This window comes from Amblyomma maculatum, chromosome 10 (genome assembly GCF_055883805.1).
Source record: "Amblyomma maculatum isolate TAMU_Amacu chromosome 10, ASM5588380v1, whole genome shotgun sequence".
Lineage (NCBI taxonomy): Eukaryota > Metazoa > Arthropoda > Arachnida > Ixodida > Ixodidae > Amblyomma > Amblyomma maculatum.
In genome coordinates this window covers 64,304,692-64,570,946 of record NC_139353.1, presented here as the reverse complement: position 1 = coordinate 64,570,946, position 266,255 = coordinate 64,304,692, and the positions used below count along the sequence as shown (strand labels likewise).

Here is a 266,255-nt window from a genome sequence, read left to right as displayed (position 1 = left end):
ACCGCTGCCAATTTTTATGCTCTCGTGTTCACACAGAGCCCTGTTGATATGCTCTGAGCATCAAAAAAAAAATATGAGTAAAAGAGAAAATCGAGCACACAGTTATCCTGTCTTTAACAATTGCTTAAGGCTACCTAAGCTCCGCCTTTATAGGCGCAACAGGGCAGCATTAACGGCTCCTGTTTTCGTCTTCCCTTGCTGATTCACGTTTTGCATACAAGCATTTCCCTATTCGCCTTTAATTTAAGTAACACTTTAAGACCTGCATAAGGAATGCGGGAGACTAGCCGATACAGATATAAGTCCCCACTATAAACGGCAACTCCGGTGCTTTTTTTTTCATCATTTTGTGCTTTTGGTTAAATTACATTCCTCAGCATGACCTGACTCCAACACAAAAATTCTTTTTTGAAATTTCAACTGAAACTATTTTTAAAAAGAAAAAACAACAAATCAAAACCGAAACTGCTTTCATGGCCAGAAACGACGTCCCAGTTGACGAAATGGTGACGTCACACACAGCACAAGAAAAGAACTCATACGTGCGTTGGATGGCGAAAATAAAGTATGAAAATCATGGCGCATTGCATAAAAATGTTCGAGGTAATTCGATATAAGCCTCACAATTTTATAATCACGCGGAAAATGGAAAGTAATGCCGGTGTACTGTTTGTGACGTTAGAAACCTAGTGTTGCCCTCAGAAATAGTCTGAACTTAAGCCATGAAAACTGCATATTTTAAAATCGTGTTGTGCGTGAACGGATTATCACACGGAGCCCAAATTTTGTAGAATGCGTCAGGATGGAGAGGGAAGCCTACAGTAAAAATTTTACTAGAATATTTTCATGTCAAAAACCCACCGGAGTTGCCCTTTAAACAAGCCGTACGAAAGCACCAGCGTGGCACAGGCGGAGCGTGCCCAGCTCGTTATCTATTAGTCCCGCGGGGTTCAGTTGCCATCTCACCCCTTTCTTTCAGAAGAGGTGCCCGTCATACAACCCACCAAGAAATCCGCATCCGCCTGTACCACCTGTCAAAGGCATTCTCGCAATTTCTAGCTCACAATGACGACAAAGCGGATGCCTGATTTTCCGGGCAACCTGGCCCTTAATGCTATCACACTAAAATGCGCTGAATAATATATAATAAGCAAAAAGCATCCTGTAAGGCAGTCGCCCCTGCTATTCCTCCAAAGGTAGGTACGGACTATAGGTAAGCGGGAGAAGCGAAGAGGTCAAATATGTCCAAGGAGGGCTTCCAATAAATTGGCCTCAAAGCATAGGTGTCACCATCTGTGAGCAATTTCGCAAGTCAAGCTTTTACAGCGACATAATTTTCGGCGCGTGTTTCACCAGCTGCGCTATGCGGCCAGTAACTTCGAGACGCACTGGCAATCCGTCCTCTTATTTCTACACGCCACGAATCTGAATGCCCTCGCAGGAAGAATGTTAAATTCTATTTTCTAACCAATAAGTGCACCTTTTACAGCTGTAAATAGGGCAACGTAGCTAGAAAGGGACAGCGAATCAATTTTCACGTGGTAGACTAAGTGAGCTCGATTGTCCACGGTGGCGCTTTGAGGCTTTACTTGTAGCTGCCTCAGTGGATGCGACCCCGTTTTTAGGCCACAGCAGAAAACCAGCAAAACTATGCAGGTTCTGTCTCTGAGAGAAGGAATCGCATAGCTATGGAATGCCGTGTATAGGCTGAGCTCAAAGCAGCCTCGCCCCTGTGCTAAAGTCTGTGCCTGCATATTCTATATTCTCTGCACCCCATCCCCTGCTTCAAGAGGTTGAAGAGGCTCGTTGAGCATGAGAATGGTTGAGGAGCCGTGCGCTTCGCTTACCTTGCGCGAGAAATGGTCGAGGAGCCGTGCGATTCGCTTACCTTGAGCGACGATCGGCCCTTGTATCCAACTGCGTCTCGGAGCTTCGAACAGTCGAGTGCGTCCTCTTTGTCTTTATTGGAGCGCGAATATGGCGCATGTACGGTGTGTGGTAATTTCGCGATTATTATAATTGGAAATGTCTTTCTATAATTCATTACTCCAACATAGTTGTTCCCTTAGCGCAGTCGGCGCTTCATTATTATTTGAAAAAGATTTAGTATAAAGTGGGCGGCATAGAGAATATTTTCTGAATATTTAAACAGAAAAAGCAAGATAGCTAAGAATTTTTACGCGGATAATCCAAAATCAGCTGGATTTTATTCGCGAGAAATAAAAAGATTAGAATCGATAAATACCTAGTAATTTATCGTGTTCATTATTACCAATCATTGATTAACACCAATAACAGAGCATATCACTGTTATAGCCTATTGGTTATCGCGTCCACCTGGTATCGGGAAGTGCTGGGTGGAAGGTGCTGGACTCGGGAATTGGGCTAGTTGGGGAAGATTCATGCATCACAGTCAAACCCGGGCGCAACGTGATGGAAAAGAAAGGGCCACGCATATCAATTTTCTCACAACTGAAACTATAGCTACATTATTTAATCTTTATTGGCGGATAACTGAAAATTTGCAATTTTACTTGACATGCTGGGCTCATCGATGAGAGGTTCAAAATTTGTTCCGCTGGGTTTTGGAAGGCTATGCCGATGCCATCCTGCAAGAATTTTTTGTCCTCCATTATGACTGAGGAACGCATATATATCTGATACATATCGTTACGGTACGCAGTCATGGAGATGACGAAGTGCTGGACTAGTAAAGAAAGACGACGCTGAAGCTAAGCTGTGTTTGTCTGTACAAGTGTGAAAGGATTTGCGTTGCCTCAAATTTGTCAACCCCGCCGGGGTGGCGCAGTGGTTAGGGCGCTTGACTACTGTTCCCAAGGAAACTGGATCGAATCCCGGCTTCGACGGCCGCCTTTCTATGGAGGCTAAAAGCAAGGCACCCGTGCGCTGTGCGATGTCAGGGCCCGTAAAAGAACCCCAGGTGGTCGAAATTTCCGGAGTCCTCCACTACGGCGTCTCTCATAGCATGAGTTGCTTTGGGACGTTAAACCCCACAAACCAAACCAAACTAAATTTGTCAGTACTTACATAACTACATCACAGCTACGGACAGGTTCCCTTGCTAATTGTATTCCAAATTTACAAACTCTTTCAAGTTCAAGTTTATTTTCTTTTAGCAAGAAAAGAAATTTTTGCTTCCTATTTTTTCTTTCAATGAATTTTGTGATCTTAAATCTTATGTTTTAGTTTAGTTGACAATTACTTTAATGCACTAATTTAGTTTGTGTAGGATATTTGGCAGTCCACACTGAACCCTGGCCAATCCCCCTTCGTGGGTATGTGCCATATAACAAGGCAGAAGCGGAAGAGCTTGTCCCGGACGGCTAACTGTTGCGACTACACCGGAGTCTGCTCTTAACATCTTGGTGGAGTGTGCAGGGTACGACACCAATACCACAATCTGGATCTCCGCAGTGGCTGCCAGCTTGGTGCTAGCACTATGCTGTCCGACGCAACCCCTTCTACAGCGGCACAACCAGCACCCACTGTCGTCGTGGCCCAGCCTCGTGATCCGGGCACCTTTAGCGGTACCGAAATGACTTCGACATCTGGCTCGCTGGCTGAAGACTGGCTCGCTATCTACGAGCGAGTCAGTAAGCATAACCGATGGGACGCAACATTGATTCTTGCGAATTTCATTTTCTAGAAACTGATGAACCGCCCCTTGAAGATAGAAGAATGATGCTTACCTCCGCGTACGTATTAAAAATGAAGCCTCTCCCGAAACACTTCTGCTACACTGCTTAAATCAGGACCATCCAGAACACTATTCAGCAACAAACCTCATGCAATCAAACCACTAATCCTTCGCTTTGAAGAAATATGCAAAGAATTGAACATACTGGATACTCTCCCGAATTTTGTACAGACACCTAGCCCACTTCCGCCATGGTACAGCTTTCCAGATGCATGCAACTTCACGCTAACAAGCTTTCATAAAAAGCAAACCCCACGTGAACACCTATTACAGGAGTTTTTCGCAGTAGATGAAACATACAAGCAATATACAGCGTTTTATACTGATCGTTCGAAAACAAAAAAAAAATGTTGGATGTGCAGTAGTTCACGATAAATGGGAACCAGCTGTGCGACTACCTGAATGTTCATTCGGTGTTTCCTTGAAGCAGCCCATCGTTGTTCAATAGCTTCCCTGATTTCCTTATTCCACCAGCTCCGTGGCTTCCTTTTTCCATTCCAGCGGTTTGCTACTTTAACCTCCTGAATTTTCCTCCTTATGAGTAGTTCTACCCGTTCATAATCCCAGTCTTCCAGGGGGCTTTTCTCTATTGCTTCCTCTATGTCTGCTGCTATCTGCGCTATTTGATCGTCGTTTAATTTTCCGTTTACATTTTGTCTAATTTCCATTTCTTTTTTCATCATGGGCTCCATCTGCGGACTAATACGTTTATGATCACTTCCCAGACTACACTCCCCTTCTTCGTCTATTTCCATTTTTGTGACCTTGCTATAAATTTCCTGCGACATTAGACAATAGTCGATGGTCGTCTGCCTGTTGCGGAATTCCCACGTGATTTGGCCTTCACATTTTGTTTCTCTATTTACTATAACTAGATCGTATCGCTCACAGAAATCTAGCATTAGCTTGCCGTTACAATCCGTGTATCCATCCAGATCGTCGATGTGGCCGTTCATGTCCCCCAGTAGAATAATATTGGCCCCGTTTCCAAGCCGGCTTATATCGTCACTGAGACATTCAACAAGATCTCTGTTTTCTTGCCTGCATTGATGTCCTGTTGCTAAATAAACTACCCCTAGCCATGTCCTTATGCCGGCAATTGTTCCTGAAACCCAGATATGTTCTTTACAAGATAATTTAATTATTTGCCAATTTGTTCCCTGGTGGATCAACATACCTACCCCTCCACCCTTTTTTTCCGTTCTCGTTCTGTTGCACCCTTCCCAGACGTAGCCTTCTATAAACAGCGGATCTTCTTGATCCCTGAAATGAGTCTTGCAAAGAGCGTACACACCTATTTTGTCAACCTTCAATGCTGTTCTATCTCTAACCATTTCGCTCTTTTTCTACCTCCTTGCATGTTTATGTAGCTGATCCTAGTGTTAAATTTCTTTTTTGTACTTTTCTTTCTCGACCTACTCTTTGCCATTTTTGGGGCTCAGCCTCCATTATTACACTTTCTTCTGCTTCACTTCTAACTACCTCTGTGCACGGAGTCCTCGCGGACCCCCTAAAAAAGCTACAGCCCTGCCTGCCAGGCGCCAGCCGATCTCTGCTCCCACCCTTCTGTTAAAATGAATGCCATCTCGCTGAAAAGCCCTACCAAAACCTGCTTTATGTACCTCCCTGTTTACCTCAACGACTTCGAAACGCTTCTCCAGGCTTAACTTTCTTATGTCCTGATTAACTATCACCACGTCCTTTTCCATCTTTCTGTTCAATCCTAGCACCTCTGGTACTGTGCATACAACTATCTGCGTCTGCTGTGCTATCTCCCTGATCTCGTCAACTCCCTTAGCTAAACTTTCCACCACTCCTGCAGTGTCACCATTTAGGACATTGTTTAGCCCCGCGGCTACTATTACCATACTGCGCTCTGCGGAATTCTTCAACAGCCTATTTTTACTCTCTTTTAGCACTGCCCTCATTGTTCTCCCTGGGAAGGCTCCAACCAACACTCTCTTATCACCCCTTACACTTCCAAGATATCTCGCTTGCACCTGTTCATGTTAGAATCTCCGGCGATAAGCACCTGGGCCTTCTCTCTCTCTCTCCCAACTGTTGGCTCCTGATTTCGGTTATCTGTGTCCTTATCTCTGAGATGACGACAGCGCCCCAAGCGGCAAGCTAACCAGGCGGACCGCCGGGAGATCCCGGCATGGGCGACCACGCCAAGCAGAGCGAAAACGGGCGCCATGACCCGATGTATAAATAAACAGTTTTGCTTGTTATACCGGCTACGTACCACACATGTTAAATCGCAACAATGAACCCTATCCCTCTTCCACTTCCTTGTGATTAATCTACGTTCGTGTACACGCGCTTTTCTAGTGGCTTTAACAGTACTCCTTTTCATGACAATCGCACGTGCCTCCACTACGGCTCCTCTTTCTCTCTATCCACTTTAGCTCCCACCTTCCTCCCTTCCCTCACGGCGTGGTTCAGGTGCCCACCGAGCAAGCGTGACCGATACTGCACCTTTCCTTTCCCGTGAACCAATTATTATTATTATTATTATTATTATTATTATTATTATTATTATTATTATTATTATTATTATTATTATTATTATTATTATTATTATTATTATTATTATTATTATTATTATTATTATTATTATTATTATTATTATTATTATTATTATTATTACTAAAGCCGAAATTGTTAAGGGTGTACGGCGCTTCGTTATTTCGTACAGAGCAGTGCGTAATACGCTGATCTGCGTGCAGGTGTCCCAGTCTTGAAGGCGCAAGGTACTCTCAGAGGAAAGCATTTACTCATGCTTATTGGTTAGAAAATACAGAAAATGTTGCAATGTTTTTATTTGTGTAGCAGGTTTGAGGCGTCATGTCCGTATATGTGGACGCGAACCAAATATAAATATTTTTGCATAATCTTTTATATTTGAATTCTGCCTGGCCAACTCATCATGCCTGGTGCAAAAAAAATTATTTTAGAAAGATTAATTTGCACCTGAATTTTATAAATTACAGGAAAACATTTGACGTATTCGAAACCTGAACAGTCATATACGAATTGCGGAACCACAAAGGGCGTCAGGCAGCGAGACAAGATCCTTCCTGTGATATTTCACTTTTTATTTAACCGAGGCATTCGGGGACCTCAAGTGGGGATAGTTGGAATGAAAGGTAATGAAGTATGGCCCAGTTTTCTGCCATTCTCGGATACTAAGTATAACTATTAGCGTTCAATGATAATCTTAGTCGGAGCTAGTTGGCGCATTAGTCTTTTACAAATTGCCCGCCGGGGTGGCGCAGTGGTTACGACGCTCGACTACTGTTCCCAAGGACGCGGGATCGAATCCCGGCCTCGGCGGCAGCTTTTCGGTGGAGGCGAAAAGCAAGGCGTCCGTGTGCTGTGCGATGTCAGTGCACGTTAAAGAACCCCAGGTGGTCGAAATTTCCGGAGTCCTCCACTACGGCGTCTATCATAGCATGAGTTGCTTTGGGACGTTAAACCCCACAAACCAACCAATCTTTTACAAATTAACGCAGCGCAAAGAAACTGTGCACGACAAGAAGACACCACACAAAACGGGATGGGTGCACTACAGTGGACCACATGGGTATTCACCTGCTTCACAGTCAGAGGGAATACTTCCGGAGGAGGAGGAGGAGGAAACAACTTTATTCAACGCACTATTAGGCGTCGAGAATGTCCTGGGCCAGAGTCACCAAGGCCAACTGGTCCTTCAGCTGGTCAGAGGTTAACCAAGCCCGCCAGGTTGGGGCAGGAGGGTGTGGAAAGTAAAAAAAAACTGATTTATTTATAGGAAGGGAAAGGCGCGGTAACTGTCTCACTTGTTTTTTTTTTTTGTGGACACCGCAACCGCGCCTTAAAAAAGGGAGGAAGATGGGAGTGAAAGTGGAAAGAGAGAAGGAGGAGCCGTAGTCCTCTCTTCCCTGCAAAGTGAAGTGATTAAATAATAATAATAATTGGTTCACTGGAGGGGAAAGGCGCTGTAACTGTCTCACTCGTTTTCTGTGAACACCTGAACCGCGCCGTGAGGGAAGGGAGGAAGGTGGGAGTTGAAGTGGAAAGAGAGAAAGAGGAGCCGTAGTGGAGGGCCACGGAGTAATTTCGACCACCTGGGGATCTTTAACGTGCGCTGACATCGCACAGCACACGGACGCCACTTCGTTTCGCCTCCATCGAAACGCAGCCGCCGAGGTCGGGTTCGAACAAAATGAAGTGACTTATTGCAACAGGGCAGGGAAGAGAGGAAGGTGGGAGTGAAAGTGAAAAGAGAGAAAGGGGAGCCGTAGTGGAGGGCTGTGGGGTAATTTCGACCACCCGGGGATCTTTAACGTGCGCTGACATCGCACAGCACATGGACGCGCCTTCATTTTGCCTCCATCGAAACGCAGCCGCCGCGGTCGGATTCGAACCCGGGTACTCCGGCACAGTAGTCGGGCGTCTTACCACTCCACCACCCCGGCGGGGCTGACTGCGTAACTGATTTATTTATAGGAAGGGAAAGGCGCGGTAACTGTCTCGCTTGTTTTCTGTGGACACCTCAACCGCACCGTAAGGGAAGGGAGGAAGGTGGGAGTGAAAGTGGAAATAGAGAGACTGCGTAGAAAACCATCGCCTCTATGCAGAAAGAGGAGGAGGGGGTCCCCCCCTCTTCTTGCGTGGTGGCGAGGTTGCTCTCCGGTTGCCGAAACACCGGCTCGCTATCAGTGGATCAGGGTGCGTGCATCCCGTTCTCACTCACTTCACTCGCTAGCGGCGTCAGCGGCATGTCAGTCGCTGCTATCTGTTCGTCGCGCAATGTTCCTATGGGCCCACGCGCTGCTTCCCTCAACCTTCCGATAACTCAATTGCTCTCTTCAATTCTCCGACCACAAAGATTCTTTCATGACAGCCAAGAACTTAGTGGGGTGTTTCTTGATGGAATACGTACGAAAAAAAATTTAAAAAGTTGTCTGTTTTGTACATACGTGTCTTGGTCGAAATCTTTGCCTCAATTTATCGAACAGGTGAAACAGCTGATGAGCTACGCTCAAATTTCGCATTAGGAAGTAATATAATCGCGGGCAATATTTTTCAAGAGGCCAACACCAACACCCGCCACTAAGGTTTTCGCTCCATATTCGGTTCAACAGCGCTGAACCGCTCAAATTTTTTGTCGATTTTGGATAAGTCTAAGGTGACGTAAGGAACAAAGAGAAAAATCGGTTTTCCTGGCAAAATATAATAATAATAATAGTAATAATAATAATGCTAATAATTGGTGCACAAGAAGGAAAGGCGCAGTATCTGTCAGAATTGCTATGTGGACACCTGAAGCGCCGTAAGGGAAGGGAGGAAAATGGGAGTGAAATAGAAAGAGAGAAAGGATAGCCGTAGTGGAGGGCGACTGAGTAATTTCGATTCGACCATCTGGGGATCCTTAACGTGCACTGACATCGCACAGCACCCAGTTTCAAAAAATCAGAGCAAAGGTCTTTTCAAACCCACCCAGAACAAGTATGCACGTTCTTGAACATGACATTCTAGCTCCGTGACACACGCGTGAGGCTATTCGTATCACTTGTCTAGAGGCTGGGAGACGCTGTTTAGAATTAATACACCGTAATTAAATTATGAAACGATATAAAAAATTCGCCGATGATTACGTTACTTTTCACTATAGTGCCTAGAATATATAGGCACTATAGTTTTCACACATATTCCTTCTCGAAACACTCAACCATCAGTTCTTCACTGTCATGAAGGAAGTTGTGTGGTCGGAGAAATGAAAAGAGCAATTAAGATATCGGGAGGTTGCGAGAGGCAGCGCGTGGATCCATAGGGACGCTGCGCGCTGAAGAGAGCAGTGACTGACTGATGCCCCTGACGCCGCTAGCAAGTCAAGACAAAATGGCTCTGCGTTTTGGCTTGGGGTTGTTGTGGCTGTAAGCAGAAGGAAAAGAAAATGCACGGGCCTGCTACTCGCTCTGTAGCTGAGCCACCACTGCTGCCTCATGCGGACAAGCTTGGGGTGCACGCATTGTGATCAGCTAAAAGCGAGCTGGCGCTTGATTGATTGATTGTTTGATTGATTGATTGATTGATTGATTGATTGATTGATTGATTGATTGATTGATTGATTGATTGATTGGAAGGGAAAGGCGCGGTAACTGCCTCACTTGTTTTCTGTAGACACCACAACCGCGCCGTAAGGGAAGGGAGGAAGGTGCGAGTGAAAGGGGAAAGGGGGAAAGAGGAGTTATAGTGGAGGGCTACGGAGTAATTTCGACCACCTGGGGATCTTTAACGTGCGCTGACATCGCACAGCACAGGGACGCCTCTTCATTTCGCCTCCATCGAAACGCAGCCGCCGAAGTCGGGTTCGAAACCGGGTACTCCGGCACAGTAGTCGGGCAACTTACCACTGCACCACCCCGGCGGGGCGCGACGGATATTCATTTCGCCTCGTTGCGAAGCCGGTGGGCACAATTGTCCTTAAAAAGCAACGGCTATTAAATGACATTTGTGCCCACCGGCTTCGCAACGAGGCGAAATCTGGCACAATGTTGCTTTCGCAACAAAAGGGAGAAAGCGGTGCCGCAGTGGAGGGCCTCGGAGCATCGTGCAATAAATTGCACTTAAGTGATCCAAGGTGCCCCTTAGAAATTTGAGGTTGGTTGGTTGGTTCACAGGAAGGGAAAGGCGCAGTATCTGTCACATTTGCTCTGTGGACACCTGAACCGCGCCGTAAGGGAAGGGATGAGGGTGGGAGTGAAAGTGGAAAGAGGGAAAGGGGAGCCGTAGTGGAGGGCTCGAAAGCATTTCTAGGCTCATGCAACGAAATATTGTGCTCGAGATTTATCAAATTTCGCGAGTTTGATGTGTTCTGGTCTAGCGTTCCTGCCATCCCACACTAGCACGCGCGCAAATCAACGACACTCAAAAAGGGCGATGGTGTAGCGTCCAAACACCCTTACGGGAGCAAGTGACTGATATTGCGCCTTTCCTTTCCTACAAACCAGATATAACTATATACAGCACTGCAACGCACGCCGATAAGACAAACGATAAGAAAGAAATTATCGGCGAAGGAACGATAGGCTTTCGCCATTCTCCTCTTAAAGCCTGCCACCGAATTTTTATCTTTGTAGGCAGTCATTGCATCACCACCGCCTGGCCCTCATGGGGCTGGGATAGGTAGGTCACTGCCACTTGCCGCTTGGGGGTGCTCAGCCCTGATGGAGCTGGTGCAGGTAGGTCACCGCTGCTTGCGGCGGGGGCTGGCCTGGCACCGAGTTTTTATCTGTTGTAGGCCGTCATTGCTCCCGCCACCGCTGGTGGTGGACGACGGCTGTTGCTGCGGCGCGCGTCTTTCTTTCCCTCTTGCTTTTCTTTCTTCTCTATATTCTCTTCTATCTGCACGAGTCAGCGGAGGTGGCTCAGCTACAGAGCCAGTAGCAGGCCCGCGCATTTTCTTTTCCTTCTTCCTACAGCCACGACAACAACAACCGCCACTTGCGGCGGGGGCCAGCCTGCCACCAAATTTTTATCTGTTGTAGGCTGTCATTGCACCTCCTGGCCCTGATGATGGGACCCTCTAATTTTATTGCGGAAGCAATACTACGCCAGGTGTAACGCTCGTCGCTGCATCCCGTGTCCGTGTCCCGTGGTCCCCGAGCCGGCGTTCTTCCTAACAGAAGAAGAGAAAGAAGAAGAAGAACGCTCGGTCACCCGAAGCAAATGCTTTCGCTCCATATTCGGTTCAGCAGCGTTGAACATTTCTATTTTTTTTCTTCCTCCCCTGGAGAGCTACTTGTGATTTTAGTCTGTTATTATTAATTGGTCCACACGAGGTAGCGGAGGTGGCTCAGCTACAGAGCCAGTAGCAGGCCCGTGTATTTTCTTTTCCTTCTTCCTACACCCACGACAACAGGAAGGGAAAGGCGCAGTATCTGTCGCGTTTCTTTCTGTCGACCCCTGAGCCGCGCCGTAAGGGAAGACAGGAAGGCGGGAGTGAAAGTGAAAGAGAAACCGTAGCGGAGGAATATGGAGTAACTTCGACCACCTGGGGATCTTCAATGTGCGCTGACAAGTGGTCAGGAGGGTGGCTGTTCCTGGCCTTACGGGACTGGGGACTGGGACGGCAGGCCAATGCCGCTTGCGGCGGGGGCTAGCCGGCCACCAATTTATATCTGTTGTAGGCCGTCATTGCACCCGCCACTGCTTAGGTGGTGGACGACGGTGTTGCGGCGCGCGTCTTTCTCTCTCTCTTCTTTTATTGCGAAAGCAATGCTCTCCCCTGATCGCCCTGCCGGGGTGGTGCAGTGGTAAGACGCCCGACTACTGTGCCGGAGTGCCCGGGTTCGAACCCGACCTCGGCGGCTGCGTTTCGATGGAGGCGAAACAAAGAGGCGTCGTGTGCTGTGCGATGTCAGCGCACGTTAAAGATCCCCAGGTGGTCGAAATTACTCCGTAGCCCTCCACTACGACTCCTCTTTCTCTCTTTCCACTTTCACTCCCATCTTCCTTCCTTCCCTTACGGCGCGGTTGCGGTGTCGACAGAAATGAAGTGAGACAGTTAACGCGCCTTTCCCTTCCTATAAATACATCAGTTTTGTTTCCCCTGATAGGGTTGGTACAGGTGGGTCACCGCCGCTTGCGGTGGGGGCTAGCCTGGCGCCGAATTTTAACGCGGTAGCGTTAAGGAGCTCGTGTCGCAGAAAAGCCGCTGTCGTCGGCGGCGTTCGCCATGAACGATAAATCCCGGCATGCACTTCATAAATAAAAAGCAACTTCCAAGATGGGCTGGGTGGGAATCGAACCAGGGTCTCCGGAGTGTGAGACGGAGACGCTACCACTCTGCCACGAATTCGATGCTTGAAAGCGGTACAAAAGCGCTTCTAGTGAATGCGGTGTTGCCTTAGAAACGTGCCGTAGAACGTTATACTGCGGTGTATATCGGTAATTATGAGCATGTTACTTACAGATGTCGCAGTTACACGAGTAGCGAAGTACGTTTCCGCTACATTTCTTCATGCGCTCTGCGCACATGCAGAGCCATCTTGCGGCAAACACAGAAGAACCCCTCCTCGCAATGTGCGGTGCTGCCCCGACACGTGGCGCGCCACTCGCCCCTGACGTTTCGCCGTGCACCCTCACGGGTTGCAGAATCACGCGTCTTTCCTTTCTTTAGATCACTATCTTCGCTCACCCGCTTCTCCCCTTCGGGCCGCGCGGGTACCGGTGCGAGGATGCCCCAATACCCTTGCGTTTAATAAGTTTTCTCGCTCTCTCCCCTTCCAACATCCAGCGTGCGTCACTCGAACAGTGGTGTTTAGGCCAAGACCGACTGAAATACAGACCTGCACAGATAGCACTGCTCCAGCGCGCACCTTCTAGTTCATAGCCTTCGCCGCTAGGGAACGAACACTACGGTTAACCTGGCGCTACTGTAAACCTGTTAATAAGAAGGGTCTATTAGGTCTGTCATTTTTCTTCGTCGTTATAGTTTATTTATCTGTCCACGCTGTAATGCACAAGCACCTGTTCTGCGCATGTGCAGTGAGTAACTGCAGTGCCGTCGCACAAAGCGGAATCGCGGTATGTCTTCTAGCGAGATAAAAACATCGTAAAAATAAACACTGGCCGCTAAAATACAAAAAGGCAAAATTTTAGAAGTATAACCTGGGCAAAGATCTTTTTTTTTTTAATTTGGGTACAGTTTGTTTATATTAATTTGTGATTTTATGATGATGAAAATGACAGACGAACAGGTCAACCGAGCGCCCTCAACGACGAGAAAGGTAACGAAAGTTGGCGCACGAGGTCCCATAGGACCCTGTTTTTTGTGCAGGTCTGTATTTCAGTCGGTCTTGGTTTAGGCGACGCGGCTCCTCTTTCCGCTCACAACGCGATTGCTAGGTGCAGCGTCTGATGCCGGACGCCTCTGACGTGATCGCTGCGCCGTAGCGCTACTGCTGGGAAAGCGTCCCCTGCGATGTGTGCTGAGCTGCTTCCGAGGAATCATGCTTCTGCTTGGTGCTCCCAAGCGAGATAGAGGATGATCCCATCAACGCGTCAGCCCCATGATCGCGTCCGCCTTCATGGCGCGTCGCTGCCCGGCTTTCTCCCTCCGACACCGAGTTCTTTGGTTCGTTTCGCTTGCTCAGGCGCACGTTTCGTTGCCGCGCCGAACGCTGCGTTGCTCGGCGCTCACCGCGTGATTCGTGAGTGCAAAGTCCGACGCGGGTCGCCTCATCAGTGATTGCTGCGCCGTAGCGCATTGTCTTACACTCCTTGGCAGGTCGACGGGTGTTGTATTGCAGGGCCTTGCGCGCTCGCTCTTGAGATGCGTGTGATGGAAGTGGCGCCGTCTACCAGTGTCGGTAGCGCTGGGCGGTGCGAACGAGGTGCAATAACGCTATCGCGTTCCACTCTTGAAGGCGAAGCTTAAGCGTCCTCCAAATTTTTTATCTGTTCTAGGCCGTCATTGCACACGCCACCGCTGGTGCTGGACGACGGCTGTTGTTGCGGCGCACGTCTTTCTTTCCCTCTTCCTTTTCTTTCTTGTTTATATTCTCTTCTATCTGCACGAGCACGGCCGCTCAATGGAGGCGCACTTGGTGCGGCCCGTCGCGTCACGCCTCAATGGCTGGGGAAGCGCGTATTGGGAGAAGTTACAGTTTCCGCCGTCATTCTCCGCGGGGGCGCCACCACTCCAGGACAAGGCTCCGCCGGCACGGACGAGCAGACGACGCGGAAGAAGCGCTCTGGCTGGGTTGGCGTGTGTTATCGTTTTGACTACTCAGCATAACCGCGTGGTTCTGATAGTTCTGCATGCGTGTCATCGGTGCCTGTGTCAACAGCGTCCTAAGCGTATGCAGCACATGCCAGGCAACTGCTGTGCGCCGCTGTGCACCACGAAAGCAAGAAAATATCGGTTACCATGGGTTCCCGTGAGATTCACAACGTCGAGCAGCATGGCTGAAAAACATATCTTGGGAAGGTTAAGACGGAAAAGGAAGCCAGTGGGAGCCGAGTGACAAGTCACTGGTATACTCACTGCACTTCACAGATGACGATTACAGGAAGAACAAAAAACTGAAGATCCTGCTTCCTTCAGCTGTCCCCTCCGTGTTCCCGAACTGACCACATTACAAGTTAAGTTACTCACGTGGGCTCATGTTGAGCCAAACAACCTTGAAAAAATTAATGTGCGCAGGTCAATAGCTTTATTTTCCCCACTTGTTATAGCTACCCTTCATTTCCTCCTGGACAACCCCCCGTGTCATCCTGAAGCATGTGTGTTTCAAGATAGCTGTGCTACGATCACTTTTATGACGATGATATCAAAATGGTATGCCTTGCCCAACATTGCATAAGAGAAGCCATAGAGACACCAAGAGGAGCCGCTCTATTTGTCAGATGACGAGTGACACTCTTGGTTAGAGTTGGACTTCGCCATATCGAAGACATTCAGGTCCAAGGAGGGACGTCGAAGCAAAGGCTAACCAAGCAAACGTACGAAGCAACAATCACGACAACCAGATCCACAGTGGCGCAAATTAAGTACCTTCTTGATCACATCAAGTATCTTACAACGTCTTCTATGTGCCTTACAAGTGCATTGCGTTTAACTGAATCTTATTTTCAGCTTCCGATACGCCCTAAAGCAGGCCCTCAACAGCGGGCCTGTAGTATCGCTTTTTAGCAGCTTAAGGCAATTCAAAGGCGGGAACGACAGAGTTGACGCAAGGGCTGCAGTTTTCACCTCGGAGAAAATACTGAAGGTACAACTAGCGAAAAAAAAATGTATCGACTGAAATTATACACATTTTGCCATGCTTTGTGCAGGTTGGCATCTTGCAAGCATCAGTCTGCAAATGCACCTATCAACAATAGACAGCTATAAAACTTGGCATTCGTGATTATGAAAGTCGTACCTTGCCAACTGCCATATCACATCTGCTGCGAGAGAGTTTTCGAGTCAGCTTGGATTCATTCATGTGTGGTGTGAACCAGCAGCTGACAGTTAGCACCGATTGAATTCTTGGCTGGTTGGTTACCTTGCACGTCCATTTTAAGAGAAAGTATGAATAGTTTTACAGAACCTCATGAAACATTTTTATTTATTCTGTTTTCAGTGCCTGCCCGTCTTTTCATTATTTATATATTACCAAAGTTTAAATAACTTCTAGTGCTTACTTTAGAGTGTCAATAATTTTATTTTATTAGTCCCCATCCATTTATTAACTTTCTGCCTTGTGATTCCTGCAAAACCCTGGACTTATCAAATTTCTTGATGATGGACGCCGAAGGTATCTGAAAATCACCATGCACCTTTGTTAGCAAGGTGATGAAGTTCCTGCAGGTCATAAGAAGCAGCAAGCTATGCAACATGTTAATTTCATCCCTTCTTCCCTATTTTGTGCAATTTACGGAATTGATTTGCGAGAGAGAAGACCGCAGTCACACTAAGGACCTAAATAAACTAATGCGACCACTGCTGACCAACTGGACAGGCAACATCAATCAGACAGTGGAAAAAATCACGCTTGCACATAAACCTTTTTCGAGAAAAGTTCTTCGCTTGTAAAATAAGCTTACGTGTCTTCTGTGCATCACGCGGCTTCATAATCAAACGAGAAAAAAATTGCCAGAGCCTGTGGGCGTGTCGTTGAACTGGCTGTGTTGTGTTGTTTCTTTTGCAACAGTTTGTGTTAGCTAGTATGTTTTGGTGGTGGTACCCACTTGAATATTATTTCCAGTGAAAACGGAGAAACAGGCCTGAATTGTAAGTTTCCAGAAACGTGCACACTGAATAAATGGCCCTAAACCATGTCCCGATTTCAAGATTGCAATGTCTAATACATTATTACAGTGGTTGAAACGCAACTAAATGCACACGACTGCCCCGTTCTCGTTGTAAACGGAAGACCACGAATGACTTGGAAAAGCCTGGTGATGATAACTTGCCGCTATCACCTTATCAATAGCAAACGTGCACATAGCATCACATACTGAGTGAAACGCCGCTCATAATCCTAAATTGAGCAAGCGCCGACCACGCGAACGCCGAAACGAAAGCACAGCCACGGCCGCTGCGCGCAGCTCTCCGCCCGGACTCGTCCCGGAGTGTTGGCGCCGCAGCGGTGGCGATGAGAACTAGGCGCAATACGGCTCTTCTGGGCGACGCGACGGGCCGCACCGGCCGTGCCACGAGGCAGCGGAGGTGGCTCAGCTACAGAGCCAGTAGCAGGCCCGTGCATTTTCTTTTCCTTCTTCCTGGAGCCCGCCAGGGGGCGCCGAGGAGTGAAGACGCTGCCACGTCGAGCTCTGCTGTTAATGGCCTTTTTCGGCGGCTTTTGGGTGCACCCAGCAACATCTCACTTCGGACCGATTTTCGGAAGTCCCGAGGATCAAGTGGAACCAACTCTCTAAAAGGTGGGACCACCAATTTGGTCTTTACGATACTTTGAAGTTCGGAGCAACAACGCCGCCAAGTTAAGCCTAGCGTCCGAGCCTAGCGTCCGGCCTAGCCGCCCTCGAGGGAAGACCCTCGGAGCGTGGACGGCATGGACTGGCAGAGCGAGGAAAATCAGAGCTACCAGCCGAACTCTGACACTAGTAAGGACGGAAATATGGAGGCGGTTGAGGCCTTAGAAGAAAATTCATGGTTCCGCCGACAAGGAGGCAGATATGTGAAGGAATGCGACGCAGCGTCCCAAGCGAAGAAGGAGGCACCCGTGAAGGGGAGCGAAGGGACCGAGGCCGCCAAATCGCGGCAAAAAGCGATAGGAAGGTCACTCGCCGAGAGATCCGTAGGCACGGTCAGATCGAAAATACCGAAGGAGATGTTCCGCGTAGTGCTGCGACCGCACGGCGGCGCCGATCAGCTGACAAGGAAAGCGGGACCGAAGCTGCGCCAGGTCCTGGTTACGGCTGCAGGCCTCAACCTGAACGGGGAAGACAGATTCATCGCCAACCCGAAGAATCAGTCCCTACTAATTATGACCCCGGAGCTCGGCAGGGCAAAGCGGTACGAGCAAATTACGACCATAAAAATCGGGCCAGTTGAGATAGACGCAACTGCTCACGCGGCCATGCCGGAGGGCGGCAAGGGCGTCATATACGACGTTCCGCTGGACGTCACGGAGGAGGAAATTCGGCAGGGACTCAGAGATAACCCTGGCTACATTGGAGCGAGGAGGCTCGGGAAAAAGTCTAAAACCGTGCTCATCATTTTCGAAGACCAAGAAGTCCCGCGAGAGGTGTGGTTCAACGGATTGCTATACCGGTGCAACCTGCACAAAAAGAAATTCGATGTGTGCTACGCATGCGGCAACCTAGGACATCGGTCGGACGTCTGCCCGGACCCCACCAGCCCTCGATGCCGAGGGTGCAGAATGCTTAATCCACCGGAGGGGCACGAACAAAACTGCGAGCCGCAATGCCTACTGTGCGGCGGCTGCCACCCCCTGGGGCACAACCGCTGCAGAAGCATGTACCGGACCCCGCACATTCTCAAAGTCCGACAAGCAGAGAAAGAAGCCACCCAGGCTCAAAACAAGCAGCAAGAGCCAACGAAAACCCGGGGCAGATCGAGAGGAAGAGGAGACGCCGCGGGCACAACGGGCCGTGCGAGAGACTCCAGCGCATCCGTCACCAGAGATGAGCCCAGATCCAAGAGCAAGAACAGGGGGCCGCCACAACCACCGCCACCCAAGGAAGACAAGAACCACTGGCCGAAGCCCGGGGAGACGCCGGCCGGACAAGCAAAGACGAATGAAGAAGTTAACGCAGGCGGTAAGTCGGTCAGCTTCGCTAGCGGGGTCTCCAAAGAAAAAAACTTGGAACTTTCGGAATTACAACAGACTCAAGCCGAGCATAGCAAAGAAATCAGAATCATTAAAGAAGACATCAAAGAGATTAAAGAAACCCTCAAATCTCTAGTCGAGGTAATTAAAGAGTTAAAAGAGGCAAAAGCTACACCTGCACCGGCACCTCCGATGCTCAGGCCGCCCGTCATACGGGGACCCGGTGGGGCGAGCGAGAGCAATTGTGGCAGGGACAGTGACGACTCAGATGAAATGAATATCGATCAGGCTAGACCTGCGAAACGTAAATCGGACGACACTAGTGTAATTGGACAAGCCAGAAAGCACGTGGCTTTTAGAAAATTAGTCAAGGATGAAATCATAGACTTCGAATTGAACCTGAATAAGAAACTTGAGGCGAGATTTGGAGTGCTAGAAAAGATGCTTCAAGCCCTTTGCAACGCATCGGGTATACAATATCAAAATCATAATGGATCCCAAAACGTCTAAAATTTGGCAATGGAATTGCCGGTCGTTGTCAATGAAGCGATGGCTCTTGCAACAGTACGTAGCTAGCCAGAACACACAGCCTTTGGCAATGGCTCTGCAGGAAACGCGAGGTGTATGGAAGCTTTCGGGGTACAAAAGCTACGATAGCGGGAAGGGAAGTAAAACACAGGTCGTGACGTACGTCAAAAACAACGTCGCCGTCGTCCAGCACGAAGTAGGTAACAGGGAGACCGAAACGGTCTTTGTGGAAATCCTGACCGGTAAAAAGAACAGAGGCAGCATATTTCTACTCAATGTGTACAGCTCCCCGAAGTGCACGAAGGCGAGGTTTGGCCCGATATTTAAGAGAGCGATTAGCCTGGCAGGTAAGAACCCACTAATAATAGCCGGCGATTTTAATGCCAGACATCGTCGAGAATGGGGTTACACGACCAGCAGCCCGAAGGGTCAAACGCTGTTGGAAGATATCACTGAGTCAAACCTCTACATCGCTAACGACATTAGATGCCCGACGAGGGTGGGCAACAGTGTGTCAGCGGACACAAACCCGGACTTGACTCTCTGCCATAGAACTGGCATAGTCAAGTGGACGAACAAGCATCAGGATCTAGGTAGCGACCACTACGTGCTAGAGGTAGAACTAAGTAGGAAAGTGAGCGTTAAGCGCGCTGTGTGTCGGACGGAAACCCAAGTGGATTGGGATAAATTCAGACAGATCAGAGAACGGGAAGAAATTGGAGATATAGAGTGCATTCAAAATTGGGCCGCCCAATTAATTACCCATGTCAACGAGGCCACCGAAGAAATTAAAGGCGAAGCTCTGCCTGAGGCGATGGATAGCAGGTTATTCGGCATGTTCAAAAAGAAAGAAGAGCTAACGAAGAAGCTCAAAAGGCAAAAGTGGAACCGCAATCTCAGGAGAGAGATAGCCAGACACAACGTCGAAATAGAAAAATACGCCCGGAAACTCGAGTCGCAACGTTGGGATAACAAATGCGACGAGATGGAGGGCACCATGAATGGGGCCAAGACGTGGCAACTGCTCAGGTTCCTGATAGACCCGACTAAGTCCAAAACGGTCGCCAATATAGAACAGGTCAAGGCGAGGTATAACTTTAAGGGTACGGACAAACAGCTCATTGACAAGCTCAAGTCCATGTACGTAGCTCCCCCCGCCACAGCGCATTACAGAGATTACAACGGACCGGCGAACAGCGAGCTTGACGCGTCCATAACAGTGGCAGAAGTCAGAGCGGAGCTGCACGGCCTAAAAAGACGCTCGGCCCCCGGGCCGGACCTCGTTAATAACAAGATGCTCGCAAATCTGGACGACGAATCGATCAATGCCCTAACCAAATATTTAAATCAGGTGTGGGAGAGTGGTCAAGTACCCCAAGAGTGGAAGAGGGCTAAGATCACCCTAATCCACAAGCAGGGAAAACCATCGGGCTTGGAGAATCTCCGCCCAATATCGCTAACATCCTGCGTAGGCAAACTACTTGAGAAAGTTATTCAGAGGAGGCTAACCAAATACACCGAAGAGAATGATGCGTGGCCGGCTGAATTGGTCGGATTCAGGCCCGGCCTTTGTACGCAAGATACCATGCTCAGACTACATAACGATGTTGTCAGAGACTTCAGGAAAAAAAATACGAAAGCTATTCTAGGCTTAGACCTTAAAAAAGCTTTTGACAACGTCAGTCACGACGCCATTCTCGACGGGCTCGCTGAGCTTAGAGTAGGAGAAAGAACCTGCAACTATATTAGATCATTCCTGCGAGACAGGACGGCGATCATCAGCTTTCAGGGCTTATGTTCGGAGGAGTTCCCGCTGGGTAACAGAGGCACTCCGCAGGGGGCTGTGCTCTCACCTTTCCTTTTTAACATCGTAATGAGGAAGCTCCCCAGTAAGCTTGGCCATCTCGATGACTTAAAACTAAGCATCTACGCGGACGATGTGACCGTCTGGATGTGCGAAGGGAACGACTCGTACATCACATCCAGGCTCCAAGAGGCAGCAAATATAATCAGCTATCACGCAGAGGACGTAGGTTTATGCTGTTCGCCAGAAAAATCGGAGCTTCTGGTAATGACCAGCAGTAGTGGGAAGATAACTCCAGATATCAAAATTAAAGTCAACGGAAACGAAGTCCGGAAAGTAGATGAAATTAGAATATTAGGTATGATTATCAACCGCAGGGGTAGTAACAAAAGCCTGATGAAGAAATTAAAAGATCAGGCGGAGCTCGTAGTCAGAGTATTTAAGAAGACGTCCAACAGAAGGAGTGGTCTCACGGAGGCTAGTAGACTCAGACTCGTACAAGCTTTTGTCACGAGCAGAATGTGCTACGCGACTCCATTCCTAAATATCAACAAGACCGAAGAACACAAATTAAACACCATAATTAGGAGATGCACGAAGTGCGCTCTAGGACTCCCCATAACTACTTCTAACGACATTCTAGAAAAAATGGGGTTGCATAATGAGTGGAAAGAGCTGGCTGCGGCGGTCAGGCTGTCCCAGAGAGAGCGACTCGCAGGAACGGCGGCGGGTAGGCAAATCCTCGATTGGGTAAACCTACTAGCGCCCGGGGAAGGCGAAAGTGTCAGAGAAAGCATAGATCGAGAAATCAGAAAGCATCTATACGTCTCGCCCATGCCGAAGAACATGCACCCTGTACACGACGAGGGGAGGAGAAAAAGCAGAGCTAAGCACCTCGCTAACAAATTGGACAAACTCCCGCCGGGATCGGTCGCCTACACCGATGCAGCGATCGGGAAAGAAGGCGACGTAACCTCGGTCGCCCTATTGGACACTGGGATCGCCATAGGAATAGAAAGAAATCGAGATCTACCGCCGGTAGAGGCGGAGGAGATTGCAATAGCCATTGCCATTGCACGACCAGGCGTGAAACACGTCATCAGCGATAGCAAAGCGGCGGTTAGAAATTTTAGCAAGGGTAGAGTCAGCAATCGTGCTGCAAAACTTCTGAACGAGTCGTCTCTCGCCGAAAGCGTGACCATAATCTGGACCCCAGCACACGCCGGTCTCGCCGGCAACGAGGCTGCCCACATGCTCGCCCGCTCCTCGCTACCTCGGGGTGCTGCGGACGCCTCCACAACATCTAAAACCAAAGAATGTATAGGTACCTTTAGGGATGTAACGGACAACTTGAAGAAAGACCGGAGGATATATCCGCCACCGGTTAGATCCCTGAGTAAAAAGGAATCGTATGACTGGAGAAGACTCCAAGCTCGAAATTTCTTTTCGCCCCTGTGGAGGAGTTGGACGGGTGCCAGAGGGCGGAAGAGGGACGGTGCAGAAACCGAAATTTGTAAATTTTGCGGCCACGTGGCAACATTAGATCATATAATATGGAGATGCGTTCGTGCCCCAGGGCGCAACGCGATTAAAACTAGCGATGAATGGGAGACCACGCTAAGAAGCTCCGACGAAAAAACACAGCGATTCGCCGTCCGCCTGGCGGCCGAGGCTGAAGACCGCTTCTCCTAGACGAGGCCGGGTGTCCTCTGGCCGCGGTGTGACAGACTGCCTCCCCGGACGCCTGCGTGCGGACTCTTAGGTGGCTGCTGCACCATATTCGGCGGAAATAAATGTTCTTCCTCCTCCTTTCCTTCTTCCTACAGCCACAACAACTACTTTCACTTTTCAGCCCTTCGCGTAGCGAGGCGGTAGCTACCATTGACCTTTAGCGTGGCCTTTGGCGCGCCGCCAAGCACAGCTGCACAAAAACAGGGGCCCCAACCAGCATTCCAACTCGCGCCGTCGGCTCGCGAGGCGGTAGCTAACAGCCGCGGCCTAACTCCCGCTCCCTCCGTGAGAGAGCGTTAGAGCCGGAGTGACGTCATCTCATCTGCCGCAAAAACAGGGGCCCCAACTCGTGCCGTCGGCGCGCGAGGCGGTAACTACTGACCGCGGCCTAACTCCCGCTCCTTCAACGAGGGGCCCTACAACCAGAGTGACGTCATCCCATCCTCGGCAAAAACAGAGGCCCCAACTCGCGCCGTCGGCTCGCGAGGCGGTAGCTACCAACCGCGGAGCTGCAGTTGTGCCAGATGCTCCTAAAGCTAAGAGGAATTATAGGACTACAGCCGCAGCTACCACCGGGGTTGCAACGTTGGGTACTATAGGAGGCACTGGCCTAGCGGCAGGTGGAATCAACGCATTCTCAGGGATGCTTTCATTTCTGCTGGCGTAAGGAATGCCGTTGCAGCCGGTGCCGGAGCGGCAGCTGTACATTCTGCCTTAACCTCACCCACAACCAAGTATGTCGTTGCAGCCACGGCACTCCTTGCCTCGCTACTAGTTATACATTAAATAACCAGGCAGGAAACCCGCAAAAAACAATAGTTGAACCATATGCGTGGCCAGAGTGAATCACTGCATACCATAAGCATAACCACAAGCACCACAACTAGCTACACCACCAGCTGAACCTAGGCGTAGCCATAGCTATTGCTTTCGCAATTACCAGGCTTAACCAAGCTAAGCCACTGCCAATTTTTTCTTTTCTCTACTTTCTCTCTTCTGTCTGCCCGAGGCAGCGGGAGGTGGCTCAGCTAGCCCCGCCGGGGTGGTGCAGTGGTAAGACGCCCGACTACTGTGCCGGAGTACACGGGTTCGAACCCGACCTCGGCGGCTGCGTTTCGATGGAGGCGAAACGAAGAGGCGTCCGTGTGCTGTGCGATGTCAGCGCACGTTAAAGATCCCCATTTGGTCGAAAATACACCGTAGCCCTCCACTACGGCTCCTCTTTCTTTCTCTTTCCACCTTCACTCCCACCTTCCTCCCTTCCCTTACGGCGCGGTGGCGGTGTCCGCAGAAAACAAGTGAGACAGTTACCGCGCCTTTCCCTTCCTATAAATAAATCAGTTTTTTAAATCAAGCAGCGAGGTGGCTCAGCTACAGAGCCAGTAGCAGACCAGTGCATTTTCTTTTCCTTCTTCCTACAGCCGCAACAACACTTCATTTCGCCTCAATCAAAACACAGCCGCCGTGGTCGGGCTCAAACCCGGGAACTCCGGCACAGTAGTCGGGCGTCTTACCACGGCACCACCCCGGCAGGGCAACGACCTTTTTAAAGAAATGCTTTTTATGAATTATAGAACGCCGTTGAAATTTGATGCGTTCGACAGAACGCTGGTTGTGTTGGACCAAGGCGGTGGTGAAAAACTTCATGCAATGTTGGGAGCCCTAAGTTATTACATACTGATGACGGGTCCGCTCTTGGCTACGTGTTTTTGCCGGAAGCTGGTGCTTCCCAGCGACTCCCAAAGTCCAGTCCGTCAGCCGCTTTTGAACGGCCGGGTCATAGCTGGACACCGCAGCCTCCCATCGCTTGAGGTCGAAAAGTTGCAAGTGGCTAGAGGGTGGAATTCCGAGCATTTTATTATCATCAGCCTGGCAATACCCACTGCAGCGCGAAGGCCTCTCCCATATTTCTCCAAATAACCCGGACCCCTGCGAACTTCTTAACCTCATCCGCCCACCTAACTTTCTGCCCCCCCTGTACGCTTTCCTTCCCTTAGAATCTAGTTTGTTACCCTAAGCGACCATCGGTTATCCTCTCATCGCACTACATGTTCTGTCCATGCCCATTTCTTCTTCTTGATTTCCACTAGAATGTAGGTAACTTGAGTTATTTCTCGGACCCACACTACACGCTTTCTATCTCTTAATACCCCTACCATTTTTCGTTCCATAGCCCTCTGAGTTGTCCTCAACTTGAGTAGAACCCTCTTGGTTAGCCTCCACATTTCAGCCCCATAGGTGAGTACAGGTAAGATGATATTGTTGTATACTTTCCTCTTGAGCGATACCGGTAAGCTGCTAGTCATAATCTGCGAGTGCTTGCCAAATGTGCTCCATCCCAATCTTATTCTTGTTATTTCCTTTTTATGTCCGGTTATTTCATGGTATGGTTATTTTCTTTTCATAGTTATTTCCTTTTCATTATAATGTGTTCAAAATCAGCTTTAGATGCCCCACACGGGGTGCACTGCAACGAGAACAGTCTTGAATGGATCAAAGCTAAGAAAGCAGGGGATGGGAATGTACGGGACTGAAGCTGGCGCCACGTCACCTGTTCTAGCTTAGAGATTTATGAGGAGGAGCGTAGAATATTCGTTGATCACGGTAATGGAGAAATACTTCGTGATAGGATACCCTGCGCTCGCGAGCATCTCCCCAGGCGGTGGCAGTTCCTACTCGGCTGACCGAGCAAAAGGGTGAGCTGCTTCGTTGCCTGGGTGACCCGTATGACCGGGCACCCATATTAATTGAATAGCGTGTTCGGGTTGGGGGAGGGAGGCGAGGACCCACAAGGCTTGGCCAGAGATCCGACTGCGGACGAAGCTACGTACAGCGGATTTAGATTCGCTAAAGGTGGCGGTGGCTCGGGTAGTAGGTATGACGAGGGCAACCGCCGCCTCCTCCGCCTCTAGGGAAGGGGAGGCGAACGTTGTACCGGCCGCGACCACTTGCAAAGAGTTGGAGACGGCGATGTGGGCGAACGCAGGGCGGGGGGAGTATGAGGCAGCGTCTACGTAAACGGTCTCTGGCTGGAAGTCATAGTTTTTGTGAAGAGCTTCTGTGCTGGCCTTACGGCGAACAACATGGTGCTCTGGGTGCATATTCTTAGGGGGCGGTAGCAAGGAAGGTGGTGATGGGTGGCTGATGTTGGCCCTGATGGCGCTGGGACGGTAGGTTAACGCCGCTTGCGGCGGGGGCTAGCCAGCCACCGAATTTGTAACTGCTGTAGGCAGTCATTAATAATATTAGTTGGTTCACAGGAAGGGAAAGGCGCAGTATCTGCCACACTTGTCTCTGTGGGCACCTGAACCGCGCCGTAGGGGAAGGCAGGAAGGTGGGAGTGAAAGTGGAAAGAGAGAAAGAGGAGCCGAAGTGGAGGGCTCCGGAGTAATTTCTACCACCTGGGGATCTTTAACGTGCGCTGACATCGCACAGCACACGGACGCCTCTTAGTTTCGCCTCCATCGAAACGCAGCCGCCGAGATCTCGGGGCAGTAGTCGGGCGTCTTACCACTGCATCACCCCGGCGGGGCAATAGGCCGTCATTGCACCCGCCACCGCTTCGGTGGTGGACGACGGCTGTTGTTCTCTATTTACTTTTCTGTCCGCGCGAGGCATCAGAGGTAGCTCAGCTACAGAGTCAGTAGCAGGCCCATGCATTTTCTTTTCCTTTTTACAGCCACAACAACAACAACATACTCTTAGGTAAGGGATGCACCTTGAGAACGCAGTGTATCGCAGGGAGGAGTGTATGTTGTGTAGAGCATTATTATTAGCAGTGACCGGGACCGGGAGGTGTGAGATGGATGCGATCAAAGATATTGCGGCCGGTGAGGGTAGATGACAGTCGCTCCAACCGACATGAGCGGTGGGCCGCGCGATGTACCGTATACAGTAGTAACGCTCAGGCTTTCGCATTTCTCCACTGAAGAGTCTGCAGTGCTCTCGGATTTTTTTTCCTCAATACAGAGCGCAGGGGGTAATCCCGGACAACGTAGCTGTGATCCTGTGGCCGCTGGCCAGTGCGCGCGTCCGCGAGAGAACACACGTGAGCCTGTGAGAGTATATCGAACAGGCGGGCTTGATGACCCTCTTATTTCACCTCGCCAGATAGTGCGCGTTGTGACTGAACGCTCCGCGTGTGCTATTTCGCACAATAACGGCTGATCGCCCACGACAGCCGTCAGTGTTTTGTACAGTGCGCCAGTGCGTGCGTTGTGAACAGTTGCCTGGACGCTGAGCTATTGCGGAGGCCCGCCCGATGTGCCGAGTGCTCAGTGACCTGACATTTTCGGGTGGGCCTCAAGCAAACTACTGTATACTGTACCATAGTGTATATATATTTTTTTTATTTTTACCTATCCTTTTCTTTCTCCCTATCGCTCACCTCTTTGATTTCTTCTACCTTTTCCTCGCTATCCCTTTATTTCCGCCGCCCCAGTTCAGGTGCTTCAGATATCAGATAGCAGATACCGGGGCTGGCAAAACATCTTTTTTTTTTTCCTTTTGTATATAATAAATAACCACCACCACCTCCTCTGCAAAGCTACTCGAAATTTTCGTCTGTTAGCACATAAACTCTTGATTGATGGTTACCCTCCATAATGTCATTTTTTTTCTCGTTATGAATAACAGCCTAAGGTGACGTAAGGAACGAAAGCGGAAGCGCTTTATTTTCAAGCCGCAGTTTCAAGGCATAGCAGCAAAGCACTTTTCAGACATACCCTGTACATGTATGCCCGTTCTTGAGCACGAGATGTAAGCGCCGTGGTGGCTGTTTCAGTGATAAAGTGAGCCTTTAGAATGATAGAATAGTCGGCGATACTGTCATGTACCGCCTTTGCCGAAAGTAACCAGGCTGTATATTTGGTTTCTCGCTTGTATTATAAAGCCGACATGGATTCCCAGAGGATTACAACTTGTTAAGAAGTGAGGTCAGGAGCCCTCCTTTACTTCGCACTGATTTACAACTTCAGAAATGGTGCGAAGCTTCTGCTACCCGACTGAGAAGCGAAACAAGTAGCCTGGTTACTTTTGACAAAGACGGTACATTACCATTCAAAATTGTATATATATCATCACGAACTGCCAAATTTTATTCAGTATGTAAATACTGATTTGTGATGTATTTTATGTGCACTTTCTTTCGTTGTTAATTATGTGTATTTCCTGTTTTGGTCATTTGTCGCAGCTCTTATGATGTCTACTGTGAATGTCTAATGTCTAATAATTTTTTTAAACATCTACTTGGCAAGAGGGAGAGAAAGACGCGCGCCGCAACAACAGCCATCGTCCCCCACCGAAGCAGTGGCGGGTTCAATGACGGCCTACAACAGATAAAATTCGGTGGCTGGCTAGCCTCCGCCGCAAACGGCGTTAACCTACCGTCCAAGCCCCGCAGGGCCAGGAATACATTGCCATTCAAAATTGTATATATCATCGTCACGAACAGCCAAACTTTATTCTCTATGTAAATACTGAGCTGTGATGTATTTGTTCGGTAGGATGTATTTTATGTGCACTTTCCTTGTTCTTAATCATGTACATCCGTTCTGATGATTTGTCGCCGCTCATGTGAATGTCTAATAAAACTTTTTCTAAATACACAATTTTTTCCGGAATGTAAATTATTTTTGATGTATTTCCTCGTCATAGGGCCTGTTATGTGCAGTGTGCCCTGTTCTTAACCACGCATGTTATCACTTTTGGGGATTTGTCATCAAACATGTAAATGTGTAATGTACAATAAAACGTTTTTCTGAACACATTCATACCGATGTGTTCTATAACACTTGTTCATAGGAATGGTGCACTTATAGTGCGCCTTTCCTACGCCGCGCAATAGCGGATGCAGTATCTTTAACCATTGAGAATGGAGAAAGTTATGTGACATAGTTACGATTATATTCATCAGCTTTAATCCTTGTGTCAATAAAATATACCCACCTACGCATGGTTCTCGTCAATAACAAAAATGCATATTGACTTCAACCACATATCCTACGTGCTGTCATATAAAAGGCAGTGATGGACACCTCGTGGAAAATACTTATTTCTTCATTACACCTTATAGTTATGAGGAAAAGGTACATATCTGCCTTCAACGTGCTATATTCAGATAAAATATCATAAAGCTTCTGAAAACTCCCGCCTTAAACCTCGAAGCCACTGCGAAAAACGATGACACAGCATTGTTGAGATCTCGAATACGTAAGTGTAATATATATTTCTGGGTTCTGTAGAAATGCTCTATTAAGAGGCTGCAAGTTGAAAAAATAGCCCTCCACTGCGGCTCCCCTTTCTCTCCTTCCACTTTCACTCCCACCTTCCTCCCTTCGCTTGCGGTGCGGTTCAGGTGTCCACAGAGCAAGTGTGACAGATACTGCGCCTTTCTCTTCCTGTGAACCAACCAACCAACCTTTCTTGACACGAAGTGAAGGCGAAACGAAGTGGCCTCCGTATGCCGCGCGATGTCAGCGCAGGTTAATGATCCCCAGGTGGTCGAAATTACTCCGTAGCCCTCCACTACGGCTCCTCTTTCTTTCTTTCCACTTTCATTCCTACCTTCCTCCCTTTCCTTACGGCGCGATTCAGGGGTCCACAGAGCAAGTGTGGCCAATACTGCGCCTTTCCTTTCCTGTGAACCAATTAGAAAGTTTGGATTTTCAGTAGGGAATGCACGCAAGTTGCTCAGTTGTTCATGTTTCGCAAAAGGGCTTGTCAGTCTAGTCTAGTGTTTATAAAGTTTGGTGTTCATTTTTATTTTTCCCACTTTATTTTTATTTGGTTTAGGACTTCCAGCTTCCAAAGGGACAGATAGGCACCCTACAAGGATGTGCTACAAAGTAGCAGGGTGATCATGTGCACAAGTTTTGCTATTTGTGCTTAAATATATATTGGACAATGCAGCAGCCGGCCTTCATTTTTTATTACAACAAATAATCAGACTCCTGCATTAATTAGCTTTCTGCTATCACCTTGCATTCTTTTTCATGTGTCCAGGCATCTTGGCAACATCTTCCTGGATAGATATGCAGCAGTAACCAGCAGTTCGGGCAGAAACTTTCACATGGGAGACTAGTTCGCCTGTACCAAGGCTTCATTTCTGTTACATGAGGTAAATTCATGTGCATTAATTATGTCTGTTATTACCTTTCATTCTTTTTACGTGTAAGCAGGCATCTTGGCGACAGATACTTCCTGTTTAAACTGGGAGTAGAGAACGGCAGCCGTCTTGTTTTTGATAAGATGATGTAAACACATTTTATTTTATTTCCTTACATTCTTCTGCATCTGGGCAGGCATCGGGCTGAACACCAGGATTTCATCTCCCATTGGGAAATGGTGACTTTTACCATCACTCTGCTGCAATGATGAAAGCTGCCTGCTAATCCTAATGAGCATTTATAATGATCCAGTGATGAATACTCAAAGCAATAATTATTAATAGCCTTTTTATCACTTTTATGTTTTCTGTGTGTATAACCTGTCTCAGTGCCCTAGAAGCTCTTTCAAAAGGCTTTTAAAACCATGCAATATACATGTTTTTGTTGAAAGTAATTTTTTGTGCCCTCAGCAACAGCTGATGTTTTCATCGCTGATGTTTTATGACTAGTTTCTTTTTGTTTTCCTTTTTAGAATGGTGCTTGTTGAGTTAAAACTTGCTCACATAGTAGTCTTTATACTGAAGTGAAAAAATATTTTAAGTATCTTTTCAGAAATTATAGTACTGTGTATTGAATGCTTATGAAAGGGATTGAGAGTTTAAATTTTATTCTGACTGAATTTGATTACAATGCTTTGGAAAGAGTAGAAGAGGAGTTGACCTTTTACTCAAATCAAGCATTGAATATTATGCACTGAAAGGAATGTGTAGAAAAGAGGATTACGGCAGAGATAAAACAGAAGTGGATTTCATGTTCTCCTAGAAGAAGACAAAGATCGACGGAGCGAGCGTACATGAATCATGTCAGTGTATTCATGCTGACGCTTTTTATCACACCTCTTTCGATTGCAGCACATTCCTATGCAACTATTTTCTGACTGTCGTACATATTATAGCAACACAGGTTGTTCCACTCTTCTGTGCCTGCTGGGCACATGCCTGCTAGGCCTATTCAGTGCTATATGACTTATCTGTCACTCCATGTCTTGACGCCGAGGCTTGACGAGACGTTTTCCAGGCGTCTTGGACGCACGCTTAGCCTCTCGCCTTTCATTTGCACACTGTCGGGCGTCCTCAAGTCAAGCAATGATTTCCGGGTCATCCGACGCAGCTTCTCGCAGTCTCCGAACATTCCGCACGATAGCAGTCTGCTTCTTCATGCATGGCGCATCTGGCTAGCATGCGCATAAGCTCAGACTTATATTTTGTGCTCTACTGTTAGTCACGTGATCATACGAAGAACGGCGCAGCTAGTTTTCATGGTTACGGCGCAGGAGCAGATTTTGTCTATGACAGGCATGACGACACTCGCTTTTACTAGCCTCGTGTAGCTTTCGCTATAAAATTATTTCAGCGTATCACACAATATGAGCTGGATACGGACCATGCTGCGAAGAATAACCAGCAGCATAAACATGGCTGGAACGATTTCAACTAATTAACGGTTCTTCTTAAGACATCAAATTAGCATAATGCAATAGCACGCCACGATTGATTTGATTGAAAACATCTTTATTTATTCAGTATTCTCAGAACATGTGGGTGGGCCGCCTAGTCCGGTAGTCCATTAGCTGCTGCTGCTGCGCTGGCCCTCCCCACCAGCCAGTGCTGACGGTCAGGATCATCGCTGAGCAGAATAGCCTCCCACTGCTCCTCCGAGGGGTTGGGAATGGGGTCAACTAAGGGATTAAATTGGCATGCCCACACCATATGGTAGAGGTTAGCTACCTCTCCACAGTGTGGGCACTGCGGAGAGTATAGTGTAGGGTACCACAGGTGTAATTTAGCTGGTGTTGGGTATGTGTTGGTTTGTAGTCTCCTAAGGATGTTCTCTTCTAACTTATTGAGGGATTTGTGTGGTGTTGGGCACGCCACGAAATCCGATATAACACGTATTGCTAATGGCACGCTGCCTGATAAAAAATATTTTACCTCACAGTGTGAAACGTGTGGGACAAAGCCCAAACTGCGAGAATTTGTACAAGCATAAACATGTTTAAACAGATATATGGACTAATTAACGGTTGTTATGGCCTGAACTTACATAGCGTAATCGCGCTTCACATGACATATCCTATATAACAGGTGTGCTTCTATGGCTTGATCTGAAGCTTTGCTGTGAAGGCTGAGCTGAAGGTAAAACGCACACAGTGTGCCAGTGTTTCGAGCTTTGTATTCATATAACTAACCCTCTATTAGGGCGCACAGTCAAGCCGCACCATGGAGTGTTCGATGGGACAGCGCTACTGTATCCGATTTTCCAGGGTAACGTATGATGGACACACAAGCCAGCCTATTACTAAGGTCTCCCTAATTTTAATGCCTGAGCATTAGTCTAACTGAATGGTGACCTCGGATTCTTCATGGACCACCACCAGAACTTGGACGCTCAGTATTTGACTTCGTCAGAATTTGAAAAAAACATTGGTATATAACCTAATATGCATAGTACGGCCATACCAGTGGTGTCTTCTATGTTTAAGAGGGCCACCCCAACATTTGCCTCCTAAACTCCGAATTACATAATCCGAATTTGACTAATATTGGAGCATAATGTAACCAGAGCATGGTCAACTTACTGGTCTTATCGAAATGTAGACAGGCCACCATAAATATTTCACGCCTTAACCCTTGAATTTTACTTCCCCCGAAGTTTACCAAAATTGCTCTCCAACATAATTTGAGTTCACCACCTCGGTGATGGCTTCGAAATGCAGGTGGGCCCACTCTGAATTTGGCACGCTTACGTATTCTCCACGTGTAGGAGACTGCACCAAATGCATTTTTTTTCTTACGACGCAGCTGAGGTGTATTATATCCCTATTCAATGATTGTGCGCGCAAAAACACCAACATTTGAGCATTCCTCACTGAACACACGGCTTTGATATACTTCTGTCATCTCCCTTCCAAAATGCTGCAGATTGTGGGCACCCGAAAGGGCCAATCCTCTCTTCCTAATCTCCTTCGTAAGAAAACTGTCAAGTATTTCCATCTCAAGTACGCCCGCTCACTATGCAGACGACGTCATACTTTGGACCACCCACAGCAGGGATGGCAGCCTAAAAGACACTTTACAGGGAGGAGCAACTGTGACACAAATTTAGGCATGGGGAATCAAACTGTCCTGTCCCCCAAAACGTCCTACTCCCAACTAGTATCCCTCTTCTCCTCCTCCTGCATTTTCTGTATGGCAGGGACCCTTATCCACTGCCCTCCTAATACTCTCCTCTGCCGTAGGACACTCCCTCGCGGAGCCTAGAACTTCAAGAATTGGAATGACTGGGAGGCCTTACTGTGCTCGGAGGACAAGATCGTGCAGACCATCGCCACCGGTCATGCTGCCAGTCTTGTGAACCTTTAGGCACACACTTAAGGGCTTGGGGGTCGTACTTAGTAATCTGGTGCCTGCATGCCTTGAATTCCTTTGTCCAATACTGTTTTCTTTCGGGAAGACGCGGGAGCGCAATAAAAAAAAGCATCTGCATGTCAGGCTATGGTAACAACAAATTCTATAGAGACACCTCCTGAAAATGACACCTCTACGTCGCGTGCGCGGAGCTAGAAATATTAACAGTTCCGGGGTTGCTTCCGTAATAAGCTCGTTCAGCGTTTCGTTACAACTTTACATTGCTTTATTTACTTTTTCCTTTACTCTATCACTTTTTCTCTGACACTATTATTTTTAATATTTTCTTTTGCATATATGCATTTTCTCTTAAAAATTTTTTATTTCAATTTTTCATTTATTTTTATTTCCTACTTTTTCGTCTTCTGTTTTCACCGCCCCTGATGACCTTCCCCTTAGCGCATGTCCCTACAGTGGGCACGGACAACTATGGAATAGTTCTCAAAGCCTCGATGTTGAGTAGTGAATTCCACGGTGGGCTGCGGAGCGGGAGTTTTGGCGTGTACAAGGTTTATCTATTTTTCTTATTTTCACAGCACACGAGGAAATGACGTGGTGAGTACTAGTGTACACGTCTCTTATAAAGCAAGGACTGTTTTTTGCCTGAGAAGGAACTTGAAATTTTAAGGCGAAAGCTTTTAATAACTCATCGCTGTCCGTGCGTCGCAAAACCTGTCACACTATGGCTCTCAATCATCATGATGACGTCATCAATGTCACCAGAAAATTAAAAATTCTGTCTCCACCGGGAGTCAAACCTTCACCCCTCGGATCCCCAGCCAAGCGCTGCAATCAACTGCGTTATGCCCGGAATTGTTAGAAGTACACAGTAATTCTCGTCTACCATGAGGATGATAGTAGCGATGTCAATGACGCTGCAATTGATGATAATGACAATGATGGCGGTGACATTGATAATGACAGTGCATTTAGTTTATATTATTGAGAGCAAACATTATGCACCGTGTGCAGCAGCAACGGTCATACTTCATTTCTGCAATGTAGATTCCACAGTGCTGCAAGAATTTTTAGGTAATACTATAGACCGTTTACAGCGAGTAGTTCTACTCTTCCCTAACAGGTGGCGCCACTAGGACGGCCGTCATTGCTGGCCTTCGGAACGCATCGGCGCGCAGTGCTAACTGCTGCTGTGTATCTTGTGTAAGAATACCAGCTGACTTTTAAACAGCGCTGCTTTGATGCAGGTGACATCTGTATTGTCGAAGTATTCTGTGAGGAAGTAGAGCTAATGACCCTGTTGTTTACTGGCGGAAGAACAGAAGACGCTTTCTACATAAGGTGCACATCATGGCCTAGGCAACCGTTTTTCTGGGAGATGTATCGCGAGTTCATGTTCCTTTCTGGGACAATAAAGCGCCTGTGAATTCCAGAGAATGGCTATACCTCACGCCCCAGCTCATTTTAGCACCGGCAGTAGCCATGGGACTGCGAGAACGACCGTGACCTTCTCAGGAATTGGATATGGAGTCTTTGCACTGCTGCCGAGTTTTTTTCGCAAGGCGTTAAGAGGTACCTTCACGTTGCTATTAATGTCTATGCAGTTATACGAATTGATTGCGCAGAGACGGAAAGTTAGTGTGGGCATGTAAGTGAATCTGTTTGCTTTAATTAGGTACTATTCCCTAGGATATGCGGGATCCAAAAACCCAGGCGCCCGTGTTTTGTGCGATATCAGTGCACATTAAAGAATCCCAAGGGGATGGGAATTTCCGCAGTCCTCCACTCATAGCCTGAGTCGCTTTGGGACGTAACACCGCACAAACAAAACCAAATTTTAATTAGACGTACAAGTACTGCTGAAATACATCCAATAACTGCTGCTTTTATGAAACTAATGCATGGGCCAATGATGAAATTTACCATGATAAGATTTTTTTATATCCCCGCTTGCTTCGGCTGCGTACCGTGCGTTCTGAATTCCAGTGCAGTTTTCAGTCACCTTCGCCCGAGCGCAGATGAACGCCGCGCTGAGCGCCTGATGCAGCCTTCAAGCAGCGTAATAGTCTTTTGTAGCCAGGTCGTTTACAGGAGATAAAATTATATCTTATCAATTTTCGGGGATTACACGCGCGTCCATATTGAGCAGTAAGTATTGTGCACAATGTTAAATGAACATTCATAATGCGTCTCAGCCAGCATAGTCTGAGCATGCGATCGCCCTTTGCGCAAGAAAATTAAAAAAAAAATACGTTTGAGGGAATAATGAGTTTGTAATCTATTCAGTTTTACAGAAAGTCACGTTTTCGACAAAGAGCACTAGAGAGGGAATTGATAAAAAAAAAGCAAAACAAAAAACGAGTCGACGGCTGATGGGTTTGTCGAAACGTTCTAGCCAATGCAGACATTTAGGAGGACGCAATAAATGAACTACGTGGTTAAATTAAACATTTTTTAGCACCTTCACATACTATAGACATTCACATGAAGTTTATTGCCTGTCTACAAGCTCGTTGTCCCCAGCGAAAGCTTGTACGCCGCGCCGTGCAGCCGAGTACCAGCGTGACGGAAGCCGTCAAACCAGAAGGCCAGAAGGCCGGCGATGGCGGAAGGGTCACGTGATCAAATATGGCAGCGCCCATGCGCTCGCGCTGTAAAGGGTCTATAAGGCACTTTTGCCTCTACCCGTGGAACTATTAGAGCATGTTGCCACTAATTATGTTTTCCTCGATAATCACTGAGAGTAGGCTTTCTGCTGCTTCTTTCTACCCCATATCAACGAAGCTCAAAGGAATGGAGGAAATGACGGCGCGTGGCGTTTTCGAGGGTAGTAAATATAGCCCCCTTTGAATCTGACCACACTAAAGAAACTTTTACATCTTGATGAGCCGCTTCAAGATTCTATGGTGCGAGGAAGCCCACCCAATGCACTGAAAAAAAGAGTCAAAATTTCTAAAGTAGAACAACTTTGCTTAGATTTTTCAAATTGATGTTTCCGCACACGTTTTAATGAAGGTAACCGATATTGTTGTCAGTTATATCAAGCATGAACGCTTGCATGATTAGACACCTCAGGCATGATGATGAGGTCCTGGGGTCACATTGCGCATTCCGCGAACGCGCGCTTCTCATTCGCCACTCTCGATGGCGGGTAGAGTGCGGCCTTCAGTTTCTGGCAAGAACGCCACCAGGCCTCCGCCGATCGTTATAAGCGCCATCGATAGCGTAAGTGGCGCGTTGATCGCTCGGGCGACCGTCAGCAGCTCGCGGTCGAAGTGTAGCAGGAGAAAGGCCAGCATCCAGCGGAAGGTCCAGGTGACCGAGGCCCCCACATGGTGCAGCAAGCCGGGCCCCGAACACAGCTCAGCTGTGAGCAGCGGTGGCAGGTGGCACAGGCCGACAGAGTAGCTGAACACCACAAGGATCACCGAGTACACAGCCTGCCAGCTGGTGTCACCGGGGGCCGACCCCTGTCTGTGGGCATGAGCAGCACAGAATAAGCTGTATGGGACTCACTATAGACATAGCAAGGATACATTGTCTCAACAATGTGCTCTATTTGTTGCATTTACAGCAGCGAGCGTATTGTGACGACTATGTATTGTGTGCTTTCTTTCCGTCGAAATACGGAAGGAAAACCCTAATGAACAGCCTCTCTCTCTCTCTCTCTCTCTCTCTCTCTCTGTCCTTTACAACGTGTTGTCAATATAAAGCCCCAGCTAGCCACGGTATAACGACTACGTGGCCGTGAATGGTCGCCACTTGAGGCACTAAGTATGTCTAACAAAGACGCTTTCGCGGTTTGGCGGGTACAACCCTGATTTAAGTTCCGATGCCCTGGAGGACGAGTTTGTCATTTCTCACGCAAGCCCTGCTTCACTTTGCTCAACCAATGAACTGTCGAATGAGCAGGCCATATGCGACACGTGGTGCGGTGCCCAGTGAACATTTCGCCCGTTCTCCTGTGCATTTTATTCAGACGTTACTGAACTGGAAAGACCCAAGACTGGCTGCATCATGTCTATGCGCAGAGCAGCATCAATGTCCTCGACGCCGTTGGACAGGCTGACGAACCCTGTGCAGAAGTGTGTTTTCGGTTCCTCCGCTGTGTTTGGGTTGTCAAGGGAACGTTGATAAAAATTATGAGGGACTTTAGCGACAAAAGTAGAGAAAGGCAAAAACCTTAGTGCCGCATTCTGCTACGCAACTGGCACTAATTAGTGAGTAATCCATTGATTAGTCAGTAATTAAGAACTAGGTGGGTAATGATTATTTATTCAATAATTAGTCATAGACGTATCTACTTAGTCGTCAATTAGTAATTAATTATTGAATTTCATAGTCATCATTAGTAATTGATCACTGATTGACATATGGCCATACAAGGCACGCATTCGCGCATACTGTGGTGATGATCTATGATTGGTCGAGACCTCTATGACGTCATCCCGCCTTGGCCAATCAGAGCCGCCGCAGAAGCGGGACACATTTTGTCCACGACAGAATGAGTCATTAAAGGCTTTCGGCTTAAAACCGGTTTGGCGTGAGTTCACCTGCCGCTCCTACGGTCCTCTTTCGCGCCTAGTCCGTTCTCAACAGGTGCCGAGAAGAGATTGAGCCACTACTCCACACCGACAAGAGAACTGAGAAACGAGCTGATAACACTGCTTGGCTGCTTTACCCGTGCACTAGCTTCACGCTATCTTTTCTCTCAAGTGTGGAAATGATGATCGTTAGCTCACTTCCCCATAAGGATGTTTAATTTATTTACTTTTTTTGCTTTCATGGGATGTCTTCAAAGTTTGTCTCCTCATTACGCATCGTTTTTAATGCATCTCAGAATGCTCTAATTCACCAATGCTGGCTGTTTCGTCATCATCTTAGATCGCATGTAATTCTTGCTTCATACAAAGATATGTGGATAAATATAGCGTGGCATATTGAGCCATTTAGCTTCGCACGCATCCAGCGAACCAATACATGACGTCGTACTAAGACTTTTACAAGTGTAAACCCTCAAGGAAGGTAACTGGTGAGACCTCATTTGGCTTGTATTAAGAACCGGAACAGCGAAAGAAACAGAAGAAATTCTGCGATACAGGCCCTGTTCTTTTTAGTTTTATTGCGAAAGCAATACTACGACAGCCAAAGCTAGACCTTGGGTGGCCGCAGCTTCGCTGTGAAGAAGTGTAGGTATACTGTCTCCTCATAAAAAATCAGCCTACCGTGGCATTTGAATGCCCGTTACCCCTATGTCACGGGCAAGAGCTGCCAACTCGGGTCGTTCCTTTCATGTAGGGAGGGTGATATCAGATTCAGCCTGCCAGAACCGTTTGCTTTCTCGTTACCCCTACGACATGCAGGTACGTCCATACGGCTTGGTTGAAGCGTGACTTTATATGTGGACTGGTAGCTTACGCTCTCGCATCATATACCCTTAAAGGATGAGCTTAAGTGTTCCCAACAGTGTAGCACCTTACACAGAAAGGGCGTAAGAGGGGAATAATGTAGCAGGCAAAAACAAAAGCTTCCGCCGTTGCTTTCTCCATTAAACTAGGGTTGCCCAGAGCTAAACCACAACTAATTTTGTTTATTTTATACTGCATGTTTCAGCACTTTCTACAGTTTTTGCAGCACTCTTTCTAGTCGACCGCTATGCACCAATCATGCATTTATCATGCGCAGTTCGTACACGAGGTCTCCTGAGATGCATCTATCACCTCATAATGTTCAGTAAGCACCGTGAACGAGCAGCAGCTTGTAATTAACGCACACGTTATCCGGAAAGAACATGGGAAAATAAATGCGATGAGCGTCTGTTTTAAATACGGCACACTTCGATGACCATCAAAATTCGAGGTATTTGTATAAAGCATCAGATGCATAAAAAGTGTAATGAATAGGCTTTATGTTTACATGCTTATGAGCGCGCTATCCCCTTACCTCCCCCCCCCCCACCACGCCACAAACTACTTGCTGATATGTCTTGGAGACTAATTACCGCAGCCAGTGCATCTCAGTGAACAGGTATCGAATTTTCTATTCAGTTTCTGACCGAATTTATCCTCGGCGTCCACCCAATTCGTTCAGCCGGTCAGACGCACCTGAGGACGAGATGTTCAAAGGGCGGGAAGATGCAGAAACAGGAGGCCACGAGCATCGTGGACACACACAGCAGCAGACGACGTCCCACGATGCGCGTCACGAAGGCGAACGTGACCACGAAGCCCGCGTGCACAGTCGTGATGGCGGCGGCCGCAAGGGGCGCCGCCACCGGAGCCACTAGTCCTTCCATGACCTGAGTGCCCCGGTAGAGGAAGAGCGGGGCGCAGGTGGAACCCTGCAACAGGTGCAGTACCAGGCAGGCGGACAGGCGCCTGCACACAATAGAACGCGATTTGAAAATATTAGAGAGATTTAGCTTACCGTGATCCGCGATCCGCCACCGTGACTCTACCGCGCTTGGGCGAAGCGCCCAGGCTGATTGGTCTCAACGCGGTAGGTCTATGTGCCTACATCCAGTATGTGGCGCCATCTATCGGCGTCAAGGGATCTGGGCATGCGCAGTGGAACGCGCGGTGGCGGATCACGGTAGCGGATCGCGGATCACGGTAAGCTAAAACTCTCTATTTACTTTGCCGTGAGAAAAAGGAGAGGTGCATTGACTGTTACTCGCCCCTAAAGAGCCTTCAGTGATGACATGGAGGAGGGAGGGAAAGAAGCAATATGGGAGTGCCGCAGTGAAGCGCCATCGATGGTTTAACCACTTCATTCTTATTGTGCACCGGCATCCAAATGCACACGGGCACCTTTTGAGCGTCGCCGCCATTTTAATGAGGTACAGGTTCGATCCCCACCCTCCCCATCAACCTGGCCGAATAGCGCCGTAAGACATCACGACGGGTACAACGTGATGGATGCGATCGGTCGGAGATATTCTATTGTAGTTTCGAAATTTGTAATCACGACCAGGCATCAGAATGCAGCGCGTCTGCCTAAAACCTCACTTAATCAGGAAACGCCTTAATGCCAGATGCCTCGAGTGAAGGCTTTTATCGCTTTCTTTCTGAAGCCTCCATTTTCGATCCGAAAGATGACCTGTAAATGAGGTTGTAAAAGAAGGTCCGGATGTTCCACATGTACACGCATCGCGACGCAATTGTGTGGCTTCGTTCGCATACGCTCCGGCGAGCGTCAACCACGTATACTCCGCAATTTTTTAGACTTTGCGAAAGCATTTGGCACCGTGCCTCACGCACGTTTGCTACTGAAGCTAGAGAACAATTCACATCCGAACGACCTTCTATGGGTCAAGGAATTTCTCAAGAATCGCTTCCATTTTACTTCAGTTAACCAACCTTTTACCTCATTGGCTGTAGCATCAGACGTCTCAAAACGTTCGGGCCTCGGTCCACAGCAATTTCAAATCTACAATAATGATTTACCAGCGCATCTAACATGCAACCGTCACATTTTTACCAACGAACGCGTCACCTTTCGCGCAATTATTAACATATGTCTCATCAAGCAGCTTTTGAAAACGAAATTAATTAGTTTTATCACTGGTAGGAAAAATGGCAACATAGCTAAATGCGATCAAATGAGATTTCTGTCATTTCGCGTCATTTCGTGGCGGCCAAGAGCACATCGCATCCTACACTCAACTCTGTTGCCGAACTTTTGTGATCTTAAAAATATATTGTCGCAACGACAAGCAACGATCTTTCCCGAGGCACTCATAACACCAACGCCATATCATCAGCAAACCGACTTCTTGCATTTCTGAAACGTTCCTGACGTCATGCACCACAACATGCGAAATTACCCGCTATAAATCGCTTATAAGGTGCAGGCTAGAGTATGCATCTCATATACGGCATCCACACCAGCTTATCTAGCTAACGACCTTGAGTTTTGTAGAATCGCACAGTAAGATTCATTCATTCTGGCTACTCTTTCAATACCAGCGTAACATTAAAACTTAGTCCGAACTTCTGAACCTAGGCACTCGCTGTCGAATAGCAAGTCTTTGAAGATTTCACACTTCGCCCAATTATCCCTCATACGTAACCCCACCTTCAAGTATATCCCACCACAGTGAGCATTCATTTCATATTGATCGAATGCTCATAAAAACTGCTACATTTCCTGGGTAATGCCCCTCGGCTAGCTATCTCCTCAAAACGGCGTTCACCACATAATTGCAATCACTTGACCATCAACGTTTGCGCCGGCTGCAGCCTTACGCTAAAAACATCCCGTGATAAGGAATCCATCTCTTGTGTAACAACCCGAAAAGGGTTGAAAGGGTTCATTACACCAATTTCGTAATGTAAACTGGTTATTGCATCTTATTCTTGATGTTCCATACACCTAAATCTTAAAGTGGAATGCCCGAAAGTCACCCATTTGTCTCTCGCATGAGCTGTGCTCCAGATATACCCGTTCCCAAAAAATATGCATCCATATGGCGATCAAAAGCGCAGGAAGGTCTTGGGCCTGGCGCTTCATGGAGTCTATGGAGGGAATCCAAATGTGGCATACACTGATACATCGCTATATGCATCAGCCGCACTGGCAATGATAGTGGCTCTTCGCAATGATGGCCACCCTATCATATAGCAGGAGCCATTTTTAGACCATCTCTAACGGCGGCTGAGGAGGCAGCTATCGCTCTAGTCATCTCTGACTCTCAAAGAGCCGTCTTAAATTTTAGCTCTCCATGCATTTCTCGGCAAACCAGCACCATACTCAGGCGCTGGGCCCCAACCAGAAACGTAACGCTCTGCTGTGTGCCTGCCCATGAGGGACTACGCATTTCCTGGGAGGCACATGACTACGCCCTAAATTTTACCTTCTAGGCGAGAAAGCACCACGCCGCCTCCATCGATGGAGAGTGCCTGATAAACTTCAGAGACGTTCTTCAACATTAACGCTTGCAATAGACAGATATACATGCCTCCTCACCTATCGCTATTCATCACGCACTCAACTTTCTGGCGGAGGCGTCAAGCTAGTACACGCCATGCCCGATAGTCATGCTTGGACATCTCCCTGACCTTAACGCCGCCTCCTGCCTACTATTCGGCAAAGCAGCCGATTCTCTTTATATATTACTCACCTGTTTCTCTAACCGACATCTTCCCCTGAGGTGGCAGCCATTTATTGAGAACCGCTCATGTCGAGCTCATCATCACGCGATCCGCGACTAACCATCGCCAGTGGCACTGAAGCTTGCGAAGGAGAACTCGTTGCGCGGGCCCCTCTATATACGCCATGAGCGGCGCTCTGCCCCCCCCCCCCCCCCTACAAATTTAATGGCCAAGAAATTTTACACCACCACCATACACTACTTTTTTACGTGTGGCGCGGAGAGCCAGCGGTGCTCGCTTCTCCTACCTCGTACACCTACGGCCCTTCTTCACTCACATGGCAAACTTCATTTATACCGGTGTATATCTCCACATATATTCAACATTGCCGGCCCCACAGTTTTCCAGTCCTCTGTCTACAGTTTCCCTCCATCACCACCGTGCCCATTTCACTCGCCTCTTCGGACCTCCTCTTTCAAAATGCCGAACTGCCCTCGACACATTCGTGGCGTCCAGGCGCGGCTGTGGTGTCGTTAGGTTCGCAGGCAGCCATGGAAGAGTCGCGCGCCAGAGCCAGGACTTCGACTACATTTACTCGATGTGAAACCGTAAAGCCATGAAGCTGACGTGATCCATGCAGAGGTTAAACCACAGCAAACCACGTCTGACTAGACCTAATTGGCTGTCTGGCACATCATAGCCGAAGTTGCTTTTGCGCCATAAGACCTCATATAACACCTAATTAAGCCTCCTATCTGGAGTTCACAAGTGCGAGATACCGGGCTAGTTGGTAATGCGTTCTCAAATTCTTGCATTTCTCCTGTGTGTCCGTGTGTCGTAACTTGCACTGTTTTTGATAATGCACTCCCATCTGGACCCTAGGTGATCTATATGAGTCTAACATGTGTTAGCAACACAGAATAACCAAGCATAAGAAAGCATTCGTTTGCATAATCAGGCTTAGCCAATGTAAGCCACATCCATTTTTAAATTTGTAGTTTTCAAGATTACTAAAAACCAATTAGTTTCAATTGAACGCTCTAATCTATTGGCGAAGGTCGACTTCATTTCATCCTCAGCGCAACTAAAATATTTGAAGTTCCTGCAAAGGTTGAGGGATACTGACTTGGCTTGCACGGCGTATTGCATGGTCGTCATGGCGGCCTCCCCAGGGCTCTTGTTGCTCTGCTTGAACTGCGGCGGCAGGGCGTACCCGTATAAACGCGCGGCGGCCGTGTCCGCATCGTGGCGACGGCCGCGCAGCAGCAGCCACCGAGGGCTCTCGACAAGCACTCCTTGCGCACCCAGCAGCCCCAGAGGAGCCAAGGACCACACAGACGCTTGTAGTCGCCACGAGAAGCCGGTCAGCGCGTAGCTCGCGACGATTCCCGTGCTGGTAGCCACCTGGGCCAGCGATGCGCGAACAAATTTAGGGAGCGTCCATTGATTTTGACTGAATGTGCGAGAGTGTGTGCTGTCTGGCTGTCTTCGTTTCCATTTAGGTATCTCCTCAACATGACGCCGGACACATGAGACCTCTGTGACCGCAGCCTGCTATCTTCATCCTAACAAGGTAAGCGTATAAACGATCAGTTCTGCAAAGTGCTAAATATTTTAGCCGTTTTATTCATCAAGCCAACCATCAATTTTGACCAAGTTATCTTTGCAAAGACGCGGCCGGCGAGCACACTGACAAATCGTTTGAGCGTGTTACTTTGTTCATAATGAAGTACTTGCCATTTTGGAGCTTTCTATGTTTCTTAATAAAGCCAGTGCCTAACAACAGTTGTAAACATTTTTAGTCACTCAGATGTAACAAAATAGACCTTGTGTTTGGCAGAGCACAGCAATAGCTGCTTATGCGCCATAAACCATCATATAACATAGAGATTAACTATCATTATCATAAGCATTCAAAGTAAGAAATCATTGTCACAGAGTGGTCACAGAAAACACCGACCTCGGTGAGCCCCGTGTAGAAGGCTCTCTTCTCCGGTGGCGCTACCTCTGCCACATACAGGCTAATGCCGATGGTCGTGAGTCCTAGCCACGCGCCGCACAACACTCTGGCCACAAAGAAGGCCACAATGTGGGTGGAGAACGCCAGCAGAAGCCACGAAGCCGTCAGGCCCACGGCGCACAGCAGCATCGTCGTCCTGCTGCCCAGGAACCAGAGCGGAAGACCTGCGGCGGGAAACGGTCGCTTAATCCCACAGTTCACACAGGTCTCAGCCAAGAGAGGCAGGAAGCTGGACATGAGGAAATATTTGGTCGGCTACCTTAAAAATGGGCAACAGAATAAGCGGCCTAAAGAGGGAGTGAACATTTGTAGTTTCTGTTATGGGCAGTAGCCACATGCAGTGGCTAGGCCCGTTAGATTGGCAGTGTAGCTGAGTGCTCGCGCGACGTTCGTTGCGGCTGGCGCGTGTCTCGTGCTCATGCCAGTGTTTCATTGAATCCTTGCTGGGACCATTAAATGTGCGAATGGCTAATATTGTTCCGGTGGAACCAATCCCATCATTTATGAATATAATCGCAGATGATATTTATCCAGTTAATGCCAAATTACTACATTTCTCCTTGATAAACGGCAAGCTACAGCACTACTTGAGGACCTTTAGTTCCCATGTTATAACTGTGACTGATGCCTCGGTATGTGAAGAGAGGGTGGGTGTGGACATTTTCTCTCAGTCCCTTGGCTGCGTTTTCCAGATTTCACCCAAATATATTTATCAAGGGAGTAATTACTCAGTGACATCCACCGAAAAGCAGTCATACGGCAACAAAGGAAAGCTATACAGCTTTCTTAGAAACTTCGTAGTTAAAGAAAATGACCAGGATGAAATTTTCTTCAGCTACGAAGTTTCTGAGAAAGCTGTATAGCTTTTCTTTGTGGCCGCATGGCTGCGTTTGGGTGGATGTCACTGAGTAATTACTCCCTTAATAGACATCTACTCCACCTTGGGGGATTCCCCTAAATATTTGGCCAATATATTTATCAGAGTTATTGGCTGTAGTTCTTGCCCTGCGTATGTTCCTAAATTCTTATTCAACGGCTTTATTGCTTACGGTCTCATTATATATGTGCATTTCTCTATATGCGTCTATTAAGTGGCAGTTAATCCGCACATTTAAATTTCTCATCCCTCCTCATGTTCAATCGATTAGGATAGTTTGGGTTCCTGGTCACAGGGGCCTTCATTTCAATGAGTTTGCTGATGCTTAAGCGAAAGCAGCCCCAAGTGGTCCGATCTTTGACCTCCTTCCAACCTGTGCGGTCGTCACGGCAGCATGTTATCGTAATTATATTTTAGGGCGAGAATTTCGCACTAATGCCCTTAATTCCCTGGATCATTTTAATCACCTTCTATTCCCTTCGAGAAGTAAAACATGGTGGTCTCACAAACTTCTTTCCTTCATGCGACTTCGATGACGTATTCCTCAACTAAACTTTTACCTTTAAAGGCCTGGTATAGCAACCTTTCCCTTGTGTCAATATTGTGATGAGCCAGAAACAATTGAACAGTTTTGCACTTCTGTCACCTATATGCATTGCTAAGGAGGTGGCTTTTGGAAATGTCAATACAGAAACTTAGCTTGCACCTGTCGTCAGCAGTTGTTCTGTCTCTTGGTGCTTCTATGCTGGGACGTGCCGATGGGAAAGTATGCTCTGCCTTAAAAAATGTTCGACTAGAATCAAAGCGTTTCCATCATAAATGGTCCTTTATTGCTATTGCTGATATACTTTTGGTTGTTCCTAATTATGTATTTATTTATTATTACATTGTTATTATTTTTTATCCCAATAATTAAAATTTCAGCAAGCCCATACACCACCCTCAACCATCACTGTCAATTAACAGCGATTTTATCAAAATTCTAACTCAGGTCTATAGAATGAAATTTCAGATACTATAATCACCGCCTGATCGTGGCCAATCACCACCACCATCTCCCTTGTTGGTATGCGCATTTTTTATGAGAACATTATAAACCTGTTATGTTGACAGCTCAACATGGCGTCATAAGTGGCGCGATTCCCACAGTAAGCGCAGCCGATGCTGCTTCCTCACCCATCATCGGTAGTACAGTTCGCATCGTCTACAGCCTAGACTACGCGGTCGTAACATGGTATCTTTCGTCATACAACCGCCTGAGGCCTTCTGCTTTAAGACGCCTGTCGACTGGCCTAAATGGAGGAAGCGTTTCTATACAAGGTGACAAGCCTGCGACAAGCCAGGGTCGCCAAAGTAAACACGCTGCTTGATGAGCGACTAGGCTGAAGGTGTCTTCGGCACCTTCCAACTCGCCGGTGAGAACGCCCAGAACTTACCACTCGTTATGAAGCAGTTCGACAACTATTTCATACCGCGGTGCAACGTCCTCTATGAACGGGCACTCTTCAACACGAGGGTCCAACACGACAAGTCAGTGAAAGACTTCGTGACTGCACTTCACACTTTTTGCAACCAATGTGAATACGGCACCCTCCGAGAGGAGCTGGTTCGAGACAGATTGTCGTCAGCATTCAAGATCAGAAATTGTCAGCGAGACTACAACTTGATGCTGATCTTACTCTCCAGAAGGCACTTGAGTCCATCAGACAAGTCGAAAGCGTACGCCAGAGACAATTGGAGCTTCACCTTCAAACGCTGACCGTCAAAAACGTTGCTTCAGAGAGACAGCACGTCAGGCATCCCCCAAGCACTACTCAGGACAACGACGGCCGAGAGCACTGAATCAAGTCCACATCCGCGTACAGCTGACGAAGTTCCGACTTTGTGTCTTTGGTGTGGTAAAGGCCGACACCAGCGTTCGCTATACCCAACGCGGTAGCAGGTATGCAAGGGCTGCCAAAAGAAGGGCCACTACGCGTCTGTCCGCATGTCATGTCTGGTGGACATCATTGAAGCATCGGGACCCGAAGTGAAAGTGCATTTCTCGGAACCGTCTCGTTCTTCAAAACGTCGACATGGGACACAACGATCCTTGTGCAAGTCCAACCGTCAAATTCTAGATCGACACAGGCGCCGACGAATGTGTCCTCCCAAAACCGACTACGACTTTCAGCACGCTCCGACATCAGCCTTCGTTGTCGTGTGCTCCTCAGCAGCTCTGCGGTCCTGATGGAAGACATCTCGCAGATAAAGGCGTAGCGCGTATTCAACTCGCCTACCGTGGGCAGGAAACGCTCCAAGGCGTCTACGTGCTGGAAAATGTCCACGCTCCCTTACTAGGCAAGACCGCCATCATCGCAAAGGTAAGCCCAAGAGACGAATTTATTTCGTTGTTGCGAGATTACCTTATCGGCAAGCTATTTACAATCTACACAGGCCACAAGCCATTGGTACTCATATTTACCTGAAAATATCTTGATCTTACACCCCGGCTAAAAAGACTTCAAATGTGATGGAGGAGGTATCAGTACGAAAAGGTATATGCCACTGGGAAAGAACTCCTCGTGGCCGACACGCTTTCCAGAGAGCCTCTGCAAGAGACTGACGACTTAGAGCTAGAGATCGACGTTGAAGCTTTTGTCCGCTGCGTGAGGACAAACCTCCCCATTAAGCACCACTGTCCTGAGTGGCTTAAAGAAGCCCAGAAAATGGATCGCGCTTCCTTATATCTTCGAGAACTCTGCATGAAAACCTGGCCTTCCCGAAGAGTTTTTCCGATGTAGGACTTTTCTACAAGCATCGTCAACAGCTTACCGTAGAGGACGATCTGCTACTCTACACAGAGCGAGTGGCTGTCCCACTGAGTCACTCACATGCAATAGTGGCTGTTCCATTCACATGCAAGAAAGAAATTTTGCGCCTTTTGCACGAAGGTCACTCTGGTATTACAAAGATGCATGCCCGCGCTAAGGACTCTGTTTGGTGGCCTGCAGTGGCCAAAGACATCAAAGCCACCATAAAACATTTTCAAAAATGTGCGGAGACGTCCAGAAACCGGAAAATTCCCCTTCAAATCAGAGAGTTCCGCTAAGGTCATGGCAGAGATTTGCAATGGACCTGTTCTTCAACAGCCACTAGTGGTTAATCGTCGCAGATTATTATTCTAGATACCCTGGAGCTCACGCGTCTAGAGAAACTGCCATCGCTTACAGGCATCAACCACTGCAAATAAATTTCCACCCGACATGGTATTCCAGAGGTATTGGTATCCTACAATGGTCTTCAGTTCTCGCCTTCTGATTTCACCAAATTTTCTCAGGAATACTGGTATAACCACCTAACATCAAGCCCACACTACCCTCAAAACAATGGAGTCGCCGAGGCTGCAGTGAAGATCATCAAACTCATGTGAAAATGACCCAAAACCCGTACTTGACAGTCTTATCCCACAGATCAATCCCGCTGAAAAATGGCTACAGCCCCTTCGAACTATTAATGGGGATGCGATTGACGACAAAGCTTCCTCTACCTCCCGGTAGTCTTGCTCTCCGTTTGCCAGACGCCTCTGAACTTCGCAATTTCAAAACCCAATACCGCGAACAGCAGAGCAGAAATTACAACAGACGACATGGCGTACGGCAACTTCCAAATTTCTGGAAGGTGAAGTCTGGGTTACAGACTTAATTTACAGCACAAAGGGAGCGTGATTACGCCTGCTAAAGAGCCCAGGTCATATGTGAGCGACACCAGAAACCGCACTGTACGACGAAATCAAATCCATCTTATCCCTTTTCTCTGGCCTGTGGAAGAGGAGAGAGACAACCAAGGTGTCGTGTACGAGACATCTCTGTATGGCGACACATACACAGACACGTCTCCGGGAGATTCCCAAACAACCTGCGCTGACAGCTCCCACCAGCACACCAGGAGTGATGTTGAGTCCTTCCTCCTAAGAGACTGCTTTTCTGTCAGGGGAGACGTAGGCAGTAGCCACATGCATGTGGCTAGGCCAGTTATCATGACTGCGCTTTTGCGTGCCCGCGTGACGCTCACTGCGGCTGGCACTAGCACGTGTCTCGTGCTTCTGCCATTATTCGCCTGGAATAAACCTTCCTGTTGGTATCTCAACAGGGTGCACTGAATTGAACGTTCTTTAGCGAACGGTGCCCACAAAGGCAGCACAACCAATTGGCCCATTAGTAGCACTCTGCTGGTGACGTCCGGCCCACCATGGGAGCAGCGCACTGCCAGCATGTACCAATATTGTGCTAATTAAGGTCTTTGTAGCCTGGGCATATTCACTCTGCACGTTGCATTTCAAGCCTGTGATAGAAATGCAGCTAGCACTGTAGACAGAGACAGAGACTAAGTGGACCACACAAACCAATGCGCCTAACCATCTACTGGTTGAAGCCTGTGTCTCGAGTAAATTTGAGAAACGTCTTGACGGCGTTGTGATTCAAGAAACAAGCATGAATGTCTTACTGTACCAAGTGAAAAATGGAAACGGTAGCTACGTCGGAAGTTATGTACACTATGGAGTCCTGTAAAGCACCTGCGCGCGAAATTGGCGTATTTCGCCATAACTCGAATGAACCCAGATGTATTTGGTGTCAAGACATAGTTACGAAAGCGACACACATATGTCGCCCATAAGGTTCGCCGCGGTGGCTGCTTAGAGAATAGGGAACTCCACTGTTGATCCTGAGGATGCCGGTGCAGTCCTGGCCGCCAGACACTCGCTTACTGGAGTATATGAGCGCTCGTTGGAACACCGGTTATTCGAATATTTCAAGACCCCCACTATGGCGTCCTCGTAGCCAGAGTTGCTTCTGGACGTTAAACAGTGTGCGAGAAACCTAAATTATTCTTCATAACTAGCTGGAACACCTTTAATATGGTAATCCAAATGCGACGGTATGGGTTGTTAACGGCAGAAAATGATATCGCATCGCCTGTGGCTGACGCTGTAATGTATGGCTACAGATGAAATGAACGCCTCGATTTATTTATCATGCATTGACACTGCACATTACATGAGCGCTTTGTTTTTCTTCCAATGAAACGCGGTCACCAACGGCCGGATCGAACCTGCAATATATCGGTACTGCAGTGGAGAACCTGAATCATGAGGCCACCACGGGCGAATTGGAACACTTTCGTTCAGATCTTAAATGATATCGTACTCGATAAGAGCGCTCCCCCGGTGGCCCCTAGAAGGAGCGCGTCGGTGAGCCAATAGTCTCCCGCCGACGGGTTGTACCAGGACTCTCGCTCGATGGCTGCTGTGGCTGCCGAAGTAAAGCCCAGTGTGGTGCCGGCGGCGCAGGAGCCCAGGCAGGCTGCCAGCATGCCCTGCACGTGGGTCCCCCACACCGTAGTGGTGTCGGTGTCGGTGATTGGTGTGCCACCTTTGGCCACGGGCTGCAGGTTACGCAGTTCCTCCATGGCAGCATTTCCCGCCGACTGCGCATTGTCGCTGAGCTCGGAAGCCACAGCGTGCAGCGCCCCGTCGAGGAACGGCGGCTGTGGCACTGCCAGCCGTGCCCTGGAAGAGTAAGGTCACTCATATAGCTTTGACTGGATGAATAGAGTGGAGAGGAAGTGGCGCAATTCCTTTGTAGGGCCACTAGAGGCACAGCGCTTTAACAAAATAGAGCCCAAAGGTTTGGTTCTGGGCACTGCTGAGTGCATCGCCATGCATTTCCGGCACTGCAAATTTCTGGAAAGATAGAAAGACTATAGTCATCATCAGAAAGTACTGACGGCTACTACAGCAGATCTATTACGAAGCTAATAAGGACCCAATCAATTTGGTATTCTTACTTTTGACAAAAGCTTTATATCTATAAGAATGCGCGCAACTCACTCCTTTAATACCTAAGGCTGCGCACGCCGTGCGTAACTGATGAGTGGAGGGCTTGGAGTTCTTTAGCTAGCACAGGCACAAAACAGAATACCAGAATGCTGCATTTCATCATCCTGCCTTTTTTATGCCTACGAGGGCAACTATAATCAGGAACGCATGGATCCCGTATCAGAGAAGCTAGTATACGCCCGCCACGCAAGCACGTTCTTGCAGCTTCTGTTAAACGGGCTTCATGTCTATGTTGTCTGTCTTTCACAAATTATGTCATCTTAGGACTGTATACGAATAAGTGTATTTGAAAGCATAAAGTCGCTAATTAGGGAAGTAGTGATTAACGAGTAACAGAGTGCACGTGCGCTAACGAATCCACAAGGGGAGCTGAGGTGTCCCGTATTAACGCGATAGCGTTAAAGGCCCCCGTTAACTAAACATCCGGCGTCGGCGGCCGGCATTGCGAGCGAAAAATCACGAGCATTTCACTGGAAGGCGGAAGCTGGAAGCTGACATAGCCGAGGACTATTATCTCGACATATGGTTGCCTGACATTACGTTTGGCAGACGCTGCTAACTCGGGCATCACCTTTCATATGGGAGAGTGACTTCAGAATCATCCTGCCAAGACCGTTGCATTCACGTTACCCTAGGCCATACAGGGACGTTCACACGGCTTGGTTACAGCGGGGCTTTATATGCGTGCCAGTAGCCTACCATGTGGCGTCATACCCTTAAAGTTGAAGTTGAAAGTTTATTCTCAAATCAAAAATACAGAAGTGTCCCCCACATTTTTTTTTTTCTTGTTTTCGCATATATTGAGTATACTTTTTAGTGAAATATAAAAATTCAGCTTTACTAGGTTAAAATACCGAAGCACTGACTCTGTTGTAAATGTATCTCTATCTGGTAAAATGCCTAAATGCGTAAATAGCCGACTGCCGAAAATATATTGTTTGGTGAATTCAAAGATGCCGGTCAAGAATTGGGAGTTGTCTTGGACAAGTCTTGTCATCAATAGAAAGCAATGCCTCTCGATGGCACTATATAATGACTGCAACATCTTTAGGACACATGTAATTATATGGCTCACTTCGATATCAAAGGCGGGAATATAAAAAATTTGCCACGACAGCTTAGTATATAGTTATACATTCTGTCACTAGACTCGAGGGTGGGTCTAAGGGTGGGACAGAGGCTAAATGCACATGCTACTGAAATTATCCGAGATCGTTACTAACGCTACGTTAATTCTCTGTCTCTAGGGTTTTGCGTATAACAGCGAACAATCAGTTTCCTTTCAAACGCGTTCCCGCAGTTTGTCGTGACGCCATATTTCATACCTGCATTTCCGCCTCAGAAAAAAACGTATTGGGCGCCTAAAGTTCAGGTGATGGCTATTCCTTGAAACGGCTTTCTCTGCAGCTTGATTGATAGGTTGGCGTACGTACGCATCGGATTTCTTGCGCTGGGCCAGGATTTTGCTGCGAAGGAACGGGAAGGCACACGTCTGGATTCCAACGTCGTCTTCTTGCATGAAATCTCGAGCGGCTGGGAACGTGAATTTTAGGTTTATTCTCTTCTTTTGTCAGTCAGCGCCAGAGCCATGCAATCCGCGAATCTGTTATCATGGCTTGGTCATGGTTACATCCCCTCGTACGCCATTTTATGAGGCCAACGACAACTTCTGGCACCGTTCAAGAAGCGGAAGCCTTTAGCAAGGACGCTCCCGGCATTCAATCAATATATTTGTTATATCATGTCCTCAATCTATTCTGTTTTAGCCTCGGTTTCATCCTGTTTCGGTTTCTGTTTTATAGATTGTGCCTGTACTTATTTCTTGGGGCTTGGATTGCGTCGTCATTAGTGATGTAGACCGACCTGCATGTATACATATACGAAGGAGGATATCTCACGAGATGTTTGCAGCATTGCGAAAAGCAGAGGCACCCCGGTCCAATCAGGATCACGCGCACTACAAGAGGCAAATGTGCTCCTAAGCGCCTCTCGTCTCCCAAATTGGCGGGGCTGACAGTAGGAGCACAATTCTCTAGTGCTCAGTGGCGAAAATCTTGTGAGACGGAGTATAGTGACGTGAATGCCACTTCGGCCTGTATGACATTTTTTTTTTTTTCAAATGATCAGTGCCCTGTGCGCCCTGTGCGCCCTGTGCGCCCCGTGGTGCACGGTGCTACAGGTGACTCCCAGCGGACCGGTAGACCGGGGATAGGGTCGGTGCCGCCCGCCGCCAACACCACCGCTCAATATGCATAAAATATGGTGAGGCAACCATAAAAGAGAAAAAATAATATGCCCCTGCCCGTGCAGTCAAACAATGAGTGTGTGCGTGTGTGTGAAGTGAAGTGAGCTGATTTCTTCCACTGTGCTATTGTTTGAGTAAGTGCCAATTTCTTTTTGCGAGCGAGGAGAGAGAATGTGTATGTTACGCTTGTACACTTGCGAAAAAAAAATCAATGCTGTGTCCCTTGTACACGTGTTAAAGCTGTTATAAAATGTGTTTCTAAATTCAATTTTTTTTTTTTTTGTCTTTGCAGTGTAAATATCATTGCACTTCTGCCCCTTTTTTCACAATGAAAGTAGTATATGTCATATCGTGTCTTCTATCTATTCTGTTCTAGTTTCGAATTCTATTATATATGAATTGTAGCTTTACCTGCGTCTTCGTATTTGGACTGTGTCTTCATCAATGTACCGACCTTTATATCCTGCGCTTTGTCAACAAAGAGGGCTTTTCAACATAGACTCCTGACGTGTAACTCCAGTCTCCGCTTCTTAATGGTCAACTCAAAGTCAAAGTCAAAGTTTATTTCCCATCTAAAACTACAGATGGAGGAATCGTAAAAAAAAGCTGCCCTTGGGCAGCTTGACGAGTCTACAATCCTAATTATTGGCAGGGAGGCAACACAAGTTTATACAATTTTAAAAACAAGCTCATCAAGAAACACCAGAAGATACACGAAACAGCAATATGTATACATAATGAAACTTAAGCCATGTTATTCAAAAACAAATTATGTAGTTCACGGCGTGGAAAAGAAAACAAATCGAGGTTAATGTGGATATACCTATTTAGAAGAGATGGAAGAGTGTACTGAAGGCATTCCCTACCAAGATTTAATCGAGGTGTTGGCACTGTCCATTCTTCGCCGCGTCTTGTTGGATAGACTGATTCTTTTTTCCTTAGTTCTGCTAAATTCTTAAGGTTTGTTACATTATTCCTGATTTCTGTTTTAAAAGTAACACTGAGGCGATATTTATAAAGATTATGTGCTTTAATAACTCTGGAATGACAAAAGAGAGCTGCACTCGGCCGACGCAACAATACTGAGCACGCTGTCATGGATGATTGCCCAAGTATAGATTTGTGGGTAATATCCCGGGAGCAAAGATTTGTATTCAGCAAAAGAAGAGTGTTTTACAACAAAAATCTCCAATGCTTTTGCACTAAGGACCCCATTTGAGTATTTTGCTAAAGGGTGTTCCTATATCTGGTCCTCATGTGCGTGCCTCTCGAAGGTGGTAGCTTCATATTATGGCTCAGTATGCGAAACTGCTCGGTGGCCTGGCAACACCGAGGTCGCAGCTTCAAGCACTTCAAGTTCCCACTTTGGTTATGCCTTGGTTCAGTCGATCAGTTGCGTGCTTTCAGCTGTGCGTGCTTTTCTTGAAAGTCGGTGACCGTACTCATTTGAAGATCGGAAAACGCCGCGCTGGTTGTATTTCTCTCCCCGGGAGAAACGGTGCGTACGTTACCGCAAACCAGTGAGAAATATGTAACGACCGCGGTTGCTTGAGGCATGACGAATACGTCTGTCCGGACCCGACTGCAGTCAAGTGCCAAGGGTGCCTACATAAAGAACAGAGCTGGGAACGAGACGAAATACGAAGAAACACAGACACAGGCGCTGACTAACAACTGAAATTTCATTTCGGAGTAAACACGTTTAAAGGTACATGAATCCGGGCCATACGTGCGAAACCAAGTGCCAGCTGTGCGGGTAAGGCCACCCGTTCGGCAACAAGAAACCCCAAGGGATATGCCGTATACTCAACGAACTTTAAAAGAGGCAATGTAAAATCTTACGAGACAAAAAGAAGATCCGAGCATGTTCCTCTTAAATTTGCACAGTACTTTTCAACAGAGAAAGGTGAGATTCAGGGCCCTCTCTCGCATAGCAGTCAAGGCAGCCGGGACTAACCCCTTGATAATAGTTGGTTACTTTAAATGCGGAGCACTTGGAATAGGGTTACGCATTCAGTTCAAGGCCGTCGAATGGGCCGGCGTTGCCAAAAGTCTCTACGGCCTGCAGCACGCTAGCTGACTTCCCCTATTCCTCCCTTTATTGAGAATAAAGTTTTATCAGCCTCAGCTAAATAGGATTCTAAAGGCAGGCAGCTATTGGAGGACGCGCACGAGCTGGGACTAATCCTGCGCACGGAACCCTAGTAGTCAATCCAGGGTGGGTACCAGCGTGTGCACAGACACCTCTTCTGACCTGACTTTTTGATCTGAACTGGAAAAAATTCGGAGAAAAATTTCTGCAGCGATCATTTCATTCTAGCATGCATCCTTAAAATAGTGCGTCCCTCAGTGCGTCCTGCGCGTGCACTGCGGGTTACAGAATGGGGGTTATTTAGGAAGAAGCGAGATAAAGCTGCTACAGGAAGGATAAAACAAACAGAAAAATGGATGGAGGCCCACAAGCGTCATGTTGGAGAGGCAAGAAAAATGGTCGAAGGGGACGATGTCCCGCAGATAGCTGATAGCAAATCGCTTCACATGTGGGAGGCAGACATATGCATGGAGCGCAGACTAAAGAACCAAAAAGGGAACCGTAATTTCAAAAGGTTGATCGCTAGACGTAACCATTAACTAAACTGAAAATTATGCGATAAAATTATATGAACAAAACTGGTGCCGCAGATGCGACGAGATGGAAGGGGGCATGGACTCCTCCAAAATGTATAGGGTCGGATGAGACACCTATCTGATATCCGACCAATTCTAAAAACCAATCAAGAATTCGATTATTAAAAGCCTTTGAAGGCACAGATGTCGAATTTATGGACACGCTACTCACAATATATACTTATGATATTCATAGTACACCCTCCCAGGTATGACGGAGCTCCCAATGGGGAGATCAACGCACCCATCACACAACACGGGTGGAGGTCAGCACAGAAATATTAGGACTAGACACGAACTTGTCCCCGAGGCCTGATGGGATAACTAACAACTTTTAGGAAACCATGGACGATGATTCCTTCAGAGCTCTAACGGAGTACATGCAAATCTGTCTTCAGATTCGTTTTGTTAGTGTAAATAAAACATGCCAAAGATTTTGATCTTCGTTACAGCCTACCATAGAGGTTATCTACTGAGGAATCCGGTCCCAATATACGAGCGCGCATGCATACCCGCACATATCCCATTTACTGCGCAACGCGCAAAAAGGCACTAGTAATCGGCGACAGACTGCGATGAAACTACCCTTCAGTCCCGGCTAAAATTTCTTCGAGTGAAATTTTTTATTTTTATTATTTAATCATAAACTTGGAAAAAATTCTTCACCGTTCCTGATACTATCGAACACAAGCCCGACACTCCCATCATCTTTCTCTGACCACGTACCTAAGACTAGCTTATTTCAACACTCTTTCTTTCCGCAAACCATCAGTGATTGGAACAGCTCGCCAGCCTCCTGCCTGCAGTCTCTTGATCTGATAAATGACCATGTTTAGCATTATTTCATGCTATACTATTATCATTTTCATTTCCTGCTGCTCGTGCTTTGTTTTGTTCGCATTTGAGTATTACTGATCGCTGTAATAATTTGTTTTTATTCCCCTCCTGCTTGGGCCTCACGGCCTGCAGTATGTAATAAATTAAAAACATAAGTGCGTACCGGTGGCGTATATCGGATCCCAACAAACGGATGCGGCACGAGGGGAAAACCGAAAATGGAGAGGGAGAAGAGGCCGTCGGCTGGCTGTTACTAGCTGCGGCCGGCATCCCCATTCCTCGCTAGTGAGGGTATAGCTACCCGCAATGGGCTCGGCCAGTGTCTCCTTGGTTGCTGAGTGCCTAGGCAGCGTCACGCTGCGATACGCATGCTGCGAATCGCCTCCGAGATGCGATCTATTGCCATCTATGAGGCAACGCAAACCTTGTATTTCGGCAAGATCCCCACTAAGGTACGACTGTATTACTTAAGCCGTCCGCTGAAGAAAAGACTTGCATTTGAAAAAAAAGTAAACCGTCCGCAGCTGTGCTTCAAACCCAAAAGCTGGTGCATGCTGGGCGCCTCTACTGCGTGCAGACACGTTCCGCCGTGCATGCAGTGAGAATGATTTGTGCATTTCGCAAGGCGACAATGAAATGAAATTGCGGAGATTGAAAGCACGTGCTGCTTTCCGGATGACGTGTTTTGTTCTACTGTACTAGAAAGTGTAAAAGTAATGTGCGGTAATGTGAGTTGTTGGAACTCTAAATGAAGCAGCTGTGATTGACATTTGGTTATGTGCAAAGCACGAAGTTCGTTACTCGTCCGCTTTCATGAGTGGCATGCACGCCCCTTTTTTATTTGATCTTGGAAACCAACTCCAAAGTTTGGGGATCGCCCGTACTACCATCAAAGGAAGTGAGCAGTGGCTTTTAACAGCTCTAGCGGCTGTTCTAAGACTAATGCAATGTGAAACATTGTTTTGGGATGCTACTTTTTCGATAAATGACAGCCATATATGTGGCACTTTTCAAAACAATCTTGTTTGCTTTATGCCCAGGTGGAGACTGTACTCGCCATCTGCTACCTCTGACAGCACTCACGAGTTTTGTTTCGTTAGTTTGGTCAGTAAACAGAATTTGGTTGCGGTCTAGTGCGCAATCTTAAGTGCGCTCTCATTGACTCCGCCCACCTGCGCCTGGCGCCAGCTTCCCTTCTCCCCAATACGCTGCACCATGTGCTTGAGGTGGTGTTTTCCACGGCCGGTCAAGCGGCATGCGCACGCGCTTCGCTCTGCCCTCTATAGTCTTTGCCCTCTCCACATAGCTGCGCCTGCGTTACCGCGTCTTGCCCCATGAATGGAGGCGAAACGAAGAGGCGTCCGTGTGCTGTGCGATGTTAGCGTACGTTAAAGATCCCCAGGTGGTCGAAATTACTCCGTAGGCCTCCACTACGGCTCCTCTTTCTGTCTTTCCACTTTCACTCCCACCTTCCTCCCTTCCCTTACGGCGCGGTTGCGGTGTCCACAGAAAACAAGTGAGACAGTTACCGCGCCTTTCCCTTCCTATAAATAAATCAGTTTTGTTTTTTTTTTTGCCTCATGAAAGTTTCGACCAAAAATTCTTCACTGTTAAAATTCGCTCTGCTGCCTTTATGCAAACAGTGTGTGAATGTATTCGCTACAAACTATAAATACTGCTTTGCCAACTTCTCGTGAGCTATGTTGCTAATTTGGACCATATGTTTGTTTGCCGTGCATATCATCATCATCAGCCGGGCTATACCCACTGCAGGGCTAAGGCCTTTCCCATTTTCCTCCAATTAACCCGGTATTGTGCTAGCTGCATCCACTTGGCCCGTGCTAATTTCTTAATCTCATCCACCCATCTAATTTTCTACCGCCGCCTGCTACGCTTACCTTCCCTTGGAATCCGATTGGTTACTACCCTCGGTTATCCCCTTTTCGAGCTACATGTCCTGCCCATGCCCATTTCTTCTTAATTTCGGCTAGAATGATAACTTGAGTTATTTCTCTGACCCACTCTGCACGTTTCTTATCTTAACGTTACACCTACCATTTTCCGATCCACGGCGCTCTGCTTTGTCCTTAACTTAAGTAGAATCCTTTTCAGTAACCTCCATCTTTAGGCCCCTGTATATATGTCAGTACCAGTAGGATGCAAATATTATACACTTTCCTCTTGAGTGATACTGGTAAGCTGCTAGTCCTAATGTTTGAGTACCTTTTAAATGCGCTCCATCCCAATCTCATTATCCTAGTTGTTTCCCTTTTGTGGTCCCAATCTGCGGTCATAATACTTGTCCTAAGTAGACATATTCGCCTACCACTTCGAACGCTTCGCTACCTTTTTTAAACTGCTGTTCCTTTCCCGGGTTGTTCAGCATTACCAATTAGTCTTATGCAAATATTATTCTTTAGGCCTACCTTTCTACTTTTCCTGTCTAGATCATATTTATCATCAGTTGCTTGATCCCCTGAGTTACTTAACAAAGCGATGTCATCAGCTAATCGCAGATTACTCAGATATTCTCCATCGATAACATTTGCTGATATCTGGCTGAAAGTACATGGTCAACCTCGCGCGGGTAGCCAACCACTGCCCGGCCCTACTTTGGGTCCATATATTTGGCTCACGAGCATTGCGTGTCGACTAATTCCCTACCAGTGGCCGATAGTTGACTGAAAGTTTTTGGTCAGCTATTAATCAGGGCATAATCGGATGCTAGTCAAGGCCACATTTGGGCCTGCATTTGCTGGCCAAGAATGTCGGCTGCCAAGCTTGATCTACCCAGTCGTTTATCGACGGTCGGCCGATTTCACTAAAATTGGTGTCAATGCAAAAGTTGTAGGTCACCTCGAAAAACGGCTGGGAATATTGTTTCCATCACGCTACGATTTACGTAGCTTTATTGATTGACCTCAAAGAAAAATATCACACGACCAGCTGCTATTTAAATCATTCGGAGCGTTACAAGGCTTCATCGGAGCGATTGTCGGGAAAAACGGATTTTGTTATCTGGGACGCGTCTCGGGATGTTAAAGTCTTGAAGCGGCGCTGCGGTCACAAGGAAGCTTTTTACTGCGCGCAAGATGTTGTTTCGCCTAGTAAAAATTAGTAAAAATCACTTAACTCTAGCTTGACAGAAAAAACGTAGCCGTTTTTGAGATCTACAACTTTTCATTTAAAATGCTTTTCCTTAAGACTATAACTAAAATGTAGTTAATTATTCTGCACTAATTAACTTTAGCGAATGAAAAAAAATACTGTAGGCTACGCCAAGCGATTCTGAAAAGATAGCTTTTTTTGTTTGGCTACGATTCAACCTGTTTTCTATATTCTGGGTTACGTTTAGGTGGGACACTCACTATCTATTTGATTATTAATCAAATATTTTAAACAAAAGAAGATCAACCTCGTTGAAGTCCCTGTTTGGGAACTTTATTACCTTATTACCAGTGGCGTAGCCAGAAATTTTGTTCGGGGGGGAGGGGGGGGGGGGGGGGGGGGGGGCTCACGTTGCAGCGCGTCCTTCTCCATATAGAATTTGTCGATGGATCAGATATGATTAATTCCAGCCAATAGCCATTGTGTATTAGGTGCTGCAAACGAATTCTTGAATGCCACGCAGTACGCACTGCCAAGACAAATGTAAAATATTAACTTTATTATAAAAGAACATATATGTATGTGACAAACATTGTGGCAGAAATAACTGACGTCAATGCTTCCCTGATTCTGTCTGTTGAATAAGTACAGAAAATATTAAACGAAATCTAGAACTATATCAGTTCGAAACCAGCAAAGCAGTGCATACCGCTGATTTGAAAACGTAAAAGCCAAGAAATGAACACTTTAAAATGAGGTCATTTCCCTGGCGTTACTTCTCAGAAGTTCACCCGCCTGCTTCGAGAAGTCGGCGAGCAGGGTCAGTGCTGATCGGCGACGCGCCTCCGAACCTTTAAACAAAAGATCAGGTTCCCGTGGTCGTCGCCGCGGGTGTCAATAGGATTAAGGTCTGAAAGAGCAGCTCCTCTCCTTCTCCATCGCGAAAGGAGGGGGGGGGGGGGGGGGGGGGGGGGGGGGGGGCTTGGGCGCCGCAATAGGAGACAAAGGCCGTCGGCGCCGCTTCGGTGCCTTTGGTCATGGTCGCTCACCGGCGCCCGCAAGGTCAGTTTCTGTTTTAAGGGGGATTAAGGTCTGAAAGGGCAGCTCGTCTCCATCTCCATTCCGAAAAAGGGGGTGGCGGGGAGGAGGCTTGGGCGCCTCAACAGGAGACAAACGGTCACTCCGCCGCCATCGGCGCCGCTTCGATGCCTTTTGGTCGCGGTCGCTCACCGGCGTCCGCAGGATGCGTAGGGCGGCGTAGAGCGATGTAGGAAAAAAAAAACGAGGTGCAATAAAAAAACCAAAACGCTCATGGGCCAATGTTCATCTCCTTCTCTCCGGCGCGTAGGAAGAAGCGTGAAAACGAAAGAAAAAAAAAACAACCACAAACAAAAAGCGCAACCACGGAGAGAGTATAGTGTACGGGGTGAAGGGCGAAGGAGTACCACTAAGAGCTGCTACAGCACGGTGAGGATTCACAGAAGGCACGAGAAAAAAGAAAGCCCCAAAAGAGAGACACAGGGATTTTGAGGAAGCGGGGAGTCGAAGGCGAGGGAAATACCGCCTTTGAAACACTGAGCGGGAATGGAAACCTGTCTTGTTTCGTCGTCCACCCCCACCTCCGCGGCCGGCGCGAGTTGACGCGACGAGCCCGCTCGCTATCTAAACGCCCTTGAAACTTAGTGCTCGGAAATGGTTCCTGGCTTTACGTGACTCCGTCTGCATGGACGTTGCTACGAAATGTAGCCCCCAAGTTCGTAATGTTCGTGCCGAAATGTATTTTCGAACGAACCGGAAAAAGATATTGTAGACAAAACCCAGAATGCTTTCGAGCTCCGGTGGTTGTTTTGGTCGGCGGTGCATGACAGCACGAAAACATTTCGGGGGGGGGGGGGGGGGGGGGGGGGTGAAGCTTCATGAGCCCCCCCCCCCCCCCCCCATCCCCCCTGGCTACGCGCCTGCTTATTACGTCCAAACATTGGAGGCAAACAATTTCACTGATGGTGAAGCTAAGGAAACTTAGTTCATAAGTGCCATCTCAGTTTCCCTACAAAGACTGGAACTAATATTAACTGTCGTAGCGCTAAATAATTTAAGAAAGAAAAAAAAATGCGGGTAAATATTTAGTGAAATATTTCCTCTTCCTTATCTCGATAATAAGACAATAAGACGCACAAGTGGTCAACCCGTTAACCGTTGTAGCTTTGGTGTATGGCCGCTAGAGGGCCAGTTTTTATTTTGTCAGTCATCCAGGAGTTTTTCCCCCCCTTCGTGCTACAGTCGCAGTGCATATATCCAGCGGTCTTTCATTGGCATTTCGCATGTGCATTTCTCGCGTGTTTTTCGGTGCTTGTATTTCTAGTTCAGCTACCATTTGTTCAGCCGTGCTATGGGCTATTTTATATATTATTAATTTATTAGATAGCTTGAACCTTCTCCCTATCTTTGTCTGAAGACTTGCTACAGCGTCTGTCAATCCGGCGTAAGCATGCGGACAAAGACTTCTATATTACAAAGTGTCATCCCTTTGCTAGCGCTTTTATATTGCTATCGTAACTGTCTTGTATACGAGCTTGTGTCGCGCCTAGTAGAGCTTACTAACAGCGCTTTTACCCAATGTTGCACGTTTCGTAAACGTTTTTGCTGTTGTAATTAGCGTATTTCTCATTCAGCTCCGTCTTTATTTGTGGGTCGTTTGCCACTATCGTCTCTGCTTCGTTTGTCAAGAGGTGCGCCACATATATTTTAGCGCGATTCGCTTGCACAGGAAGGGAAAATTGAATGGCAGGTTGCTTTTCATGCACTGCCGGTGGTGATAGCAAGTATTCTAGTACTCTGTTTTTTCTCGGTGGTAAGTACAGCACGCGAAACGCATGTCTAGAACGCTTACACAATGGCTGTTACTTTGCTGGCCACTGCAGCTTTGGCCGTCACCTTAGCCGCTACTTTAGCAGTTTAGAACACGCAGTCGGGCATTGTGGTTTAAATCTTGTATGTACAAAGGGCTCCAGAAGCAAACGGAGCGCAGTTCTGACACACAGTTCTGTACTTGCAAATATTTCATGACCATGTCTGAGCGTTACAGTGTAGTGTTCATTGCTCCGTTTATTAAACTGTGCAACTTGCGCGACTTCATCCTCATGGGGCTGTTCCCAACACACCGTACCATGCCATAATTAACCTAACATCATTTGTGTGTGTTTCTGTGTGTTTCATTCCTGTGTGCGCTAAAATAGAACTTTTGCTTCATCTTTCTCACAGAAAAAGTATATTTAGGATAATTTTTGAACTGCAGCTCAGAATATAAACGGACAGGGCAGGCTTTTTCAAGGCATCTATTTTTTGATCAGTGGTGTTGCCATTGCCTCGTCTCAGTGCTAGCTAGGTAGGACTAATGAAGGCCTTCTTTTTGATTCTCTTCTTCTACTCCAGCCAGTCAGATAGCCTTCTTGCCTTTTCTGTGGCTGTGGAGGTGTGTATCGTCAATGTGTTTTGACTGAAGCAGCTGCGAGAGGTGTGCTTGATGGGGCACTCTTGCATTTTAGCATCCCATGTCATTTTTTTGGTTCTCCGTTCAGTGAAAAGCTCATAGTTTTGCACTGCATGTTCAGGGAGGAGAAGTGACAACTGCAGCCATGGAGAAGACGGCAGCCCAGATCTCTCTTGACGACATCATGAGTGTGTTCAGTGCTGCAAAGCCAATCAAGAAGTTGGTGTCGAATAAGAAGCTTGTTGTCCCACCAGTGCCATCTTCCGAGGATGTCAAGGCTCTCGAGCTGCCCAAGAGACAGTTGTGAGTGGCAAAGGGTCTTTAATACAGCACCTGCTAGTTGTGTTTCAACATTAGAGTTGCATGTAAGGGGAATAATGTAGGAATGAAAGCTAAGCCAGGCTGATAACATTTTTAGGAGGCTACTGGCATTGTTTTTTCTTCATGACAAGGCAACCGCAACGTGGAGAAAATTGCAAGCATGACCTTCTTTTTTTACACTTATGTGCAGTGCGTATGGTGCTGCATAATTCTTACGTGACAAGGTATCCGTCAAGCTCTGTCCGAATGAGAGGAAACAAAACTATTTAGCCAACTGATCAGTCACCATCACTTAGTTGCAGGATTTACAAAAAAAGAAAAATGATGCCACGATGCTGTTTACTGCTTTTTTCAGCGGTTTCACTGTTTAAAAACAGTGTCAATGACCGCAAGAGGCTTGTGCTTGGTTTGTTCACGCAAAATTATTTAGCTTCTGTACACAATGGCTTCATACAAACTGGCTGGCCAGCATGTGAAGCTTACTCTTCTATCTCGCCAGCACTTTACAGCCCACTTTTTACTCCTAATTTAATGGTGCCATGAAAACAGTGTTTCACAAGGAAGTGAGGAATCGCTCACTTGACCAGGCGCATTTACCGGGAATCTTGAGGGGAGTTTGGTATGCTATTGATTTATGTAATTATTTGACTTGCCTAGGTCCTAGAATGGCATATTGGCTATCTGGCGATGTTCACCTCTCTTTCTGGTGTGGCTTCATAGTCTGCATTAGCAGTACTTGTTAAACACACAGCCGTCCTATAGTCATTGCCAAGTGCATGGCACTAGGCAGACATGACATGCTTCCACCTACTGTGGATGCTTCATTGAGCAGGCATCGTTTTTCTCCGAAGCTGTTTTTCCTTGATTCTATCTACCTGCACTATAATTCAGTTGGTGAATAGTCTGCAGGCTTTGATCTGAAAACTTGATCAGTTGGTTCACAAGGATATCTGGGGATATCTAGGGATATTCTCGGTGGATAACACTTTGTATTCGTTGTGCTGTTCTATGCGTGCATTGTGTTTGAATGTTGGTTGCACATTCTAGGACATGCTCATACATATTTCATTCAACAGGTCATTAAGATGCCAGTGGAAACTAGAATGCATAAATGTTTTATGAAACATAGCAGCAGGCAGATGTTAGAGGGTTTTTGATGCAGCAGTATCAAAAAGAACGAGGACGCAGAGAGAAACGCGAGGACATGCTGCATCAAAAATCCGAAGCATGAATCAACTAGCTCAGTTATCCACCTTTTTATTATTAGAGGGGTTAGCAAATACAACTGTGTAATTTATCCGCTGTAGGAGTTTGGTGGCTTTGGCAGGTGGCCACTGATCTTTGTCAGGGTCACGGGTTCCAACTTGAAAAGCGGTGGCCATGCTTCAGTGGAGCTGAAATACAGAAATGCTTGTAACTGTGCGATATTAGCGCTTGGTAAGGACACCCATATGGTTGAAGTTAAGAGCCCTTCACCGCGGTGCCCATCATAGGCTATAGTTGTTTTGGGGTGTTAGGCTCTACATCTTCTCTTGGATTGCATTGTTTTCCCTCCTTTTCTCATTAAACTCTGTAAATTGCATTGAATACATATGTCGCTTTGAGACAGGGTGATTGTACTTAGTTGATAGTAAGTGGGCTCTCATTAATTCTGGCTCATTTAATCTAAATGTCCAGCTTACTCAGTCTTTGATGTGAATGTACTCTCATTCCTGGATTATCAGGTGTGCGCTGTGTAAATTGTTATGCTACTGTCTTCACTTTTTTTTTTCTAAAGTACATAGCAGTTGGGATTCGGAAGGATCTAAAACGATGTTTCATGTAGAAAAACTTTGACTTGGGAAACAAAGGAAGTAATTGTGAAATGTTTTAAATTATATCACAGCCCTTCACTGCAGCATCTCTCATAGACCACGCATCGCGTTTGAACGCCAAATCCCACAGTTTACAATTCCTTCATCTTTTGCTCTCTTTTGAAGTCTTCAGAACGCTAGATGCTATGGCTTTTGTCCCAGTGATGGTGGCCACATAATGAAGGAGGTAAAATGGAAGAGCAGCTGTGTGTTGTATGATATTGGCGCTCGTTAAAGGGGTCGAAATTAATTCCCTTGTGGCCTTCGTTCAGTTTTGGGACATTAAAATGATACCAAGGACGAACAAAAGTTGGCATCTATTAATGGGCCATCGTGTGCTAATCTTAAAGGAATCATTCTCGTTGAAACGAAGCCTTTGTGAGCTGGAAGAAAAGTGTCAAATTAAATGCAGAGGTCACAGTGCAAGGTCAAAATGCATCCTAGAGGCCACATCACATGGCCATTCACTTTAAAACTACTCTTTTCAGATAAAGACATGGTTAGTTTCAATTGGCTTGTGGGGAAGGGGGGACATTTGTAAATACAGCATGCCGGCCGGTAATTGTGTGTTACGTTTCTGGAAAAATGTCAGCATGTCCCGAAAGTGCCAGGGAATCAATTTCGAGCAATAACCATGATTGAATACAGCCCTCCTTGATGCCACTTTAAACTCTCCAGCTGCATCTATAGATGAGTAGTGAAGCAACATACTGTCTTTGGCAAAAGTAACCGTGCAGTGTTGTCATCTGCCGGAAGAAGCTTGAGGCCGAGCAGCGCTGTTGTGCTCTCCATTTGTGACCCTTTTAGGTTACGAGTGTAAGCTGCCTGGTCTAAGCAATGCACTCTCACTCGGCTTCACAGGAGTGAAATTGCACGCCACATTTACTACCCGCTTACTTATCATGCGGGAAAGGATAGCAAGAACGGAGGCTTAGGTGCATGCAAGTTTACTCGCAGGCCAAGATGGGAGAGTCGCCAGCGCCGAAGAGCGCAGTGCTGATAACCGATGCAGCTGCCTGGTTACGTTTGGCATATACGGTGCCTTTGAACTTGCTTCTAATTGTGGTGATGATGATGCTGATGATGATGATGCCTTTCAGCTCATCTGGAACTGACTATGTCCATGAATATCTGGAAAAAGAGCTGGCGGAGTCCAGAATGGTGAGTGGTGTACAGCATTGTGTCTCCACATAGCGTATCATTGCTAGCTTAGAAAACGGAGGGTTCTGGGGCTGTGATATTCATTCCGCGAGTGTTACCAAACTAAAACGGAAGCCCGGTAGTGTATTTTTGAACGAGCATCCTCGGAGTTCAGGACGGGGCTTTTTTCTTTTATCGCAATAATTTTGGCCTTACTTCGGAAAGACAGTTTCGAGAAGCACTTGACTTGTCAGTTGGGCAGGCTAAATCTTGTGTGCCTAAATGCGAATAACATAAGTTTAGCATTGTGTTCTTGTTCGTTTTTGTGCATTTGTCGCACAATTGTAGCTTTGTACACTTCAGTACCTGTGAGTCTGCTAGGTTAAATGTTCGGGATGCATCACAAGACTGTACAGTCTTCAGCCTCATCTTCAGTGCAGGCTGCAAGGTCAAAGGACTTTTCTCTAGCCCTTTCGCAGACACTTGAATTCTACCCTGAAGAAGGACAGTCCACCGGAAGTAGCAGTTGTTCTTCATATACATGTGAAGAATGAACGAATGTGCCACAGCTGAAAAGTAATAGTAGTGCAATTGGTTTCTGTCCAGTCAGGTTACAGACAGATTCGATGCCAGTCAGTTTGGATTATTACTTTATTATTATTGCATCATGCGTCGACTGTCGATAAAGCTCAGTCGCTATCATACCTGCAGGGCTGTTGTTTAACGAAATATGCTTTTGCACCAGGATCTCAGCATGCAAAAACAGCACAAGAAATGCTAGTGAAGGCTTTGGCCATCCCGTGGCACGTTTTGTCAGTACCCAAAGTTTGCTAACTCTCCTCCACCTTGCTAAACATGTACGCAGGTTACCATTGTAATTCTTAAAGAAAAGACCCTGCTAGGCATTAACGGTTCTCGAGCCCATTTCTTCGGATGTTTTCTGTCAAGTGTCTGGGTGTACTTGGCGCTTTGGTGCTTTCCTTGACCCCCCTGTTGAAAACTCTTTTTATTTCTAAATTGGAAAAAACAAAAAAAGCGACATGCTACGTTCACCCCATATCACTGTGATCGGACCTCCTTTCTCATCACGATTGGTCATTGGTAAATGAGTCATAGTATCTACAGAGTCAACATTTGCACTATTAATGAACACGTGAAAAAAGCGAGGTTTTGAGCAGTCTTTTCTTTGTACAAGCTGCTCTGCCGTCAATTTGTCTTTGCCGCAGTGAGACAGCATGCAAATGCAGCTCATTTGCTGATAATGGCGTCATCACTGACGTCGTGCAAAATAGCCCTCTGGGCAGTGTGTGTGAGTTTTGGTCCAGAGCGCTTGGCTTATGTAAAATAAATTTTTTGTATTGAAAGAAAGTGAGCTTGTATACTGTGATGAGGAAGCCCCCAGCAATACTAGAATTATTGGCCATTGACTGAGTGGGGCGATCCATAATTTATGGTTTAGACTTACCAGCGGTGCAGTTTTGCCAGTCTTAAATTTCAGCCAATGCAGGCCCAGCTCTGCTTGGCAAGTAAGCCTCAATACAGGAGGTATGCAGGCAAATATAAAGCTCCGCTTTAACCTAACCGTACTACCATGCCTGCGGGGCATGCCTTCCCTGTTAGCAGAGTTTGTTCTTCCACCGCACACTGGCTCCGAGCTAACAGCATGGTCAGAATTTACAATGCTACCACAATACCTTCCCTTTATGACAGCCCTTCACAACAGCTTCTGTTCTTTATATCCTTTTCATTCACTGTGCTGAACATGCTCGGAGTGAGGCGTTGTGAATACTTTGGTTTGTTGATTGAAGCTGTAGCCCTCCTTTTTTTTTTTCTGTTCGCGCCAGTTGCAAATGCAGATTAAACAATAGTCAATCCTGTATAAAACTTTGTGCTCATAGTTCTATTAGCCCCAAATTCGTTTTCTCCTTTTTAACTCTGGCTCTTCTCTTGTTTAGGCAAATGCGGATGCCAAGGCCTCCTCCTCCTCAGAGTCAGCATCGTCTTCCGAAGGTGGTGCCTCGTCTAATGTGGACAATGACGATCTGAGCACCATTGTGGGCTCCTTGGCTGGCCAGGGGGCCATTGCGGAGCTTTCGGTGGAGAGCACCCAACTGGTGTACGCCACCTACTGCCAGGTGGCGCACGTGCCCAACTATGACCTGCCCGTCACGTCCTGCCGCGAGCGGGTTAGTGTGATGCTTTATGAGCTTATTTGCTTCTACGTAGGGGTGTAGAAGCTTTGGAAAGGCGAGTCAGAGGTCTTTTTTGCCCAATTTATCCACTACAAATAAACGTGCATGCCACTAAAGGCACAAAAAGCGGCGGGATTTTACTGAAGGCAAAAGTTTTAGGCCCGTCCAAACAGTGGCTTTCTGATTTAAGGCGACTTCTTCATAACAAATATTTCGGATACTTCCTTCTCTGCAGCCCTCTGCTACGGCATCTGGCATAGCCTGAGCCACTCTGAGACGTTAATGAACCAAACCAGAAATAGCCATTTGAAATAGGAGTAGTGGACTCACGTGCAGAGCTTAAATATCTGTAGGGTGTGTAGTTATTATAGTTAGCACTGGCTTGTCCTGTGAAATGAAGTTAAGAGGAAAGCCGGTTTCTGATGGCCGAAAAATGCCAGAAAAAAAAAAAAGATTTGAAAATGTGGTATTCAAAATGTACATATATTTTTCTATCATTTCACGATTTTTCTTGCACCAGGAGTCAATATTTAATCTTAAAAATTACCTGCGCGAGCCGGATTCATGCAGAATTTGATGCCAGAATGGTATTTTTTTCAGCTATGTGCAGCAATCGTTTCGCAGCTCCGATCGGACCCATCACGGTCTCATTCGAAACAGTAGTCATTGGTCTTGATTTTCCCGCTGCCTCCAACCCTGTTTGGCAATTGGTTTCAGAGAAAAAAGGCACACACACACACAAAAAAAAACGAAATGCGCAATTTTATTGGTTGCCGCGTGCACGTGACCTCAGGGAGTCAGCCGATTAGCCCAGCTGGACGGAGCCGTCTGCTAGTCCGCGGCTGCGATGTGCACAGGGCGCCATTTGCCGAGCCATAGCCGACGGCGAATGAGTACGTTATGATGTCTAGATCTGCCGGAAAGTTCTATACGTGGCACGGATACGTTAAAAGGAGGAAGAAGTCACTAGCGGATAACTTCAGGAAGGCTTTTGTGTTGGAATGCACCGATGACAACGGAAATGTCAGTTTTAACGACCAAGCCAGCGACGTTGTGGAGAACAAAGACCCAGTGGTTCTGCCAGCTCTAACATTCAGTGCCACGACAAGGCTTCGAATCATGGTTTCTGTCCAACAGGAGCAGACTCGCGGTGCCGCCAGAACGTAGCCACAGCAAGTGGTGACCCTGTGCCACAGCATCGCTACAACCTGTCGCCTGGTGTGCAAAGTCCTGCTTCCTATGTATGAAAGGCTGTCAGACAGGAAGCTTATTGAGCGTTGCCAAAGGGGCAAAACACACAACTGTAATGAGAGTTTGCATGCTCTCGTATGGCCCTTGGCTCCAAAGCATTGCCATGCTTCACTTTTCACTGTTCAGGCTGCTGTGGCTGAGGCAGCAATGCGCTTTAATCCAGGCAATTTGAGGACATCTGAAAATATTTTGAAGATACTTTCCTTGAATCCTAGCACAAAGGGTGCCAAACAATTAGCAGACAAGGACAAGCTGCGAAAAGCACTGAAGAAGCGCTACTGCAGTGCTCAACAACAACATGATTGCATTCCTGGTACGCACAAGATGTGGGTGCTCAACAAAATGTGCGAAAGCACTGGCTGAGAGCTGCAGGCGACAAAACAGATCAAAAAATGAGCAGAAGCATTACAAGTGCTGTAGGCGCTCCCTACGTGTCCACTGCAATAATGGATTGGATTGGCTTGTTGCAGCAAGAGTGGATTGCGCAATTTGAAGCGAACATCAATACGTTGCAATTGCCGGTAAAACCCGAGGTTTTTGCCAGTCGTACACATTGTTAATAATCTTTTCAGTGGTAATAGTGGCAAAATATTGCAATTTAATATATTATATACCTTGTTCTACTCTCGGGTGGGTACGAATGCATTTTAACGATCGGAGTGTTTACCGCTGAAAAAACAGGAGCTGCTAGTGTCGCCAGCGATTTTTCTGCCCCATTGCTTCCACGGGAGCGTCACCACGCTGGCGCTATGGTACCATTTCGGAGGTGATTTAGCAAGCAGAAACCACGCAAAACAAGTGTTCCTTAAATGTTATTCGCTTGAGATGGATGCTTTAAGATTTCTAAAAACCAAACGTTCGTATCGAATTGAATGTGAAATAGTGAAACCTTGTTATAACGAACAGTTAAAAAATTGGAAAATAGTTCTCTCTATCCATAATTCGTAATATAAAATTTCGTAGAAAATACATGCAAGAGCAGCAAAATTCAATCAGAGAAGGCAAAGCAACTAGGAGGGTGCCTACTTGGGTCACGTCCATTTATTTACACGCAAAGAACTGCATTATCGCGGCCTGCTTTTTTGTGTTGATCACGTTCCGTATCACGCCCTGTTCCACAGTTCGCAAACACTCAACAAGGCCAAACCCACTGCTCTCAATAGCATTGCAGTGGCTGCGCAGTAAATCCAATGCAGCAAGCGCTTCTTGTGAAGTCTGAATTGTGAAGTTGTGAGTTGTGTTCTCATCGTCTGCAGGGTCAGCCTGAGCTTCGTCTGCGGGATGTTCAGAACCTTCCACAGCGATTTCGGCGTCCGTCAGTACAGCCGTGGCTGCCGCGATGTCGTCGTCGCCTACAATGTTCTCTACAGTCATTGTTGCAAGGCATGTCACCAACAAAACGCTAAAAATAGTTCCAGGCCTCATCGAGCTCACGGAGCTCTGCTTCTGCTTCGTCGGGATCATCCCCATCGTCACTTGATGCACGGGCCTCTGCTGGAACAAAACCTACATGCCGAAAGCAGTTCGCAATCGTTTCGCTTTTCGCGCTGTCTCATGCCGCTTTAATGCCCCCAGCAAGTCGATCTTCAAGTCTTGCTTCATACGAAGCTTCACAGGAAGAGGGTCAATCAGTCTCCTCTTGTAAACTGCCTTGAAGGCCCTGATTTTATCTCGAGTTGGCTCCAAAGTCAGTGCTGCTCTTTTTTTCACGTTCACCATCATCACAGCACTACACACACCCACGCACCACACTCGACACTACGAACGACGTGGCCTCCACCGAATGCTACGACGGCCACAGCGTGACGCCGCTGCTAACACTAAAACACGAAAAGACGCAAAAGCCAAAAAGGCAAAAAGCATCATTCGGTCGTGCCACTGCCGCCGCTGCTGAAGCGGAGCTGTCAGCGATTGCGAGAAGCGAACGATTTCTCATAGCCTCTGAGATCACTTCTGCGCGCACAAACACACATGCGGGGGTGATCTCGGAGGCCATCGATTTCTTTGGCTGTCAGCTCAATGTTGTCGTGGCATCTGTGGCGCTGTCAGTGCCTTCGAGGTAGTCCTGAACGTTTGCTGCGCCGCACAACAAACTTGTAGTGCAACGAAGCCTGCCTCCTGCTATTAAAGTGAGGTAGTGTTTGGTGTCGCGAAGTTCGTAACATCCGTTTTATGCCGAACTGCGTTCACTATGGGAAGTTAAAAATACATGTGTTTGAAAAAAATATTTCGGAAGAGTTCGATATATTCAATAATTCATTATATACATGTTCATTATATAGAGGTTTGACTGTACAGTCGACGACCGATTTTTCGGACACCCAATTTTTCGGACATGCTTGATTATTCGGACTTTTTCCCGGCCCCAGGACATACCTTATAAAGTCAATGTATTATGCTGCTCAAAATTTCGGACACAATAAGGAGGGCTATGCAATTTTTCGGACATTCCAAGCGTCAGCCGGGCCAACTGCCACACATTCTGGGCGGTGTCACCGCCATCTTGTTTGTTTACTTTTTCCTTCAATAGCCTCCAAACCGATGCCGGCCTTGCGTGCCGCTCCTCAGCTAAACTGACGCTGGATCGAGGCTATATTATTTGCCTAGCAGCTTCCGTTTCCGGGACAATGTCGCTACCGTTGCTGCTCGCCACTGGAGTGTATTTTTTTTTCTTTTAGCGTGATCGCTTTGTGTTCGCCGTGCGTTTCACATGCATTGCTGAGCAGAGCGAGTAGGCCTAGCCGGGGCCGTGCTGATGCGAGAACTATGTTGTGTCGCTACTGTGGCTTGCATTTAATTGAATCGGCTTCAGTTCTTCAAAAAGCTGTTTCCGGATTTTATAAGAAGATTTTTATTTATTTTTTTTTTTTTTTTTCGTGCAAAGCGGTAGTGAGAAGGCACTCAATGGAGTCGGTGTTGTGATCCAGTGGTTGGGGGTTGTGGTGTGCCTCGACAGTGAGAAATCCTACTTTGTCAATTTGTTTGTAGCACTTAGTATGCTCGCCGATGCGTGGAAATCTGTAGCACTCACAGTGCTGTGCAATTGCTTCCGTGCTGAATGACGAATTTGTGCTGAATGACGAGTCGGCTGCCTTGGACGAGGAGAGCGTGATCGAGCAGCTGGCAGTGAGCAGCTCATTCACGACCTTCGCACTCCTGGTGTTCAAATTCCATCGGCCGTCTCGTTTTCAGAGTTCATAGACGTGGACCGTGAGTTGGAACTGTCCGCTGGGCTCACAGATGCAGAAATTATTCGCCAAGTGCTTGTGGAGTCTGAGAGCGACGACGACAATGACTCACCTGTAGCAGCGCAGCCGACCCAAGCTGAGCTTATGCAAGCAAAATTCAGGCAGACCTGTTAGCACGGAAGCAGAGCGTGGTGCATAAAGGCATTTATGACTTTTTCCGGCCTCAAAGTCAATAATAGGCAATAAATTGAGCTTTTTTGGTGCACATTTGCTTTTTCGGACATTTTCGTGGTCCATTGAGAATCCGAACAATCGGTCGTCTACTGTACTTGACTGTTCAACCAAATGTATTGGGTTTATAAAATATTTGCACTGGCCTTGAAATTTTGGTGAATTTGTCTCTAATGTCCCTTTTATTTTTGCTACACCTGGAGGTCTATTACATATTTTTATTGCTTACTTTAACAAAAAAGTTTAGTTTTTTTCTTTAATTTTTGCATTTTTATGCCGGAAGTGCACATTTGAATGGGTTCCTAAATTTTACACGCCTAATGTAACATAAGTGATTCTCCGTCAGATGCCGGCGCAACGGAGGCGAGAGCACCCTCCGAGGAAAAAAAATTGTGCATCTGTCTCGTGCACTGAACAGCGTCTGGTGCCAGCAGATAACGCAGAAACATACTGGTTAATTTTTCAGTCCGCTCGGTAAAGAAAGATGTTTTTAGTGTGAATTTGTTTTTTCTGACTGCCTGGTTTTCCAGATGCTTTTCGTACCCCTTGAGGGTGCGAAATATTGGTCGGTGACTATAAATGCAACTGACTGAGATTGCCCTGAAATCGGCTGTCTTTGCTGTGATGGTTTGGCAATGAACTGGATATTTCGATGGGTGCAGATACTGCGGATGGTGGACACGTATCCTGCAGTGGTGATTCATGGAGCTACAGGCTGCGGAAAGACAACTCAGGTGCCCCAGTTTGTACTGGAGCACTGCGCCACCAGGGGAGTGCACTGCAACATAGTGGTGACTCAGCCGCGCCGGATTGCAGCCATCAGTGTTGCACACCGCGTCTGCCAGGAGCGCGGCTGGTCGCTGGGCACCATCGTCGGCTATCAGGTACCATGTCCTTCCCCCTCTCTCTCTCTTATCTCACCCGTATTTGCAAAAACTTGTCCCAGCAGAGCTGGTTGGCGTGTGTACCTTCAACATCAAGCAGTAAATAAAGGACATTGGTATAGTTATGTCATCCAGGTTTTATTTATTTATTTATTTATTTTCGATACCCTCAAGCGCCGAGGCATTACAGAGGGGACACAAAAAAGACAAGGACAAAATAAGGCATACACACATGAGCATACACACACGAGCATGCACACACGAGCGCTCGTGTGTGTATGCCTTATTTTGTCCTTGTCTTCTTTGCACTGTTTCCTAAAATGCAAACACACCAACTCGCCCAATTCACCATTCTTGTGCATTACAGAGGGGAGTGGGCAAGCAAGCAACGGAAAAAAATTTCTTTTTGTTACAGGGGGTACAACAACATAGTTAAAATGTAGCAGCATACAGTATTTCAAGCAGTCAAGGAAATACAGAAAAAAAAAATACAAAAACATCTGTAACATATGCAACGCAAGAAACTGAACAATCATAGCAGGAAAAAAATAATAAAAAACGATGAAAATAACAAAGCACAAAGAACTAACTACAGTCAAACCTCGTTATAACGAAGTCTCATTTTGCGCGGAAATTCGTTCGTTATATCCGATATTCGTTGTAAAAGTACACACAAATTCCTACAAAAGAAAATTCTGTTCATAAACCCAAGTAAAGGCTAGCCTAAAATGGAAAGCACAAAGCTGAAGAAAAAGCATTTTTTTTTTTCTTTGAAGCGTGGTATGTATAAGCACGCGAAACCTTACCTTTCATTTTGCACTGCCAAGCAAAAATGAGCACACAAATCGGGATTTAGGCCACGCAGAACTGATTTATTTAATAAACGACGTAATCTTCATTTGGCGGCACTTCACACTATTCGATAGAATAAATTTCTCAACGAAATCGACACTGTGCAGCGCTTTCCTAATGTCAGCTGATTTGGCCACAGGTAGGTTCTCAAGGTACCTTCTCAATTTCCTCGCCATATCGGCGGCCTCGGTGCTGCTGAGAGCTCGCTCTTCGCCTTCTTCTTCACTCTCATCCCTGCTCGTAGCATCATCTGTAGGAAGCAGCTGATCGACAATTTCTTGGTCGGTCAATTCGGGCGCCACAGCCAAGTTGTCATCGGCAGCAATAAAGGAGGGTTGAAATCTGGGTCAGTTAGTACATAGTCTTAGAGAACAAAAACCAGCCAAGGGACGAGGACGAAGGAAGACAATGTACACACGGAAGCTTCCGTGTGTACATCGTCTTCCTTCGTCCTCGTCCCTTGGCTGGTTTTTGTTCTCGCAGCAATAAAGTCCTCGAATGTAACATTCGGAACAGCCAGTTGATGCCATGTCGTCTCGTCGAAATTGTCCGCTTCACCTTCAGAATCGTGGGCGTCGTTGGGCTCAGTCTCGCTGGTGGATGGGGCTAGGCCAGCATCAACAAAGCACTTTCTTATTGTCGACTGTGCCACTTCGACCGTGCGTTTCGGCGCCGCCATGCTGCAAGACGACGGCACGACCTCGAGGAAAGTGAGCACACGCGCGGATCGGCAAAAAGTAGGGGCAGGGGCACGCGGGCGGTGGTTCGATCACGTACAGGTCACATGCCAGGCAGCCGTTGATGCTAGATTCACTCGCGGTCCCTAGATGGCGTGGCGTGCGAAAGCGCGGGTGATTCAAACACATTTTATGTGGAGGCGACGCGGGCGGTGGTTCGATCACGTGCCGGTCACATGCTAGGCAGCCGTTGATGCTAGATTCATTCGCGGTCCCTAGATGGCGTGGCGTGCGAAAGCGCGGGTGATTCAAACACATTTTAGGTGGAGGCGATTGATAAAACCGAAATTTAGCTTTTTGAAGAATATTTTTTTTTGCTTCTTTGTGGATTTTGAGTCCTGTGAATGCAAAATATGCTTCGTTATAACCGATTTAGGGTCAAATTTTTAGTTTTTCATTTCGTTATACAGATAGAACTCCCATAGAAATAAAGCACAGCCAACCAAACTTTGCTTTTACTTCGTTATATCCGATAATTCGCTGTATCCGTGTTCGTTATAACAAGGTTTGACTGTATTCGCATCAGATAAAAGCGTCATCAAAGACTGACGATAGGCAGCATAATCCCATGTATAAGCCACGGCAGCGGGAGTGTGGTTCCACTCCTTCGATGTGCGAGGAATGAAAGAATGCAAAAAAGTGTCAGTACGGCAAAAAATAGATCCAGTCTTATGTTGATGGTCGACACGAGAAGAGTGATAGAGGGATGTAGTCGAGTGGAGAGGGAGGTGTTGTGCACGGTGTCGTGGGAGTGTGCTATGCCGATTGGCCTCGGTGCCAATCACTTATTGGTCTGATCACAGTGACTGTACTTGTCATTGCCGTTCCCTCTCTTCCCTTCTTTCTTTCTTGCTGCATTTGCCTTTAATGGATGGATGTATAAGTGTGTGTGATTGTGCGCGGCAGTCAAATTGACTCGTGCACTTTGGGTGGTTACTACGCTCAGCCACTCTGGACTTTCTAAGGAAAAGACACCCCGTTTCCCAGTATTGCTGAACGCCCTCCCAGCACCAGCATTTTATACCACCTCAGCTGTCATTGATGTTAGCCCGCTCTGTCGCAAGATAGTGCAGGAAGGGCACTATCGTTTCTATTCCTTCATTGCCTTTTCTGGACATCTTGTCATTGAAGGTGACATTCCTGTGAGGGTGAACATCCAGTCAATTGATGTAATTTAGGATTATTGGAAAACTGTGAAGGCAAGGAACTACAGAAAAATTCACAATTAACGATAATGGAGACTAGAATATATAAGGCTTTTTGTGTACCAAGAGCATAGCTTTAGCAACGGGGATCATGCTAGAGTTGGGCACAGTGGTACTGGAGAGCAACAACTAGGGTGCCCAAGTAGAAAAGATGTTCAAGTGCATCACACGTAGTGTGCCTGCTGCTTTGCAACCTGCCAACCCTTTGTAACCTTTGCAACCCACTCTTTGTAACCTGCAGGTGGGCCTGGACAACAAGACATCGGTTGACACGCGGTTGGCCTATGTGACTACGGGGGTGCTCCTGGAGAGGTTAATTTCCAAGAAAGACATGAACGACTATACGCACATTATCATAGACGAGGTGAGCATGCGGTGACGGGAGGTGGGGCAGTTGCCGGTCTCGAATTTTGTACTAGAGCAGCTGCTGTGGCCTGCTCTGGTCTAACGTTGAACGGATAGACTTTCCTTCTTAGTTATTCCTTCTTTTAATTACGTTTTTTTCTTTCCTTTTGAGTTTTAATTTACGTTGAACGAATAGACTTTCCTTCTTAGTTATTCCTTCTTTTAATTACATTTTTCTCTTTCCTTTTGAGTTTTAATTTACTATACAGTTAGATTTTGTGATAATAAGGTGGTATTGTGAGCGAAAATTTGTTCGCGCCCCACCATGGTAGCGCAGTGGACAGAGTGCTCGACTGCTATCCCCTAAAGGGGTATTCACACGGGGAAGAAACCCACCTCTCTGGACCGCGATGTTGTGAAAATGAGCCGCCTTTGGGCACCTGAACCAGTTTTCCGGGGACCCCTCGGGGGTGGGGGGCTTTTTGTCGGGTGGCACCAAACCTTCCCCGAAAGGAGGGGTGTTCGCGGTCTTTTCCTCACTCTCCTGGCAACTCCGTGGGTTGCAGCGCATTGTTTTACCTGGTTGTGCCTAGTTCTGGTGTAGCGGGGTGCTCCTTTGCTGTGACAGACCTTATTGTGGCGTACCATGCAACATTCTTTTCCATTTTCACTGGCTGAAGGGTACCCACTATGTCGATCAGTATTTCGGTCGCGATGCGGAGTGCAGTAAAGCAATCTCGAGTATGTTTGTGTAGAGGAACATAGTGCAGTGGACGGTCGTATGCTACCCTCTCTGTTTGTAGGACGCATAATTAGTATGAGTGCTTGTAGTAAATTAAAATAAAACAGCTGGCATCCAATGTCGCCTCAAAGCTGTCTTCCAACAACAATAAAAAATCTTATCTACAGTGTTTTCCTTTAACCATTTATCACGTACAGCCTTTGCGTCTGCAATGCGATAACCAAACATAATACAGTAAAAGCTTGTTAATTCGAACTTCACGGGACTGGGGAAAAAGTTCGAATTATCGAATGGGCCTCAAAAAAACTGACAAGAACCATTTGCATTACAGTAAATACACCGTATTTAGTCGCGTAGCGAACTCACTCGCATGATGAATCCACCCAGCCCCGATTTGTGCCTACGAATCTGAAAAAAAAAAAATAAAGGCGTCAGTCGTTACCGCGCCCCTCCATTGCACGCCTCACAGCCCACAGCACATTTCTTGGCAGTGAGCCAAGATGCTGCACCGCGTGTTATCTTTTGACTTTAGCTCCAGCAGGGGGGAAGGGGGGGGGGGGGAGTGGCCGTGTGCCAGCGCTTGTCTGGTGATAGATGGCTATCGCAAAAAAAAAAAAAAAAAGTTTAACCCATAGTGCTTTATTTTATCCGATAATTTGATACATCCATGTTCATTGTAATGAGGTGTGATTCTGGGTAAGCTTTAGTTTGGGTCCAGCTTCCTGGCTAGCATCACAATTTACGCATTATTTTTCAGGTTCATGAGAGGGACCAGGAGACGGATTTCTTGCTCCTCGTGGTCCGCAAGTTTTTGCGAACCAACTCCCGAGGTGTCAAGGTAAGTGTATGTGACTATGTTTGGGTTCCACGTTTGTGCGTTGTCTTTTCGTGGAACCCATCTCGCATAGCTGTCAAGATTTGGCAGGTGTATTCTGAGGGTAGACAAGACTAGACCTCGGTGCACTGCAATGTACAAAGGCTAACACTGTCTCGGTGTACGGGACATGCAAAGTTTTTGCATTCGTGTCTGGGAGCAGTGTCATCCGCAGCTTTGAGCGTTATGAAATTGTTTTTTCTCTAAACGATAATGTGACCACTTTTTCATCCTTAAAGACATGTTGTGGTGCATTGCAGGTAATCCTAATGTCAGCGACGTTTGACGTGGACTGCTTCGCCCAGTACTTTGCCACACTACTGAAAACCATGACGGAGCCAGCCCCCATCGTGGAAATACCGGGCAAGATGATGGAAGTAAAGGAGTACTACATCAATAGCCTGGCCACACTGGGGGAGGTGAGTCTGCTTCCAGACAGTCGCTACACTTGTGATAAATTGCCGTCCAAAAGAAACTGCTTTGTGGCAAGACTGTTGGCGTGTGGCGTCTGTATTACAGCGGCCCGTGAAAAATTATTCACGAAAACTAGAACCACATGCACGAGCATTAGGTACCGTATTTACTCGAATCTAACGCGCACCTTTTTTCCGATATATCGTGTCCAAAAATTGGGTGCACGCTAGAATCGAGTACGACCCTAAATCTCCGATATCATATCGCCATCGGCATTTCAAAATGGCCGCCTGGTATGCACTTCGAGCCTACTAGCTGGTCTAGCTGTCTATGCCTAGCTGCAGTAGCGTCCTTCGTGTGCTCTGGTACATGTGCTTTGGTTAGCCTACCCGTTTTCTGCGATTGACCGACCGGTATGGACGTGCCGAAGATTCGTCGAGTTCATCATGATGCCGCATTTAAACGGAAAGTCATCATGTGTGCAGAGACGGACGGAAATCGGGCCGCATCACGCGCATTCGGAGTTCCGGAAACATGCGTGCGGGACTGGCGCAAGCAGAAGGAAAAGATTTTCGGCAGCAAGGCTACACGAAAAGGTTTCAGTGGACCGAAGCAGGGCCGGTTCACCGAAATAGAAGAGCGGCTCGCAGAATATGTTCTAGAGCAGCGAGCGGCGCAGCGGCCAGTGACGACGGACCTGCTCAAAGTCCGGGCGATGCAGCTAGCCCTACAAACAAGGCTAACGCGGAGCGACTTTAAAGCGAGCAGGTGCTGGCTGTCTAATTTTATGAAGAGAAAAGGCTTTTCTCTTCGAAGGCGGACAGGGATATGCCAGAAGTTACCTGAAGAGTACGAAGAAAAGCTGCACAGTTTTCAGCGGTTCGTTCTAAGTTTGCGCCGCAAGTACGGCTACCACCTCGGCCAGATTGGAAATGCCGATCAGACACCGCTGTACTTTGACATGCCTGCCACCACAACCGTTGAAAAGAAGGGGGCGAAGCAAGTGCGCGTGTTGTCTTCCGGCCACGAAAAAACACGCGTCACCGCAATGCTTTGTTGCACCGCGGATGGACACAAGCTGCCCCCGTATCTCATATTCAGGCGCAAGACGCTCCCGAAAGGAATCGTGTTTCCGAGTGGCGTGATTGTGCGCGCCAATGAAAAAGGTTGGATGACAACGGACTTGGTCGCCGACTGGATCGATAACGTCTGGCGCAAGAGACCCGGCGGCAGTTTGGGCCTGCGTGCGATGCTTGTGCTCGACGCTTTCAAGTGCCATCTCGACCAACGTATCAAGGACAAGCTCGCTGCGTGCAACACCGACCTTGTCGTGATACCAGGTGGCATGACATCGCAGCTCCAGCCGCTCGATGTTTGCTTGAACAAGCCAGTGAAAGATAGGATTTGGGCGCTGTACACCGAATGGCTTGTGAGTGGCTGCCATGAATTCACTCCCAGCAACAGAATGAAGCGTGCCTCGCTGCAAGAGTTCACTGGATGGGCGAAAGATGCGTGGTGCACGATACCGTCTGCCATGGTCATCAAGGCCTTTAAAAAATGTGGCATATCGAATGCCATGGACGGCACCGAGGATGAGATGCTTTGGTCCGTCAGCAGTGACAAGGAGTTGTCTGACAGCGACGACGAGTGAACCTTGTGCCGGCATAGTGACAATCTTGGCAAGATAAGCCGTTTCCTTTTGTGTGTGTGTTTTTTAGTGCACCGAGATTAAATCTTTGCTTTTCCAAACGAGACAAAGTTGTATTGCTGTATGAAAGCGTTAGGTGCGCGGTACTCTTTTTCGCGGAGAACGGGTGCGCGTTACAATCGGAGCTTTTTTTTTTTTTCGGGGGTGGGGGTCACGAAAAACGGGTGCGCGTTACAATCGAGGGCGCGTTAGATTCGAGTAAATACGGTATCTCATCAACCACCACTGCAATGTAAAAGTTTTCAAGTTAGCTTTATTAGCACTGAAGTTATGGGCGATCGAAAGTGATCCTCCTTCTCTCTCTTACCAACTCGGCCCACACCGGCACGCAAGAGAAAATTTAGTGAACAAGTCGCGATGGCGCCTCATCCCACCGGCGTAAACTTGGGGGCGTCCAGTGAGCAGGGGCGCGCCCAGCAAGCCCGTGTAACATTGCATGGGCGGTTCATGCGTGGAGCGCTTGAGGATGTCTCACCCCGGTTGGTCACGAGTGGTTGCCAGGAGCACTTTTTAAAAAACTTTTGCAAATTATTCACTCCACGCACAGATTTCAAATTTGTCAACTCGAATACTCTCAAAGAACTCCTCTTTGGATTTCTTGCATTAGCATATTACCGCAAGTAGCATTTCAGGGGCCTTTTAAGGAGCTATGGGGGGGTTTGATTCGGTTTGTGGGGTTTAACGTCCCAAAGCGACTTGGGCTATGAGAGACGACGTAGTGGAGGGCTCTGGAAATTTCGACCACCTGGGGTTCTAACGTGCACTGACATCGCACAGCACACGGGAGATTTGCTTTTTGCCTCCATCTAAAAGCGGCCGCCAAGGCCGAGATTCGATCCCGCATCCTTGGGAACAGTAGTCCAGCGTCGTAACCACTGCGCCACCTCTGCAGGGCAGACATGAGGAAGCTGGCTCTCTGTGATAGATAATATTGCGTTATGACTACAATTCTTGGCAAGTTTTTGTGCCTATGCAGCCAATGCTATAGAGCCAAAACGCATCAGCTCACTGCATAGTTAAATATAGTCCCTTGATAAATTATGCGGATCGTGCTCTGTAATAGTTTATCATTGTAATAGTGTATGCTGTTATTGCATTAAGATTGTACTACAACGTAGGCCAGTACAACGTTAGTGCGGGGCATTTTAAAATCGGTACACGACACCGTGCAAACGGGATAGCGGCGCCATCTGCCGGGCATCTCTCGAAGCGTGAGTCAGCCACTGCTGCCGTGTCTACCCGTCGGGTCCTGGGCGCTTTCGCAATGTGTGTGTTTCGGCAGTGTACGCAGCGTATGATATTCATTAACCGCAAATATGTGTTCGCGTATACCGTAAGTGGTGTAAAAAATGGCACTTTTGCGTCGTTGGAAGATCGGAATTCATTATTTCAAGTAAAGGTGGAACTGAAACCGAAACCATACCTGAGGCCAGATATGCCAGAACTGCATGCTGTAGTAACACCGTGATGAAACCTCCGCCCCCGTTGCATTGGCTCCATAGCCAGGAAGATTTGTCCACGAGGGTAGGGGTGTGAATATATCAAAATTTTCGAATACGAATGTGGGGGGAAAATATGCCTTTGAATATCGGATTAGTGAAGGGAAAAAAATGAATAAAAAACGACAAACATTGTCTCGTTTACTTCAGAATTTGCATCGTATTTGCAAATAAAATTAGGCTACAACTCCGCAGAAGTGTGTGCCCTACTGAAAAATCCAGTATAACAAATATCATACAGGATTTCGTGTGTGAAACCAGGTGGATCTGTCATGTTGCTGCCGAATGCACTACGCTCTCGTTAACCAGAAGAAATATCCCTTAAAAAACTGTACTGAAAACAGTTTGCATTGCGGTAACTTTATCTGATGAAAGCCTATATGACTGTTGTCTGCATTTGAGATAGAAACTGAAGTGAGAACAACGGCTTTTTTTTATACTTCGACTGCTTCACTTTCTGTCTACATTCTCCGCCAACCTTCTTCAAACAGTGCGAGACCCTGTGAACATAGGGGACCACTTCAATCTTCCGCCCCTATCCACCTCCAGAGTTTTAGATTCGGGGTGTTAAGGCCTTCAAAAGGGACTCAGCCACTACCCGTCCCTTTTTGTTTTGTCCCGTCCCTTTTTACGCAGTTCGGTTTTTCAATATTCGGAAAGTTCTGAATATCAGTTTTTCACTCCTGAATCGAGTAACATCTTTTATTCATATTCAAAGTTCCTGATATTCGCACACCCCTAACTATGGCATAAGCCACTCTTGCCAAAAACAGTGCTTTCAAGGTAGTAAAGATAAAAAAGAAAAACGAACTGCAGGTATCTGCTGATTACTTTTATTACAAAATTGTGGCGGTGCCAGGAGAGTGTTCCGGGGCGTGCTGATGCCCAAGGCCAGGCTTTCTTTGAAGAGGCAGTCGTAGAGTCCCTCCTGGCCTTGATGTCATTGAGCTTAAATTGAGAGACTGCACATACTTAGATTCAGTTTTATCAGCAATACATTAGAACCCTGCTATAGTAAACTCTGATATAGTAAAGTGAAACTGGAGTCCAAGTTCATCTTCCATAGACGACTGTGCATTTTCTCCCCTTCATAGTAAAAACATTTTTGATAAAAATTGGTTATAGTAAGGTGCGTTTGGCCACGCCGACACCTTCCCATGAAATGAAATCGCCGTGCGCACTACCTACAAAAGCGAAGCAATTTTTTTTTAAAGAAAAAACAACACCGAGTGTTCTTTTAAATGGCTTTACCACTAGGCTTAGTTGCAGTCAAGAGAAGCCAGCTTTACGTAAGCCTTGGAGCCGTGAGGGAAAGCACGCAATGCATAGGAAAGAAAGAAAAGCTGTTTACAAGCATGGAAAGAAGGCGGCGTGATTCGTTCAGAAATAAAGGAGAGTAAAAGTGCAGCGAGAAATAGGGAAGGGAAGAAACGACCGAACATTCATAGCACTGTGCAGCGCGAACCAGCAGTGGCAAGAACTGGAGATACGGCATGTGTGATTTTGCAGCACTTGATTGCCGTGCACATTTCTCATCTATTGCCTTCTTACTGATGGAAACAGCAAAAGATGACGCCATGTTCGTGCAACGCTTTGGTTTTCAAATGAAATCAAACTTAGTTGTATTCATAGCCACGTTGCCTTCATGCTTAAAAAGTACTTCCACAAGATGTAAACAAAAAACTTTTTAACTGAAAAAATGGGGCGAAGAGACGGAAAGAGATGGAAGGTATTTGAGTGTTTTCTTTTTTTATAAGCAACAAGACGTGTTTAGTAATAGCCATTTAATTACCGAAATGCAACTTAGGGCCATGTTATCGCCAACCACTGATATAGTAAAGAACTTGGTATAGTAAAGATTTTTGCCGGTCCCAGTGGCTTTATTATAAAAGGGTTCTATTGTAATCGTATTGACTGCTGTGTGGCAAGCATCAGCTAAGCAGGGATGGGAGTGCTGCTTCATTTGCTCCATTCTGCTCCATCCTGCTCCAAAATGAAATATTGCTCCAAACTTTAATATTTTGCCATCAAATTTAGCAGAACCTGGTTTTACCGCTCAGTGGACCTAGGAAACTTTTGTCTGCAATAAACTACATGAGTTGTTCTAATGATTCTGCTGTGAAAACCAGCACAGACTTCACCATCGAGCCTCCTTGTTGGGAACAAATATGCCAAACCTACATAAGACAAAAGCACCCTTGAAGCATCATAGGGCGATGCCATGAAGGTGTAAATCACTGTAAATATTCTCAGGAGTGTTGGAAAGCCATACAGGGCATACCTTTAACGTGTTGAACTGAAAGTAGCCTCAGCATCGCTAAAGCAAAAACATGAGGAGCCATTGGCAGAAGCTTGCGAAGTAAATAATCTGAAGAGGAGAGAAGGCTACCCATGAGTGCTGTCAATCCTGCTTGCAGGCAGCACTGACCAGTGCTCAGGAATTTATCGACACAAGCATAGAATCGGAAAGGATGTGTACAAGATAGCATAAATGTGCTGCTCATTGATGTGAATCCCAAACTAGTGGTGGTGCTTGAGTGCATCAAAGTACTTTGGTAAACTCCACGTTTGAATCTGTCAAGTGGCCAGAAGCTTTTAATCAGACCTGATTTTCAGATGTTAAGCGTAGAAAAAGCATTCCATTTGCTAGTGTTGTTCCAAATTGTTGCTCAGGTCAGCTGTCAGAGATGCATGCACAGTCAAGCCAAGCGTTGAACTTTTAAAGATTAAAAAGGAATCGGAGTGGATTTTTTGTATGTCAGGAATAGAAAACTGCAATTATTAAAAGCGTTCGATCCTAAAAACATGCTCCAAAACATAATTAGCATGCTCCAAAACTCTTGCTTTACTGCTCCAAAACGGCATTATTACTGCTCCCTGAGCTGCTCAAAAATGCTAGAGCGTGCTTCCACCCCTGGCTATGCAGACTAGGCAAGAACAGTGTGAGGAAATTAAATTGTCAGAAAGGCGTCTGTTTGTGCATTGAGACATGTTGCATGATTGAAAATGCCTCTGCCAGATGGTAGTTGGCAGGTGGCGTGACTGGGCGCTAATATGTCTGCAGGTTGTAGGACATTGGGAGATCACAGGACATGGCCAAGTTGGCACGAGCTGCCAACACGGGCAGCCCGTTTGAGATGGGTGGGTCAGGTGGGAATTGAACTCTGTGATCTTGGTTTCAGCGTCATGCACGCTACCCCTACAGGCCATGCAGGCACGGTTTTATGGCTTGGTTAAAGCAGTCTTTTTATATCTACAGTGTTCTGCCAGTTTATCTGAGCCATTTTGAAAAATTTTCCCGCCTCACCTGGAGGCTTGTTCGCGGGGAAATCGGGCACAAAGCTTGCGCTTTGTTGACCCTTTTGTTGCCTGACAGCGATGTTTACCTGGTTTGGCAGTGCGTGATGAGAAACCAGAACCTAATGTGGAGAGATTGAGGGAGCGAAAGAACGCGACAGTTTCTGGCGAAGGGGAGTAGTGGCGCCATCTGGCTAGCTGCGCGCATTTCAGTGCTCGCTTCGACGGTTTTCTGTTTGACGCTTTCCTTCAGCGATGCCAGATGGCGCCACCAGTGACCATCGCCAGAAGGTTGTGCATTTGCATCTTTTGCTCCCCCCAGTCTCTCCACAACTGTTCTGGTCAGTCACGCGTGGCCAAACCAGGTAAGCGTCATTCAAACTTACTATGCAGCATTGCTGCGTAGTAACTGTGTAGCAGTTTCACCACAAACGGGCTTCTGGCTTTGGTGAGGGGTTGTTTTTTTTTAAGCAGTTTAGATAAAGCTGCAGAGCTCAATATGTCTGGTGGTCTCTCATGTAAAATGGCAGCTTATCGGGGGGACACGGGTCTTTTCGACCAAACATTCGCGACGAAAATCACTTTTTATTAAATGTGATTTTCCAAACTCGCGCGTTTAATAAAGTTTTTTCCTCCTCCTCCTCGAAATCAGTAGCTCTTCATCTACCTATCTGCTAAGTTTTTCATCTTTAGGATCAGTATTTTAGTCACAGTGCCAATTTATATAATTGATCTTGCCCGAATTTGGGCCGAAAACGGCCACCGAAATGACCATTTTTCGCGAGACGCAGCTCTCATTCCATGCGTTGCACCGGAGCCATCTTGGTCTTATTTGAAAGAGAACCGCCTTTCGTCTCCAAAATGCCGCTTCTGCTGTTTCCATTCGCCCAATGGTCGCATAAAAAATAGCAAAAACGAAAACGTGGTATTCGCAATTCCATTGGCTTTCGGCGTGCACGTGCCGGCAAGGCATCACCGCATTGGTGGAGCTAGCTGGCAGCGTCTGCACGGCGCACCCGAGCCGCTGTGTTGACAGCGGAGACGTGACGCTAGTCACGCTTGGCTCCGAACCACAATGTGCTTTCACTGCAAGATTTTGGGAAGAAGAGAAAAAGAAATTGTTGACTAATCATCCGAAGTGATGCTCTGCCTCGGCTGTGTGCGTTCAGGCCGACGAAAATCGAGCACCGAACGATCGAGCGTGCAAGCCTGAAGTAGGCCTAGCGTGTTCCCCAGCACGGGAGACTGCTACTGCCAGCGGTCGCACCCGCCGCGACGCGACACAGTGATATCGCAGGCCGCAGATAAGCAAAAAGATAAGCTCAAAACATAAAAAGCTTGACCTCTCGCCAACTCCAGCAACGAAGTGGTAGTCGGATTGTTTTCGTGACTATGACGGCAGCGCGGCGAACAGTCCGCTCGGCGAGGTGGAGTCCACAATCGTCGGACTGGCGAAGTGTTAAGCATTTGGCGGCGGTATTTGCGTTGAAAAATGTGATCGTGAATAAGAAATCGTTGTCAAACTTACTCTCTAGTGCGTAAATTCCGGGGACACGTCATCGGTGTAGAGCTCGCTGCGGGTTTACGTCGATCGGATTGTGTTCATAGCCGTTAGTGAATGTGCTTGCTTCCCGTGCAATGCAGAGCACTGGGAAACAGCAAACAGTTTCAAATGACTTTCTTTTTTCCGCAATGAATGTTTCTCACCGTGGTCTTGATGCGAGAGCTTGGTAAAACGACATGCGTGAAAAACAAAAAAAAGATGCTGCCTGCATGTGACTCGCGCAGCCGAAAAAGTGACAACTGAATGTGCTGCAACTTCAAATCAAAATGGAGGAGGTGACACTTGAACGTTGGAAAGTAAAAACTACATATCTGAGGGTTTCTAGTCATTTTAAATTGTAAATGTGTGTATTGCACCAGGAAATGTCAGTTAAATAATCCTCCGTTTCTTTTGCTGTTTTCTCAGAACATGCATTGTTGACCACTTGCAGTTTTGTGGCCTCTATATCTCAGCACGCAAAGCACGTAGAGCTGAAATTCTTTTTGCAATGGGAAGCTGAATGTATGCTGTGTGAAATGTTGGAAGCAGATTTTTTGTTTTTGAATGTTAAAATTAATTTTGGTGAGTTTATTCCCACTTGGTGCACACGCTTTCTATACTGAAATTAATAATGCTGCAAAATGAGTGCTAATTAACATGTCGGAAAACTGCTCACAACATTTTATTCTTTACTCTTTTAGCTACCTAACCATGCTCTAATTTTAAGTTTTTAACAACCCATTATTTCAGAACTTAGGCCTTAAACAAAGGAAGATGATTAGAGATTATCTTGCAAACTAACTGGGCTACAAGAAAAAGGATTGCATATTTGAAATCAGAGTGAAAAATTCTGTAAGGCTGTAAATTTTTATTACAATTTGCCAAAAAATAACAAAAATAGCTCTAAAGACCCATGTCCCCCCTTAAGATAATATAGTATTACTGATTATGTGTGATATAGCAACAATACAAGTGAAAGCATTACCGATTAAGGGAATAGGGGATGCATTCATGGAAATGAGGATCGTATGGGAAGCTGTAGGCGGGAGACTTTATCGCTGTCATATTGTACCCTTGTGGCGAAGTTTAAGTGTCTCCCGAACTTTTTCCTGCAGTTGCCAGAGTTCGACCCCGATTGTCCAAGCATAGCACCGGAGTCATATTCTATTGCCCACCGGCTGCTCAAGATCTTCGACAAGATTGAAGTGTGCGAGCAAAAGTGAGTTGACATCTGCGACAGGCTCCCATGTCATGGGCATGCCATAAATGTCTTTCTAGATTACTGTGTATCTGATCCAGACTTTGCACTCAACCACCTTCGATTTCTTTTTTAAAAACCTTGGCCTACTGTGTTACTATGACAAACATTACCGTAAAAACCCGCGTATAGTACGAGGTTTTTTTCAAAATTTTAGGATGTAAAATTTCCGCCTCGTACTATATTCGGGTCCCAAAATTTTCAGCCCAAAGTTCGTAGTTCTTGTTTCGTTACAGCCCGGAAATATCATCATCAAGGTTCGCAACGAAGGATGCGCCGTCTAGTGGTGGCGTCAGCTACCTTTCTTTCTCTGTTTACAGTGTTCTAGAACACTTGATGCGTCGCCATTGTCGCCGTTTTGGACATCGACTAGGCTACTAGGTGAAGCGCGCATGTCAGTGACAATGTCGGGTCCACGGAAGCAATATTCAGCTGCTTTCAAAAGAAAAGTGATAGTAGCAGCTGAGACCATCGGAAATTCTGCGGCAGGGCGACAGTTCGGCGTCACCGAGGGCAGCATTCGTGGATGGAGAAAACAGAAAGAGGCCCTCTTTGCGTGCTCTGGCCTAAGACGAAGTTTCCGGGGGCCAAAAAACGGAGCATATCCGGAGATTGAGCAAGGCCTGACCTCCTTCGTACAGGAACAGCGTGGACGACATCTGCCTGTGAACATCGAGTTGCTCCAAGCAAAGGCAAGAGAGATCGCAGCGGAAAAAAACATCCCACGGAGCGATTTCAAAGCCAGTAGGCACTGGGTGTCTCGGTATATGCACCGCGCTGGGTTTTCGTTGCGTCGAAGGACGTCAATATCCCAGAAGCTACCCGCAAGCTATGAGGAGCAGCTTGTGGCGTTTCAGCGGCACGTTATATCGCTGCGAAAAAATGTGAACTTTCCGCTGGGCCAGATCGGCAACGCCGATCAGACTCCGGTGTACCTAGACATGCCCTCTGCACTCACAGTGCATGAAAAAGGCAGCAGGCAAGTTTGTGTTCGTACGAGCGGAAACGAAAAAACACGGGTGACCGTAATGTTGGCGTGCACTGCGGATGGCCGCAAGCTACCACCCTACGTAGTGTTCAAGCGGAAAACTTTGCCAAAAGGTGAGCAGATTCCCAAGAATGTTGTCATCCGATGCCAGGACAAAGGTTGGATGGACGAGACTTTAGTCCTGGATTGGATAAAGTCCGTATGGTGTCGGCGGCCTGGAGCACTGCTCGGTTTACCGTCAATCCTTGTGTTGGACGCCTTCCGCTGCCACCTAGCAGACTCTGTCAAGAGACTGCTACGCGAATCTCGCACCGAGCTCGTCGTCATCCCAGGAGGGATGACATCGCAATTGCAACCGCTCGACGTATGCATAAACAAGCCTTTTAAAGACGCCGTGAAACGCTGCTACGCTGAGTGGATGAGGTCGGGAGACCCCGAAGTGACTCCATCGGGGCGACTGAAGAGGGCTTCTCCAGCAGTCCTCTGCAAGTGGATCGCGGACGCATGGGCTACCATCCCTGAGGAGCTCATCGTTCGGGCATTTAAAAAGTGTGCAATTTCTAATGCACTGGACGGCACAGAGGACGAGTTCTTGTGGGAAGAGCTGTCCGACAAACTGTCAGACGTTTCACTGTCTTCTGACACTGAAACGGACGACGAGTGAAAACGAGATGCTGTGAAAATAAAGGCCTTCTTCCCTCGTATTATTTGCGGGTGAAAACTTTTTTTTCCCATTTTCGCTACCTCATATTGCACCTCGTACTATACGCGGGTTCGTACTATACGCGGGTTTTTACGGTATGTCAGGTAATCTATAGCGAAAAAGAAGTTTTTCAGATTGTGCCCGTCACCTTAAGTTTTCAAGCAATAGTCAAACCGTCACAGAAAAAAAAATATTGTGCAGTAAATCCTCAGTGATACGAAGCTCACAGGATCTCGAAGAAATTTGTGTCATGAAAACTAACAAAAATCTAGACCTGTGGGAGATGTATTCATGCAGATCTGTTTACAGCAGTGATAACAACAACATGCTGATTGTAGCCAGGAAGGATAAATTTAAGCTTTTTGCTTTTATTAATAATGCTCCGCGCATTCATGTTAAAAAGTCTGAATTCCTTTTTTATCTGTTCACTGTGCCAGTTATTGTTTCGTGTACTTTGCGATAGCATTTTCATCCTTGTGCTTGTGGTGCCATCCCATGAAAACATTTGGCCGCCACCAGAAACTTATCATTCACTAAATTAACTTTCATTATCTTGTCTGTTTCTGTTCTGACATTCTCCCATAAAAGTTTTCGTTTCCTGAGGGTTTCTTTTGAATAGTCGTTTTGAATGGATACATTCTTTCCTTTGACCTTTTATGCGTTTTTAAGGACTTATTTTTTGTTGTAGTCTTACAAAAATATTACTACAGGCTTCTTGTCGCTGCTTTTTCCTAAACCAAGTTGAACGTCTACTGTAATCTTCCATATAAAGCAGTTTTGATTGTAAGGCTTGAATGGCGCGTTCCATGTGATCAATTCGCTCAGTTTGTTTTTCGAAATCTGCAAAGCATGTACTCAAGTCAGATATTGTTTTTTCAAAATTCTCTTGCTGTGTTCTGAGGGCTACAATTTCAGCAGAGTATGTGCAGTGACTGACTGCATTACTAGCTCTGAGGCATCTTCACTGGAAGTATCAGGTCCGGGGTATGATTCAACTACTAGTTCTGAGGCATCTTCACTGGAAGTATCAGGTCCAGGGTATGATTCAACATCGCCATATAAGAACAACGTGCAGACACAAAACGTGTCTTTGACAATGCGAACACAGTGCTGTGGGCACGGCAGGACCAATAGACCATGGCAGTCACTTCTAAATGTAGTGGAATAACCACCAACCTGTGCAAAGCAGGAGAACGAAGCATAAGGCAACATGCCTAGGCACGGTCCGCCGTGACCGCTGAAGCCGAATCCTGACTGTCGGTCTTTTAAGCGGAGGCCCGGTAAGGTCACGTGGAACGGAAGCAGTGCTTGTAGAAGGTAGTGATTTCACCAGATAATGAAATTCCTGGTGTCTGGCATCACATGATCTTGAAGGCATGTGTTGACTGATGCGGCACCTTGTTGAAGGGACAGTTCAGACAAACCAAGCAGGAAAATCTGTGCAAAGCTGAAAAACGAAGCATAAGGCAAATGCCTAGGCGCGGTCCGCCATGCCCACTGAAGCTGAACTGAGAGCACAAAAAGTGGGGAGTTCAGTTCAGGTAGCAAATACAGTTAAGCCTCTATGTAACGAACCTCCATTTTAGCGAGTTGCTCGATATTACGAAGCTTTTCAATTCCCCAACCGCAGCCTCCATTGAAGTGCGTGTATTTGAAAACTCCATGTAACGGACATGCCGCAGCAGTTGACCTCATTATAACGAACTCACCGTGCCAACTATCTCTTGGCTAAATCTGAATAACTGGAAGTTCGAAAGAACCTCGCAAGTTTCAGGACGATAAAACATCAGACTTGTGTGAGAGGAACCTCTAGGATAGCAACGAGCCACGGCAGTTGATACAATTAATTTGCCATGTTTCAGGATCGATGGCGCATCTAATGGCAAATGCAACAGTCCCCGCTGCTTTTGCTTTTGGAATGTTGCACTACAAACGTTACACTAAAAGCAGCGAAAATTATCAAAAAATACACGGACCCGCGAGCAGTATGCATCCACATGGTTGCTCCCGAGCTGTCACGCGTCAGTAGCAAGTGTAGTGTGTGCGTGTTCCACGAGGTGGCACCACTGCTTCCCCGGCTATGTATTTCAGTGCAATAAAGCATGATGGTCTTCGGCCTGCTGAGTGGCAGTGTGTCTGGTGGGCGTTCGTGCTTATAGAAGCACATCCCGCTACATGGTGTCAGAAGTGGGATCACGAAGCCACTGATTCAGCGCTCTTCGGCTCTTCACCATAACGCCGCCGCCGCTTCACTCGGGGCAATGCTTCGCCTACTGCCGCCGTTCGACTTTGACAGCCCAGGGACCAGGCCGACATGGCTGCTGCAGTTCTAGGACGTTTGTTGTGCACCACTGGCACCACTGCTTCCCCGACTATATATTTCGGTGCAATAAAGCATGATGGTCTTTGGCCTGCTGAGCGGCGGTGTGTCTGGTGGGCGTTCATGCTTACAGAAGCACATCCCGCTACAGCAAGAACAGCGGAGCACAGTGGCGACGCGAGGCGGTCAGTTTCCCGTAGCAACGAACGGTGACATAGTGGGGCAGTCCTAGTAAAATTATTCAGTATAATAAGTTGCACAGTACCATTTGTTTTGGTGGCATTTTTTTTCTGAAATTTAATTGTAATTTTTGTTTTATGCTAGGAAACAATTTTTAAGAGTTGAGTCCTTGCGCTCAAAGACACATTGCCCCATGCTTGCTCTTGACTGTAGTATACTTGCCGTTGGTTGCAAATATGCACAGAACATTCCACTGCTCGAATACAATGGTGCAATAAGCCTGGTTGCTGCCAGCTTTGGCAGCACTAAAATCTCCTAAAGGGCACAGGTACATAAAATAAAAATGAAATGCCAGCATGGCAGGAGGATTGGAACAGACAGGATGGTAACTGGAGTGTGAATCAAGACTGCTGCTGGAAGGGTTCATCCTTTGTACTTTGCGAATGGTGAATGATGAATAGCGTGAATGGGAAGGCTGAATGGGAAGCTGAACGGAAAATCTGAACGGGAAATCTGAAAGGGAAGCCTGAACGGGAAGGCGGACAGGAAGTGCAGACTGGAAGTATGGACAAGAGGGTGTGGGCTAAAGTGGCAGTAAAAGCACCGTGATTTCGGATCAAAATTGTGATGCAACCATTCTTTATGCAGCATTCAAGGTGGTGTCATGCCATGTTGCTTCCCATTTTGTATGCATCTGTTAGTCAAGTTAGAGGCTAGATTGTAGAAGGGTTTCGAACCGAGGACATGTATACCTCTAATCTTATGCCACTGGTTGTAAGCATAGCATAGGTTTTCATTGAGAAGTGAGACAGATTTTGCATCTTACTTTTCCCCAAAAACCAAACCAGGTGAGGTGTTTAACACCAAACTATGTGCCAGTCTATGAATGTTTTAAACTACCAAGCAAAAAACCATGCCAAACAGTGCTTTCGCATGCCTTAATCAGTTTTTGCAGAGTAAAACCCCAGGCTAATTTTCCCCTCCCCCAAATTTTAGCATATTTAAATTCCATCAGGTATTTCTGTCATTCTTAGCAATTTTCAGCTGAAGTTTGCAATTTGAGCTTCATTATTGTTCATCGCTATTACCATTGGGCTCCCACTGAGAGGGCGGTACTGCATAGCATAATTGTGATGGCATTGGCTGGCCGTTTCAATTGCAACAGTATTTCACACCTCGCCCACACGTGCCATACAAAGCAGGACAGTTGCACCTCACATCGATTAACGAGCTTGTTTTTGGTACTGTCAAGGTATTCCTTGATGTAGGACCCTCAAAGATAGTACAGTCGAACCTCGTTATAACGAACACGGATAAAGCGAATTATCGGATATAACGAAGTAAAAGCAAAGTTTGGTTGGCTGTGCTTTATTTCTATGGGAGTTCTATCTGTATAACGAAATGAAAAACTGAAAATTTGACAACAAATCGGTTATAACGAAGCATATTTCGTATTCACACGACTCAAAATCCGCAAAGAAGCAAAAAAATAAATTTTCAAAACGCTAAATTTCGGTTTTATCAATCGCCTCCACCTAAAATGTGTTTGAATCACCCGCACTTTCGCACGCCACGCCATCTAGGGACCGCGAATGAATCTAGCATCAACGGCTGCCTGGGATGTGACCGGCACGTGACCGAACCACCGCCCGCGTCGCCTCCACCTAAAATGTGTTTGAATCACCCGCGCTTTCGCACGCCACGCCATCTAGGGACCGCGAGTGAATCTAGCATCAACGGCTGCCTGGCATGTGACCTGCACGTGATCGAACCACCGCCCGCGTGCCCCTGCCCCTACTTTTTGCTGACCCGTGCATGTGCTCACTTTCCTCAAGGTCGTGCCGTCGTCTTGCAGCATGGCGGCGCCGAAACGCAAAGCAGTTTCTCTTGAAACAAAGATAAAAATATTCAGGGCGGTCGACAGCGGGCGCAAGAAGAAAGAGATTGCCGCAGACTTCGGCGTTGCGCCTGCTCGCCCCAGGTGCCTGCGCAACGCCCGGAATGTCCAAGCGGACTATCGCTCGAACAAAAAGGCGTGGATGATGTCGTCACTCTTTGAAGCATGGCTGAAGGCCTTCGACAGAGACATGGCAGAGCAGCGCAGGAAAGTGCTCCTTATATTGGACAACTGCTCTGCCCATAAGGTGTCTGTACCACTTGAAGCGGTCCGCCTAGTTTATTTCCCGCCAAACTCGACCTCAGTGCTGACTCGACCATTAGACAGGGGCATCATTCGCTCACTAAAATGCTGCTACCGAAAGTGATTGGTTACGCAGCTCGTATTTGACATGGACAGGGGCATATAACGGCCATAAACCTCAAAACTACGCTGGACATGCTGTACGGTGCATGGAACGAAGTGGCACAGTCGATAATAAGAAATTGCTTTGTTGATGCTGCCCCTACTTTTTGCCGACCCGCGCGTGTGCTCACTTTCCTCGAGGTCGTGCCGTCGTCTTGCAGCATGGCGGCGCCGAAACGCACGGTCGAAGTGGCACAGTCGACAATAAGAAATTGCTTTGTTGATGCTGGCCTAGCCCCATCCACCAGCGAGACTGAGCCCAACGACGCCCACGATTCTGAAGGTGAAGCGGACAATTTCGACGAGACGACATGGCGTCAACTGGCGGTTCCGAATGTTACGTTCGAGGACTTTATTGCTGCCGATGACAACTTGGCTGTGGCGCCCGAATTGACCGACCAAGAAATTGTCGATCAGCTGCTTCCTACAGATGATGCTATGAGCAGCGATGAGAGTGAAGAAGAAGGCGAAGAGCGAGCTCTCAGCAGTGCCGAGGCCACCGATATGGCGAGGAAATTGAGAGGGTACCTTGAGAACCTACCTGTGGCCAAATCAGCTAACATTGGGAAAGCTCTGCACAGTGTCGATTTCGTTGAGAAATTTATTCTATCGAATAGTGTGAAGTGCCGCCAAATGAAGATTACGTCGTTTTTAAAATAAATCAGTCCTGCGTGGCCTAAATCCCGATTTGTGTGCTCATTTTTGCTTGGCAGTGCAAAATGAAAAGTAAGGTTTCGCGTGCTTATACAGTCGAACCTCGATATATCGAACACGGATATATCGAATTATTCATTATATCGAACACTTTCTATATCACTCGGAAAATCGCATGCATTTTTAATTTTTTATTTCGAACGGTGTCGGTTGCCAAATGGATAAATCGAACTCCGCCACCCCAAACCATGTGCACTCTGTTGACAGGAGGCGAGCTTTCCCTCAACGCCCTCGAAGATGGCGGCGCGATGGGCGTTCCCGACTGCTGCGCACGATCGCTGCATACATCGGTCGCGCCGAGGGCGCCATTTGAACGTAGCGGCGTATGCACGCGCCGGCTTGGCCGGGCTAGGGTGGCTAGCCTGATTTAGTTTGTCAACGACTAACCGCGTCTCGGCGCCGCCACTTGTGCTGCGCCAGTCGTTGTTATCGTGTGTGGCCTAGGCCTGTCACGGCGTGGTCGGTGTTGTGATGGCTGCAAACGCGAAGAAGCGGACGACCCTGACATTTGCTGCGAAATTGGAAGTGATCCGCCGCGTTGAAAATGGTGAAAAAAAGTCAAGCGTCGCCGAAGCTTTCAGCATACCGAGGAGCACTTTGAGCACTCTGCTGAAAAACAAGAGTGACATAAAGGCCAAGGCGGAACAAAACCAGCACTCAGGCGCGCGGCGGGTGCGCAAAGCTGCCTTTGAAGACGTTGAGAAGGCGCTGCACAAATGGTTCATCGACGCAAGGGCCCGGAATAATCCTGTATCGGGACCGATGATACGACAGAAGGCCAAGAACTTTGCTTTCATTCTCGGTGCCGAGAACTTCAATGCCAGCAGCGGTTGGCTGCAACGTTTTAAGGCCCGCTTTAACATTGTCGGGAAGACAGTCTCGGGGGAAAGTGAGGACGCCAATGAAGGCGAGATCAAGAAGTGGCTTGAAGAAGAGTGGCCTAAGGTTCTCGTCAAGTATGAGCCCAATCAGATATTCAATGCTGACGAGACGGGCCTGTTCTGGCAAATGCTTCCGCGACAAACGCTCGACACGTGCGGAAACAAGTGCCACGGCGGCAAGCAAGGCAAGGCTCGTATTACAGTTCTGTTGGCTGCGAATATGGACGGCAGCACGAAGCTGTGGCCACTTGTCATAGGCAAGTTCCAAACCCCGAGATGCATGCGCAACTGCCCCAGTGTTCCGGTGACATACGCATGGAACAAGAAATCGTGGATGACTCGGGAGATATTCCAAAAATGGTTGAAGGCATGGGACTCGGAGCTGGCGCGTCAAGGCCGGACGGTTTGCCTCATCATTGACAATTGCACAGCACACCACACTGGTGTCCAGCTGAGCAACATTGAAATTTAAGTTTTTGCCGCCGAACACGACATCGAAGCTGCAACCATTGGACCAGGGCATTATTCGCGCTTTCAAATCCATTTATAAACGTCGGCTGATCGACATTTTGCTTCTCAAGCTGCGGATGGGCCAAGACCTAAAGATAGACCTTTTGGGTGCCATTCAAATGCTGAAAGCCTCGTGGGACAGCGTCAAGCAGTCGACAGTAGTTCACTGCTTTCGGCATGCGGGTTTTGTAAGCCGCATTGAAGAAGCTTCCGAGCAAGCAACTGAAGAATCAGCGTTGGACGACGGCACAGAGGAAGAATGCCAGCTCGAAGAAACCTGGAGCCAGTTGGAGCGCTTTGTCGGTGCTGAGCCACACAGCATGTGCATTGATGACTTCGTTGGCGGTGATGACAGCACCGGAACAGTGGCGGAGTTGACAGATGTAGAGATTGCGGCGGAAGTTACTGCTGAGCGGCCAAACGAAGACGCTGCCGAGGTTGATCCCGTAAGCGCTGCCCCGCTCCCGACTGCAACTGAGGCTGTAGCTGCTTTGGACCTTGTACGCCGCTACTGCGGCGCAATAGAAGGCGCTGGACTATCGCTTGTGGACCGTTTAGACTACGTTGAGGACGCCGTGGTTAAGCACGCAGTTGCCAATTTGAAGCAAGCTACGCTGCTACAGTACTTTACGCCAAAGGAATAAATACTTTGTTTGAAACTTCAAGTGAGTATTTATTGCGCCACTGTGCCACGATTGGTTCATTGATTGATTTGTACTAGTTTTTGACGCGTTTTCTACGTAATTTTGTATATCGAATTCCGGCTATATCGAACTATTTTGCAATCACCGCACTGTTCGATATATCGAGGTTCGACTGTACCACGCTTTAAAGAAAAACAAAATGCTTTTTCTTCAGCTCTGTACTTTCCATTTTAGAGTAGCCTTTACTTGGGTTTATGAACAGAATTCTTTTTTTGTAGGAATTTGTGTGCACTTTTACAACGAATATCGGATATAACGAACGAATTTTCGCGCAAAATGAGACTTCGTTATAACGAGGTTTGACTGTACATCCAACATCAACGATGGACACTAAAGTATGCAGAGCAATGAGAACAAATGTTTTCATTAAACTTTTCTCACTAACATAAATGTGTAAAGAATATCTTTTTGTTACATAGTTGCTATTGCCAAATTTATATTAAATGTTGGTCTGTACAACAGGTTTTTTTATTGTACTTCGACACCATAGTAGGTACAGTTAAACTTCATTGTAACGAGCATATATTTTTGGCTTCAATATGACTAAGCAAATTTTACTGTACTTTCAGCGTAGCAAAATGTCGTCGCTGGCTTGAGGAATACCCGACAAAAATTATACCACGAGCTTAAGGAAAGGGAGGCGGGAAAGGCGGCCATCATTTTCCTGGATTTCGGATCTTACATGGTCGCAGTGGTGGCCGAACGCCCTTACTTAATCGATGCGGACTTGGCTCAAAATGGAAACGATGGTGAAACCAAACCTATACGAGCGTGTCATACCGATTCCTGGCATCACCTCTACAAGTCTATACGAGCATGTCATAAAGATTCCTGGCGTCACCTCTGCTTTCGCCAAGAAGGCTCGCTCTGTGAATGATCTGCAGAATGCATGCCGGGTGACAAATTTTGATGTTATGGAATTTCAATTTGACGAAGTAAACTGACTTCATTACATCGAGTTTTAGCTGTGCTGTTTATTGTGCATTGTAAAAAAATTTGTCTTCCAAGTGCTTGATTCTGCACTTCCTTTGCCTCAGACGTATCTTTTCTGCTCTTGCAGTGTGGATCAAACCAAGGAGAGGTTTGCTCCAAACCGGGGCGCAGTCCTAGTGTTCCTTCCAGGTGAGTTGGCGTGGCTGATGGCTTCTGTTCCATGATTCAAGTGAAGCATACCTGTTCATCTCAGTTAAATATCATGCAGGATGTAACTAACATGCTCCTGTTAGACATATGCATGTGAAAGAACATAAGTTCAATTGAGCATTTAATTGAGGCATGCGGATATCTGGGTTTCAAAACCAAATATGAACTAGTCGGATATGTAAATGTCAATTTTATATGCCTGTTATTCAGGTTCAGTTGTATGTAGGCACTGAGGGCAGTTATGCATGCCAGCACGGTGGCCAGTTCACTGTGTTGCTAATACAGTATCATAGGCGCCCAAGTATGGTAGGATGTTTGTACACGTATAAAAAAACTTCGGATGGTCAAGATTGTCTGGAGCCTTTGGCTATAGAGTTCCGCATAGCCAGAGTTGCTTCGGGGCATTCCAACCAACCAAAGTTTGCCATTACACTAGGGTGACTTGTTAGTATATGCAGTCAGTTCAAGCTGGAATATCTTTACTTGCACACTGTCACTCGTTGGTATTGGGCCCAAGACTAGCTGCCACCATCATTGTTAAAGAGGGTTGTTCTTTATTTGCTTTACCCGCCCATGGTAATGCAGTGGTTAGGGCGCTCGACTGTTGTGCCCAAGGACAGCGTATCAAATTCAGGCCGCGGTGGCCACTTTTCGATTGGAAACGAAAAGCAAGGCGCCCATGTGTTGTGCGATGTCAGTGCACGTTGAAGAACACCAGGTGGTCAAAATTACTTCGTAGTCCTCCACTATGGCATCTCTCACAGCCTGAGTCACTTTGGGATGTTACACCCCCATAAAACAACCAACCATTTGCTGTGAGTAGATGTGCTGTTAGGCAGTGAAATGTAACCAACATACCGTATACACGCGTGTAATGGCCGCACTTTTTTTCCCCGAGATTGGGGTGAAAATCAGGGGGTGCGGCGATTACATGAGAAAAAAGACTGTGAAAAAAATTTTTTGCGGTGGTACCTGCCTTTATTATTGTCAAAAAACTCCTCGTCCTCCTCCGCTAAACTCGTCGGGATTTCAGGCTCGTCTAGTGTCCAAAACATCACTCCTCGTCGTCGTCCTCCTCTGCGCTTGTTGATAACAAACTTGTGGAACTGCAGAAGCTTTTCACCATACTCCTCAGGTAGACATTTACACATCATCATGCGACGGCGAATGGACAGGTTTTTTCGCTTCATGAAGCGCGAAATCCACCCATTGCTGGCTTTAAACATGGTAGCCGCAATCCCCTTGCGGCGTGCAATGTCTAGCGCTTTCATCTGCAACATCTGTCGAAACAGCAAAGCCGTTGCGCCGCGTCTCCGTCACGCACTTGAGAAGGGAGTCTTCAACTTCCGGAAACATGCTCTGCTTCCCTCGGAAAGCGCGCCTCTGAACATTTGTTTTCCTAAGGTCATCTTCTTAGGAGCACCATCACCGTACACATTTTTCGTCAACGCCGAACTTTCGTCCAGCCGCTCTTTTTCCTTCTTTTTTCGCGTAGTGAATCACTTTCAGCTTAAAGTGAGCAGTATAACTAACGTATTTTCCCATCGAGGAATAAGAAAATCTTCAGCTCACGAGCGCAGAACAAATCAGGGCAGCGATGCGTTCCAGTTGCGAGATCGCACGTGATATGCTTCGGGCGATCGAGGCAATGGCTGTAAAACGGAGGAGCGAACAGACTTGGATTGGATTGGATTTGCCGGCCTCACCCTTTGTAACGGGCGGGCATCGCTGCGGCTAGGAGTGCCCCCTTTGTAACGGAGGTGGTGGCCGCTGCCCCCATGCTCGACTTTTTTTTTTCCTCAAATATTTTGTTCTTAATTCTTATTGGCAATTCTACTTCTAACCTTACGCTTCATTTTGGCTTTCACTTGATTTTTGGGCCCCACCTGGCGGCAGTAACCACAAAACGTTCCGTATTTCTTGCACCGCACAGTAGACGGCACTGCCCAACTTCCTGAAACTCATGGTGCGGCTTTTACTCTGGAAATTTTTTAAAGTTTTTTTTTCCAATTTTCTTTCTGAAGTTCAGGGTGCGGCCATTACATGCGTGCGGCCATTACACGCGTGTATACGGTAACCTAGTTTCCGGTTTCTCACTCCCAAACTATTGAGGGGTCTCTCAGACTGTTTCAATGCACTTGGTAAAAAAAAAAAAAGCATTTGAGGAGACCATATGCCCAGGAAGGCATCTGGTCTTTTTTGTTTGTTTTGGTGACTATAGGATGTAATTTTCTAGCCATATAAGTTTGTTCCTTGCTCTGCAGGATATGCGGAGATCTCTGCGTTCAGGGACGCACTACGAGAAGACTGCATCCCACTTAGGTATGATGAACGCATTACTGCTCTATGTCTCTCTCTTCAAAGTGTCTGCTTGCATCTGTTTGCATTGTGATGTTTGGCATCTCAGTTTTGATAATAGCCCTGGTCAGTCAACACTGCTTGTCTAGTGTGTTGCCATAAAGATGCGAAATTGAGATTTCTTATGAATCGTTTAGCCGGGGATCCGTGGGTACAAAAAAGTGATGCGACGTCGCCGCCCTGCAGATGGCGTACGTGACGCACCATAGGGACGTGCCATCATTCGGCGCCTTTCCACTCCACCTCAGTGAACGTTCCCGTAAAGTGTCGCTTCATTCTGCTCGTAATCAACCCTTTGAGTGTTTATTGCCGTAAGGGCGCTGCGGCCGAATCTTGTCCCATGGGGTTTTTGCCACATGCATACTGCGCCGGGCGCGCATTTGAAATTTCGCCCCCTTTTGAAAAGACTCGTCTTACGGGGGGGGGGGGGGGGGGGGTCTTGCCGTCTTCTAGAATGTACACGAAGTACTAAAAATTGTCTATGCTACCATCTTGCGGAGGAAAAGAAAGCTGATCATGACTGTAGCGTTGTGCTCTTGTTTACGGCATCACACCCTCGCAGTTTCATTTTCTCCGCGCAGTCGCAACAGAAGTTCGCTCAAAATTTTGTTCACGTGGAGCTCAGGCTTTAGAGGGGCAGTAAAAATGACTTCATCTAATTGTTGTTCTCAGCTAAAAGCAGTTTGTTGGCTTTTAGGGGCTCTGCTGACATTCACTGGGCAACGAAAGACATATTTACTGCTGAGGAAATTGATGTTAAAAGAACAATTTGTCTTTTTTCTGCTGCTTGATTCTAACTCGTGAGGTTGATGACACCAGCTACTGGAGGATGGCGGGGTGGCCTATCCTTAGGAGGTCCTTCGCAAAAAAAAAAAAAAGAAAAGAAAAGAAAAGAAAAAGAAAAAAAAGACTTCACCTAGATAGGCGGAAAAAGCAACTTATTGAGGTGACAGTTGTGTACTAGTTCTGGTCTTTTCTAACTGTGAATCCTGTTTTCAGTGAAAGTACTTAGCATTTCTGTTATTAGGATGTGGTAACGATAGAAGCAAATATTTGAAGTCGCTCATAGCATGATAAAGTGAACATACTGAAAAGGAGGCTTGCACAGCCGGACAAGTGCTGGCACTTTGTCAAGTTCGCTTTCCCCCCTTCCTCCTGCTGGGGCTAAAATCAAAAGGTAAACACTATTGCTGCGCAGCATTCTCCCTGCTGGGGCTAAAGTCAAAAGCTAAACACTATTGCTGTGCAGCATTCTTGGCGCACTGCCGAAGAAATATTTTGTAGACCGGGATGACGCGCTAATGACTGACATCTTTTTTTTTTTTTTTCGGAGACAGAGGTCAGGGCTGGGTGGGTTCATTATGCGAGTGAGTTCGTTACGCGACTAAATATGGTACATTTACCGTAATACAAATGGTTCTTGTCAGTTTTTTCGAGGCCATTCGATCATTCGAACTTTTTTCCCGGTCCCGCGAAGTTCGAATTAACAAGCTTTTACTGTAGTAGTGAAGCTGAAGTCCCAGTTCATCTTCCATTGACGACTGTACATTTTCCCTCCTTTATAGCAAAAGACAGTTTTGATAAAAATTGTTTATAGTAAAGTGTGTCTGGCCACGGCGATGCAAAATCGCAAAGCAATTTTTGTTTTAAATGGCTTTACCACTAGGCTTAGTAGCATTCAGGAGAAGCCAACCTTACGTAGGCCTTGGAGCCGTGAGGGAAAGTATGTAGTGCATAGGGAAAAAAAAAAGAAAAATAAAGCTGTCCACAAGCATGGAAAGAAGGCGGCGCGATCCGTACAGAAAGTAAAGGAAAGTAAACTTAAAGTATGCAGTGCATAGGAAAAAAAAGAAAAGTAAAGCTGTCCACAAGCATGGAAAGAAGGCGGCGCGATCCGTTCAGAAAGTAAAGGAAAGTAAACGTGCAACGCGAAATAGGGAAGGGAAGGAACGACCGAACATTCATTGCACTGTGCGGCACGAGGCAGCAGTGGCAAGAACTGGAGGCACGGCATGTGCGATTTTGCAGCACTTGGCTGCCGCACGCATTTCTCATCTATTGCCTTCATACTGATGAAAACAACAGACTTCTTACTGATGAAAACAGCAGACTTCTTATCGATGAAAACAGCATAAAATGACGCCATGTCCATGCAACGCTTTGGTTTTCACATGAAATCAAACACAGTTGTATTCATAGCGAGTCCTTTCACAAGATGTAAACAAAAATCTTACAACTGAAAAAATGGGGCGAAAAGATGAAAAGAGAGAGGTGGAATTTATTAAGCAACAAGACATGTTCAGTAAGTAGCCATTCAGTTACCCAACAGCAACTTCAGGACCATGTTATCAACAACTGATATATCAAAGACCCTAGTGTTGTAAAGATTTTTGCTGGTCCCAGTAACTGTGCTATAAAGAGGTTCTACTGTATTAAAATCCACATGAGCGGAAATACCTGGATTCGTATGGTGCCGCAAATCTCTCGGGCTGTTCGATGTTGGTGATGTCGCAAGGTCACGTGACATGGCAAGGGCTGATTGGTTGGAGGGTTGTGTGACATCACTAGAGACCACGTGACACGGCCGAGTGTGCAGGTGAACTGGCAGCTCTCACAGGTGCTGGTCACATGTCACAGTCGAGAGTGGTGGCAGTAGGTTACTGAAACGTTAGAAACATTGAAAAGAGACGGCTAGCTCGTCTGGCTGCAACGACTGGTACCTGTCTGTGACAGGAACCTGTTGCTTCTAATATGGTCGCACACCATTCTTAAATAAACTTACTTAATTGCCACCATGTTTTTTTTTTTTTTTTCCCCTCTCAGGTGGACTGTCCTGCCTCTTCACTCCACAGTGACCCAACAAGAGCAGCAGTCAGTTTTCTTGCCTACAGCCAAAGGTCACCGAAAGGTATTGAGGGGATAAAGACATACTAGGGACTATGTTCGCTCTCGCGACCAATCAGCGACTTTTATGACTGATGCTGAATGCAAGAGTGTGTGATGTCAAGTCTAATGTCGTCAGATTTAAAGATCAGCCCGTCCGCAGTCTCGCATGCTGTTTTTGCCTTTGTGTAGCTGTATTGCCTGTATTGGTCTGTTTTGGCTTTTATTGGCTGTATTGGTCTGAAGGCAATGTTTCTTTTAGGTGGTAGAGGCCTGTGCTGCCAGAGCGCTGCGACAAATAGTTAAGATGGCACAACCGATCCACTATTTGAATCAAACGGCTGCTTTATGCAGGAAAAGCTTGGCAATTCGAACCTTGATACTAATTCGAATTTTTAGATAAGTCCATAAATAGAAAAGACGTTGATTCGAATGCAAGTTGGTTCTGCCACGGGTGATTTTAAATATGTGCCATCGTGCAAGGGCAGTCGTGCGCCCAGTGCATGGCCAAAGCAGGGTGCCTCGCAATCAGGAAAACTGGGAATTCACTCTGAATGCAGGATTGCACAGTGTCAAGTCTAATGTCGTCACGTTAAAAGACCAGCCCGCCTGCTGTCTCGCATGCCATTTTTGCCTTGCCCACCTTTCATCTAAAGAAGTGTAGCTTTATTGGTCTGTATTGGTCTGAAGGCAGTGTTTCCTTTAGGTGGTAGTGGCCTGTGCCGCCACAGCGCTTATATCAGGTATAATTAGCTGCAATTATATTTAAAGGAAACTAAACTATCAATAAAAACACTGGCATTGCATGGTTCGTACACTACGGCGTTACGCGTCCTCTCTTCAGCGATCGCCGTCCTCTTGCATTGTGCTGTAAAGTATATTATCCCATCAAGGGGGCAAAAGGCGCTGCGGGGCCATCGGTGCTTCTAATTTCGAAGCGTGTTGAAAGTGTACACTTCCCCAGTGCTCTGGCCAGTGGAGGAGCACACGCTTCCTATGGATCACACACGGGCTTTTCGCCAGCCACCGCCTCCCCCTGTTTTTCTTGTTTGTACAAGTAGACAGCTCCATTAAGGCGGCAGAAAACGTTGAGAGAATTTGCGACGCTTCCAATTTCCAGTGAGAGCAATGCAAGTCACAAATGAACTCTTCCTCCCTGTGCACCGCCTTAATGGAAGCGTGCATTTCTGCTGGCAGAGTGCGCGCATGCGATGCAAGCGGCCTTCGGGAGAGGGCGATGTAGTTTTGCAGCTTATCATGAACTTGTCACTTTTCTGGAGAAAAACAGCATCGAAATCACGAACTTTGCCTCTTTTCGTCTACATATCGATAGAACAGAGTAATAGCATAGCGCTATCTGCTACTGCGGTTAGCATCTGCGTGCCGCCCATGCGCACGTGCTAGCATCATCCAATACAGCGGGCGCAGCCACCAGTGCTGACACGGCAGGCATGTGCGCCGTCAAGAAGCATTCGACTCGTGCTCAAGGCAGTCATCGCATGCACAGTGGTGTTCCGCAGAAGCAGATCGTGCCAAAGTGCTAAGCTGTAACCATTATAACCCACCCGTTAGAATATCTCGGCCAGTCATGCGTTTGTAATGTCCGTGCCCGTTCACGACGTACTGTGACATAGCTGCAGGTCATACTCATGTCTCGAACGAATGCATAACACAAAAAATGCTAGTGGAATGAGGGCCTCTGTGAAGAGGCCCAATATGTTGTGTTCTTTTCGGCTTGCCTCGTCATCGGGTCACATTCAACATCCACAAGTTGCCCCCACCTAGCCGGTTTTTTGACGACGGCACAAATGCGAGCTTTTGAAGCTTGAAAGCTTCCAGCCATTGTCACTTCTATACAGGGAAGCTAAAACACGCTTGAACACGCAGAAATCTCATTTCAATCTCAGATTGTGGGCACGTCTGCCACTAAATTTGTGCAGATACTTTTGCTTGTATTGTGTTCTTTTCCAGCATAGCACCCCAGTTCGCAGCTAGTTAGTGCCTTTCAGCACAACTTGCTTTCTTTCGCACATGCCCAAATAGTTGAGTGGCTTTGCCTTTCAGACATTGAGCCCAAGGCTGCAGACCCCGGCCATGAGGGAGCACAAGTGCAAAATTGTTTCTGTGACATGCAGTAACGGTTAGCACTTAGCTGAGAGCTTCAGCTGATTGAAATTTGTCTGTAGCTCACTGCTATGTGTACCGCATAGCCGACTTTTTTTTTTTTTATCGTCTTTTGCAGATCATCCTGTCAACCAACATAGCGGAGAGCTCCATCACTGTGCCAGACATCAAATATGGTGAGTGCACAAGTTGCAACTGGTGGCAGGCTCGCGGCAGTCATGGTGAATTCCAATCGCAGAACTGGAGCACTTCCAGGGCAACATCTCCTACTCTTTTCGGAGCAACTGTATTCCAAATGCAGATTCAAAAGAGGGATCGCGTCTTTCAAACGCAGATGGGGAGCAATCGCCAAGCCAAGTTCGCTCTGTAGAGCATTCAAAACTGCTCCGCTGAAATTGGTGGAGCTGGCGGGATGTTTGCGTGACGTATTCCTTCAACGGCACTCTACATTTCCGGCAGCTTGTCGTCGCCGCGCCGGCTCTGCCCTCTGCGCTTTGTTAGAGACCATCAGCACTTGTGGCCGCTATGCATGCAAATTCCACTCGGGAACTGGCCCTTTCTGACAGCGAGTCGGAGATGGCCTCAGCTCGGAAAGCGACTGTAAAACTACGTGTGAGAACTCTTTTGTGCTTCTAGTTCGTAAGATCGAAGCCGTTCAATTACTGCTCTGCTTTTGGAGGCAGAAACTGTGCACCGCAAATTTATTTTATTCGAAAAAATGCCAGAGAACTCTTACCATGTGCACCCACGTTCGGCTGTGTGAGCGTGAATGAATTAATCGCGTAGACTGCTGATGTCAGCACTGTCTCAAGAAGCAACGGTAAGGTAATGCTTCTTGTAAGCCCTGAGGGTACAAATAAATAAATAAACATGATTCGTTACATGTTTGAAAAAAGACAGACGTACATGAAGCACGCGCTAGCCAAGTGCAAGGAATGACGGTTTTTTCTTCCATCAGTTCGCAAGCGCCACCTAGTTGCTTCAGCCGGAGCATGAAGGTTCCAAACGCAAGCCAGAACGCCTACTCTCCTCCGGATTTAGGTGCTCTGTCGCGGAGCGGTCGGACTACTCTGGTTCTGCAATTGGAATTCACCATCAGTGCCATCAGTTTCGTAAAACAGTTAGCCAGGTCGCGCTTCTTGCCTCACTCGAAGTCACTGAAAAGGGGCATAGAAGTGTCATTGAGTGAATGAATTGCTGGGAAGTGCTGTATAGCAGATCTCAGATTAATATCCAAAGGCCTTCCGAGTACCCTCCGGATTGAATAGGCTAGCCAGTAAAGAGTGGGCGGGAAAGGTTTCAAAAAAGAGTTTCTTTTTTTTTTTTTTAGTGCATAGCACTTACGGCCACAGCCACAGATTTCGCTGGTGGTGATCCGACGGTGACGATGCCAGGAGTCTAGATTATGTTGCGCCGCGTCATGCTTCTTAGTCAATGTGAAAACGGAATGGCCTCACAGCTGCAGCCAGTGAGAGAGTGGCGCATATCACAGTTGTGGCAATCACCGGAACAAGCTGTACAAGCTTATGTTATTCCGGGCTGAGTAGCCCCGTGCCGCTCCCACACTCAAATTCGGACTCGCTTCCCTACCTGTAGTCACTCTTCGGCCTTCACGGACAGCAGACGTGTATGCGTTTGGCTTCCTTGACCTCGGCTCCTAGCCGCTCGGTGGTAAGAACCGCTGTAGATAGTGTGAAGGAAGGTCAGGACGCGACTGCGCCACGCTTGTGATTGCCGTTGCTATGGATCAAGCAGGGCCGTCTAGTACCGTGCCGTAAGCAGTGCTACGCACCTACTTCGCTTTAATTAACTGTGCATATCGGCTGTAATGTTCTTTTTTTGTGTGTGTGTGTTCTGCTGCATACTGACATGACACATATGTTATGTGACACATTGGTCCTGTGGCTTGTTGGTCTCGGTACTGCTCGCAAGTTTGCCCTCATCCTCTTGTCTCAGTCTAGGACCTGGGTTCACTCACAGTCATAGCAATTGCATTTTGACGTAGTTGAAACACAAAAGGCGCCCATGTCAGTGTTTGTAAAAGAAAAGAAACCATAGGTAGGTTGAAATTAATCCAGAGCCCTCCACTAATGGAATTCCTGGTAGCCCATAAATGTAAATAATTTCCGAACGTCAAGCTTCGCGCACATTTCACTCTACATCATTCACGGGATTTAATATACTGCGCTACGCTTGTGGTTTCCATCGCTATGGATCAAGCAGGGCCGTCTAGTAACGTGCCGTAAGCAGTGCTACACACCTACTTCGTCTTTAATTATATGCATATCAGCCGTAATGTTTTTTTGTGTGTGTGTGTTCTGCTGCATATTAACATGACTGTTTATGTACCTCCGCATCGCTGAGCATCCTGCACTTCTGTTATTACTGATATTCTAATTTTTTTCAGTGATTGACTTCTGCCTGACCAAGTGCCTGGTGTGTGACCCTGAGACGAATTACTCGTGCCTCAAGTTGGAGTGGGCCTCAAAGGCCAACTGCAAGCAGAGGCAAGGTGTGTACCTCTTTGCAAACTGTTACAATGAATACAGTCAGACCCAGATATATCAAACTCGAAAGGGATTGCGAAATAATTCAATATACAGAAATTGGCTTGAGATGCCGCTCACGATTGTAAAAAATGATACTGTATTTCTCGCGTAATCAGCCCACTCGTATAATGAAACCACGCTTCACTTTTGCCCCTGAGATTTTGAAAATAAAAAAAAAATTTAAAAAAAGGAGAGTTAGCCGGTGATGGGTCTCTTCGTTTTAGCTGCTGCATCCACAGCTCATTTATTGGCAGCGTGCCGAGATGCTGCACAGCGATAACATCACGCTGTGTTTATCCTTTGATTTTACTTTTGATGTTAGCTCCTGCTGTGGCACGGAGCGAACTTGGCAGAGTGCCTATGATGGCTTGATTGCACAAGCCTGGTTCGATTTATCACGCCGTGCTTAGGACGGGCGTAGTCCATTGCCAAAAATCATTGGAAAGCGTGATAGCTGCAATTCCCTTTGAAACGCACAAATCTAAAAGTCGGTGTCTTGATTGCAGCTGACCGCGCGCTTTCGCCAATTCATATACATAGTATGCAAGGATGGACGACTCTCGCACAAAAAAATGCCACAATGTCCGCAGCCGCCATAGCTTACGCTACGCTGCATGTTCAACGCAACGGTAAGGATTGACTCTCGCAAAAAAAAAGTAAACAAAGTCCGTCGCTTTTTGTCTGCAGGCACCATAGCTCATGCTGTTCCAGGAAAGAGAGAGGGAGAGAGAAAGCTTTGTAGAAGAATGGACCCACCCTTGCGCTTTTCCCTATCTCGTTTTTTTTCCCTCTCCCAAACACCATGGCTGCATTGGCTGTGTTTGCTTCGTACCGGCCGTAGCCAGACCAGTTCCCCTCATTCCTTCAAGCACATGGCTTGCAAACATCATATGCTGACGTGTGGCGAACGATCACCGCAGATGCGCGTGCCTTTTGAGAAAGGGCGCGGCGCTGCCTTAGACCAGCCGTCGCCCAGCTGTTCCCTCTAATTCCTTCCGCGCGTGGCTTGAAAACTGATCATGCGGCAGAAGGCCGAGGGTTGGGGAAGGCGCATCTTCCAGTGCATAGTACGGAGTTCGATATATCGAGTGACCGCCGAAATTGAGTTCAATATATGACGCAGCTTTCCTATACTTTTGCATGGGATTTTTAATGGGATATTTCATGAGTTCCATATAACCAAAATTTGAATTATCCGGGTTCGACTGTATCACATATAACAAACTGATTTGTCATCCCAGTGCTACTTCATTATAACGAGGTTCTACTGTGCTGCTGGGACTGTCAAATTGATGTGATTTTCAGAAAACCTGGAGTGCATAGATCTATAAATACTTTACCTAAAAATAAAATAGCGGTTTAAAAACATTTTGAACAACATTGACGGGAAATGGACGTCGTTTTCTTTTTTGAAAGTAATGTGCGCTTTATAATTGATTTATGGCTACTGTGGGTGCTTTGCAGCTTGATTGATTTCTGGTGGCTCTGCCCTGCCTTAGTGGCTCAGAGGTTAGAGGCATAACTAGTGAGCCGAGGACCTTCGATTAATCATGGCAGCGCCGGCCGTGTTTCAGTAGAGGCGAGAGGCAAGGCACCCGTGTTCTATGTTATGTCGGTGCACCTTAGAGAGCCTGTGGTGATCAAAATTATCTGGATCCCTTCACTGTGAGTCGTCCCTCAGAGACAGAGTCACTCTGGGTTGTTCAGCCCTGTAAACTAAACCAAACATAACCATTCTTGGTATCTCAACAGCATGGCTGTTCTCCTTAGCACTGTGCTGTTGATTTTCGGTCCAGATAGCAAGTACATAAGTCCCTTTCAATGCTGCAGTCAACCTTGGAGAATATCGGGAATATCTTACAGGACTGCACTTGATCTCAACCACTGCTATAGGCATGTTGATTAGAGAACTTGCAACGAAGGGAAACAAAGGAGTGCACTCGGTTCCGGATATATCGAATTCAAGGGAATTGCAAAATAGTTCGACGTACCAATAACGCGATGTACAGTCGCTGATCGATTTTTCGGACCCTCAAAGAGCCGAGATAGCGTCCGGAAAATCAGGCAGTCCGAAAAAACGAATTCACGCAAAATAAGTCACTTTATTTAGTGAGCAGCTTGAAAAAGGGGTCAATATGCCTCTATGGGATGCTACGTTGCCATACAAGTAAGTCGGCTTGCACGTCGGCAAGGGTGACGTTCTCGCTGTACACAGCCGAAAGCACCATCAGTGTTCGGGTTAGTTCACTGCTAGTTGGCAGCACAGCCTCTGGCTCCTCACTGTCGGAGCCCGAGTCATCACTTGCAAGCACCTGGCGAACAATTTCGTCGACAGTGAGTTCAGCGCAGGGCTCGATCTCGCTGTAAGCGTTAGCAAACTGCTCCAGCTTCACTTCCATGGGAACGGCTCCTGTAGTGCGCCAGTGCTCGATGAGGTCAGCAGATGAAGACTGCTGATGGGATTCACTGCGCTTTCATCAGATGACAATGGCACTTCATCTCTGATCGCGAAACCAGCGTGGCGGAAGCAATTCCGCAGTCTCTTCTTGGTCACCGCTTTCCATGCATCGGAAAGCATGCTGAGTGCAGACAACAAGTCGACGCTTTAGGTTTTGCCGCTGTCCATGCATTACATCACGCAATAAGCACGCGTGACCAATAGAGGTGCTTGAGTGTCCGGATAACGCCCGGCGTTAGTGTCTGGTAGTTAATGCGGCGATGTAAACAGCACAACACACAACATGTGAATGACAACCGTGGCGACTGACGACTGTGCACGACAGCAGCACGGCAGAACTGGCACTGGCGGGACGGTGCAGCAAGCTGTGCCTGCTATCGAGGCTATACCGGGTATGCGAGGTTCCAATGGCATGATCAGCTGATGATATGACACCTGGGTTCAAGGTTGCAGAAAACCAAAATGGCAGCGGCCAGAAAAGCAAAATGGCGCCGGCGTTATTTGCGTTTTCGGTAGCTCTTGAGTCGCGAATCGAAAGAAAACTCTGGAAAATCGAACGAGAAGGAAGAAGGATCCAAAATATCGGTCGGCGACTGTATAAAACACACCAACATATGAGCTCCTCTGTAACTCAGAAGCATAATAGTGTACCCTTTTTGTGTCATTAGGAGAAGCGCTCCTTGTACGGGCACAGCGCGCAATTCGATATACAGGATGGGCGTTCAATAAGCGCGAACATTAGTCTTATACTCTCACATGAGATTTTCAAGAGGATATTCTGAGAGTTTAATATAAGCAATAATTCGATATATCTGGGACCAGCTGTAGGTACATTGAAAAAATGGTATTAATGTTGCCACCTGTTGAAGTATCCATCATCCATTCACCTAAACAGTCGTAGCGTTGCTTCCAGAATCGGGAGCTTTAGAGCCGCAGGCAATTGTTTTGATGGCTTTGGAAGCCAATAGGCTGGTGGCCATTGTTTTTGGCTTTGGAAATGAGATCCAGTGAGAGCTTATTCTTGGTACTCCTTGTCCTCCTGCCCCCTCGCAGGTCGTGCCGGCCGTGTGTCCGAGGGTCGTCTCTATCGCATGATACCCGAGAACTTCTACATGGACGTTCTGCCTCAGTACGGCATTCCAGAAATGCAGGTTCGGGCCCACACTTCCCGCCGGCGTATTTTCCTTGTTCTATGTTTTTTTTTCCTTTAATCTGCTTTTCGGAGCTCTTTGTGGGCCTTATGTCTAAACAGCTCATTGCATTGAATCTGTTTTACTTGTAAACACCTATGGGGAGGTTGAAGAGTGTGGCAGTTTTTCTTGAATTTTCATGTCCGGCACATTAATACCTACCGTGTGGTGTTGGTGGCCGACTGCAGCGGTGCCCTCTGGAGCTAACGGTGCTCAAGGTGAAGAAGCTGGACATGGGTGAGCCTAAGGCCTTGCTCGCGCTCTGCCTGGATCCCCCTGACCTGGGTGACATTGAGCGTGCCATCCTGGTCCTCAAAGAGGTGAGGCACTGGTCCATGTTGTCTGGGTCACACGAGGCTCGGAAGAAAATGCAGCTGTAATGGCCGTTATTTCAATTCACTAGAAGACATGTCTTCTTGAAACAACAGTAACTGAAGGGACCGTGATGGTATATTGCAGTTTTATTGTGAAAGCAATACTATGACAGCCAAAGCGAGACCTCGGGTGGCTGCAGCTACGCCGTGAACAGGCATAGCTACGGTCTCTTCATAAAAAAAATCAGCCTGCCATGACATTTGAATTCACGTTACCCCTTGCCACGGGCAGGAGCTGCCAACTCGCGTCCCTCCTTTCTTATGGGAGGGCGATATTAGAATCAGCCTGCCAGAACCGTTCTCGTTACTTCTGCGACACGCAGGCACGTCTGTACGGCTTGGTGGAAATGTGACTTCATATGTGGGCTGGTGGCTTACACTCTCGCGTCATACCCTTAAAGGATGAGCTCAAAATGTCCCCAATAATGTAGCACCTTACACTGACGGGGCGTGATAGTGCAATAATGTAGCACCTTACACTGATAGGGCGTGATAGGGGAATAATGTAGCAGGCAAAGGAAGCCTCTGCCGTTGCTTTTGCAATTCAGCTAGGGTCAATCAGAGCTAAACCACAACAAATGTTTTTTCTGCATCTCAAGTGATCAGAAATTTCACAGCTACAGTTTGGCTCTTGAATCTGAAACGAAACAACATGAAAAAGAATACAATAGATTTTCACGGATGCTAACCCAGTTACTACTAATTTGGAAACCCCAATTAGTAAAATTCGCCATTCATCCGAACTTGCTTGCAGGAGTAGCATGTGGAAGGTACGTCGCTGATATTATAGTTGTTCCGTCTTCACTGCTAGTAGTGAAATGAGGCCGCACAGCCATAAATAAATCCCGTCTGCCGTAAACTCATCCATGTGCATGTTTTCCCATGCTTCTGCGCATGAAGTTTGTTCGTATCGATGGTGCGGAATTTAGCCTGATATGAATTTTTTCCAGCCCCCATAAGATCCGTATCACCGCATCTCGCAAAATGATTCATAAATGCTAATGTGCGCGTGCATCATTTCGGAGAAGAAATTGAGCAGCCAAAAAGTTTGATTTGACCCCGGTACTTAGCTTTGACATACGTGCCGCTCTTCTCTTCCTAGGTGAGCGCCCTCACGACAATGATCGACGGTGTCTTCTGTCCGTACGATGGCGACCTGACCTTCGTAGGCAGGGTGATGGCACAACTGCCTCTGGACGTCTGCGTCAGCAAGATGATCCTGCTGGGGTTCGTGTTCGGTGTGCTCGAGGACTGCATCATTATAGGCAAGCCAGTTCTCTCCATTGTCATTTACTGCCTCTTTCTGCACTGTAACAGTTCTCGCTTTACTTAAATCTTTAAAGGAGCTCTGGTGGAATGCATAATGTTTATTCCTTGTGGATGTTGGAGAATGTGGATGTTGGAGGCACTGTTGTCTGCGGCTTCTGACGTGCCCTTTGCAAGTTCATCAGCTGACGGATGGGATCAACGTCTGAACTAATTAGAGCCAGACTGCATGTTCTGGTTTGGGTGGAACTTGAAGCACCTCATTTGCAGGCTCTTAAATAGGCCTCAAACGCGTTGCTTTGCTGCTATGTCTAATTGTCTATTCCAGAAGTGTACATGATGAGCAGCTTTGGTCGGGGATCTCTCCGAAGAGATTTCACCGTAGCATCGCAACTTTCCAGGGAGCAGGCTGTTCACTGGTTGTTTCGACATTGACTAGTAAAGTGCTGTGCTGGTTATCTTCTCTCTGGGGGCTCAGTGTTATAGGCCATTTGGCTCGAGAGCCACGGCCCAGCCGCAGTGGCACAGTGGTTAGGACGCTCGACTACTGTGCCCGAGGATGCGGGATCGAATCCCGGCCGCAGCGGCCACTTCTCGATGGAGGTGAAAAGCAAGGCGCTTGTGTGCTGTGTGAAGTCAGTGCACGTTAAGGAATCCCAGGTGGTCGAAAAATCTGGTGCCCTCCACTACGGCGTCTCTCATAGCCTGAGTCGCTTCGGGACGTTAAACTCCATTAAGACCATACACTCATGAGCTGGGGATCTTATTCCAGCCATGGAGACCATACTTCAATAGGGGCAAAACTCAAGGCACCTACAGGGTGTCTAGCAACCGGGAAAGCCGATAATGGAGACATCTTAATATCATTACAAAGAAATCTGGGTGGCTTTCAACAGCTATTATTCATGTTGTGAATGTCTGCCTATCTTCCAGAACTGCGTCTCTGATCTGTGCCAGCCTCTCTATTAACGAAAAACTGGGATTTCCAATTGCCGTGGCATCGCAGGACAGTTCTGCGTGGAATGCATGGAAAAATTGCATCTCCAGCCTCACCCTTTCACAGATGTAGGAGCCCCAATAGCCATGGGGCTCTTTTGTGAAGCTGTCCTAGCACTCTTGTAATGCAAATACAGTCGAACCCGGATATATTGAACCCGGGTATATCGAATTTTGGTTATATCGAACTCACGGAATATCCCCTTGAAAATCCCATGTAAAAGTATAGGAAAGCCGTGTCATATATTGAAATCAATTTCACCGGTCGTTCGATGTATCGAACTCCGCCTCACGTACTGGAAAGTGTGCCTTCCCCAAAGACGATCGTATCACCCTCGGCCGTTTGCCGCGTGACGTTTTCAAGCCACGTGCGGAAGGAATGAGAGGGGACAGTGCCGCGCCCATTCGTCGTTTATCCTTGCATGTATGAATCAACGAAAGCACGTGGTCAGCTGCGATCATGACACCGGCTTTTAACATTTTTCGCTTCAAACAGCATTTGCAGTACTTTATTATGCTTTCCAATGATTTTGTGGCAGTAGACTACGCCCGCCCCAAGCGCGGCGTGATGAATGTAACCAGGCTTGTGCAATTAAGCCATCACGGGCAGTCTGCCAAGTTCGCTCCCCGCCGCAGCAGGAGCTATCAAAAGATAAACACGCCGCGACGTTATCACTGCGCAGCATCTTGGCACGCTGCCAAGAAATGAGCTGTGGATGAGACGACCGAAACAGAGTGCCACATGCAAGTGATAACGCTGGCGATTTCGGTCGCGCCGACACAGAAACCTTGTTTTGAGCTGCCGCGGTGGCTCGTACCGCAGAGGAACTGCTTTTGCTCTGTCGCTGCTGCTCGTCGCCGAGATCGCTTAATCGCTTGCATGTGAGCGAGCTGGCCTTAACGCTTTCTTTTTTTCAAAATTCTCGGGTGTAAAAGTGGAGGGGGGGTTCATTATGCGAGTTGAGTTGATTACGCGACAAATACAGTATCGTTTTTTCGCATCGTATGTGCCGTCCCAAGCGGATTTCTGTATATCGAATTATCGATATATCGAACTATTTCGTGACCCCCTTCGAGTTCGATATATCCGGGTTCGACTGTAATTCGCATTAAAATCCTGAATGCAGCCACCAGAAAAACTTGACAAGTCTACCCTACGGCCGCTGAGAAGACTGCGCCGAGTGTTTTCTTAGGCGCACTTCTATAATGGTTCACCGGCACTTACACTTTTTTAATTTCTTTTCTCTTCTGCATGTCTTTTTTTGTGCAGCGGCGTGTCTTTCAATCCAGTCCATGTTTTCAAGGCCCTTCCAGAAACTGATTGAGGCCTACAAGTAAGATACCCTCCCTTTCACTCTTTTTTGTTTTGCTTCTCTCCGCTCCGTTATTTCTTGGCGTTCGCCCGTATAGTTATGATCTGTCATTTTAAGGGGAAACCTGGGTCTTTGCAGCCGAAAATCGGTCAGAAAATCGGATTTTCAATCTTCTCGTTTTCGCGATTCTGAGATCTTTCCTCAGCTATCTTCGAAGTTTCGTTGAAAAATATCGCCTAATTTGCGTTTACAGGGTTCCAAAGACGAGAATCTGCGTGTGTGGCCCTTTAAACTGAGGTCAAAGCGTGCCGAATTTCGATCTCCCGCAGTTCGAGAAATGCGTGATCTGCGGGCATAATCTTGTTGTCGTTCGAAAGATCGCGATTCAGGCCATTCCTATATCTCGGTTGGTGACCATGAGTGAGTCCACCGAAGCGGGAAAACAAAGGAACAAAATTGCGTTAAACACGCCCTGCTATTGGACTCCCACCACAGGTGAGCGAAATGGCGAGCTTTGGTTGGCTGTCGGCGTCTACTGCTCACGGTCCGGCGCCATTTTGAAAAGGTCTCTCCTTTAGGCCTAGTCGGCCTAGCGCCGTTCCTTCATCGTAACTACAACGCGAAATGCGCAATATTGAGATTCACGCTTCGTTGTTAGCCTAAAGAAAAGTAGCTAGAGGAGATAAACGCGCCGGGGACGCTGCATCGCCGCATCTGGTTATCTGCAATCAATGACGAAGCGCCGACGCTCCGCGTTGAGTCCGCGATGGCCTCAACGCGGATCACTAGTTGTGGGCCGACTGCGTTTACTGCATGAACGTGAGAATGGCGATCGCGCGCCAGAACTTTGCACCAACTTTTACAGAGGTCACGATGCAAACGCACTCGTCTTGGTGGCGGCCTCCAAACCATGCGTTCCGTTCGCCAGAAATTTCATTCTTTGAGGGTGAATTATATCGATGGTAAATGATGCATTGACATCAGAAGCTAGTCAGAACCCACTTTAATGAGTTACTGCTAGCTTTGGTGCTTCAAAAATTTATCAACACGTTTTTTCCTCAATTTCTCAAAATCAAAATATTGAGGACAGTACATGTTTGGAGGTGCGATATCTCTGGTTCAACTTATGATATTGCTATCATTCCTTTTGCACCAGAAAGGTAAACTGATGTACAGTGCAAAAATATAAATGAATTTGTGATATTTAATGAGGGAAGTTATTAAAAATTGCATGTGTTCCGGAGTGTCAAGGTGGCTTTTTGGTCTCTGAACTTTAACAAGTTGTAACTTTGGTTGAAATGGAACTAGGACATTCAATCATGATTTTTGCATTCTCTGTGTGTTCTAAATTGATTTGATATGTCAGTTTTTATCATAACTCCTGTAGTTTTACTGACAGCTCACCTCCAAACAAGGAACATAAAGGGCTCAATATCTTCAGAACTAAATGGTTTACATAAAATTAATGTGCATATTTGAAATCAGCACAAAAATCTGCATAGATGGTGCAACTTGCATCAAAATCTACCAGTAAATAAACAATTCTCTTTTAAGACCAGGGTCCCCCCCTTAAGGGGAAACACCCCTCTTAGAACATTGTTTCTTATCTATGGACCGATTTGGATTAAACTTGCATCACATATGTATTTTGACATGCTGATTTTAAATATATAATTGTTTCTGTAGAGTGCATAGTGTTGAGAATTTTACCTAATTAATGTTCCTCATTTGGAGGTGAGCTAATTACTAAACACACAGGGGCATGATGAAAATCAGCCTGCATAAATTATCTAGAAATATAACAGAGTGCAGCTGACTAAGAATGGAGGTGCTAGATTAATTTGAACTTGTGTTACAGTACATCAAACTTTTCTGTGGAAAAGCTCGATTTGACACCCATTATAAATAATTAGTTTTGTAAATGTTGCCTCATCATAACTGCGTATAGTATTTGAGTTTTACTGCACTCTTCAGGGGAGTATCTTTGCAGCAATGAAAAAAATGAAAGCAATAGCACAAATAGTTCAAGAGATATCGCTCCTCCAAAATTGCAGCACCCTCAAAAATGCTGTTTCGAGAGAACGAGGAAAAACATGTCAGAACATGTAGATTTAAATTATGGCAAGGTTTGACATATCAATATGATCAGAAATGGTTGGAAAGTAAATTAAAGTAAAAATTAATGTGTTATACCAATTTGAGCCGATGTTACACCATAAAACGAAAAACTCAAAGGAAAGGTCTATTTTGGTGCCAAGACAATCTTTTCAGTATATTTCCCCGTATGGTTATTATTACATTTACCTCGGTGTCAAAAGATACATGCGGTTAGGTGTAAAGAAAATAACTAGCAAGGGCAGGGCCAGAAATATTGATCTGGTGACTGTCCAGAAATCAATTTTGAGAAATCGGCGAGAAATGTTTTGGGCATATGTCTGAATTATCAAGGCTAACAGTAACTCGACAAAATGAGTTATGACTGATTTCTGGTATGAATGCACCGTTTCCCATCGAGATAATTGTCCCTGCAACTCAAAAGCAAATTTATTTCGAGAAAGTTTGCGATTCCGCATGCTGCGCGTGACGCCGTTTCGCGATCGCCGCTGCCGCCGCGCCACTAACTTTTCTAAGTGCTCGAGCTGTCGCAGCCATGAAAACTGCTTAGGTATCACTTTTTCAACTGCATTGTCATGATTACGATGCTCGCAAGCGGCAGGATTCGCCTCGAGGAAATTCACCGAGCACCACCGGCTACACCCTTATCGGCCCATCGCGGAGCCTCGGCATTTCGTCGCTGATAGCTGATAACAGGATGCGGCGATGCCGCGTCACTGGTGCGCCTCTTATCTCTACCTTTCATCGATTTCTGGGCCAGAATGACTCTCGAACCTAAATTTTTCCCATTTTACGCCGTGGTCGTGACGATGGGACGTTGCTAAGCCAGCTAGGCCTGCGCGACCTTTTCAAAATGGCGCCAGGCCGCAAACAGTCGATGAGGGCAGCCAACCAAAAGTGGTTATTTGTGTCGCATGTTTTTGGAGCCCAATAGCAGCATTTGTGCCTTTGTTTTCCGCTTCGGATGTTTGCTCACGAGCGCCGATTGTGACATGGGAATAGCCTGAATCACGATCTTTCAAACGAGATCAAAATGATGCCCGTGGCGCGCGTTTTTATCGATCTGCGGCCGATCAAACCTCGGCGTGATTTGACCTCAATTAAAGGGCCAAATGTTCAGATTCGCATTTTTGGAACGCTGCAACGTGCGAATTAGGCGGTATTTTTCAACCAAAATTTGCAGATAGTTGCGGAAACATCTCAGGACCGCAAATATTAAGAAATAAAAAATCCGATTCTTAGACCGATTTTCGGCCGCAAAGAGCCGTGTCCCCCCTTACGTCATGCTTGCAAGCGTGTTTAATGCCGCACTGTCTTTTTTCTTTGCTTGTTGATCGCATGACACTTCCCCATCAACTCTTGTGGCTCTCTGCAGGCGTAGGCCGCCTGACGTGGCTATTTCTCACGCCTTGCTTTCTTTGCAGGTCCCGCATGGCCTGGTCTGAGGGATCATTCAGCGACTGTCTAGCCATGCTCAATGCTTACAAGGTGCGCACACATCATTGCACGGTCGTAGTTGCTGCGGTTACGTTCAGCCTGGACGTGGAAAGAAAATAAGTGATAAAAACTGTGCAGATAACATAAAATTGTTCCTAAAATTGTTCCTAAAATGGGAGGGGGGGGGGGGGGGGGGGGGGGGGGGGGGCTCTAGAATAAGTAGCTGACAGATTTGCTGTGTACAGTCACTGACCGGTTTTTCAGATGCCAGATTTTCCAGACCTGCCTGATTATCCGGACCCCGCCGAGTCAATAGATAACACCGACCAAAAGTTCGGACGTTTGACGCTTTTCTCGTTCGTATTTCTGGACACTTCCCCTCACCCGCAGGTCAAAGGCTACGAAAAATTGCCACGCCATCGCTGTCATTTTGTTTTTGTGCAACCTCGAACCCGCGTTCCATGCATCCCTTAGCCCTATACTCGATAGCAGGCCCGATTAGCTATGGTGAATCAAATGACCCGTTACACCTCGAAATCGGGAATCCCGGCCTCGGCGGCAGCTTTTCGGTGGAGGCGAAAAGAAAGGCGTCCGTGTGCTGTGCGATGTCAGCGCACGTTAAAGAACCCCAGGTGGTCGAAATTTCCGGAGTCCTCCACTACGGCGTCTCTCATAGCCTGAGTTGCTTTGGGACGTTAAACCCCACAAACCAAACCAAACCAAACCAAACCTCGAAATCGGGCAGCCCACACCGTACGCCCCTGCTCCATGGTTCCATCGAGAAGCAATTACTTATATATATACACACACAGTCAAAACCAGATAATTCAAATTTTGGTTATAATACTCACGGAATATCCCCTTGAAAATCCCATGTAAAAGTATAAGAAAGCTGCGTCATATACCGAACTGAATTTCACCGGTTGTTCGATATATCGAACTTCGCTCCATGCATTGGACGGTGCGCCTTCCCTAAAGACGATCGAGTCACCCTCGGCCGTTTGCCGCGTAACGTTTTCAAGCTACGTACGGAAGGAATGAGGGGACACAGTTCGGCGATGGCTGGTCTAGGGCAGCGCCGCGCCCTTCCCCAAAGGCACCCGCATCTGTGGAGATCGCTGCTGTGCGCCAGCACGTGACATTTGCAAGCCACGTGCGTGAAGGGACGAGAGGGAACCAATGCAGCCATGGTGTTGAGAGGGGAATAACGCGATAGAGCGAAGCACAAGGGTGTGCCCACTCTTCTGCTGAGCTTTACCTCTCCTCTTCCTCTCTCTTTCCCGGTCTCGTTCGCAGCAGCACGCACTACGCATGCGCGGACAAGCCGTGGCAGGCGCTTTCTTCAGTGTGTGTGTGTATTGGGAACGCTCAGCGCGCAGCGGTTGGCATGCCGTCGTGCTGTACTGACATGCCTGTACTGACATGACTGTACTGCTGTGCTGGCATGCCGTCGTGCTGAGTCGTCGTGCTGTACTTGCATAAGCTACGGCGGCTGCCAGCGCAAAAGCGGCAGGGGTATTTTTTTTTTTTTTTTTTTTTTGCAGAACGTGCGCCGTAGCGTATGCTATAAAGGCTGCGGAGGTTTAAAAGCTGCAATCTTTTTTTTTTTTGTTTTTGTTGTTGTTGTTGTTCTTGCGAGAGTCACCCTTACTTGTCATGCTGAACGTGCGGCGCAGCGTAAGCCATGGCAGCTGCGGACGTTAAGAAGCGGCAAGTTTTTTTTTTTTTACGACTTTTAGCATTGTTTTCTTCAAACGGCATTTGCAGCTATCACGCTTCCGATGATTTTGTGGCAGTGGACTACGCCCGCCCCAAGCGCAACATGATAAATCGAACCAGGCTTGTGCAATCTAGCCATGACGCGCACTCTGTCAAGTTCGCTCCCTGCCACCACAGGATCTATCAAAAGCATAGCTAAAGATAAACACTCTATGACATTATCGCTGCATAGCATCTTGGCGCGCTGCCAATAAATGAGCTGTTTATGAGACAGTCGAACGAAGGGACGCGCCTCCGGACGCTTTTTTGTTTGTTTGTTTGTTTTTGAAATTCTCGGGGGCAAAAGTTGGGGGCGTGGGTTCATTATGCGACTGGGTTGATTACGTGACAAATACAGTATCATTTTTCGCGATTGAAAGTGGCATCTCAAGCCGGTTTCTGTATATCGAATTATCAATACTTCGAACTATTTCAAGATCCCCTTCGAGTTCGATATATCCGGGTTCGACGGTATATATATATACAGTCGAACCCGGATAATTCGAATTTTGATTATATCGAACTCATAGAATAGACTTTATGCAAAATTGCTGTCATCTATCGGCCGCCGCACGCATTTCTGCCATGTTCAAGTGTAGCTGCATTGAGGAGCGGCAAGCGGCATAGTAGGGGGCTGCGCAGCCGGCTGCGTTAATGCTCGTTGTTGCCGATAATATTGACAGACTGTTGTGCCCCTTGTGTACGCAAAATTAAAATAAGGGTGTAGAAAAAAAGAAGCCGCAAGTTCTTCTAAAGGCTTGTGTTAATCTGCTCTCGCGTGGTTGTCGCGCTAGGCGCACTTTCAATCAACGGGGCGCCTGAATTTTAAAATATGTTATTTAGCGTGCATTAGAAGATTGAAAATCTGTACTCTGTGCTAAGGCAGACGCCTTATGGTGTGTTAAATTTGCCTGTAGACGGACTGTGCATGCCTTTTCGCGTAAAAAATGTGCAAGAGTGTTCCCGGTTTTTTTGTTACGCTAATTCATCTCAGCTTTTAATGTTTCATGCATGCAAGCTGTCAACAGATTTTGCCCGTATGTATATGTCCAGGTATCCAGATAGAACATGTTTCGGCACTTCAAAGACGTCAGACTGTTCTCTTAAATTCCAGTGCGATAGTCACGTCTGTTCCTGTCCAACCTGCACACGTAATTCTGTGACCCATGCCTTTTTGTTGGCTTCGTACAACACTGGCAGTGACGCCCTTTTAAAGCACCTCGGGTTCTTCAACTTCCCGATTACAAGCAAGGGAAGCTTCTCGCTGCCAGACATGTTGCTGCCGATGAGTACGGTCAGCCGCTCTTTACTGTTCTTGCCACCGTTGCATGGGTCACCAGCAAAAGCAAGCGTTCTTTCCGGCAACATCTTATAAAATTGTGACATGGCGCATTGTATCAACTGCGGTCGCTAGCTGCGATAGTAAACGTTTCTCACATGTCAGGTCGTGCTTTATCATCGTGAAACTTGCGAGATTTTGCTCAGTTTTCAGTAATTCAGAACTAGTTAAGAGGTAATTGGTGCCATGAGTGCATTATACCAACGTCAACCGTCGCAATATGTTTGTTGCATGCTATTTTATGCACGCAGTTCAATAGGGGTGATGATGGGGAATTAAAAACTTCCTAATTTTGAGGAATTTGCTACATGGAGGTTTGTTACTAGAGGTTTAACTGTTTTTGACCGTCACATTCCCTCTTTTCCCTGTCACATCGTCTCTGTCGCAGGTGTGGCAAAACATGCGGGAGCAGGGGGCCTTCTCTCGTCGTTACGGCGTCAACGAGCGGGCGTGGGCCTCGCACAACTTCCTCCAACTTAAGCGGCTGCTCGAGGTGGAGCACCTGGTCGAAGAGATCCACCACCGACTCAGCAGGTTCAACATCCATGTCCTGGAGCGACCTAACCTTCCACCGGTCGACCCCGACCAGCACCTGGTCATTCTCAGGGTGAGAGGGCAGAGTGACGATCGGCTCGCTCAATTTAAAATCAATAGCTCTTTATCTACCTATCTGCTAAGTTTTTCATCTCTAGGGTCAGTATTAGTCACAGTGCCAATTTATATTCAATCGAACCCGGACATATCGAACCCGGATATATCAAATTTTGGCTATATCGAACTCACTGAATGTCCCCTTGAAAATTCTATGTAAAAGTATAGAAAAGCTGCATCGTATATCGAACTCAATTTCACCGATCGTTTGATATATCGAACTCCGCACCACGCATTGGACGGTGCGCCTTCCCCAAAGACGATTGCATCACCTCGGCCGTTTGCTGCGTGACGTTTTCAAGCCACGCGCGGAAGGAATAAGAGGGCACAGTTCGGCGATGGCTGGTCTAGGGCAGCGCTGCGGTTATCGCTGCCACGCTAGCACGTGACGTTTGCAAGTCGTGTGTGAAGGAACGAGAGGGAACAAATGCAGCCGTGGTGTTCAGGAGAGGGGAAAAATGCGACGGAGCGAAGCGCAAGGGTGTGCCCACTCTTCTGCTGAGCTTTATCTCTCCCCTTCCTTCCTCTTTTTCCCGGTCTTCGTTTGTAGCAACACACACTACTCATGCGCGGACAAGCCAGCTCAGCCCGTGGCAGACGCTTCTCCAATGTGTGTTGTGAACGCTCTGGGCGCAGCGATTGACGTACCATTCTTGTCTTGTGTCATCGTACTGAACGCGTGTAAGCTACGGCGGCCACGGACGCTAAGAAGCGGCAGATCTCTTTTTTTTTTCTTGCGAGAGTCGTTTTTTTATTGCCGTCGTGTTGAACGTATGCTATGGCGGCTACGGAAGTTAAGAAGCAGCAATATTTTTTTTTTTTGCGAGAGTTCTTGTCGGGTTGAACGTGTGGCGCAGCGTAAACTATGGCGGCTACGGACGTCAAGAATCGGCAGATGATTTTTTTTTTTGCGAGAGTCGTTCATTCTTGCATCTATGAATCAACAAAAGCTCGAGGTCGGCTGTGATTATGACACTGGGTTTTAGCATTGTTCGCTTCGAACGGCATTTGCAACTATCTCACTTGCCAATGATTTTGTAGCAGTGGAATGAATGCCCGTCCCACCCCAAGCACGACGCGATAAATCGAACCAGGCTTGTGCAATCAAGCCATCACGCGGGCACTCTCCCAAGTTCGCTCCCTGCCACTGCAGGATAGTATAGTCAACAGTATAGTCAAAAGATAAACATGTCGTGCCGTTATCGCTGCGCAGCATCTTGGCGCGCTGCCGCTAAATGAGCTGTGGATGCGACGGTCGAAATGGAGGGGCATGCCACCGAAATTTGTTTTTTTTTTTTTGTTGTTGTTTTTTTTTTCTAATTTTCTGGGGCGAAAATGGGGAGTGGGTTCATAATGCGAGTGGATTGACTACGGGACAAATGCTGTATCATTTTACACGATCGCAAGTGCCATCTCAAGCCAATTTCGGTATATCGAATTATCGATACATCGAACTATTTCGCGATTTCCTTCGAATATGATATATCCGGGTTCGACTGTAATCGATGTCGCCCAAATATGAGCTGAAAACGGCCCCGAAACGACCGTTTTCCATGAGATGTAGCTCCCATTTCATGCATGGCACCGTAGCCATTTTTGTCTCATCCGAAGGAGCCGCCTTTTGTCTTCAAATTGCTGCCTATGCTGTTTCCATTCGCCCATTAACCGCATAAAAAATAGCAAGAAGTAGAACATGGCATTCGCGATCCCATTAACTTTCGGGGTGCACATGACGGCAGGGCGTCACCGCATTGGTGGAGCTGGTTGGTGGTGTCTGCTAGGCGCGCCCAAGCTGCAGGGAGATGTCGGACATGTGACGTCAGCCACGCTTGGTTCCGAACCGCGAGGTGCATTCATGGCAAGAATTTAGGAAAAGGAGAAGAAAAATGTTGATTAATCATCTCAAGTGACGCCCTGCCCGGCTGTGTGCGCAGGGCGACGAAAATTGTGCACCAAACAGTCGAGCGTACAAGTCTGTAGTGGGCCTAGCATGTTCCCCAGCATGGGAGACTCCTACTGCTAGCGGTTGCAGGCCGCAGATGGACAGAAAGAGAAGACAAGCTCAAAACGAAAAAAGCTTCAACTCGCGGCAGCTCCAGCAACCAAGCGGTAGTCTGATTGTTTTCGTGTTGACGGCAGCTTGGCGGACAGTCTGCTTGGCGAGGTGGAGTTCACGATCGTCAGATGTAAACAGTTTGCAGAGACTGGCGAAGTTCACGTTGAAAAAAGTGAGCGTGGATAAGAAATCGCCGTCAGTCTTATTCTCCAGTGCATAAACTGTGGGGACATGTCGTCTTCATAGAGCTTGCTGCGCGTTTGCGCCGATCAGATCGCGCTCATACCGTAAAAACCCGCGTATAATACGAACCCGAATATAATACGAGGTGAAATTCTGGAGACGCGAAATGGCAAAAAAAAGTTTTTACCGCATATAATACGAGAGAGAAAAAACAAGACATTTATTGAAATCGGACCTCACACTTCAATCACTTTCATCTTCAGCAGCGCTTTCCTCGGAAATTTCTTTGTCGGACAAATCATCCCACAGGTACTCATCTTCTGTGCCATCGAGGGCGTTTGAGATGCCGCACTTCTTAAACGAACGGCGCACAAGCTCCTCTGGGATGCTTGCCCACGCGTCCACAATCCATTTGCACAGCGTGGCTGGCGATGCTCGCTTCAGCCGCCCGGCCGGCGTCACTGCAGGCTCACCTGACCGCATCCATTCCGCGTAGCATCGCTTGACTGCGTCCTTGAAGGGTTTGTTGACACAAACGTCGAGAGGCTGAAGTTGTGAGGTCATCCCACCCGGAATCACAACAAGTTCTGTGCGGCAGTCGCTTAGCAGCCTTTTCACCGAGTCGGCCAAATGGCAACGAAACGCGTCCAGCACGAGGATGGATGGAAAGGACAACAGTGCACCGGGCCGTTTGCACCACACTGACTTCACCCAGTCGAGGACAAGATCCTCGTTCATCCAACCTTTTTCATGGCATCTCACGATGACATTCTTCGGCAGCTCCTCACCTTTCGGCATTGTCTTGCGCTTGAAGATGACATAGGGCGGGAGCTTGCGGCCGTCTGCCGTGCACGATAGCATGACTGTAACCCGCGTCTTCTCGTTTCCAGTAGACCGGATACAAACTTGTTTAGAGCCTTTCTCATGGACGGTGAGGGGCGATGGCATGTCCAGGTAAACCGGCGTCTGGTCAGCATTGCCTATTTGCCCCAGCTGAAAGTTTTTGGTCTTTCGCAAAGAAATCACGTGGCGCTGAAAAGCCACCAGCAGCTCTTCGAAGGATTCGGGCAGCTTTTGTGAAATCGAGGTTCGCCGGCGTAGCGAGAATCCAGCACGGCACATATAGCGATGTATCCAGTGCTTGCTTGCTTTGAAGGCGGAGCTCGGAATTCCCTTTTCCCTTGCAAGCTCCCTAGCTTTTGCTTGCATAAGCTCTACGCTCACAGCTAGATGCGATGCTCGCTGTTCTCGTACGAACTCCGTCAGAGCGAGTTCAATTTCCGGGAATGCGCCATTCTTTGGCCCGCGAAAGCTTCTTCGCATTCCCTTGCACGCGAAAAGGGCTTCTTTCTGTCGTCGCCATCCGCGAATGCTTCCCTCGGTGACGCCAAACTGCCTCCCGGCCGCACTGTTGCCGATGTTTTCAGCAACTAAAATCACCTTTCTCTTAAAAGCAGCCGAGTACTGTTTCCGAGACCCTGGCATCCTGCTCGTTCACTTAAAGAAAAAAGCGTGCACTTTTTCGCGAACCGTGGTTTGCACGAGAGCACATGCGCTGATGCTGTGCGCACTCGACGACTCAACAACAAAGAGACGACACCTCGACGTCGTGGCCACTGCGGGGTGCGGCCACGTTAGGGCAACGAAGCCAAGCCGTAGCCGCACATCGATAACAAAGCCAAGCCGTAGCCACGCGGCAACAATGAAACCAAAACTTCTCGCAAAACTTTGACATTTTGGTTGGGATCCGCAAATAATACGAGGCGGAAATTTGGAACGCTGAAAGTTGGAAAAAAAACTCGTATTATACGCGGGTTTTTACGGTAATCCTTAGTGAATGCGCTTGCTTTCTGTGCAATGCAGAGCACTGGCAAGCAGCAAACCACTCCAAATGACATTTTTTTCCGCTATGAACATTTCTCAATGCGTTCTTGATGCGAAAACGTGGCAAAATGACATATGTGAAAAAAAAAAAAAAAAGTTGCTGCCTGCATGTGACTTGCGCAGTCGAAAAAGTGACAACTAAACATGCTGCAACTGCAAATCAAAATGAAAGAGACGACACTTGGATGTTGGAAAACAAAGAGACTACCTCCTTGAGGGTTTCTATTAATTTTAAATTGTAAATGTGTGCATTGCACCAGTAAATGTCCGTTAAATAATCCCCCGTTTCTTTTTTGCACTTTTCTCAAAACATGCATTCGACCACTTGCAGTTTTGCGGTCTCAGTATCTCGGCACCCAAAGCACGTAGAGCTTAATTTTTTTTTTTGCAATCGGAAGCTGAAAGTATGCTGTGTGAAATGTTGGAAACAGATTTTTTTATTTTTGAAAATTAAAATTAAATATTTTGATGAGTTTACTGCCACTCGGTACACACAGCTTTGTATACTGATATAGACCTTTGCAACGAGGACCTCCTGGGCGTCACCATATTGCTCGCTGGGCTGTTGTGTGCTCCTGAAGTCAAGACGGTGGAGGCGGCAATGGAACCAGTTTGCAACAGTCCAGAGGAGTCGTTTTGACAACCTCCTCGCTCGATGCAAAGGTCTATAAGGCTGCAAAATGAGTGCTAATTAACATATCGAGAAACTTTTCCCAACATTTTATTCTTTATTCTTCTGGCTATCTAACCATGCCTTAATTTTAAGTTTTTAACAACCCAAGATTTCAGAATATAGGCCTTAAGGGGGGACACGGGTCTTTGGGACCAAAAAATGACCAAAAAACCGATTTTCTGAAAATGGCATTTTTGGAATCTGTGGCTATTAATCTACAAGTTCACCAATTTTCTTCTTCCAGAAGTCAGTATTTTCAGCATAATAACGAATTGAAATCATCGCGCGGGCTGAATTTGCGCAGCAGCAGACGATAAAACGGCACATTTTTCGTTGCGCGCAACTGCCGTTCCGCCGGACCGATCTCGGCCATGTTAGGCTCGTTTGAAAGAGCGCTTTCTGGGTTTCAATTTCCCGCCGCTAGCGCTTGTCTGCCCTCAATGGCCACTGAGAAAAATAACCACAAAGAAAAACGAAAACGCGGCATCTGATTCGCTGCTGAGCGCACGTGACTGCAACTGAGCCATCCGATTGGCTGATTCTATCGCACGTCGTCTGCTTGCGGCGGGCCAGCAGCCGTTGAAAGCGTCCGAGACGCCATTTTGTTCTGAGTCGAGACCGAGGCGAGACGATGCCCCTCAGTAAATTCCGCTCGCGCCACAAATTCGGCAAAAAGAAGAAGAGTGCGCGCGGCGACAACTTTCGGAACCGTCCTGCGGCACCCGAAAGCTCCGAGGATGTGCAGGAGCCAGCGGCAAGTCAAGAAGTCCCCGCGGCCGAAATAGGCCTAGCGAGCTCGGCGGCGCCTACGCCCAGCGGACGCGTCCGCCACGACACGACGATGCTGCAGCCTTCGGACTTGATTGAAAAGAAAAGAAAAGCCGAAGGAATGCTGCAGGAGCTGGGTTCAACCGCAGCGACGAAGAGGAAAGCGGATTTCATCGCCACTTCTGATGCCCGTCTTCTTGACGCGACCGGCGGTTGCCGTGCGGACGATACGACGTTCACTGTTGTGAGTTTGGAGTCGCTGAACGAACTGTTGTCTGCTGTGAAATGTAAAGTGTGTGGCGGGGATGTCCATATTTCAAAAGGAAATCGTGAATATGGTCTAGCCGTTAAACTCTCTCTCGCGTGCGTGATTTGCGGGGACATTTCATCGGCATGGAGTTCGCCGCGCGTGCAAGGCAGCCAGAAGATAAATCCGTTTGCCGTGAATATCCTTGCTGCACGCGCGATGCAAAGTACCGGACATAGGCAAACGGCGCTGAATGATGTGTTTGCGGCGATGAACATATCTCATCGTGGCCTGCACACGAAAACGTGGCAGGACTACGTAAAGAGTAAGCTGACGCCCGCAGCAGCACGCGCAGCCGAAGGAGTGTTGAAAGACAGCGCCCGTTCTGTTCGGCAACTCTATAACGAGTTGAACCTTGACAACCCCGGGAACATTTCTGTCTCTTTCGATGGTTCATGGATGACCCGGGGTCATTCATCCCACATCGGTGTCGGCGCCGTAGTAGAACTTTTTACTGGACTGGTACTTGACTATGTAGTTTTCAGTAACTTTTGTGCTGGGTGTGAGCGTGGGCCCAAAGAAGGTGACCCGTCCTATGAGGCGTGGAAAGAAAGCCACTTGTGCCAAAAGAACACGGACAAAAAGTCCGGTGAAATGGAAGTTCAGGCCGGACTTGTTTTGTTCGAAAGGCCACTGGAGAAACATGGCCTTAGGTACACGACCATGCTCTCAGACGGCGATAGCCGCACATTTCTTGCATTGCAAGAATCAGCTGTGTACGGCTACATCGAAATCAGCAAAGAAGATTGCACAAACCATGTGCAGAAGCGGATGGGAACGGCCCTACGCAATGCAATTGCCAAGCATAAAGGTGATGCAAAAGAGAGCTTGAGTGGCAAAGGAAAGCTGACAGGCGACCTTGTCACCAAGTTGACATCGTATTACAGCTGGGCCCTGAAGTCCCATGCTGGAGATGTTGGGGCAATGCATAAGGCAGTGATGGCTACCTATCATCACGTAACCTCCAATGATACCGTGTCAAATCACACCCTCTGCCCGACAGGCGCAAACTCGTGGTGCCGCCAGAATGCTGCTGCAGCCAAGGGAGAGCCTGCTCCCAAGCACAGATAAAGTTTGCCACCACATGTGTGCAAAGCACTTTTGCCTATTTATGAGCGTTTGGCAGACCCAAAGCTGCTAGAGCGGTGCCAGCAGGGAAAAACCCAGAACAGTAATGAAAGCTTGCACTCCCTAATATGGTCACTCGCACCAAAGGAGCGCCATGCGTCACTGTTCTCCGTTCAAGCAGCTGTTGCGGAGGCTGTTGTCCGCTTCAATGCAGGAAACCTACAAGCATGCTCAAAAATACTGAGTGAGCTAAATATGAACCCTGGCGTCCAGAATATCAGGAGGATGGCTGAGAAGGACAGGCGCCGAACAGCCGAATCAGTACGCAAGCGTGCCTCTGCGGAAAACATGCATCGGGCACTGAAAAAGCGGCATTCTAGTCAGCCCAAGCAGTCAGATTACATGCCTGGTGCATATTAGCTGTCTGCAAGTGTAAATATGTATATATCTTTTCGAAATTTTGAATAAATTGTGCCTAGTTTGTTTTTTCCCATTTTCTCAAAACTCAAATTTTGGACACTTGGCTGGTTTAGTTCGTCGATATCTCTGCATCTAGGACAGATAGAGATGTAATTCCTTTTTCTACATAAAGCTGAAGGTGCAGTGAATGCAATGATCGAAGCAGAATTCTTTATTCAAGCTTCAAAAATTTTTTATTTTGCCAAGTTAATTGAAGCATGATAGGCACGTCTTGAAGGACAACTTTCAAAGTGCAGCAAAATTGCTAATAAGGGTAAAATGGAAAAACTGCTTTGATCATTGCACTCTTTGGTCATTGTACTGTACCGCCATGCATTAAAAATGATGTTTTATAGAGGCGTTTTTTTTGTGCGGAAGTACTAATTAAATTAATAATTAATATTATTATCTCGGGAATTAACTGACATAGAGAAAAACAAGTTACATTTTTGAAATCAGCATAAAAATCTGAACAAGAGGGTATGATTTTATCAGGATTGGCTTTAAAATAATGAAAATAGCTCTAAGACCAGTGTCCCCCCTTAAACGATGGAAGTTGATTATTAATTACAGTGGAGCCCCGTTCACACATTTTTGACAAGACCGGGAAAAAGAAACGTAACAGCCGGGAAAACGCAACAGTGAGGAAAGTTATGAAAAATTAATGAGAACAGTACAGGCATTGACTTGAAACTTTTTATTCAGCTTAAAAATGAAAAAAAAAAGTCTTAAAAAATTGAAAATGGTGGATTGCATTTTTTTTTTTTGCTCGCTGAAAAGCACCACCCGTTTCTCAATCGCCTGGAAGGCCGCATTGGTGTCACTGTCGCTTTGAGGTGCGACGTACCTGTGGAGGAGGTCCAGAGTTCTGACGGCTTCTTCAAAGTTCGGTTCTGTCAACTTCTCAGAATTGTACAGCTCGTGCTCCTCGTCATCGCAGTCAGTGCCTTCACTCGTGACCGAATTCGCAACGATCTCGGCAATGCTGTGGCACTCTTGACGTCACGACGGCAGCATCCACGGTGACATAGTCGTCATATGGGACTCCAGTGGCACTCGGCTAATTCATTGCCTCACAAGATACTTCCAACCCTTCAGCCTCTGTGTCAGTTTCCATAGGACAATAGCGCACTTTGCGCTATGGCCCTGTCCCTTCCTCGTCCTTTGTGATTTTGAGCGCTTCGCTATGTTGACGATGAACCAACAAGCCCAAACATTTTCCCTTCTGAAGTGCTTTCATATCACTAGTAAATGCAGTACTCTCGTTAATTCAGCCTTCAAAAGACCAGAAAAAAAAATATTCTGAACTAACCGTGACCTAATTGGGCTGAAAAAACTACCGAAGACTGTTGCCATCGCAGTAATTGTATCAGGTGAATGCCTGCATGATGGTTGTCTGCATTTGAAATGAAGCCGAAATGAGAACGCCATTTTTCTTTCCAGTTTCATCAGGTATTTTATTTTGCATACACTGTCGTCAAAGCACTTTTCCCAAAAGGAAAGGCTCGCGTTGTTAAAATGGCCCGGTCTTGTTTTTAAGATATTTGAAAAGTTACGGTATATTCGGTAATTTTCGGATGTTCAGAAAATTACAAATCGAACATAAATATAATAACAAACATATTCGATTCATATTCAAAATGTCGAATATTTGCGTGTCAACAGTTCTAATTCTTACTTCCCTTTCTACGAAGCACTCACTTTGTGTCCCATAGTCGAGTTGCAAAGTGAGACAGATGACATTGTTGTCATCAGCACCTGTTCCAAGAGGGCCATTGAAGCCCCACCGGGATGAAGCAGTGGTTTGGGTGCCCAACTGCTGTGCCCAAGGATGCGGGATCGAATCCCGGCCAAGGCTGCCGCTATTCGGTGTAGGCAAAAAACAGGGCGTCTGTGTGCTGTGCGATGTTAGTGCATATTAACGAACCACAGGTGGTCGAAATTTCCGGAGCTCTCCACTACGGCATCTCTTATAGCCTCAGTCACTTGAACATTGAACCAGAGCTCTCTAACGTTACCGGTTGCGAAACTTCCACCATGTATAAAAAAAAAACGACTGTTTCAATTGGTCAAAATTTAGGTGTCTATGAATATTGGCGGTTCCTCCGGTCATTAAGGAAACTGTCTAAATTGTACACTTTCAGATTTTTCATGAATGCACAATCGCCATGAAAATAAAATGAACATGTTGCAGGAGCGAAAATTCTTAGAAATAAAAGCCGTAAAGGTGATTAAGATGAAAAAGAAGACAGAAAAAAAGGTGATTTCCAGAAGGCAATGATGGCAATAGCAGAAAGCTTCCACTGACTGTTTCCAGATGGCGTTGCAATTCGTAGGCAGCGGAAAAGTGCCTGCTAAAACCAGCCACTTTTTGAAATGGAGTTTCCCAACTGGTATGATCCGAAAGCTCTGCGTTGAAAATCATAAATCAGACCAATCTATTACAATTTTTCTCATATTCCAGGGGTCACTATGGATCACTTGACCCCCACATACCGTCCTCTCATGCACTGCCTTCGCAGATGGTGATTGGCGGGGCATTCTACCCCAACTACTTCGTCCAAGAGGACATGGACGAGGCCAGTGTCTGCAGGGGCCTGACGACCGACCCGCTGAGCACGGTCATGCTCTCGGGCGTCCCCAACAATGAAGGCGTCCTATACGACCATGCGCTGCGCCAGCTGCTGGCGCCCTGCGGCTGCCGCATGAAGATAGTCTTTGAGGACTCGCATGCCACTGTCGAATTTCAGCAGAAGGAGCGGCAGGACGGGGTGCTGCCCGCGGTCTACACGGCGGTCAAGATGCGCCAGTTACGCGTCCCGCTCGAGCTTACCCTCTTCCCACCCGAGGACGCCCAGAAGAAGCTGGAGAGGCTGCAGCAGCTGCGCTTTGGGGAGGGCGCGAGCACCAGCAACGACAAGAAGCTCAAGTCAAACCGGTGGGTGTCACCATTTGGTAGCCACTGCAGAGTAGTAGTGTCGTCACCTGCAAGTTCTCTTAACAGTTTTTGGTAGTGCTTTGGCACTGGCGTTGCCATAATTGCAGGACGCTCCGACGAATGCACTTTGACAAGATGGCGACCGTTTGTGCGCCGCTGATGCTGGCAGCAGACGACGCAGGCGCGTCGGCCAATGAGATAGCATGCTTCAGTCACGTGCACCAACTAGCAAATAGCATCGCGTATTTGGACCGCTTCTTGGCAGCATTTTCTCCCTCATCCTATAAGAGCAAAGGAACAGCAACAGCGCGAAAATTAAAACGAAAAGCAGCTCTTCCAAGTGAGACCAAGATGGCACTGATCGCTGCAGTAGGATGATAGCATGTCGCAGAAAAAGCTCTGTTCTTGCGCGAAAATTTCCCCAGAATGGGCTCGAATCTAAGTTTTGTACTCATTTTAGAGTGCAATTATTGACTCAGGAGGTTAGAAAATCCGCAGCCTTGTAGAAAAACAACTGCAGATTTCGAAAAATTTGTTTCTGAAAAATCATTTTATTGGCAATCTTTTTCGCCTCAAAGAGCTTCCTCTCCTTTAATGAAAACTTGGTTACCTGCAGAAGGGATGTACAGTAATCCCTCCATTTTAGCAGTAATCCCTCGTTTTAACGAAATAGCTTTATTCGAAATATCTTCCGGTTCCACCCCAAACGCATTTATTTTAAGCCACATTACTCAAAGTTCACGAAGAGCTTGACCGGCTTACAGTGAAGTGGCGAGTGTAGGCATCGCCGAGTGGCAGCGACGCTTTTGCACATACAGCGGCAACCGCATGAGGCAACAATTCCCGGAGATGTGTCACGCGATGACGACGCCAACGCCTGTCATTGCCGCTGGCGCACACCGCACGGAGCGATAGGACTCGGCTACAGAGAGGTGCGTTTTCAGCATTGCTAAGTTACCGTCGCCTCATCGTTCGGTCAGGGGGAGTACAGCTGCGCTATATCCCGTTTCTAACAGCAGCATGATGTACGATACAACACTGATGAAATTGTAATGCATCGCGTTAAAAAAGGAAAACAAGAAGAAAGGTCACAGCACAGCACTGCGGTACTACACTTCGATGCAGACGTGCATTGCAAGCAGTGACTTTCTCTTGCTCCTTTCGAAAATTAACAATATCAAACCACAGTAGCTTCTTTTTTTCCTTTACCACCCTACCAATCTTTTGCTGAATTGTCTCGATGCACTTATATGCACGGATCAGACGAGGTGAGCGTCTGTGGGTCCGTCGCTCAAACCAGACTACGAAAACACCCCCCCCCCCCCCCCCCCCCCCCAAAAAAAAAAAGAAAAAAAAAAATGTCCAGAATGGAAGTTGAGTACCCCTGCCTTTTGCGATTAGCTGCCTTACGAGCTACTTTCGGGCGATACGCGAAGTTCTCTAAAAGCCCAGAACTTGAGCGACAGCAACGAGCGGCAATGCCTTGGCGGCCCTCAGCCCACCGTGCGACGTCGTCACGTGGCTTGTCACCCGGTCGAAACCGTATCGCGGGTGATCCCCATGATAGAATCTACACCAAAATGATCATTTTCTGATGCTTTGCGTTGCCAGAAAACCGCGGCCTCTTGGATGCATAAGTGGCCAAAAGACCACGGGCAGACTTTTGCCGTAGCATATCATGGGGTGCGTTCAATGAGCAAATTTTTACCGCGCTAAAGAGCACTTCTGGCACTATCACAAAAGAAAGCATCCATCCTTAGCCTTGTTACTCTTTTGTTGGCTGAAATCGATGGATAGCATTCCGAAAACACGAAGAATTCTAGCGTCGTTGGCGGCGAGACAATGGCATTTGCGCTGCTACCCAGCGTCCCGCACACCTCCCTCTCCCCCCTCTCCCCCTTACAACTCTGCTCCCCCCACCTCCGGAAGCGACTTCGCCTTCCCTCCCTGAGATAGGCATCTGCGCATGCGCCTCTATTCTCCTGCCTTTCTTTCCTCTTCACCTGCCCCCTCCCTGCATCCACTTCTCTCTCCCCTCCTCATTCGCTCTCCACTGTCTGCGAGCCGTTTCAACACTAGCCCTCGCTTTTGCACTGCCGGTTTTGAGTGATGTCGCTGCTCCTCCCTCCTTCTGCCCTCCCAAAGCCTTCCCGCGCTTCATGCTTTTTGGAACTCCGGTCGCCTTTCTTTCGTCTGCACACGTGAAGCCCGCCATTGCAACCATCATCATCACCAGCATGCTCTGACGAGGACAGCGAGATGGCCTGAAGACATGACCACATTTTGAAGCTTCTGCCTTCTGTTTCGCCCGCCGCTTTCACTTCGGCACCGACGGCGCATACATTTGGATTCGTGCTGCAGGCCATGTGATTGCGTGTTATTCGTAGTGCTTCGTTAGCCTTGCCTCGCGTTTGCTTTTGTGCTCTAATATTGCATTTTGACTTGCTTGCATTTCTGGTGTAATTAAACCCCGTCTGCTCTAGGTTTTTTTCTAGTGGTCGCTTATATCGAATTACCGCTTATAATGAATTTGCTGTCCCTCTGATTTCGTTATAATGGGGGTTTACTGTAGTTTTGTTTGCATTTGAAATCGGGCTGTGCTTCGAAACTGTCTGGGGAATCATTTTGGGCTTTCCTTTGCAGCTTGGTTGTTGTGCCACCGCCGAGCCACATCAAGACAGTTCCACTGCCACCTACCAGCCAGATGACAATCAACATCTACTGCACTCACGTGAGCACTTCTCGCTTCGCGTTTTATACCGTAAAATCTCGTTGAATCAGCCCCCCAATAATTCGGGAATTCAGATAATTCGAACTGGGAGCGTTGTTCAGGCCAAAGCCCGTGTAAGTCTGTCGCATCGTATGCTCATTAGTTTGGACATGGGGGGGGCTTCACTCCAGTTGGATTTGGACGGGTGGTCATGTTGTGGTACCGCCTGCGATTACCGAAATAGACCTCCCCAATGCTTATTTGCATAGAACGGTGTTGCCCGCACTCTTTGTTAACACTGCGTCAAGTACGACGACAACGATCGTAGTTTTCCTATTTCCTGAATATATTATCAGGAATTTTAGCGCCAGCGGCAATGCCCGCTATCTTATGATTCCTGTGAGTGGCAGCTCGCATCATTCGCCCGATATGGGAGAAGGCTGACGTCTATCCGAAGAAAGCGGAATGCGGCTTCCAGTAACTGGGCATGCCAACCACAGACTTGCTGCTTGTCGAAGAGTATGGTAGATTTACAAACTGTTTTCGAACTGTGGTTAGCAAAGTAATTCCAATCTGACACAAAGGGACACTAAAGAATTTGAGAGTCATCACTGAGTTGGCCATAGCTAATAACTGATATGCCAGTTAGTAGTTATCGATTGACTCCCTATCGATATTAATGGTAAGTGGACACCTTGAGAGGAAATATTTTGTAGACAGGCACATTCCTCACCATGAACATATTAACGTCGAAGCATTAACATTTGCGGTGACGCCTCGAGTACTTCGAGCAGGTTGACAACGAGATATAAATGAGTCCCGGCGCCAACAAAAGTTCAAAACAAGTGGGCCACCTGCAGCGGAAATGCATCTACCGCTTTCTCATCGAAGCGCCTAAACTGTTGCGTCACCCCCGCGAACTATGCTGTATCAAGGCATCGGTTGGCGCATCTAATATGCCCGCTTGCTTTGAAGAATGCGACCATGCAGTCATGATTGTTATCGCGGCAGTTACGCCAGGACAGTGACGAGGCATGCGGAGCAAAGGGAGAGTTGCGCCGGCAGGGAGCGTGCAGATGCGCGTGACGACTTCCTGCTTTCGGCTGGCTCGTCCAGGCGGCGCTGACCCTGAGTATTTTCATGGACTGGGTCCTCTGTTTACTTCTGTCCGCACCTGTATATTACTTACGGTACACCATGGTGGCTCAGTGGCTTTAATGTTTCTTTGCACAGTCCACATTGGCTGTGCTGTATCTCAGCTGCGGCTGCTGCATTTTAGCGGAAGCAAAATGTTAGCATTCCTGTGTTGCTCTGCGGAGTTAGCCCGGGCAGTTGAAATCAGTGCAGAGGATCCTTTTCATTGTTTGCTTGCCTCTCCAGGAGATTTAACCCTACTCACTAACACCGCCTGCTATCTTTGGCGCTTATTTCCTTCGACAGGTGGTGGACTGCGGCCACTTCTATGCCCACTACTCGGACCAGGTTTACCAGACCGAGGAGCAGCACATGAACGAGATAATCAACCACAACAGAGGCCAGAACCTGAAGGTGAGTAGATGAAGCGCAATTGGTTTTAAAGGCGGATTTCAAGGAGGGACACAGCTCTTTGAAGTTGAAAATTGGTGTAAAAAATCGGATTTTTTATTTCTTCATTTTCGCGGTCCTGAGACGTTTTCGCAACTGTCTACAAATTTTGGTAGAAAATTACCACTCATTTCACACGTTACAGCGTTCCAAAGTTGCAAATCTGAACGCTTGGCCCTTTAAATTGAGGTCAACGCACGCCGAGTTTTAATCGGCCGCAGATCAAAAAATATGCGCTCCACCGGCATAATTTTGGTCTTGTTCAAAAGATCGTGATTCAGGCTATTCCCATGTCACGATTAGCTTCTGTAAGCGAACACCCAAAACAGAAAACAAAGGGACAAAATTGCGCGAAACACACGCTGCTATCGGACTCCGAAAGCATGTGACCAAAATAGCCATTTTTGGTTGGCTGCCGGCGCCAACTGCTTGCGGCCTGGCGCCGTTTTAAAAAGTCGCGTAGTTGGGCCTAGCTGGTTTAACGACATCCCGTCATTACAACCACGGCACTAAACGCGGAAAATTTAGGTTCGAGCTTCACACTGGCACAAAAAACAACGGAAGGTAGAGATAAGAGGTGTTATCCGCAATCAGCTCCCAGATGGGCTTGATAAGGGCGTAGCCGGTGGTGCTTGGCATGACAGAGCAAGTGATTTCCTCAAGGCGATTCCTGCTGCGTACGAGCATCGTAATCATGACGATGCAGATTAAGATGTGATACCTGAGCTGTTTTCATCAGATCGAGCACTCTGAAAAGTTAGTGGCAGGGCGGCTATGGCGATTGCGGAACATCGTCACGCGCAGCATGTGGAATCGCAATTCGCAAACCTCATCGAAATAAATTTTATTCTCATTTGCAGGGGCATTTATCTCGATGGGAAAGGGTGCATTCACACCAAAAACCAGTCATAACTCATTTTATCGAGTTGCTGTTAGCCTTAGTAATTCAAAAATATGCCAAAAACATTTTCCGTCGATTTCTCAAGATAGAATTTTGGACACAGTCACCATTTTAAAAGAGCGATATCTCAGCTTCAATAGCAGCTATCGCTGTAATTGTTTTTTTGCCATAAAGATAAAATCATAAGTTCTGCACTAACACTGCTTTTTAACCATTTTGCCAAAATTATCAAAATAAATCATTTGCCCCAGTCACCAAAATCGGCTTTTTCTTTGGCAAGTTTGACAAGCTACAACTTTCTTTCAAATCACCCAGAATGCTCGTTTATGTTTTACTGCAGTCCTTCATGATTCTAGATTATTTAAGGGGGGATGAGGGTCTTAAAAACTTTTTTTTTATTTCTTAACCTATCTTGCTGAAAATTTCCACGGTGATATATCTTTGAATGGTGATTCCAAATATGTATTTAGATTTGAAATACCTCATCTAGACATGAAAATATGGCAAGATAATGTACTGCACATAGTGTCTTTTCTTACGGGCCATTACTGCAATTTCTTAATTAAAAAAACTGGTTTTAAAAATATGCTGTCATTTCCAAGAGCCTACTGCACATCCTAAAGCTAAGGAAATTTTTAAGAAGTCATTATATAGGTAATGAATGAATAACAAAGTTGGGAGAAAAAAGACAATGTGGGAGTAATTAGTTTACATCTGATCTAATTGCTAGTCTATCAGACTTTATCGAAAACGGAAAGCTTTAGGATGTAGCTGAGATTTTACTGAAAAAAATGATACCAAGTTCAATAAAATCCGTGCATGCAAACATTATGAAAAGTTCCGTAAGGCAAGGCTTTTTACCAAATAAACAAAGCTGAGAAAACTGCATTCAAAGTTTTACTCACTGTGCCACTTTTGTTTTCCAATCACATGGAAAGATTTAATGCTTTAGCATGCAGCCCAGTTATTGGTGAACAAAATGACACCAAATTTACATAAATCTGTTCATGTAATGGCTGTGAAAATCTATGTATGGCATTGGCACTTTACAAAAAAATGATGCTCAGAAAGTCACTTGCTACAGTCTCTGAATCTTAAATCATTCACATAAGTCCTGGGCAGTAGTCGAGTTTTGTCAGGCCTGTGCCTCTTGGCCATCTTCTTCTTCACCTTTTCACTATCGGTGTGACCCTTATCAGACCTGCACAGCCTCTGTTTATCTTTTTCAAGGCTCCTACGAATGAGGCACCTGCCAGGGCTATAACCAAGCTGCTCTGCAACAGCTCTGCTGGTTGCTGCCATCCCTTGATTGAAGCGAGAAACTGCTTCTGCAACAGCCCTTTGAACAGCCAGCAAAGAGTCATGCGTGTTTTTAGAGCATTGGCTCCAGATAACAGAGTTCAGGCACTCGATAGCATTCTGTGTCATGCCATTTTTGCAGCGCTTCAAAAGGGCCTCGTCGCCCAGCCTGGCAAAAACTGGCTCAAGCGCAGTGCGAACATGGCCTGGCAGAGGGTTTTTGTGTGGTGGAGGCTCCACCTGGTTTGCCAAAGCACGATTGAAGGCACACCATGAATCAACTCCTTGAGGACAGCAACTGTGATCTGGGGCTTCATCTGTTGAGGTCAGGTGCAACAGCGTAGCTTGCACTGCCTTTTTCATGCCTGCGACGTCGCGGCTATGGCTCCGCAAGGCATACCCATAGTAATTGGTGATCTTTTTTATCTTTTCTTGGGTAAGGTTGCCCTTTCCACCAAGAGATTGCCCTTGTGCCTTCTTTTTCCCAACCAAGTTGCGAAGAGCCGTCCCCATCCGCTTGTGGACATGATTGAGGCAGTCCTTCTTTTCGATGGATATATATCCATACACGCCTTCCTGGGTCAATGCATGAAATGTGCGGCTATCACCATCCGAAAGTATGGTTGTGTACCGCAACCCATTTTTTTCCAAGGACCTATTGAATAAAATCATAGCTGCTTCGGTCTCCATTCGTCCGGCATTGCAGTCAATGTTCTTCATACACTTGTGGTTCACAGCCCAGTCACCGTAACCATCATCACTGGGATCAGGTGCCCCTTGGCACCCGCGCCCAAGCCATTTGTTTTCGATTTGAGCAGAAGTGTAAGTCATTCGGAGATACAGCGATTACAGGGTAGCCTATTTATTACTGTACCTGGGCGAGGTCAGCCATTCGCGTCACCTGCAGTACGTGCGAGTTGTCTGTCTTGCGCATCAAGATTTTACCTTCTATGACCCAGGCATACTTCCAACCCTTTTCTTTTTTTGCCTTCAAAGCGTGGCCCAGTAGCACTTTTTTTGCCGGGCACAAATGCTCGTTAACATAGACTGGTGAACTCTTTTCTTCTGAGCTGTTGAAACCCAGGTGAAATGTGTTTAGTCTTTGTTTTTTGGCAGCTTTCAGCATTTTGTCTCTAGCGGCACGGGAATGAAATTTGACCACCACATTTGACTCTTTTTTGTTCATCGATGGCACTCGGTGAACGACATCAATGTCACTCTCACTGATTTCAATTTGCAAATGGCGTGATATATCTGTCAAAGTAGCGACAAGGTTTTCACCCTGGACTACAGGAAGCCCCTTGATTTCCAGATTACTTCTCCTGCTGTACTGCTGCAAGTCAATCACCTCTTTCTTCACGTCTTCTAGTTCTTTTGAGAGGCGATCGTTGTCTTTTTTTATTTCTACGCTTTCAGCTTTCACATATTTCAGTTCCTTTTTCATTTCAGCTATTTCTGCCTTAAGCTCTTCAAAAATTGTGTTAATGAACTCCATGGATTTCCGCACTGGCTCAAGCTCATCTTCAATTACCTTTTTGAGGGCCTCTTTCAGCTCTAGCTGATTTGTCTCAAAGTGTGCTGACATGTCAGCAAGTGCTTTCACGACTTCCTTTATAGTCGAAGGTGCCTTGTCTCCCATAATATCATGTACAGACGGACGGAGCAGTCCAAGAGCCGCTATATAGCAACAAGCACCTTAAGTAAAAGAAGGCTCACACACGTACCTGCACAGAATGAAGCAGGCAGTTAGTTACAGCTCAACGTTACGGCATCCTGGACTGCTCCGGAATGGTGCTGGGGATGGGCTAGACAGCGGATTTTATAGCCTTCCTGTGACGTCGATGGCCCTTCAAGCTGCGCAAGCGCAGCTGACTGCCGGATGATAAAGTGTCGCCGACGGCCCTCCAACAGTCCAACAGCAAAGCGCAGGCACAAACAGGTATCTGGCGGACGCAGCACGTGGACGCTCGGTGTAGGCAATAAGCAGGATTTCAGGCGATGGCTTGAGGATTTTTTTCCCGATGACAGGCTGCACAGAATGAAGCAGGCAGTTAGTTGCAGCTCAACGTTACGGCATCCTGGACTGCTCCGGAATGGTGCTGAGGATGGGCTAGACAGCGGATTTTATAGCCTTCCTGTGACGTCGATGGCCCTTCAAGCTGCGCAAGCGCAGCTGACTGCCGGATGATAAAGTGTCGCCGACGGCCCTCCAACAGTCCAACAGCAAAGCGCAGGCACAAACAGGTATCTGGCGGACGCAGCACGTGGACGCTCGGTGTAGGCAATAAGCAGGATTTCAGGCGATGGCTTGAGGATTTTTTTCCCGATGACAGGCTGCACAGAATGAAGCAGGCAGTTAGTTGCAGCTCAACGTTACGGCATCCTGGACTGCTCCGGCTTGGGCGCGGTCAGGTATCTGTGTTACACTGCAACATCCGGAGTGCTAGGAAAAACCTCGATCATTTGGTTGCTTATCTGTCACATTACTCGTATCGTTTTGATGTTATTGCGCTGACAGAAACATGGCTCAAGCAAGGTGAAACTGTTGAAATTCCTGGTTACAATTTCCTCTCGCGACCGCGGGATAGTGTATCACGTGGTGGTGGCCTCGCACTTTTTGTTCGAAAAGGGATCGACTACTGCTGTAAATGCAATGCTAGTTATGAAGCAGGTGTAGTTGAAACACTGTTCATTGAAATGAAGTGTGGCATCATTATAGGTGTTGTTTACCGCCCACCTAGCGCTTGTCTAAACAAATTCTATTCCGTAATGGAAACTACGCTATTATCACTTGCGACGGGTAAATCGTCTTTGATTGTATGTGGTGATTTCAACATTGATTTGTTGAAAGATGATTGCCGTGATTACCTCTTGCTGATACAGTCCTTTAACTTGACAAATGTTATAGATGTGCCAACTCGAGTCACTAACCAATCCGCCTCTCTGATTGACCATGTGCTTTGCAACAAGGACATAAATGTGTTTGCTGGTGTGTGCGACATTGCCATCTCAGACCACAATCCCATCTTTATTCTTTATCCCTGTGACCCTTTGCTTTATCCTCCCAAGCAGTTTAAAAAACGTACCACCCGAATCGATTACGCTCAAGTGCGATCGCTGCTTCAGTGCACAGATTTCGAAGGCGTGCATGATGATGACATAGATATTGAATATCAATACCTGATAAGGAAAATCACAGACGTCATTGACCGATCCACTTACACATACACTAGGCGTAACTACGACCATGGTATATGCCCTTGGATGACAAAAGCTATACTTGAAGTCTTGAAAAAGAAAGATTCATACTATCATAAGTGGAAAAACAATCGAACTAATAGGTATTACCGGGAACAGTTTCGATGCTACAGAAACAAATCGGTCGCCATGATGAGGAACTCAAAGAAACAATACTACACTAATCTAATTATGAGACAGGAAGGAAATTCCAAAAAGATATGGGGAATTGTGAGCGATGTTGTTGGATTAAAGAAAAAAGAACATATCCTTCCAGACTTAATCTCAGAGGAGATGGCTGATACCTTCAATAATAATTTCGTCGATCGAGGAAAAAAACTGGTTAATGGCTTTCCTTCAACAACGCCTCACCTAGGAAGACCTATTGCAACAAATAATACCTTTGCTTTCCGGGAGATAACTGAAGAAGAAATGAGGTCAGTAGTTAAAAATCTGCGAGAAAACAAAGCTTGTGGTTATGACGGAATACCATCGAAGGTGCTAAAAGACAATATCGACATTCTTTGCACCCCCTTATGCAACATAATTAACCATGCGATGGTTAGCTCTCAGTATCCAATAAGCTTGAAGATTGCGAAAGTTGTGCCAGTCTACAAGACAGGAGATCCCAATGACCCCAGTAGTTACAGACCCATATCTGTGCTTAGTATAATCAATACTGTTTTTGAAAAATTAATATCCTTACAATTGAACAAGTTTCTGCTTGATAATAATGTAATCTGTGCTGAGCAGCATGGCTTTATCTCAGCCAAATCAACAACCACTGCTGTCACATCACTTTCTCACCATATTAACACTGCTCTTCACAAAAACCAAATTGCAATAGTAATATTCCTCGACATAAAAAAGGCATTTGAGTGCGTCTGTCACTCAGAGTTATTGGAAAAATTAAAATCGTGTGGTATTACTAATGCCTCTCTCCAGTTTTTTGATAGCTACCTTTCCGCTAGAAAACAAAAAGTAGTGCTGAGTGACAGACACTCCACACTACTACCTGTGACTTGCGGGGTCCCGCAAGGATCTGTATTGGGTCCTGTTTTGTTTTCCATTTTCGTGAACGACCTACCGCAGGCCGTTCAATTTTCAAAAGTCTTTATGTATGCAGATGACACTGCTCTTTTGTTCACATCTAAGTCACTCTTGGGCCTAGAAAATACGATAACGTCCGAACTGTTTAATGTTTCAGAATGGTTTCGTGCTAATAAACTAACAATAAATGTAGATAAAACTAAATATGTAGTATTCCACTCGAAGAGAAGAAACATTGACCCTAGTACGATTCACATATCTCTAAACAACGATTGTATTCAGCAAGTTTGTTCTTTCAAATACCTTGGTATCATCTTTGACCAACACTTGCACTGGCAAGAGCAGATAGATAAGCTATCTAAAAAGCTAGCTTTCAGTTGCTACGCGCTTACCAAGGCGAAAAGGTATTTCCCGTACACCATACTACGTTCCCTGTATTTTTCGTTATTTCACTGCCACACCAGCTACTGCTGTGAGTCTTGGGGACAAACGTACAAAACTTATCTACTTCCCTTACAGGGACTGCAGAAGAGAGCATTGCGTATACCGTAAAAACCCGCGTATAATACGAACCCGAATATAATACGAGGTGAAATTCTGGAGACGCGAAATGGAAAAAAAAAAGTTTTTACCGCATATAATACGAGAGAGAAAAAACTAGACATTTATTGAAATCGGACCTCACACTTCAATCACTTTCATCTTCAGCAGCGCTTTCCTCGGAAATTTCTTTGTCGGACAAATCATCCCACAGGTACTCATCTTCTGTGCCATCGAGGGCGTTTGAGATGCCGCACTTCTTAAACGAACGGCGCACAAGCTCCTCTGGGATGCTTGCCCACGCGTCCACAATCCATTTGCACAGCGTGGCTGGCGATGCTCGCTTCAGCCGCCCGGCCGGCGTCACTGCAGGCTCACCTGACCGCATCCATTCCGCGTAGCATCGCTTGACTGCGTCCTTGAAGGGTTTGTTGACACAAACGTCGAGAGGCTGAAGTTGTGAGGTCATCCCACCCGGAATCACAACAAGTTCTGTGCGGCAGTCGCTTAGCAGCCTTTTCACCGAGTCGGCCAAATGGCAACGAAACGCGTCCAGCACGAGGATGGATGGAAAGGACAACAGTGCACCGGGCCGTTTGCACCACACTGACTTCACCCAGTCGAGGACAAGATCCTCGTTCATCCAACCTTTTTCGTGGCATCTCACGATGACATTCTTCGGCAGCTCCTCACCTTTCGGCATTGTCTTGCGCTTGAAGATGACATAGGGCGGGAGCTTGCGGCCGTCTGCCGTGCACGATAGCATGACTGTAACCCGCGTCTTCTCGTTTCCAGTAGACCGGATACAAACTTGTTTAGAGCCTTTCTCATGGACGGTGAGGGGCGATGGCATGTCCAGGTAAACCGGCGTCTGGTCAGCATTGCCTATTTGCCCCAGCTGAAAGTTTTTGGTCTTTCGCAAAGAAATCACGTGGCGCTGAAAAGCCACCAGCAGCTCTTCGAAGGATTCGGGCAGCTTTTGTGAAATCGAGGTTCGCCGGCGTAGCGAGAATCCAGCACGGCACATATAGCGATGTATCCAGTGCTTGCTTGCTTTGAAGGCGGAGCTCGGAATTCCCTTTTCCCTTGCAAGCTCCCTAGCTTTTGCTTGCATAAGCTCTACGCTCACAGCTAGATGCGATGCTCGCTGTTCTCGTACGAACTCCGTCAGAGCGAGTTCAATTTCCGGGAATGCGCCATTCTTTGGCCCGCGAAAGCTTCTTCGCATTCCCTTGCACGCGAAAAGGGCTTCTTTCTGTCGTCGCCATCCGCGAATGCTTCCCTCGGTGACGCCAAACTGCCTCCCGGCCGCACTGTTGCCGATGTTTTCAGCAACTAAAATCACCTTTCTCTTAAAAGCAGCCGAGTACTGTTTCCGAGACCCTGGCATCCTGCTCGTTCACTTAAAGAAAAAAGCGTGCACTTTTTCGCGAACCGTGGTTTGCACGAGAGCACATGCGCTGATGCTGTGCGCACTCGACGACTCAACAACAAAGAGACCAGGGTTGCCAGGTCCAAAAAACAAAAAGTCGCCACAAAAATGGGAAAAGTAGCCAGAAAGTAGCCAACCAGAGGAAGAGCAATAAAAAGTAGCCAAAAAGGAGCCATGAGGCCATGCATGGGGCAGTAAATAGAGCGCTCACTGCAAAAAGACAACCAAAAACATTCGTTTAATAGTCATTTTATTCCAACGCTCGTGAAGAAACAAATGCCACTTGCGTCTTATAGAAACTAAATCACGTAAAAAAGATTTATTTCTGAAAAAAAAGAAACTGGCTGCGTAAAGGCCCGTTCACACTTGCGACTAGCAGCGGTCGCGCGACCGTTTTGGTCGAAAAGCGACAGTCGCAAATGGTCGCATCGGTCGAAAAGCGACTGCCGGGGGCCGATCGGGCACTGCTCGAATTTCCAGTCGCGCGACTACTAGTCGCAAACCATTTCTCCAATCAGCGAGGTCCCGGAGTACTAGATCGAGCACCTTCCCAATGCAATTAAAGAAAACGGCATCCGGAATTCAAAGGCAGGGAGAAGGATATGGCCTGGGAGGAGATTGGAAAGATATTCGGACTATCCGGTAAGTACTATGAACTTTTGAGAAATGGGTTTTTCACGCAGGCGCAACATTTTATATTGACACCGTCTATTCGTCGTCGGCGTTCTCGCCTGAAAAAGCTAAAGTGTCTGGCAAGCGGCTGCTACCGACGTTCGCTGCCATCGCCCTGCAGCTTTCCTACTCCCAACTTGCTTTTCGAGACGGCGACAGTCGCAAGTGAGAACATGGCTCCTCTCCTCTGGTCGCGCGACTGGTAGTCGCGCGACTTCTTCTAGTCGCAAGTGTGAATAGACCTTAAGACTGCGATATTATATAAACAGACATAAAACTAAACTGACCAGATAAACACACATGTTATCAGAAACTTCTCTGTGATGATTAGAAACAATATAAAATGCATAAAATTATGTCCACGAAAATGTAAGTATAAAATGTTAGTGGAGTTGGATGTCTAAAATAATGGCTACAAAAGGAGAACACGACGAAAGGAAACTGCAACCACTCAAGTGCGATGTTCAGGCCTGCCGTAAATAGTTGAGTTGACCTTCTCAATCATCGTTTGGGTTTATCAAGGATATGGCCAATGTGCAGGGGGTGTTCACACGATCACACACACTTCTTTTTGATCATGACTACTAGGCGTTGGACGGGAACTTTCGGTTTCTCAAGTATAATATTACATTATCGAGAGGCGTTTACCTTGCCTAAAGATATAGAAATCATTCTTTCACAGGTATACCGAGTATATTCGTAAGCTTCCTTGACACTAGTGCCTAATAATGTTCGGCGAATTGCGGTCAATGAATGGTTCGCATTGAAAGTGCGCAACTGTTTTTTTTTTGTGAACAAAGTATAAGTGCAAAAGCCACTTTCACACTGATGAGACAAACCTATGGACGGAAGATGCACTCATGACTAATTTATTGTCAGCGGGTGCACGCTAAATAAGACGTACTGCAAGCAAATATGCAGGGGCAAAGAAAAACATTTCGAAGCAGTTCGTGGAAAGCCTAGTTAGTGTGTTAGCTCTGTTGTGATTTTTATCTAAGTTTGGCTAGCTAGCATAAAGCTTTTACATTTGCCCTCAGTTTGCCATCTATAATGCAAAGTTTGGCTTTAAGTGCAGTTAAATAATTAGCACTAATTAATTTGGCTCGATAACTACCACAACTCATTTGCACTCAACCTAAGCTTTCGAAAGGTATATGACGATGCATATAGCTCACTAACGCTAACTAATATGGATTGGTAACTAATTCAGAGCATTTGGAGACATCCTAAGCTTTTCAACGGTATATGATTTGATCGTCTAGCTCAAAGTTTGGTTTTATACAAAATTAAATAATTAACGCAGATTAATGAGGATCACTAGCACAGTGCCATTACACTTGGCCTAAGCTTTCCAGCGGTATATGACTCGATGCTGCAGCGCAAATTTGGGTTTCAAGTGCAATTTACTAAATATCATTTAATTTCGCCCGTAGTTGTTCAAAATAAGGGTATAATTAACCAATGATCCAAACTCAAGGTTTATCACGTGACATATACTATGCTTAGCCAAGATTGCTTGAAAGTAGCGAAATAAACTAAGCGGCCGCTTTGACTTTCTCTGATCTTAAAGTTCGAAGCACCAGCCTGGGTCGTTTTCTCGTTTTGCGAAGTTTTACCGCGGTGACGGAGTTCACGCTCAAAAAAAAGATAAAAAAAAACCAAACACAGCCAGACAGAGGCAGTACTAGACCCTGAGCGCAGACCTGGCCTAAAAACGCGCGCTTCACTGACTGCTGCGGCCGAATGGCGGGCGCCAGGGAGAGAAAGCGTGTCGTGCGCAGAGCTCGTAGCCGCCGCGCCCCTTAGCCGCGCGAGGAGAATTGAAAAGGAAAGCGCGGCGCGGAGGAGAGTGTTGCTACTTTCAAATTATCAAGGGGTTTTAGCGGATGGATGTTAAGAGCGTCCCCTTTGAAACACAGTGGGGACAGTCGTCACCATGCAGAGTTAGTTGTATTGCAGCGCTACCGTTGATAGATTTGCTATCTCTCTATCTATAAAAACGAGCATCCTGAACAGCGCGCAAACGGGCTCGTTGGAATAGGCGAAAATTTTTCAAAGTAGCCAGAAAGTAGCCAAGTAGCCAACCTAAAATTTTTGTCGCCAGGCGGCTCAGAAAGTAGCCAATTTGGCGTAAAGTAGCCAAATCTGGCAACCCTGAAAGAGACGACACCTCGACGTCGTGGCCACTGCGGGGTGCGGCCACGTTAGGGCAACGAAGCCAAGCCGTAGCCGCACATCGATAACAAAGCCAAGCCGTAGCCACGCGGCAACAACGAAACCAAAACTTCTCGCAAAACTTTGACATTTTGGTTGGGATCCGCAAATAATACGAGGCGGAAATTTGGAACGCTGAAAGTTGGAAAAAAAACTCGTATTATACGCGGGTTTTTACGGTAATATACCGCGTATCTTTCGACTGCAGCAACAATAATTTATTTCTAGAAAATCGAGTACTTTCTTTAGAATCAATGCTTAAATACAAAATCTGTGTATTGGTAAATAACATCATTAATACTAGTATTCCTCTGCCACTTGATATTTTCTTGTTGCCATCTCGCAATACAAGACACGCATTAAATGGCAATTTCAACCTCCCTGCCTGCCACAATGTGTACGGAGAACGTTTAGTACAATTTTCTGGAGCAAAACATTGGAACACGTTGCCTATTAATGTAAAACTTGCAGGTAACTTTAAAATGAGTTGTAAAATGTTCTTTATTAACAGCCAAGGAGAGTTATGATCCCCTCCCCCCCCCCCCATTTTTTTTTTTTGTGTGTGTGCGCTTGCGTTTTGTATTAATTGCCTATGAATTGCTTGCTGAAAAGTATTTTTCTCCGTGCCTGTTGATTCTTTTTGCTTGTCTGTTTGAGTCGTTTTTTTTTGTATGTTTGTGTGTGTGTGTGTTTGTATGCGCTCATTACGGCTGCCTGACCAAGTTTATTCTGCACTGGACCGTCTACTAGCCCCCCGGCTATCGGTCCAAATATTCTTTATGTATTTCGTTTCCTACAAATAAAGATCACTTTGATTGATTGATTGACAGTACCTCGAAAGCACAACATGGTCCAGTACAAGGCCAGTGTACAGTTCTATAATGCAGCCAACTGCAATATTTGAATTGTGGCCAAGCGTTTTCCATGTGCCATCAAATATCACGTCTACATTTCCTGTTGGGTTCAGGAAGTCTTTGTATAAGTCCTTCACCACTTTGACACTTGCTGCTTCTGTAGCAGTAGCAACTGCCTGGCAAGCTTTCACCATGGTGTTCATGTGCCCCCTGAAAGTTTTGTGGTGAAGTCCTCGGTGGGAGAGGTTCATTGTTGCACAAAAATCCGCTAGGGCAGTCACTCCCTTCCCTATACTTTGTATGCCTTTCATCGCCCACAGATTTACTTCAAAGGGTGTGATGCTAGATTTCCCGGGCACTCGTGGTGACGAAAAGTGCCGCTCGGCGAAATCGCAATTCGAACATGTGAGCACTAACTTCACAGCTAAGCCATACTCTCTTCCGCTGCATTTCGCGAGTTGAACACTGGCCATCCCACACTTGCTGCAGCTTGTGGATGCAAACAGCTTCTTCAGTATGCTCATATCAACAATTATATACTCAGTGCCGCGATCGTCGTCTACACTTACTGTGCTGACGTTCATCAGCTCGAACTTGCGGGAAGTCGCGGACTTCTTCGCCAATGACGTCTTGGCGTTATCTGCACATTTTTCGCGTCCCGCGCACTCCGCCTCCGTAAAAAACACTGTGTCCAAACGTTGAACACGCGAGCTCGGTTTAGCCGCATCCGTCGGCGCTGAAGCGACGTGCGGAAACGCCGAAGTCGTCGTTAGGCTTAGCTCAGCCGGCTGGGCCGCTTCCGACAACACAGAATTTGAAGCGACTCGCAGAGCATCAAAAGTCGATATTTTCGACGGGCTAAGTCCAGGCGCATCCACTGGAACCGCAGACACTTGTGGTAACACCGAAGTTGACGCCGATCGGCACGGTCCAGCCGCGGCGTCCACCATCGAAGCTGACATCGACGATGTCGGTCCAGCCGCATCCATCGGCAAAACTGTGGTCGACGAGTTCAATCCAGCTGCATCCGCCGACGGCCCTGCAGCTTGCGGCAACACCGAAGCTGTAGTTCTCGATGTGGCACTCTTCTTATTCCACGCGCGTCTCCTTTTGCCGACTGCTTTTCGCGTGCTTGCTTTCAAGTGCGCGTCCCGTGCCATCGAGACACACGGAACAGACACCAGGCAGGCAAATACACACGAAAACAATAACTTCGAAGCTAAGAGGAGCGAGTTAATAGTCAAAATATTTACAGGAACGATGAGAAAAAATGCAGAACGAGAAATGCTAGGAAACAAAGAGGAGCGCAAAAAATCACGTGCCAGCGGGCAAAAGCAGACGACGAAGAGTCGGCAACGCGGTCGCGGGAGGTGAGGCATGCGTCAGGGCCAATCAGAGGGCTGCGCCTCGGAGAGCGCGCGCTTTACCCAATCAGCGGCTGTCTCGCGACGATTCACCCCTTGCGGACGGATGCCGAAAGCTCCGCTGTGCGAACACCTACAGCCTGTTGAGAGACGCCAGGAGAGAGAGCGGGAAACGAGCTTTCAAACGAGACCAAGATGGTGCCTATCGGTTGGCGCCGCGCGGAGCTACGGCGGCTTGAAAATGGTGCAAATTTTCGCGTTTGGCGTTCAATTTCGGCTCACCGACGTTTCTAAATTGCCGTTTTTTTAATACTTTGAGTAGGAATTGAGCTATAATATTTTGTAGAGGCATAGTCGGGACATTGAAGACTTCAAAACAGCAATTTTTAAAAATTGCCATTTTTGACCATTTTTCGCGATTTTAAGACCCGCGTCCCCCCTTAAGGATCAAACTCTTGTCAAGATCCGATGATTACTAACAATGCTTCCTCCAAACAAAAGATCAGTTTTCCTTAATATATTTGAAACTACTTTATATTAGGTAAAAATAGTTTGCAGTTTTGGAATGGAGCATGAGAAAATGCACAAGAGGTGCAAATCTGGTGCAAATCCTCCGATAAATTTAAAAAATGGTCCTGAGAGGAGTATCTCCACTTGCTTTAGGGCTAGTTGGTTCATACTGAACAGTGGAACGGCGCGAGGGCATGAACACAGAAAAAGAAGGATAGAAAGAGCGCCTTTCTATCCCTCTTCTTTTCTTGTGTTCGTGTCCTTGTGTCGTTCCATTGGTTAGGATTTTAAGTTGTCCCCCTACCCCTTCCTCAGCATTTTTGGTGCGGTTTTGAGTGCCAAGGAAACAAGAACGTAAAAAAAAAAAAGCTTTCATCCTGTATTGTCACCTTTTTGTACCTGTAGGCAGGAGTAAAAATTTAAATGGAGCAAAGGGACTGTGCTGCATAGCTATTTCAGTCCATTAGGGAGATTCATGCTGCCGGTAACCGGTACAACCTGATGGGCGAATTGGTCTTGGACTTTTACTAGACACTGCAGCAGCAAAACACAGGTGCAAGCAGAAAGGCCCAATCCGGCACTAACCTGCACACAGTGACAAGTTTTCGTGGTGGTTTCGTAAGCAAGCTCGTACAAATTTGAAACTCTATTTCCTCTAAAAGAGAGCTCTGATCGTATTATGATCCTCTCGAAGGATGTGTCTGTAGGTATAACTTTGCACATTATTGGAGCATCTCAACATTTCAACGGTGTCTCTTTATTCTTCAATTCTTTGCAGCCCCTGAGTGGCCCACCGAAGCCGGAGGAAATGGTGCTGGCCCCGTACAAGGGGCTCTACTACCGAGCAAGGGTCGAGGTATTCAACGACAAGATGGCCAAGGTAAGAATATCTTTACTTGATGTCATTTTCCACATTTGCCGATTGATTTTTCGGTCCCTTGAGGAGTCGAGAAAGCTTCCAGAAAGAACAGGCAGTCTGAAAATAAATTGGCGCTGGGCACAGGTAAATCGCTCCTCCCACTTGACTACTTCAGCGCCTTTTTTTTTTCTCTCTCTGCCAGGTTTTAAAAAAAGCTGAAAAAGTGTGGCGGTGGTGGCCATGACGACTGTCTTCGTGGTAGTGGTGGAAGTCATCTGCTGCGTGCGTTTTATTTTTTTTTTTAATCAACGCTGTCTTGCAAGCTCCAGCAGCCATCCAAAGTTGCAATGCGTATTGGAGTTGAAACACAAAGCTCTCTTGGAGGTCGTGTCATGGTCTGACTCGAGCAGCATCAGCATTCGCAGAGTGCGGCCATGGTTGTGTTTAGTTGGGACACACAGTGTATTGCAAAATGAAGTAAAACCAGTCTTTTTTGCTAGTTGGCAACGGGCACTTTTCGATGCACTGGGCAGATGCAGTTTTTCTTTTTTTTTTTCTTCTCCCCTTTACACTTGCGCACCGCCGTCTCGAAGTGGACTCTTGTCGTGGCAACCAGCGCGCTAGCTTTCTCGCTTACAGCTACACGCAAGCCGTGACATATGGTCACGTGATAGGAGCACGGTCGCGTTTACTGGTTCATCTTCCATGATGCAGCGCTTTGTTGTTGCCCCACCTCCATCAGATGCTGGCATGATGGAGGAGGGAAAAACGGTCTGCAGGAGTGAGGCCTAACTAGAGTGTGCTATGCTTTATCCTGACGGGTGCGTGATAGCTTGCAGCAAGTTGCAACTTGTAGGAGTATCAAGGATGCATCCTGGTATCGAGGATGCATGCAACGCAGGTTCGAGGTTGCAGAAAAACAAAATGGCAGCGATGTTATGGCAGTTTTTCGTACCTTTTGACCTGTGATCGAGAGAAAAAAGTCCAGAAAATCGAACGGAAAAAGTTTCAAACGTCCAAAATTTTGGTCGATGTTATACATTGGATTTATGGAGCGCGTGATGGTGCCGTGACAATGCTGTCGCAGAATCCAGATAGTGAAGCAGGTCCTGAAAATCGTCCTTCCGAAAAATCGGTCGGCGACTGTAACACTTTTTTATTTTCCTGGGATGTTGTTTCAGTGCACACCCTGTTCAACTTAAATGTAGTGAACCTCCATTTAGTGAATTCGTCAAACCCCGCCGGGGTGGCGCAGTGGTTACGGCGCTCGACTACTGTTCCCAAGGACGCGGGATCGAATCCCGGCCTCGGCGGCCGCTTTTCGATGGAGGCGAAAAGCAAGGCGTCCGTGTGTTGTGCGTTGTCAGTGCACGTTAAAGAACTCCAGGTAGTGGAAATTTCCGGAGTCCTCCACTACGGCGTCTCTTATAGCCTGAGTCACTTTGGCACGTTAAACCCCACAAACCAAACCAACCAGCATCATCGGAAGACAGTTTTTTGTGGCTCACCACCTCCAGATTGTGTCATCTAGTTCCATCAAGCGTGTTGCAGCATGCGCATGAACAGCTGATCTTATCCGCGGCACCGCGCACTGAACTGTCGCTGAGAGAGTGGCCATGTTGCCGTTCGCTTCGGCGAACATTACTCTTTCTGGAAAGTCACTGTGAACTGCCTCCACATGCCATTATTCATTGCTAAAGAGGCATTTTATACTCTCTTAGGTCGAACGAAAGAGCGCACGCGAAGATAAATGCGCTTGGGACGGAAAAACAAAATGCCAGCAACTGCAGGATGTCGATACGGTTTTGGCTGTCCGTTCACAAGCAGGCACGCACGCCACTTGTTGCCAGACTGTGCCTCAAATTCTGCTAAATGCTGCTATATAAGACGAGAGGTGACTTTAGCTTGCATTTTTCTTTAGAAAAAATCTCAACATATATTCCGGTTTATACGGTATGTCGCTGGCCAGTCCATTCCAGGCACTGTTGACCCGTTGTGCAACTTCGCTCATGCGCACTTCAGCTGCTCTGTCTTCTAGTTTTCCTGTTGGCACCACCGATTGTAGAGTGCGCCGATGCAGCCTTTGATTTGCTTGTTGAGCGCCACATCCTGTAGCTGAGGAATGGCTGTCAGTCTGCCCAGAATGGTCACCAAGTCTCATCAGACGTCCTGCCCCGCTGTGGTGGTGCAGTGGTTAGGGCGCTCGACAACCGGGCTTGAGGATGCGGGATCGAACCCCGGCTGCAGCGGCCGCTTTTCGACGGAGACAAAAAGCAATGTGCCCGTGTGCTGTGCGATGTCGGTGGACATTAAAGAACCCCAGGTGATCGAAATTCCCGGAGTCCTCCACTACGGCGTCTCTCATAGATTAAGTCGCTTCGGGACGTTAAGGAGGGAGGCTACCCTTGAACACTAACTTTTTTATTTCTTGAGATATTTGAATGAAAGTTTCAGGGTAGGCTTATGTACAAACATTTGAAGAACTACCAAGTTTTATGGAGCTGGGCTCATTGGTTCTCAAGTTAGAGGAGTATATCAAGATGATTTACATAGGTCCCTTGGGGCAGGCCTGGAGAATTTGCAAAACGTGCTGGCTCTATGAAATTCGTTATGGTCATTCCTGGATAGTTTCCCCAGGGCAAGACAATTCCCTTTTTCCAAATTTCTTCGCTGAAAAATTGTAGCACAGTCCCAAAATCAGTGTTATTAATCAGACCTGCTTTAATGAAATTTTAATTGTTTGTCGTTAATTTCATACACAATATCTTGAAAAAAAGAAAATTGTCTTGCCCTCAGAAATTTATTGAGGTATGGAATGAAATAAATCTCATGAAAATTTGATGAGCGGTTCCTGATGTATGCCTGTCCTAAGCAGCCATACTAGGTAAAAAGTGATTCTGAGAAAATAGCCCTATAAGGTTGAGAGGACGCTAACATTTTTGTTTGTCAAGATATCTCTGAAATTCTTAGGGCAGGCTCATAGCATGGACATTTGAATAACTATTTAAGTTTCATAAACCTGTATACGCTGGTTTTCAAGTCACCGAAGTAACCAGGCCTGTAGAATTTATGGAATGTGTTGGCATTGCGAAATTCATTAAGGTAATTTCTGGATAGGTATCGCGGGGCAAGACTAGGGGCTTCCACTATAACAGATGCTAGGACGCTGTAGGTGTCGATGCAGTCGCAGGCAGCGTGCCTCGCCATGAGGACGGCCTTCGCTTCCATGCACTGAACGCATGTCGCATCTCGAGGCATCGTGAGCGACCACGCAACGTTTAACACTTTGCTCGAAACCGTTCAGAGGGCACGATGAGAGATCGTAAATCCGGCGATCGCAAAAATGGTGAAAAGCGAACAGAACGCACGAAGTACAAAGACAGCTAAAAAAGACGGCAGAGATCTGAAGCAAACCACGCCTCGACCGCACCGCCGTCGCCGCCGCTGAGGGTGGCTGAAGAAAGCGCAAGTATTCATAAACAAAGACCAAGATGGCGGCGCTCAGTTCGGCAGGAGAGGAATGGTGTGTGCGCGAAGTTTGGGAATTCTTGGCACTTGCTCACTGCTCCGCGCGGCTGCCGCCGCTTGTTATATAATATAATTTCGAGTATTTCTATGGTAAGTTCGGCATTGATAATTGCAGAAAGGGTAGTTTATAAGACATACAGTCGAGTCCACTTATAACAATATTCAAGTGCCACGAAAATTTTATTGTTATAACCGATAATTGTTATAAACGGTTTACACGAAAAAAGCATAACAGCTGCAAAGAGGGGTGACGGATGGCAAGTGACATGCGAGCTCCGCCGAGGCATCGTTTTGGTGGCCCCGAAAAGGGCTTTGTAAAAAATATGAGAAGGTTGCCGCGGCTTTTTCTCAGCTTGAGAAGTCCCGAAGTAACGCTGAGGGGAAGGGAGAGAGAGAGAGACAAAACTTTTATTTAAAAGCAAAGGAGATTGGGGCACGCAGGCCCTTGGGGTGAAATCGCCAAAAGCATCTCACCACATACATCTCACTGGCTTGCACGAGAAAACCCCATGTCCGTCAGCTTTGCTTGCCTCGCACGAAGCTTGACGACATCCTTCTCCATGGCATCCAGATACACCACGTAGTGCAGCGGAAGGTCCCTTGCGAAAACAGAGCTTCGGAGGGACTGAATCAACTGCAGGGCCTCCTGCGAGGACAATGTTAGGCAGCCTGCCCTACCGCGTCATCGCTGCCGTCGTCGTTGTCAGTGTCTTCATAAGGCGCCTTGTCAATTGCGCCCTGCCCCCTGTCAAGCGAGGACATTTTTTTGTAGAACTTCTCAGCAGAGCTGATGATCGTCGACACCGTCAGTTGCGATAGTGCATATTTCTTAATCAAGTAACACACTTCCTTACCTTCTTTGTAGTCCTTCACGATACTGCACTTCGTCTCCAAATCGATAGCCGTGCGCTTTCTTTTCACCGGAAACGTCGTCCGATAATCAGCGGGCTTATCAGCTATCTTCTGTTTCGTTGGCGATTCAAACGAGACGGAGAAACCATGTGGCCAGGAACATCAACGCAATCAACTTGCACTAAGAACCATATCCATTGACTGAACAACACTGTAGCTGAACTGCGCAGAATGAGGGGCGAGCAAGCAGATCAGCGCCATCAGCGCTGTCGACGCGTTGGCGAAGTCCATTCGTGTTTCGGAGGGTGGTGCGGCGTAGAGCTATGGGCACAGCCCATTTGTGTCCCGAGGGGTGGAAGGGCAGCGGGAGAAAGGCGCGCGAGGCTGGCAATGCGGAGAAGGCCAGAAAACAGGTTTTATTGTATGAGCGCGCGGCGGGGAGGGTGCAGCAGCTGGAATTTTTTTTTTTTTTTTCTTTTCAGGGATTTCACATTCCACTACTTTTTGGCACGAGCACTCAGGCACCAGACTTCATTGTTTTATAACCGATAATACGGAATGGGGGCATTGTAGTAAGCGGGTTATTTTACCATAGAAAACATAGAAAAGTGAACGATGCAGCTGGTTTTCATTGTTGTAACCGATATATTGTTAAAACCCGTATCGTTATAAGTGGACTCAACTGTACTACCGGAATATACAATCTTCCAAAAATCTACTGTTTCGCGATTTTTTGGTTTTCAAAGGTCGTGTCCTCTATTAAGGGGGGAGGCTACCCTTGAACACCAACTTTTTTATTTCTTGAGATATCCGAATGAAATTTTCAGGTTATGCCCATAGTACACACATTTGAAGAACTACCAAGTTTCATGGAGCTTGGCTCATCGGTTCTCAAGTTAGAGGAGTATATCAAGATAGTTTACATAGGTCCCTAGGGGCAGGCCTTGAGAATTTGCAAAATGTGCTAGCAGTGTGAAATTTGTTATGGTCATTCCTGGATATTTTCCCCAGGGCAAGACAATTCCCTTTTTCCATATTTCCTCTCTGGAAAATTTTAGTACAGCCCCAAATTTAGTGTTAAAATTTACACCTGACTTAGCAATATTTTAATTGACTGCCCCTAATTGCACATGAATTATTTTGAAGAAAATGAATTGTCTTGCCCTCAGAAATTTACTTAGGTATGTAACAAAAAAAACCTCATGAAAATGTAATAAGCGGTTGTTGAGATGCGACTTTCCCTAGCAGCCACACTCTGCAAAAAATTGATTCTGAGAAAACAGCTCTCAAAGGTTGAGAGAACAATAACTTTTTTGTTTCTCAAGTTATCATGGTGAAATTTTCAGGACAGGCTCATGCCATTAACAAATGAAAAACCACCAAGTTTCATAGAATTGTGCATGCTAGTTCTCAAGTTACAGAAGCATTTCAAATTGGTTCGAATAGGTCCTTTACATCAGGCCTGGAGAAATTGCGAAAGGCACTGGCATTGTGCAATTTGTCATGCTGATTCCTAGATAGGTTCCTCAGGGGAAGACAAAGCCCTTTTTCTAAATTTTCTTGCTGAAAAATAGCATAGCACTGGATTTTTTGTTATCAATTAGACCTATGTTGATTAATCAAATTAATTATGACGAATTCCAGACATAATATTTTGAATGCATGGGCTTCCCTTGCCCTCAAAAATTTATTCAGGTACAGTCGAGCCCACTATAACGGCCCCACTTAAGACGAACACTCGCTTATCACGAACAAGTCAGTGCGACCGTCAAAATATACATTAGGGCTATGGCGCTCCGTCTCGGCTACAACGAACATCTGTGCGACTAGCCGATCGGCTGCAGCGAACGCCTTGGTGCCGCGGACCACTTTCCACATGCTGAGATCCGTCGATCCTGTGCTCTGCAAACCGCGACAATCGGCATTCCTGATTCCCCCGCGGCATTTCGCCCAAGGCATGATGGGCGGCGCAGACGCAGCAAGCGGCTTCCCGGTTTATCTTTCGCGGCTTCCCGGTTTATCTCTCGCGGCATCTCGCCGGAGGAACGAGGAGCGGCCCAAACGCGGCAAGGACTTCCCGGGTTATCTTCCGCGGCATAAGCGCCGAAACGAAAAAAAAAGAAAAAAGAGCTAACGAAGTCTGCACTGAACGCGTGTCGCATGGCGTGTCGCATCTCGAGGCATCGTGAGCGACCACGCAACGTTTAACACATTGCACGAAACCGTTCAGAGGGCATGACGAGAGATCGTAAATGCGGCGATCGCGAAAATGGCGAAAGGCGAACAGAACGCACGAATTACAGGCAGCGAACAACGACAGCAAGCAAAGAGTCGTAACAGATGACGCAGGGAGGTAGCCAGCGAAGACCGACGTGTCAGCGGCCGCAGCAGCCAATAGTAGTCGCCCGATCTCCTGCGTTCTCGCGGAGCGCGCGCTTTGCCCAATCGCAGCCTTGAATTCGAGCGCGGGAAACTTAAAAACCGCCATGAGGCTCCCAATCGGAAGCAAGCCACGCCTCGACCGCGGCGCCGTCGCCACCGCCGAGGGTGGCAGAAGACAGCGCAAGAATTCACAAACAAAACAAGACCAAGATGGCGGCGCTCAGTTCGGCGGGAGAGGAAAGGCGCGCGCGCGAAGTTCGGGAATTTTCGGCGCTTGCTCGCGGCTGCCGCCGCTTGTTAAATAATTAATTTCGAGTATTTCTACGCCGAGTTGGGCATTGATAATTACAGAAATGATAGTTTATAAGACATACTACCGGAATATATAATCTTCCAAAAATCGACTATTTCGCGATTTTTCGGTTTTCAAAGGTCGCGTCCCCCCTTAAACCTTGCAAATCGAACCAAACCACCTTTTTGACAACCTTTAGCCGCTGCAGAGGACAGAGCGAGACGCATGCTGTTATAAAAGTGATGGCAGTGAAAGAATTTAGCACATGGTATTCTTAACAACAAAAGGAGCTAGCTGGCTAGCAGCAGTTTCCTAATTTTTGTGGCCATTTTGGCATGTCTGTCGTCCTTGTCACCTCGTTTAAGTCCTTGGGCCTTTTGCGTTGCCATCTTTTCTTAATTCTCTTGTCGTGGTGCGATTTCTCTGCCTCTGTATTGTCGGGCATAACAAACGCCACTGCCTACTTTCACCCTTGGCAGGTATTCTTTCTCGACTATGGCAACACGGATGATGTCCCCCTGACCTCGCTCAGAGAGATTGACCCAGACAGGCACGTGGAAGTTTTTACCACGCCAGCTCAGGTGAGCATTGCTACATATGTGCTTGCTGTTGCTTGTGTTCGGAGTGAAAGAAATGAAACTGTGTTTATTAAACTTAATAATTACAAAATTAGGTCAGCATAGCCACAGCGATCTTGTCTCGTTTGTGTCCTACACACCGTCTCTCCTTCTTTGTCTGGCGCAGCGGCGCCGCACGTGGGCGCACGTCCTCTTCTCTTGTCGTCTGCAGAGTCTCTCTCTCCATCATTCTCTGCACCTGCAGACGGCTCGGGTTGCAGATCGCAGCCTGACTCTCAGACCGGCCCTTATGCAAGGTGTCGTCTTTTGTCAAGAGTTGGCATTCACACTTGGTTCTTCAAGCTTGTAGTGTTGTCAGTGTCAGTGTCGGCATCAATCAACTTTTTAAGGTTAAATTCCAAAGGCAGTACCAGAATGGATGTTAAACGGCAATCACGACAAGATGCCGACTGGGTGGCTCAAGAGGGCACCGCTTATGACTCTGCTTAGATGAATTTTGTCCGCGTGGAACTCCGTGTCTATGGACATCGCATCCCATAGTTTCGAGGTGACCAGGATTTCAAACAGTTTAAACGGGTCTGAAGACGACAATTTGTGGGGTGAACTGGCACCAGAGCACTGTGCCAGCTCGGAGTCAGAAGGCTCTGCGAATGACTATTGAATGGTAAATAAACACCGCACATTCATTCATTGATCTGTTTTTACTTTTAAAAAAAAAAAAAAATTTGTATGTTGCGTGAGTGGGCTGCACCCTGAAAATTGGCCCTTGAAACTGGACAAAAATGTGCAGCCCTTACGTGCGTTTATACTGTGTAACTCATAAGAACTTATAAAAAACAGTAACTTATAAACACAAGGGACAGTAAATTGCAAACGCAAGCAGACCTGAATGCAGTGACACTGAGTGTGTATGCTAGGGGGAGGTGATGGCTTGCGCAAACAGTTGATTTTCATTCTTCATCTTCCCCTTTCAAAATGGAACTAGCACTTTAATTTCGGGAGCTTGAGGGTTTTCATCGGTGATTGTCAGTCACCTCAGAAACCATCCTTCAACGCTGCTAACAGTGCAGGGCTTGTATTTTTTGCCTTTGCAAGTTTATGCGTGTGTGTGTTCATGCATTTGCATGTTTGAACTGTGTCTGCATGCTTTGTTTGTCCTGTCCTCAACACACTGAGTGTCTGTATTGTTCACTTCACTTGGTTTTGTATTGACAGGCAGGGAATTGACAGGGTTAGTGACTGAAATCAATTCTTTCAGAGATTGGCAGCCTAAATCTAACAAATTGTGACGGTCACGCAGACCTTATTGGTGCTGTACAGGTTTTCATTTTAAATTCTCATCCGAGCTGCATGAAGGCTCCATACTGACCTGATTAACCCCATCCTGCACGAGCTCAGGTTTACAACTGATAATGTCTTCCTTTCCCCCCCTTCTATGACCAGGCGATTGAGTGCAAGCTAGCAGAAGTACGCCCTTCTGCCGTCACCAGTGGCAACGGCCAGTGGACGAAGCAGGCACGGGAGTTCTTCGCGAAATTGGTCACGGGGTGCTATCTTGTCGGACGGGTGAGTATGACCGTCATGTTGTGCTGACGTTGTGGAAGCGCCTGTAATGCTCTTTAACGAGCACTAGGCACATCATATGTCATATACACTGCAAAAGTATGCATTTTCATTCCGGGCACAAAATTTCCTTGCCGTTCTGGATTTCCAATGTAGCCAGCACCACCGACTTCTTGAGAGAAGCTCTGTACACTTTGAAAAAAAAGTTTGACAAGTCACGTGCGCAATCGTCGACGCCATGCTGCAGGGGATTGTTCTGAACGCGTGAGATTTGCCATTACTCCGTAAGGACGGACTACCAATCAGCACGTAGATATATTTGCAAATCCTGGAGTTCATGGTGGTCCTTGCAACCCCTTGATTTTTGAGAAACCCTATAGAGTAGAACCCTGCTCATACGTTTTTCACGGGACCGTAAAAAAAAAAACGTAACAGCCGGGAAACGTAAGAGCTGGGAAGGACAAATTGAAAAATGACTGGTGGGCAAGTGCCGTGTTGCAGTGCCATGTTGCTCTCGCGGTCATTGCAAACATAACTTCTAAGAAGGTCTAATGCCGCTACAGCTAAAGTGAAGGTAGGTTCAGGCAGCGGCTCAACCTCCTCCTCTTCGTCACCACTGTTGTGCGCATCGACATACTTAGCCGCGATCTGGTCAATGGTCATCATCTCGGAAGTGACAACGGCGTCGTCTACAGAAACATAATCGCTGTACACGATCCCGTAGGCGCCAACTGCTTCCATGGCCGTGTCGAGTTCGCAGTCCTCGGTGCTTACAGGTTCAGCTGCGCAGTCTACGTCGCCGAAACACTTCGCAGAACAGTTTTTGACCGTTGCGGCAGTGACAGCGCTCCATGCCGTAGCCAAATAGTGCATGGCATCAAGAACTGTAATGCCAGTCGGCTGCTGCCCGTGATCCACTGAGGCCAGGGATCGCTTCACTATGCAGTTTCTGTAAAAATGCTTGACGTTTTTTATGATGCCAGCATCCAAGAGTTGAAGGTGGCTTGTTGTGTTGGCCGGAAGGTACACCACCTTGACGTTCCGCAGCGACTTAGTGTCCTTAGGATGCGCAGAGCAGTTCCCAGCTGTTACGTTTTTTTTTTTTTTTTTACGGTCTCATGAAAAACGTATCAGCAGAGTTCTACTGTATTGGCAAAGGCATCTTTTTTCTGTTACTAAACACAGTGTCACTTGTAAGTCTTTAAACTACTATGTCAGAGCCTTGAAATTTTTTTTTTTTAACTGCTACAAACCACGAAATCTGTCTTTTCATATAGAGTAGAATTTCAGGGGTACAAATCTCTTGAGGTCGCTGGAAATAAGTGTCAGCAGGAATTTGTCTCATTAAAATCTAATCAAACTCGCTTAATTTATCGCCCTATTTATTTTTCTGTCTCTTCTGGTACGAACTTTTAACTCATGTAAAACTGGTTAGCAGTTTTGAGGCAGTGATGTGGCAAGTAGTCTGTATGCTAGAGGTTCTGGGCAACCTGAACAGAGCTTATTGTCGATAGATAGAAATTTATTTATTGTATGTGCTGGGATACTTGCGCAGCTTTGCATCTGTTGCACCTTCAGAAAGTGTCATAATTTGCCAATTTCAATTGCAGAGCAGTTAATCTGCCAGTTTTTGTTTGTTTTTTTATTATTCCTTTTATGTATTTATATTGCAGGAAATATTAGTGAACAAAACCTCAAAACTTTATGGCTTCCTTTTGAGATTCAAGTGCCTGGGCATTCCGTGGTTAGGATATGGGGTTCAAATTTTTGTTCACATCATTTCTTTAGTGATGTCATTGGCATGGCAGTAATAAGCTTGGCTTGCTGCATGGGATTTGCTTGTATCCGTGTGTCTCATAAGTGCAGTTGAACCCACTTTTTATGTCTGCTTGCCGAGGAAATGTGATTGTTAATATAGCTGGCAGTTATTACAATTGGGTTACAGTCGAACCTCGGTATAATGTACCTCAATTTAGCGAAGTTCGCAATGTAACACAATTTTTTTATTTCCCAATCTCTGCCCTATTGAAAACCATGCACTTTTTTTTTTTGCAATTGAACGAAGTAATTTTATGCCGCACTTTCAATTTCAGGAAGTCCTCGCGCATCGCATGCATGTACCAGCAGCCATACTGAAAATCACATTAGAACAAAAAATTGCAGCTGTGACACACCGCATTTTGTATTTGCTCCCTTTACGCGCCAGTTCTGCCGGCAGTCTGGAATCTGTGAGCGAAACAAAATGATCCCGCCGTGCCATCTGTCATGTGTGTACAAAACCAGTGGTGTGGAAATTTTAGAATATGTCATGCCATGATGTCTCTGGCCAGTCGGAACGACAAAGCTCTAACCGAAAATACCGTATTATGCGGGAAAATTTTCAAGCAGATGTTTTGGAGTGCTAAAAGCAAATTTAGATAGGTGTGAATCTGGATTCTTAGGCCAGCTATTGTAAATATAACCAAAATATTACTTTCAAGCAGAACATACCCGTTATAAAAGTGCAGGGTTGCCAAAAGCACTCTATTTGCCGCACGCAGGCTCATCATCACTCCCTGCGTTTCATGGTATAATGATCACAGCAGACCATACAGTTTTACTCTTGATCAGAAGCTTGATCCGAGTTCGTGTCGACACTGCAACCGCCGTCTCCAGTAGCGTGCTGTGCAGAACTCGTCGACGCCGAAGTGCCTGCTGGCAGCACGGTTGCTATGCGTTTAGCCCTCTTTTTTTCTTTTCTTTTAAATTCTCGGTAGCAGAAGTAGGATTTGTACTCATTTGCAAGTAAATACGGTACACGTACGGGAAGCTGAGCAAAAGATAGCCGCGCCCAAGGTAGCTGCACCAGCATGAACGATGCGGTCATACAACTAATCTAGTTCACTATAATTTGGCGGCGTCCCTTTTAAAACTCTTAGATCAGCTGATCTAGGGACTCATATTAACTCTATTGACTGTTGTCTCTGCTTAGAAACATTTGGTGATGGTGATGACACCAGTGGGGACTTCTGATGGCAGCTTTGAGTACTAGGCGCTGTGCTTGCTCTTGTGCGCAGGGAGAAAAATTATGTGTTCTCATCCATTTGCTATCACTCATTATATGCTCCTGATGTGCAGAATAACACCCGAGGCCCTAAGTTCCCATCTAGGTACTAGCAGTGTTCCAAGAACCTGTTACTTGGTATGAACTGGTATGAATATCAGAAAGCGCAAGCTGCAGACCTCGGAATAAATGAGGAGGTTAGCTGTTACTGTTAAAAGTTAATTATTACATTTCGGCTGACTTGGTGATCGTGAGTGAGTTGTTGTATGTTGACCACCATTTGTGACAATACTCTTTGAAGGGAAACACTTTCAAATGCCTATTTTTTAAAAGTCACTAGCTGTCGAGTGAAATACCATGCGTAGCCAGATGTGGAAAGATTGAGCGACCATTACATTATCCCGTTTTCTGTTTAGGTATACTCTGTGGTTGACAAAGTTGTTCGAGTGCATCTGGTTCTACCCGATGGTCCGCAGCTCAACATCAACGATGAACTTGTGAGGCTTGGTCTCGCCGACTACTGCGAGGAGAGCTTCGTATCCAAGGTGGGTGTGTGTCGCGTACTAGGGGTCACCCAGTTCTTGTTTCTTTTTTTTTTTTTCTTAATGGCAATGATTTGGTGTGGCAATCTAACCGCAAAGGGTGCCACATGTGGTACTGTAATTTGAAGGGCTCTTGCCCACAGTCTCAAGATTTTCCTGGTGTTTAAAGGGACAGTCCACTGTCGGACGCAACTGTAAATACATAGGTACAGTCTTGGTAAGAGGACAGTAACGAGGGCGGAATTCGCTTAAACAAGTCCCACCCTCTTTACTGGGCGGTAAAGCCAGTCACTACGCACGAAAGGGGCTGATAGAGCCCTTCGACATGACTTCATGCAGAGTTAGTCCAAATAGGAATCAAAAGCAGATACATATATAACGCATATGATGACAGAATTCTGTGAGCAACTGGCCACAATGACATTCGGGTCTACAGATATGTAGCGATGCTTTACACATACACCACCTGTAGCAGTTGGTATGGGATAGCTTTCACTGGCTGCTTGTCCAATGGCTTCACTGCAGAAGGGGTTGTAGAAATCGGTTCTATGCTCATTTCGGTGTTAGATTGTTGGGTTTCTGATCGAATGGTGACAACATTGTCTTTTACAGTTAAACCTTGATTTAACGAAATCCTCGAATAACAAAGTATTGTGGTTTTCACAACTTCGTGTCTGTAGAACACCATGTATTTTCAGCCTCAGTACAGTAAAAGCTCGTTAATTCGAACTTCACGGGACCGGGAAAAAAGTTCGAATTATGCGATGTTCGAATTATCGAATGGCCTCGAAAAAACGGACCAAAACCGTTCGTACTACGGTAAATGTACCGTATTTAGTCGCGTAACGAACTCGCTCACATAATGAACCCACCCAGCCCTGATTTGTGCCTACGAATCTGAAAAAAAAAAATAATAATAATAAAGGCGTCAGTCGTTAGCGCGTCCCTCCGTTTCGCGCCTTCACCGTCCACAACGCATTTCTTGGCAGTGCGCCAAGATGCTGCGCGGAGATAACGGCGTGTTTATCTTTTGACTTTAGCTCGGGTAGGGAGGAGGAAAGCGAACTTGGCAAAGTGCCAGCGCTTGTCCGGTTGTGCAAGCCTCCTTTTCAGTATGTTCGCTTTACCATGCTATGAGCGACTTGGGCGGGCGGCGCCGTCTACTGCCACTCCAATCATCGGAATGAACGGTGCTAAAAGCCGGCGTCATGATCGCGGCTGACTCGCGAGCTTCCGTTGACGGAAGGATGGCTATCGAAAAAAAAAAATTAACCCATAGTGTCCGTCCAAAATCATAGCCTTTTATGGGCATTGGCTGGGACCGCGCCGACAGTACTTATCCCTGTTTCCAAATTAACAGGGTTGGAATTAACGAGTATTTAGTTGCGAGCTACGGAGAAGAGAGAGCAGGCAGCCGCCGCCGCGTGGCCATGCACTGACCTTGCCGCGGCCGCGTCCCCTCCCTTCAATGCCGCCGGCCGCCACGCCGGTCATGGCGCCATTTAAGTTTTACCCACTATTCCATGGTTTTACCTGGCTCCTTATTCTATCCCCGTTTTGGACGTGCGCAGCCTCTAATTATGCCTACCGATCGCGGAGGTGTTTTTTTACTTTTTTTTTCCCGCCTGATGTGCGCCAAGCCGCCCAGACGCGGCGGCGCGTAGTTCGAATTATCCGTAGCGGAACCGACTCGCGTTCGGATTAACGGGCTTTCTTATACACAGATCTCTATGGAGCTTGGCCGGACCAAGTAGTGTAGTTCGAATTATTCGAAAATTCGAGTTATCGAGGTTTGAATTAACGAGCTTTCACTGTATAAGGGAGTAAATTTTATTGCACTTTCAGTGTAGTGACACTTCATTGGTGCCTCGAAATGAACTAGTGGGAAAAGTTGTGCTGCGAGCGCGAAAGGTTGAGCGAAACAGTTACCAAAGCATGCACCAGGGGCCAAATTACGAACCACTCTACAATTGAGAGCGCTCTAAAACGCCCGCCCCCCTTAGCCGCCGTCGCCATCTTGAAAAGTTGCGTCACGGGATGCTGCGATTGCATTGTGGAAGTGAAAAAACAGAGGACGTCATGCACCTAATTATTCCCGTGGTTATAGACTATTTTTGTAGAGCATGATGAAGCGGTCTAAAACGTTTTAGAGCGAAAATGGCAGCGACGTCCATGGTGGCTGTGGTGCTTGAAGCGGCAATGCCGACTTGAGCAATGATGGACGGTGTGTGAGAATGCGTTCTACTTGTCCGGCGAGCTGTTCTGACGCCTATTTCGACTTGAAAATGCGAAAGCGGAATGGTCATGCAAAGAATTCGCCAATGAAGTGCGATGGAGCTCGCAGTCAAACGCTCTGTCGGTACCGCGACAGTAAATATCACGCGCACTCCGATCTCTTCTTCTTCTTTTTTTTTTTTTTTTTTCTTTTTTTTTTTTTCTGGAGGATTTTAAGTTTTCGCTGATCATTGGCCTGTCATAACCAACGGGAGCAAGTGTGTGCGTCTAATGGCTGAACTCATCTGCAAAGATGGTGCACTGAAGGGTAGGCGTTCTTCAGTGCACCCAAATCAGAATGCGGCGGCGAAGGCGACATACATTACAAAACAAACAAAAACGAGCGAGGCTGGTAGTGTACGCTCTGCCACATTGCTTTTTCCTATGCTCGTTCTAACTGAAGAATTTGTGTGTAAGACTTTCGTTTGACCATAAAAGTTTATCTTGCTCAACGGAGCATGCTCCGTGGTCAATCTTTCTTTTGTTTCTGTTTCCTAGAGAAAGATAAACAGAGCCCCGATTGCACTCCTTTCGATCAGATTTCTCCACACCTTTAGAACCACCACACAGTACCTTGACTTCAGACGATGCGCAAAAAGCAGGAACTAGTTGTGGAATCACCTGTTTTACTGAAGGGCATCATTTGTACGGTTTGTTTACCTCTGCCAGAGTGCCCTAATTGTGACAGAAGTTACCCACGAGACCATTCAATTGCAAAACTGTAGCTGCTTGATTTTTTTTATGACGAACTTGAATTGCAGCGTCTTGAAGAATTTCAATCAATCAATCATTTATTTCAATAAAATGTACAAATTGTATAAAATGTTGAGCCAATAGCCGAAGCTAGTTTAAGCATAAGTTAATTTATTGACATAACTAAATCTATAAAAAAGTTTAGCAAACAGCTCCTTGATGTGAGGATAAACCTCTTGCCGTGAAAATAAACGACCCGGGGCGGCACCCTGTTGATCATTGGTTGATTCCGCGTTTCCTCACGGGTTGACGTCTTGCCGAGGCATCGTGGTGTCATCTTGATGTCACACTCTAAAACTTGAGAGCGAGGCCCGTAATTCTGCATCAGAAAACAGATGAAGAGAGCACAGTGCCTGCTGCGCCATCTGCGGCAGCATGAGTGAGGGTCGTGACCGTAGTGTTGGAGAAAACCACTAGGTGGCACGAGCCTCTGCGCAACATGCAGCCAGGGAGACAAAACACAGTTCTGGCAAAATGTCAGTCGTTTGCAATCCTGCCCGAACTGGGCGCCGAATGCTGATGATGGTGAATTTCCAGAAAGATATGTCCGTATCATCCCCATCACACGCATAATAATAATACAATCGAACCTCATTATAACAAAGTACAGTAAAAGCTCGTTAATTCAAACATCACAGGACCGGGAAAAAAGTTTGAATTATCCGATGTTCGATTTATCGAATGGCCCCGAAAAAACTGGCAAGAACCATTTGTGTTACACTAAATGTATCGTATTTAGTCGCGTTACGAACTCGCTCACATAATGAACCCACCCAGCTCTGATTTGCGCGACGGAGCCAAAGGACTCGGGGAGTGCAGCGCGCACGCATGGGTCGGTCGCAGTGGCTGAGGCGCAGCAGGGGCTCATGCCATCACGAGGCAATGGTGATGGCATGCCAGTCATATGCCTGTCAGCCTTTGCATGGCCGGACTCGAGCAGCAGCGGCGGTGACGCTCGAGTCTGGCCATGGCCGTTCATGACCTCTGAGATTACCGCGCGTGGAGGTGTGATCTCGGAGGCCACGGGCTATTGGCACAAGTTTTTGTCGCCACCGCTAGATGACGGGGCAGGCGAACGTGCAGGCGATCACACTTCGGCGGCGGCGCTCGAGTCCGGCCATGGCACCATAGCGTTCATGACGTCCGAGATCACCGCGCGCGGGGGTGTGATCTCGAAGGCGATAAGTCGTTAGGGCTAGTTTTTATTGCTGCCAGTGGACGACGCGGCACGTGAGCACGCGGGCGATTTAAGTAAACTTCTGCGGTGGGCGATTCAAATGATTGAAAAGTTCTGTTTTTGATGTTTTTTTCCCGGCTCCTGTACGCATTTTTGTCATTTTAATGCATAAGAATTGCTTCCGTATAACCGATCTAGCGTCAAATATTGAAATTTTTCTTTCGTTATACAGAAAGAACTCCCATAGAAATAAACCATAGACCAACCAAACTAATTTTATTTCGTTTTATCCAATAATTTGCTATATCCATGTTTGTTATAGCGAGGCTCGACTGTAATAATACTAGCAACCATACACGTCATAAGGCACAACACAATTCAAGGCTTTTCCTCTGAAATTTGTGTGGAACGTTCTGGGGGGCTCTCTGTCGTAAGGTGGCCAATTTCGATGTTGCAAAATTTCAATTTAATGAGGTGCACGACTGATTTTACTTGCTTAGTTGTGTCAAGCGGTGTTGTTTTGTTATTGTTTTGACGGCTCATTCCAAAGTGCTTTTCACTGCTGTGGCTGTGATGCAAAGCATTGTTACAGAGCTGTGCGAGAGACGTGGGTGAAAGAGAGGCGTACTGTAGACAACCACATTCGCACTGTTGCCCGATAATGCGCCACCGTGTCTCCCATCTAGCCTTGGTGCCGAGTAATGTCAGGCCTAGCAATAATGTCGAGAGAGTTCAACATGCACCAATCTGATGTTGCTATGTGTCTCGGTGCGCAGAAAAACCACCAACTGCGGGAGCGGGTGGTGTCCTACTACCAGTCAGTGGTAACGGAGCCTCTCGAACCATCCTCCACGGATCTGGCGGAGGAGCTGGACTCTTCCAAACTTGACATTGGGCCACCGAAATCTTCAACACGCAAGGTAGGCTGTTGACTGCGTCCCTTTCAACCGCTAGAAAGGACCAAAGCATCACAGGGTGCCGTTGCCATTGAACAGTGTTCTCTCCGGACAATGCTGCATACTTTATCAAGCAGAGTGAATAGCTTGCATATAGACTTTGTGTCTTTGCGTCGTCTGCACACGGAGCCAACTCGCTTTGCGCATACTCGCGTTTTTTGAAACTGCTTGAGCATGCACGCTCTGACTGTAGAGCCAACTCTCTTTGCGTACGCTTGGATTTCTGTCGTGAAAGAAAGCTGTCTTGCGCACGCACGCACCCCTGCTTGTTTGCGCTTCACCAGTTCTAGGTGGCAAATTCACGCTTGGAGTTAGTCATACTTGAAGTGAATGTGCAACGATGTATACACTTCGATGTGGTTTCAGAAAAAGGGAAAGGCTTGGGCCAGATTGACTGAAGATTTCGACCGCTAGTGAGTTCATGCCGCATAAACCACCCTGGACTCGGCAGCATGGGGCTGCGTGCTCTCGATCAAGTCGATGAGCGTCAGTAGCAGTGACCCCATTTTTGTTTTCGGGAAATCAGCTGGTCACAGACAGCTATGTCTCTCAAATCACACACAGCGGCGCCAGCATGTTTGCGTCTTTAAAAGTGCACCTTATCTCCTCCTCGGCTTCCTTGTGCGACGATTAAATTGCATGGGTGATGCGATATGTAACCGATCTTGAACGATAACCACACTTATTTACGAGCCCGTCATCACTATTTCTGGGTCAGCACCTTGTCGGTTAGAGGAGAGAATGTGCCATTTTGTTAAGGCCGTGCATGGGATTAAACTGAACTGACTACTGATTAAGCATTAAATAAAAAGTATAATTTCCACCCAGGCACAGGTGCACAGGAAAAAAAAAACAAGGCCGGAAGTTCTCCGCTTCAGTGCTCATCATATAAATAAGCCTGTTCTCTCTAAAATTTGGTCTATCTCTTCTTCGACGATCAGCAACCATGTATGACAGAGTGCCTGAAGCTGGCACATACTCAGCACCTGGCTGTCTTGCAATCTTAGCCAGTGCATGCGGCCTTAAATGCGCAATGTGGCATGTATGACAGAGTGCCTGAAGCTGGCACATACTCAGCACCTGGCTGTCTTGCAATCTTAGCCAGTGCATGCGGCCTTAAATGTGCAATGTGGCATATATGACAGAGTGCCTGAAGCTGGCACATACTCAGCACCTGGCTGTCTTGCAATCTTAGCCAGTGCATGCGGCCTTAAATGCACAATGTGGCATGTATGACAGAGTGCCTGAAGCAGGCACATACTCAGCACCTGGCTGTCTTGTAATCTTGGCCGGTGCATGCTGCCTTAAGGGGGGAGGCTACCCTTGAACTCCAACTTTTTTATTTCTTGAGGTATCTGAATGAAATTTTCAGGGTATGCTCATAGTACACACATTTGAAGAACTACCAAGTTTCATGGAGCTGGGCTCATCGGTTCTCAAGTTAGAGGAGTATATCAAGATAGTTTACATAGGTCCCTAGGGGCGGGCCTGGAGAATTTGCAAAATGTGCTAGCAGTGTGAAATTCGTTATGGTCATTTCTGGATAGTTTCCCCAGGGCAAGACAATTCCCTTTTTCCAAATTTCCTCTGAAAAATTTTAGTACAGCCCCAAATTTAGTGTTCAAATTTACACCTGACTTAACGATATTTTAATTGACTGCCCCTAATTACACACGAAATATTTTGAAAAAAACGAATTGTCTTGCCCTCAGAATTTTACTTAGGTATATAACAAAAAAAACCTCATGAAAATTCAATAAGCGGTTCTTGAGCTATGACTTTCCCTAGCAGCCACACCGTGCAAAAAATTGATTCTGAGAAAACGGCTCTCAAAGGTTGAGAGAACAATAACTTTTTTGTTTCTCAAGTTATCATGATGAAATTTTCAAGACAGGCTCATGACATTAACAAATGAAATACCACCAAGTTTCATAGAATTGTGCACGCTAGTTCTCAAGTTACAGAAGCATATCAAACTGGTTTGAGTAGGTCCTTTATATCAAGCCTGGAGAAATTGTGAAAGGCGCTGGCATTGTGCAATTTGCCATGCTGATTCCTAGATAGGTTCCTCAGGGCAAGACAAAGCCCTTTTTCTAAATTTTCTTGCTGAAAAATAGCATAGAATTGGATTTTTTGTTATCAATTAGACCTATGTTGATTAACCAAATTAATTATGACAAATTCCAGACATAATATTTTGAATACATGGGCTTGCCTAGCCCTCAAAAATTTATTCAGGTACAGTCGAGCCCACTTATAACGGCCCCACTTAAGACGAACACTCGCAATTATCACGAACAAGTCCGGTGCGGCCGTCAAAATATACATTAGGGCTATGGCGCTCCGTCGATCTCGGCTGCAGCGAACATCTGTGCGACTAGCCGATCGGCTACAGCGAACGCCTTGGTGCCGCGGACCACTTTCCACATGCTGAGATCCGTCGATCCTGAGCTCTGCAAGCCGCGACAATCGGCATTCCCGATTCCCCCGCGGCATTTCGCCCTAGCGTGGTGGGCGGCGCAGACGCAGCAAGCGGTTTCCCGGTTTATCTATCGCGGCATCTCGCCAGAGGAACGAGGAGCGGCCCAAACGCGACAAGCGACTTCCCGGGTTATCTTCCGCGGTATAAGCGCCGTAACGAAAAAAGAAAAAAAAAAGCTAGCCAAGTCTGCACTGAATGCGTGTCGCACCTCGAGGCATCGTGAGCGACCACGCAACGTTTAACACGTTGCACGAAACCATTCAGAGGGCACGACGAGAGATCGTAAATCCGGCGATCGCAAAAATGGCGAAGCCAACGACAGCAAATATAGTGAACTAGAATACTTTCTAGTGGCGCGAACGGCGCCGCTGGGGCACGCCGTTTCTTATTGACGCCGCCAGGTGGCGCAACTGCACCATCTTCTAGTCAACTTTTTAATGCTTTCTTGCAATAGTGCGACATAGTATCGATACTTTTGCGCGTATATATAGTAATAAGTGCTTATTTTTCCCTGTGCTGATGTATGTAGACCTCCACCTATGTCAGAAGTTTGGCTTTTAATTCGAAATTACTGTTTTTTTTCGCGGCTGCACTAGTGCGAAAGCGCTCTTATTTCGCTGGCGTCTGCTACGGCTCATGCGGGATGAGTTCTGTGCTTATGTAACTTTCTGAGCCCTGCAGAGCCCGCTTTATTAAAGAGAAAACTCAACTGTCAGCAGCAGACTGGTAGCAGAGTGGCCAGGCACTGTGCGCATGCACGGATTCTCACATATCTGTTCAGCCTTGCGCGTCGCAGTAACTTTCCTTTAGCCAAATAAGGATGAATAGTAAACTGCGCTGTTCGGTATGCACTGGTAACCAGGAAATACTGACTTTAGCGCGAGATCTGCGTAGCATTAAGAAATTTACGAAATGGAAAAGTGAGGAGCAGTTTCAGGATGTTGTTTATTGACAGAAAGTAGTCAAGAAAAAAAAAAAAAAACTACGTTTTTTAAACGAGCCATCCGACGATATTCTGTGGATATTCTCTTCTGTTCACTACAGGATGTTGTTTTTTGACAGATATTGGTCAAAAAAAAAAAAACGTTTTTTGAAACTAGCTCTCCGGAGATATTCTGTGGTGTTACCATTATTCATAGTTCACAGCAGCAATATCTACTATAAACCATTGCTGCAAGCCAGGTGCTTAAATTCTTTCATGCCTTGGTGTCATGCATAACATGCAAAAAATACATGAGGTCAGTGCAGTTTTGTTTACGCACATGAGAAGGCTTTCCCCTGCTATTTTATTTCATTTGAGGGCATGGGACAGAATTCACCAACGAGTTCTTTGTGAAATTACTGACCACGGTCATTTCATAGTCAGCCCTAAGAGCATCTGCTCAACTTCAGGTGCTTCGAAGCTTGGCGTCTCTTGTCATTGTTCTTGTTAATACTTTTTGTAAAAAAGTGCATGCGAGTAGTCAAATAAAAAGCCGTCATTTCTGCTGCAACACTTTGAAAATGGTCAGAGCATCCGAGCTGGTAGGTTTGCTTGGCCTGGAGCATACTTAGCACATCCAAGATACTATCTGCATGAAGTTCATTTAGGCTGAAGCAGGTTGTAAATGCCTTCTCAAGCTCAGACACAAACGTGTAAAGAACACTTGAAGGGTACAAAAGCCCTCCATTGTTCTTCAAATGAGTAAACTTCGCCAAGTTTAATACCTGCGATTTTTCTTTGCTCAGCAAAAGAAGATTAAGGCATTTTTCGCAGTTCGTCTTCAAAATGCATTTTCTGGCTACATAGCCAGCTATATAAAATATAAGTCGGCTATCACTTGATGCCACAACACAGGCTGAATGGTCAGAATCTGCACGGAGCACTAAATTCTGTGCAGCATCAATATTGCCCACATCAAGGCACATATCAACAAGCTGCTGCTTGCCAGAAGGACAGCTATGCTGATTCACTCCAGGACCTAAAAGGGAACTGAGTATTCCAGGCTCACAATTTCCTTTTGAAACAGAGTGAGCAAGACTGCCGAACGACAGACAGTTTACAGCAATAATAAACTGCTGTGGCGTCGGATGCGCATTGCATCCACAAGACTGTCGCACAATGCCAAAAAGGTGTTCAATTGGGTCTTGGCTTGTCCTGCTGGTTAAGAGGTATTTAAAACCTACTTCTTCACAGAGGTATTTAAGCAATGATAGTATGCTTGAGATAGTAACTCTGAGCCCTGTGGCAGTGGACTGGCTGAGGAAACCACGTTGCCCTTTAGTGTGACGTTCCCACGCATCAAGCAGCACCAGCATGTTCCTTAGCTTGTCCTCAGATGGAGATGAAAATCTCAATGCCTCAGCAGGAAACCGTGACGTCATTAGCAGCACGAGGTCACGGATGCTCCTGCGTAATCAAGACAACAAAATAAAGTTTGGACTGCTATATCAGAAAGATAAACACAACCATTGCTCACACTTGAAAGGCCTATTGCGAAGCGCTAAAATATCTTGAAGTGCTTACTCAAAGAAATGCAATGTTGCTGAAATGTCACCGCACCACTCTTCAATCTTTTCCCTGTATAGGTACATGCCCTTGACAACTTTGTCGCTGAACAGCTGGAAAGCCAAAGAGACCCGCATCCTCTCAAAGTTGTTTGGGTTTGTATGGCTTGTGGTAATGCCATGCAGCGCCTGCAGGGTCACACTGTTCCCATCCAATGCCACAGCTCTGCGTACAACTTTCAAGGAGACCTGCAATGCACAGAAAATTTGTTTTGGTATGATATGCATCATAAATGAAAGGAGCATTATACATGCAGAGAGATATTTGGTATATGATATACGGGAAAAACACTTACCCGTACCCGTCCTTTTGGAACCAAGTAATCATGGCTAAGCAGGCCATTGCGCAAGCACTTGATTAGGTGTGGGAAGTCGGACATAAAATAGAGCCGCCTCTTTGAGTCCACAGGATGGGGAGCACCACACTTAGTACTGGTCAGTGATGCCCTGACTCCCATGAGGGCCCACATCTTCCTATTCCACGTCGCTCCATCTGAGGTTATGAAGTCGACTTTCAAGCCCGCTTTTTCTGTCAGTATGACAGCCTCAACCATAATCTTGGCGAGCAAGCTGCCTTTGATATTGCCTCTTGTTGCAAAAGCCGCAAGTACCTGTGTCCACTTCCCCACAAACGGAACAAACATCACCACCATGCCATGGTCACAAACCACATGCTTGTTTTCATCAGATGTAAATGGACCCAGGTCCACAAAGCCATCTATGTGGCCAGCAGAGGTGACGGAGAGATGTTCAGAGAGCTTCATCTCATCGACTATGAGGCCTCCATGCAGATGAAATTTGTCCATAGTGCTAGTTGCTTCTTTCAGCACGTCAAAAACTTTGCCATTAAATCCAAAGCCTGCTTTATAGCACTTCAGATATTTGCGAAGTGTTGTTTTACTGGGCAAAGCAAGTATTTTTTCTTTCCTCATGTGATCATACAGCTTTGCGCTTCTCATCTTCATAACTAAGCATTCCAGGACCCATTGTGGCGAGTACTTCATGCCCTTCGGGCTTTTGCGGGATGCTGTTTCAAATATGTGTTGTATGGCCTCACGCTGTTTAGAAGGAAGCGTAGCAATTCTGGCATCAGTCTTCCTCAGCAATCTTTTTGTTCTTTTCCACCATTGCTGCAAGCTGCTCTTCCATGGAAGTGGCACGGCTTCTCAGACGAGCTATTCTTTCCTTCTCCAGCTTGAGGCGCAATGAAAATGATTTTTTTGCTGAGGAGTTCACCTTGATGCGTGCAGTCTGTGACTTCCTTGTAATGAGGTACTTTCGAAGAGTCTTGCATTCTCCACAAGCAGTTCCTGCAAATGCAAATGTTTGGGCATAAAATCACATGCATAACAGGAAATAAACAAAGTATTAGTGTACTTATATTTAAAAAGGCCAAAAAGCCGAAATTACCTTCTCTAGAGACTTTTCCTTCACATTCTGTGCTGAAAACACCACGCTCTAACACAGTACATGTGGCTCGCAGCTTCTCTGTCAGGCACTCCAATATTTGGTTGAAGTCTGTCGTCAGCATGCCTCCCTTACAGATTAAAATTTCCTCAGTCTCTTGCAGCACACTCGCCGCTTCTGCCATTGAACACACGATAGTGTCGTTACACAGAGCACCTCGAACGAACACTTGTGCGCACACTTGACATTCAGCAGCAACAAACAAAACAACCTTGTCATGCACAACCTCAAGCCTGGGGCTCCTTTGTATGCTTGTAGTTGCAAAACCTAGGCTTGATGCACCATCGTACTGAAATCTGCACCAGTACGGTGATGGCAATTCCAAACTGTGAAGTTCACCAGTCGTGAACTGTTCAGTTCCCGATGATTCCGCATCAATTTGATTGTTGTCGTCCACTGCATTGGTTAGAGAATCCTGGCGCTGTTTCTTACTTGTGGATGAGTTTGTTGAAGCTGGTATTTTTCGCTTCAGCCTTGGCTTCACAGGCTTGACTGAAAGATAAGCCGGACAACCCGGCAAGAGTGTAGGCACCGCATCAGGTACCAGCGACGGCTTTCCACGTGGTATCCGTACTTCGCTGCCGTTGACTATATGAACATAGTCACGCAGAATGAGATACGGCTCGAAATGGTGTTCACACACTGCTGATGTTTCTGTGAGAGGCTTGTCCTGCCTTCGCAAGCTCCGTTCCCACTTTCTCCGACGTTCGTCGTCCCTCGGAGCAGCAAACAAAGAAGCCTTGGGAGCACCCGGATAGCCGCTTCGGCATCCCGGAGCAAAACAGCGCGAATCCGTCTTTCTCCTGGCCATTTCGAACTTCGCATGAGGCTTGCGAAGAGCAGAGGTGTCCTAGTTACCGGGATGGATGGCACAAGGGAAATTGCAAGGACAAAATCGCAAAAATGTGCAGGCTACACGGAGCGCAAACCCACGACTTCCCTTGGCGCACGTGCGTGCGGTACTAGTAAACGTAACTACAGCGCCACCAGCGGCGGTCAGTGGCGTTCGGAGTGCAAGAGGCGCCCATTATCGTCCCATTCGCGCCACTAGAAAGTATTCTAGTTCACTATAACAGCAAACAAAGAGCCGTAGCAGACGACGCTGGGAGGCGGAGACCGACGCGTCAGCGGCCGCAGCAGCCAATAGTAGTCGGCCGATCCCCCGCGTTCTCGCGGAGCGCGCCTTTTGCCCAATCGCAGCCTTGAATTCGAGCGCGGGAAACTTGAAAGCCGTCACGAGGCTCTCAATCGGTAGCAAGCCACGCCTCGACCGCGCCGCCGTCGCCGCCGCCGAGGGTGGCAGAAGAAAGCGCAAGAATTCACAAACAAAACAAGACCAAGATGGCGGCGCTCAGTTCGGCGGGAGAGGAATGGTGCGCGCGCGAAGTTTGGGAATTTTCGGCGCTTGCTCGCTGCTCCGCGGCTGCCGCCGCTTGTTAAATAATTAATTTCGAGTATTTCTACGGCGAGTTGGACATTGATAATTACAGAAATGATAGTTTATAAGACATACTACCGGAATATATAATCTTCCAAAAATCGACTTTTTCGCGATTTTTCGGTTTTCAAAGGTCGCGTCCCCCCTTAAATGCGCAGTGTGGCACTGTTGCCACGACAGTGCTTTGTTCTGCTAAGCAATCCCATACTGCATTTCACACAACCACTTTACTTACACCGCACTTTTTTGTAATGACTTTTGAAGAACACAGTCTCTCTTCCCTTCTCCTCCCGCCGTGGTTTTCTTGAATAAGGCCTTTTCTTTTTTTTTACATTTCTTGGGCGGATTAACGACAATTTACCGTGCGTGAGAGGTGCACAGGTGTTTTTGTGCGAAGTCTGCACGTCAGAAGCGGTGACTGTATTTACTGCATGTCACAACAGTTTTGTGGTGGTAGTCCAGAAAGTGCTGAAAATTTGTCCCTTGTTTTGCAGGTCAAATTGCGCGGACCGTACAGCCCATTAGAGTCACGGGTGTGTGGAATGTCCAATTTGTGCTCTCACAAGTGAGTAGGCTGTGTCTAATCTGTTCCTTTTCACCGAACTTTTATTATTATTTTTTCTTTCACTTGCTTGCTTTCGCTATGCTGGAAAGACTGTACTGAAAATTGAATATGTGCTTCTTCAGAGTGTGACTCTGCTAGCTTTTACTTAATTCAGCATTTTTCATTCCTAAGATTTGCGGGGAAAAAATTCCAAAGATGCCTAAACTTCACCTTAAGCGTAGCGATAGCACCTTCAAACACTGCCTTTTCATTCCGCGAATTGAGGCATTAACCAGGAAGTGAAATGGTGTGACACCATCCCGGGCACTGCACAAAGCAATGGTTGCATGAGAGTTTTGATATAACCAGGCATTTCTCAGTTCTGAGTTATAGCAATTGCAGCGATGCCTTCTTCAGTCAACGAGGTTTATATGTTATCACATGAAAAAGAAAAAAGCAAGTTATAGACCTGGAAACAAAATTTCTGATATCTGCACTCTATCGTAAAGGTCCACTGCACCACCTGTCTGACAACAAGTGGTGTATTGTCACCTGTGTCAAGGAGGATTGCAATAAGGCAATACAGTCGAACTCGGGCATATCGAAACCAGATAATACGAATTTTGGGTATATCCAACTTACAGAATATCCGCTTGAAAATCCCACGTAAAAGTATAGGAAATCTGCGTCGTATACAGTCGACGACCGATATTTCGGACTCTCAAAGGATCACGAAAATGTCCGAAAAATCGGGCAGTCCGAAAAAACAAATGTGCACCAAAAAAGCTCAATTTATTGCCTATTGCTCAGTTTGAGGCCGGAAAAAGTCATGAATACTTGTCTGCACCACGCTCCTCTTCCGTGCTAACAGGTGACGACAAATGTGTGCCGACGCGAGCAGCCGCCGCTTGGCCGGACGCCGCCATGTTGCCGTGTAACCCAAGCGACCCAACGCCGGCTTGGGGCAAACGCTATTTCCGAAAAATAGGGGCCGCCCCTAGCGTTAACCCAAGACCCCAAGCGCACCTTACATTCTGCGCATGCGCATTTCGACGGCCAAAGCTCTTTGGTTGCCCCAAAGCTTGGGGCCCCCTATTCTAAAACTCTCTATTATAGCCTCGATTCAGCATGTTTAGCTAAGGAGCGGCACGCAAGGCCGGCACCGGTTTCGAGGCTATCTGAGGAAAAAGTAAACAAACAAGATGGCGGCGACGCCGCTCAAAATGTGTGGCAGTTGGCCCGGCTGACGCTTGGAATGTCCGAAAAATCGAATAGCCCTCCTTAGAGTGTCCAAAATTTTGAGCAGCGTAATATATTGACTTTATAACGTATGTCCTGGGGCCGGGAAAAAATTCGAATAATCAAGCATGTTCGAAAAATTGGGTGTCCGAAAAGGTGTCCGAAAAATCGGTCGCCGACTGTATTGAACTCAATTTTACCGGTCGCTGATGTATTGAACTCTGCACCATGCATTGCAAGGTACGCCTTTCCCAAAGGCGATCACATCACCTTCGGTTGTTTGCTGCGTGACATGAATGAACGAGAGGCAACAGTTCGGCAACGGCTGGTCTAGGGCAGCGCCACTCCCTTTCCCCAAAGGCACACGCATCTGCGGGGATTGTTTGCTGTGCGCTAGCACATGACGTTTGCAAGCCACGTGCATGAAGGAACTAATGGGAATCGGTCTGGCAACGGCCGGTGCGGAGCAGACGCAGCCAATGCAGCCATGGTGCTCACGAGAGGGGAAAAGCTCGATAGAGCGAAGCGCAAGGGTGTGCCCATTCTTCTGCTGACCTTTCTTTCTCCTTCCTCTCTTTTTTCTGGTCTTCATTCGCAGCAGCACGCATTACACATGCACCGACAAGCCAGCTCATACCGTGTCAGACAGAACGTCGGACGCTTTCTCTAGTGTGGGTTGTGAACCCTGTGCGTGCGGCGGCTGCCGTGCGATGCGCGTCTCGTATCGTCGTGCTGAACGTGCGTATGGCGGCTGCGGACGTTAAGAAGCAACAGATGTTTTTTTGCGAGAGTCGTCTATCTTTGCATTTGTGAATCAACGAAAGCATGCGGTCAGCTGCGATCATGACACCAGCTTGTTGCATTGTTCGCTTCAAATGGCATTTGCAGCTGTCGCGCGTTCCAATGATTTTGTGGCAGTGGACTACGCCCGCCCGCGCGGCATGATAAATCGAACTAGGCTTGTGCAATCAAGCCATCATGGGCACTGTACCAAGTTCGCTCCCCGCCACTACAGGAGATAGCATCAAAAGTATACAGTTAAATCTGGTTATAACGAAACTGTAAAATATCCGCGATTATTCGTTACATGCAGTTTTCGCATGAAGACCCAAAAAGAGAATGAAGAACGAAACCAGATTAAGGGGGGACACGGGTCTTGAAGGCGGAAAAATCGCCCAAAAATCAATTTTTAGAAAACTGAAGTATTAGAATCTACAACTATTATTCTCTGATTCCACCAAGTTTCTCACCTCTCGTGTCAATATTTGAGGCGTAATATCAATTTATAACAAGTCGGCTGGCTCATTTCAAGCTGATGTTTTCACTAAAATAGCGCATTTTTAAAAAAGTATAGCTTCCGTTCCACGGCCGCGCTCACGGCGATCTTGGTCTCTTTCGAAAGAGTGGCTTTTCGCCTTCAAATTTCGCGCTCCTGCGCTTCGTTTCGCTCATTGGTTCGATACAAACAAAGAAAAGAAAAAAAGCCACAGCACACGTTCCTATTCGTTGCTTCGGTGCATGTGACAAAAAAGGGACCCTGTGATTGGCCGTTCGCGTCTCGCGTCGTCTGCTGCGCGCGGCAGGGCAGTCGGAGCCGTGCCCTTAGACGCCATCTTGCCTAGTGCTGTCAGCCTCGAACGCCTCGGAGATCTCGCAGCGATGTCTACGCCAACGAGAAAGTTTGCGATGCGTCATAAATACGGCAAAATCAGGAAAAAGTCGTCGATCGGCAATGCTAAGAAAGGTGCTTTGGTGTTGTGAGACGCCGAAAACGAGCAGATTCCTGCGTCCAGTGACCGTGTCGACGAACCTACGGATCAGCTAGGCCTAGCGGGCCCGTCAAGCGAGCACATTTCAGACGTCGTCAGCCGCGTTCGTCACGATACAACGCTTCTGACGCCTTCCGATCTGGCAAGTGAAAAGAGAAAAGCCGACGCCAAACTGCGGGAGTTGGATTCAACGCCAGCAACGAAACGTAAGACAGACTTTGCCGCCAGCGATGCCGTGATCTGCCCGCTTGATGAGACGAGCTTCGCCGTGATTTGCATCGAGTCGATCAACAGCCTTCTTGACGGTGCAAAGTGTAAAACGTGTGGAGGGAGTGTTAAAATCGGCCGAGGTGATCGCGAATGCGGCCTCGCTGTCAAGCTTTTCTTGACATGTGTCAACTGCGGCGACAAGGCATCGGCGTGGAGTTCGCCGCGTGTGGACGGAAAGCAAAGTGTAAATCCTTTCGCTGTGAACATTCTGGCTGCGCGCGCGATGCAAAGTACCGGCAACCGGCGGACTGCATTCAACGACATCTTTGCCGCGATGAATATTTCCCATCGTGGACTGCACACGAAAACGTGGCAGAGCTACGTAAAAGAAAAGCTGACGCCTGCCGCGACGCGTGCAGCCGAGAAAGTGACCGTTGAATGCGCGGAGTCAGTCTGGAAGCTGTGCAATGAACTGAACGTTGACAATCCTGGCAACGTAGCCGTGTCCTACGATGGGACTTGGATGACTCGTGGGCATTCTTCCCACATCGGAGTCGGCACTGTCATCGAGCTTTTACGGGGCTTGTCCTAGACTACGTTGTCCTGAGCAATTTTTGCGCAGGTTGTGAGCGGGGACCGAAAGTGGACGACCCCACGTACCAAGAATGGAGAGCAAGCCACGTCTGCCAGAAAAATACTGATAAAAAGGCTGGTGAGATGGAAGTAGTAGCAGCCCTAATCCTATTTAGAAGATTGCTCCAGAAGCACAACCTCAGGCTGTCAGACGGCGACAGCCGGTCCTTCCTCGCCCTGAAAGATGACCAAGTGTATGGCTATGTTGAGGTCACCATAGAAGATGGCATTAACCATGTTCAAAAGCGGATGGGGACAGCTCTCCGCAATCTGCTGTTAAAACAAAAAGGGTCAGGCTCGGAACCACTTGGTGGTAAAGGCAGACTAACTGGTGATCTAGTCAACAAGCTAAGTTCTTACTATGGCTGGGCACTCAAGTCCCACAGTGGCAACATAGAAGAAATGGCAAAAGCGGTGATGGCTACCTATTATCATGTGACATCAAATGATCAGGAGTCGGATCACAGCCTTTGCCCAACAGGTTCAAGTTCCTGGTGCCGGCAAAATGCTGCCAGTGCCAAAGGAGAGCCAGCCCCAAGGCACCGCTACAGCCTTCCTAGTCATGTATGCAAGGCATTGCGACCAATTTATGAGCGCCTCTCTGACAGGAAGCTCCTTGAGCGATGTGCAAGGGGAAAAACCCAAAATAATAATGAGAGCCTGCACTCTCTCATATGGACACTGGCACCAAAAGAAAGGCACGCATCCCTCTTCAGTGTTGAGGCCGCAGTTGCAGAAGCAGTCTTGAAGTTTAATATAGGGTACCAAAGGACCTCGGTAGGAATTTTGAACGAGCTGTGTTTGAATCCTGGCAAGAGAAGTGTGCGGCGTATGGTAGAAAAGGACAAGCTTCGGTCCGTTGCATCTACAAGCAAGCGTGCATCGGCAGAAAATTTGCAGCATGCTCTGAAAAAGCGCCACAAAGGTGGTAGTGCTCAAAATGACTATGCCCCTGGGGCATATTAACAATGTCTGGTAGCTGACATGTACATACAGTGGACGCGCGCTAAACGAAACCCGCATAAACGAAAACACTTCTTAAATGAAACAATTTCAAAAAAAGTAATTGGTTTCATACACAATCTGTGCAGAGTCGCGCTCGACAATCGAAACCCCATTTTGCTTGCAACTCGGATAAACGAAGCCGAAACTGTGCATGAGTCGTCTTTGTTGATGTCGATATCCAGAATCCAATCCAATCCAGTACCTTGCACGCCTTGTTTTTTGTTGTTGTGTGGGCGCCATTTTGCTCTCTGTTCCGTGACTTCGTGTTTCGTGACTTCTTTCCGGCGTGTAATATGGAAGAAGCTGCTAGAAAGCGTCCCCATAATGCGTTGTCTTTAAAGGCCAAAATGAAAATTCTTGACGATGTGAAGTGTGCCAAGGAGTCGAAAACTGCTATCGCGAAAAGGCATGGCATCCCAAAGTGCACGCTTTCAAGGATTGTGAAGGATCGCGACAAGATTGAAAAAGCATACAACAGCGGCGCTTTCGCCCCCGATAGGAAAAGGATGCGTCTGGCCGAGCATGAGGACCTCGAGAAGGCACTTTTCCTGTGGTTTAAGCGTGCTCGAAGTTCCAATCTTCCAGTGACCGGGCCTATTTTGGAGGAGAAGGCAAGAGACATTGCACTGCAGATGGAAATTGAAGACTTCAAATTCAGCGATGGCTGGTTAAGCCGTTTCAAGAAGCGCCACGGCCTTGTTTTCCGCACAATAGCAGGTGAAAGTGCCATGGTAGACAACGATGTTTGCTCTGACTGGCAGCAGCAAAAGCTTCAAGACCTACTTGCAATTTACGAGCCGAGCGACGTCTTCAACGTGGACGAAATGGCACTTTTTTATAAGCTTCTGCCTAACAAGACTCTTAGCTTTAAAGGTGAGAGGTGCACGGGGGGTAAGCACAGTAAGGACCGTGTTACTGTACTTGTGGGAGCGAACATGGACAGGTCCGAGAAGTTGAAGCTTCTCGTTATCGGGAAAGCAAAGAAACTACGAGTTTTTAAGGGTGTCAAAATCCTGCCGGTTTTATATGAAGCGAATACCAAGGCCTGGATGACGCAGGCCATTTTTGAAACCTGGCTGCGGCAGAGGGACGCAGAGTTCACTAGAAAAGGCAGAAATGTCGTATTTTTTGTTGACAATTGCCCCGCGCATGGTGAAGTGCGAGACCTGACTTCAGTTCACCTGGAATTCCTTCCCGCGAACACGACAGCAGTACTCCAGCCTATGGACCAGGGCGTGATTCGCAATGTTAAAGTGTTCTTCCGTCGCCACGTCCTGAAAAGGATGATGCTGTGTATGGACAGCGGCAAAGAGTACACCGTAGACCTCCTCTCTGCCATCCACATTTTGGCTCACTCGTGGGATGAAGTTACGGAAACAACAATTCAACGTTGCTTTCATCATGCGGGCTTTTCCAAAGCAGTGGCCGCTGACCAAGAAGAACCTAATGAAGTTGCTGAAGCACAAGCTGTTTTTAGTGTACTGGCTCCCAAGTGTGGCACTGTGACCATGGATGATTATGAAGCTATTGATGATGATGCTGTCACCTGCCGTGAGGGCACCTTGACTGACATATTGAAGGAAGTCGACGAAGCCAACAATAATGACAGTGAAGAGGAGGCCGAACATCATAACGATCAAAGCTCTCTAGTGTCGACTAATGAGGCTAGCCAGGCAGTTCAAGTACTCCAGCAGTACTTTGAGCGAGAGGGCTGCTTGGAGCACACGTGCAGCCTAGCTAAGATGAATGCCTATTTAGTGAAGCAGCGGCGTGCCAACCTGAAACAAACTATGTTGCACAGTTTCTTTGGGGGTCACAACCCTTAAATGAAACTACCAATAAATGAAACAGATTTCCTTGTCCCCGTCGAGTTTCGATTAAAGGGAGTCCACTGTATTTTTTACTTTTAGTGATTAAAAATGACTTCCGTTTGTTTTTCTCATTTTCTCAAGATGTGAATTTTGGTCTCCTGTCAAGTTGGTGAATGCGATATCTCAACACCCATTGCAGATACAGCAATGATTTTTGTTTCAGCATTAAGCCAAATATGTAGAGCACACAATGTTGCAAGCAGATTTCTTAATTATTGCTTTAAAATTTTTTAAAATGGCACTTTTTGTGACCACTGTGTTTCCATGTTACGACTACTAAACTTCAATGTGCAATAAAATGAAAAATAATCATGAAATCAAAAATCTGCTTGCAACATTGTGTTCCTTATTCATTCTAGTACATAGCTATATGCTAATAAGAAGTTTTTGTGAAGTGGTTTTTTTCCTATTGTTTTTACAGCAAGTGCACCATTGTTCTTAATTATCTCAACGCCTAATTGGTTCAGAGAAAAACTAATTATATTTTTGGAATCAGCACCAGGAACTGCACACGTGTGCCAAGTTTCATCACTTTAGTTCAAAAATGAAAGAAAATGGCTTTAAGACCAGTGTCCCCCCTTAAGGGGGGATGAGGGTCTTAAAAACTTTTTTTTTATTTCTTAACCTATCTTGCTGGAAATTGCCATGGTGATATATCTTTGAATGCTGATTCCAAATATGTATTTAGATTTGAAATGCCTCATCTAGACAAGAAGATATGACAAGATATTGTACTGCACATAGTGTCTTTTCTTATGGGCCATTACGGTATTTTCTTAATTAAAAAAAAAAACTGGTTTTAAAAATATGCTGTCATTTCCAAGGGCCTACGGCACGTCCTAAAGCTAAGGAAATTTTTAAGAAGTCATTACATAGGTCATGAATAAATAACAAAGTTGGGAGAAGAAAACAATGTGGGAGTAATTAGTTTACATCTGATCTAATTGCTAGTCTATCAGACTTTACCAAAAGCGGAAAGCTTTAGGATGTAGCTGAGATTTTACTGAAAAAAATGATACCAAGTTCAATAAAATCCGTGCATGCAAACATTATGAAAAGTTCCATAAGGCGCAGCTTTTTACCAAATAAACAAAGCTAAGAAAACTGCATTCAAAGTTTTACTCAATGTGCCACTTTTGTTTTCCAATCACATGGAAAAATTTAATGCTTTAGCATGCAGCCCAGTTATTGCTGAACACAATGACACCAAATTTACATAAATCTGTTCATGTAATGGCTGTGAAAATCTATGTATGGCATTGGCACTTGACAGAAAAAGATGCTCAGAAAGTCACTTGCTACAGTCTCTGAATCTTAAATCATTCACGTAAGTCCTGGGCAGTAGTCTTGGGTTTTGTCAGGCCTGTGCCTCTTGGCCATCTTCTTCTTCACCTTTTCACTATCGGTGTGACCCTTATCAGACCTGCACAGCCTCTGTTTATCTTTTCCAAGGCTCCTACGAATCAGTCACCTGCCAGGACTATAACCAAGCTGCGCTGCAACAGCTCTGCTGGTTGCTGCCATTCCTTGATTGAAGCGAGAAACTGCTTCTGCAACAGCCCTTTGAACAGCCAGCAAAGAGTCATGTGTGTTTTTAGAGCATTGGCTCCAGATGACAGAGTGCAGGCACTCGATGGCATTCTGTGTCATGCCATCTTTGCAGCGCTTCAAAAGGGCCTCGTCGCCCAGCCTGGCAAAAACTGGCTCAAGTGCTGTGCGAACATGGCCTGGCAGAGGGTTTTTGTGTGGTGGAGGCTCCACCTAGTTTGCCAAAGCACGATTGAAGGCACACCATGAATCAATTCCTTGAGGACAGCAACTGTGATCTGGGGCTTCATCTGTTGAGGTCAGGTGCAACAGCGTGGCTCGCACTGCTTCTTTCATGCCTGCGACGTCGTGGCTATGGCTCCGCAAGGCATACCCATAGTAATTGGTTATCTTTTTTATCTTTTCTTGGGTAAGGTTGCCCTTTCCACCAAGAGATTGCCCTTGTGCCTTCTTTTTCTCAACCAAGTTGCGAAGAGCCGTCCCCATCCGCTTGTGGACATGGTTGAGGCAGTCCTTCTTTTCGATGGATATATATCCATACATGCCTTCCTGGGTCAATGCATGAAAAGTGCGGCTATCACCATCCGAAAGTATGGTTGTGTACTGCAACCCATTTTTTTTTCAAGGACCTATTGAATAAAATCATAGCTGCTTCGCTCTCCATCCATCTGGCATTGCAGTCAATGTTCTTCATACACTTGTGGTTCACAGCCCAGTCACCGTAACCATCATCACTGGGATCAGGTGCCCCTTGGCACCCACGACAGTACCTTGAAAGCACAACATGGTCCAGTACAAGGCCAGTGTACAGTTCTATAATCAGCCAACTGCAATATTTGAATTGTGGCCACGCGTTTTCCATGTGCCATCAAATATCACGTCTACATTTCCTGTTGGGTTCAGGAAGTCTTTGTATAAGTCCTTCACCACTTTGACACTTGCTGCTTCTGTAGCAGTAGCAACTGCCTGGCAAGGTAGGTAGGTAGCAACTTTCATGATTCAATAAAGAACCAAGTGAGGGGGGTAAAGGGAAGTGAGGGAGCAGGACGACGATGGGCCCTCAGGCCGCTCTAGATGGCCGGGCACTTTTGAGCTTCGGCGACGCCTCGGGCCCAGCTCACTGTCAGATTCAGGAAGACGTGAGTAAAGTCGGCTCTGGTGCTAGGACACAAGTGGCAGTGAGGAGAGGTTTCGCCACGGTTTATAATAGAAAGAAAGGGGTCATGACTGTGGCCGTCTGAAGTCTGCGCCAGAAAACCTGGTCGCTTTTGGGAAGAGATTTATGCGCAGGAGGGTACAGCAGGCGGGAATTTCTATAAAATACGGCGAGGTCGTGGTAGTTAAGAAGCCGATCTCTGGCACTGCGAGACGAAGGCACCAGGTCGCTCTCAGCCCGGTTGACGAGTGCTCGGGCTTGGGAGTGAGCGGCCGTGTTGCCTGGGTGTTCGCTGTGCGCAGGGACCCAGAGGAGGGTGATGAGGTGATTCGGTGGAGGGGATGATGCTAGAATGTTTGCGGCCGGGGAGTGGATTTTGCGACGGGCATAATTACTAATTGCTGTTTTGGAGTCTGAGAAGATATACTCAGCAGAGGAGTGTGTGATTGCTAGGGCAATTGCTGCTTATTCAGCTTGCAGGGAATCCTGCAAATTTGGAATGGACGCACTGACTATCGTGTTGTGGAATCCATCCACGACGGCCAATGCGAAAGCTGGTCGGTTTGAATATTCGGCCGCGTCTACGTAAACTGCCGGAGCGCCAGGAGGGCAGTGCTTGTGCAAAGCCTTGGCTCTAGTTTTCCGTCTGTCACGATTATGCTCCGGGTGGGTATTTTTGGGAAGAGGCGGAATGTAAAGATTCTTGCTAACAGCGGTGGGAGAATTGCGCGTGGCCGAGGTATGACCGGGTAGGTTTATCCCAATTTGGCGCAGAAGAATTTGGCCGGTTTCGGTATGTGAGAGTCTGTGGTACTGACTAATGAGGTGAGCCCTAAGGTGTTGTGAACCGCTAGTTGAAGTAGTTTTTCAGTAGGCGTTGATTTAGAAAGGAGGAGAGCGCTTTTGTAAGCTGTGCGGATAAGTCTGTTGAGTTGCTCGGTCTCCATGGGTGTGAGGTAGAGGTAAGGGATGGAGTAGGTGATCCTGCATAGGCAAAATGCTTGAATGAGGCGACATGTGTCTGCCTCCCTCATGCCGCGATGGCGATTGGCGATACGCTTAATTAGTGAGGCTGTATTCAAAATGGCAGCACGAATTAATTTTATGGTCTCGGCGTTGGAGCCGTTGTCAGAAATACTGAGGCCTAAAATTTTGATTCTATTGACCCTGCGGATGGGGGTGTCGTTTAATGTGACTTGAATGTTAGGGGGGTTTCGTTCTTTTAGGTCCATGACTATGAGCTCAGATTTAGCTGCCGAGCAGCTTAGACCAATGCTGCTTGCACGCGTAGCAACAGTGTCAGTGGCCAGCTGAAGTTTGGATTCTATTTCGCCATGGTTGCCGGTATTGACCCAGATGGTGATGTCATCCGCATACAAGGAGTGGTAGATGGAAGGAATTTTGTCAAGATCCCTCGCTAACGGGATAAGAGTAATGTTAAAAAGAAATGGGGACAAAACTGCTCCCTGGGGCGTTCCCTTACTGCCTAGTGTGAAAGGGCAAGTTTTTACTGTGCCTAATTGTAGGCAGACGGATCGGTTGCTGAGAAAGGCAGCAACATAGTCATGCGTGCGATAGCCCACGTTTAGGTCGCTCAGTGATTGTAAAGCTTTCACCATGGTGTTCGTGTGCCCCCTGAAAGTTTTGTGGTGAAGTCCTCGGTGGGAGAGGTTCATTGTTGCACAAAAATTCGCTAGAGCAGTCACTCCCTTCCCTATGCTTCGTATGCCTTTCATCGCCCGCAGATTTACTTCAAAGGGTGTGATGCTAGATTTCCCGGGCACTCGTGGCGACGAAAAGTGCCGCTCGGCGAAATCTCAATTCGGACATGTGAGCACTAACTTCACAGCTAAGCCATACTCTCTTTCGCTGCGTTTCGCGAGTTGAACACTGGCCATCCTACACTTGCTGCAGCTTGTGGATGCAAACAGCTTCTTCAGTATACTCATATCAACAATTATGTACTCAGTGCCGCGATCGTCGTCTACACTTACTGTGCTGACGTTCATCAGCTCGAACTTGCGAGAAGTCGCGGACTTCTTCGCCAATGATGTCCTGGCATTATCTGCGTATTTTTCGCGTCCCACGCACTCCGCCTCCGTAAAAAACACTGTGTCCAAACGTTGAGCACGCGAGCTCGGTTTAGCCGCGTTCGTCGACGCTGAAGCGACGTGCGGAAACGCCGAAGTCGTCGTTAGGCTTAGCTCAGCCGGCTGGGCCGCTTCCGACGACAAGGAATTTGAAGCAACTCGCAGAGCATCAAAAGTAGATATTTTCGACGGACTAAGTCCAGGCGCATCCACTGGCACCGCAGACACTTGCAGTAACACCGAAGTTGACGCCGATCGGCACGGTCCAGCCGCGGCGTCCACCATCGAAGCTGACATCGACGATGTCGGTCCAGCCGCATCCATCGGCAAAACTGTGGTCGACGAGTTCAATCCAGCCGCATCCGCCGACGGCCCTGCAGCTTGCGGCAACACCGAAGCAGTAGTTCTCGATGTGGCACTCTTCTTATTCCACGCGCGTCTCTTTTTGCCGACTGCTTTTCGCGTGCTTGCTTTCAAGCGCGCGTCCCGCGCCATCGAGACACGCGACATTTCGACTTACCGACGTTTCTAAATTGCCGTTTTTTTAATTCTTTGAGTAGGAATTGAGCTATACAGTCGAACCCGGATATATCGAACTCGAAGGGAATCGCGAAATAGTTCGATATATCGATAATTCGATATACAAAAATCGGCTTGTGACGGCACTTACGATGCCAAAAAACGATACCGTATTTGTCGCGTAAGCAACCCACTCGCATAATGAACCCACCCTGCACTTTTGCACGAAGAATTTAAAAAAAAAAAAGTGTTAAGGCCAGCTCGCTCACATGCAAGCAATTGAGTGATCTCGGGGACGAGCGGCAGCGACACAGCGAAAAATTTCAAACTCCCTCTCGCTGCTCGAGCCACCGCGGCAGCTCTAAACTAGGTTTCTGTGTTGCCGCGGCAGAAATCGCAAGCGTTTTCGCTTGCATGTCGATGGCGCGCGTCACTCCGTTTCGGTCGTCGCATCCACAGCTCATTGCTTGGCAGCGTGCCAAGATGCTGCGCAGCGATAACGTCGGGACGCGTTTATCTTTTGATAGCTCCTGCGGTGGCGGGGAGCGAACTTGGCAGAGTGCCCGTGATGGCTTGATTGCACGTACAAGCCTGGTTCGATTTATCACGCCGCGCTTGGGGCGGGCGTCATGATTGCAGCAGCTGACCGCGTGCTTTCGTTGACTCATACATGCAAGGATAAACGACTCCCACAAAAAAAAAAACAAAAAAACTGCCGCTTCTTAACATCCGAACAGCACAACGATAAGAAAGGATGACTCGCAAAAAAAAAGAAAAAGCTAACAAACAGAGAGCTGCCGCTTTTTAATGTCCACAGGCACCATAGCCACCACAGCCGCTGCGCGCGCAGAGGGTTCGCAACACACGCCGGAGAAAGCGTCGACGCCTGTCTGAAAACGGGCTGAGCTGGCTTGGCGCATGCGTAGCGCGTGCTGAGGGAGAGAAATAGCTTGGCACAAGGGTGGGCACACCCACGCACATGGCTTGCAAACGTCATGTGTTGGCCCGCGGAAAACAATAACTGCAGATGCGCGCGCCTTTGGGGAATGGGCGCGGTGCTGCCCAGACCAGCCGTCGCCGAACTGTCCCCTCATTCCTTCCGCGCGTGGCTTGAAAACGACACGCGGCAAACGGCCAAGGGTGATGCGATCGTCTTTGGGGAAGGCACACTTTCCAGTGCGTGGTGCGGAGTTCGATATATCGAACGGCCAGTGAAATTAAGTTCGATATATGACGCGGCTTTCCTATACTTTTACATGGGATTTTCAAGGGGATATTCCGTGAGTTCGATATAACCAAAATTCGATATATCCGGGTTCGATATATCCGGGTTTGTCTGTAATATTTTGTAGAGGCATAGTCGGGAGATTGAAGACTTCAAAACAGCAATTTTTGAAAATTGCCATTTTTGACCATTTTTCGGGATTTTAAGACCCGCGTCCCCCCTTAAGAACTGATGTAAGGGAAACCACCTTGAAAGTGTTAACAGTAAATCAGAATGATTTGAAGTCAGAAGCGGCTTGCGCGACACGTCTACGAGGGAGCGGGGAAAGGGGGTGGAGGAGGAATCAGTCCGGAGGAGAGCGCACGCAGTGGCGCCACAGCCCCGTGCGCATTGGTGCGCGCGCTCACCCACCACCGTTGCCCAAGGAAACACTTTGCCTCGCGTCGCCAGCGCACTCCACTGTTCCTGCTACCGACGCGCAGGAGCCCGCGAGCAACCATGTGGCAGCGATGGACGCACGCTGCTCGCCCTTTGTCTATCTTCTGTTACTTTTTGCAGCTTTTAAGCATGAACTATTGTAGTACCATGTTCCAACAGCAAAAGCAGCGGAGACTGCTCCGTCTACCACGGGGATACGGCGTCGGCGCTGAAACACGGCGCGTTGTATCAAGTGCAGTCACTTGTTGCTATAGTAAGCGTTCTTCTCACTTCAGTTAATGTTTTATCGTCCTGAAACTTGCGGGGTTCTGCAAAATTTCGACTAGCTTGGTACTAGCCGAGAGACAGTCGGCACCGCGAGTTCGTTATATCAAGGTCAACAAGGTTAACCGCCGTGGCATGTTCGTTACATGGAGTTTTCAAATACATTCACTTCAATGGGGGTAGCGTTGGGGAATTGAAAAACTTCGTAATATAGAGGAATTCGCTATGTGGAGATTTGTTACATAGAGGTTTAACTGAAGTCAAAAGATAAACATGTCGTTATGTTAACACTGCGCAGCATTTTGGCGTGCTGCCAATAAGAGCTGTGGATGCAACAGTCGAAACAGAGGGACGCCTCTACTACCGCATTTTTTTATTTTCAAATTCTCGGCGGCAAAAGTGGGGGTGGGTTCATTATGCGAGTGGGTTGATTACGCAGCAAATACGGCATCATTTTTTGCGATCGTAAGTAGCGTCTGAAGCCGATTTCTGTATATCAAATTATCGATATATCAAACTATTTTGCGATCCCCTTCAAGTCTGATATATCCGGGTTCATTTGTAAAACTGGAACAGAACAACTGATCGGGTGAAGGAAGTCGCTCTTGTCTTGGTCTTGTACGGGGCCTTCTGCAAGTACAGTACTCACACTGACTTTGTTTCTGGCTCTCTTTTGGGAAGCAGCGGGCATTATTCCATCTTAATGCAGCTTAGTGACTGTTATGTCTGGGGAATGACACCATAGAGGACAGAAAAAAAAAAAAGACCATGCTGGGACTTGCCGTGCTGTGTTGCGATGCGCACCTCCTTCACTTTGAGTGCATGCTTACGGATTTGCACCTTGTTGTCAGCTACGCAATAAAAGGCCGGCCTGCTGTTATGTTGAGCTTCTGCTGAGATTACAGGCACTGCCGAGGAAAGATTGTTCTGTGGTATATACTCTAGTCACTCTGCCGAACAGCTGTGTGACTCTTCTCTCTGGCAGGAGTATACGCGTGGACCGGTCCAGTGTCAACTCGGTGCTGCTGAATGGCGAGCCCCAGAACCCCCACCCGCGGCTGCTGGTGTCATGCTTTGTGGGCCAGAGCGCCACCAGCGACAATGTGTTGCTGCGCAACACGACTCTGCTGCCCGCCGTGCCGGGCCTCCACTGCCTCATGCCTGTGCTGTTTGCGCCCTACGTGGAACTCAGGTGTGTGTGTGGGGGGGAGGGGTTGCAAACACCCGCGCAGCTTCGCTGAGACCCTTGGCAATAATTTTGGCAAATTTTATTTTTCATGAATGAAAACAGCACACCTAATGTGGTTTTGTGTGCTGAACACAAATATGCAGTCTATTTTTACCTATCACGTGTCAAGTTTGAAATATTCATAATTTATGACTGATCGTGGCGCCCAAGTTTTTAATAACTTCCATATCAAAGATTATTAAAATTTGATGTTTTGTGTGTTCTACAAGAGCCAAGGAGTGCAATTGTACCATTCTTATCATTTTTGCTTCCCTGGCACAAAAGTTATGGACTCGTTAAATACGCGTTTTAAGGCCTATTAAGTGTCAAAATTTTCAGTGCACTATCCTTTTAGTTTAATTAAATGTGTAAGTGGTAATCTTAAGTCATTTAGATCTTATTGCACAGAGCAATTTACCAGCTTTAAAATGCAACATTGACTGCTCATATGTGAGCACTGCATCTGGACATATCCTGGGCAGCAGTACGTGCAGTAGTTAAAACCTCGTTTTCTCAAAACAGTGCACTCGGTTTTGTGTAGGTCGGTGCTGAAAACCGCGAACAGCTACCATGATGACAATTGGACGTACCAAGAGGGATGTGCCAAAACATAATATAAATCTCAGCCGCCAGAATGAAAAAAGAACAGATACACTTAATAAAATCAGATATTTTCCATAGATGTGGTCATGAGGGGCGCTACGCTGATGATCCATAACTACAGTGCAAACGACAGGACAGAGATGGAGGGACACCACGCCACACAGCACTGTGTGGCGTGGTGTCCCTCCATCTCTGTCCTGTCTGTGTGGTGTGGTGTCCCTGTGTGGTGTCCCTCCTCCATCTCTGTCCTGTCGTTTGCACTGTAGTTATGGATCATCAAAAACACCAACTCGCCCAACAAATGCTTTTGTAGAGCTACGCTGATGATAGCGCTTCATCACTAGGGGTCTCTTCAGTTTGTTTAATGTGATCTTCACTGCCGAATTAAAGTTGTAAATCTTCATTTGTTGGATATTGAAGTGCTCGTTCTATATGCAATGAACCACGACTTGCTTGTTAACACCATAAGTTCATTATATATTTTCGGCTCATGATGGCCATAGTTGTTTATGCACCAGAAGTCCCATAATAACTACCGTATTTACTCGCGTATAACCCATGCACAAATTTGAAAAAGTGCTTTTAGAAAGTGGGGTATGGGTTTGCGAATTTTTTCGTTGTCCGCCATCCCCATTGTCATCGTCGCTTGTCAAGCCGATAGGGAGCCAACTAAAGGTATAGCCAAATCCATAGCATAGTGTCTTTATTTGCCAGACCACTTGTCAAGCTTTGTTCAGCCAGTGGTTGTTGGGCAATTTGTAAGGTGCTGTTTCAACACCCAGTCAACCCAGTTTTTACTGTTGGCCTGCTTTGTTTTGGTGCCATGAGTGCGGCTAGGCCGGCGGCCTTTACGCCCTTACACCGACAGGACGCTTGCAAAGGCTCGATATTCCACTGCTCTGCAGTGGATCATCGAAAGCCATACCCGCCGACTTGATGTGTAAGAGCTTTAAAAATGTGCCATCAGTAACAGCTTGGATGATGGTCCCGAGGACGACTACGTCTTAAGGGCCTGTCACACTAGCATGACACGACGCAGACCCGACAACTCAGACAATTGGCCAACTCGTCGGCTAGCCGTGCCTGCGGCCGACCAAGCAGTCACACTAGGCCGACAGTGACATCAACATGACCGAAAACCAAATGCCTTCCCAGTGTGACAGGCTTTGAGGCCGGGGACACCGACAAAACCCGTCTGCCAACTGTCGGTGGCCGAGTCTTCGCGAGAGCGGCCCCCAAGCACAATCTTTCTCGAAACGCGAAGCTGGCTCTGTACACCACGTCTGTGGCAAATACTTTTCTGCACTAATATACGTGAAAAGTAGTATTCATGCATAATCCCTGACCAAAACACAAGCGTGAGCTGCCAAAATGCTCGGGGGCCGCTGAATGCTTGTGGAATATAAACATCAGTGTTCGGAGCGAATAGATTTGTGGCGCGTCGAGACTGTGAACAATCTTTCCATGTTTCCGAATTGCACAGAACAGTGCAAAATGAACATAGTATGTGACAAAGAAATGATGAAAAGAAGCGATTATTTTCCTGAAGCCTGCCTAGAGCTGCCAATCCTCCAGCACCTCGATCGTTGCAATTACAGTCATAAAGTCTAGCTGCTGCATTGCTACTTCGCAAGCCAATTTGAATGCTACATTATGCATCACGCAATAAAGTTTTGTTCCATAATTCAATATGCTTCAAGAATTATATGCGTAAAAAGTGCAGAACTTGCATTTGAACTTTACAACACAACCAACAGCAGTCGTGGTCCCGCTGCTGGCCCTGTGAAGAAATCCGCTGAAGGTTTTACCTGCTACTGAATTACACGGCATGATTCAAACTATCAGCAGTGTGCTCAGCAAGTTGGCAGTCTACAGTTAAGCGGTAAACGTTCCTACTGCCTTTGAGATTACCCGCGATACTTTAGTGGTGCGGAGATATCAGCTAAAACTATAGCTAAACCTCTGAAAGCACTAGTTAGGCCTAACTTTTTTGGTGCAGTGGTTAGCGCAGTTGGCTATCAAAAGGAGGTCGTAAGTTCGATCCGGCACAGAGGGCAGCGGGTAGTTTTTTAATATACACTCTCTTATTCGCCGTGGACAGTTTTTATTTTTCGGAAACTGACGTTCTGATCTGGCAACCACAGCCATAAAATACTCGGCACTATTATGTTTCGGCTCATGATCACAACTGTTGAGGTGCTTGTTTTTGGTATGATCGAATTTATGAAATGGAATTAAAATTAAGTGTTCCTTAACTTAGCAGTTATGAGAATTAACAAAGTAAAATAAGATGGGAAGTAGCTACAGAAAGGAGAATTTCGCATGGCAGAAAAATAAAAGGGTTAAGAAAAGGAGCGGTATAATGACACGAGAAGAGTGAGAATGAGAGGACATGGTGGGGAGGTTTTGCACGTTGTCTCGCTCGTGTGACATAGGAGTTGGGTGACCGTCGGCCGACAGCCGTTCTTATTTTTTTTTTTTTTTTCTGATAGATGCACGGGTTATACGCGAAAACTTGGGGGGGGGGGGGGGGGGGGGGCTTTTTCTTAGTTCTAAGTTAGAGGTGCGTGTTATATGAATGAGCTGGTTATACACGAGTAAATAGGGTAACTATCGGAATGACTTTTGATCAGTGTTCTGTCCCTGTGCGAGCACGGTCTTCTCTTTTCTGTCATATTTTTTAAGAATGCGTATCTTGTTTTATAGTATTCTGCATTCTCTTAGTGTTTGTCACTAGATGGTGCCACAGTGTTTTGAATACCTTGGATGAAGTGGTGACCGTGGCCTACTAAAGCTTTCATCAATGAGGCGTATATTTCTTTGTCGTAACAGTCTTTCATGTGGAAACTAAAATCAACTCTACTCTATGCTAAAAATTTTCAAATTTCTGTTTGGCGGGTGAGGTCTATTTTCTATTTTAGTACATCACTTTTCTCGACTCGCAGCCATTGCCGTCACTACTTCTGGTTTCTAGTGTCAGCCTACATAAAAAAAAAAATGGCCACATGCACAGGTCAATATTTTTGTACAGCGCTTCTAACACACACACAAAGAAAAAAAGAGTTTTCCACTGGTCCAAAAAAAATCAATCGCGCAATGTTTCTCTTTTCGACCCAGGGTGAATGCTGAGCGGTCCGAATATACCGGAGCCCTCTGCGGCCTAGGCTACGAGTCGCCAACCAATATTGCCCTGTATCCAGAGCACGACCTCGAATTGGCATTCGACATTGCCTTTACAGACGAGGACCTTTTCATGGTATGTTAGAGGAAGCAGTCAGCTTGCCATTGCAGAACACCTAACCCCCTAATGAGCATTTTTTCAAACCCCTAACTTCTAAACATAACCTCTAGAGGTTGCATTACGCCTATGTGGGTGAAGTTTAACCCCCGGTTCCTTCTGCAGGTGAACAGGGTCCGCATGATCATCAACCTCATCCTGCAGTCAGCCCCCGGCTTAGCCATCGTCAACTGGTCAGGAGCAGGCCTGGCCAGCTGCCAGGACAAGGCACGGCAGTACCTGCTCAAGTGAGTGGACTGTCTCCAGGAATTGCTTGACCGCTTGCTAACTTGCCTTCTGTATTTATCATTCCTTCTGTTCGTATGCCTACGTCACAGCCTCGGCACCTCATTTGGGGCATGGAGCCTCAAGTGCACACAAGTTGTTGTTGCGTGATGACAGCACGGACCAGTCTTTCTGGTTGTACTATCCTATTGCCTCCTTCTGCTCTCTGGATTATCACTTAGCCAAAGAAAGGAATTGGCTCGGACAACAATGTGGTGTCTGCAGGAGCCAGAAACATGCCTAACTAGGACTTCAACAGTGACTTTGATAAAATCTCATTACAAGAGACACTCAGTTATAAGAGGCACATGGAAATGGTTTAGTTAGTTTTTCTATCTTTGCCACGTTAACATCGCACACTAGAGACATGGTTGCAACAGACACTCAGTTACTAAGGACAACCTTTTTGGGCATCTAGATTAAATTCTTCACTCTGTAGAAGAGATGCGACCCAGATGCTTTCACACAATGCGGCCGACATTGTCCTAATTCATATGCGCTTAACTTTTCATTTCCTTGGCTTGATTCTGTTGTGTTCCGCAGGTGGATGTCACTCCTTAAATGCCTGCGCCGAAATTTCCATCATTCTGCTTCTGTAGTGCCGGTGGTGTGCACTGACTTGAGTTGAATCTGCGTTGGCTTGGACTTCCATCCCAGCTTCCGCAGTGCCAGTCGCTTTGTAGGCCGGTAGTTGGACCAGTCGGACTCATGAGCTGAGGCCATTTAACTGTGGTTTTATACTGATTTGCAATAAACTGATCTAATCTGAATATAGATGAATTCTATAGTATTAATGAGAGGGTTGCAGGCATCGTAATTCGGCTTAATAAGCGGTATAAACTGAAGGTTGTACAGGCCTATGCACCTACATGTAGTTATGATGACCAGGCAGTTGAAAGCTTCTACGAAGATGTAGAATCGGCAATGCGAAAAGTAAAGACGCAGTATACTGTACTAATGGGCGATTTCAATGCCAAGATAGGGAAAAAACAGGCAGGAGACAAGGTAGTAGGTGGCTATGGCATTGGTTCTAGGAATAGCAGGGGGGAGTTACTAGTTGAGTTTGCAGAGCGCAGTAACTTACGAATCATGAATACCTTCTTCAGCAAACGGAAGAACCGGAAATGGACATGGAAAAGTCCTAACGGCGAGACTAAAAATGAAATCGACTTCATAATGTGTTCAACCCCCGCCATTATGCAAGATGTAGAGGTAATCGGGAAAGTGCGATGCAGTGACCACAGGATGGTGAGGTCGCGAATTAGCCTAAATCTGAAGAAGGAACGCAACAGATTAGTAAGAAAGGAACCCATCAACGAAATAGCGGTGTGGGGGAGGGCAGAAGAGTTCAGGATCTCGCTACAGAATAGGTTTTCAGCTCTAACTGAGGATGGCGACATTTTCCTAGAGGCAAGGAACAATAATTTCAGAGATATCATTACTGAGTGCGCGGTAGAAGTAGGCGGTATGATAGTTAGAGAGGATACCGGTAAGCTGTCTAAGGAGACGAAAGATTTGATTAAGAAACGCCAGAGTATGAAAGCTTCCAATCCAACAGACCAGATCGAATTGGCCGAGATATCAAAGCTAATCAATAAGCGCAAGGTGGCCGATATTAGGAAGTATAACATAGAGAAAATTGAGCATGCTGTAAAGAACGGGGGAAGCCTTAAAGCGGTAAAGAAGAAATTGGGCTTAGGCAAAAACCAGATGTATGCGATAAGGGACAAGGCGGGCAACGTCATCACTAATATGGAAAAAATAGTCAAAGTAGCCGAGGAGTTCTATACAGATCTCTACAGTAGCCAAAGTAGTCAGGACCGTAATGAGATTGGCGGTAGGGAAAAACAGTCAGACGTTCCACCAGTGACGAAGGACGAGGTCAAGAAAGCACTAGAAACTATGAAAAGGGGGAAATCGGCTGGAGAGGATCAGATAACTACAGATTTGCTGAAGGACGGGGGGGATATCGTGCTAGAAAACCTGGCCACCCTGTATACGCAGTGCCTGGTGTCATCGACGGTACCGGAACCATGGAAGAATGCAAACATTATCCTCATTCACAAGAAAGGGGACTCTAAGGACCTTACAAATTACAGACCAATCAGCTTACTGTCTGTTACGTATAAGGTATTTACTAAGGTAATCGCTAATAGAATCAGGACAACCTTAGACTGCAATCAAGCAAAGGATCAAGCAGGGTTTCGGAAACGGTACTCTACTATCGATCATATCCATACCATCAATCAGGTGATAGAAAAATGCTCGGAATATAACCAGCCCTTATACATAGCATTCATTGATTACGAAAAAGCATTTGACTCAGTTGAAACCTCGGCGGTGATGCAGGCATTGCGAAATCAGGGGGTAGACGAGCCATACGTGAAAGTGCTGGAAGATATATATAGCGGCTGCACAGCAACCATAGTTCTGCATAAAGAAATTCCCATAAAGAGAGGTGTTAGGCAAGGAGACACAATCTCCCCAGTACTATTCACAGCTTGTTTAGAGGAAGTATTCAGAGACTTGGAATGGGAGCAGTTAGGGATAAGGGTAGATGGAGAATACCTCAGTAATCTGCGATTTGCTGATGACATTGCCTTGCTAAGCAACTCGGGGGATGAACTGCAAATAATGATTGATGACCTAGACAGGAAAAGTAGAAAGGTAGGCTTGAAAATCAATATGCAGAAGACTAAGGTAATGTTCAACAGCCTCGGGAAGGAACAGCAGTTTACATTAGGTAGCGAAATACTGGAAGTAGTAGGCAAATATGTCTACTTAGGACAGGTAGTAACCGCAGACCCGGACCACGAAAAGGAAATAACAAGAAGAATACGATTGGGATGGAGCGCATTTGGCAAGCACTCGCAGATTATGACTAGCAGCTTGCCGGTATCGCTCAAGAGGAAAGTATACAACAGTTGCATCTTACCTGTACTCACCTATGGGGCTGAAACGTGGAGGCTAACCAAGAGAGTTCTACTTAAGTTGAGGACAACCCAGAGGGCTATGGAACGAAAAATGGTAGGGGTAACATTAAGAGATAGAAAGCGTGCAGAGTGGGTCAGACAAATAACTCAAGTTACCGACATTCTTGTAGAAATAAAAAAGAAGAAATGGACATGGGCAGGACATGTAGTGCGAAGAGAGGATAACCGATGGTCGCTGAGGGTAACAAACTGGATTCCAAGGGAAGGAAAGCGTAGCAGGGGGCGGCAGAAAGTTAGGTGGGCGGATGAGATTAAGAAGTTCGCAGGGGTCAAGTGGATGCAGCTAGCACAGAACCGGGTTAAGTGGAGAAATATGGGAGAGGCCTTCGCCCTGCAGTGGGTATAATCAGGCTGATGATGATGATGATGAATCTGAATCCTCAGTGTTTTTAGAAATCTTGGTTATAAGAGATCTTTCTGGGCTCCCTTCAGTGTGTCTTATAATGAGCTTTTACGTACAGTTGAACCTGGATGTAACGAACCTCTGTGTAACGAATTCCTGAATTTAACGAAGTTTTTAAATTCCTCAATGCCACACCCATTGAAGCCAATGTATTTTCGACCTCTATGTAACGAAGGCGTTGCGGTGGTCATCCTTGATTTAACAAACTCGCGAAGCTGATCAGTCATTTTTTGAGCTTTTGCTGAAAATTTGGCCGAAAAAATGCATTAATTTAGTAAATATTAGAGCTCTAAGAAGTCAGCAGCTACGTGAACGCCTGTAATCGCAGAAATCATGCAAAATTGGCGATGATGATGTTAGTATTACCTTCTAGCGCCGCTCCGTGGCTAATGCAGCAGCCTCCTCAGGCGTTGGTAGCGTAGTGCAACACCAGGTGGCGTTAGTGGCGATTTCTTTGTTGGTACTGTACGCGCGTGTAGCACATGCAATTTTTGAGCACGTTGTGCATTCGCCATCTTGTCTGTTGTTCGGCGCCTCGTGCACGTCTCGTATGTCTGCGGATTGCGGTGTTGGTTCGCCCGACGTATTTCGGAAGTGCTAGGCCAGCCTTTCTGCCTGTATAGACAAGCAGCAGCCTGTGACGTCAGTGGAGATGCGGCGGCACTGGCGACAGCAGTGACTTTCGTGGTGTAGGCTAAAGCGCGGGCCGTCTGCATTGGATGCACGGCGATTGCTGGGTTTTCGGGCATAATTCCCAATATTTCTAGAGCTGTGGTGCGGTTGATTACGCCTCGAGGCACAAAAAGCAAAATGGCACTTGTTTTAACATGTTTCTTGCGGTAGGATAAAGATGGGAGCGAAGGGCGGCGGCGTTGAGCGCGACAAGTAGACTCTTCGGTGACGGATTGCCTTCGAGGCTAACATGCATTGCAGTTCTTCACCGAAACTAGATCAGTTCGTTTACAATCATTAATTGTCATTATTGCTTTTCAGCGGCACGACGAATAGCGCAAGAATAAACGCCTGCAGCTCATGCCCGTTTTGACATACTATCAAAATTGTCATAAGAAGTTCAGACACGATATATTCCGTATGCGTATGATCCCGCAGGGAAGCTGTGCTGCGAGTTCCATTCACTTGCAGTACTGCCCGTGCATATGTTCACACAGAAATGACAAAAAAGCTGCTGTGAAGGTAATTGCAATTGCCTTGAGCGGTCACTCCAGGGCGATATTGCCGGCAATAACAGGCCCGGTCTTGAAAGTAGCTTTTCTCTGTACTTTCGTGAGTTTCAACGAGTGACTCTTGATCGTTATGATCCGGGCAGTTCCGCAGCATTATTTCTCATATTTTAAAATTTTATTTCTAGAGGTCATTATAAGATTCTGACAAAAGAATTAAATATCCACGTACAACAGTATAGCTCCGATTGAGCAGGATATTTAAGTATATATGGTACATGGAGTTTATTGTCCCTAAGTGGAATCGACTATGAGGGGTGCAAAATAAGCAGAATAAGATGACGCACATGTGAATAAAAAAATTTCCAAGGATATTAAAAAAAAGCTCAGCAGATCGCGCAAATTTCGCTACAAGCGGTCGTAGAGAATGTTGCATCTGCACTCATGCGTCTCTCCTATAGCGCAAAGAGAACAAAATCAGAGCTTTCTTACTGGCCTTCATGTACATATTAACCTGTGAACGACCTTGCTATGTCTGTAAGATGAAACAGACGTCAAACGTCTTTTTATCGAGCAGGCGAAAACAAGTTGGCAGCACACTTTGCGAACATGTTACAAAGAGCTCAATCTTTTGATTGAGTTCTTCTTATTAGATATGAAATTTTATGACTTATTTTGCTGGTAAAGTGAGCTAGAAATGTGATTTCTAGTTTACTATATATAGTTGCCAATAATATTGTTCTTTAGAGTGAGTGCTTGAAGCAGCAGGAAACCAGTCAATAGAGTCCTCATATGAAAAACACACTTCCAGTCATTCATATTGTCGTGCTCCTTGTATGCGCTAGGAATAGGCCTGGGAGTTGAACAAGGTTGACTATTAGTCTTTCTTATACATTGCTCTTTCTCGATTTTATTAAACTTATAATCACTTGCTCACGGCAGTCGCCTACGTACTGTAGCTGCGCCCTGTTGAGGTCACGGAGAACGAAGCCAGTGCAGCGCTCTCCGCCAGGTAATTCCAACTGTAATCAGCTGATAACGTGCGGAAATACTCTTCAGGCATAAACCAAGCTCTTTCTACGCATAAGCGAAGCTTGCGTTTCATAATATTCGCACGCGCGAACTAGTTTCGAAGGCAGCGTCGCTTTGCGCAATGTAGGCATACTGCGCTTTTGCCTACACCCCATGTCGCTGCCGATCGCAGCGTCACCTTTGTTTACAAACATGACGTTTGTCTATTCGTGGGGCTCCGCTTGTATCTGCGGCGTCAGTTCGTCGTGATGAATTCTGATGAATTCAACGGCCAGAAAACGAAACGTTTTGTCATTTCAAGACAAACGCCATTTTAAATGCGGTCTCCGCGGGCGAGAAGAAAAAGGACGTTGCCACTCGTTTCAACATCCCAAACTGTCAACATATGATGATGCGGACAAGGCAGTGTTCACATGGTTTTAAATTCTGTTACCGGTGCTGACTGATACAGAAGCTTCTTCTGAACATCCATCTGGAACGGGAGCTGAAGATCAATATTTATCAGTCAGTAGAAACACTTGCTGCCTCCTGGCAAGAAGTCAGGGCAGAAGTTATTGAAAAGTACTTTATGAAGGCAGGGATTGCAAAAAACGCACAGGCTGGTGTCGACGACGAGAAAGCTTCATCCGATGTGGCCGAAGTGTGGGATGAGCTACGCAGCAAAGGTGGTGTCCCCGACAACTTCCACCTGAGCGACTTTTTGTTTGCCAACAACTCCACCGTAGCTACGGTAGAAATGAATGATGAGGCACTTGCTGAAAGCGTGCAAAATCCCGATGTCTGTGATTATTGTTCCTGTGAGCCAGATCCGTGTGACGTGCACACCGCGAAGGGGGTGATGAACGCAATCGACATATTGCGCCGTTTAGTCGGCTCGCGCGACAAAAAAAGGAGCATACATGATTTAGCTTCATTGGAGCGCCGTGTTGTGCCTTCGCTTGCGCGGAAACAAGCTGAGATTATGCAGTTTTTTAGTGCAGAATAAATGCCTGAAGGGTGAGTTCACCTTCACTGATATCTGAAGCCTTTCGGTTTGGTTTCTGCATCATTCGTGCGAGCCTTCATACAAAACCTGCATGTAACGAAAAATTGGAACTTTTGTCAACTTCGTTATATTCAGGTTCAACTGTATACTAGTTAGTGCCCTTACATAGCAAAGATTTATATTGATCCAAGTGACTTTACTATTGCACTATAGACAAGCGTCATATTTGTAAACAAAGGTGGCGCTGCGACCGCTAGCAACATGAGGTGTAGGCAGAAACGCAGCGTGCCTACACAGCTCCAAGCGACGCTGCGTTCGAAACCGGTTCGCACATGCGAATATTCTGAACCGTGCGCTTCGCTTGTGTGAAGAAATGGTTTGGTAATGCCTGGAGAGTATTTCAGCACTTTTGGAGCTGATTACTGCTGGAATTACCCGGCAAAGAGCTGCATTGGCTTCCTTCACCAAGGCCTTAACAGCGCGCGGCTACGGTGGGTGGCTGTAGTGACTGATTAAGTTAAATGAAAATGAGAAAGCCCAGTGTAAAGAGAAACTAATAGTCAACATTTTTCAACTTCCTGGCCTATTGCTAGCGGATGAAAGGAGGAAAACGATATGAATGGAAGTGTTTTTCATATGACGACTCGGACTTTCCGCTGCTCCAATTAAGCACCTTCACTCTAAAGAATAATTATTACTGGCAACTATGTAGGTAACTCAAACCATATCTTTAGCTCACTGTACCTGCAACTTAAGGGACAGAATTTCATTGTATAGTTCTTTTTCACATTCGCTGATAGTACATGCTGCTAACGTGTTTTATCCTGGTCGATAAAAAAAAAAAAAAAGTTTCACGTCTGTTTCATCGTATAGACGCGTCAAGGTTATTCAGAGATTAATATATATATGAAGGCTTTTAAGAATGCTCATTTTGTTCTTTTCTCTCTGTAGGACAGGTGCACGAGCACAAGTGCAACGTTCTCCACAATCACTTGCTGCGAAATTTGAGCGATCTGTTGATCTTTTTTTTTAATACACTAGAACCTTCTTATTGAAATGCGCGTCATATTATACTGCTTATTTTGCACTCCTCATAGCCGAATCCACTTTGGGACATTAAATTTCATATATACCATATACTATACCATACTAATTGTCATCACACACGGTAATGTATAGTGCCTAATAAAACTTTGTCTAAACATACCATACTTAAATATCGTGCTCGATCAGAGCTAGTTGTACGTGGATATTTAATTCGTTTGTAATTCTTATTGATCTTAAAAATAAAATTCAATAATCGTAGAAATAGCACTGCATGACTTTGCTGGGATCCCAATGATGTTTACTCGCTTTCTAGGACCGGGGATGAAGAGTCTCGTTGAAACTCTCGAAAGTGTTATCAGAGGAAAGCTGCTTCACAAGTTCGGGTCTGTTTCGGCAGTATCGCGCTGGAGTGACCGCTCAACTGCAGTTACCTCCGCAGCAGCTTTTGTTTCATTTTCTCTGCGAACATATATACACGGGCAGTACTGCAGGTGAATGGGATGTTACAGTGCGGCTTTCGATCCTGTCTTTAAGATCGTACACACATGGAATGTATCACGTCAAAACTTCTTATGATCGACTTGATAGTATATACAACATAACGTGCACAAGCTGTAGGTGTTTGCTATTGTGCTCTTCATCGTGCAGCCGAAAAACAAACACGATAATTAAGAGTTGCAAACTAACTGACCAAGTTCCAATGCAGAAGCACAACGCATGTTAGCCGCGAATGCAATTCGTCGCCGAAGGGTCTACTTGTCGCGCTCAATGCCGCTGCCCTTCACTCTCTTCATCCGACCGCAAGAAACATGTGAAAACAGGTGCCATTTTTGTTTTTGTGCCTCGTCGCACAACCAACCGCACGAAAACTTGCAAGAGTACCAGGAATTATGCTCGAAAACACAGCAAGCGCTGCGCATCCAATGCAGACAGCTCGGGCTTTCGCCTACACCACGAAAGTCATTGCTGTCGCCAGCGCCGCCGCATCTCCGCTGATGTCACGGGCTGACGCTTGTCTATAAATTCCTCCTTAATATGCTTAAAATTTCTATCTCAGCATTTGAGAACATAAGACGCAGCTACATTTAAATCCTTTGGGTAGCAGCTGATGCCGCTAATGTCTCAGTGTGACAGTGATCAGATGCAGCAGTGGCAGTGTTCTGCATTTTTTGGAGCTAAAGAATATGACCCATTTAATCCACACCTAATCGAAGATAATGTATGTTGCGTACTACACAGGGTCCGTATGATTTGAACTTCGTGTAATTTGGACAACTTTTCAGTGCGCTTAGAGCTCAAATTATCAGCAATTAGATTCGTTTTAGTTCATCTTCATTGTTTCGCAAATGCTTTTAGCCAACCCAGGGGCTTTTAAACGGTGCTGAGGAGTCTCGAGCGTCTTGGTTTTCATCTCTTAGTGCCTAACGTGCACGCAGAAAATATATGCATAGGTTCTCTGAAAGTGGTGGGGGTGAAATCTATGCCGGACTGGCTACGAAGTGCAGCAGCCAGACTGTAGTGAGCAGTTACAGTTTGGTCATCCCCAAAAATGGAGCAAACAGCTCGTTTCAGTACCCCCCATTCTTTCTGGCAGCGTGATCACCAAGAAGCGCCAGACGGTGAAGCCCCGGATGGCACCGCGCCGCTATGTCTGGAACCTGCTGCACCGGGACTGGCGCGTGCACGCCGTTGTCGAAGATGTCGTGCCCCCACAGAACAGCCTGCTGCCGCTTTTGGATGGCGTCACACTGGAGCCTTCATTCCACAACCTGCGGGATGTGCGCAAGAAACTGCAGGACCTGCATGTCCGAGCCAGCAAGTGAGTCCTGTGACCAAGCTTCGCCCACTTTGGGCAGCCAAGCTTGCAGGCATGTTCAATGTAGGGCTTCTATCTACCGTATTTACTCGCATAATGCTCGCACCCCCAACATTGGGCGTCAATAATTGGAATTGTTTTTTCCTCTTATAATCATCGCACCACCAATATTACCACCGCGAGAGTCGTCTGCTAGTACAGTGAAAGCTTGCTAATTCGAATTTTCGAATAATTCGAACTAGACTACTTGGTCCGGCCAAGCTCCATAGAGATATGTGTATAAGAAAGCCCGTTAATTCGAACGCGAGTCGGTTCTGCTACGGATAATTCGAATTACGTGCTGCCGCGTCTGGGTGGCTTGGCGCACATCATGCGGCAAAAAATAAAAATTTAAGAAACGCCTCCACGATCGGAAGGCATAATGGACCCCTTTCAAAAATCGTTAAGTAGGCTTTCTCACACTGCTTCTTTCCCCAAACATGGCGTCACTGGCCACCAGAAAAACGGCAATATAGACCTGAAATCACATGTTGCTTCTACACAGATGCATGTAGTGGTAATAGGGCAATTATGCAAATATGTTCTGATGCATAAATCATATGAATTATGGCCTTAATATAATGTTTTAATACATTGCTGTTCCGCCATTAATGGGGAAGGCAGCATAGAGGTGAAGCCGACTTAACATTTATGAAAGGGGTCTATTAGAGGCTGCGCATGTCCAAAACGGGGACAGATGATGGAACCAGGTGAAACCATGGAAGAGTTGGTAAAGCTTAAATGGCGCCATGACTGGCGCGGCGGCTGGCGGCGTTGGAGGGAGGGGAAGGCGGCCGCCGCGGCAAGGTCAGTGCATGGCCGCGGCAGCGGCTGCCAGCTCCCTCGTCTGCGCAACCCCGTAGCTCGCAACTAAATACTCGTTAATTCCAACCCTGTTAACGTGGAAATAGGGTTAAGTACTGTCAGCGCGGTCCCAGCCATCGCCCATGAAAGGCTATGATCTCGGACGGGCACTATGGGTTAAACGTTTTTTTTTTTTGTTTTTTTTTTGCGATAGCCATCCATCTTTCTACCCATCAGTTGTCAACGGAAGCACACGAGTCAGCCGCGATCGTGACGGCGGCTTTTAGCGCCGTTTGCTTCAGAAGCTGCTAGCTGCTATGCATGTTCCGTTGAGTGGAGTGGCAGTAGACAGCCACCCGCCCCAGTCGCTCATAGCATGATAAAGCGAACATACTGAAAAGGAGGCTTGCACCACCGGACAAGCGCTGGCGCTTTGCCAAGTTCGCTTCCCCCCCCTCCCCCCTGCCGGAGCTAAAGTCAAAAGATAAACACGCCATTATGTGCAGCATCTTGGCGCACTGCCAAGAAATGTGTTGTGGACCATGACAGGGCGCGAAATGAAGGGACGCGCCAACAAAAGACTTTTTTTTTTTTTCGGGATTCGTAGGCACAAATCAGGGCTGGGTCGGTTCATTATGCAAGCGAGTTCGTTACGCGACTAAATATGGTACATTTACTTAATACAAATGGCTCTTGTCAATTTTTTCGAGGCCATTCGATAATTCAAACATCAGATAATTCAAACTTTTTTCCCGGTTCCATGAAGTTCGGATCAACGAGCTTTTACTGTAGTAACAAGCGCCATCTTTGGAGCGCTACTGAACCTAGCTGGCCTCGTGTGCACGCACTACTAGGCGGCGATAGCGTGCTCGGGTAGATCATCATCATCGGTTATGCTCGTCTTTTTTTTTTTACCTCCATGATGCTCGCAGTCGTCACCATTTTGCAAAATGTCTCCGCGTCTCGTTATTGTTCCTTCATTCCGTTTGTGTTGCTTGCTTTGTTTCACTGTCTACCGTGTTCTTGGTGCCGCATCGCGGTGGGGTGGTACGCAAGTTATACAGCTGCTTTTAAGCTGAAAGCTTTCGAGTACGGGCTACAGCATAGCAACTGCACTGCCAGCAGGCACTTCGGTGTCAATGAGTTTTGCGTAGTACGCTACTGAAGACAGCGATTGCAGTGTCGACACGGACTCGGATGAAATCTCTGATCAAGAGTAGAACTGTATGGTCTGCTGTGAGCATTTTACTACGGAACGCGAGGAATGATAAGGCTTCGGGCGGTAAATGAAGTGCGTTTGGCGAACCTGTACTTTTATAACAAGGGTAAGTTCTGCTTGAAAGTGAGGTTTTGGTTATATTTACAATAGCTGACCTAAGAATCCCGATTCGCACCTACAGTCAACGACCAATTTTTCGGACTCTCAACGGACCGCGAAAATGTCTGAAAAATCGGGCAGTCCGAAAAACCAAATGTGCACAAAAAAAGCTCAATTTATTGGCCTTGAGGCAGGAAAATGTCATGAATACTTTTCTGCACCACGCTCTGCTTCCGTGAAAACAGGTCCGTTTGAATTTTGGCGAGAGCCGGAGTGTCGCTGTAAGCCGACGAAAGGGTAGCAACCGCTTGCATCAACTCAGCTTGCATCGGCTGCGCTGCTGCAGGTGAATCGTCGTCGGCGTCGTCCGACTCTGCAAGCACTTGACGAATAATTTCGGCATCTGTGAGCCCAGCGCACAGTTCCAACTCGTGGTCCATGTCTGTGAAACTCTGAAAACGAGACGGTCGATGGAATTTCGACACCTGCGGCGTGAAGGTCGTCAACGAGCTGCTCACTGCCTGACAGCTGCTCGACGACGCTGTCCTCGTTCAAAGCAGCCGACTCGTCTTTCGGCACAAATCCCGCGTGGCAGAAGTGATTGCACAGCGTTGAGGGTGCCACTGACTTCCACGCATCGGCGAGCATACTAAGTGCTCCAAGCAGATCGACAGAGTAGGTTTTCCCACTGTCGAGGCACACCACCACACGCGAGAGCAAGTGTGACCAATAGTTGACCTTGAGGTTTTGGATCACACCTTGGTCCATCGGCTGCAGGACACTTGTCGTGTTCGGTGACAAAAACTCGACGCGCACAGCCTTCAAGTTGTGAATGCGCCCATGTGCAGCACAGTTGTTAACGGACAACGAAAATCGGTGACCTTCTTGGTCAAACTTACGGTCCAGTTTTCGCACATAGCTTTCAAAAAGTTGCTGCATTATCCACGCCTTCTTGTTAGCCTCATACAAGACAGGCAGTGTCTTTGCGCCTTTCAAGCACCTGGGGGCTTTCGACTTGCCGATGACGAGCATCAGCAGTTTTTCTGTCCCCAACATGTTGCTGCCGACCAAAACTGTAACCCGCTCCTTACAGTGTTTTCCACCATGGCAGGGGTCACCAGCAAAGACAAGGGTCTTCTGCGGCATAAGGTTTAAAAAAAGACCGGTCTCGTCGCAGTTGAACGTGTCGTTCGGCGAGTACTCCTGGGAGAGCGACTGCAGCTTCTCAGAGCAGTAGTCTGTGACAACACTCAAATCAACAGCTGCACTTTCGCCGCACAGTTTTTTAAAACTGAGGTTGAAATGCTTCTTGAGATTTCGTAGCCAGCTGTCGCTCACCTTAAAACCTTCAATGTTCATTTAAAGCGCCATCACCTCAACTTTTTGTTTGAGGAGGCCACCGGAGACAGGAACATTGCTGGCCACTGCTGATTTGAGCCATGCGATGAGGGCCTCCTCAAGCTTTGGGTAGGTGCCTTTGCTTACATTCTTCTGATGACACCCAGTCGACTTCTCCGCTGGTTCCAAAATCTTCTGCTTGTTCTTCATGTAGTCCGAAATAGTTGGTCTTAAAATCTGGAACTCTTTCGCGACGTCTGCCTGTGATCGGCCACCTTCCACGAGCTTCACAATAGCCGCTTTCTTCGCCATCAACATGGTGAGGTACTTGCCTTGCTTCATGGGTGCCTTCGAGGCCGACAACAACATCGATGATTGCTTCTCCTTTACAAACCACTGGATCACAACACTGACTCAGTTGAGTGCCTTCTCGCTGCCACGTTGCACTCAAAAAAGAAAAAAAAAAAGCTCCTTATAAAATCTGGAACAGCTTCAGAACTGAAGCAGATTCAATTAAATGCGAACCGCAGTAGCGACCACGGTAGCAACAGAACGCAGAATGATAACGACTAGGCCTAGTCGCTACGCTCGGCAACGCACGTGAAAGGCACAGCAAACACACAGAGGAATAGGCAGTCGAAGCGATCAAGCTAAAAGAAAAAAAGAAGGAAGCACTCCGGCAGCGACGTTGTTCCAGAAGCGGAAGCTGCTAGGCCAATAATATAGCCTCGATCCAGTGTCATCTTTCCAGAAGAGCGGCACGCAAGGCATGCATCGATTTCGAGGCTATAGAAAGAAAAAGTAAACAAACAAGGTGGCGGCGACGGCGCTCAGAATGTGTGGCAGTTGGCCCGGCTGACGCTTGAAATGTCCGAAAAATTGAATAGCCCTCCCTAGAGTGTCCGAAATTTTGAGCTGCATAATACATTGACTTTATAAGGTATGTCCTGGGGCCGGCAAAAAGTCCGAATAATCAAGCATGTCTGAAAAATTAAGTGTTCGAAAAATCAGTCGTCGACTGTATTTAAATTTGCTTTTAGCACTCTAAAACATTTGCTTGAAAATTTTCCCTGCATAATTATCGCACCCCCCAACTTAACATCAATTTTCCGCAAAAAAAAGTGCGAGCATTATGCAAGTAAATACGGTTTGTCGCTTCTGAGAACTCTGCCAGTATGCGTCATGGCCCTAATCACGAGTGAGCTTTTGGTAGGTCAGGGGGAAAAGACGGGGGCAACATCTACTACCTGTCACGATAAACTACTAAAATGCGCCAAACTAGTTACTAAGTTTATACAGTTGAAACTCAATATAACGAAGTCCTACTTGCAGCCAAAAAATCATGAATTTCGTTAGGTCAAGGTTCCAGCGTTTTAGTTGTCCGAATAAACTGACAGGTTCGTGGAACACTGATATTAGATGGGTACTTATAAATTACAAATTCAGGAAATAAGCAAGAAACTCTAGAAGTAGTAGCACTAACAAGGTTTTGTATGCGGACGACGGATGGTGCAGTGGTATGCCCCTATCACCATTTTTTTCAGTCGCAGATTCCAGGCTGCCGGCAAAATTGGTGGTCTGTGTAAAGTGCGGTCTGTCTCGGCTAAGATTTTTGTTCTCGTGTGATTGTCAATACAGATGCTGGTACATGCATGCGATATGTCAGGACGTAGTTAAATCGAAAGTGCAGCATAAAATTACTTCGTTAGATCATGAAAAAATTCATGGTTTTCAGTAGTGCAGAGATTGGGAACTAAAAAAAAATTTACAGTGCAAATCTCGTTACATTGAAGTTCGTTATATCGAGTTTCCACTGTACTTGGTTTAACCATGTTAAACCTCTATATTTATTTTCTGCTCGTTACAGTCAAAGGTTCTTAAATTTATTTTGATTTGATTTGATTCTTATTAGCTTTTATCTTTCAGAATTTTTGCATTCATGCTCCATCAAAGTCCACGTGTCAGTTCAAATGTCGATAAGTTCTGCCACCAATACAGACCTGCCGTTTATTTGGGAAGGATATAGAGAAAGCAAAATAAAATCAGCTTATCATTTTTCTGTGGCAAATGCTGCAGCAAAATGCTTCAATGCAAAATATAGATCCTTCATGAATTTGATGCCGGGCTCTGTTCAAAACAGAAATTGAAAACGAAAAAAAAAGCGAACACTATCAGTGCTCTCGTAACTTTTTTTTTTTTCCCCCTACGCATGCATACTCTTGGGAAGGAAATGGAGCTGCTTTTATTTCTTTTTATATTTAGGCTGCTGCATAATCTGTTTGCGGGATGGGGGGGTAGTGCAGCCTATTTTGATCCGATTGCTATCCGATGTTTTTTACTTAGGATTCCTTTGTCTCTTTTATTTTCCACAGCTGCCGCGATTCGGATTTTGGTGACCACATCATGCGGTGTCCAGTATGCGATGTGATGTCGATGAGCCCTTACGCCGTGCTTCAGCACCTGCGCTCGGAAGTACACATTGCGAAGGAGCAGCAAGTGCTGGAGCTCTACGACAAGCTAAGCGCAGAGCACAAGCCCAAAGGGCATAGTCCATGAAGTGTCACTATTTCCATCTTTTTTTTTTTTTCACTTTCTAAACTTCTTGTAACGGCAATTTTCGGAACAGTACATGACAAAAAGGAGGGAGGCGGGGTGCTTTCTTCAGTTTGCTAATATGCTGAAGAAAACCTATGCGTTCTGTGATGTTCTTTTTATCCTGCTTCCTTTATGCATTTTCTGTAAAGACTACTTGGTAAATAGGCCATAAGCAACGCACATGAGTTTTCAGTGGGTTCGAACGTTGTTTCTTTTGCTTCCTTTAGGTGCCTAAGCTATGAACATTACGTTGCTGCATTGTGTTCTCTGTGACGTTATAGTTTTTATTTTATTTTTAGAGGTGGATACAGTGCAAATGCACAGGCAGCAGAGGATAGATATTGTAAAGCCTTTTTTTTTTTTTTTTTTTTTGGCGAGTTCTTTGCCAATTTTGTGCATTGCATGTTATGCCCAGCACACGCATTGTAAAAAGCCATTCATGTGTGTAGCTACTGCATTGTCTCCAAATGTTACGCAAATCTGTGATCACATTAGTCGTACGTTGTCATCCTCAGGGACAGTTATTTGCCTTGATACATTTTGTAAAGCGTTCATTTGAAAGTGCGAATAAAATGCTTTTCAAAGACTTGCTGGATTCGTCCTCATATGCTCATTGCAGGTATAAACAGCATATCTTTAGCCTGCTTGATAGAGAGACGAGCATGCTACCGATACATTGCAGTTTTTTTTTTTTTCTTTATTGCCGGCTGTCATTGTACATGCATTCATTAAACGTGCTGGCCGCACTTCGGGTAGCACAACGTTAATTCTTTTCAGTAATGCCAAATCACCAAGCACAGCCATCCGTTGAGGCAGATCTGGCAACGCTCGATACACCTCTCGAAGATAGACAGCACTTTCAACAAAGCGTTCGTGCACAGGATACACAACAGGCTTAGCATGTTCAAACTGCATTTTCATTTTCTACAAAGCATGAAGGCCCAGGACCGTGATTATATTGTACGGTATATCATCCGATGAATCTACCGGCAAGAAAGGTGTCATATCAGTCTAGCGAAAATTGTTTCTTTAATGAACAGTGTAGTACATCCCAGAAAAATATTGGGTTGCAGCAGTCCAGGAACACTTGTTCTATTGTATCGGGTTTCTGTTCTGGTTTGGTTTGTGGGGTTTAAGGGGGAACGCGGGTCTTGGAGTTGAAAAAAAAATCGAGAAAATCGATTTTTCAACTTCATTGCTATGAATTTTTTTCGCTCTTCCACACCTACCTGCCAAAATTTGAGGCTGACAGTGCCATACTTCATTAATTATTTGCGATTTCATTAGGTAAAAACTTCTGAACGCCCCCAAGAAACACCGCGAAAAGCCCATTTTGCACCGTCCATAATCTGATAACTCATTAGAGCACAGCCATCTTGGGCGCGTTTGAAAGAGCGTTCCCTGGGCATGCTTTCCAGCCAAACATCAGCCTCCAACACCGCCCCATATGGAAGATACAAAGCAAAAATGAACACATAGTCGCACTTTTCTTTTGGCTGTCAGCCGTCACCTGACGAAAATTGCTGTGCATGGGCCGCGCCATCTTGAATTTCACCATCACAATCGCCACTTTGCGTCATGCCTAATGACCGTCGGAAATTTGCTACTGTGCTTAAGTTTGGAAAAAAAAACGTGTTACGAAGCGCAATGAGACATCGCTGTCATCTGCAAAAGAAAGTGCGACGTAGACTCATCGCGCAACGGCGGCCGAGGCGGTTGTTACTGTGGCAGTGCCCGGCATGTCAGCTGCAAAGAGCGAAGCAGCCATTCGAACCGCGCAAAGATCAACGCAGTGTATAAAAGTGTCGATTGCAGAGATCTGCAGTGGCTGGACGAAGTCAATGAAGCTTCTACGACTACGTCGACACAACGTGCAACAATGCTGCGGCAGTGTCCGGCGCGTCAACTGCCGACAGCGGAGACAGCCACTCTTGATCGCACGAGGATCGGCGCAACATGCAAAAGTGTCAGTTGCAGACATCTGCGACAGTGGTACAAGACCAGCGAAGCTTCCGTGACATCGATGTTATCAGCTCAACGCGTAACGGAGAGCGAGACGACTTCCCGTGCAGCAATCCCAGACGCGTTAGCTGCTGACTGTGGGGGTAGCTTTTCGGACCGCGTAAGAATCGACACGGAGTATGTGACAAGTGCCGAGTGGGAGATCTGCGGTGATGGGATGAAGCAAAAGCTGCAGAACTATCGTCTTTATCGGCGACGGAGTGCAAGATGAAGTTGCTGGCCACAGAGCATGGTACTATCGGAGACATAAGTGCCCAGGACGCGGCTTCGCCGGCCGGAGCGCGAAAAACTGCATCGTTGCACCAGCTAGTGGCAGTTCACCTGGTTCGAGATCAAGGAGGAGCGCATGAGCGCCCTAGCCAGCATGTAAGCATGTACTGACGGTGCCTTCACGTGAGTTGCTCTTCACCAAGGAGGCTGCCGCCAGATGCCGCAATATGGGCATCGCTGTGTTCGTGTGCTACACGTGCTGCTGGCCAGAATGACAAGAAACTTGTCATGTCGTTTGTCAAAAGGACGCAATAATTTCTTGAACAAACCTGCATTGAATGACTTGCTGTTTTTATTCTTATTGTTCTCAACGGCGGCTCTCTTCGCAGACAACCGAAAATTGGTTTTGTGGAATGGGGAAGTGGTACACGCCCCCTTTGAAACCCTTATCGGTATTTGATAGCGCATGATTTAAACCCACGAAATGTGCCGGTCAAGAGACATTGGTAGCGAAAGCTTTTGCAAGACAGTCACTGCTTCTCAGAGATGGCTCCTCCTATTTTAATTGAAGAGAGAAAATTAATTGTGCGCTACTTTGTTGAAGGTGTGCCTCAAAGAGAGATCGCTCGGCTCACTGGCCATTCGAAGTGGGCAGTGACTCGTATTATAAAGGCGTTCCATGATGAGCAGGGGTGACTTACTGACGCGCCCCGTTCTGGACGGCCAAGGGCAACTGACGACGAGACAGATCTTCTTATAGTAGGTGGCGCAGTCGCTGATCCATTTGTGATCGCCAAAAGCATCAAGAAGGAGCTATCCTTGGGTATCTCTTGCAAGACCATCAAAAGGAGACTGCATGAGTGCGGGCTAAACAACTATGTCGCTGTCCAGAAGCCCGTTCTTAGGGAAGCACAGCCACAGGCAAGGCTTCACTTCGCGCGTACACATGAGCAGTGCCGACTGGTCCGAGGTCATCTTCACAGATGAGTCTACCTTTTCGACAAGGTGGGACCAGAAGCGGCGCGTTTGGCGCCCCATGAATTGCAGGTATGATTTACAGTCCTTTGCATTACTGTCAAATAGAACGGAAAAAAATTATCTGCCATTCATGGTACCGGAAGCATTGTGGAGCTTTCTCAGTTCCTTTAGTTTTTGTGAAGCTTTATTCTATTCATTCGCTACAGAAACTCGCTTTAAATTCATTCGTACGCAAAGTTGGCACCGTACCTGTTACTGCATAACTATGCTGCTCTATAAGCACAAAAAGACGAACAATCATATTTACGCCTTTAGATCAATGAAAATATTAGCTATTATAACCCAGCAAAAGAAAAACTCTAACTTTGCCCAGTTTTCCCACTCTCATCTCTCAAAAAGGGGGTTACGCGTAAAAATACATGGACAAAAGTAACTCCTTTGAGGCGCACTAACCCACTTTTTGCAGGATGAATGTCCACCAACTAGTACAGATTACTGCTCTCATTTCACCGTTCTCTTCTCCTTCGTGCAGGTACTTGCCAGAGTACACTCAGTGTCCTCTCCAGTGGGCGCTGTGCTGTTGCTGTTTGGGGAGCCATAAGCAAGGAAGGAGTGGGGCCACTTGTAAGAATAAGTAGTCACTTCGACGCAGATGCCTACTGCGAGATCATAAAAACCACACTTATGCCCTATGTTCTTGACGGTCCGTTTCCAGACGGGTGCTCTACCTGCTGCAGCAAGATCGCAGCCCAGTGCACACTGCCCGAAAAGTGAGCGCAATGCTTGAAAGTCACAGCATACCCGTGCTGGAGCGGCCACCCAATGGCGCCGACATGAACCCAATTGAAAACGTTTGGGGCATCCTCAAAAGGAACTTGCTGTCAAAAAACCTCGGTGGCGCCACAGCAGACGGATTGTGGAATGCAATACAGCACGAGTGGGAAACGCTGCATGAGCATCCCGAATGCATAATCCGCCTTTACGAGTCAATGCCTCGCAGACTGCAACAAGGCATTGCTGTGAAGGGAAAATTTTCCAGGTATTAAACCAAAGCCACGGTACTTTCTATAGCTATGCTGAGCATGCCAAGATGTTTTTGTTATTAGGCAAATAAAAAGTTTTATCGCCCCTGAGTGAATTTTTTCCTCATATCTAAGGCATGAATTGGATATGTTTTTCTCAGTTGCAAGTAAACGTGATGATAACATCATAGTTACCAAGAAAAACATAGAATTTTCAAGACATTGGCTTCCAAACTCGGTGCTTTTTAAAATTGAAAACAAAGCATCAGACAAAAAATCACCTAATTGAAGCTCAGTAATTTCTACACAACCATTGTGCCCAGTGTGTGTTTTTTACTCATGCAATATAGAGCCAACGCTTGCATGAAGCTTTAACTTCCCAGAACCTGGAAGAAAACCACTGTTGCAAACAATAAGAATAAAAACAGCCTGCCTATCAATGCACGTTTCTTCAAGAGCATGCGTCGCTGACGTATCGGAAGCTATCCGCCATGGTTGCCTGCCCAACTCAACCTGTAGCCGTGCCTTTTGTCGGAGTCAGTCAGCAAATCTGAGTCGCAGTTTTGGTGTTCCGCTGGTCCATCGCTGCTGCTGTCGCGGATCACTCGAGCGCTACTTGTGCGAAAGTTCAAGAACGAGTGCGAAAGGCGAAGACGGAGGAATGGCGTGAAGCCCACACTGTACCTGTATAGGGCCAGCAAGGAGGCCATCGGCCGGTAACGACTATATGACAACTCCTTGGTCAATAGCCTACTGGTGGAAGCCCGCTGCTGAGTGCTGCGGACTTGGGTGTGGCGAGCTTCACGAGCGATCTCGACACAACTTGTGCCATCTGTGGAGTGTCTGCAGAAACGACCAGCCACGAGATTTCAGACTGTCCAGTGATTTTGCTGACCTCCGAGATTCGAACGTTGTCCGCTACCTTGGGATTTGAGGGCTTGTTGACAACACTGTATCCACCAGAGTTTACAGTTCCTATCTTTACAAGCACTTTAAGAACACACATAAATTAAAACACCTCTTATTTGTTTTCTGCATAGTAACTTGAACATTTGATTGTATAATCTAAAGTGTGTTCTCAGCCAATCAGCGATGCAGCACCCAAGCGAGAAGGAAACGTCACATCCGTCAATGAAATTCGACGTCGTGTGTCGCTCACACCGGTACCAAAACATTGATTATTGAAGCAGAATAAAATATAAGGCACTACAATTTTGCCATTACAATGGAGGCTTTACAAAAGTTAGCGCCATCTAGTAAAAGAGACAGAAACTGTGCGCGGCGGCATGTTTTGTTCAGTCGGCCCGCGCCTCCCATCGAGTACGCTGTCAACGTGCGCCTTCGTGGAACCCGTGCTCGCACTGCAAGGTGCATTGGAATGATCACAAGCGATTTTTTCATTTTTTAACATCACAGCAGTCGCTGCTTGCACAAAGCTCTATTCGAAATGATGCCAGCATATTGCTGCGTACCCTTCTGCAGCAAGCGCACTGTCGTAGACGCGCACGGAAACAAGGTATGCGCGTGTATGCGACCGCTCGTTTGCAATCCTAATCGGTTTTACAAGTGTCACTTGCATCATGTAAAGCATTACTTCACGTCCCTCTGATTGGGAGCTAGCTCAGAGAACGTGCTATTACCTAAAACAGCAAGGTTGTTTTGCGTGCTATGGAGCCTTGTTAACTTGAAGGATAAGCTTATTCGATGGAAGACACGGGAGAAGGAGCAATGCATGTATAACGAACGCTATACTTCAAATACGTTCTTTGAAACCTTTTGTACGTAGGTTGCATTTACCATTGTATATTTGATTTAAGACAAGGGCATGATTACCGGAACAACTTTTCACAGTCGTACGAAACGGTAGTGCTTGGCGCAGAGAGCAGTACGGCTGTCTAGTGCGCCCGAGGTGCGTGTTTCATGCTGCAAAAGCCGCTGCCAAACCCGCGGCGTCTAGTAAAGCAGAAAAAAATGACATCCCACTAGTGTGTTGTAATATGCTCACGTCCAGCCCGTTTCGAAAGATGTTATCACGTGACAATGCATGCGAAGGCCGGTCCGCGTCCAGAGCGCGCAGCTCAGGTTTGCATTCTGTGCCTTCATACCTGTCAGCGCGGCCGATAAAATAACGAAGCGTGCGCTTCACTTTTGTGTGTTTTGTCGAGACACCCGATGGTTCGCTAATTGACAGCCACCTGAAATTCAGTTGATTTTGTAAATATGCCGATTTCTTGTTTATTGCCTCTGTCAGATAGTAGACATTTGAAGCCCTAATCTTATATGAAAGCGCTGTCATGGGGAGCTTCGAGGAACTCGGCTGAAACGAAAATAAATTTGAAAAGTCAACTCACATTACTGCCAAGTATCTGTGCTTGGTGCAACTGGCTGTGTTCATAAAGTCAGATTTATATTATATAATACTGTTATAAAAAATTAGGGGGACACTTAAGCTCCCCCGTTAAGGGTATGACGCGATAGCGTCATTTTCACACACACACACAATGTTTTCTTTCTTCACATTTTAAATTTTTAGCTTTTATTTATTTTATATTTCTATCATTTGCTTCTTTATTATATTTAATGTTCTATATTTTTATACACCAATACTCAGGGTCAACAACAATCGCCTTTCCGCTCTGAGTAATTTGACACCTCTGAACGCATTCAATTATTTCAATTAATCAAGTACACATTCTAAATTTTCTTCATTTCGATCACCAAGCACTGGTTTTTCATTCTAGCATTTTGACACCTTTAAACTCTCAATTTCCTTTTTTGTTTTTTTGCTTTATTTCATCAATTGATCAATTAATTACAAATATTTTATCAACTCATCATCGACTATTGCTCACCAATCAATCTTCACTCACTGGAAGCTGAAATTACCATGACACATTTTTGTTTTACACAGCCCCCCCCCGATTATTTCCGAGACCCGTGTCAACTACTAAGTCAACGGCATAGGCAGGAAGGTGCTAAGCGCCATTCCAACTTACGTCAAATTACGCACGATTCTTTCATCTCAAAATAAATTGCATCCTCACTCATTTCACCAACAAGTATCTACCAGTGAGATGAGCGATGGTAATGCGCAAACCAAGCAAACAAACTCGCGATCATCTCTCATAGTCGTTCGTTCAGATAAATGGCAAAGGCACACAGACAAAAAAAATTCTGCACATTACAAAACCCTGGATACTGCACCTGGATAGGGATGACGCTGCGCGGATCGACGAGGGGCCCATGCATGACTCGTAGAGCACTTTGTAACTGCGCTCGGCAGCGCGGCCGGTGGGCCCCGCTACGCCTCAGCTGTCAAAATACACTTCTTGGCGTCGCTAACAGATACCACCAGGGACAGAAGAGAGGTCCAAGCACAGCACACTAGGTTACAACGTGAAAAGCGTGGACAGAACGGCGGGCGCTTACGGACGGGCACGAAGCGAACCAAACCGAACGGATGGAGCGAACAAAATATGGCTGCCAGCATGGGATCAGCGCGCCGCTCATGGTTGCCAGACTTACTTTTGTAAACCCTCTATTGGGCATCGGGAAGGTGTAAAGAACCTAGAGGCCGACTGGAATAAGTGGTCTGCGAACACCACGATGCCCCTTTAATGGAGAGTGTTCCTGTATGCTGTTTAGAGAAGAATGTTTCAAGAGATGGTACTATTGGCATTTTTTTTACTCGCCTAAGCACATCCTGTCCTGCGCCTGCAGTGGTAAACGGTACATTGGGACAGGAAGCATTGTATATCAATGAGGTTCTTATAAAAATTTTCTTACATTGCTCAGGCACTGTGGTGAAAACTGCACCTTCAGCATCCTCTAAGAAAGTACAACATCACGGAGATAACCTGTCACTGCTCCATACATTTTGCATGATGTCACAACAAATTCTTGAAGCAATCTGCGTAATCATACTCGTATAACTGTGCGGAGAAATATATCCTTTTGATCTCGCAGATAAATAAATCGCGACACAACTTTCTGCACAAACGAGCGAACAAGACCCCCCTTTTTTGACAGGACGACACCAATTCGTTTAGCTGGTACACTCCCAGGTAGAAGCCCAAATGAAAACCGCAAATATTTGGTGAATTTTTCGGACGTTGGCCCGTGTTGCACACAACAGATTCATCACGTGCCACATGGTGGAGATAAGGTTCTAGACAGTGGCTCGTGCAAACATTGACAGGCTTCTGCTTTGCCGCGCATCAGACTTCTCGTACTCAACACTTGATCAGACAGATATGCATCTGGATCGCGAAGTGGCATGCCGAGGTATTGAATTGGAACAGTCGACCACCCGCAGCCAATGCTCTGTTTGAGCGAAAGACGTCATTATCACCTGCGTAAGCCAGTACTTTAACGTGTGCCACTTGCAGCCTAAAACCTGTGATTCGATCGTTATAAGCAATTGACAAACCCTTACTCGAACAAAACGGTGTAGAACTTTAGTGTGTCGGTGTCTCTGATACACCAAAGTTTCACACTGTTTCGTTTGAGTAAAGCGTCTTGTGTGAGCTTTGCCGCACGCTGTCATTAGAAAAGAACTATTACAGAACTTTCTTTAGTTTCGTAATAGTTCCTTTCTAATGACAAAGCATATGGGTATGGCAAAGCGTACACAAGACACTTCTTTACTAGAACAAAACAGTGTGGAACTTGTAAAACAGTGTAGAAAAGAAAGGAACAGCAGTTTAAAATAGTAGGTAGCGAAGCGCTGGAAGTAGGCGATTGTGTACATAAGACAGGTAGTGACCACAGATCTGGACCACAAAAGGAAATTTTGATGGAGAGCATTTTGAATGTACTCAAACATGAGTAGCAGTTTACTGGTATCACTCAAGAGGAAAGTGTTTAACAGTTGCATCCCACTGGTACTTGCTTATTGGGCTGAAATATGGAGGTTACCGAAAAGGGTTCTACTGAAGTCGAGGACTACGCAGAGGGCCATGGAACGGACAATGGTGGGTGTAACGTTGAAATAGGAAGCGTGCAGAGTGGGTCAGAGAAATAACGCACGTTACTGACATTCTAGTGGGAATGAAAAAGAAATGGGCAGGACATGTAACTCAAAGAGAGGACAACCGACGGTCTGTAAGAGTAACCAATTGGATTTCAAGGAAAGGTAAGCGAAGCTTGGGGGCGGCAGAAAATTAGGTGGGTGGATGAAGAAACTTTCAGCCGTGAAGTGGATGCAGCTAGCACAGGACTGGGTTAATTGCAGGAAAATGATAATGATGATTACGGGACTAAAATAAATTAAGCAAGTGACACAGTACATTTCCGTAAATTTTGCGCTTTGCTACCATGCAATTTGGAGGCGACATCATGCTGGCGATGCATATTGACGTTTCCTGAAAACTCCAGCAACAGAAGTGCAGGGTACGGCGTCACTAAAAAAATAAACATAACAAAAAGGAAGTCAATAAAGCCTTGCACTTTGAGCATATAATACAGTACGCAAACAAATACACTAATAATAAAATAGTTTCCTGGATTATAATGACTTATAGGAGAGAGCTTATTACATCGGTTGTGTCTATCGTGCCATCTTTGATCAGCACAGCTATTGGGTCCCGCAACTTCTTTCTCGCTGATTTTCTCTCAGTGAATTGTTGCTGAGAGGTGTCTAAATGCAACCTAAAGGTAATTGCATAGTGTAACTTGTCATATCATCACCTCCTGGCTGTGTCCATGGCTCATTTTGCTACTATTAATCAAAAACATCACATTATGCAACCTAAAGGGGAAAATACCTCAGCAAAGATGTAATTTATTTGAATGTTGAGTTTAACAAAAAAATAAATATAATGCAGGCACAGGATTCGAACCTGCTTTCGTGCTGAAATAAGTAGTGTTAATGCATTACACTACAGAAATAAGCTTTTTTTTTTCTTTATTGCAACTTAAGAGACCTATTCCAAAAACAACCACACTTAGGCTGTTGTTACATTACTAAAAGTGTTTCAGATTAGCCAACTCGTCTAACACAGGACACCTTATGACGGTGGCTTGGGCCTTGAAAACTTCTCGAACATATATGACACTCAATCAACATCAGTGTACGCAGTGCACAGCCATACGCGTTTTCCACTTGGCTATGTAAACGCAAGGCCATAAACATGTCGTATACACGCTGCTGTCGTCGTACGGAAACATACTGGCGTTATGGGCAGTTCTTCCTTTAAAGTATGCTTTAGGATGTCCCAGTGAAAAACTGCATTCTAACAAACAAAAAATGATCGGCTATTTCTGGCATTCCGAGAAAGAAGAAATTTTACCGTTTAAGAAACAAATTATTTTATCCAGGAGTCAAGATTTGACAGAGAGCGTGTCACTATGAAGTTAAAAAGACAAATTAGACAAAGGATCGAACTGTCATCATTTCAACTCTTATCAATACGTCATTAGTGCCGTACACACACGCGTCTCGAGCGGTAGATAGGCATTGGCAACATATATGCTATCAATAAGATCCCTGTAGAGCTTCATTCTCGAAACGATACACAGTCTACTCCCATGAAAAGCACGCCCTTAGTATATTAAAAGCGTCAACCATGCACTTAAAGGGACAGAACACTGCAATTTAGGTCTCGATTTTTTTTCACCGCAGTGGAAAGATTGATGTCTAAAATGTTCGATTCCATAACGGTTTTGTTAGAAACTGTGTTGAAGATTTTTACCGGGAATTTTTCTATCAATGCGTGCGCCCGTTTTTATGTACAGTCCGATGCTGGAAACCATGAGCAGCTACCGCGATGATGGCTGGTGGTCGACAAAAAAGAAGCACCGAAAACAAATATAACTTTCACTCGCCAGACTTTCTTGCGCAGATTAACGTCCTTTTCAGTTTCACACTCAATGCTGTTACGGCACAATAACGCACGCCCTCGTCGACGAAAGTTTTAGTGGGCACTGTCATTGCTTCAGTCACAAAATTGCACACTGTGGCACCATCTAGTGGCTAAACATGAACGTATACCTCTAGCGGTGCGAAAGTAGGGATGGTTTTTATTTAAAGGCGCACTGAAGAGAGCGCAAAATATAATAAATTATGGACACCTAGAAGAAAAAAGAACATTGTGCAGTTACGAAAATCAGCAATATTTTGCTGACATGTAGTCACGTGGGGGGCTACACTGAAAGTACTAGGGTTTCTCCGCTAGATAGCGCCTCGGTTATTTTTATGTGATTTTCAGTGGCAGATTAAAATTGTAAAGCCTCTTTTCTTTGATATATTAGTGCTCGATCTTTACTATATGAGGCAAGACCTTTTCATCTCCATCATAATTTCATGACATATTTTGGCCAGTGTTCTGTCCCTTTATTGGAGGTATAGCCCCTAGTCTTTTCCTTTTAACGCTGTGTGATGACACGACAAAAGCTAGTAGATATTCACAAAGCCTGACTTGTTGCACTGTACACAAGAGCACATATCATTCTGGTCTCTGAAAAATAAAAAACAATACAATCTACCTCAAAACAAATGGACGAGGCTGAGACTGCCATCTTTAGCGGCTGAAAAAAGTTTGTGCGGCTCGTTCGCTCCCATGTTGACCCCCACACAAAGACAGCGAAAACCCTCTGTAATTTTGCACACTCATTCTAGCCATTGCAATGCCTGGAGTATGTACTACACTTTGGCCACAAGAACCTTGTTATAAATTGTTGTACAAACAAAGATGGACAAATTTTTGCCACCCCATTTTAATACTTTCTAATGCACTCTTTCTATCCAGTAGTGTGCAGGGTTCTCATAATGCTGAAGCGGAACACCCAGATAATTTGTCGATGTAAGCGACCACTGTATTTTTTAAAAAAGGCGTATTGGGCCAGATGCCGTGCCAAAAACCTGCAAATTTATCTCAATTTATGGCACTGCCTGTCATCTTACAACTACAACTTATTCAACGCATTCAACATACTAAATATGGACTGACACACCTGACATGATCAGCAGATTTCTTCAAGCAATCCGCCTTTTTTATAAGATGTGGCGCCCTTTGGGGAGCAGTTTAAAATTCGTCTGCTGCTGGTTGAACATTCAGACTTATGAAGACTGGACAGCCCCAACGCCAAGTGCAAGCTTAGTGCCCTGCTAGACTTTGTCACCCCCCTCAACCTCACCCAACCTACCCCCTTCCCCTCTAGGCCTCAAGTCATCCTCATGAATAAAGGTTTATGAATGAATGAATTAATGGAGCATCCCTGGGAAACAAACCTGCAAACAGGCGATATGTTTATTTGACAGCTACTGCCATCTGGCGCAAACGCCTGTAACAAGTATGAACTGCGCATGGCCTCTGCGATCGGCTCCGGCTATGCCAATCATGAAGGCCAAGAATTGCGCATTCGCAGCTGCGCTGGAAGTTCGTTTTCAATCGGGAAAGTGGCGCGAATGAGCGAGATGAAGTATGGTAAGGTTTCTTTAGGGTAGATGGCGCCACCATTCATTCATTCATTCATAAACCGTTATTCATGAGGATGACCTGAGGCCTAGAGGGGAAGTATAGACCAACACCGATCTGTGACGTGCGCACGATGCAGTGGCTCTTCTATCGCCGGCGTGGGCCGACTGGGGGTGAAAAGTAGGCTTAGCGCCCATAGGAATACATGGGCGCTAAGCCTACATGGAATACATGGAAACGAAATATTCCAAAGCAGTTTTCTAATTTTATGGGTCATCTGTGATGTCGTTATTCGGTACAGAACAACCATGAACGCCCTGTAATAGATCGTGGAAGTGTGAAATCTCATTACCGAGGCGAAGTATTAGAGAGATTTAGCTTACCGTGATCCGCGATCCGCTACCGTGGCTGTCTACCGCGCGTCAAGCTGATTGGTCCCGACGTGGCAGGTCTGTGTGCCGACATCTAAAGCCCCTTGATACTTTGAAAGTTACGCCAACGATTGAACTTTGCCGCCGCCGCGCTACCTCCTCGCCTCCTCCTCGCCCCTTGCGCGCCCCTTCGCTGAAGGCCGGCTCTCCGCCCGATTTCCTGAGCGACGATTGGTCTCCCTGCCGTTGCCATTGGAAACCGACGCGCGTCCGGCGTTTACCTTGTGTTTTCTTTTTCTTCGGCGCCATTTTTCCCCTAGTCTCGGCGAGCGAATATTGCGCGCTGTGCTTTTATTGCAGCGTGCAAGCTCTATGCCGTGCTGTTGCGCGTACAACTGCAGCAAGCGACCTGAAGATGGTTATGCGGTATTCATGATATCTCAAGGCAAGCGTGACGGCTTGCGCACGAGTCAATGGATTCACAAGATTAGTCGAAAGACGTTTATTCCTAGAAACAACAGAGTTGTTTGCGACGTCGAGTGCCTTTCTTACTCCCCGTAATTACGCGTCACCTGACGCTGCGTTTTTTATTCCTGCTTGCTGCTCAATATTTTTGCGGCGGCAGCATGTTCATTGTATAAAAATAAGGTTGTCCTCTGCAGCATGCTGAATATTCTGCGAGGCTCCAAGGCTCCATCATTTAACACGCTTCGACTTCTGTACAGTGAGAAACAGGGCGCTATAATCTGCTTTTTTGCTGTCAGAAATAACTGGAAAATTACAGTCTCTCGATTGCATTTGTCGCGATTATGCTAGGATCCCTGGCCTCCTTCACTAAAAATCAAAATTCGGGCTTGTAGAGGAGCTAGCCTTTCCAGCTTTTACTTGTAGTGTGCGTCGGTTACTCGGGAGCATCGAATGCTGGCCCTGAAAAACTCTTTGGCAAGTAAACCCGAGGTATTGCGGGTAATCTGCACTAGTTAGGTCGTATGGCATTTTTTTTTTCAATTCTTGAATGTGTCTTGCCATGCTTCGACGCACGCGTGGGTTAAAAAATATGCGTTCGTTTTATCAGGGATACGGCCAATGTGCAGGAGGTGTTCATATGATCACACACGCTTCACTTTGACCATGACTACAAGGCGTTGGCAGGTTACCTTCGCTTTGAAAACTGGAGCTCTAAAAGCGCGAGTCCACGTATTCATTTATTGCGAGAAAACTTATCCCATCGATGTCAAATCAGCCGGAATCATTGCATCAATTTTCTGTATTTACGAAACTTAAACAATCAATGATGATTATAGTTATTATGTAAAAATAGGGGAACATTTTGCGAGCAACAATTCTTAACACTGTAACATATTACTCATTTCAATTGTATGCAAGATTTTTTTTTCACCTAGCCTGAGTAATTATCTCATCGCTCTATGTTCTAGCTACATTTCACTGAAGACCAGTTTGAGCCGCCAATATTACACGAACTCGAAAAAAAAACAGACCAAACGCAGTTCCATCAATTTTCTCTCAACGACCTGTCCTGAAGTAAAGGAAGCCTCCTCGACAGAGACATAAACCTCGCGCTGATAGTAGTCAGTTATTTCTGTGGCTTGCTCTTTTCCCACCTCCATTTATGAGAAAACAAGAAAGTATAAGAATTAAAAGTCAATGTATAGTTGTCTCGTCAGATATTATGAGATAATAGAGATATGACTGACAACGTAAGTCAATGAAAATTGAAGTATATCAATGGGTCATGGGACGGCATCAGATTAAATAGTGATGGTTATGAATAGTGATAGGTAATGATGGTGACTGTTACGGATAATAATAGTAAATTATAGTAATAGGCCCGGATAGTGAGGTGATAGTGTTCGTTGCGGATAGTGACAGTTACGATAGGTCTCTGGCATTAGTAGATATAGTGATAGATAGGATAGCGATAGTTAATGAATTGGCAGTTATATGCTTTCTCATTTCCGCACGTTGAAGACCTATGTGCACCTTGTAATTTTTTTATTTGATGGTTGCGTTCAATGAAATCAAGCTCTTTTACACAGCGCATGAGACCACAGCATGCTTGCCCCAGAACTTCAGTGTATCGGCAATAGGGCCCACCACTTCTCCCAGTGTACCCTGCTGTCTTTTAACCACACGCGAAGTCAGTGAGGGGCCACGTACTCATAAAATTATTTAATTCCTCCATCAGCATCATATCAAGACTGCCGTGGCAAACCTGTTCCTTGCCTCGAAGCAGCAAGGAACAGCTCAAAATTTGATTTTATACAAAATTAACTAATGAACGCAGATTATCGCGGATCGCTAACTAGCACAGTGCCATTACACTTGGCCTAAGCTTTCCAACGGTATACGGTTCGGTGTTGCAGCTAAAATTTAGATTTTAATTGCAATTTACTAACTATCAATTAATTTGGCCCAGTAATTGATTGAAATACATGTACAATTAACCAATAATCCAATCTCATGGTTGATCACGTGACATATACTATGCTTAGAGAGATAGCTTGACAGTAGCGAAATAGACTAAGTCCTGCTTTAACCTTCTCTAATCTTGAAGCTCAAAGCACCAGCCTGGATCGTTTTCTGAAGTTTTACCGCGGTGACAGATTTCATGCTCTAAAAAAAAAACAAACACAAAGTCAGAGGCAGTACTAGATTAAGTGCACAAAGTAAAACCTTATCATGAGACTTAAAAAGTGTCTGTAGCACAGAACTCGCCTGAAAGCTTTGTTTATCAGTATTCCCCATTCAAACAGTTCTAAGAAGAAAGCAATCAATTCATGAACTTTACTATAGGCATTCTCAATGCTTTTCTCGCAATTTTTCAAAAATTTTGTGCACTCCTGGAGCGCAGACCTGGCCCAAAAGCTCGCGCTTCACTCACTGCTGCGGCCGGCCGGCGGGCGTCAGGGGGAAAAAGCGTGTCGTGCGCAGCGCTCGCCGCCGCCGCGCGAGGAGAATCGAGGAGGAAAGCGCGGCGCGGAGGAGAGTGTCGCTACTTTCACATTATCAAGGGACTTTACCGACATCCAGTATGTGGTGCCATCTGTCGGCGTCAAGGGGGGTCTGAGCATGCGCAGTGGAACGCGCGGTGGCGGATCCCAGTAGCGGATCGCGGATCACGGTAAGCTAAAACTCTCTGTTTTTAAAAACACCGCGAAACTTATCGGGGTGCGAGTTGAGAGGGCGACTCATAGAAATACATGTAAACACAGCCAAGCCCCCCTGCCGTCGCAACTTGGGAGTCCAATGAACCGACGCGCTCAGCAGCCCCATTGAAGCCACTGAGGAGGTTTGGCGCGGGGATGCGTCACTTAAACCGGCTGCGAACGGTCGGCAGTAGCAATTTCGTAAATTATAGCCTACACACAAAGCTTTTGAATTTGACTGGAATACCCACAAAGACCTCCTACATGGATTTCTTTCATTACAATAGGGAGTTGTAGAATAGGGGGAACCTATTGATAGAGAAATAGGATAATGGGGTGCGAGTGTGCATGCCCAGAGTGATTACCGCACCCCTCACCTATTCATCGCAGCACTCCGCGCATGCAGATTGTCACCCCGCTATTGCCTATCCCCTTCACCGGTCGAGTCCCCCTATTTTAAAACTCCTTAATATTACCTCAAATAGTATAGTGTCCTTTTAATGCCCTGAACATATATATCCATATATTGAGAGGAGAACGTTAAAGAGAAGGAAACGCCGCCGGAAGTGGAATATCGTGATGGGATGGGGAAACAAATCGAGTTTTAGCACCGCCGTACGATAAATACATAACTAAGACTGTACGCCAAGCGTGGTAACAATAGCAACGGCTACGTGTTACGCACGTACTCGCCGTACAATTGTGTTGAAACTCTACATTTACTGCAGCGTAGACGTAGACCGCACTGCAGAACGCTGGCTGAACACACGCATTGAGCCCACCTGGTCCTGCCACTATGACCAGCCACAGCGCGTGCGCAGAAGGCGCCCGTTGTGCTAAATCTCAGCTGAGACAGCATGCGGCTGGTGCAGGACAGGTAATGAATTCCATGGAAAGGTCTTTGCCAGTGCCTAAAGTCTGGCGCCATCGGAGGGAGGTTCCTAGCAGTTCGAGCAATCAAAGACCAGACAACACAGACAAGTTAAAATGGCGGCCTGCTTCGTATTCATACAGTCTATACATTCGAGCCTGTGGAGTCTCGACCCCTCTTAAACTCTGATTTTAAGCCCTGGTTTTTGCACAGCTTCAACTGGAGCGGTGGCAAAGATTATGGTGATGATGTATACGCATGCACAGACTCATGTCCCCTACTATCCTGGGCTGTTAAGCAATGTCTTCCAACTTAGAGACGTATAGTATATGTATGGAACTTTATTACTGCAACCAGCGAAGTTCCATATTCCGTGGGGCGTAAAATGCGTGGCCTTCGCAGAGTCAGCACGGCTGAAGGACGGTCTCGTTGCACTCTACGTCGGCACAGGCGTTGCGGTCATGCCTGTGTACTGTAAACGGGAAAAAGTAACAGTAATAAGTTATTTTTCTGGCACTCAAGCAGGATGCTGTGAAAACAGATGAACGACTTGACAAGTTAATTGATTCGCTGCAATGCTCAAATTCTATATGTTTGTATCGTTTCTATTTAAAATTCTTACCACAGCGGTACGATCATACCATTGGATTTTTTTACTGTCACTTTTGTATTTGTCGGACACAGTAAACAAGTAGTTAAAAATTTGAAATTGCATCCATTCATGAAACCTACTCGCAAAATTCGAACTGGAAGTAAACGCAGCTGATTTAGGATACTATATAACGACTATTGCAGATTTACGACCTGATATCACCTCGTGCTGAGCGAAGGTCTGTCACATACTAGAAGCAGGAGGAGAGAGTTTTTATTCGATGGAAACATTGAAGCTGCATGAGTGCCGCGAGTGAAGCCCTCAGTTCAGGGCCTCAGCGGTTGCCGCCCACCGAGCACGTACTGTGAGCTAGTCCTCGTTGCCGGCTCGGGTCTAAGCTGGACAGCTTACCATCTCACTTCTGTAGTGTATAGTGAGAAGTGCGTATTGGCTCAAAGTTATGCTCCAGGGCCTGCATTCCGAGTTTGCGTTGTTATCGAAAGTGTCGCTATCTCAATTCGACCTCGACTCATGTCATTGGTGGACACACAGAACCGGATGCAATCACCACTTCCGGTTCCGGCGCTTCTGCAAACAAGATGACTCGAAATCGGGTAGATGCAACATTTTCAATAACGACGCAAACTCGAAATGCGGGCCCAGGTTCATACCATATGGTAGAGGTAGAGGGTGGTCGACTTTCCGCAGTAAGGGCAGGGTGGGCCTACTGCCTGAGGAATATGACATGTAGTCGAGTGAGTATAGATGCCTCTGACTACATATTAACGCTATAGGAATAACGGCCCCGTTCTCCAGTGAAAACTCATGAGCTTGCCTCTGGCAGGTACAGTCTTTGTCAAAAGTGTAGAGCCCAGCGGTTCTGCTTCTGAGCCACTTCGTGCAGCTTATAATGCATTTCGAATGTTTCGGATTTCTTGATGGAAAGCAGATTTTTGTCCTACCCTCTCCAATGCGAAAGACATCCACTAATGATAAATCAGCGCCACTACATGTCTCAGAAGCAGATCCTCTCGGCTCGACACTTTTTACAAAATCTGTACGTGATACTATGCTGGTGACATGACGGGGTACTATTTGGTGGGATGGTTGCATAACATTACTAGACCACACATCATAAAGCTGACAGCAGCTGTTACTCTGACAACGCATGTTAGCGCTGGCAGGAGTTGCCAATCCAACCACACATGATAGAGCTGGCAGGAGCTGCCACTTCGACCACACATGGTAGAGCTGGCAGAAGCCACTCCGACCACACATGGTAGGGCTGACATGAGCTGCCACTGCAACCACACATGGTAGAGCTGACAGGAGCTGCCACTCCGAACACACATGGCAGAGCTGACAAGAGCTGCCACTGCGACCATGCATGGTAGAGCTGGTAGGAGCAGTCACTCCGACCACATAGTAGAGCTGACAGGAGCTGTCACTACGACCACACATGGTAGAGCTGACAGGAGCTGCCACTCCGAACAAACATGGTAGAGGTGCAGGAGCGACCACTCCGACCACACATGCCAGAGCTGACAGGAGCTGTTACTCCGAATATGCATGTTAGTGCTGGCAGGAGTTGTCAATCCAACCACACCGGTAGAGCTGGCAGGAGCTGCCACTCCGAACACACGTGGTAGTGCTAGCAGGAGGTGCCACTCCGGTCACACATGGCAGAGCTGACAAGAGCTGCCACTGCGACCATGTATGATAGAGGTGGTAGGAGCAGCCACTCCGACCACACATGGTAGGGCTGACAGAAGCTGCCACTACGACCACATATGGTAGAGCTGACAGGAGTTGCCACTCCGACCACACATGGTAGATCTGGCAGGAGCTGCCACTCTGACCACACACGGTAGAGTTGACAGGAGCTTCCACAGTGACCACACATGGTCGTGCTGACAGGAGCAGCCAGTGCGACCACACATGGTATAGCTGGCAGGAGCTGCCACTCCGACCACACATGGTAGAGTTGACAGGAGCTGCCATTGCGACTACACAAGGTAGAGCTGACAGGAACTGCCACAGTGACCACACATGGCAGTGTTGACAGGAGCTGCCACTCCGACTACACAAGGTAGAGCTGCAGGATCCGCCGCTTCGACCACGCATGATAAGAGCTTGAAGAAACTGCCACTCCGTCTATTTTGTCAGATATTAATTGAACCAACAGCCAGTCGGATGACTGTCTGAAGGCAGGGAGGCAAGAACTGCTAACTAGGGCTGCATTTTTACATGAGGATTGAACCGACGGGGATACTAGGATCCCTAGTTTGTGCGGGTTTTTAATTTTTTTAATTGGTTCACAGGAAGGGAAAGGCGCAGTATCTGTCACACTTGCTCTGTGGACACCTGAACCGCGCCGTAAAAGAAGGGAGGAAGGTGGGAAAGAAAGTGGGAAGGGAGAAAGAGGAGCCGTAGTGGAGGGCTGCGGCTCCTAAACAGGTTTTTTATACTACCTATGTCGCGCGGTCTTTCACGCAGTATGGTAGGTTACAACTGTATGCTGGTATGTGCGGCCCGAAACCGAACTAAAAAGACACGTGCGCACATTATGCACATTTCGCCCGCCTAGCCACTCAAAATCGATCTTCACTTTTTGTTACTGCTAGATGACCATCTAAATGTAGGCGTATAGGTTGTTCATGTTGTCCAAGTGAGATTGAAGCAGAAGATATTGCTACGCGTTATGCCATTATCCGCGCGATCCCGACTAGCCGAGCTACTGACGTCGCTGATTTCCTCCTCCACGACGTGATACTACAACACACGGTGCCCCTCGTGAGCTACTCACGGATCGTGGTCGCTGCTTCCTCTCCAGAGTAGTTGACGAGCTACTTCGTGCGTGCACCGTCCGCCACAAATTTACCACCGCCTATCATCCTCAGACCAACGGCGTCACAGAACGCCTCAACCGTACGCTCACAGATATGTTATCAATGTATGTCTCCGGCGACCATCGGGATTGGGACATTAATCTACCCTTTTAACATTTGCCTATAACTCTTCTCGTCATGATACCGCTGGCTACTCTCCCTTTTACCTGCTCTTTGGCCGACACCCATTACTCCCATTTGATATATCGCTACCCACTACTGCCGCCACTAGTACGTATACGCTCGTGATGCCATATCCCGCGCTAATGATGCTCGCCACATTGCGCGCGACAGGCTCTTTGCCTCCCAAGGCTCCCAGCAACTCCGTTATAACAGTCGCCATCGCGATGTGCACTACGCCCCACGCTCTCTCGTTCTGCTCTGGCTTCCATCACGCCGGGTGGGCTTGTGCTAAAAACTTCTACCACGCTACACAGGCCCCTATCGTATCTTGCTCCGAGTCACCGACGTCGCACACGAAATCGAACCCTTGAACCCGAAGTCTTCTGCACCACGAGCTTCCGACATTGTGCACGTGACACTACTCAAGCCGTATTATTCACGCCGTGCTTCGTTTACCTAGAACGCACCGGGACTGTGCTTCTGCGGCGGGGGTAATTTTATGTGGTGTACCATGCTGGCATTCAGCAAGTGAAGAAAGAAGTGTCTGGGTCTGTGGACGAAGACAACGCTCAGTGTTGAGTTGTGCGGCTAAGCGGTGCCCATCGATTTCAGAGTGGTGTTACCCATCGATGCGTGATTTCCACTCGCAGCAATATGAAACTGATGAGGAGTTTTTGATAAAATGCTTAAGCTTAAGTGTGAACTATCTCAAGAACAGCAGAATATGACAAGTAATATCGTAACCAGTAGCGAAGGGAATCAATGAGAACGCATTTCTGAAACAGCGCGACACACATCGTTTCACTAGTGTGCGTCAGCAAAATCATATGGCTTTATGATTCCCTCGCCCTGTTGATTCTTTATGAGACGACATTAGAACAATTAAGATGGCGTTTCGATTTTTCCAGAGGGGGTAGAGAACTAAAGGAATAGATATGGCAAAATGCGGCTGCCGATCCTGCCTGCCTGTCCCGCCTGCCCTGTACATGCATGCTCGTGTATGCATATCAGAAATTTTGTACTTTTCTGAAAAATAGTTTTTAGCATTATTTTTGCACACCTTGTTGGACATTACTATAACAATATATCCGCCGAAATTCCCTTTATAGGCGTTCATATATAGCTTTCCCTATTAATTTTTAAAAATGCGCACCATTAGTATTCTATGCCAGCCAGACTTATTTTGTGCTGAATGCAGGACAAACTTCAGAAATACATTTTTTGTACACGTCGGAAACTCAGGCTATTTTTCTATTTTTATCAAAGCGTCCATAAAGCAATCTTAAAATGTTCCGTAGTCGCCTTACAATTACCACTCGCTGTTAGGGTAGGAAAAACTAACAGCAAATTTTCGCCACGCTTCGCCATTATTCCCGTGAACGTAGGCAAACTAATATCTTACAGCATCCTATTGCCTCACAGTTAAGGTATCTCGGAATCTATAGCTTGGGTCCGCATCCCTATTTTGCATAGTTTTCAGAAGTGTCGTTATATATCTCTAACTTCGAAGTTGTATTGGTGGAAGCACCAGCGCCGGATGTCACTAGCACTTCCGGTTCCACCGTTTCCACCAATCAGATGAGTCGAGATCAGGGAGATAATGAAACTTCTGAAAACGATGCTAACTCGGAACGCACACTCAAGACTATTATACGCACCACGTAGACGTTGTTGACCTGGAAGTTGCGGCTGATGGTGATTGCGGCGACATGCGTCATTGGGTCGCCGGCAGCCTGGCCCAGGGCGTCACGCTTGATCATTGCAGGCGACTTGTCCGTGTTCGCTACGTAGATGAAGATGTAGCTGGTGTAGAACTTGAATACCACCCAGCCCTGCTTATCCTTGGGCGCGCCGTAAACGTTTGCCGCCAGCTTGCCGCCGTAGGACACCGGTATTCTACAAGTAGTAAACACACGCAACAAGGTGACTGCCTTGAAGGCGTTCACAGCTGACGTTACGGGCGCCATATTGTTGTCAAGTGTAAAGCTTCAGCGTAACAGCACATATTGAGCCTTTCGACGTGTTCTGTCGAGAACGAAGTTTCGACAGTGGCGTCAGTGGTTGCACTGTAGTGATTGCGCAATTCCCGATTAATTGACCATTAATTATAAACGTGGGCATAGAACTACGGAAGGAGCGTTGCCTCTATCTCAGCATCATCGCCATCAGTTCCCACAGAATTCTCAGCTTCTCCGTTCCATCCTGGCATGCCTGGCCGCGGCGTTGCCTAAACGGGAGGGCCGACTACGCTTAGCATGGAACGTTTTCTCCGTGGTCTCCCTCTCCTGTCAAGATAAAGCAGTTTAGGCCAAATGTTTATAGTCACATAAACTATATGTATATATAGATGGGGACATTCAGTTGATGCAATCAGTGTAACCAGCCGTAGCGCTGGTTCGCTACCGCTTTCAGGAGTAAAAGGAATAGCCATTAAATCTTACCTGTCAGTCGGCTTGCTGCGCGGGTGGAACATGCCGCCAAAGACGATCTCCCCGCCCGCGCCAACGAACACAAATGGCGGCAACATGTAACTTGCCCCCTGCAGTGGCAGCGTCACAAAACATGATTTAAATAAAGCACGGATTATAAGGAGCTAATAGAGAACATTAGCAAAACAGAGATTTGCATCATGGGCCGCATGCCATCGACAGGAATCTCCTGGAACGACCAGTGAGGCGCCAGTGAATCAATGATCGAGGCACTGAAGTTCACGCAGAGCGAACGAGAGAGAGCTGCAGCACGCAAGGAGCATATAGATACCAGTCTCTCTTTTCAATGCCCGGCGCGGAAGAACAGATTTGAAAACCTGCAGACCCCTCGCCGACCGAAGTTCTCAGCGGCATTTGATCGATCATCGAAGCCTGCAAGGTACGCTGTTTATTGTTCCCGCCCCACTAGCAATCCGTCTACAGAGTGGATAGCGTGCCGCGTGCCCTACCAGCGGGTCTACCCCGATTATGTGATGACCGAGTATCAGTGGCTCTGCGGCTGCGAAAGCGCTGCAGAACTGGTAGTGCCGCTGCCTCCGAATTATGCCGTTGGTCAGGCTAGTGCGCCTCGTAGCACTAAAACAGAGGGATATCTGTGCGATAAGGACGCGTGTATCGAATGCAGTTACGCGTTCAACGTACCTCCATTTCCAATGGGGGCTCCTTTATTTTTAATACCGCGTAATTTAGGTTAGTGTTGGCGATGCTCGATTTGAGCTTAACAATGCAAATGTAGGTCGGTGAAACAGTGCGGTAGGTAAGTACAGCCCGTTGCACAATTATATGAGCGCCATACTTCTCCCAGCTTAACAGCTGAATCAAATTTGCAGCTCAAATATGTCGCACAGAAGTGGTGTTTGATAGACAGTATTTTTATACCAAATTTGTTTGGAGTACTTGCCTAATTCGATAGAAGCCGATTATAGGTTTATATCATAGGCGACGGGGGCGAAGCAAGTGGATCTACTACACAACGATGACACCCGTGGCAGTATCTCGTTCTGTTGGCAGCAACTCTCACAGTACAGGAGAAATGAACGTTGTTTGGCGGAAGGCTATTGCAAACATCACAAGATAGTGCCCCTAGTGCATCGCGCATGTGTTTGCCTAAGCACTGTGTTTTCTTTGTGATTAGACTTTTTGATTTTGGTAGGAATCGAGAAAATCAACGTCCACCCGTTGCAAAGGGCATTACCGCGACATCATCATCATTATCATCGTGGGGGCGGTGCCTTTCTTGTTTTGCCGCCGCCGCATGGCAATCGAAACATTTAACTTCTGATCGAATCGGGCAAGTACTCCAAACAAATTTGGCATTAAAAATACTGCCCAATAAATGACGTTTCTATGCGAAATTTGACCTTCAGTCGTTTAGCTAAGAGAAGTAATCTACTGCGCGCATGTAATTGTGCAACGTGCTGTACAGCTAGAAGCAATATGAAAGGGAACACGGGAGCTCGTGGCCTCCACTCTTTCAAATGCGCTGTCACCGACAGGTGACTTATCCAAAGTAAGCTTGGTCGGTTGGTCTTCCCGAGCATACCGTTGGTGCCACCGATTCTCGTCTTGCGTTGGTGGCAGCGCTTTGCAAAGCGCGGAGGTCACGCGCTCCCGTGTTCCCTTTCATATTTCTTCTAGCTGTACATACGTGCTCTGCGTCAGCGCGGTCTGCGTTCATAGGAGCAATTTCTCATATCCCCTTCCGCCTCCCCCGAGAAAGCTTGCCAGCTGGCTAGGTTTCGGAAAGCACGTGTACCCACTGGGAAACCAGTACGTGTCCAGCCGTACTCGGATCGACAACCCACATTTTCCTGTCCTGTTCGAGATCATCAAAATTACCGAAGAAGGGGACGCACAACATGGGCGTGCGCAAGTATTTACCTTGTTGTCTCCAATCTGCTCGAAGAGCACCGTGGGTTCGTCGGAGGCATGGTGCAGCTCGTAGATCTTGAACTTCTTGTACGTCTCCGACTCTGGCTCGTCGAAGTAGGGAACGCCATGTTTGACGCGGCTGCACACTTCCACGGCGTCGCCTTTGACAGTCTCGCTTATTAGGCCTTTGCTTCCGTCTAGGGATATCTGCGTCATTCAGCCACATATGCTGCGTGTCGTGTTCTGCGGTGGGCCATACAGTAGCTATATATACGGGGACTTGGGTCAAATGGCATCATTGAGCAAACACAAGAGGGGATTCTCGCGCTCATCCTCTGCCCGATGAAAACACCGAAAAACTTGAAGAGACGGAGCTTATGCTCTGCCCTAACGAATTAACTGTCTTTGTTTTCTTATTTTATTTTTATTTGTATATTATTCTTAACTTTTCAACGAACGCGACGCGTTAACTATAGGTACCCTTTCAACAAGCCTGGTACGAATTTGACCTATACGTTCGTCACCCGCCTGGCATGCAAAAGGCGTTCGAACAATGATAGCGGGAAATTTAAATTACTGAATTAACTTCAGTTCTCTGAATACCCGGAGGATTCTCCGCTAGGGGGCCAACGGAGGCGCATGTGCTTCGTGTGGGCTCCGCGTTTCGAGCACCTGCTACAAGGGACAACACCCGGGACGAACGCTTCCCCAGCCGAATTCGAAACACCAGATTGGAAGACAATTGTTTCTTACCGTACCAAGAACCCCAAAGCTGAGTCATTAACACCTCAGAAGAAAAATGAGCAGTCCGAGAAACCGAAGGCGAAACCTCTCCCTCCGCTACATCCCAAGAAACCGCTACCCCGACTCCCGGAGAAGGACTATAAAATCATCTACAGACCAACGGGTTGCGTAGACATCACGCGCTACACCGAGAAATCTATCAGACAAGCGATCGCAACAGCGAGCGGCGTCACCGCGTCCGCGGCCGAAAACGACCAATCTAGAACCAACTCTGCAAAAAAATGTGATCACCATATCGACGCCGGTGCAGGCAAACGCACTACGCTACGTCGCAGTCAAGCAAATCAAAATAGAAGGCAAATATATTGTTATGACGTCGTACATCGCCCCTCCGGACAGGGCCCTGCAAGGCATTATCTATAGGGCTTACGATGGCGAAACGCACCAAGAAATGATGATCGAATTCCGAAAAAGAAACCCTGACATCGTTCAAGCACGCACCATGGGAAGAACATCAAAGTCCCTCCTGCTTCACTCCGACGCGGACGAACTCCCAGATAGCATCGTCTACTTCAGAGTCCTGTACCCAGTTTACCCCTTCATTCCTAAAGTAGAGGCATGCACAAACTGCAGAAGAGTCGGCCATAGAAGAGATGTATGTCCGGAGCCACCGCACCAACGGTGCCCGTACTGCGGCAATCAACACCTGAAAGAAGTCTGCGACCCGGTCTGCATTATCTGCGGAGGAGGGCACCGCACAGGCGATAACAGCTGCAAGAAGCGATTTCAACGACACCAAACGAAAATGTCAGAGCACCAATCAAGACCCAAATCACGGACATGTGACGACCCAACATCTGCCGAAAGGAAGGACCGCTCGAGCTCCTTCCCGTCCTTGGACAGCGGACGCAGTAGCAGCCGTAGCGGACGGAGCAGCAGCGGCGGACGCAACGGAAGCAGCAGCAATGGAGGAGGCGCCAGCACTAGCAGCCGGACTCAGAGCCCCGGGCCGAAACAGGTAAGCTGAGCAGGAGTGGCCTCTCATGGGAAGGGGATGGAGCTGCAGACATTACAGTCTAAACTAGATCAGGCACTCCACCACATTCAAATTCTCACGGATCGAAGCGAACACTTGGAGGAGGAAAATAGTAAACTAAAAGCACCCGCCGTATCTAAGGACCCACCTCCGAAACCACTCCCATTGCCGGAAGTCACAGAAATGGAAACTACTGTGACCGCCTCAGTCGAAACCCCAGTAAGCATAGTTAGCAAGGAAGAAACACCTCGCAAAAAACGAGCAGTAGCAACTGACGTAAGGAATACCTCAGTGGAGGATACAGTCCCAAAACTCGAACAAAAAGTGGAAGAGCACAGCCAGAAACTCGATAGTCTAACCCAAAGAGTTGATAATTTAACACAAAGACTCGAACAACACATGCAGGATGTAAATCACAAGTTCGGAGTAATTGACACCATTTTACAGGAAATTTTACACCGGCTTCCCCCTTCAGCTCAAGGGGCACCAATCGATCTATCCCAGCAAAATGGCCAATCCTAAAACCGTAACAATTTGGCAGTGGAACTGCAGGCCTGTCTATGCGCAACAAAAAAAAAAAACAAATCTGCAGTTACACATTCAATCGTAATCCGAAAAACCTGACGTTATAGCGATTCAAGAACCCAGAATGTCTCGACTAAAACTGCCAGGGTATCGGGCGGTTCTGCCATGTCACATCAAAGAACAGCCTTTAACCACTACGTTGGTACATAGAAATCTTACCGTGGTTAACCACGAGATTGAAAACGTAGAGCTCGATTGTATATTAATTGAAATTCTGCCTAGCAGAAGAAACTGCTCTTCTCTGTTCCTACTAATCGCATACAGCCACCCCAGGGCACTGGCTGGACCAGCCAAAGCCGCTATACTCAAAACCCTCCAAATCGCAGGCCAAAACCCAACCCTAATTGTGGGCGACTTCAACGCTCAGCACGTGCAATGGGGACACGCAACCATATCCAGGAAAGGAACGGCCCTAATAAATTTTATCCAGCAAAGAGGGCTCACCCAATACACGGACCCCATGCAACCTACTAGGATAGGCAACAGCGTGACCAGGGACACGTGCCCGGACCTCACGATAGGCAAAAATTTTCCAGACTTAAGCTGGAGCAACACCAGACAAAATCTGGGAAGTGACCTTATATCATAATGTCTAAAATCACCATTGCCAATCTCAAACCCCAACCCAGAAAAAACAAAATCACCGACTGGGACAAACTTAGAACTATCCGCGACCAAAATAACGAACCAATCATAGAACACTGGACACAGACCCTCCTATCGGATGTGGGAAAGGCCACTAAGGAACTAGTACATGACCTAGGCGTAAATACGGTTGACAGCCGACTTACGCACATGTGGGAGGCAAGGCAACTGAGCCTAGAAAAAAGATGGCTTAAGCAAAAATATAACAAAAAGCTTAGAAACAGGATCGTCACACTCACGAAAGAAATTCAACACCACACCGCAGAACTAGCGAGACAGCAGTGGAACCATATCTGTGAAAATATGAACGGCAATCTAGGCACGAGGGAGACGTGGAATCTTCTGCGGCATCTTCTTGATCCGGAATCCAACAAAGCTACCACTCAAAAGGAAATCACCAAAATTTTAAACATAGACCCAGGCACGGATCAAGATAGACACGCTACAGCAAAAATACTTCTGCACAACCCGTGAGACGAAGTCCCTGCCCGATTAAAAAGGAGAGCCTAACTCCATCCTGGATGCTGATATAACAATGGCGGAAATAAGAGCAGCCCTCTTTAAGGTATGTACAACATCCGCCCCAGCAGAGGACGGCATTAACAATAAGACACTCAGAAATCTAGACAACGCTTCTATCACAGCCCTCGCGGACTTTGCGAACGAGTGTTGGAGGGAGGGAAAACTCCCAGCGTCTTGGAAACATGCCATTGTTAAATTCATCCCAAAACCTGGCAAAAAGCTCGCGCTCGAAAACCTCCGACCTATTTCGCTTACTTCTTGCATAGGAAAACTGATAGAGCACGTCATACTAGACAGACTCCAGTCCCACATGCAAAAAGAGAATTTATATCCAAACACTATGGTCGGCTTTAGACCACATTTATCAACACAGGATACGATGCTAAGACTAGCAAACGAAGTCCTATCTCATGAGCAAGAAAGGAGTACCAGGGCAATCCTAGCCCTAGATTTAACCAAAGCATTTGATAACGTTAAACACAAAGCAATCCTAGAATCTCTTTCACTGCTGAATGTAGGCGCAAGAACGTTTAACTACATCAATGACTTTCTCTCCGATAAGACGGCTAAAATTCAAATTGGCTAGAGGAACTAGAAGGCATGAAATGGGATGTCATAGGGCTTAGTGAGGTTAGGAGGCCGAATGAGGCATATACTGCACTGAAGGACGGGCATGTACTGTGTTATCGAGGTTTACCAGAAAGGCGACAACTAGGAGTAGGTTTCCTTGTCAATAAGTATATAGCGGGTAATATAGATGAATTCTATAGTATTAATGAGAGGGTTGCAGGCATCGTAATTAGGCTTAATAAGCGGTATAAACTGAAGGTTGTACAGGCCTATGCACCTACATGTAGTTATGATGACCAGGCAGTTGAAAGCTTCTATGAAGATGTAGAATCGGCAATGCGAAAAGTAAAGACGCAGTATACTGTACTAATAGGCGACTTCAATGCCAAGGTAGGGAAAAAACAGGCAGGAGACAAGGCAGTAGGTGACTATGGCATTGGTTCTAGGAATAGCAGAGGGGAGTTACTAGTTGAGTTTGCAGAGCGCAATAACTTACGAATCATGAATACCTTCTTCAGCAAACGGAAGAACCGAAAATGGACATGGAAAAGTCCTAACAGAGAGACTAAAAATGAAATCGACTTCATAATGTGTTCAACCCCCGCCATTGTGCAGGATGTAGAGGTAATCGGGAAAGTTCGATGTAGTGACCACAGGATGGTGAGGTCCCGAATTAGCCTAAATCTGAAGAAGGAACGCAATAGATTAGTAAGAAAGAAACCCATCAACGAATTAGCGGTGAGGGGGAGGGCAGAAGAATTCAGGATCTCGCTACAGAATAGGTATTCAGCTCTAACTGAGGATGGCGACATTACCCTAGAGGCAAGGAACAATAATTTCAGAGATATCATTACTGAGTGCGCGGTAGAAGTAGGCGGTAGGATAGTTAGAGAGGATACCGGTAAGCTGTCTAAGGAGACGAAAGATTTGATTAAGAAACGGCAGAGTATGAAAGCTTCCAATCCAACAGACCAGATCGAATTGGCCGAGATATCAAAGCTAATCAATAAGCGCAAGGTGGCCGATATAAGGAAGTATAACATGGAGAAAATTGAGCATGCTGTAAAGAACGGGGGAAGCCTTAAAGCGGTAAAGAAGAAATTGGGCATAGGCAAAAACCAGATGTATGCGATAAGGGACAAGGCGGGCAACGTCATCACTAATATGGACAAGATAGTCAAAGTAGCCGAGGAGTTCTATACAGATCTCTACAGTAGCCAAAGTAGTCAGGACCGTAATGAGATTGGCGGTAGGGAAAAACAGTCAGACGTTCCACCAGTGACGAAGGAAGAGGTCAAGAAAGCACTAGAAACTATGAAAAGGGGGAAATCAGCTGGAGAGGATCAGATAACTACAGATTTGCTGAAGGACGGGGGGGATATCGTGCTAGAAAAACTGGCCACCCTGTATACGCAGTGCCTGGTGTCATCGACGGTACCGGAAGCATGGAAGAATGCAAACATTATCCTCATTCACAAGAAAGGGGACTCTAAGGACCTTAAAAATTACAGACCAATCAGCTTACTGTCTGTTACGTATAAGGTATTTACTAAGGTAATCGCTAATAGAATCAGGACAACCTTAGACTGCAATCAAGCAAAGGATCAAGCAGGGTTTCGGAAACGGTACTCTACTATCGATCATATCCATACCATCAATCAGGTGATAGAAAAATGCTCGGAATATAACCAGCCCTTATACATAGCATTCATTGATTACGAAAAAGCATTTGACTCAGTTGAAACCTCGGCGGTGATGCAGGCATTGCGAAATCAGGGGGTAGACGAGCCGTACGTGAAAGTGCTGGAAGATATATATAGTGGCTGCACAGCAACCATAGTTCTACATAAAGAAAGCAACAAAATTCCCATAAAGAAAGGTGTTAGGCAAGGAGACACAATCTCCCCAGTACTATTCACAGCATGTTTAGAGGAAGTATTCAGAGACTTGGAATGGGAACAGTTAGGGATAAGGGTAGATGGAGAATACCTCAGTAATCTGCGATTTGCTGATGACATTGCCTTGCTAAGCAACTCGGGGGATGAACTGCAAATAATGATTGATGACCTAGACAGGAAAAGTAGAAGGGTAGGCTTGAAAATCAATATGCAGAAGACTAAGGTAATGTTCAACAGCCTCGGGAAGGAACAGGAGTTTACATTAGGTAGCGAAATACTGGAAGTAGTCGGCGAATATATCTACTTAGGACAGGTAGTAACCGCAGATCCGGATCATGAAAAGGAAATAACAAGAAGAATAAGATTGGGATGGAGCGCGTTTGGCAAGCACTCGCATATTATGACTAGCAGCTTACCGGTATCGCTCAAGAGGAAAGTATACAACAGTTGCATCTTGCCTGTACTCACCTATGGGGCTGAAACGTGGAGGCTAACCAAGAGAGTTCTACTTAAGTTGAGGACAACCCAGAGGGCTATGGAACGAAAAATGGTAGGGGTAACATTAAGAGATAGAAAGCGTGCAGAGTGGGTCAGAGAAATAACTCAAGTTAACGACATTCTAGTGGAAATTAAGAAGAAGAAATGGACATGGGCAGGACATGTAGTGCGAAGAGAGGATAACCGATGGTCGCTGAGGGTAACAAACTGGATTCCAAGGGAAGGAAAGCGTAGCAGGGGGCGGCAGAAAGTTAGGTGGGCGGATGAGATTAAGAAGTTCGCAGGGGTCAAGTGGATGCAGCTAGCACAGAACCGGGTTAAGTGGAGAGATATGGGAGAGGCCTTCGCCCTGCAGTGGGTATAATCAGGCTGATGATGATGATGATGAAATCCGACACCTTCACTTTAGGAGATAGAGGAACTCCGCAAGGATCGGTCCTCTCCCCCTTTTTATTCAATATAACCCTAATCAAAATGGCACACGAACTCGCCTAGAACACTCTTTGTACGCGGACGATATCACCCTTTGGACCACCAAGGGGAGTATTGGCACGATACAAGATACGCTACAACAAGCGGTAGACGTAGTCGTAGAGGAGGCGCAAGCCGCGGGACTCGCGTGTTTCCCCAGAAATCTGAATTACTCATTCTACACCCAAAGCGTCAAAGAAAGAATAAAGCGCCTGCGATCAAAATCTACGCGGAAGGTGCAGCCGTCCAAGAAGTGGAAACGCTAAGAATTTTGGGAATGCTCATACAGTCAAACAAAAAAAAACGACACAATAATTAAGAAACTGAAAAACACCGTCAACCAAATTTCCCTCCTCCTCAGACGAATCGCGAATAGGCGTGGAGGAGTTAAAGAAGCTGAGACCAGGAAACTAGTAGAAGCCTTCGTTCTTAGCAGAGTTATCCACTCTACTCCATACGTCACCCTCACAGTTAGAAAAAGAGACGACCTGGATTCTCTAATTAGGCAGTCCTATAAAATTACGCTTAACCTCCCTCGTCATACACCAAATGAAACACTACTAAAGTTAGGAATTCATAACACCTTAGCGGAAATGATGGAAGCACACCTCACCGCACAATACGAACGACTATCAAGCACTGAAACGGGACGCTTCATCCTAAAAGAAGCAGGAATACAATATAAAGGGACCCGTGCCCACACTTTGCCGATTCCAAGACACGTGCGCGAGCAATTAATAGTCCGTCCTCTGCCTAAAAACATGCATCCAGAATAAGATACGGACAGAAGAAGGGCTAGGGCACAAAAATTACATGAAAGATTTTCAGTACAGAAAGACACGGCGCACGTGGACGTGCCAGAACATGCGGACAGAGATGCCTTTTCCCTGGTAGTTGTCGATCATCGAGGTTCTCCCCTCGCATCGGCGACAATCAATAAAACAAAATTTCCGGAGGAGGCCGAAGAGGCTGCCATAGCTTTAACCATTACCACCACCACTGCCAAATACATCTTTAGCGATTCTAAAACCGCAATTCGAAATTTTGTAAAAGGAAGGGCCCACTCCGCAGCCATCAAAATCTTACAAAAAATCTCCCATACCCGCCTTATCACATTGATCTGGGTCCCTGCCCATTCGGACCATCCTGGGAACGAGGCATTGTGGAGTTGTGGTTTAACCATGTTTAACTCTGATTAACCCTTGTTGAGTTGCGATAGCAACGGCGGAACCTTTGCTGCCGGTGACCGAGCGTTTTTTTTTTTTTGTCTTTATCTATTTATTTGTTTATTATACCTGAAAGGTCCCTTGCCGAGACATTACATGCGCCAGTCACGTGATATTTTTTGCATTTCGCCCGAGGATTCGTAGTTAACCGAGAGGTGCGCTGCCCTGAGCTCAGGTCGGCCAAGGAGCGGATGACAACCTACAAAGAAATTACTACCCACTTCAAGAAAGATAGACAAATCTTCCCAGAACCACATAGATCTCTAAGTAAAACACAACAAGTCACCTGGCGGCAGCTTCAAACAGACACTTTCTTTAATCCGTACATGTACTCCATATGGTTCCCAGAGCAGTTCAGCCCTGTCTGTTCTCTCTGTGGACATCAAAAGGCAGACACACCACACATCCTATACTCATGTAATCAAGACAAGCCATCACAGAGTCTGCAGCTCTCTACCCAATCTCAGTGGGAGGCCGCGCTGCTCAGCTCCGACCCGGAGGTTCAACTCCGAGTCACGGAGCGGGCCGAAGAGGTCGCCGAACGACATCGTCGGTCGGCCACCTGGCGTCCGACCTAGAAGAGGAGCCCACCGCGGGGACGGGAACGTCAACCCACCCCGCGACTACGACCTCTTCTTTAATAAAGTTTACCTCCTCCTCCTCTGGAATACCCCCCTTAGAGGAACCTCCTCGATGATTTTGGTTTCATTTTGATACTCCCCGAATTCTTTAATTCAAGTTCAAGGAAATTAGTTGTGGTTTAACTCTGATTAACCCTTGTTGAGTTGCGATAGCAACGGCGGAACCTTTGCTGCCGGTGACCGGGCGTTTTTTTTTGTCTTTATTTATTTATTTGTTTATTATACCTGAAAGGTCCCTTGCCGAGACATTACATGCGCCAGTCACGTGATATTCTTTGCATTTCGCGGGCTTTCTTTAGGGCTTGGAAAAACAATAACGTTAGGCTTTCTTTATCGGAAATAGATGGAATGGGGGTTTTAGAAGATGCTATCCAACTCTGTAAGTCACATCGGTTGTCTAAAGGCAATAGTTAGTAAATTAGAAAAATTATCTTAATTACTAATTAGTTAATTGCAAAACAAAAAATTGCCTATGGTGCGCCAGATGGCTGGCAGCTTTACACAGGTGGTTTTTCTAGCCTATCTGAAATGTTTCATTTTTTAACCCTTGGCTAAAGTTCGCTTGGCCACCCTGTATATTAGGGAGAGAAGAGGCCCAAGGACAGATCCTTGGGGTACTCCAGAGAATGTGCACAGAGCCTGTCTTCAGAGCGCGTTCGCGCCATCAAAGAAAGCCTTGGGTTTGAGTCCCCAAACGGTCGTAGATTCGGGTACCTCGCTCAAATCACAGCCACTCTGATACCGTGCATGAGGTTGAAGGTTTGAGTCTCTCACACGCGTCACAGTTGCCATGCCAGCCGTTGTTGGGTGAAGCAGCGCAACGCAAGCTAGGTCCGAAGTGTCCCGATTTTTTTCTTCGCGTCCTTACCTGTACGCTGAAACAATACAAGCTATATGTCGTACGTTTTCACAGCTAAAGCGCAACGAGCCAGCTGATTCACCTGGAAGCGGTTGGATTTTTCGTGCGTCAAAGTGAGGATGTGCAGGCCGGGGCTCATGATTTTCTTGGCAGTGAGTTTCACGTCGAAGCGGTGGTGCACCTGGTAGATGAGGTGCTTGGTGCCGATCACCAGCTCCCCATCCGGCTTTCGCGTCACGTACACGTACCGGTTCTCGTGCGTCTTGGACTCGTACTGTATCTCCATACTGCGTGCGCGCCGAAAGAGAACAAAAAATTGCAAGGGTACTTTACTCAGGACTCTTAATTACGCAGCGACACACAGCGTTAGAGAGGTTTAGCATAGCGCGATGTGCCATCCGTCACTGTGACCCGCTACCGTGGTCCGCCGGGGAGTGCGTGCCGATTGGTCCAGACGCGGCAGGTCTGCGTGGAGGCTGTCAGACTCTAGCTACTTCCAGCATGTGGCGCCATCTGGCGCCGTCCAAGCGATCTGAGCATGCGCAGTTGAACGCGTGGCGACGGATCACGGTAAAGGATCGTGCTATACGCTAAAACTACCGTTTTCCAGCTCCCTTTACAGATCCTCGTTCGTACATTTTGCCAGTTGCTTATTTACTAATCTTTTAACTTGTGCATTTGTTAAATTAGCCCACTCATACTCATTAGCATGCAGTCGTTAGTGGCGTATATAGAAATCCCTGCTTTAAGCAAGCTGTGCGAAGGTGCCTTCGTGGCCTTGGGACAACGTGAATCGGGATCTAAGGATCTTGGAAGGCTGGTGTTGGGCTCGACTTGTCTGCAACTTGGATAGTTGACGCTAAACTGACTGAGTTATGAAAATAGCGGCCGGTTGCTGCAGGACGGAGTGATGTGTGGATGTTGGTGCCCGTGTTTAGTCGCCGGCATCCCGTTCGAAGTGTTTCGGTCACGCGCACGTGTTCCCGGCGGGGGCCCGTTACACCCTCCTTTGCGGTCCAGACGCCGCCTGCGGGGCTCTGCGATCGAGAACCGCCGCCACCTCATCCTTAGTGGTCGGGAGACACTGCCCGCTGACCTCTGACCGGCGGCTGCGTCAAAAGAAGTGCGGCAACAGAGCGCCTGGGGCGGACGCGCATAAATCGGCACGGCCGTTTGAGCATTCGAGTGCACGCAAGACTGGCAGCACGCCGACAGGTGACGAGAATACATCACCTTTGTCGGCCCCGAAGAATTTCCATTCCAAGGAGTGGTAATACGTCAGTCGACCAGCATTTTTGGGGGAGGACCAGCAAAGGTGTGAAGGCGCCGCCTTATCGAGGGCGGGTTTCGTCAACGAACGCGGTTGCGCGGTTGGTTAATTGGGAAACAAGCAAGTTTTTTCAGATAAGTACCTGGGGAATTCGGAAGATGTAAAGTGTGGCCTAACGAAATTGTTCAAGCATCTTGATCTCGATCTTGATCCTGACTCTATGTAGTTAAATTGTCTATCTTTTCTCATTTCGGTGAACCAGCTGCATATTATTCTGCACTTCGTTAGGGAACCGCGAAGCTTCGAAGACCATCATGAAGCATGAACCTTCCCATCCCAGCTGTTGGATTCCGATCCCACCCTCACATCACAATGACTAAAACTCCGTTTGGCGGCGCCTGCCAGCTCGGCCAACTCACGTGGTCTTGTGACGTCACAAAACCTGGCGACCGCCCACTGCACGGCGCTGTCACCGGCAACTTCCACGTTTTAGAGTCATCCATGCCCATGATTGTCTGCTCAGAACGGTGACAACGCCATATTTCCTAAACAACGAGGCCTTCAACGATACCACGTCAACAGAGAAAACGAGGCAGAAACGACCTTTTGAGCTTAAACATCCTTGCAGCTCGCCGCAGAGAAAAGCAGTCTACGCTTTATGGAGCAAAGACTCCAGCAAGCAGGAATAAAAAAACGGCAGCAGCAAACAAAACACAAACAAATAATGCCCAAGCTAACACCGTGAAAGAATACGTAAAGTAAAGTCAGTAACAGTAAATATTCGCCTTATAAGCCGCGGGCACATGGCGAGGCGAAAGCCTGAGGCTTTCGGGGCTTTTTTTCCGGGGACGTTTATCGGAAGCCGGAGCTGTACAGTGGAAAGTTACGAAAACAAGACAGTGGAAATGGTGGATGCTTGCAGTTCTCAAATCCTCGTCATACAGCAGCGTATGTTTAGGGCCCATAGCTTTTTGCTGCCCAGCCATGCTCAGAAAGTCGTCCGCAGAAGCGCTCTCTTGCGCCGCCGTACAGCTTTCCTGACAAGGATGTTAATCGGATGGACGCACCACAACTGCCAGATTGCGGCTTTGCTGCGTCTTACCGACTGGCCTGCAATAGACGGCGGACCTTCATCTCTCGGGACTGCTGTCTAGGAAGAAGTGCGTGCTAGAAATACTGGAGCTAGACCGGAAGGCGCGCCAGCACGATGCAGCCGCCGCCGCCCAGCCGCCGGTCACAGCAACTATTTATAATCGCTAAACTATAGGCTGTTGCAGGTCACATCAATTATTTCTCGTTGCTAAACTCTCAGGCTCTGTTGAAAAACGAACGACTAACGGCGAGCTCTTTGTAATACAAACAAACGGATTACCACAAGCTCTATGTCCTAAGTACTGTTACACGTGGAATTTGAGGCCGCGGACTCCTATTTTCCAAGCCACTGACCCTGGGTAGCCGAGCACGAGGCCGGGCTATGGCTTGCACCCATTTGAGAAAACCGGTGGGTGTCCGGCCGGCAGTGGGAGTCGAACCCACCACTTCCCGTTGTCGAGGCGGGTGCTCTACCACGAGGCCATGGATGCATTGCCATTGCTAAACTATATGGCAATGCCGATCACACCAACTATTTGAATAGCTGAGCTATAGCCAGATGCCTATAGTTTAGCAATTAGAAATAGTTGATGTGACCGGCGGCTGGGCGGCTGCTTCGCACTGGAGCTTCCTACGCTCCCAGCTAAGCGCGTCTATCCAACAGCACGCACTTCGTCCTAGACGCCAGTTCAACCCAGATTATTCTAACCGCTAAACTATGCGCAGTTGAGAATAGTTTAGCATTTTCTCTGTTGAGAACACTGAGTTACGTACTTATCAACAATCGTCGTTAACGACATCACCCAAGCCGCCTCCATGGTCATGTTATTCTGCAGCAGATGGTGGTGCAGGAAACGCGTCACTGTTTTATGAGCTAGCGTGACATGCAGTGGTACTTTGGGGCCGCTTTACCTACGTCACGGCGCAAGAAATCGAAACGAAAAGTTAGGCCGGAAATTCGTGCATTAATAAATAATTGAAAACGCTTTGCAAAATAACTGCCGCGACTCTGGCACTCGCAATGTCTGAGTAGCGTTCTCATAAAAATTAAAGATCCTGGCTTCGGTTCGACAGATCTCCCACACCAAACCACACACACACACACACACACACACACACACACACACACACACACACACACACACACACACACACACACACACACACACACACACACACACACACACACACACACACACACACACACACACACACACACACACACACACACACACACACACACACACACACACACACACACACACACACACACACACACACACACACACACACACACACACACACACACACACACACACACACACACACACACACACACACACACACACACACACACACACACACACACACACACACACACACACACACACACACACACACACACACACACACACACACACACACACACACACACACACACACACACACACACACACACACACACACACACACACACACACACACACACACACACACACACACACACACACACACACACACACACACACACACACACACACACACACACACACACACACACACACACACACACACACACACACACACACACACACACACACACACACACACACACACACACACACACACACACACACACACACACACACACACACACACACACACACACACACACACACACACACACACACACACACACACACACACACACACACACACACACACACACACACACACACACACACACACACACACACACACACACACACACACACACACACACACACACACACACACACACACACACACACACACACACACACACACACACACACACACACACACATAATACAGAACGACCTTAAATGCACCATGGATTGCCTACTTTCTTCACATATGCATTATATAAATAGGTTACCAAATTTTTAATAGAATTCTGCGGTTACTGACAGCGCTGCGTTCGGCGGCTTTTCCTTGAACACTTACGGTTGGTTGGCTTCGACTATAAGGACCAGTGTGAGAGCAGATTTAGCGATGAGGCCGCGTGTAAATTCGAAGTTTAGTCCGTGCTTGGCGACGTCATGTGGCACCTGCAAAAGAGGTTTAGTCAAAAGAGGAGCTGCTCCTTGATTATTGCACATATATTTATAATAATTTTTACTATTTTACCATATACCTGCAGCTTCCATGAGCAAAAGGAAATAGATAAGTGCACGCTGAGCAGATCACATGTAGGCCTGATTACTGGAGCGAATTGGGAAAGCGTTTTGGTGGTTCTCAGAAGAAAAGGGAGAGAAAGAAAAGGAGAGAAGGAAGTCAGTAAGATTGCATACTTACGGAGAACATGAAGTGAACGCCATATTGCCGCCTGGCCTTCAGAAGGACGTCGCGCTGTGAGCTCGTCAATCCGGGTGGTGTGAGAGGGTTCATCGTGGTGAAGTCGGTGCAGATACAGGGACGTGCTGCGTAAATTGTTTAACGTTCCACTCATATAGCGAAACATATGGTAAATGTCTGCGGCAGATTAGGCGCAGCACGGATCATACCGCATTTATTTTACTTGGTTTATGACCTTTAATGCCCTAAAGCAACTCAGACTATGAGAGACGCCGGACGTGCTCTGAAAATTTCGACCAGCTGGGGATCTTTAAAGTGCACCACATCGCACAGTACACGGGCGCTTTGCCGTGTACTGAGTGCAATTCTCGGCCACCAGGGCCGGGAGTGAATTCTTGCGTCCTTGGAGTCAGCATTTGATCGCCCTAAATAAGTAGCCATAAAGGCGGGATACGGATGTTTATAAAGCAGAAATACATTTTGCCCACTCACTTCTTCACTAGCAGCCACGTCACAGCGAGAGCTGTCATGTGCACGTTTCCCCATTTATGCGGCCACTGGCGTAACACCGCGGTTTCACTGAATGGCCATTATGCCTTCACATCAAGAACAACATCGCGTGACGTGCGTGACGAACACAGTGACGCTGCAAGTTACAGCATTTGTTGCCGCCACGTGCATTCTCTTAGAAACGACAAATATTTAGTAAACAATATTGCATTCATTACGGCAACAGTCTATGAATCGCGAGCGTTATACTCGCTCGTATCTCGATTTCTTTAAATGTCTCGTTGGAGGGAAAGAGAGAGGTAAGCTTTTGTTTAGCCAGTCATGAAATATTCGCTCTAAGTAGAAAACTTTCTCTTGGATGCCGTGGACCCGAGTCATATCCCTAGTCCCGTTGACGATACTACGCTAGTCGTCCAGACTGGCCCTTGACAGCACAGTCTCTTATTGCTCTTCGGTTGGGTCTTTGCTGGCTATGTTTCCATGTGGCTTCCAATTGCATCTCTGCAGAATGCAGGCCAGTGTTTCTGAAAGTGAAGCTATTTTCAGGGTCCGCGAGACACATGCCACCAAAAAAGGAGGTCTCGCGATAGCCCTGGCCTGGCAAGACAAAGTATTGCAGTGTTAAAAGCACTGAGGTTTAAAGCCCACTTTAGTTTCACAACGCGAAAGAAATGAGAGAGGAGTGCTGAAATGGATAGCGCGAGCGAAAGAGAGGGGGGGGGGGGGGGGGGGGGGGTACTGCGTTTGCTAATGGAGACATCAGTGAAACTCGAGATGTGGCTGCAATGCTGGACGCGGCTGCAATGTAAAGCGTCTCGGTTGTCTGACAAGCGAGCAGCGTAATGTTGGGAAGAGTCGAATTCCTTCTAGCGGCATGCATACCGGCTCCGACGTGTCACCTCTTCCCCACGTCCTCTGCAGGCCGTGGCGCCCTGGCAATTTTCATTCACCACCGCTTTCACTGGTCCACAAGGGGTCCCCGACGCATCCATGGCTGACAACCACTGTTGTAAGGTGTTTGACACGACGTAACACAATGTACTTTCATATTTGTAGGCGGTGGGTAAGTTCTGTGCAGTAAGGTGATTTGACACAGCAGTTTCGATTTTTCGGAACGTGGCTGCTTCTCTGGTACATTTGGGGTGGGGTGGAGAATATTTTCTACTGTCAAGTCTGTCATACAGGAAAAGGAAAGAAAAGGAAAGGAGGAAAGGAAAAATAAAGTATTATTATTATTATTATACATCTACTATGGTGAGGCTGCCCAAAAGTAATAAAAAATAATATGCCTCTACCCGTGCTAGTCTGTCACACAGGAAGATATCAGTATATTTCCTTGGGGTTTATCCTGGATTCTCCGAAATCACCCTGGCAGCGGTGCCCGGTTGCGTATCCTTAAGCCGAGGCGTTGGAGGCCTCGCTCCCTTCCAGGTGAATGTGTCTCAGAGTCTATGATGTTAGGAGGTGGCATGCTGTGCTGCAACGGATTTCAAACGCTATTATGGATTCTTCTGGTAATTCCTGTATGCAGGCTGTGAATCAATGAGTATCATAGAATGTTCTTTGCACTTCGAAAAGGCCAAGCCTCTTCTGCTGCGTCAGTGTCAATTGTTGGAACAGTTGCAGAGGTCTTCCCTCTAAATGTGGAATCCATAACGCTAATGGAGTAGGATGGTCTTACGGGGGATCTTGCTGCCTTATAAACTGGATTTAGGATTTCTTCCGTGCACTTTGCTAAGTGTCTGAACTCTTTCCTAGCGCCGGTTTTGGTGGAATGTAGGATGCATATTTCATCGAATGTTGGCCATATTGATGCATGAGCAAATTTCATCCTGGATGCGCTGTTTGGTGAATTTTGGTTCTTCACCGTCTCTGTGTCTAAGTTTCTTGAGGGTTCCTTGTCCTGCTTCAGCTAGTTTCAAGTTCACCAAATAGTTGACTTTCTGGGCCTCGACAAGCTCCACTCAAGTGTTGTGAAGGCCGAGGTGGAGGGGGCGTTGTGTACAGCCGAGTTTGGTTATACCTCTACCTTTCTTCTAGCTTTGGCCGTGGACGAGCCTAAGCTCAAGATCTCGTGCTGGGATACATCAGCATGATAGTCCGATTAAACTTGACGTTTACGATATATAAAGTGTAGACATCGAAAACCCAAGCACCACATCAATCATGGAAGCGAGCGGCTGTCATATGGCGGCGAGAGCAGCAGTTTAACCAGCGGCGAGACATAAGAGGAGCGCATGGAGCAGCTGGTGGTCACATATAATTGCGAGGCTGACGTACCTCGCGATTCAACCGGCTGCGAGTAGGAGCGCGCGCGCAGCTAAGCTGCGGCGAGGCACAGATGAAAACTGGCGCATGCGCATTACCTAGCTTGCGCAGGTGAATGACCTTGGATGGTGGTAGCAGTAGAACTTAAACTTACGGTCTAAAAATAAAGTGAACGCGTGCTTGTCGACTGGCGCCGATCGGGCCACTCCTTGTGGAGATTTCCCGCGACAGAGAGGCCTCGTATTCTGCATGGGCGTCTTCGCCGCCTGGCGCAGGGACAGCTCTCCGATCATGGCGCCTGCCTTGCTTTCCTCGACCGCTTCTTCTGTCCGCTGAAACTGCTCTCTCTCCTTCTGTCACTCTCATCTAAACGCGCGACTCGATTTTATAGGCCGGGGTCCGTTTCATCGGCAAGCCGTTTGAACCCTTCAAATCAGGAAGCTGGTCCTCGTTTGAATTTGACGAATACCTAAAAAGGGAGGGGGGGGGGGGGGGGGGGGGGGGGGTCTGCGCACGAGCCGTCGCGGCTATTCCTGTATCCTCAAAGCCCTCCCGAACCATTTCACCTTATTCTTTTTCCCAATCGGCTAACATCGATAACGTATATATTCCGCATCGAGAAGGAACGTGGACAGAAAGGAACACACAACAGAGGACGGGTGCTGCCCGTCTTGTGCTGCTTTTTCTTTCACGCTGTTCACTTTCAACTACAAAAAACCAACTAGACCGGACCAAAGTTCCGATTTCCTTATATATCTTATAGTTTTTCCGGGCTGTCTTCGATAACATAATATTCTATTCCTTACCTTCCTAATAAACTCACGTTCGTAAATGAAACTATTTTATACCCTCCTTGATACCTGCGCATTTTCAATAATCCCAAACCGGTAACACTGCATAATTTTCTCTGCAAGGGAACTTCACGGACAACATTATATTCTATCTACCTCTACCATGTGATCCTACGTAGATTATAATGCACCTTTTTTTCCTTTCCTCCAAGCCTCCTAAATAAGAGTTTTCTTTGTTCCCATTCCTCCTAAATGTAATTATTTTTCTTTTTCTACTAACCTTCTTGAACGACTCGAATTGATAACATTGTATTCCATCTTCATTTTCTTCCAGGTCTTCCTCGATTACATCGTGTTTCATTCTAAGCCCTGTTCTTCCCAAACAGCCCAAATTAATAAGATTGTCTTTTTTTTAACCTTTCAGCTATACACACTCCTGGATAGCAATTTACTCTACCTTTTCGGTTCTAGGTCTTTCTTTAGATCAAGTAGTATTTTATCCTGAAGACGTTTGTTTGTCTTAGTACGCTTTTCCGCAGCCCACCATGCATCGGTTGGGAAGTGAATATGTTGACAGAGCAAAATCCGCCTTTGCTCATTTAGCGACGATGGAAGGACGTAAGAAGGAAGAAGAAGAAAATGAGGGCTGTCCGCCTAAACAACAAAAACAACGACTGTGGGATTTGGTTGGTTCTAAACCCAGAGCGGTACAAGGATGGGTACAAATATACTACGGCCCCGCGCCCGGCTTTCTTACGGATGTGTGCTTGGAAAGGGTTCCACAAAACTCGCTGCCCTCCTCCTTGGGCAAAACGCAGTTTTGAACAACCCATAGCTTGCAAATATGTTCGTGCTACCGTATTTAAACTATACTGTTAAATTTGTACCCTGTAACCAGTGTGTCAAAAACAGACGTACAGGTGAAATGACAGTACTGTAAACGATATTTTTTTGTAAAACAGTTCACTTTAGAGCATCACTGCTGTCCTGGGTAAGTCCGCAACAATTTCGAGCTCTCTGAGTTTGCGAGAGAAAAAAAAATATCAGAATATGTTTGATAAAATGTATCCCTGGCACACCACAGACAACTTTCAAAAGTTCGCGTTACGCACTTCTAATCATCCTGTGAATTTTATATGTTCTGCTTCTTGACCAACCCCCATTGATAGCATTGCATTCCGACTTTTTGCTCTAGGTAGACCTTAGTGTAGCGCTGCATCTTTTATTCCTCTTCTTCCTCTTTTGGATACTCCTTGACAACAGTAGACGCTATCAAAACCATATTTGAGAGATTTAGCACACCGTGATCCGCGATCCTCTACCGTGATCCTCCACCGCGCGTTCCACTGCGCATGCCCAGATCACCTTGATATCAATAGAAGGCGCCACATACTGGATGTCGGCACATAGACCTGCTGCATCGGAACCAATCAGCTTGTGCGCCCCGCCCACGAGCGGTAGAGAGCCACGGTGGGGGATCGCGGATCACGGTATGCTAAATCTCTCTATTGTGCTGTCGACAGCAATAGTTTTCTGGATGCAATTTTGACATTGACCTCTATGTCACAACCAAATCGTTTGGTATTCTTATCAGAGTAAGGTGCATGTACAGCCTTTGTCAAAAGTTTAGAGCCCAGGGGGTCTACTTCTGAGCCATACTATGTGGCTCGTATACAATGCATCCCCATGTTTCCAAACTTGCTGAAGGCAAGAAGATTTTTCATCCTATACCCTCTCCAATGGCTAGGACTTCCACGATTGTTAGAGAAGTCATAATATACAGCTTAAACGCAAACCCTCTGGATTCTAGACTATTGGCAAAGGGTGTACATTTGTTTATACGTATATCCTCATATATTTTAGACGACCGGTTAGCGTCTGTGCCCGAATAATTTCTTTTTTTACGTCACACGCATGTTTCGCAAACTTTTCGTGTCGATAGACATTGAAAAACCTTGAGAACTGACCTCGGATTTGATTCTATTGAACACTGGGTGCTTGCAGACTTGGTAGTGTTATATTAATTATAACAAATCTGGACGCCTCATTCGAGACCAACTGGGAATACCCGCACAGGCAGTGCGTACAAAGAGCGATTCAGATATGTAGTACTTACGCTTCTGTGGCAAGCTTATGAAGCTGCGGTACTACCAGGAATAAAGTTCGTAGCTTTCTAAAGATCAAGCCTCCGCGAACTCGACTAGCACACACTGTGAGCTAACTCGGAAGCGTAAGGAAAATAAATGTTCTCCGCTAGCTCGTAACACTCGCTTCCCAATAAAGGCTCCCGCATCGGAATTGGACGCAGTATTTGTGGGTGTGGATCTCTCCTTCGGTTATCGAGGCCATAAATCACCGATCAGCACATATGGAGTTAGGCACGGATTCATGCTATTGTCTGCTTTTATGAATGTGCTTTGCCTACATTTACTTATATCGACCGGTTACCGTCCTATATATATATCTTTATCACAGAACACAACCAAAGCTATAATGCAAATATAATTAACGCAACGTTGGAGACTTCAGTTCACCGACCAGGGAGGCTGGTTTGCAACCTGTACAAATTTCTTTTTCTTTTTAATCAGTATACCCCATACAACCCGCGCCTTTAACCCGACACGCACCGCGGTTGAGCAATGGGAAGCAGCATTGACGAGCAGTGATGCGCAGGAGATCAGCTCAAGCTTACCGTCCTGATCAAGATAGCAGCACTAGCCACTGCCGTTCAGAAATAAGAATGTGACGTAACTGCTGACTCTTCAAGCCCTTGTTCAGTTAAAGTTTAGTCAATCAATTAATCAATCAATCAATCAATCAATCGGGGAGGGTATTCGACGATAGATCATATTCATATCGATTCACAAGTTGTGAATGAATGTGCAGTCAAAGCAGCTCTGTACGCGTGTACGCGGCGTTCTTATATATATATATATATATATATATATATATATATATATATATATATAATGTAGTAGAATCAAGGTTTAAATTACGACGTCGAGGTCGACAAAGAAGCGGGGCGATCGAGACCAGCAGGAGCCATCCTGGCGACTGAAGGGGACGGAGCAGTATTGTACGCGTAGGTGATAATACACCCCGAGTTCTGCGATCCCAAATGTAAATATTACAGGTAAAAGGCAGGCCTGCACCACATGGTGTGGACCTGCCCACACAATTCGCCAGATGACCCAAATACAGTGCCAACAATTGAGGGGTGGGAAGCTGCCCTATCCAGCTCTGGACTAGATGCCCAACGGGCCCTCGTGACACGAGCGCGGATAGCAGCGGCAGCCGCTAGAGTCTCGGACTAGGGACCCCACCTATACATCCCCCTCTATTATCTCTGTTCAATGAAGTTTTTCAGTCAGTCAGTCAGGCAAGGATATCAAGCCGCATCTCCACCAAATGTAAAATAAGGTTTAAATATACGACATCGAGGACAGCACAGAGGTCGGTGAGGAAACGGGGCGGTCAAGACCAGCATGATCTGCGCGGTAATGATGATGATGACCTATGTCAAAACTGCACATAGCCACGGCGGGGATTGACCAGGGTACATTGCAGGTACAAAATATATATAGTCGAAGAGTGGAGCATTTATGTAAATATGAATGATTAGCCAGAATTTGGAAACATAAACAGGAAAAGAAAAAGCGATGAAATCTCATCTAGCATAGAAATCGAAATTACACAGACTGCTTCTTCTTCAGCGTCGATATATATATATATATATATATATATATATATATATATATATATATATATATATATATATATATATATATATATATATATATACAAGTGAAAAATTGCTTCATACTGTTTCCAAGTTTTGAAAAATTGCTTCATACTGATATATGTATATATATATATATATATATATATATATATATATATATATATATATATATATATATATATATATATATATATATATATATATATATATATATATATATATATATATATATATATTATATATATATTGAGCCTAAACTGTACTATCCTGATAGGACTGCTCTTGGTGCGTGACCGGAAGGCGATGCTTCCAGGCGACTTTCAAAGCCCAGTCCACCAGCTGCCGCTGGACAGCTAGAAGTCAGAACTGGACACCGCAGTTGCCCCGCTGTGCCGGTGCAGTGGTTAAGCCGCTCGACTACTGTGCCCAAGGATGCGGGATCGAATCCCGGCCGTGACGGTCGCTTTCCGAAGGAGGCGAAAAGCAAGGCGGCCGTGTGCTGTGCAATGTAACCCTAGGTGGTCGAAATTTCCGGAGCCCTCTACTACGATGTCTCTCACAGCCTGAGTCGCTTTGGGACGTTAAAACCTATAAAATTCGAACCAAAGCAGCTTCTCATCGCTCGAGGTTTGTGAGTCACCAGCGGGGTGAACATATGGTTGGAGGAGCTCAGATCAAGAATAAGTGCGCGCAAAATCAGCTTTGTGAGAGATACTCCGTTACAGATCCGAAGTACCGGGGTCCGAACCCGAAAGCGGCGGCCGCGTTTTGATGGAGGCGAAGCGCAAATGCATCCGTGCGCTGTGCGATGCCCGTGCACGTTGTTGTTGAGAAATGAAATAGAAAGAAAAATGACGCGCGTCACAACCACCATCGTCCGCCACCGAAACGGCGGCGGGTGCAATGACGGCTTACAATAGGTACAACCACCGTGACATGCGAGCCCCCGGGCGCCCCCCATTCCCAGCCCAGTAGGGCCAAGAGCAGCCACCCCGACCCTCTTTGTGCTCGCGGATCCCTACACTTTGGAGCCTATTTTTTTCTCTCTTCTTTCATCTCTTCCTCCCGTCCCTTAAAACGCGATTCAGTACACAAAAATTTGCGACAGATATCGCGCTTCTTTTTTTTTTTCCTATGAACTAATTTACATTTTATTTATAGATAAAATGTAAATGTAAAAAAGCACAGTACTGGATAGGGTAGCCTTACACCCCTCAATAGTTAGTACTACTTTTGGTCATCAGATGGATTGTTTGGGTAAGCCCATACTATCTGGGTAGGCCTTCCATATCCCCGCGCAGTTCTCATTTTGAGTCGCAGGGCCCAGGGTGTATTATATTTAAATGGGCTGGTGAGTTGAATGAACATGTCTGTAGGTGTCGCCATTTAACTTCCTCCGCCTTGGAAAGTCCCTTGGCTGGAGGTGGATATTTTCTGCGAAAGCCTGCGGTGTTGTAGCCTCTGCCTTTGTTACCAGGAGGCCGGGTAGGAGATGGAAAGGTCAAGTCCTGGGGAGGAGAGCTCGAGCAGCGGCATGGACGCACGCGTTCCCTTCCACGCCATGATGTCCTGGTGTTCAGACGAGGCATTTATTATCGTTGTCAGGGTGACCATGATATTTTTTAATATTCTGGTGGCCGGGGCATCAATTCGTCCTTCGATTTTCAATTCAAACATAGATGTGCAATTCGTCCTGCACAAGTAAATTATGTGGCGTGTGTGTCGTTGACTGTGTTAATAAGACAAGCCGATGAATCAGCAGCGTGCAGCAGGCTACCAAGAAGATGCAGGAGAAACCCGAAGACAGCACATACATCATCATCAGCCTGACTATACCCACTGCAGGGCGAAGGCCTCTCCCATATTTCTACAATTAACCCGGTTCTGTGGTAGCTGCATCCACTTGACCCCTGCGAACTTCTTAACCTCGTCCGCCCACCTAACTTTCTGCCGCCCCCTGCTACGCTTTTCTTCCCTTGGAATCCAGTTTGTTACCCTAAGCGTTTGTTACCTTGGAGCACATACAATTACGTCATAAAAGGAGTATGTAGTCACGCCCACTATATATAGTGGGCGTGACTATACATACCCCTTTTCGTGGATTCAAGCTGAATAAAAGTGGCCTATATATAGGCCACTTTTATTCAGCTTGAATCCACAAATGTCTATACCTAAGGGAACCATGATCATCTCACTATCCAAAGGTCCTGAGCTCGATTTACTACCCAGCTAACATTAAACAAGCTGGCTCTTTTAGTTCGTTTTCTTTGGCTACATGAACCTCCTTGAGCAGCAATTTGGCGTCAATGAGAAGATTTTGGCATGTTGCTGAATGTTATACTGTCATATCAAGATCGACTTTTCGCTTAAGTTCGGCGATGTCGTTTTTGTTCCAAACACAGGACCGATAAAATGCTATCACACTAATATCTACACAAAATATCGGAATTATATATTTGAAGTTAAAAGTCGCAGATAGAATGTCTTGTGTTTGTTTAATGACTTTCAAAGGGCACGGAGTAGAGCTGACGCAATGCAAAGCAGCTGAGGCTAAAAAACAAGCTGCAGCTTCCTTTACACATCCCCTGTCAACGCCTCGGGATAAGCACCATAGAGGGATTCCGCCGAAATAGTGCTTTAATTCTAGATGAGATGAAGCGCTTGTTGCTCGCACATCGGCACTCAGCCTTACGTTGCCGCACTGCAAAGACAAACGAAGGAATATAGAGGCAGCAATGCCGCATTTTAGCATATCAGCAACACTTGCATGATTTGAGCTTTTAACTCTGACAGGTGGTTAAAATACCAGATGAAAATTCCCGCGATGCTTTAATACACTCACAAATGACGTTCATTTGAACCATGATTTCACAAAACTGTCAGACAATTTCAGCTTCAGAAATATTCAGGTTTCTGAAGTGATATAGTCCGCGTTCTTACGCCCGGCGTTAACTTTACAGCTAGCGCTGATGCAGCATCATCACTACAATATCGCAGGTGCCCATTACCGAAAGTGCAAAAAGTAACTATACCGTAAGAGCTTGGTGTGCGCTCTATGGAATCTTGGATCCAGGGTCTTTGTTTCAGGGTTCCTGATTAGGAGTGCTTGGGTTTCAGCTAGTCGAAACATGTTTATGCTTTCTTTTTTTACCGAAAGAAACATTCTACCTGACGAAAATTGCTCAAGGTGAAACTGGTCACCACGAATACATCACTACAGTGCATGCCTTTACCCGCTAAGCACGGATGTTGCTGCTGTTGAGTTATAAGTCGTTTTCGCGCACGCTGCACATTATGTGGACCAAAAAGAATATGGGAACACGCTGGCTCATGGCTTTGATACCGCGTTGATGACCAATGCATGGTTGGCTACGTCTCGGCACTACGCTGTTAGAGGTGGGACTCGAGTGCCGCTGGACGGATCCTCGGCCGCATCGACGCCCGCTCCACCCAAGAAGTGCCGCTGAGCGAAGCAGCTGGGAGTGGAAGGATGAATGCTTTGTTTATTTACATTTTTAGGAGGAGTAGAGAAAAACTGACGATGCCCGAACACACACACAGTTTTTAAAGGGTTCTTGTTCCCCAGGTTCCCTAGGTGAAGGGCGGGCTCGTCGTTGAGGGAGTGTCCTTATAACTTTATTGCCACTCCCATTAACACACTTTCACTCTCGCAGATACGCCCCCTCGAAAGTTTAGACTCGGTGGTGAAGAGGAAGCCGTTGTGGCAGTGTAGATGGCAGCACACGAGGAGCTCGGTGTTTGCCGGCATTTCATCGTTTGGAAATTGGGACACACCTGCGTCGAACGGGCCGCCACGCGCCGTCAGCAAGAGGAATCGGGGAAGCGTATCCAGCGACGACCCCGTCTGTGAATGTATTCAAAGTTGTTAGTCGGCGCTCGTGTTGTCTACTGCCTTGTCCCGTCTCCTGCGCTATTTTCTTCTACCATGATACGGGTAACCCTTCCACCAAAAACCTCTAGATAGTTATATGTGGTCTTATATGGCGCATAAGCAACTACGGCTATCATGTGCCGAACACATCTCTGTCACGCCGTTCGCACCACACTGACAACGGGGATACGGCTACCGCGTTCAACTCAACGTAGCCGTCGAAAATGTTCTCTTCTGCTTCCATCGGGAGGGGGGGCGGGGGGGGGGGGGGGGGTAATACACACAGGCTGCCTGGGTTTTGTCAGACGCCCCTGGCCGACACACATTCGCTTTGTGCCCTCTTTGACCACATTTGAAGCAGTGGGGGATGTGGTTGGCAGAGTCGCAACTCCGACAGTGCGCGGCGTTGTGCCCCGCCCGGCCACAGAAATAAATCTCGCCGCCTCGCCGGTTTTTCTTCCGTCGCCTCCCACTTTGTTTGCTTCCTCCCGGCTTTCTTTCCTTCCCCTCGCTAAGTTGGCAACTTGACACGGCCTTGCGTGTCCAAAAATCGATCAACAAGGTATGTCTTGAAATGTTTCTGCCTTCCGTTCTTTTAAGTACAATGACATTCTGGCGTAACAACTGCTCACAAACT

General features: G+C 46.8%; 3 protein-coding genes across 5 annotated transcripts; 1 reads left to right on the top strand and 2 right to left on the bottom strand.

The window, feature by feature from the left end:
- Nucleotides 1-35,989: 35,989 nt before the first annotated feature.
- Nucleotides 35,990-52,564, bottom strand: LOC146176694 (trehalose transporter 1-like protein). Its single transcript, XM_084581023.1, has 6 exons — nucleotides 52,405-52,564; nucleotides 50,280-50,641; nucleotides 44,157-44,380; nucleotides 43,323-43,600; nucleotides 39,209-39,481; nucleotides 35,990-36,578 (listed from the first exon to the last, which is right to left on the bottom strand). Exons 1-6 carry the CDS (start codon nucleotides 52,488-52,490, stop codon nucleotides 36,233-36,235), a joined length of 1,569 nt encoding a protein of 522 aa, XP_084437149.1. The 5' UTR covers nucleotides 52,491-52,564; the 3' UTR covers nucleotides 35,990-36,232.
- A 9,534-nt stretch (nucleotides 52,565-62,098) lies between these two features.
- spn-E (tudor domain containing 9 protein spindle E) lies at nucleotides 62,099-215,589 on the top strand. 3 transcript variants are annotated; one of them, XM_084582928.1, is made up of 34 exons: nucleotides 62,099-62,310; nucleotides 63,440-63,621; nucleotides 66,593-66,653; nucleotides 68,588-68,818; nucleotides 74,157-74,378; nucleotides 77,414-77,536; nucleotides 79,017-79,097; nucleotides 79,394-79,552; nucleotides 88,710-88,813; nucleotides 99,215-99,276; nucleotides 101,562-101,619; nucleotides 104,479-104,563; nucleotides 106,781-106,838; nucleotides 109,070-109,174; nucleotides 112,723-112,820; nucleotides 113,048-113,179; nucleotides 114,336-114,498; nucleotides 116,766-116,829; nucleotides 120,348-120,411; nucleotides 123,846-124,064; nucleotides 134,029-134,444; nucleotides 137,088-137,175; nucleotides 138,595-138,702; nucleotides 153,590-153,691; nucleotides 161,204-161,305; nucleotides 162,746-162,868; nucleotides 166,325-166,453; nucleotides 171,431-171,574; nucleotides 180,039-180,109; nucleotides 195,041-195,247; nucleotides 199,004-199,142; nucleotides 199,290-199,411; nucleotides 208,684-208,908; nucleotides 214,777-215,589. In XM_084582928.1, exons 2-34 carry the CDS (start codon nucleotides 63,464-63,466, stop codon nucleotides 214,958-214,960), a joined length of 4,407 nt encoding a protein of 1,468 aa, XP_084439054.1. In that variant the 5' UTR covers nucleotides 62,099-62,310; nucleotides 63,440-63,463; the 3' UTR covers nucleotides 214,961-215,589. The 3 variants fall into 3 exon arrangements, with proteins under 3 accessions (XP_084439054.1, XP_084439055.1, XP_084439056.1); XM_084582930.1 differs by lacking the exon at nucleotides 62,099-62,310 and adding an exon at nucleotides 62,457-62,557; XM_084582929.1 differs by lacking the exons at nucleotides 208,684-208,908; nucleotides 214,777-215,589 and adding an exon at nucleotides 199,992-200,158.
- Nucleotides 215,590-232,493: 16,904 nt separating this feature from the next.
- Nucleotides 232,494-254,508, bottom strand: LOC146176692 (uncharacterized). Its single transcript, XM_084581359.1, has 7 exons — nucleotides 254,416-254,508; nucleotides 254,065-254,168; nucleotides 249,799-250,003; nucleotides 240,031-240,228; nucleotides 238,102-238,199; nucleotides 237,319-237,556; nucleotides 232,494-232,529 (listed from the first exon to the last, which is right to left on the bottom strand). The coding sequence occupies exons 1-7, from the start codon at nucleotides 254,506-254,508 to the stop codon at nucleotides 232,494-232,496; spliced, it is 972 nt and encodes a 323-aa protein (XP_084437485.1).
- Between the last annotated feature and the right edge of the window lie 11,747 nt (nucleotides 254,509-266,255).

Excerpts from the sequence above, each read along its gene's own strand:
- spn-E (XM_084582928.1), top strand. The coding sequence starts at position 63,464 with ATGGAGAAGACGGCAGCCCAGATCTCTCTTGACGACATCATGAGTGTG. Across the intron at positions 120,412-123,845 it reads CCATGCTCAATGCTTACAAG|GTGTGGCAAAACATGCGGGA; the intron begins GTGCGCACACAT and ends TCTCTGTCGCAG. Across the intron at positions 199,412-208,683 it reads GCACGGCAGTACCTGCTCAA|CGTGATCACCAAGAAGCGCC; the intron begins GTGAGTGGACTG and ends TCTTTCTGGCAG.
- LOC146176694 (XM_084581023.1), bottom strand. The coding sequence starts at position 52,490 with ATGCAAGAAGACGACGTTGGAATCCAGACGTGTGCCTTCCCGTTCCTT. Across the intron at positions 50,642-52,404 it reads CAGCGCAAGAAATCCGATGC|GGCACGGCTGGCAGTGCCAC; the intron begins GTACGTACGCCA and ends TTACTCTTCCAG. Across the intron at positions 39,482-43,322 it reads CAATACGCCGTGCAAGCCAA|GCGCCTGTCCGCCTGCCTGG; the intron begins GTCAGTATCCCT and ends TATTGTGTGCAG.
- LOC146176692 (XM_084581359.1), bottom strand. The coding sequence starts at position 254,508 with ATGAACCCTCTCACACCACCCGGATTGACGAGCTCACAGCGCGACGTC. Across the intron at positions 237,557-238,101 it reads CGCAGCAAGCCGACTGACAG|AATACCGGTGTCCTACGGCG; the intron begins GTAAGATTTAAT and ends TACTACTTGTAG. Across the intron at positions 232,530-237,318 it reads AGGTCAACAACGTCTACGTG|TACACAGGCATGACCGCAAC; the intron begins GTGCGTATAATA and ends TCCCGTTTACAG.